Below are 287659 nucleotides of genomic sequence, written 5' to 3'. Positions count from 1 at the left end.
CAGAGATACTAAAACTAAAGAACTTTTAAATAAAATAATAGAAACAAAGGAATTTGGTTTTGTTTATGACAAGAGAGTTATTCTAGAAAACTTTGATACAATACCGTTTGGATTTTAATCCTTTTCGTTGGTGCCTTTGAATTTGTTCAATTGCACAACCAAACTAAGATCAGAGCTAAGATGTTGAAATTTTAAATTATTCTACTCATAGTTCCAACCAGGTAAAAATCCCTAGAAAACACTGGTGAGTGGTGAGTAAAAGTAAAATCACTAAAAACTGACAGTTGACAGTGAGTGTTCTGTGGTTGACACTCTGTGATTGTTGACACATAATAACGAACATGATAAATTGTTAGGTCTTAAGGCCAGTCCCCACGTTTTCTCAGCGGAATTTTCGCTCTATTTTCAAAATGCAATATCTCCGTTATTAACAGATCTATAGTTTTCAAATTTTAAATATATGTTGTCCATAACTTTCTTTATATAACGCAAGGGCAATTTTGTTAAAAACAGCTTGTGATCATATTATTTTTTTAATTTTAGTGAAATTTTTGCATAACGTATTTTTAAAAATCAATATCTCAATTATTAAATAAAATTTCAGAACACGGTTTTCAACACTGTTTTCAGCTTACAAAACTCCAGAAATCATACGAGACATATCGTCGATTTTATTTTTTAGAAACGATACACAGTTAAAAAAAGCGTATATCATGGAAGTTGCTAACTTTTATTTTTACTATATCTCAGTCCCAACAAATAAAGTCAAAAATCGACCTCGTAGAATTTCTCAAGTTTTGCAAGCTGAAAACAGTGGTGACAACCCCGTTCCAAAATTTCCATAAATAACTGAAATATTGATTTTTAAAAATACGTTATGCAAAAATTTCACTAAAATTAAAAAAATAATATGATCACAAGCTGTTTTTAACAAAATTGCCCTTGCGTTATATAAAGAAAGTTATGGACAACATATATTTAAAATTTGAAAACTATAGATCTGTTAATAACGGAGATATTACATTTTGAAAATAGAGCGAAAATTCCGCTGAGAAAACGTGGGGACTGGCCTTAACGTTCTTTATTTTTTTATCCACAATAGCTTTCTGTAACTTGAGCAACATGGAGTACGATTATCAGTAAGTAACACCTATTTTCCCAAGATAACTTGTATAACCCACAAACTTCCGATGATTTCCACGAATTATAAACTTTGTAATTTGGTTATAATAATAATAATAATAATAGTCTTTATTGTCCAACGGAATAACCAATTATAGGACAAATAAATAAAGTAATAATATTTTACAAATATAAATTAACTGAAAATATGTATATTGTACAATTAACAGAGAAAATATTATCATTAATAAATAAGTTTTTGCATAGGACAAAATCCTTAAAATGTTGCTTTTTAGATGTACCTTTAAAAACAGGGCTGTACAAACTTCAAAACGGTAAAATCTTCGAAAAATGTAAATTTTTAAAAAAGTTATCTTACAGGGTATATTTGCTAAACAATTGAAGTGTTCTAGTTTACTAGGAAAAATGTCTTTAACACAGGGCAAAATTCCTAATTTTGAGTGTTTTTGAAAGGGCAATTCGCTTCGCTCATGAGGACTTTGTCCGAATTTGTTTGGACAAAACCGTATTCATGTGTGGTGAAATGGCCCAACAGAAAAACAGGGTAAAAAAGACGAATTTTAAGTGTTTTTGAAAAAGAAATTTGTTTGGACCAAGCTGTATTCTTGTTTGAAAAAACGATGTATTTTCCTTGAAATGTTGACTTTTTTGAAAAGGGTGATTTTGAAAAACCGAGTAAATTCTTTAAAAATTTTAACTTTTCAAAAGTTATCTTGAAAACGGCTGAAATCATTAAAATGTGTTGTGTTCTGACGGGGCCATTTAAAAAATGTTAATTTTAAAAAATACCTTAAAAAACGGGAGTCTTTAAGATTTCTATTGAATTTTATGGGGGGTGATCTATCACTATCAACGTTGTTTTTGGCGGTGGCCCAATTTTTTCGCCACTGGCTCATCTGAAATTATCTTTGTAAAAGAAGAAGCGATCATCGTGATTTTTTATCTTGCAATGCTTTCGGAAAAGAAGGATCTTTTTGTTTCTTGGCTTTCTTGCCGGGACCCCTTTTTACAACCACGCCTTCGTTAAATTTCGCTTTTCTACCCATTTTTATTAGTCGCGAGTATTTACGGTAACAAACACACGTGCTGCATTTAAAATGTGGAAATCGCCAAACAACAGAACGAGGTTATGTTTTACGTCATTCCGTAATACCAACCAAGTGGCAAATCAAATTTTGGTGAGATAACTAGAATCACAAAACGCTCATATCATAACCTTGTGTTGTGTTTTGTGATTAAAATCACTAGAATTGTTTATGGACACGTATTTTAAATACATATAATAATGCTGTATTGACAACGAATGTCGTTTTGCATTGTTTATATCTCAATTATTGTTAAGTTGTTAGGCAACCAGTCAAACTCATCTCAGGGAGAAATTAAGTCATACAGAAAAAAATAAGATAATTATCAATCCAGGGCAGATAAATTACTAGTCAACATTATATTTCATCGAAACGGTCACTAATCTTATAATTATCCACAGAACACTCAATACATTGTGAAGTTCTGTCAGACATGCCAACTTTGCAACTCCAAAACCATCAACTGCGCCATTCTGTTTAGTGCTTTTCCACTCCAGTCTCTTTCCGTTGGCAGCCCTAATGTAAACCAAACGCAAAATGGCGAACGTACGTGACAGTGATACATCTTTATGGTTACACAATAAACTCGGTATTTCGAATGATTCTTGGACAGGGGGCTCAATTTGCTCGCAGTTGAACGCAGAAGTGCTGAGGAATATCAAAGACTGTTTTCCGGATCTCCAAACCCAGGTCAAACTCAAACTCTTGCTGAGTTTCTTCCACATCCCGCGCAGGAACCTCGAAGAAGTATGTTTACACAATAAACGCTACTCCCACGAGACTCCCATTACTAACATAGCACTTACCGTTACTGTCTCCTAACAAATTGCGCCTCAAAGTTGTTTGAGGTTATGACACTCACTCCCAATCTTTCAGTGGAAACTGGAACTAGAACAAATCCTAGACGTCGCGGTCGCAGATTCGGAGTTATGGGTGTCCATGTTAGCGGAGGCTCTAAAGACCTACCCCGCCACGGGTTCGCTGAACACGGAAATATCAGACTTGGACGAAGTGAGACCGATCTTTACAGATCTAGTCACGGATTTACGGAAACTGGTACGCAAACAAGCCGAGAACGTCATGCTGCCGATGGAGTGCCACTACTTGAACAAATCCGCACTCATTTCAGTGGTAAGTAGTCACTATTATTGGTGACATTTACTAGTGTTATTAATTTATTTTTCATCAGGTTGGCCACAAGCAGGAGCCTACCAAGCACTTCACGATAAAAAAGAAACAAAAATCTGCAGTTCTCCGCGCTGACTTGCTTCAAAAGTCTTCGGACGCCGCTTCTAACCTTAAAAAATCGTCGGCTCCTGTGATTCCGGTGCGGTCGAGAGGCATGCCGCGAAAAATGACAGACACAAGTAGGTGATTTTTATTGGTGGTTGGGTGTGAGGTAATTGTTGGTTTGTAGCGCCGCTGAAGGGAATTCCCAGTAGGGTACCCACGTCTGGGTTTAGATCAGGTGCTTTGAATAACAACATGAGCAACAGACCTCCATTGGCTCGTTTACCGGCAGGACGGAAAGAGGGAGGAGTTAAGTTACTTGATATTGCTGATCAGCCTCTGGGCTATGCCGCCGCTAAAAAACGAAAAAAGATGCAAGGTATGTACGCTCACGACTTATCCATTTTCGTGTCTGACTTAAGTAATTGTAGAAATGGAGGATGCCAAGAAGAACGTGGAGAATGCGGCGTTGCAAAGCCCGCCTCCGGCGGCCGGAGCCACGCCCGATTACGCGGCTGGGTTGAGCGCGACGCCTGCGTACGCCCCGCCCACTCCACAACCAATACTCACAGCGACGAGTGAGTTCGCCAATTTATATTAACTAAATTTACTAAATTGGTGGATTTTAGCTGCGTCTTCCATTCTTACGACCGTTGCACAGACTGCCCCCGTTACTACCGTGACTACCACCCAGATAACCACGCCTACGACTGTAAAATTGGCGACGACTCCGGTTACTCAGATCGCCGCGACCCCTACGATGCGTCCTGTACCGCCTCTCCTGGCTACCACACCCACTGGTCAACGTACTATTCTGACGGACCAATCGGTGAAGACCATTGGTCAAGTGTCAAACATAGCTATAGCCCAGCGAACGACGCAGCCTACTCAGACGGTGACCCATATAAGGATCCAGCCGCAGACGACGTCCAACGCCTTGCAACGAAGAGGTTTAGCTCTGACGGTTAGCAACACTGTGGTTTTTGTGCAATTTTACAAAGTTTGTTTCACAGAGGGAGCAGATGTTGGAAGCGCAGGATATGTTCCGTACGGCGAACAAAGTGACGAGGCCGGAGAAGGCGTTGATTTTGGGATTTATGGCCGGATCAAGGGATAATCCGTGTCCTCATTTAGGGAACATTGTCACTATAAAGTTGTCTGAAGATCAGGAGAACGTGTTGCAGCCGGACGACACTTATCTGACGATGTTGGCGGAGACGCACTTCCAGATGAATTACAACAACGGCGAGTGGAAGCGAATCAAAAAGTACAAACATATTGAGAACGTGGTTGATCAATTGCCGCAGAATACGCCAACGCCGACGGTTATCGGAAACTGAGGTGATTCTATGAGATTTTTGTTGTTAAGCATATATCTTCATTTTTATTATTAATGGCGAAGTTCATATTTATTTACAGTTTATTTAGGATAAGTCGAATCGAAATCTGAGTTTACCAGTTGAGTCAACTGGACGAATGTTACGTTTGATGTACAAATTTTTTTGTATATATTGTAATATATAATAAAGTGCTAACGTTTCGCTTGATTTTTACCCAGACAAAAAGTCATCGTTTTGTGTACGGGTGACAGCGCCAGACAAAAATAAACTTTACGTACGCGGGGAGAGCAATCCGTCTGGATTCTCGTTACAAGAACTATGCATAAATAAGACGGAACGCTTACAGCACGAGATAACTATTGGTGCTTTGGACCCGTAAGTAGGTCCCATGTGGTTGTCGCGGAGTAAACGAATAATTACGTTGCTGTCCATTAGTGTGTAAATGAGAGGATTTGGAACTCGAGGCGTATGTGCCACGTATACGTACGTTTTTAGTAATTTACGGAAATGAGAAACATAAATGTGTTAAAGCGCACTTTCCCTGGTGGTTAAAAGAGAATGGCTTGTCAGGTGTGAGTGAATTATGACGGTACGTCTGACAGGAGTTATAAGTTCAAGTCGCGGGAAGTTTTATCAACCCCAGGAGTTGAACGGTTGAGAGTTCTTCCGGGGGACAAAAACTTGTTGCGAACAACTCTTTCATCTCCAAACAATGTGTTAATCACGTTAAGTGCGTGCTAAAATAAAGAACTACGACGTCATTTCATCACTGTGTTACCAAATGCATTTCATTCGCAATTTTTAAAGTTCGTTTTTATGACTCCACTTTAATAATCCGACGCGAAAACAAGACGCGGATCGTTTTACACCTAACGAACTTCGTACGCTTCGCCCCATTCATCGAATAGTTTTGTTTTTACCACGAGACCGCAGAACCGAGAACTTTCAGCACCTAGCAAATTTACGACCGACCCCAACTCCCGGGATTTAAAAAGTATCACCACCAACGAACTCCATTACGTTCGCTTTATCTAAACTTTTAGATTCCAAGTAAGAATTTTATCTGCACCATGAACCATAGAGCCAACGAGTCGAAAATAATACATCGAAAGTCGTTTTCTAAATCGCTGACCAGACGGCCAGAACTGCCTCCCCCAAATTCAGCTAATTTATAACGGCGTTATTTCGCTCCAGATTTATTAAGCTTAAAAACGGATACTTGGTTAAAATGCTGGTTAAAACAGAGAATGTACATTCACAAACAGCTCTACTGCATCCAAAAATTTGTGTAGTGACCATATAGGTAACATCCAATTTGTTTGAGTTTATTTTTTTGCATGTTTAGTACATATTTTAAAAATCCGACTTCGAAACCAAATAATTCGAAAATTTTGGTACGGAACCATGAACTCGTCATGTTTTTTTAAACTCGTCGAGATGTGTATTTCAGAATTTTTTGTCAACTTTAACAAAAGCTCAATTTTTGGAAACCCATATAAAATTTTTGACTTTTCCCAAGCATTTTCGAAAATTACCAAAAGAATTCCTTTGTTCATCTCGATTTCTTCCAAAAATCGTTTCGGATTCAATTTTTTTGAAAATTCTTACATTTTTTGCAGAATCGACGGAAGAAAAATGGCAATTTTTGAGAACCTGTATCAAATTTTTGACTTTTTTTTAAGCACGTTCGAGATTACCAAAAGGGATTCCTTTATTGATTTCGATCTCCAGATGTTGTTTTTGGTTGTTTTTTCGAAAATGCGTACAATTTTTCCACAATCGCCAAAAGAAATATGGTAATTTTTGAGAAATTTTGAAAATTCGAGCTCGAAACCGAGTATTTCGAAAATTTTGATCCGGAACCATGAACCTGTCATGTTTTTTTAAGCTCGTCCAAATCTATATTTCAGAATTTTTTGTCAACTTTTACGAAAGTTCAATTTTTGAAAACCCATATAAAATTTTTGACTTTTCCCAAGCATTTTCAAAAATTATCAAAAGAGACTCCTTTGTTCATCTCGATTTCCAAAAATCGTTTTGGACTCAATTTTTTTGAAAATTCTTACAATTTTTCCATAATCGACGGAAGAAATATGGCAATTTTTGAGAACCTGTATCAAATTTTTGACTTTTTTTTAAGCACGTTCGAGATTACCAAAAGGGATTCCTTTATTGATTTCGATCTCCAGATGTTGTTTCTGGTTGTTTTTTCGAAAATGCGTACAATTTTTCCACAATCGCCAAAAGAAATATGGTAATTTTTGAGAAATTTTGAAAATTCCAGCTCGAAACCGAGTATTTCGAAAATTTTGATCCGGAACCATGAACCTGTCATGTTTTTTTAAGCTCGTCCAAATCTATATTTCAGAATTTTTTGTCAACTTTTACGAAAGTTCAATTTTTGAAAACCCATATAAAATTTTTGACTTTTCCCAAGCATTTTCAAAAATTATCAAAAGAGACTCCTTTGTTCATCTCGATTTCCAAAAATCGTTTTGGACTCAATTTTTTTGAAAATTCTTACAATTTTTCCAGAATCGACGGAAGAAATATGGCAATTTTTGAGAACCTGTATGAAATTTTTGACTTTTTTTTAAGCACGTTCGAGATTACCAAAAGGGATTCCTTTATTGATTTCGATCTCCAGATGTTGTTTTTGGTTGTTTTTTCGAAAATGCGTACAATTTTTCCACAATCGCCAAAAGAAATATGGTAATTTTTGTGAAATTTTGAAAATTCGAGCTCGAAACCGAGTATTTCGAAAATTTTGATCCGGAACCATGAACCTGTCACGTTTTTTTAAGCTCGTCGAAATCAATATTTCAGAATTTTTTGTCAACTCTAACAAAAGCTCAATTTTTGAAAACTAAATAAATTTTGACTTTTCTTAGCATTTCCAAAAATTACCGAAAGTCATTCTTTTATTTATTTCAATCTTCAGATGTTTTTGGTTTTATTTGATGGAAAATTTGTAAAATTTTTCTAGAATCCTCAAAAGAAATAGGAGTATAATTTTTGAGAAATTTTAAAAATTCGACTTGGAAACCGAATAGCAGCAAGACCTTATGTTTTTTGACTAAACTCGTCGAGATCTACATCTCAGAATTTTTTGTAGATTTTCAGCCAATTTCAACAAAAGCTCAATTTTTGAAAACCTATAAAAAAAATTTGACTTTTCCCACGCATTTTCGAAAACTAGCAGAAGGGATCTTTTTATTGATTTCGATCTCCAAATGTTTTTTTTTTTGGTTTTATTTTTTCGAAAATTCGTACAATTTTTCCAGAGCCGCCAAAAGAAATGTAATTTTTCAGAAATTTTGAAATGTCGACTTTGGAACCGAATTTTTGAAAAATCTTGGTCTGGGACCATCAAGACCTTATGTTTTTTGATTAAGCTCATCGAGATCTACATCTCAGAATTTTTTGTCTATTTTTTGTCCATTTCAATAAAAGCTCAATTTTTAGAAAATCCATATAATATTTTTGACTTTTCTCAAGTACCTACATAGTAGGCTATGGAATAAAATGTGACATGTTCATTTTTTTATACGGTCAACATCAACGGTAAGGTGATATTGCCAAATAATATACCCTGTACGAAAATAAAGGTGGGGCGGGTGGGGCCAGTTAATATGCTTCGGCAATCGGCATTATATTGAAATTTTATTACTAATTTGAAATTTATAATGTATACGTCTTCCAGGGGGGGCTCAGCCCCCTCTTGCCCCCCCGTAGCTACGGGGCTGCGGATGCGTCTAGAACAAAAATTTTATGATGTCATTTTAAAGTGCGGTGGTAAGAACAAGTACAGGTTGGAAAGTTTGGGCCACTCTTTCCACTAGGTCGTAAAACGCCCCAAAGTGCACTTTATTGCAGGGGCGCGTTGTACTGGTCGCATAAATCACAGCTTAAAATTTCAAATTGCTGCCTGACGCTATATTTTCGAGATCTCAGAATTTTTGTGGATTTTTAGACATTTTTTTCAAAAGAAAAATGTCCCAATACTCCCGGGTTACGAATTTTCCACCCATTTTTAGCAAGCAAGTTGATAGCGGATTTTTGCGGTGAAAAACCCTCAACCCGAGTTATCGCATACACTGCCATCTAATTTAAGTGCATGTTACGATCCCGCGTAAAAAGTCTACAGCGGTTTTGCGCAATATTTCGCAGATTCGCCGGCGTTCACGAATTTAGGTTCAAGATATGGGCTGCAGTCTAGACGCACGAACGTTTTCATAAACTTCCAGGAAGATATAAAGTAAATACACTTAGGAGTTGGAAGTAAATTTAAAATTATTTACAAATCTGATCGCGATCAGCGCTGGGAATGGAGCTGTGCCGGTTTATGGTGCATTTTCTGGAATTGCCGGGCGAATGGGGTTGTTTTTGTCAGTTGAACATTTGTTGCACTGAAAGTTGAAAATTTCCAGAGCACGCATCCACGTCCCAGCGTCTTGCTTTCTGACGTTTATTTCGTCTGAAAACACTGATGCTTTCGCGGCGAACAGCGTCACGTAACCACTTTGCTCTCAGATTTCAACTTCAACCCCGTCGCATCTGCAAATATTATGTATGTGTGGAAATAACAGTCGTGATGCACGGATTGTGAATCATGTAAGCTCAAAGCGAACGGTTTATGGCCCATTGTTGCACGAGGATTTGCCCTATTTCCGCTCGGAGTCGAGGAAATTGTTAGGACTGATGGAGGGTTGGGCAATCAAAGAATATGGAGTGTACACACGATTATTTGGATGAGTTGTTTGTGCTGAATTGGATTGTGGGTCGGGAACGTCGTGGATGCACATGATGCAGTCGCTTTAACGCACGTCACATTTGCTTCCATTAAACCAACTCCTCGTTTATTTTCTTGCTGATGTATAAGTAGGTTTTAAATTATTTAAGGACTGCTGAAACAGAGTCTCGGTTTTTAATTAAACGGGTCGTTTTGTGGAAGTTTCGGCCGGAATTTCCAAACTGAAGCATAAATGTTTCATCGCGGCTTCGAATGAGTTACGAGGGATATTTTTTGAGCTTTCCGTAATGCTCACACATAACATTTTTTGTCAATCATTCGATATGTGGGTACATGGGATATCTTGCTGAAAGGTTAAAAGTAACGAAATTGAGGATACTTTCTAGCTGATCGAGTTGTTGCTTTGACGTTTCATTCTCTCGGAATAGACGACGGTCACGGAAATCCAAAGGAATCTAAATTTCCTGAAATTGCGGCAGAGGAAATATGAAACTTACGAGGGTTGTTCTGAGGGAAGGTGATCGATAGTCTAAGTGCTGTGAGGAATCACGCACTTTTTACCTTAGTGTGGACATAACTTTTACCACGACTCGGTGCGCAATATTCTGTGTTTAAATTTTTTAGCCGCCTTTATTAATTCCTTTTTGCTGAGTTTTTTTATTCCATTTTTTGTGGCCTTTTTTTTACTTCTTTTATCGCCTTTTGGTGTCTGTGTGTTATTTTTTATACTTGTACATTTTCAGCACTTTGATTAGCGGTCTTTTTTGTCACGTTTTTTGTCCACTTTCTTGCTTCATTTTATGTCGTTCTTGTTATCGTTGTTTTTGTCGTTTTTCTTATCTTTACTGAAAAGTTTATGACGTCATCACAAAATTTGCTTATGAAAAATTAAAATTTCCAATTTTGAATTTTACAATTTGTCTAATAAACTAATTTTTCCCCGACTCACCAGATTGTTAAGAGCAGACACCCGGTATAAATCACAAAAAAAAACATTTAATTTTTAAATACGCGGGATTTGTGCAACCGTGCTTCAGGAGTGAGGAAAGTTCTGTCCACATAATCTTAGATCAATTTTTTTCAAATTTTTTGAATTCCGTTTTTTTTTGTTCGCTTTTTTGATTTTTGAGTTCATCAGTATTCTTATTTTTCAATTTTTCAAATTTTAACGTTGCTAAATTTTCAGTTTTCCGATTTCTCAATTAATTTTCTTTTTATTTGCGCACTTCTCTACTTCTCCAAATTCTTTCGAATTTTCGACTTTGCCTTTTTCGTTTTTCGATTTCTCGATTTCCAATTTTTTTTATTTCTCAATTTTTGGATATTTCTTTCAGTTTTGGGATTTTTCAATCTTTGCTTAGAGTTTTCGTTTTTTCGACTTCTGCATTTTTCAACTTTTATTTTTTGGGTTTTCAGTTTTTCATAAATGTTAAAATTTAAATTTTCCAATTTTTGGACTGTTTTATATTTCGATTTCTCAATTTTTCAACTTTTACTCTGCGGCTTTACGATTTTTCAATTTTCCAATTCGTTTCATTTTCGAGTTTCGATATCTCGATTTGTTGATTTTTCACATTTTCGATTTTTAAATTTTAGATTTTCGAATTTTTATTTTTTTTTGTGTTTGTTTTTTGATATTTAGATTTCTCTATTTATCTATTTTACGATATTTTAATTTTTCAATGTTTTAAATTTTGGATTTTTAGATTTTTAGATTTTTCAATTCTTCAATATTTTTGATTTTTCCAAATTTTGACGTTTCTGAATTTTCTCAATTAATCAATTTTTTGATTTTCCCATTTCTCAAATTCCCAAAGTTTCGATGTTTCAGTCCTTAATTCTTCGACTTTTCAGGTTTTTGATTTTTCAATTTTTTGATATTTTAAGTTTGCGCTTTTTCGATTTTGCTGTTTTGACTTTTTGATGCTTCAATTTTTCAATTTTTTTATTTCCCAATTTTTGGATATTTCCTCCAATTTTGTGACTTTTCAGTTTCTCGATTTTTCAATTTTTCGATATTTGAGTTTTGGCATTTTTTAGTATTTCGCGGCGGGTGGACGGGGCTTAATTTTTATATATTTTTTTTAATATAGAGAGTTTTCTTTCAACAACAGGATAATTAAACATGTTGTCAGTTTCTTGTTGGGAAAATAAGACCTCGTATATTAAGATAAAATGCACAAAATATAAGTTCCGCCCACCCACCCCTTCTTCAAATTTCGACCAAATTTTCACTTTTTGGAAACTTAACCAAATACATTTTCTTGTAGATTTCGACCTCTAGAGTACACTTCCGGTCTAGTTCCTTTGATGACTGCAACCGTTTTCCCAGAATTGGCCGTTGAAATATCGAAATTTTTAGAAATTTCCAAAAATTCACGTTTCTTGCCGATTTTTTCGAAAATGTTGCTCCGTATCCACCAACATGCTATATTTTTGGAATCAGCATGTCGAGATTTACGTGCTTGAATTTTTTCACAATTTTTAGACAACTTTTTTAAAAGTGAAATTTTTCCAATGGTCCCCCCTTCTTCAAATTTCGGCCAAATTTTCACATTTTCGAAACTTAACTAAATACATTTTCTTGTAGATTTCGACCTCTAGAGTACACTTCCGGTCTCGCTTCTTTGATGACTGCAACCGTTTTCCCAGAATCGGCCGTTGAAATATCGAAATTTTTAGAAAATTCCAAAAATTCACTTTTCGTGCCGATTCTTTCGAAAATGTTGCTCCTAATCCACCAACATGCTATATTTTTGGAATCAGCATGTCGAGATTTACGTGCTTGAATTTTTCCACAATTTTTAGACAACTTTTTTAAAAGTGAAATTTTTCCAATGGTCCCCCCTTCTTCAAATTTCGACCAAATTTTCAATTTTTGGAAACTTAACTAAATACATTTTCTTGTAGATTTCGACCTCTAGAGTACACTTCCGGTCTCGTTTCTTTGATGACTGCAACTGTTTTCCCAGAATCGGCCGTTGAAATATCGAAATTTTTAGAAATTTCCAAAAATTCACGTTTCGTGCCGATTCTTTCGAAAATGTTGCTCCTTGGCCATCAATATGCTATATTTTTGGAATCAGCATGTCGAGATCTACATCCCTGAATTTTTTCAGAATTTTTAGACAACTTTTGTAAAAGTGAAATTTTTCCAATGGTCCCACCTTCTTCAAATTTCGACCAAATTTTCACATTTTCGAAACTTAACTAAATACATTTTCTTGTAGATTTCGACCTCTAGAGTACACTTCCGGTCTCGCTTCTTTGATGACTGCAACCGTTTTCCCAGAATCGGCCGTTGAAATTTCGAAATTTTTAGAAATTTCCAAAAATTCACGTTTCTTGCCGATTCTTTCGAAAATGTTGCTCCGTATCCACCAACATGCTATATTTTTGGAATCAGCATGTCGAGATTTACGTGCTTGAATTTTTTCACAATTTTTAGACAACTTTTTTAAAAGTGAAATTTTTCCAATCGTCCCCCCTTCTTCAAATTTCGGCCAAATTTTCACATTTTCGAAACTTAACTAAATACATTTTCTTGTAGATCTCGACCTTTAGAGTACACTTCCGGTCTCGTTTCTTTGATGACTGCAACTGTTTTCCCAGAATCGGCCGTTGAAATATCGAAATTTTTAGAAATTTCCAAAAATTCACGTTTCTTGCCGATTCTTTCGAAAATGTTGCTCCGTATCCACTAACATGCTATATTTTTGGAATTAGCATGTCGAGATTTACGTGCTTGAATTTTTTCACAATTTTTTAGACAACTTTTTTAAAAGTGACATTTTTCCAATGGTCCCCCCTTCTTCAAATTTCGACCAAATTTTCACTTTTTGGAAACTTAACTAAATACATTTTCTTGTAGATTTCGACCTCTAGAGTACACTTCCGGTCTCGCTTCTTTGATGACTGCAACTGTTTTCCCAGAATCGGCCGTTGAAATATCGAAATTTTTAGAAATTTCCAAAAATTCACGTTTCGTGCCGATTCTTTCGAAAATGTTGCTCCTTGGCCATCAATATGCTATATTTTTGGAATCAGCATGTCGAGATCTACATCCCTGAATTTTTTCAGAATTTTTAAACAACTTTTGTAAAAGTGAAATTTTTCCAATGGTCCCCCCTTCTTCAAATTTCGACCAAATTTTCACATTTTCGAAACTTAACTAAATACATTTTCTTGTAGATTTCGACCTCTAGAGTACACGTCCGTTCTCGCTTCTTTGATGACTGCAACCGTTTTCCCAGAATCGGCCGTTGAAATTTCGAAATTTTTAGAAATTTCCAAAAATTCACGTTTCTTGCCGATTCTTTCGAAAATGTTGCTCCGTATCCACTAACATGCTATATTTTTGGAATTAGCATGTCGAGATTTACGTGCTTGAATTTTTTCACAATTTTTTAGACAACTTTTTTAAAAGTGACATTTTTCCAATGGTCCCCCCTTCTTCAAATTTCGACCAAATTTTCACTTTTTGGAAACTTAACTAAATACATTTTCTTGTAGATTTCGACCTCTAGAGTACACTTCCGGTCTGGCTTCTTTGATGACTGCAATCGTTTTTTCAGAATCGGCCGTTGAAATATCGAAATTTTTGGAAAATTCCAAAAATTCACTTTTCGTGCCGATTCTTTCGAAAATGTTGCTCATAATCCACCAACATGCTATATTTTTGGAACCAGCATGTCGAGATCTACGTCCCTGAATTTTTTCACAATTTTTAGACAACTTTTTTAAAAGTGAAATTTTTCCAATGGTCCCCCCTTCTTCAATTTTCGGCCAAAATTTCACATTTTCGAAACTTAACTAAATACATTTTCTTGTAGATTTCGACCTCTAGAGTACACTTCCGGTCTCGATTCTTTGATGACTGCAACCGTTTTCCCAGAATTTTCCGTTGAAATATCGAAATTTTTAGAAATTTCCAAAAATTCACGTTTCGTGCCGATTCTTTCGAAAATGTTGCTCCTTGGCCACCAACATGTATATCTTTGGAATCAGCATGTCGAGATCTACATCCCTGAATTTTTTCACAATTTTTAGACAACTTTTTTAAAAGTGAAATTTTTCCAATGGTCCCCCCTTCTTCAAATTTCGATCAAATTTTCACATTTTCGAAACTTAACTAAATACATTTTCTTGTAGATTTCGACCTCTAGAGTACACTTCCGGTCTCGTTTCTTTGACGACTGCAACCTTTTTCCCAGAATCGGCCGTTGAAATATCGAAATTTTTAGAAATTTCCAAAAATTCACGTTTCGTGCCGATTCTTTCGAAAATGTTGCTCCTTGGCCACTAACATGCTATATTTTTGGAATCAGCATGTCTAGATCTACGTGCCTGAATTTTTTCACAATTTTTAGACAACTTTTTTAAAAGTGAAATTTTTCCAATGGTCCCCCCTTCTTCAAATTTCGACCAAATTTTCACATTTTCGAAACTTAACTAAACACATTTTCTTGTAGATTTCGACCTCTAGAGTACACTTCTGGTCTCGTTTCTTTGATGACTGCAATCGTTTTCCCAGAATCGGCCGTTGAAATATCGACATTTTTAGAAATTTCCAAAAATTCACGTTTCGTGCCGATTCTTTCGAAAATGTTGCTCCTTGGCCACTAACATGCTATATTTTTGGAATCAGCATGTCTAGATCTACGTGCCTGAATTTTTTCACAATTTTTAGACAACTTTTTTAAAAGTGAAATTTTTCCAATGGTCCCCCCTTCTTCAAATTTCGACCAAATTTTCACATTTTCGAAACTTAACTAAACACATTTTCTTGTAGATTTCGACCTCTAGAGTACACTTCTGGTCTCGTTTCTTTGATGACTGCAATCGTTTTCCCAGAATCGGCCGTTGAAATATCGACATTTTTAGAAATTTCCAAAAATTCACGTTTCGTGCCGATTCTTTCGAAAATGTTGCTCCGTGACCATCAACACGCTATATTTTTGGAATCAGCATGTCGAGATCTACCTCCTTGAATTTTTTCACAATTTTTAGACAACTTTGGGGCTTAATCTTTCAAACATTTTTTGGCGCAAAGAACAAGAGATATTATAATAAAAAAAACATAAAGTCAATCTATTATTCATAACTTTCGACCAACTTTTTTTGCTGAGTTTCAAAAAGCCTTTATTAATAACAAGTCGTTGGTTCGAATATCCACAGATCTTAATTGGCGCTGGAAAATCCTATTTTTTATTTGTCGTCGAAGAGAGAACATAACACGTGGTAAACAATAAAACAAGCTTCGATTTATTTGAATATTGACTTTTAGTTAATTATCCTGTTGAGGAACCGGTGTATTTTATATGACAAAAACTTTTCTTCATAAAAACAAGTTATAATGTTTAGTCAGCGAACGATTAACTATAAACAAGTAAATATTAAAGAAGCATCAAAACAAACAAACAAAAACATCGTCAACCAAGTTCAAGCATCATTAGCACCGAAGTACTAAAATATATATTTTTTAACGTAAGTAAAGTCCACTCCGTTCGAAAATAACAAACGCCACATTTCCGTATTCTCGTAATTAACTTAATGTCATATCCTTCCCGATAAAATTCTTTCTTAATAAATAAACGACTTCGAGATTAATAGCAACTAATTACTCTCCTTGAAACTAGACAGTAAGGTGAACCACCTCCGAACGCATTTCTTAACCAAACTATCTCAATTACTAAACCCATTACGACACTCCTATCCAAAATAAAAAACACGCTTAAACTATCCTAATTATCTTTATTTACAACAACAGCACACTAATGACAATAATAGGTACCATAATCACAATAAATACGTCCACAGGAATACGAACCACCCATTAACAATCTTAAATAGGTTTCCATTGCGCGATCGCTCTCTGCGAGTCGGGCGCCTTGCCAAAAGGCCTCGTCCCATCCGAAGCGACATATCGATTCACTTGATAATCAAGCAGAGTTTGATAATGATAAACGTCAGTTCCGAGTTGCTAAAAGTTCTCCGTCTAATCGTCGTCATCTCGAGAAAAATATTTTTTACCTGTGTCAAGGGGCTGGTGTTGGTCGTAAATATCCCCTCGAAGTGTCTGCGCGTCGCCAACCTGAGCACTTCATCCTCCATAAATTGCATAACGGCTACGTTTTCTTTGGGCGATAAAGTCGAATGGGTGCCCATCATGAACGAGTGCAGGATCTTGCCTTTGCCGGTGGGCAGCTGCTCGTCCCTGAAAAATCACAAACCGTAGCGGGCGTCTCTAATTCCCGACAGATACCAACCTTACGGGTCCTTCCACGCATTCCAGGAACTCGAATATCACAGTCAGTTTTGAGGTAATTTCCACGTCGGGCTCGTCCCTCGCGTCGAAGTTGAGCCCCACTCCGACTATCTTCCCCGAGTCGGATTTAGTAACGAAACTCAAAGCTTTGTCGAGAAGGGGCTCCCACAGAGCGTCGATGAGTTCCGTGTAGTCGGATTCGAATATATCCGGCATGAGCCACTGCTCCAGGTCGGCTTTCTGGTAGAAACTCGTCGTGATAATGCTGCAACGAACCCTCAGTAAAATAAAAATAAAACTAGCACGTTCACTTACTCAATAACCGCCGATTTGTGCTCGTTTTTCAGCAACTCGGCTGTGAAAATCGGGCTCGATCTTTCGGGGTTCGCTGACGAAGTCATCCGTTGTAAAACTTCACCCAAATCGGCCGCCGATAAGAAATCTCCGATGCCTACGAAAAGCCAAGACTAACAAGTGCGATTCATTAATTTCGCGCTAATTACTTATGTGGTAACCTTCCTCGTTGAGTCGCGTTATCGTGTAGATCGAGTTGAGCGAGTTGCCGCCGATTTCGTAAAAGTTGGCTTTGAGAGAAATCGCAGCTCGGGCGGTTCTGTTAAGCACGGAGGCCACGGTGTCGAAGAGCACCTTGGCGGCTTCCATCTTCTCGCTTTCCACTCCAGAGTAGTCAATATCAATCTCCACGCAAGCGTCATCATTATTATTTGTACTTTCGTAACTCTTTAACAAAGCTTGTCTGTCGATTTTCCCGTTGACCAACAAGGGGATGCTTTCCACTAGTACTACTTGGGGGACCATGTACTCTGTGAGTTTTTGTCTTAACATATTTTCGATTTGGTTTTCGTTCATCAAAGCTGCACTTTTCACGAATGCTAAGAGTGCCTGGTTCATCTCGCCGGGTTGGTAGCACAAAACCACGGCCTTCTCGACTCCGTTGACCCCACTGACTGCCTTTTCCACCTCCGACAGGTCCACCCTATGTCCGCGAATCTTCACCTGAGAGTCGGTGCGTCCTTCGTATAGTAAAATCCCGGTTTCGAGACGTGCAAAGTCACCCGTTCGGTATAACTTGGAGAAAATGGGGTCGATGGCGAGTTGGTTATCGACGAATTTGTCTTTGTCGCGACCGTTGACGTAACCAGCGGCTAAGTTAGACCCGCTGACGAAGAGCTCACCGATTTCGCCGTCTTTCACCGGACGCAGCTCGGAATCCAAAAGGTACACTATTGTGTTGTCGACGGGGATGCCTACAATTGGAAAAATCAAACAATGAAACTCTAGGTGTAGATAAACCAACCAATGGGGGCGGTAAGACGGTTGTTCAGCTGCTGGGTGTTCGAAATTACATAGAAGGTAACGTCACCCATGATTTCAGTGCTGCCATAAAAATTACACAAGCGATAGTCCTCCTGGGGGAAATACTTGAAGAAGTCGGCAGCAAGGGACGTGGTGAGGGTCTCCCCGGAACAAACCCACAAGCGCAGACATTTCAGCAACGACGTGTTTTTCTTTAACTCAAGACACATGAGAATGGACCTTAACAACGACGGCACTAGGACTAGTCTCTGGATTCCGTACCCATCCAAAGTTTGGATTAGCTTCTCCGGGTCTAGCGTGACCCTCTTGGGTACCACTAGCACGGACAACCCGTTCACCAAAGGCCCCCAGATCTCGGAAACGCTGTCCACAAATGTGAGCGCCGTCTTGAAAACGCAAACCTTCTCACTGTCGCCGTACGGGAACGCTTTGAACTGCCACTGCAATCTATTCAAGATGACTTTGTGAGGAATTCTCACCCCTATAAAACACGAATTAACCCTCTGATTGTTGTTTGAGTCGTTCCAACCTTTCGGTATTCCCGTGCTCCCTGACGTGTACAACACAATCGCTAAGTCGTCCTTGTGGTGTCGCAGCCGCTCCTCCAGACCTTTCTCTGACTGACCCGCGCTCGCTGCGACTAACTCCTGGTGCGACAGTTTTGGGGTTTGAGCAAAGTCCTTGGTATCTATGGACGGATTTAAGTAAACGTCGTTACAAATTTTCGGGATTTACCTTCGTCGTAGATGACCACGACGGGTTGGGCTTCCTGGAGGATGTGCTCGATTCGCGAGGCTGGAAATGAGTGGTCTAGAGGCAAGTACGCACACCCGGCTTTCCAAATTGACAAGAGAACGAGCACCAGGTGGTCGGACGGGTGCATGTTGACGGCGACAATATAGTCACCGTCGGAGTTGGGGGACAAGCTTTGGGTTTTCACCAGGTCGATAATAGTTCGGGCGAAGCGCGTGGTGATGCGGTCCACCTGGAGGTACGAGAGCTTGCGCACTTCGCCATTTTCTTCGAAAATAAGGGCTGTATTGTCGGATGATGGCCCCGTGGCCACTTTTTCGAAGAGGGTGTCGATTTGAGTGTGACTGAGGCTTCGGGGTGGCCCCTTTAGCACGGATAACTGGGGAAGGGAACCCATTGTGTCGATCTGCAATTATAATGTTAATTAGTGAATTTTTTGTTCTCGATATACGCCAACTGCAGGTGAAAAGAAATCGGTTAATTTATTATGGTTTAATTCAAGGCGACTATCAATTGTGTATTTCATTTTTCAGAATGCAGAAGGTTGAGATAAAAACCTTGGTTGTGCATTCAATTAATTGCTGTTAATTTTAGAACGTGAGATTTTTCCTAGTTATAATGTAAGTTTATTTTGTTTGATTTTTTAGCTCGTGGTGTGCCGCTTGGCTCAAAAGCGGGCCGTGCTATAACTGTGCCGCTTCCAGCAAAAACCTACTATACTATGTAACGTCAAAAAATGGTAACTAAGATATAGGAAAATTATTCAAGCGTACGTCACTATAATTTAAGAGTCAAATTGCTGCCGGCTTTTTTAATAACCAGTTATCTGGAATCTCCAACGACGTTTTTGTGGGAGACGTCTCATTAAGAAATTATCTTTTTACGTCAGTCTTCTAAATGCCACCTTATAAACAAATACTTAGCATAATTACCGTCAGGTGATCTTGACGTTGTAAGTTCGACGACTTTATTCCACAAATAGGTCACTTTTTTTTAATCACAAAACACCTAAAACATGTAAATTTATGTAAATAATCATTCTCCTACTTCGTCTTGATATTTTTGACCAAAAAAATCACTCTCGGATTTTGAAGAGATTAAAATTCTTTTTAGTACATTAAAATTTTGCTCTTTTTTTTTGAGTGGAAAATATTGACCTTCGCATTCCTCCGATTATCATTTATTGCTCATAATGCGATTACTTGTATATTTTTCAACTTTTTACGCTCCATATTTATTATAATAACCTTAAGGTGCCACCAGCAATGAATTACCTTTACAAGATCTACACGACGGGGAAAAAATAAATGTGAATGTAAAAATAGTTAGAAAGAAAAGTACGTTTCACCGTTATATTTTTATCGCGTAATTGTACACATTGTTGACGTTTAGCACATCGCATCAACATGTCTTCTCCTTCGAAAACCGTGAAATTTTTCCCGCTCCACCCCATTTCGCCCAATTTTAATTACGCAAATAAATTACTACAAATGCCCGAATTCTTCGAAATCTGCCTCATTGTCGCCCCTAATTGTGGTTTGTCGAAACACGTCCCGGCCTATCCGACTAATTAAATTTTTGTCAAATTCCTCGGCGACGTTATAACATTAATAACGCGTTCTCAAATCATTACTCTTCTTTCAAACAGGTATTAATTAAAGCTCGTCACTCGTTCAGCTCGCAGTTCGATATTGTTGACGGTGAAATTCGCTGATGATAATCTTAAATTACGTGTATCAAACTCACATTATAATTCATTTCGCGACGTCGCGCCAATAAAACGCGCATTTCCATCGATTTCGATTTAATAGCTCGTAAAGTGGAGTGACACTGGGGCATTATGGTTTATTTCGTAAACGTAAAGTTACAGTAAAAGGCGGCAACACATGGCTTTATTGGCAGACGTTTCCCAGTTTTGGGAGGAAATCGGAGAAGCGCAAGCTTTTTATCTCGAGTTGTGTAATTCCCAAAAAGCTACAAAAATAACGCGCTCTGACAAGGTTTTCATTAAGACGTTATTGTGTTATTCGGAGACGAACTGAGAGTTTGAAAAGTGGCGCGAACACAGAAGTTATTGTTGTTTTTAAGAGTGGTTACTAGTTTTTTTGTGAGATTTGCGGCATCTTCCATAAATAATTACGTACACCTGCGTTTAATAAAATTTATCCTTCAATGAACACCTGTAAAAAATTCCATTTCATATTCCATAAAGCTCAGTTTTTTTTAATTAAGTAGTTGTGTAAGATCCCCCGCAGCTATTTGCCTTCACGTAAAGGCTAAAAGTCCGCACAACTAAATTATTTTAAAATTAATTAATTCGAGTTAAATTTCAAAGGGTTTGTGGTGGCGCAACAAACACAATTTTCGCATTAAAATTAACTCGGCGTTAAATTAAAGCAAAAAACGTTGAAATCGATGCATGTTGCAATCGCTTGACCTTTACTTCATTGAAGACCTCGCAATAAGCAATAAATCATTTAATTAGAGACCGCGCTACCGTTTGCATTCCATAAATCAGCGAAATCAAATACTTAGATAAATATAGAAAAGTGCACCCTCTCACCTCCGACTATAATTCACTGTTCGGTATCCTGCACTTGACTCGCCACGAAACCGATGATTGATGGTTCAAAAGCAACTAAAAGAGCCGGTGGTCATGTGCAAAATATATAAAGTGTTTGAAAGAGATGGTTACAGAGTAAGCACCTAAGAGGGGAGAGGCAATTTAATTTTGAATAAATAGTGTGGTGGTCCCCCTCTTAGTAAAAACCCACACCAATGTTATGGCGACTTCTGTTTACGTTTGTACTCATTCAGTACTGGGAAGTCTCTCTTGAGTACAACCTTCCGGTTTTTTGACCCAACTCACGATAAGATGGAAAACCCGCTGTAGTTGATTGCGTGCGTTATCGGATTAGCGCACAATTGAAACCGACTTCTTGGGTTAAATATTTGCACTTCATTTAATTTCTCAGACGAAAAAAGTCCAGAACGCGTTAGTTTCAAAATTATTCAATTATTCCACTTGGCGTTTTTTTAATTGAAAACCTTCTCTTCAAGAGCTTTCTGTTGCACGACACAAGGAAACGTCTTCCGACAATCGATCGGAAACTTTTTCGGACGTGCACAACTCGCCCTAAAAGCTTTTGTGTGCGGCAACTTCGAGATAGTTATTACCAGCCAAGTTAAACATTGGCGGTCTTGTATGAAAACTCGAATGGAAATGAACCGCTGTATTCACTGCAAAACCCAGCAGCTTCAAGGAGCTTTTTTTCCTTTCGCGCTGAATAGGTAGCTGGGACGAGGCTGGGACCTTCACCGGAGCAAAAATTCTACTTCTCTAGACCCTAAACAACGCCAATTCGCAGGTTAGCGCGTCATCCTTCAGCAAGGCGTTCGTGCTTGCTCGTCGCATACTCCATAAATTTTTCCTTTCAATTGAATAAAACGACTTTATTCCGAATTTAATTCCGGCAAAGTGAGCTCGTAAAACCTCGCTCACATAATATCCTTGTATTATTCGCCCGAATCCAATCCCGCCGCTGCAAGAACACTGATTCGAGGTGCCTTTAAATTTAGATTAGGAGACACCGCAATTATCATATGTTGTAAAGTCTTTTGTTGCTGGCGAAAGGGGGTAAATTGGACAGGGTGGCGGCGGCGCGCTTATCTGAGAACAGGTTCATTTTTGGTGGCGGCGTATCAAAACAAAATCTTTATACCCATTTTTTTGTATTAATATATAGGGTTTTTCATGAAAAAATCACGATATTCAAAAACATGTCTTAATTTCTTCCAGAGAAATAAGATTTTTGCAATTAAGCTCCGCCCTCTTGGCTCAAGACGAATAAAAAAATCATCACAATTGAGATAGGGCTGGTGGGTGGGACTTATATTTTGTCTTTTTCGTCTTAATATACCTAGTGATCTTTTCACAACAAAAACTTAAAACAGATGACTACGTATATTTAGAAAAAAAGGCACAAGAGAAGCCCCGCCCACCCGCCCTATCGCAATCGTGATGATTTTTTTTTATGCGTCGTAAGTCGTGGGGCGGAGCTTAATTGCAAAATCCTTGTTTTTCTACGAGAAATTGCTATAAAACATATTCTTGAGTAATCATATTGTTTAAAGCAAACCGTACATCTTAAGTAAAAAAGAAAGCTAAAAGATAAGCCTGGTTTTAATTTTTACTTAATATACATTGCATTTTTTGAACAACATTACATGGTAATTTCTTGTAGAGAAATAAGGATTTTGCAATTAAGCTCCGCCCTCTTGCCTCACGACAAATAAAAATCATTACAATTGAGATAGGGTGGGTGGGCGGGGATTAATTTTATATCTATATTTTTATATTTTTTACGTTTTCTCGACCTTTCGTGACATCTACGGTACGAAGAAATGGGTCTCTCGTTTCCGTTACCCCATTGTCTCGAGAGTGAGAGAAAACGCACGTCTTTACATAATAATGATAAAATAAGAATTCTAATGTTCATAACATTTTGTTCGACTGTGGTTTAATCAGTAGTTTTAGTTCTCTGTTTTGACAAGACAAAATCATTCAAATCAATAGAGAAATATGTATTTTGCAATTACGCTCCGCCCCTCGGTCTAACAACGAATGAAAAATCCATTGAGATCGGGGCGGGTGGGTGGGGCTTAATCTTATTTTTTTTTTAATATATACAATTTTCTTTCAACAACAGGATAGTTAAACATGTTGTCAGTTTCTTGTTGGGAAAAGAAGACTACGTATATTAAGATAAAATGGACAAAATATAAGCCCCGCCCACCCACCCCTTCGCAATTGTGATGAATGTGTTATTCAGCATGAGCTAGAGGGCGAAGTTTAGTTTGCAACATCCTCATTTCTCTACAAGAAATTGCCATATGGAATATGTTTTTAAAAGGATACAATTTTTTTAGAGAAATATTGACGTAAAAACATATTTGATATGATAATTTTTTGTAGACAAAAGAGAATTTTACAATTAAACTCCGCCCTTTAACTCACAATGAATAAAGCATTCGTCACAATTGAGAAGGGGTGGGTGGGCGGGGCTTATATTTGGTCCATTTTATCTTAATATACGAAGTCTTCTTTTCCCAATAAGAAACTCACAACATGTTTAACTGTCCTGTTGTTGAAAGAAAACTCTATATACTTAAAAAAAAACAAAAATTAAGCCCCGCTCACCCGCCCCGATCTCAGTTGTGATGAGTTTTTCATTCCTAATCAGACCGAAGGGCGGAGTTTAATTGCAAAACCCTCATTTTTCTACAAGAAATTATCATATGATATATGTTTTTACAACAATATTTTTCTAAAAAATTCTACCCTTTTAAAAACATATTTCATATGGCAATTGCTTGTAGACATAGAAGACTACGTATACTAATAATAAAATGGACAAAATATAAGCCCCGCCCACCCACCCCTTCGCAATTCTGATGAATGTTGTATTGGTCATGAGCTAGAGGGCGAAGTTTAGTTTGCAACATCCTCACTTCTCTACAAGAAATTCCCATATGGAATAGGTTTTTAAAAAGATAGAATTTTTTTAGAGAAATATTGACGTAAAAACATATTTCATATGATAATTTTTTGTAGAGAAAAGAGAATTTTACAATTAAACTCCGCCCTTCAACTCACAATGAATAAAGCATTCGTCACAATTGAGAAGGGGTGGGTGGGCGGGGCTTATATTTGGTCCATTTTATCTTAATATACGAAGTTTTCTTTTCCCAATAAGAAACTGACAACAAGTTTAACTATCATGTTGTTGAAAAAAACTCTATATATAAAAAAAAATAAGCCCCACCCACCCGTCCCATCTCAATTGTGACCAGTTTTTCATTGCAAATCTGACCGAAGAGCGGAGTTTAATTGCAAAATCCTCTTTTCTCTACAAGAAATTATCATATCAAATATTTTTTACATCAATATTTCTCTAAAAAAATTCTACCTTTTTAAAAACATATTTCATATGGCAATTTCTTGTAGAGAATGAGGCTGTTGCAAACTAAATTTCGCTCTTCAGCTCATGACCAATAAAGCATTCGTCACAATTGAGTAGGGGTGGGTGGGCGGGGCTTATATTTTGTCCATTTTATCTTAATATACGAGGTCTTATTTTCCCAACAAGAAACTGACAACATGTTTAACTATCCTGTTGTTAAAAGAAAACTCTATATACTTAAAAAAACAAAAATTAAGCCCCGCTCACCCGCCCCGATCTCAATTGTGATGAGTTTTTCATTCCTAATCAGACCGGAGGGCGGAGTTTAATTGCAGAATCCTCATTTCTCTACAAGAAATTATCATATGATATATGTTTTTACAACAATATTTTTCTAAAAAATTCTACCGTTGTAAAAACATATTTCATATGGCAATTTCTTGTAGACAAAGAAGACTACGTATATTAATAATAAAATGAACAAAATATAAGCTCCGCCCACCCACCCCTTCGCAATTGTGATGAATGTTGTATTGGTCATGAGCTAGAGAGCGAAGTTTAGTTTGCAACATCCTCATTTCTCTACAAGAAATTGCCATATGGAATATGTTTTTAAGGATAGAATTTTTTTAGAGAAATATTGACGTAAAAACATATTTCATATGATATTTTTTTGTAGAGAAAAGAGAATTTTACAATTAAACTCCACCCTTCAACTCACAATGAATAAAGCATTCGTCACAATTGAGAAGGGGTGGGTGGGCGGGGCTTATATTTGGTCCATTTTATCTTAATATACGAAGTCTTCTTTTCCCAATAAGAAACTGACAACAAGTTTAACTATCATGTTGTTGAAAAAAACTTTATATATTAAAAAAATAATAATAAACCCCACCCACCCGCCCCATCTCAATTGTGACGAGTTTTTCATTGCAAATCAGACTGAAGAGCGGAGTTTAATTGAAAAATCCTCTTTTCTCTACAAGAAATTATCATATCAAATATTCTTTTACATCATTAATTCTCTAAAAAAATTCTACCTTTTTAAAAACATATTTCATATGGCAATTTCTTGTAGAGAATGAAACTGTTGCAAACTAAATTTCGCTCTTCAGCTCATGACCAATAAAGCATTCGTCACAATTGAGTAGGGGTGGGTGGGCGGGGCTTATATTTTGTCCATTTTATCTTAATATACGAAGTCTTATTTTCCCAACAAGAAACTCACAACATGTTTAACTGTCCTGTTGTTGAAAGAAAACTGTATATATTAAAAAAAAAGCAAAATTTAAGCCCCACCCACCCACCCGGATTTCAATTGTGATGAGTTTTTCATTCCTAATCAGACCGAAATTATCATATGGTATATGTTTTTACAACAATATTTTTCTAAAAAATTCTACCCTTGTAAAAACAAATTCCATATGGCAATTTCTTATAGACAAAGAAGACTACGTATATTAAGATAAAATGGACAAAATATAAGCCCCGCCCACCCACCCCTTCGCAATTGTGATAAATGTTGTATTGGTCATGAGCTAGAGGGCGAAGTTTAGTTTGCAACATCCTCATTTCTCTACAAGAAATTGCCATATGGAATATGTTTTCAAAAGGATAGAATTTTTTTAGAGAAATATTGACGTAAAAACATATTTCATATGATAATTTATTGTAGAGAAATGAGGATTTTACAATTAAACTCCGCCCTTCGGTCTAATTAGGAATGAAAAACTCATCACAATTGAGGTCGGGGCGGGTGGGTGGGGCTTAATTTTTATATATTTTTCTTCTCAATTGTGATGAATATTTTATTCATCGTGAGCTTAATCTTTATTTTTTTCTTTATATACATGGTTTTCTTTCAACAATTTTTTGCCGCAAAAAACAGGAGATATTATAATAAAAAACAAAGTCAATCTAGTCACGTAGAACAACTTGTACTTTCTCGTTTTTCTCGAAAAACTGAAGAAATGAAAAACTGAAAATCTAAAAATTAAAAAAATAAAGAAAATAAAGAACGACACGAAAAATTGTAAATGGAAAAATTAAAAATTGAAAACTCGAGAAAGTCAAATCAAAAAATTGCAAAATATAGAAATTGAATTGAAACGTTGAAAAATTGAAATATTAAATTTAAACTTCAAAACTCGAAAAAATGAAGGAACAAAAAAAATGAAAAATTGAAGAAAAAATTCAAGTCAAATATTAGAAAGCAAAAATCGCAAAAAAAAATGATAATTTTTCAGAGAAGTGGGATTTATTTGGTTGCACTTCAGGGGCGAGGGAAGTTCTGTTGAAATAACCTTCTACCAATTTTTTAAAGTTATCATAAGCATGGTAAATTGTGATAAAAAATCACTTCCGGGCGTTCCACTAATTTCTGACTTGCAGCCAGGCAGCCACCTGCACAAAGAGCTGCCGCCTGAGTTTTATTAACAGTATAGTTTCTCATTCTTATTTTGATATTATTGCATTCATATTTTTGTCTTATACAGGGTGATGCAAAAAAAAATGACTCAATGGGATGTTTCATTGTACTTCAGGAGCAAGGGACCTTTAGGTTTTTTAAGATTCATAGAATCTTTAGAATCTTTAGAACCTATGGTGTCCTAGAAACCCTCCGAACTCCGGGAACCCTTGGAACAGTAGTTGGAATCTTTGTAATTCTTTTAATCCTTGAAGTACTTGGAATCCTTGGAACCCTTGACATCGTTAGAACACTTGAAACACTTGGAATGCTTGAAATTCTTCGAATCCTTGTAATCTTGCAACCCTTGGAATTCTTGGTATTCTTGGTATCCTTGCAATCCTTGAAACTTTCGGAATTATCGCATTCCACAGAATCTTAATATACTCGTATATATTTCGATCCTTTAAGATTCGCAGAATTTTTAGAATATTTAGGATTTTGAAAGACCTATGGAATCCTCGGAATCGTTGAAAACCTTGTGAGTCCTTGGAATTCTTGAAATTTTTTTTGGAAACCCTAGAATCTATGGTTTTCTCGGAATTCCCGGAGTTCTCGTATTCTCGAAATCCTTAGAATTTTTAGAACTTTTAGAATCTTAAGAACCTTCAGAATCTTCAAAATCGTCAGAATCTTTAGAACTTATGGAGTCCTTCAGAACTCCGGGAAGCTTGGAATAGTACTTGGGATCATTGTAATCATTGCAAGTCTTTGAATTCTTCGAAACCTTCGCATCGTTAGAGCCCGTGGAACCCTTGAAATGCTTGAAATCCTTCGAATCCAAAGAAACTTTGTAACTTTTGGAAACCCTGGAATCTTTGGAACTTTTACAATATTTGAAATTGTGAAATTTTTGATAACCTTGGAGTCCTTGTAATCTTGCAGTCCTTGAAATTCTTGGTATCCTTGGATTCCTTGGCACTGTTGGAACTTTCGAAATTCTCGGATTCCATAGAATGTTAATACATATATTTAGGATCTTTAGGATCCACAGAATTGGGGGCTTATTATTATTTTTTTTAATATATAGTGTTTTTTTTTTCAACAACATAATAGTTAAACTTGTTGTCAGTTGCTTATTAGGAAAAGAAGACTTCGTATATTAAGATAAAATGGACCAAATATAAGCCCCGCCCACCCACCCCTTCTCAATTGTGATGAATATTTTACTCATCGTGAGCTTAATCTTTGTTTTTTTCTTTATATACATGGTTTTCTTTCAACAATTTTTTGCCGCAAAGAACAGGAGATTATATAGTAAAAAACATAAAATCAATCTACTATTCAATAATTTTGAACTGTAAGGTACTCCTAATGTAAGTCACATAGAATAACTTGTACTTTCTCGTTTTTCTGGAAAAACTGAAGAAATGAAAAACTGAAAATCTAAAAATTGAAAAAATAAAGAAAATAAAGAACTGACACGAAAAATTGTAAATGAAAAAATAAAAATTGAAAACTCGAGAAACTCAAATCGAAAAATTGCCAAATATAGAAATGGAATTGAAAAGTTGAAAAATTGAAATATTAAATTTAAACTTCAAAACTCGAAGAAATGAAGGAACAAAAAAAAGAAAAATTGAAGAAAAAGTTCAAGTCAAATATCAGAAAACAAAAATCGCAAAAAAATGATAATTTTTCAGAGAAGTGGGATTTATTTGGCTGCACTTCAGGGGCGAGGGAAGTTCTGTTGAAATAACCTTCTACCAATTTTTTAAACTTATCATAAGCATGATAAATTGTGATAAAAAATCACTTCCGGGCGTTCCACTAATTTATGACTTGCAGCCAGGCAGCCACCTGCACAAAGAGCTGCTGCCTGAGTTTTATTAACAGTATAGTTTCTCATTCTTATTTTGATATTATTGCATTCATATTTTTGTCTTATACAGGGTGATGCAAAAAAAATGACTCAATGGGATGTTTCATTGTACTTCAGGAGCAAGGGATCTTTAGGTTTTTTAAGATCCATAGAATCTTTAGAATCTTTAGAACCTATGGTGTCCTAGAAACCCTCCGAACTCCGGGAACCCTTGCAACAGTAGTTGGAATCTTTGTAATTCTTTTAATCCTTGAAGTACTTGGAATCCTTGGAACCCTTGACATCGTTAGAACACTTGAAACACTTGGAATGCTTGAAATTCTTCGAATCCTTGTAATCTTGCAACCCTTGGAATTCTTTGTATTCTTGGTATCCTTGCAATCCTTGAAACTTTCGGAATTATCGCATTCCACAGAATCTTAATATATTCGTATATATTTCGATCCTTTAAGATTCGCAGAATTTTTAGAATATTTAGAATTTTTAAAGACCTATGGAATCCTCGGAATCGTTGAAAACCTTGTGAGTCCTTGGAATTCTTGAAATTTTTTTGGAAACCCTAGAATCTATGGTCTTCTCGGAATTCCCGGAGTTCTCGATATTCTCGAAATCCTTAGAATTTTTAGAACTTTTAGAATCTTAAGAACCTTCAGAATCTTCAAAATCGTCGGAATCTTTAGAACTTATGGAGTCCTTCAGGACTCCGGGAAGCTTGGAATAGTACTAGGGATCATTGTAATCCTTGCAAGTCTTTAAATTCTTCGAAACCTTCGCATCGTTAGAGCCCGTGGAACCCTTGAAATGCTTGAAATCCTTCGAATCCAAAGAAACTTTGTAACTTTTGGAAACCCTGGAATCTTTGGAACTTTTAGAATATTTGGAATTGTGAAATTTTTTATAACCTTGGAGTCCTTGTAATCTTGCAGTCCTTGAAATTCTTGGTATTCTTGGTATCCTTGGAATCCTTGGAACTGTTGGAACTTTCGAAATTCTCGGATTCCATAGAATGTTAATACATATATTTAGGATCTTTAGGATCCACAGAATTGGGGGCTTATTTTTTTTTTAATATATGGTGTATATATTGTCATAATAGTTAAACTTGTTGTCAGTTTCTTATTGGGAAAAAAAGACTTCGTATATTAAGATAAAATAGAACAAATATAAGCCCCGCCCACCCACCCCTTCTCAATTGTAATGAATATTTTATTCATAGTGAGCTTAATCTTTGTTTTTTTCTTTATATACATGGTTTTCTTTCAACAACTTTTTGCCGCAAAGAACAGGAGATTATATAATAAAAAACATAAAATCAATCTACTATTCAATAATTTTGGACTGTACTGTACTAATGTAAGTCACGTAGAATAACTTGTACTTTGTTGTTTTTCTCGAAAAACTGAAGAAATGAAAAACTGAAAATCTAAAAATTGAAAAAATAAAGAAAATAAAGAACTGACACGAAAATACAGTATAGTTTCCCATTCTTATTTTGAAATTATTGCATTCATATTTTTGGTTTATACAAGGTGATGCAAAAAAAAAAATGACTCAATGTTTAATCCAATTTATATTTTATAATTTTTGTGATAGTCTTATTTTGTTTGTTTCCAAGGTGACATGACTGTAAAATTATTATTTGTTTACGGCTATTTTTAAAGTCGTCTTGTATTTCGAATTCTACCTGAGACAACAACACTGCTTAATATCTTAACGGTTTTAAAAATTTCCAGGAATCGCTTGATTATTTTTTCTTTGCATCTAGATTAGCGAAAATGCTTGGGCATTGTGATGTATTTTTAGTAAATCCGCAACAAATAATACTACGACTGCATTGTGCATGCAGGATAAACTTATCATTATAGAATTATTTTATAAAAAAAAATCGCCGATCGTGGAAAATTCGTATCTGATTCAAAATTCGTGTCAGGCGATAAAATCGTCGTCTGAATGGCAAAAATGTGCAATGAAAGAGACCAAAGCGACCAGTCGTTGCACAATGGTTTCCCAACTCAAGCCATCCAAGGTGAGATTACGCCAAGAGAAATACATTCGCAGTTTTCGTTATTGCCATGAATTTTAATTATGTTTAAATTTGTTTAGTTAAATGAGGAAGTGGGAAATCATCGAATCAGTCCATTTTTAATTAAGTCGTCCTGATTAATTCAATTCATTAATACAGGGCTTCAACAAAATTAAGTCAATCTCAACAACAAAATTTTAATTATTTCGACCTACATTACCGGCGACTGTTACATTTACAACAGATTCGATTGTCGCACTTTAATTCTCTATGTAAATCTCGCGTTTGTTCAAGGTTTCGAAATTGTTGTGGTTGAAATGTGAGGGACGCGGCGTTGAAATCATCACCTGCAAGGCGATTCCTTGGTGACGATGAACCTTTAACCCAGTAATGATTTGTCGGGGTTTTTTGCGGTTAGAATTTTACACTTCAAACCCCCAACCGCAAACAGTCGAATGTATTTATAAAAAAAATACTTTGCTTTCGCTTGCCAGTCAGTCGACGAAGAAACAACAAGGGGAGAGAGCCCTTGGACAAACATCCTCGGCAAACTCAGACGAAATAATAAATCTCAATCACCCTGAAAATAGACGCCGCAAGGATCAAACATCAAAAACTCGTTAATTCGGCCGTAATTGGCGCTATTTTTGGAAAAATGTAGCCGAAACGGTCGTGTTATTTTAGGAGACGATTTCTAAAAATACGCGAATCAGCTGGAGGAAAATACGCGTCCTAAAAATTTCTCTCGGATCATAAAGGAAAAGGTGGTCGATACGTTAAACGTGACCGACATGATTTATCTCGACAAAATAAAATGTTACTTGTGGACGACTTGTCGAAAATAAGTTGGCAAATAAGCGGTTCCTAACTCGACTACGTTTAATTGCGTGCAATTTGTCAAAAACATACGGAAATGACTGCGGTGGATGAAAATTCTGTCAGCTCCTACTTTTCGGGAAATTGATGACCGTTTTTCAAAGCGGATTAATCTCTAGCCACACAACTGCATGTTTATTATAATAATTATTAAAATAGCGTAATTGTGATAACGAATCTCATTCATGTAAACATCGTCCGGAATTCCCCACGTATTAAAAAACTGGACACTCATGTTGCAAAAGTTCTCTGTATTTATCGCTCGTTTCTTCGGAGAACTGTTGTTATTTAATTTACATTTTATTCTCACAATCAGAATTTTAATTATGGGTAATATCGGCAATCAATCAACTTTGGAATTTACGATCGACGTTAAATTCTGCTAAATTTCCACGTTTTTGTGGTGATCACCCGATGCATTGCAAGCATTTTTTCGAGTTCCTAATTCGCTGATTTGTTGACATTCATCGTTTCCTACAGTCGAGGCAAAAACGGAAATGACCTCAGTCGTACCCTTGAGGAGTTCAGCTAAAAAAAGAATATGTTATTAAATTTTAAACACAGCAAACGGACTTTGAGATAAAAGATAAAAACGGAAGTATCTCTAATTTTTTTTTAATCGACCGCCGCGAGAGGTACAGACAAGAAAACTCGAGTGGGGGAGCGCTCGAGCATCGGAATTCCAAAAAGAAACATCAACTGCTGTTCGATCTGTCAAATCTGGCAGCATCAACCTGAAATCTTGTCCCTCTCGGCATGGCGTGCGTGTAAAAATCAAATTACCGGGCCCACCTTCTTCATTTCATTCTTGTTTTTTTTTTTTTAATTTTGTGATATCTGTCTTCTTTACGTCGGCTTAAAATATGCATAAAAAACCGTAAACTAACATTCCCGCGTCGTGTATCTTGCACAAAAGACTTTTTGGCCAGTGTTTTGCTACAGCCTACTTTATTATGTATTCGGTAAAGGTCAACGAGTTCAGGTAAACACACTTAACAGTGTTTTAGTTGTTGGTGAGGTGGTCATTTATGACGCATAAAAAATTCGGCCGGTGTAAAAGCATTTTGTTTGTTGGCAGAACTCAGGTAGAATTTGCGTTTCTAGAACCTCGACAAATAAAACAATTGTCAGGTGTTTATGGTAATTTAAATTGACGGAGTATAATGAATTATTTTGTTTTGTTTATTTTTTATACCGGGTGTCTGAAAAATCACTTAGTAGCTAGTAGCTAGTATCTTAGCAGATACTAGCCCCGCCCACCCACCCTCTCTTTTCTTAGAGGATATATCATCTGCCAATTTCGGTCTTATTTTGGCAGGTACTAACCCCGCCCACCCACCCTCTATTTTTTCAGAGGATATGTCATCTGCCAAAATCGATCTTATTTTAGCAAGTAGAATATAACCTCGATAATTTGAATTAATTGGGGATTGTTCGGATTAGTGATTTGTTCGGATCAGCGAATTTGCCAAAAATCTGAAACAGAATTCAATAACAACTTCATACATTGCTAAAAACAATCTTCAAGAAATAAATCATAATTTTATTAAACAAAAATAGAACGCTAGATTCTCCGATGTTCTTTCAAAACTGAAAAAAAAAAACAAATAACAGCCAAAATTCTATCAAAAAATAAAACACTAGAAGCTCCTGAGGGTCTGTCAAAGATAAAAAAGCAGAAGTGCTCGACGTTTTTCCAAAATTTTTGAAAAATAGAACACAGGGAATTTCCGAAGTTCTTTCAAAAATTTTAAGAAATAAAACGCTTGGGGACCCAGAGATTTCTTCAAAATCTTCCAAAAACAAAACATTAAAGGCCCCCGTGATTTTTATAACGCCTTCTTTCAGAATCTTGACAAATAAAAACACTAAAACACTTTGAATTTTTTTAAACGTCGACCACTTGAAAAAGGAAAATAAGAATCCCATCTCAAAGGAAGTAAAATAAACCAATGACATTACTTTTTATCTAGATTCCACAGTTTATCAATACAAAATCCACTTTTTGTCCAAAAAAGAAAAGGAAGAGGGAAAAGTGGGTGGGTGGGCGGGGCCACTTTGAATTTTTATAAGCGTCAAAGGCATCAGTTTGTTAATTTCAAGGATTATATGTTAAATCAGAAAAATTACGAAAGAAAAAAATCCTTTCGTAACATAGACAGTCTTCTTTCAACAATAAAATACTTAAAATAATAAAAAATTAATTCGAGGTTAGAATGTCCAACTTTTATTTTTGTATGGTTTCTTTTCTTCTTTCCATCTCCCTATTCATTTCTCAAAATAGTCTATTTTCTACAATACGATCATGCCTCAAACATAGGGACTTTGCAGTTAAGCTCCGCCCCCTCATTTCATAACGAATAAAAAATTCATTACAATTGAGATTGGGGCGGGTGGGTGGGGCTTAATTTTTGAGTGTTTTTCTTAATATGGGTAGTTTTCTTTCAACAACACGATGCTTAAAACATTGGTATTTTCTTGTAGAGAAATATGAATTTTGCATTTAAGCTCCGCCCTCCGCCTCACGACGAATAAAAAGATTAGTAACAATTGAGATGGGGCGGGTGGGTGGGGCTTATCTTTTGAGTTTCTTAGTACATATACATAGACTTCTTTCAACAATAAAAATATTTAAAACAATCAAATGGTGAATTTAGGTTAGATTATGTTTTAAAAATCGTGTTGTTGAAAATCGGTACACATTAAGAAAAAGAAGCCAATAATTAAGCCCCACCCACCCGCCCCTATCTCAATTGTTACGAATTTTGTATTCGTTGTCACATAGAGGGGCGGAGTTTAATTGCAAAATCCATATTTTCTACAAAAATTTATTATTTTAAACATGTTTTAAGTTTCCTCTTCTTCTTCTTCTCTTCAATTGGGGTAGTACTTGTTTATATAAAATTAATCAGCGAAACGGAGGCGGATGGGTGGGCGGGGTTTATTATATGTTTTGCTGCAGAGTGGGTGTGGAAAATAAATGATAGAAACTAGGCGTTAGTCGTAACTATTTTGTTGTACTATTTGTTATAAGATTTATTTCTTATTTCAGAAGAAAAAATGACAGAATGGGTAGGTGGGCGGAACTAAGTTTACCTAACTTTTTCTTGGAGAGTCTTTTATAGGAAAGTGGTAGCCCCGCCCACCCACGCCCTCTTTATTCCGGTGACTACCCTCAATACTGTTAATTATTGACAATATTATTCCCTTATTAGAATCTTCGAGAATTCTATTAAACCGTTGGTGAGAAAACAGATAAATTGTTATTTTTCTTCTCTTAATTATTCGATCTATACCTTATTTTTCAAGGGTTTTTTCCCGTTTATAGTGATAGTGATATTTTATTCGCTATGTTACATATACAACATAGGTTAAGAAAAAGAACCCAATAATTAAGCCCCACCCACCCGTCCCTATCTCAATTGTGATAAATTTTTTATTCGTTGCCACACAGAGGGGCGGAGTTTAATTGCAAAATCCATATTTTTCTACAAAAATTTACTATTTTAAACATGTTTTAAGTTTCCTCTTGTTCTTCTTCTCTTCAATTGGGGTAGTACTTGTTTATATAAAATTAATCACCGAAATGGAGACGGATGGGTGGGCGGAGTTTATTATATGTTTTGCTGCAGAGTGGGTGTGGTAAGTAAATGATAGAAACTAGGCGCCAGTCGTAAGTATTTTGTTGTACTATTTGTTATAAGATTTATTATTTATTTCAGAAAAAAAAATGACAGAATGGGTAGGTGGGCGGGGCTAAATTTAATTTTTTTTTGGAGGGTCTTTTATAGGCAAGTGGTAGCCCCGCCCACCCACCCCCTATTCATTCTGTTGACTACCCTCAATACTGTTAATTATTGACAATATTATTGCCTTAATAGAATCTTCGAGAATTCTATTAAACCGTTGGTGAGAAAACAGATAAATTGTAATTTTTTTTCTCTTAATTATTCGATCTACTCCTTATTTTTCAAGGGTTTTTTTTCTCGTTTATAGTGATAATGATGTTTTATTCGCCATGTTACATATACAGCATAGGTTAAGAGAAAGAAGCCAATAATTAAGCCCCACCCACCCGCCCCTATCTCAATTGTGATGAATTTTTTATTCGTTGTCACATAGAGGGGCGGAGTTTAATTGCAAAATCCATATTTTCTACAAAAATTTACTATTTTAAACATGTTTTAAGTTTCCTCTTTTTCTTCACTTTAATTGGGGTAGTACTTTTTTTATATAAAATTAATCACCGAAATGGAGGCGGATGGGTGGGCGGGGTTTATTATATGTTCTGTTGCAGAGTGGGAGTGGTAAGTAAATGATAGAAACTAGGCATCAGTCGTAACTATTTTGTTGTACTATTTGTTATAAGACTTATTTCTTATTTCAGAAAAAAAATATGACAGAATGGGTAGGTGGGCGGGGCTAAGTTTAATTTTTCCTTAGAGAGTCTTTTATAGGCAAGCAGTAGGCCCGCCCACCCACCCCCTCTTCATTCTGGTGACCACTCTCAATACCGTTAATTATTGACAATATTATTGCCTTATTAGAATCTTCGACAATTCTATTAAACCGTTGGTGAGAAAACAGATAAATTGTTATTTTTCTTCTCTAAATTATTCGATCTATACCTTATTTTCCAAGGTTTTTTTTTTCGTTTATAGTGATAGTGATGTTTTATTTGCCATGATACACACATATATGTACAACATAGGTTAAGAAAAAGAAGCCAATTAAGCCCCACCCACCCTCCTCTATCTCAAATGTGATGAGTTTTTTATTCGTTGTCACATAGAGGGGCGGAGTTTAATTGCAAAATCCATATTTTTCTACAAAAATTCACTATTTTAAAGATGTTTTAAGTTTCCTCTTCTCTTTTCTTCAGTTGGGGTAGTACCTACTTTTTGTATATAAAATTAATCACCCAAATGGAGGCGGATGGTGGGCGGGGTTTATTATGTTGTTCTGCAGAGTGGGAGTGGTAAGTAAGTTTTTGTTGTAGTATTTGTTATGAGATTTATTTCTTATTTCAGAAGAAAAAAAAATGAGAGAACGGGTGGGTGGGCGGGGCTAAGTTTAACTTCTTCCTAGAGAGTCTTTATAGGCAAGCCATTCGACAAAATAAAATTCAATTTCTGTCTAATCAAATAAGCCAATGGAATTCAAAAACGGAGGTGGGTGGGATTCGTTTTAGCTGTTTGTCTAGATTCCACTATTATTCAATATAAAATGCACTTTTCGTCCAATAAAATGAGTGATCAAGAAGAAAACCGGGTGGGTGGGTGGGGCCACTGTGAAGTGATCTGTTTTGATAAAAAATACAAACCAAATAAAACTAGGAAAATGCTAAAATTTCATCTACGAATTTTAATATGTACTGACGAGTTAATCCGCCATTTTCCAGACACCCAGTATACTTTGTTTATGTGAGTCATAAACATGCAACCACAAAATATAACGATGCAATTCCTCATCATTTGCGATTTTATTGCTCTGTTAAACATTCCTTTGATGCATTACCTAGAAGGTCACAGGAGAATCATATCGTAACTTCTTGTCTACTCATTGAAGATTTCATCACATCGAGTTTCTATTAATAGTTGAAAAAATATAATGCTTGTTAATTATCTTGTACTACCTGAGGATTACGAAACCGTCTAGAAAAAATCGCAATAAAATCTGAGCTCGTGAAAAACAGTACTTTTCTGCTCGATTGCTCGATACGACATCGTGTGGTGTCTAGACACTCGGTGGAAATACTCGCGTTTATGTTTCGGTTATAATCCGACAAAATGTAGCGCACATTAGGTCTCTTCAACGCAAGATCGTGTTTGCAAAAATAACACACTTGTCAAGACGATGCGTGAAGATCCACCAACACCTCGCGTACACAAATCAACAATTATCACACCAATTTTAACGAGAAAAGTAGATAAAACAAATTATTAATTAAGTCCGTAAGCCGATTTAAAAGTGAATTTAATTGGAAAATTATACATCGAGACCGTAAATTAACGGTTGCTACACCTATCATTGTCCATGGTGTCCACAAAAAGTGAAAAGTTCAATGAATTTTTACAAAATTCAAGGCGGCCTGAATCAGTGCTTCAAGAATATTGTGTTACTGAAGATCCACCAACACCTCACTCGACTTCAACAACTCAGACCTAAATCAACAGGTGCCACAAAGTAAAAAAACTTGCAAAATTGCATTTTATCTTAGCAGGAAAAACATGCAAATTACGTGGTGTCCCGACTTAAAAATTCAATTAATCAAAAAATTATACATTCAGATCGTAAATTACGATTGCATTCCTGCGATTTGTAGGTTTCCATGACGTCCACAAAAAGTGAAAAGTTCGATGAATTTTAATAAAATTCCAACGCCGGAAAGAGCGAACCCGAAAACATCCCTCGCGCCCTTAATAATCCCAATAATCCTATAACGAAGTTGATTAGGCTAAAATACGCCGGCATCCACTTCAAAGCTCGCTTAAATCAAAGTTCCGCTCGTCTTTAAAATGCGCAATGAAGTCTCGCTACGGCGGAACTTTTATGTTACGCAAACATAAAACCGAGCTTTTTATTATTTATTTCGTAATTATTTTTAATTATTTCGTGAAACGACGCGATGATCAAATTTGACTCGCTTCGCTCGTTGGAAGAAAATACGTCAAAATTGTCTCCGCACGGACGAGACAAACAAAAAGCCAAGTCTTGTTTTGGGATTCCAGTTGCCCCAGACGTGTATAACTGGTTGCGTCATACCCGAGATTTTAAATTCCATTAGCTTTGCTCATGTTTCGCCGGCAAAAAGTAATTACTTTCGACGAAACACGTAGGTGTACTGAATGCTTCCTGAAATGTTTCTAAACTAAAAAAAGCTGCGTGGGCGGGAGGGTAAATTAAAAATACTCGTGACGTCACTTGTTTTACTATGCAACCAACAAAACACCTAGTGGGACTGTACGTGTGTGATTGTGCACAGCTGACCACCTCCGCGAGACTGTAACAAGAGCTTAAAGGGTTTTCTCCCGGAAACTTTATATAGAAATGTAAACTGCGATATCCGACATCCACTTCAAAGCGTCTTCTGTTTTTCAGGGCGCGAGGTGTAATGGTCTGGAGGAGGCGTCCTATTAAAACGAAAAACCCGAAGATTTCGTGAGGTATGACGCTCGTTGCATTTCCGTCGTTTTTCCTTATTTATGGCTTCCACGTACGTGATGCAATCAAAGAGCGCAGTTATTTGTTCGCGGCTAAGTACAGATTAGGGGTGGCACAGGGCCGGGCTTGACGTGCGGTTTTTCGCGTCGTTTGTATGCGTTTTCGCGGTGGCTGCTCGTAATTGTTGTGCGTCTGAAGACACGTCTCGTAGCTTGTCGCACAACGTACGAAATCGCTAAGTTTGAGGGTTATTTTTCCAAGTCCGCCCCTGTTTTCTCTTCTATCGATGCAATCTTATATGTGGGTCAGGAAGTATAATAGACAAACGTCCGCTGCACTGTCGACGTATTTGGGGTGAAAGACCCCACGCACTTACCAATTTCCACCCTTCTTCAATTCCTATCATAAAGCGAGAATCTTTATTTACACTCCGTTAGTTTCTTATTATCTCTTGCCCAGTCTCGCGTTCTTAATCGTAAAACTGATAGAAATGACACGGTGTTCGCGCGCTTTTTTCCAAAATCGTTGTTGTGAAATTAGGCGAGTTCCTGTAAAACTACAATCTTCTATTTCACTGGAAAAAATACCATTACATTTTATCTTTCTCGGGAAACTTCCGTCGGTTGCAACTTTACAAATAACGCGCCAACTTTACAAAGAAGCTAAACCGGATTAAATACAACCCGGAGGAAACCAAATTTAATAATAATTATTTGCGCGGACTTCACATCTGCGCCGGTGAAAAAAATCAACAAAACGTTTTAATTCCACACCCCGCCAATTCCGAATCACTCGCTCAACGTCCTCCCGACACTCTAAATCATTTCTTTATCCGCGGCAGATCTCACTTAATTAAAAATCCCCAATTCCTTCTTCGTTCGAGAGAGACAAAAATCCCTCGTCGAAAAAATTCATTTGCATGCAGAATTGTAGCTGCGACTATAATGTATGATAAAATGTGTTTTTGTATGCCCTATAGCGCTTCATCGAATTGCTGCAGAGGGCCGGCACAACTGCTTTTCTTCCGGGTGAATCCCCGGAGTTACCGTGCATGCATAATTAGCTAAGCCTATCGCTAATGTCGTTGCTAAGCTACAGATCGTTCCAAGATTACTACCACTGCAGCTATTATACGCCGAACGGAGAACTGCACGGAATTTTCAGATGTGCAGGAATTGCGAGGGGACCTAATGGCGTTGTCTTTTACAAATTCCGGGGTGTTCTCGCAAGCAAGAACGCGTTATTGTGTTGTCGTCTGATTGCGCTCTACCTACAGCTCCCCCCACCACGAATTTTACGATGTTTTGAGTGTCTCAGCCCCGTAGCTAGAAAACTTATTCAGGGGGGGCAAGTTTGTCGACAGAGGGGGCTTCATGTAAATATTTATATTTTAATAATACACTCAGATAACTACTTTATTTTTTCTGAGTTTTTATATTTGAAAGAACATTAAAATAATTGGAAACGTCGATTTTTTACGCTAAATTTTCGTAAAAACCTGTCGAAGTCCAAAAAATTAGTACGGTACTTGGTTAAAATGCTGGTTAAAACAGAGAATGTAGATTCACAAACAGCTGTACTGCATCCAAAAATTTGTGTAGTGACCATATAGGTAACATCCAATTTGTTTGACTTTATTTTTTTGCATGTTTAGTACATATTTTAAAAATCCGACTTCGAAACCAAATATTTCGAAAATTTTGGTACGGAACCATGAACTCGTCATGTTTTTTTAAACTCGTCGAGATGTGTATTTCAGAATTTTTTGTCAACTTTAACAAAAGCTCAATTTTTGGAAACCCATATAAAATTTCTGACTTTTCCCAAGCATTTTCGAAAATTACCAAAAGAATTCCTTTGTTCATCTCGATTTCTTCCAAAAATCGTTTTGGATTCAATTTTTTTGAAAATTCTTACATTTTTTGCAGAATCGACGGAAGAAAAATGGCAATTTGTGAGAACCTGTATCAAATTTTTGACTTTTTTCAAGCACATTCGAAATTACCAAAAGGGATTCCTTTATTGATTTCGATCTCCAGATGTTGTTTTTGGTTGTTTTTTCGAAAATTCGTACAATTTTTCCATAATCGCCAAAAGAAATATGGTAATTTTTGAGAAATTTTGAAAATTCCAGCTCGAAACCGAGTATTTCGAAAATTTTGATCCGGAACCTTGAACCTGTCATGTTTTTTTAAGCTCGTCGAAATCTATATTTCAGAATTTTTTGTCAACTTTTACGAAAGTTCAATTTTTGAAAACCCATATAAAATTTTTGGCTTTTCCCAAGCATTTTCGAAAATTACCAAAAGAGATTCCTTTGTTCATCTCGATTTCCAGAAATCGTTTTGGATTCAATTTTTTTGAAAATTCTAACTTTTTTTCCAGAATCGACGGGAGAAATATGGCAATTTTTGAGAACCTGTGTCAAATTTTTGACTTTTTTTCAAGCACGTTCGAGATTACCAAAAGGGATTCCTTTATTGATTTCGATCTCCAGATGTTGTTTTTGGTTGTTTTTTCGAAAATGCGTACAATTTTTCCACAATCGCCAAAAGAAATATGGTAATTTTTGAGAAATTTTGAAAATTCGAGCTCGAAACCGAGTATTTCGAAAATTTTGATCCGGAACCATGAACCTGTCATGTTTTTTTAAGCTCGTCGAAATCAATATTTCAGAATTTTTTGTCAACTTTTACGAAAGTTCAATTTTTGAAAACCCATATAAAATTTTTGGCTTTTCCCAAGCATTTTCGAAAATTACCAAAAGAGATTCCTTTGTTCATCTCGATTTCCAGAAATCGTTTTGGATTCAATTTTTTTGAAAATTCTAACTTTTTTTCCAGAATCGACGGGAGAAATATGGCAATTTTTGAGAACCTGTGTCAAATTTTTGACTTTTTTTCAAGCACACTCGAGATTACCAAAAGGGATTCCTTTATTGATTTCGATCTCCAAATGTTGTTTTTGGTTGTTTTTTCGAAAATGCGTACAATTTTTCCACAATCGCCAAAAGAAATATGGTAATTTTTGAGAAATTTTGAAAATTCCAGCTCGAAACCGAGTATTTCGAAAATTTTGATCCGGAACCTTGAACCTGTCATGTTTTTTTAAGCTCGTCGAAATCAATATTTCAGAATTTTTTGTCAACTTTTACGAAAGTTCAATTTTTGAAAACCCATATAAAATTTTTGGCTTTTCCCAAGCATTTTCGAAAATTACCAAAAGAGATTCCTTTGTTCATCTCGATTTCCAGAAATCGTTTTGGATTCAATTTTTTTGAAAATTCTAACTTTTTTTCCAGAATCGACGGGAGAAATATGGCAATTTTTGAGAACCTGTGTCAAATTTTTGACTTTTTTTCAAGCACGTTCGAGATTACCAAAAGGGATTCCTTTATTGATTTCGATCTCCAGATGTTGTTTTTGGTTCTTTTTTCGAAAATGCGTACAATTTTTCCACAATCGCCAAAAGAAATATGGTAATTTTTGAGAAATTTTGAAAATTCGAGCTCGAAACCGAGTATTTCGAAAATTTTGATCCGGAACCATGAACCTGTCATGTTTTTTTAAGCTCGTCCAAATCTATATTTCAGAATTTTTTGTCAACTTTTACGAAAGTTCAATTTTTGAAAACCCATATAAAATTTTTGACTTTTCCCAAGCATTTTCAAAAATTATCAAAAGAGACTCCTTTGTTCATCTCGATTTACAAAAATCGTTTTGGACTCAATTTTTTTGAAAATTCTTACAATTTTCCCAGAATCGACGGAAGAAATATGGCAATTTTTGAGAACCTGTATCAAATTTTTGACTTTTTTTTAAGCCCGTTCGAGATTACCAAAAGGGATTCCTTTATTGATTTCGATCTCCAGATGTTGTTTTTGGTTTTATTTGGTTGAAAAGTCGGAAAATTTTTCAGCAATCGCCAAACGAAATGTAATTTTTGAACTTTGAAACCGAATGTTTCGAAAATCTTGATCTGGGACCATCTAGACCTTGTGTTTTTTGATTGAGCTCGTCGAGATCAACATTTCAGATTTTTTTGTGGATTTTTAGTCAACTTCAACAAAAGCTAAATTTTTGAAAATCTATAAAATGTTTATGACTTTTCCCAACCGTTTTCGAAAATTAGCAAAAGGGATCTCTTTATCGCTTTCGATCTCCAAATGTTGTTTTTGGTTTAATTTTCTCGAAAATTTGTACAATTTTTCCAAAGCCGCCAAAAGAAATGTAATTTTTGAGAAATTTTGAAATGTCGACTTTGAAACCGAATTTTTCGAAAATCTTGGTCTGGGACCATCAAGACCTTATGTTTTTGGATTAAGCTCATCGAGATCTACATCTCGGAATTTTTTGTTGATTTTTTGTTAATTTCAACAAAAACTCAATTTTTGAAAATCCATATACATTTTTTGACTTTTCCCAAGCATCTTCGAAAATTAGCAAAAGGGATCTCTTTATTGATTTCGATCTACAGATGTTATTTTTGGTTTTACTTTTTTGATATTTCGTCGAATTTTTCCACAATCGCATAAAGAAATAACTTTTTTGTAAGTCACTTTTAAGATTTTTTAGAAATTTTAGGTAGAACCCAATATTTCGTAAATTTTGCTCCGGGAGCATGAACATGTTTTTCGATTAAGCTCATCGAGATATATATTTCAGAATTTTTTGTCAACTCTAACAAAAGCTCAATTTTTGAAAACTAAATAAATTTTGACTTTTTTTAGCATTTCCAAAAATTACCGAAAGTCATTCTTTTATTTATTTCAATCTTCAGATGTTTTTGGTTTTATTTGATCGAAAATTTGTAAAATGTTTCTAGAATCGTCAAAAGAAATAGGAGTATAATTTTTGAGAAATTTTAAAAATTCGACTTGGAAACCGAATAGCAGCAAGACCTTATGTTTTTTGACTAAACTCATCGAGATCTACATCTCAGAATTTTTTGTAGATTTTCAGCCAATTTCAACAAAAGCTCAATTTTTGAAAATCTATAAAAAAAATTTGACTTTTCCCACGCATTTTCGAAAACTAGCAGAAGGGATCTTTTTATTGATTTCGATCTCCAAATGTTTTTTTTTTGGTTTTATTTTTTCGAAAATTCGTACAATTTTTCCAGAGCCGCCAAAAGAAATGTAATTTTTGAGAAATTTTGAAATGTCGACTTTGGAACCGAATTTTTGAAAAATCTTGGTCTGGGACCATCAAGACCTTATGTTTTTTGATTAAGCTCATCGAGATCTACATCTCAGAATTTTTTGTCTATTTTTTGTCCATTTCAATAAAAGCTCAATTTTTAGAAAATCCATATAATATTTTTGACTTTTCTCAAGTACCTACATAGTAGGCTATGGAATAAAATGTGACATGTTCATTTTTTTATACGGTCAACATCAACGGTAGTGTGATATTGCCAAATAATATACCCTGTACGAAAATAAAGGTGGGGCGGGTGGGGCCAGTTAATATGCTTCGGCAATCGGCATTATATTGAAACTTTATTACTAATTTGAAATTTATAATGTATAAGTCTTCCAGGGGGGGCAACCACAACTGCTAGGGGGGGCTCAGCCCCCTCTTGCCCCCCCGTAGCTACGGGGCTGGAGTGTCTCTCGGAAATAACATCGATAAATCACCCACAATTGCATTAAAATTTCGAATGATGCAAGCGGCAGCGAGGTTGCAATGGGATTTCCGGAAGTTTGAACTTTCGTTAATGCGATTCAAACCGAGGACGAATTGAGTGAATGCCTCAGGTATTTTTCGCTGTAAACAAAACAATATTTTTTTGGGAGTTCTCGATACGGGAAAAATAGGAGCAGTTAACGATCGAAGTGGCATTCCGTGTTAACCAGTGGGACGTTGATAAAAGGGACAAACAACTATTCGGACAAAATCGTCGTCGTTGTTTTTGGTTTATATGTTTACGTCCGGGGAAGCACTTGATGAATAATAAGACCAGAGTGACGAGAGCTAAAATTGAAAACAGCGGAAAAACTGAAAGTTTAAAGGCGAATGTGCGTTTGTGTGTTCGGGTGTCTTGTTTCATCAAGTGTGTTGTTTTTAGTTGTTGACTCAAGCTTTTAGGTTTGGGGTTACGCTAGTATCTTGTTCCTTTTGAAGAACGGATTAATTAAAAGTAAAAAGTACGAAATTTTGAAACTGTTGACAAATATTGGGTGCGGCGCACAATAATTAAATTTCTAATCGCTTTTGCTTTCCGCGTCGGAAAATTCATTTTACTTGCGTAGGAAAATCTTCATTTACTTAAGTGCTATTTGGAAGTTTATACATAAAGTCGTGCATTATAACAACTTCCTTCATTACGCCACCACACCGGTTTATAGGTGCTTGATCAAATATCCAGTGAGTAAATAACTCTCTGAAAGTCAATTACAAGTCGTAAACGAAATTGCTTTAAAGTAAAGGAATCGTCTGCATTAAAACCACAAAGAAAATTTGCTAGTCACGTTAAACCAAGTTTTAAGTGTGTGCATAAATGAATACTAATTTTTGACTGATCTAAGATAACGTACGAAGACAAGGCAATAATTAATTACTGAGTGATTTATGGAGTTGTATTGTTACGTCGATTACGGAAACTACCGTTTAATTACAAAAATAAACATTCATGTACTCACCAGTTTTCCAGTGTCCGTAAAGACCAAACCGCATTGAAAAAAAAAACTGTCTCGGCAACAAAAATCCAGAACTTTATTACCCAGTCCGGGACTGTGCAAACAATAAACCTTTCCCTTTATGACACCCCTTATTGTTCTGCAACCATTTAAGCACCCACGCTCTAACTACTACATAATACGCCTATAAATATTTTTATCCTTAATTAAATCGTAGCAAAACAATTAGCGGCGCCAATTCGCGCTCCCCGTGTATATATTTCGGGCGAAAGATTTCCATTTTTATGTCGTTTAAAATTACGAATTTCGACGAACTTCCAGTAAGATAATTTTGGTATTTCCCACATTATTTAATCGGTCGACAAAAAATAATGTATTGTAATTTAACTTGTCGAAAATCCGGGCCCGGCCATTATAAAACCCCTAATCCGCGATAAATATTAACAGAGTAACCGCATTGTTGTGGACTTGTTAAGTAAAGAAATGCAGGAAATTTATCCAGCAGTGCTCCAGCCCTATCCCGCTGATCAAATCCTGTTATGTATAAATACATGCTGGGCTAGTGGAAACCTTTTTCCTTCCGAGCGGATTACCGTTCGCTATTAACCCGATTTTTATTCGGCTTATGAAAATTCCTCGACGTACCGTCAGGCCGTAATCAAAACGTCGACTCCCTCGGGACCCCGCCGCCGAATTTCTCCTCCAAAAAGTGCTTTTTTGGCCGACGCCGCGCTAAGCGGCTTCGCCGAGATAGTGACACGGGATTAAGAGGCCCAGGACACTGGCAATTACCGCAAAGTGCCCAACAAAAAAGCAAAATTTTCTTAAACTATTTAACCATTGGACGGAACGGAGGGAAGTTGGGTTGTGGCGAAATATTTATTTTTTCGCATGGTCGTACACTTAGTGCGAGTGTGGAAATTTGGTCATAAAAATGAGTTGATGTTTACTCGGATGAAGGATTTTGTTTATTTGACGCTCGCTCTCGATATTTGGCGGTCGATCACTATTAAATAGTCCGTGATTCATTTTGTTTATGTATGCAACCAAATTTGCGTTCGCTTCGGGACACTTGTTTTCGTTACGTGTAGGTGGTGAAGGTAAAAATGAAGGACTTGGGGGATATTAAGGGGACTCGCTAGACGAGGTATAGCATTTTTTTGGTTTTTTGTATGAAAAAATGATATTAATATAGATGTTTCGTACATCAAACTGCAGCTTTTTTCATATTCTGGAGAGCAGAGACCAGTTCAATCAACTAAAAAAATATGGCTGAGAAATATCGTAAAAAAAGCACCATTGTATGTTTTCTTTTCAAGTTTTTTGAGTCATAACCATCATAGAATCGCTTGAAAATTCGCACATGGATAAAACATCACTTTTTACAGGGCGCAGAGTCATTAAATGTTTGTTAGTGGTACAATTTGTTTAAATAATAATGTCTTTATTAAAATCAACATATACCACAAATTAATGCAAAATACGTCGAATAATTTTAACAGGAATATCAGAGGAAAATTAATGATCTATTGGTTAGCAGAGTTTTTAACAAAAACTAACAATTATTGAAAAAAATGGGTATCAATTCGACAAAATTTGAGCAGTTAGTTCAGTACTTTGCCGATAGGAGCGCCACTAAAATTTACGGAAGCGACTTTCCAGGTAAAACCCTTATCGCCTGCTCTACCATAAGCTGACTGTTAAGAGTTCTCGACTGATTTTTCTAATTTATGGCAAGGAACTCAGTTTTATAACAAGCCGCCAGGACCGGCCGTAGTAATCTATTGTTAAGGAAATTAACTTTTACGCAATAAGGTACTATCATAAAACCGAATTAAAACTGGGGAACTATAATATTTTTACTCCACTCAGGGTCCTGAATTCAATACACATGATTACTAAAAATGCATTGTAATATTATTGTTAATATATATTTTGCTTTGTTAATTAATAAAACTAATAAACATATTTATAATAATAATAAAAAATATATAAAATACAGCTTTTGTTTAACACGTATAAGTAGCTAAGTGTATCTACTACTTATCCCAGAAAGGAGGTGTTTTAAAAAAGCCCTACGCCCAGTAACTTCTCCCTTCATTGTTTACTCGAAAAAAGTGCTCGTATATGTTTTCATTTGCCGAGAGATCATTTTCAAAATATATTTATAATAAAAATATGCAAGTCTTTGTGATGAAAAATGTACTCCTAATAAATTATTAAAGTACATAAAAAAATAGAAACAAATTTTATTTATTTAAAAAAAATCTCTCGCGAAGGCAGGTTCCTCTTTCTTCTTGAATCAATTATTTCGGGCAATAATGCGCCAAAGTAAAATCTGCCAAGTTTATCTGCCATCTTTTTACATATATTTTTTCGTCTTTGTAAATTTTTTCTATATTTATATCTTTGGGTGTCCACACAACAAAATAAACTTGTGAAATACCCCTAACAAGCATTTGTCCCTGGACTTGAAAGTAGTAATCATGATTTTTTTTTAGTTTCAATTCTCTGTCTGTCAATGTACAAAATTTGATAATTTTTTTTTCTAACCGCTTTTTCGGGAGACAAATCTTGCGATTGTGAAGGGCATTTAATTTCGACTAATGCACTCCTATCCTCTAGAACCTTGTCTGGACTAGCAGCCAAGTAAGGAAATTGTTTTGAAATAAACAAGCCACACCGTTCAGTTTTTATATTTTTATTTATTTCAAAACACTTGACAGCTTTTTCCTCACTTTGCTGTCCATAGTATGTATGACTATTACCTCTAAATGTACTGTACAACAGAGACTCCACAGTTTTAGCTGTTGTAGTCGGTCTAAGTTTGTAAATACGTCCAAAATTTGAAGCCGTAACCCTAATTTCTCTTTCTTTTCCCCAAATGTGCCTAGTGTCTATTTCAATTTGGTCAAATTTTTGATATTGTGTTTTCTCCGTTTTTAAATTTTTCGATATTTTCATTTTTCAGTTTTTAAAGTTTTAGGTTTTTACATTTCTCACTATCTCGACTTTTCGATTTTTCAGTTCCATGATTTTTCAATTTGTCGAATTTTTAAATTTTAGATTTTTTGTTCTCGATCATTCAATTTTCTGAGTTTTCAGGCTTAGATTTTTTTGTTGTTCAGTTCTTGGATTTTTAAAATTCTTGTTTTTTAAATTTTCCTATTTATCAACTTACTGGGATTTCAATGTTTTGATTTTTTAATTGTTCAATTTCTCGATTTTTCGAATTTTTAGTTTTTGATACGATTTTTTTTTTCAAAAATTTTCAGTTTTTCAATTTATTAACTCTACGATATTTCAGTTTTACGATTTTTAAATTTTTTTATTTTCCAGTTTTCAATTTTTGACGTTTCTAAATTTTTCGATTTTTCAATTTTTCGATTAACTGATTTTTTGATTTTCCCATTTCTCTGTTTCTTGATTTTTCAATTCTTTAATTTTTCGATTTTTCCTTTTTTGGTTTTTTAAGGTTTCGATTTTTCGACTTCACTTTTTGGATTTTTCGATTGCTCAATTTTTCGACTTTTTAGGTTCTCAGTTTTTGGATATTTCCGTTTTTGGAGTTTTCAGGTTTTCCATTTTTCAGTTTTTCGATATCTTAATTTTGGGATTTGTCAATATTCGATTCTTCGACTTTTCGATTTGTGACTCCTGGATTTTCCGATGTGTCGATTAACTATTTTACCGTTTCGAAGTACTGTCTAAACTCTTTAGACCAATTTTTTTGATTTTCCCATTTTTCCATTTCTCAATTTTTCAATGTTTCAATTTGGGATTTTTTCACTGTTTCGATTCTTTAATTTTCCTTCCATTTTTAGGTTTTTCAATATTTCAGCTTTGGAATTTTGCAATATTTCGTTTCTTCAATTTTTCAAATTTTTGATATTGTGTTTTCTCGGTTTTTAAATTTTTCGATATTTTCATTTTTCAGTTTTTAAAGTTTTAGGTTTTTACATTTCTCACTATCTCGACTTTTCGATTTTTCAGTTCCATGATTTTTCAATTTGTCGAATTTTTAAATTTTAGATTTTTTGTTCTCGGTCATTCAATTTTCTGAGTTTTCAGGCTTAGATTTTTTTTTGTTGTTCAGTTCTTGGATTTTTAAAATTTTTGTTTTTTAAATTTTCCTATTTATCAACTTACTGGGATTTCAATGTTTTGGTTTTTTGATTGTTCAATTTCTCGATTTTTCGAATTTTTAGTTTTTGATACGATTTTTTTTCAAAAACTTTCAGTTTTTCAATTTATTAACTCTACGATATTTCAGTTTTACGATTTTTAAATTTTTTTATTTTCCAGTTTTTAATTTTCGACGTTTCTAAAATTTTCGATTTTTCAATTTTTCGATTAACTGATTTTTTGATTTTCCCATTTCTCTGTTTCTTGATTTTTCAATTCTTTAATTTTTCGATTTTTCCTTTTTTGGTTTTTTAAGGTTTCGATTTTTCGACTTCACTTTTTGGATTTTTCGATTGCTCAATTTTTCGACTTTTTAGGTTCTCAGTTTTTGGATATTTCCGTTTTTGGAGTTTTCAGGTTTTCCATTTTTCAGTTTTTCGATATCTTAGTTTTGGGATTTGTCAATATTCGATTCTTCGACTTTTCGATTTTTGACTCCTGGATTTTCCGATGTGTCGATTAACTATTTTACCGTTTCGAAGTACTGTCTAAACTCTTTAGACCAATTTTTTTGATTTTCCCATTTTTCCATTTCTCAATTTTTCAATGTTTCAATTTGGGATTTTTTCACTGTTTCGATTCTTTAATTTTCCTTCCATTTTTAGGTTTTTCAATATTTCAGCTTTGGAATTTTGCAATATTTCGTTTCTTCAATTTTTCAAATTTTCGATATTGTGTTTTCTCGGTTTTTAAATTTTTAGATATTTTAATTTTTCAGTTTTTAAAGTTTTAGGTTTTTACATTTCTCACTATCTCGACTTTTCGATTTTTCAGTTCCATGATTTTTCAATTTGTCGAATTTTTAAATTTTAGATTTTTTGTTCTCGATCATTCAATTTTCTGAGTTTTCAGGCTTAGATTTTTTTGTTGTTCAGTTCTTGGATTTTTAAAATTCTTGTTTTTTAAATTTTCCTATTTATCAACTTACTGGGATTTCAATGTTTTGATTTTTTGATTGTTCAATTTCTCGATTTTTCGAATTTTTAGTTTTTGATACGATTTTTTTTCAAAAATTTTCAGTTTTTCAATTTATTAACTCTACGATATTTCAGTTTTACGATTTTTAAATTTTTATATTTTCCAGTTTTCAATTTTTGACGTTTCTAAATTTTCCGATTTTTCAATTTTTCGATTAACTGATTTTTTGATTTTCCCATTTCTCTGTTTCTTGATTTTTCAATTCTTTAATTTTTCGATTTTTCCTTTTTTGGTTTTTTAAGGTTTCGATTTTTCGACTTCACTTTTTGGATTTTTCGATTGCTCAATTTTTCGACTTTTTAGGTTCTCAGTTTTTGGATATTTCCGTTTTTGGAGTTTTCAGGTTTTCCATTTTTCAGTGTTTCGATATCTTAGTTTTGGGATTTGTCAATATTCGATTCTTCGACTTTTCGATTTTTGACTCCTGGATTTTCCGATGTGTCGATTAACTATTTTACCGTTTCGAAGTACTGTCTAAACTCTTTAGACCAATTTTTTTGATTTTCCCATTTTTCCATTTCTCAATTTTTCAATGTTTCAATTTGGGATTTTTTCACTGTTTCGATTCTTTAATTTTCCTTCCATTTTTAGGTTTTTCAATATTTCAGCTTTGGAATTTTGCAATATTTCGTTTCTTCAATTTTTCAAATTTTTGATATTGTGTTGTCTCGGTTTTTAAATTTTTCCATATTTTAATTTTTCAGTTTTTAAAGTTTTAGGTTTTTACATTTCTCACTATCTCGACTTTTCGATTTTTCAGTTCCATGATTTTTCAATTTGTTGAATTTTTAAATTTTAGATTTTTTGTTCTCGGTCATTCAATTTTCTGAGTTTTCAGGCTTAGATTTTTTTTGTTGTTCAGTTCTTGGATTTTTAAAATTTTTGTTTTTTAAATTTTCCTATTTATCAACTTACTGGGATTTCAATGTTTTGGTTTTTTGATTGTTCAATTTCTCGATTTTTTGAATTTTTAGTTTTTGATACGATTTTTTTTTTTTCTAAAATTTTCGGTTTTTCAATTTATTAACTTCACGATATTTCAGTTTTACGATTTTTAAATTTTTTTATTTTCCAGTTTTTAATTTCCGACGTTTCTAAAATTTTCGATTTTTCAATTTTTCGATTAACTGATTTTTTGATTTTCCCATTTCTCTGTTTCTTGATTTTTCAATTCTTTCTTCAATTCTGTAATTTTTCGATTTTTCCTTTTTTGGTTTTTTAAGGTTTCGATTTTTCGACTTCACTTTTTGGATTTTTCGATTGCTCAATTTTTCGACTTTTTAGGTTCTCAGTTTTTGTATATTTCCGTTTTTGGAGTTTTCAGGTTTACATTTTTCAGTTTTTCTTTCATTTTTCAGTTTTTCGATATCTTAGTTTTGGGATTTGTCTATATTCGATTCTTCGACTTTTCGATTTTTGACTCCTGGATTTTCCGATGTGTCGATTAACTATTTTACTGTTTCGAAGTACTGTCTAAACTCTTTAGACCAATTTTTTTGATTTTTCCATTTTTCAATTTCTCAATTTTTCAATGTTTCAGTTTGGGATTTTTTCACTGTTTCGATTCTTTAATTTTCCTTCCATTTTTAGGTTTTTCAATATTTCAGCTTTGGAATTTTGCAATATTTCGTTTCTTCAATTTTTCAAATTTCTGATATTATAAGTTTTAGGTTTTTAGATTTCTCACTATCTCGACGATTTTTCAGTTCCATGATTTTTCAATTTGTCGAATTTTTAAATTTTAGATTTTTTGTTCTCGATCATTCAATTTTCTGAGTTTTCAGGCTTAGATTTTTTTTTGTTGTTCAATTCTTGGATTCTTAAAATTTTTGTTTTTTAAATTTTCCTATTTATCAACTTACTGGGACTTCAATGTTTTGATTTTTTGATTGTTCAGTTTCTCGATTTTTTGAATTTTTAGTTTTTGATACGATTTTTTTTTCAAAAATTTTCAGTTTTTCAATTTATTAACTTTACGATATTTCAGGTTTACGATTTTTAATTTTTTTTATTTTTCAATTTTCAATTTTTGACGTTTCTAAATTTTTCGATTAACTGATTTTTTGATTTTCCCATTTCTGCATTTCTTGATTTTTCAATTCTTTCTTCAATTGTGATTTTTCAATTTTTCGATTTCTGGATTTTTCGATGTTTCAGTTTGGATTTTTTCACTTTTCCGATTCTTCAATTTTCCTTCCATTTTTCAGTTTTTCAGTATTTCAGTTCTGAGATTTTACAATGTTTCGGTTCTTCAATTTTTCCATTTTTTGATGTTTCGATTTCTCGGTTTTTCAATTTTTCGATAGGTATTTTAATTTTTCATTTTTAAGTTCTAGATTTTCCGTTAATTTTTTTGTTTTCCTTGATGTTTTGATTTCTCGGTTATTCGATTTTTCAAGTTCTCGGTTTAGATTTTTTGGTTTTCCAATTCTTGGATTTTTAAATTGTTTAATTTTTAGATTGTTCAATTTCTCGATTTATAGATTTTTCAATTTTTCGGTTTACCGATTTTTTTCATTTAAAATGTTTCAATTTTTCAATTATTAAGTTTACGATTTTTCAATTTTGGTGTAATTTGAAAACGGTATAAATAATACATTTAGGCGAATAAACTAATAGATGGGCTTGATAAGCCTTGTTTGCTCTACACTGTCTAAATTGTGTTTGAATAATATAATAATTATCTCGAATATTAAAATTAATATGTCAAAAGAATAGGAGAAATGATTATTCTGTGCTGCGCGTCAGGTAGATTTAAAGAAGAATTGCTGGTTGCGTTTAAGGCAACAAATGGCGCCCAATTCAAACTTGTCTCTCGTCTAGCGTTCCCCCTTAGTATTAAGTCAATTTGGATTTTTAAATTTTCGGGGCAACAATGTGTAACCATTCTACCCATAATAGATTTCGTTCCTCATTGATTTGAGCCGCTTGAATTAATAAAGCTCCAGCTTTAAGCTCCCATTTAATCAGATACAGCAGGTGATGAAATTTTTAAGCTCTTAATTGTCAGGAATTTCAGACATTCCTTTACATTATATTTCGTTTCTTTTAGCAACACGTTCAGAAAATCTAGTAAACGTTATTGAGTGGTTAGCAATACGCCAACACAAATATTTTAAGACACACGGTATAATTTTACTGCGATATCTTACACAATTTGTGGCTCCATTATCCTGAAACTTTTCATTTCTCAGCAGGTACTCGTTTAAAGATACCCCGATGACTTTTATGGAACGTTTTTACAGCCCTAATTAGTATGATTTTGCAGCAGATGTTTTAATTATCCCAATCGAAAAAAATTTATTCACGTTCAAACCAAACAGCGAGTAAGAACTTGAATAAATACAGCTTTTTTACGTCCCGACTGTGTAGGTTGGTTTCTTTTATATTTTCTCGACGTTTCGTGACCTCTACAGTAGGAGAAAATAGGTCTCCCGTGTTTCGATTTTTTCAATTAGCGCCGTTTTAAACCCCCACACTTGCTAATAGCCGACTTTGAATAATGACCGCGTGGGAGCCTAAGATTGGATTATCCTTAAAAGAAGCAAATCACGTCTAGGACATCTGTGACGAAACCAAAATGTTATTAATAATCTCTCTCAGGATAAGTTCCGGGAACGTGTCTCTTCGTGCCAGGGTCGGGTTTAAAAACCCTCCGAGGGCCCACAGAGTAGCTTTATGCGAGAAGACGAGGACTGGAAATTCGTTATGAGTTTTGTTAGCTGGGAGCGCAGCCACGGTTTCATGGTATCGGAGTAAATCGTTTCGGTTTTTCATACGAATAGAAAGACGTTACATAATCGGGTTAATTTGAATTTGAAAAGACGTTCACTGGGAATTAAGGATGCAAGATGGGTCCGCTCTGGCTTACGACATGATACTCCTATTATGTGCAGCAAGGGACGGGGACGCATAATGGACGCTCCTGCTCTTTATGGAGAACACAAATTGTCAAAATTTTCCGCATACGGCGAAATGTTTGTCTTTATAAAAAAAAATCATTGTGTTTTCTTTGTTGGTTCAAACCCGGTCATTAAAGCCTGCGGCTTTATCAATCGAGCCTTGAGAAAATCGCCGAAATCGCGTTCCGTGCGTCATTTTTAACAATAACGACTCTCGAACGTCGGTTCCGTTCCATTTGCGTGAACACAGTAAATTACGCCCGCACGATATGTACTTAACGTTCCCAATTATGATTACTTCTTGTATTTAAGCTTATCAACGTCAAACTCCCCTTTTTCACGGCGGAAAAACAACCTGTTGTCGATCTCTCGTAACCTTCACTCTCCCTCGATATCACGGCCGCGTTCAGAGTTAATTTAAATTGCGGTTCTGCAGCGGCAGGGTGTAATTTCAAATCGGGTAATTTGCAACTGCTTCGCACTTACCCCTTATGGGAATTTTATAAACAGCCACCGAAATGAAGGCAATTTGTAAATTTCGTTGGGATTTTGTTCGTGATGGTTTTTTGCGCGGACGGGTCGAGTGACCCCGAGACCTTCAACCTTATCTGGCGATTTGCGTAGGGGACATCTGGCGGAATTGGATTAACGAGGGTCTTACTGGAAAAACTCACTTCTGGGTGGAGCGAACTGTCTCAAAAATTTGCATTTTGATTTATCTTCGGACGTGGGCTGTGATTTGTTTTTTCAAGGTCAGAAACGAGCGCACGCATTTTGATTGACGTCATGCCTGTTGCCGCAGTCACAAATATCAAAGAACAAAAAATTCACTCAGGCTACATCAGGTCAGAAACACTCAGGCCACACCTAGTGAAGTCACATTAAGTCGGGTTACATTCAGATCAGGTCAGGTCAGATTCACTCAGGCCACATTAAGTCAAGTCAGATTCACTAAAGTTACATCAGGTCTGGTTCAGTCTGTTTATCTCGAGTTAGGTCATACAGATCAGATTCGATTAAGTCAGGTTAAGTCAAGTCAGATAAAGTCCAATTAGATCAGGCCAGTTGACATAAAGTTAGATCAGACCTATCGTGTCAGATAAGGTCAAGTCAAATTCACTCAAGTCACAACCATCTGAAACAGTCAGGTTATATCAGTCAAGTCACATCAGATCAATCAAGTCAGATTAAGTTATGTCCGATAAAATCCAGTCAGATCAGGTCAGGTGGCATAAAGTTAGATCACATCAGATCGGGTCAAGTGAAATAAGATCAGGTGATATCATTCCAGTCAGATTCAGTCAGGTTATATCAGGTCAGATTCACTGAAGTCACATCAAGTCAAGTCATATTAAGTCGGGTCATATTGAGATCAAGTCAGGTCAGATTCACTCAAGCCACATTAGGTCAACTCAGATTAGATCAAATTAAACCAAGTCAGATAAAGTAGAATCAGATCCAGTTAAGTTAAATTAAGTTAGGTCAAGTTATTCAAGTCACATTCACTAAGGTTACATGAGGTCTGGTTCAGTCTGTTTGTCTCGGGTTAGGTCACATTAAATCAGGGCACATCCACTTAAATTACCGAAAATCATGAAAAAACCAACTGCGTTCAGTTGATTTATTTAAAAAAAGTCTGTATTCTAGTTTTGTTGTAAAATAATTAGTAAAAGTTGGTCGAAAGTTATTTCGATAGAACTTTCCTTGCCCCTTAAGTAGCTACAGTCCAACAAATCTTGCTCTTTGAAAAATTCTAAAATTTTATTTTGCCAAATTTTACATTTTTTGTGAAAACCTTTGTACAGTAAAAACAATACCGGGTGTCTGAAAAATGGCCAATTAACTCTTCAGTACGTTATGTACGGGGGTTTCGGGAGTCCCAAAAACAATATTATTATTATTTTTTTAATATTAATTTTTTTTTATGATGTAGATTTCGAAAAAAATGTAATTTTACAAAAGTAAAATTGGCAACACTGCACGCACCTAATGCGTGAATACCTCCGGCTTACTTTCTGATTTTTTAGTAACGATGATGACTGAAATCCACCTTTTTATTATTAATAAAACAAGTTGTTATTTTTCATTAATAAATAAACCAAAAAAACATTTAAAAAAACATTTATAAACCAACTAAACACTAGAGAAGATGTTCAAAATTCCTGCCTTTTAAGCTTCTAAGATTTCCAAATTTTGATCATTTTGTGTAAAAGTTAGTTTTCAGTACTTGCTAGATAAAACTGACTTTGGAAAATAATATACCCTCTAAGAAAAGAGAGGGTAGGTGGGCGGGGCTACTGCCTGCTAAGATAAGACTGTATTTGGCAAATGACACACCCCCTAATAAGAGAGAGGGCGGGTGGGCGGGCCTAGTACCTGCTAAGATAAAACTGATTTTGGCAGATGAGATACCCTCTAAGAGAAGAGAGGGTGGGTGGGCGGGGCTAGTATTTGCTACGATAAAACTGATTTTGGCTAATAAGACACCCTCTAAGAGCGGGTGGGCGGGCAGGGCTAGTACCTACCTACAGAATTCTGATTTTGGCAAATGACATACCCTCAAAGAAAAGAGAGGGCGGGTGGACGGGGCTAGTACCTGCTAAGATAAAACTGATTTTGGCAGATGAGATACCCTCTAAGAGAAGAGAGGGTGGGTGGGCGGGGCTAGTATTTGCTACGATAAAACTGATTTTGGCTAATAAGACACCCTCTAAGAGCGGGTGGGCGGGCAGGGCTAGTACCTACCTACAGAATTCTGATTTTGGCAAATGACATACCCTCAAAGAAAAGAGAGGGCGGGTGGACGGGGCTAGTACCTGCTAAGATAAAACTGATTTTGGCAGATGAGATACCCTCTAAGAGAAGAGAGGGTGGGTGGGCGGGGCTAGTATTTGCTACGATAAAACTGATTTTGGCTAATAAGACACCCTCTAAGAGCGGGTGGGCGGGCAGGGCTAGTACCTACCTACAGAATTCTGATTTTGGCAAATGACATACCCTCAAAGAAAAGAGAGGGCGGGTGGACGGGGCTAGTACCTGCTAAGATAAAACTGATTTTGGCAGATGAGATACCCTCTAAGAGAAGAGAGGGTGGGTGGGCGGGGCTAGTATTTGCTACGATAAAACTGATTTTGGCTAATAAGACACCCTCTAAGAGCGGGTGGGCGGGCAGGGCTAGTACCTACCTACAGAATTCTGATTTTGGCAAATGACATACCCTCAAAGAAAAGAGAGGGCGGGTGGACGGGGCTAGTACCTGCTAAGATAAAACTGATTTTGGCAGATGAGATACCCTCTAAGAGAAGAGAGGGTGGGTGGGCGGGGCTAGTATTTGCTACGATAAAACTGATTTTGGCTAATAAGACACCCTCTAAGAGCGGGTGGGCGGGCAGGGCTAGTACCTACCTACAGAATTCTGATTTTGGCAAATGACATACCCTCAAAGAAAAGAGAGGGCGGGTGGACGGGGCTAGTACCTGCTAAGATAAAACTGATTTTGGCAGATGAGATACCCTCTAAGAGAAGAGAGGGTGGGTGGGCGGGGCTAGTATTTGCTACGATAAAACTGATTTTGGCTAATAAGACACCCTCTAAGAGCGGGTGGGCGGGCAGGGCTAGTACCTACCTACAGAATTCTGATTTTGGCAAATGACATACCCTCAAAGAAAAGAGAGGGCGGGTGGACGGGGCTAGTACCTGCTAAGATAAAACTGATTTTGGCAGATGAGATACCCTCTAAGAGAAGAGAGGGTGGGTGGGCGGGGCTAGTATTTGCTACGATAAAACTGATTTTGGCTAATAAGACACCCTCTAAGAGCGGGTGGGCGGGCAGGGCTAGTACCTACCTACAGAATTCTGATTTTGGCAAATGACATACCCTCAAAGAAAAGAGAGGGCGGGTGGACGGGGCTAGTACCTGCTAAGATAAAACTGATTTTGGCAGATGAGATACCCTCTAAGAGAAGAGAGGGTGGGTGGGCGGGGCTAGTATTTGCTACGATAAAACTGATTTTGGCTAATAAGACACCCTCTAAGAGCGGGTGGGCGGGCAGGGCTAGTACCTACCTACAGAATTCTGATTTTGGCAAATGACATACCCTCAAAGAAAAGAGAGGGCGGGTGGACGGGGCTAGTACCTGCTAAGATAAAACTGATTTTGGCAGATGAGATACCCTCTAAGAGAAGAGAGGGTGGGTGGGCGGGGCTAGTATTTGCTACGATAAAACTGATTTTGGCTAATAAGACACCCTCTAAGAGCGGGTGGGCGGGCAGGGCTAGTACCTACCTACAGAATTCTGATTTTGGCAAATGACATACCCTCAAAGAAAAGAGAGGGCGGGTGGACGGGGCTAGTACCTGCTAAGATAAAACTGATTTTGGCAGATGAGATACCCTCTAAGAGAAGAGAGGGTGGGTGGGCGGGGCTAGTATTTGCTACGATAAAACTGATTTTGGCTAATAAGACACCCTCTAAGAGCGGGTGGGCGGGCAGGGCTAGTACCTACCTACAGAATTCTGATTTTGGCAAATGACATACCCTCAAAGAAAAGAGAGGGCGGGTGGACGGGGCTAGTACCTGCTAAGATAAAACAGATTTTGGCAGATGAGATACCCTCTAAGAGAAGAGAGGGTGGGTGGGCGGGGCTAGTATTTGCTACGATAAAACTGATTTTGGCTAATAAGACACCCTCTAAGAGCGGGTGGGCGGGCAGGGCTAGTACCTACCTACAGAATTCTGATTTTGGCAAATGACATACCCTCAAAGAAAAGAGAGGGCGGGTGGACGGGGCTAGTACATATTAAGATAAGATTGATCTTGCCAAATGGCATACCCTCCAAGAAAATAAAGGGTGGGTGGGTGAGGGGGGGCAATGCTTGCCAAAATAAGACTAATCTTGCCAAATCATCTTCTATCCTTCATTTTTTTGGAGGGTATGTCATTTGGCAAGATCAATCTTATCTTAGCAGGTACTAGCCCCGCCCGCCCACCCTCTTTTTTCTTACAGGATATATGTCATTTGCTAAAATCAGTCTTTTTTTAGCAAATACTAGCCCCACCCATCCACCCTCTATTTCTTAGAGGATGTCTTCTTAGCCAAAATCACTCTTACCTTAGCAGGTACTAGCCCCGCCCACCCGCCCTCTCTTTTTTCCAGGGTATCTCATCTGCCAAAATCAGTTTTACCTTAGCAGGTACTAGCCCCGCCCACCCACCCTCTCTTTTTGTCGAGGGTATCGCATCTGCCAAATTCCGTTTTATCTTAGTAGGTACTAGCCCCGCCCACCCACCCTCTCTTTCCTTAGAAGGTATGTCATTTGCCAAAGTCGGTCTTATTGTAGCAACTACTAGCTCCGCCCACCCGCTGTCTATTGTCTTAAAGGGATCTCATTGGCCAAAATTTGTCATATCCGAAGAAAAGAGAGGGCGGGTGGGCGGGGCTAGTACCTGCTAAGACAAGATTGATTTTGGCAAATGAGACGCCCTCTAAGAAAAGAGAGGGTGGGTGGGCGGTCCTAATACCCGCTAAGATAAAACTGAATTTGGCAGATAAGATACCCTCGAAAAAAAGAGAGGGCGGGTGGGCGGGCCTAGTATCTGCTAAGATAAAACTGATTTTGGCAGATGAGATACCCTCGAAAAAAAGAGAGGGCGGGTGGGTGGGGCTAGTACCTGGTAAGATAAGAGTGATTTTGGCAAATGACATACCCTCTAAGAAAAGAAAGGGTGGGTGGGCGGGGCTCGTATGTGCTAAGAAAGCCTGATTTTGGCAAATGAGATCCCTCTAAGGATATAGAGTACCTACCTGATAAAATAAGACGAATTCTTGGTTCTAGGTATTGCTGTTTGGAAAAAATTTGAAAGTGCTTTGAAGCCACTAGTAAGTCTTTTTTTATAATAATTTAATTAAATTTCTTAGAGGATACGTCATTTGCTAAAAGCAGTTTTTTCTTTGCAGATTCTAGCCCCGTTCTTTTCTCTTAGAGAGTATGTCATTTCCCAAAATCACTGTTATCTTAGCAGGTACTAGTCCCACTCGCCCACCCTCTCTTTTTTTAGAGAGTATCTCATTTGCCAAAATCAGTCTTGTCTGAGCAGGTACTAGCCCCGCCCACCCGCCCTCTCTTTTTTCCAGGGTATCTCATCTGTCAAAATCAGTTTTATCTTAGCAAGTACTAGCCCCGCCCACCCGCCCTCTCTTTTTGTCGAGTGCATCTCATCTGCCAAATTCCGTTTTATCTTAGCAGGTACTAGCCCCGCCCGCCCACCCTCTCTTTCCTTAGAAGGTACGTCACTTTCCAAAATCGGTCTTATTCTAGCAACTACTAGCCCCGCCCATCCGCTGTCTATTGTCTTAAAGGGATCTCATTGGCCAAAATTTGTCATATTCGAAGAAAAGAAAGGGCGGGTGGGCGGGGATAGTACCTGCTAAGACAAGATTGATTTTGGCAAATGAGACGCCCTCTAAGAAAAGAGAGGGTGGGTGGGCGGTCCTAATACCCGCTAAAATAAAACTGAATTTGGCAGATGTGATACCCTCGAAAAAAAGAGAGGGCGGGTGGGCGGGGCTAGTACCTGGTAAGATAAGAGTGATTTTGGCAAATGAGACATCCTCTAAGAAACAGAGGGTGCAAATGACGTATCCTGTAAGAAATTTAATTAAATTATTATAAAAAAGACACTACAGGCTCCAAAGCACTTTCAAATTCTTTCCAAACGGGAATACCTAGAACCTCAAAATTGTTTTAAATTTGTTAAAAAAACGGGGTCCCAAAATTAATTCAAAAACAGGTTAGGTCAGAATTTTTCAAAAATAGAACACCAAAGTCTCCCAAAATTGTTTTAAATAATCCATGGGCTCCAAAGAATAATACACCAATAGTCTCCCGAATAAAAAAAAAGTTAACTGCGAACATTTTAAACATAGTAAATTTTGACAATTTTTGATACGTCAAATATTTTTAACTACTTGCTCAATTTTTGGCAAAATGTGAGAAGGAATTTTTTTGCTATTTTTCCCAGACGTTATAGGTACAGTGGTGGTTCAAAGTTGCCCGTCGTCCCCTATTTGTCATTCCGCGGTAATTATGAAACTCGTCCTGGCCACCGAGTGGAGAAAAAGTTGCCAGCTCCATCTCCCGCACCTAAATCATGTTGAAAATGACAGATATTAGAAGCAGCGACATTCTTAAAGCCTCCAGTACACCGATAATTTTTCTTTTTTGAATAAAAGCGACATTTCACTTCTCGGAACTGAAATTTATCGCTTAAAGATGACTAGGACAATGGTTCCACCCTCCGAGGCCTGTCGGCCAGTCGCCGCGGTATTTTTCACATGAAGATGTCGCCCTATTGATCGAAACGTCACTCACTAAGCTCAGCCCGCATCCGGCGCTTTCTTTCGATAATTCACTATTACAATCTTACGCCGTGTACGAACTTCTCCGAGTTAAGTGAAACTTCGCTGTAAACTGAAAACTGAAAAGTAACTTTTTAATGGCTGGTTTTCAGGTTCTCGCCGGTATAAAAATTCCGTGGCCATCCGCTGTTATAAAACGCGGAGTGAGCGAAGAATCGCCAATTTTACCTCAATAAAGCGGTTTTGGCGACGCAGTTCGGAAATTTACAAACTGAAAATAAACTTTTCGATGGAGCGACAATAAAAGTGGAGATACTATCGTTTGTTTAAGAACTCCACCTGCTTCTATCACCGAAATGGCCGATAATTTCACTCACGGGCCCGAGATGGCCGTTTTAATTGGCGATATCCGTCTTGGAAGGTTTTTAAGCGGCCTTGGTATGCTCGAGGTAACGGGATTAGGGAAGCGGATGAACATATTTCTCGTCACAATTAACTGTTTGTCAGCGGAATCGACACGGTCCAGGTGGCACAACAAAAAGAACGCACCCAGAATCCTATACTACTCTGATCTAACTCGTGTGGAGCCACGTGTCGCGCGCGTCGTTCGCTCCGGTCGACTCATTTTTTTTCCGCATAATATAACTTTGACGCTTTTTGTGCTAGAAAAGCGAGCAGACAGCTCCGACTCGCGCAAAATGTTGTCTTCTCGCATTTACCGCGAAATTGGAAGTCAGACAAGCGCGAATTTGTTTGTAGTGGGACTGGAAAGTGGCAGTGTTGACGTAAATATGGTAAAAGGTGGAGTCTTCGCCGACTCAATTATAAACGATGACAGCCGTCTGAATACATTTTGTTTTATTAATGAAGTAGTTAGAATGGAAACCTGCGACGTTATCGTCCTTAATTGGCCAATTCAGCGAAGATTTTTAAAAGTTTCCAATGAGCTCTTTATTACGCTATAAATAGCGCGAAATGGTCTATATTTGCGTAAATATTTAGACTGAACGATTTCGCGGGGGTTAAAAGGTGTAAATCGTGCGCTTTTATTGGTCGTTTTTCACGAATTCGGCGGATAATTGGGCAATTTTTCGCACCCCAACCCTTCCTTTTTTTTTCAATAAGGGATTCCGGCTTTGTCCGGCGGGGCCGCGAATTAAAAAATACAAGTCATCGAAAATCCTAGAGAATTGAGCGTTTCGCAGCCGCCCAGACGAAGCTCCCACGGCGCGTCTGCGCTTCGAAATCGAGGAAATGCTTGGACGACCACATATCTATATAGGTAGTATCTTGGGTGAACGAAACCGGCGCTTCGTCGCGCAACCCATGCTCTTTGCCAGTCTGTTTTCAAAAGCCGTCAACAACACTTTGTTGCTGAAAATTTCCCGGAGCCCCCGATGTCGCGGAAAAGTCGGACCGCGCGAAACTGAAAAACCCATTGGTACAGTGCGTTCTCGCCATGACCCGCGACACGGCCCAAGCAGCGACCGATGTGTTTACCAGAACCGAAGGTGCGATGGGGGGAAAATTTCGGCGAGGATGAAGCGCGACTTTTCCGACCAGAAAATACCCTAGGTGAGTTTTCCGCAAATCCCTTTTACCGTCGATCGCTTTCTTAAAACATCACTGCGCTAAAAATATTGCGACGACATGTCAAAACTTTATTGCTCGTGGAACGATGTTCGGCTGATGAGATACAAGCTTTACATAAGTACCTGTCAAACAAATTTAAATCTTATATTTCTTCATCGGGACGGATTTATGCGGCGTTTGTGAGGAATGTGTCATTTTCATTTCCGCGGTGAAATATCGTGAAACGGGGATAAAGTCGAGGCGTACATAAAACTTAGCTCCATTCACAAAAGGATGATCAGGTAGAGCTTGATTTATCGCGGGAACTTTCGCCACGTCCAAAACTTAATTCGGATTTTGACGATATTTCTGTCAACGTGGATTCGGGGAACGGAGCGACAAATATTTTTCGCGAAAACTGCTTGATTAATTTTCGGGTTAAAAAGCGGCCGAAATTGCCGAAAATAGAAAAAGGCGGAGACGGGTTTTTGTTTGAGTTTTCGGACGACTTCATCCAGATTTTAAGCTACGCCCGAATTTATTCAAATTAGAATTTTCAAACAATAACAAACTTACAAAAAATCAAAACAGGTTTAATTATGACGACGATTATGAAAATTAAAATAATAAATATTAATACGCTTGCTAATTGTCTTTCAAAATCTGAGTGTTCTCTGGAATTTTTGGTTATATTTTCAAGAATCAAAAAAATATTTTATAAAAAAAATAGAAAAGAGGCATTTTTCAATCTGTTCACTATTTGGCATGATGGCTTGATTTGTGGCAATTTTGTGATTATTATTTTTTATTTTACATTGTTTTATGATGAATAAGTAAATGAAAAATACAGATTTTGAAAGAAAATTCATAAAAATAACACGATTTCTTGAAATCCTGATTAATGAATAAAAATTTTGAAAAAAGATTCCAGTCAGAAAAAACCTAAATATTCAAAGAAAAACCAAAGTTTAGAAATAGGAAAACAGATTAAAAACAGAACACGGGGATCTTAAATCAAATCAAAGTCTTAAGAAATTGACAATAAATTTCAAAAAAGTGGCTTTGTGAAAAAATAAAATCCACCAGTTAAATACAATATTTCCGAAAAGTGAAGTCAGAATTTTAAAAAAATCGGAACGTTAAAATAATGTGATCGAAAAAAAATCGTCTATTTATTAATTTATTACAGATTTTGCCAATATAATTTTAAATAAAATAAATTTCATGGCTGACCAGACTACCGTTTTTTTAGATTTGAATTATTGGCAGCCATGCTAATACGCCAATTCACAATTGTCAATTTTGACATAAGTACGCCTCACGAACGTGTTGATTGGTTGAGATTGACAATCAGGTATGACATGATAAAATTTTAAATATGTTGCTAACCTGACAATAAAAATCACAAACATCAAGTCTTGAAAAACATTCTCATAACGAACAAATTTAAATCAAATCTACAATGTTCCTGAAAATAAGTACCATATGATAAGAAAACTTCATCTATTCATCCATGGAATTATTTTTTTTAAAACTGTGGTGGGAGTTATGTTGTTTATAAAAAAAAATGCCGAACATAATATTTTTACTTGCTGAGTGTAAGCTAAGAAAGTATTGTAATCGAATCCATTGGAGGACTGGCTACTTTTATGTTTTTTTGACGTTTCATGACTTCTAGAGTACGAAAAATAGGTCACCCGTTTCTGTCTGTTATTAGATAATCTCCGAAATTACTGGACCAATTGTTGTCAAATTTTATGTGTATTAGAAATATCGTGTAGATCATAAAAGGAAAAATTGAAAAAATAAACAAAAGAAAAAACCGAAACGGAGGCATCGAAAAGTTGGAAAATCGAAAAACTGAAAAATTTAAAAATCAAAAACTCGACGAGTTACATATCGTAAAATTGAAGAAATCGAAAAGAAAAATGCAAAATTAAAAAATTGCAAATCGAAAAAATGGAGAAACGAACAACTGAAAAAAATTGAAATTGAAAAAACAAAAAATTATAAAAGTAAAGAAAATAAAAACAGAAACAAAAAATTGCCGATTGGTATTTTGAAAAAATGAAAAATTTAGGATTCGAAAAATTGAAAAATTATATATATATATTAGACAAACTGGGTGTCATAAATGTCAATTTTACAATCAGTTATGCCACCATAAAACTTTAAATATGTTGCCAACCTGACAAAAAAATCACGAACGTCAGTCTTGAAAAACATTCTCATAACGAACAACGTTAAATCAAATCTACATTTTGCGAAATGGAGAGTAGATTTGAAAGAAAACGGTTCTATTCTTAGTCCCGGAAAATAAGTATCATCTATTTAGCCACGGAATTATCTTTTTTAAAAACTGGGAGTTCTGTTGTTTTAAAAAAAAAACTTAAAAGAAAACACAACGTTTTAACTTCCTGAGCGTAAACTAAGGAAGTATTGTAATCGAATTCATTGGACGACTGGGTACTTTTATGTTTTTTCGACGTTTCATGACTCCTAAAGTAAAAAAAAGTCTCCCAGTTCCGTCTCTTTGTCTCTTTGTCTATTTGTCTGTCTGTCTGCCGTCTGTCCCAATTTTATATGTGTATTAAGAATATCGTGTACATTATAAAACGATAAATTGAAAACCAAAAAATTGCTGGAAAATCCAAAAATTGAAAAATTTCAGATTGCAGAAAAGAAAAATTATATGAAAAACCGAAAAATTGAAAAATAAAGAAAAGAAAAAACGAAACGAAAAATTTCAAATTGAAAAATTTAAGAAATGAAAAATTGAAAAATTAAAAAGTGAAAACTCATGAAATTGCAAAGGCTAAAAATTGAAATTTTTCGGTTTTTCGATTTAAAAGTTGGAAAATCGAAAAACCGAAAAATTTACAATTGAAAAAACAAAAGGAAAATTAAAAATTGAAAAATTGGAAATCGAAAAAACGAATAAATAAAAAACAGAAAAATTGAAATTGAAAAAACAAAAAATTATAAAATCGGAACATTGAAAAATCGGAAAACTGTAAAAGTAAAGAGAATAAAAAAAAAACGAAACAAAAATTGCAAATGGAAAATTTGAAAAACATGACAAATTTTAAATTCAAAAAATTGAAAAATTAAAAGTTAAAAACCGAAAAAATGTGGCTATTAATGATTGAATTAAATTTTTATATTGGCAATTCTGACTACATGCCAACTTGACAAAAAAATCACAAACGTCGTCTATTTTTCCATGGAATTATTTTTTTTTAACTGTGTTGTCAATATTGTTGTTTATAAAAAAAAATGTTTAAATAGAACATAACTATTGCAATCGAATCCTTTGAGCGACTGACTACTTTTATGTTTTTCGACGTTTTATGACCCCTAGAGTACGAAAAAACAGGTCTCCCGTTTTCGTCTATCTGTCTGTCTGTCCGTCTGCCGTCTGTTCGAATTTTGAAAATTTTTGAAATGTTTCGATAATCTCCGAAACTACTGGACCGATTGTTGTCAAATTTTATATATGTATCAGGAATATCGTGTAGATGGTAAAACGATAAATTAAAAACCGAAAAATTGCTGAAATTGAAAAATGTCACATTGCAAAAAAAAAATTATATGAAAAACCGAAGCGAAACATTGCAAATTAAAAAAATGAAAAAATGAAAAATGGAAAAATTAAAAATCGAAAACTCGTAAAATTGCAAAGGCTAGAAATTAAAACCTCCAAAAGTTGGAAAACCGAAAAATTGAAAAAAAAAAACGAAAAATGAAAAAATAAAAAATTGCAAATCGAAAAAATGAAGAAAGGAAAAACTGAAGAAAACTGAAATTGAAAAAATAAAAAATTATAGAATCGGAACAATGAAAAATTGAAAAATTGTAAAAATAAAGAAAATAAAAAACCAAAACAAAAAATTTGCAAATCGAAAATTTGAAAAAATTGAAAAACACAGAATTTTAATTATTTGCGGTTTTGAAATCCCTAGTGATTTATTTTTTAAAGAACTTAAAAAAGTGTTGGGACATTTGATGTTTTTTTCAAAGAAATTAAAAATACCCTGTGATCCCTAGAGTTTTTTTTTTTTTAAGAATTCAAAACTGTCCAATAAAACTTTACGCAGATTCTTTTAGCAAATACTAAGCCAATCGCTATGAAATTTAGCGCGTGTTTTGAGGTTATCATCAGCCTGATTGATCTCTTACAAAAATTAATTATCTTATCTATCCCCACCAAAACTTTGATGACGTTATCTAAAAATGTGCTAAGTGATCCTAATTAAAATATCAACTTCACTTCAGAGTTCGGACTGAATAACTTCAGATTAATTTTTATCGTCTAAATTTATCACCGAAATGGAGTCAAGCAAGAACACAGTGAATTTCGTTAGCAATTCACCATACCCTCAAAAACGAGTGATAGTACAAATTTTGACAGCACATTTAAAAAAAAAATTCCACGAGTGACCAGACTACGTTTTTTTTTTATCATATGATCCCCCAAATTTTTGTGTTGGCAATTCTGAATTATTGGCAGTCATGCTAATATGTCAGTTCACAGTAATCACGAACGTGTTTGCTTGAGACTAACTGGGTGTCATAAATGTCAATTTGACAATCAGGTATGCCACCATAAAATTTTAAATATGTTGCCGACCTGACAAAAATCACAAATTTACTTCCTGAGCGTAGGCTAATTAAGTATTGTAATCGAATCCATTGGACGATTAGCTACTTTTATGTTTTTTCGACGTCTCATGACCCCTAGAGTACGAAAAAATAGGTCTCCCGTTTCCATCTGTCCGTTTGTCTGTCTTTCTGTCTGTTAACTGTCTGCCGACTCTCCGAATTTTATTAGATAATCTCCGAAACTACTGGACTGATTGTTGTCAAATTTTATATGTATTATGAATATCATGTAGATGATAAAACATTAAATTGAAAACTGAAAAATTTTAACTTCAAAAACGAGCACACTCAAAAGCAGTCGGTCCACTAGTTTCGATCCAACAAGTTTCCAACAATCCAACCGCATTTTAATATACCCGAAACCAACCCCTCTGCAATATTTTTCGACGTGCCCTACGCACCGGCCTCCCACGCGTCCTCCGAACTCCGCAGTCCTTATTAATTGTCCATTTCTGCGAAATAATCGAGCAACTATTCAATTTATCGCTTAATATCTCCTCAGAAGTTTGTCGAGAGCAAAAAATTACACCCGCCTGCTTTTGACAGTATCTCGAAAATAAATGTTGGACGTCTCTCATGGGCGTTGCATGTTAACGCATTCCCGCCGATAAGTTTTTCCAGATAAACCCAGCCGAAAGATTCCGCCGAAAGTTAATAACCGGGAATAACGCAGCTCCCGAAAATCGGTCCATATTAAATTTTAGAAACGGTCCCGCGCACTTGTTATTGGATTTTTTTTAATATCTGAAAACGGGCCGCGGAAAAGGCGAATTCGCTAATTTTAGAGCAGGTGGTAATTAATTTTGAGGAGATCGCGATGTTTAAATGAGTGAGTTGTGACTACGGAGGATTTATTTACTTTCCAAAATCCAGATTAAACAAGATCGGCGACGCATTTATCAGGCGAAAAAGTGGTAATTTAGAGTATTGTGGCATGCGTGATATTTCTAAAGCAAACTACATTAGTTGCTTTGTACTCGTAAGCATTTGTAAAAACACTCCGGAATATGTAAACAGGTGCTTTAACGTTTATTTTCTCGGCATATGTTATCTTCTAATTTGAATTTTTAAACCCACACGGTGTGCATAATGTGCTTAAAATGGAAACTAGTTTGTTGTCGGAAATGGATTAAAATACACATTTCGGTAATCTAAGACAGATACTCGTATTTCAGAACATTCAAATTAACTTCTTTGAATAAAACACGAATTTACGACATAGAAGCTAACGGCGAAATTATGTAAATAAATATAAAGTTCGAAATGGCTTCGACCAACCAATACGAGACGAGGTTTCTGTAAATGTTAAATTTTCTACTCAATGAAATGGAAACCGCCTAACCATTGAATAAAAAGAGTACAGGTCCCGTATAGTGACAAATCATGGCCTTATTCAGAGTGATGAGCCATCCACACAAAGAACCCCCGACCGTCTATCTAACTCAGAACCGCCACTCCTGCTCACTTCCCAGCTTCCAAAGCTCCTCTAATAAATCAAAGAGATTCATTCATCGCCAAACATATCATCACAGATCAAATAAACCCGAATTATGACCACATCTATTTTTCTTTTGCAACTTCGCATCGGAACAAAAATTGAGACACTTCCGGTAAAAGAACGAAAACAAAATATTTGGAGAGGAGGTAGTTCGGGCTCGTCTCGATTTAAAATATCGATTGCGAAATTGGAAACATTCTTCGATTCGCGCCGACAGGAAGCAGCCATAATTTAACAAATGATTATGGGGAAGATGGAGCAGGGACGGCGTTGACGTAAATAAATAATTTGTGAACGTACGGTCTAGTAAGCAAACAAATTTCGCAGTTTTCACGCACTTGCCGAAGCGCGGAGCTTTTGCCAACAGTGCGGGGTATTTGTTATGGGTGCGTGAGCTGATGAGGTTTTTGGGAATCGGTGATTTAGCGAGGGGGAAGGAGACGACGTCTCGTGGGCTGGAGTGGCAATAATTAATGTATTTTCGACTTCTGGGTGTTTAAATTTGATGCTTAATTAAAGAGGCAGACGTCTTATTTGGGTTTTCGTAATTGGTCTACATTGTACACATTGGATGAAGAGATCGGGATATAAAGGACGATTGACGCCACAAAACGGCACGTGCCAGACATTTTTCTCCGGTTCTTTTCCGTTTCTTTATCAAAATGTTGTTCGTAGTGAAGGTTTTCACTTTTTATTTGTCGCAGGATTTATCTAAAATGTTAATTGATCTCTCAAAAGCGTGTTAGCTCTAGACTTTCTCCTGATATTTCTCCTAGAATTCTCCTTTATCTTCTGATTTTTATTTTTTTCTTTATATTAACCAACGTTTAAAACTGTGACGTTCAGGTTTTTACAGACGCATCGACTTTTAAAGTTCGTTTTTTTTTGTAAGTAAATAACAAAAAATGTTCGTTAATAATTTCCTAATTTTTTTTTTACTAATTTAATCACGTAAAAATATGTACAATCAACCGTCAATAAGGCTCTTCAGGTTTTATTGCAATAATAAATTTCTATCAATCAAATCAAGAACGGCTTACCCAATTTTCCAAAAAAAATTGCGAGGACAATATAAAAATGAAATTCGCATAATCAAATTTTATAATTTTTCGAAAAAGTTACAGATTTACTTTCAAGGTGAAGGAAGTTCTATTTAATTAATCCTAGACCAATTTTTACATTTTTGAACTAGCGTTACAATTTTTTTTTTAATCTGAGGTTTATGTCTCAAAAATATGTTTATTCTCTAAAACTTGGCTTTGTTTTGTCAAAGTTCTAAACTTGTTCCAAATTTTTATATTATCATCAGAATTGTGTTATATGTATAATGTCAAATATATACTTTCCTTAATTGGCGATTTTTGAATTTAGAATTTTACAAAATTTTTGTTTGATTTCTTGTAATTTTTTTTTATTGTTGTATCCTTTCTTGATTATTTTCAATGTCGAAACATCGTGCGATCGAAACATCAAAAAATCTCAAATTTAAACAATCGAAAATTGAAAATATCGAACAATTGAAAAAACTAGAAATAAAAAAATCCGAAAATTGAAATGTCGAAGAAGAGAAATCGAAACATTGAAAATTTTAATTTAAAAAATCAAAAAAACTAAAAGTCGAGAAATCGAAAAATCTACAACAAAAAAAAGAAAAATTGAAAAATCAAAAAAAGTACAGCATCGAAAAACTGAAAAGTCGAGAAATTTAATGATCTCAAAACTAAAATTGGCGGAGAATTGAAAAATCGGAACACTGAGAAATCGAAATTGAAAAGTTGAAATATCGAGAAAATAAAAAAAAAAGTGAAAAATCTAAAATTTAAAAATTCGTTAAATTGAAAAATGGAAAAAACAATGAACTGAAAAAACGAAATATCTAAAATTTAAAAAATTGAAAAATGAAAATATCGAAAAATTGAAAAATCCCAAAATTGAAATGTTGAAAAATTGACAAATCGAAAACTTGAAATATCGAGGAATCCAAAAAAAAAGGAAAATTTAATTTAAAAAATCAAAAAACCTGAAAGACGAGACATCGAAAAATCTAAAATTTAAAAAATTGGAAAATTGAAAAATCGAAAAAGCAAAGTATTGAAAAACTGAAAAATCGAGAAATTCGATAATTTCAAAACTAAAATGTGGAAAATCGAAGAATTGAAAAATCAAGAAATCGAAACAACAAAATACCATGAAATCGTCGAAAAATTAAAAAAATCAAAATTGAAAAATTTAAACCTGAAAAATCCAGAAATCGAATAATTTTAAAATTAAAAAGTCGAAAAATTAAAAAAGTGAAAAATGTAAAATTTAAAAATTCGTAAAATTAAAGAACTGAAAAATCGAGATATTTAAAATTTAAATCAATGAGAAATCAAAAATCGAAAAATTGAAAAATCCCAAAATCGAAATGTTGAAAAATTGACAAATCGAAAATTTGAAAAATTAAAAAATCGAAAGATCGAAAAATCCAAAAACTGAGAAATTAAAATTGAAAAGTGGAAAAATCGAGAAATCGAATAAATTTTAAAATTTAAAAATCGAAAAAATCAAAGAACTGAAAAATCCAAATAACTAAAATTTAAAAAAATTGAAAAATCAAAATATCCAAAAATTGAAAAGCCCCAAAATTGAAATGTTGGAAAATTGACAAATTGAAAACTTGAAAAATCGGAAATTTTTATTTAAAACCCAAAAAATTAAAAATCGAGAAAACGTCAAAAAATTGAAAAGTTGAAATATCGAGAATTCGAAACATCAAAATATCAAGAAATCGTCGAAAAATAAAAAAATTCAAAATCGAAAAATTTAAACTTTGAAAATTGAGAGATCGAATAAATTTTAAAATTGAAAAATCGAAAAATCAAAAAAGTGGAAAACCTAAAATTTAAAAATTCCTACAACTGAAAAATATCTAAAATTTAAAAAATTAAAAAATTAATTACCGAAAAAATGAAAAATCCCAAAATTGAAATGTTGAAAAATCGAAAATTTTAATTTAAAAAATCAAAAAACAAATTCGAGAAATCGAAAAATGTACAACTTCAAAAATCGAAAAATCGAAAAAGTAAAGAATCGAAAATCTGAAAAATTGAGAAATTCAGTCGAAAAAATTAAAAATCGAAAAACTGAAAAATCGAAAGATTGAAAAATCAAAAAACTGAGAAATCGAAACTGAAAAGTTGAAACATAGAGAAGTCGAAACATCAAAATATCGAGAAATCGAGAAATCCATAAGTAGAAAATTAAAAAAATTCAAAATTGAAAAATTGAAACTTAAAAAATCGAGAAAATTTTAAAATTGAAAAACTGAAAAATCATAGAAATCAAAAAAGTGAAAAACCTAAAATTTAAACATTCGTAAAATTGAAAAAGAGGAAAATCGAAATATCTAAACTTCAAAAAATTGAAAAAGTAAAATTTTGAAATATTGAAGAATCAAGAAATTGAAGAATTGATTTCTTGTGAACTAATTTTTTTTGTTGTATATCTTCCTGATTATTTTAATTCTCGAAAGATCGTCTAATTCAAACGTCAAAAAATAAAAAAATCTAAAATTTAAACAATCGAAAATTGAAAATATAGAAATATTGAAAATCTAGAAAAGAAAAATTCTCAAAATTGAAATGTTGAAAAATAGACAAATTGAAAACTTGAAAAATCGAGAAATCGAAAAATTGAAAATTTTAATTTAAAAAATCAAAAAACTAAAAATTGAAAAATCGAAAAATCTAAAAGTTAAAAAATCGAAAAATTGAAAAATCGGAACATCGAAAAATTGAAAAACTGAGAAATCGAAATTGAAAAGTTGAGATATTGAGAAACCGAAATATCAAAATATCGAAAATTCGTGAGATCAAAAAGTAAAAAAAAAATTAAAAACTGAAAAATTTAAACTAAAAAAATCTAAAAATCGAATACATTTTAAAATTGAAAAATCGAAAAAATCAAAAAAGTGAAAAATCCAACATTTGAAAATTCGTAAAACTGAAAAATAGAAAAATCAAATAACTGAAAAATTAAAAGATGTATCTAAAATTTAAAAAATTGAAAAATTGAAATATCCCAAAATTGAAATGTTGAAAAATTGACAAATCGAAAACTTCAAAAATCGAGAAATAAAAAAATCGAAAATTTTAATCTGAAAAATCAAAAAATTAAGAATGGAGAATTCTAAAAATCTAAAACTTAAAACATCGAAAAACTGAAAAATCGAGAAATTCAATAATCTCAAAACTGAAATGTTGAAAAATTGAAATATTGAAAAATCAAAAAATTGAAGAATTGAAGAATCGAAAATTGAAAATTCCAAAGATCAAAAAATTGAAAAACTGAGAGAAATCGAAACATCAATATCTCGAAAAATCAAATCGAAAAACTGGAAAATCGAACTATTGAAGACAAAAAGTTGAAGAATCGAAAATTTGAAAAATCCCAAAACTGAATCAACGAACAGCTGTGAAATAAAAAAATTGAAAATCTAGAAATCGAAAAATTGAAAATCGAGTAATCCGAAAGTCGAAAATCCGAAAAATTGAAAAATCGAAAAAAATAAAAATCGAAAAATTCAATAATCTCAAAAGTAAAATGTCTAAAAATTGAAAAATCGAAAAACTGAGAAAGCGAAATTGAAATGTTAAAATGGAAGAAGCCGAAAAATAAAAAAATCAAAATTGAAAAGTTTAAACTTGAAAAGTCGAGAATTCGAGAAATCAAGAAATCGAAAAATAAAAACTTAAAAAATCGGGAAATCGAAAAACTGAAAAACCGAAAGTCAACAAAAAGAAAATTGAAAAACAAAAAAATTAAACAACCGAAAAATCGAATTGTCTAATTTAAAAAATGGAAAAATTAAAATATCGAAAAATTGAAGAATCGAAAAAATGAAAAACCCCGAAACTGAACCAACGAAAACCTGCGAAATCAAAAAATTGAATATCTAGAAACCAAAAAATTGAAAATCGAAAAATCGAAAACTGAAAACTGAAACATTGAAAAATTGAGAAATCGAAAAATTGAAAATCGAGTAATCCGAAAGTCGAAAAATCGAAAATCCGAAAAGTTGAAAAATTGTTTTTTAATTTTGGTTTTTTCCCAAAAATCTCGATGTCAACGATAAAAATTCAACACAAAATCATAAACCACAGGTTCAGTTACTTTTTAACATTATATAACAAAACAGGGGACTTACTTTTTCAAACTTTAGGGGTCATGAAATGTCGAGAAAATATAAAAGTAGCTTACGCAGAGGGAAGTGAAAGGTATTTTTGATTAAAAAAAAATTAAATAAAATTATTCCTCTATAGAGAAAACTTTGAACATATTTTTTTCTGAGCACTATTAAAACACAAACTTGAGCACTAATTTGTTGCCACATGTTCTAAAAATTTCGTATTTATAGTTCACGTTGTGCTTCCACAGAACTCAATAGTACACATTTTTTATTTTTAACATAAACATTATGTGTTATATTGACGATTATTTTAACCCCTATTTGTTTAAAACAAAATATCCATACAAAGCGGAACCCGTCCCTCGAGACCAAAGGGATTAAACGATAATTATCCCAAACGCTAAATCGACATCTATTACAAATGTTTGTAATCTCCCTCGATATTAATCTGTGTACCTTAAATAACGCACAACAATCCGTCCCAGATAACAGTAAACATTTGAACCGATAAACTTTACAACAGAAAAGCACCGCGAAGGTTGCCAATATTTTCCTCACTCTTTGTTTTAGATAAAACTGGAAAAAATTCACTCTCAATTATGACTCATTATCTTTACAATTTCGAAACGTTTGAAGTTTAAAAGGATTATTAACGTTTCTGTGCGAGTGGTTTTATTTGAAAATCGATTGTGCGTAGTCGTGGTCTAAAATAAATTTTATTGTCTCAAACGCTAAATTTAGAGAAAATCTTGCATTAAAATTGCCGGTTTATAAACTAATAGAACGTTCGAAAACGCGCTCGAGAGTGCGTATACGCAACGATACAAGTAATTTGTGGCTGCGGCTTCATACGAAAACTATATTACGTTACAGCGCTTCCGGAAGTGACAATAATTGAAATAAAGTATCTCGCATGGGACACAATGAATGAACCCGAGTCACAATTCGTGGAACGAAATTTAAAACGCGATTCTAAGGAATGCAATAATAGAAAGTAAAAGTGACAACTAAATAAATGGCGCACGTTTTAAGGAAGGCGTTCGGAGTTACGCGCTGACTTACTCTATAAAATCGTGACTCTAGAAGATTCGCACTTTCATATTTAATAGTGTGAAAATGAGTTGCTTGTCGCACCGCAGCCCGTGCGGTAATTCGTTTCGCAGTGATGTTTTAAACCCGCTTGGTCGCTGACTGACCCGCTAATGTTTTCCAGGCCGGCTTGAAATGGATCCCGACGGTGATAATTGACTTTCCACCCAAGCCTACTATGATATGATTTCGACAAGATTTTCCCTAACGACGACCGCATCATCGACTTTTCCGAATTCGACGCCTTTGATAGAGTATAACATAAGCACCTCGAACTATCTTTATACGCCGTCGTCGACGATCGACCTCTACAACGCCTCCAACGTTTCGGGCTTCAACGACACGTTCTCTTCAGTGTTCCCCAGCTACATACGGACAACTTCGGTCGTTTTTTGCATAATAATCATGTGTCTGGGTGTGATCGGTAACATAATGGTGCCTATCGTTATTTTTAAAACTAAGGATATGAGGAACAGCACGAATATATTTTTAGTAAACTTGAGTGTTGCCGATTTGATGGTGCTTCTGGTCTGCACGCCCACCGTCCTCGTCGAAGTCAACTCGCGGCCCGAAACGTGGGTCCTCGGGAAGGAGATGTGTGAGTATGGATAAAAATTAGCTCGTTGTCGAATCGCGTCAGCCCCGTAGCTAGAAAACTTATTCAGGGGGGGCAAGTTTGCCGACAGAGGGGGCTTCATGTAAATATTTATATTTTAATAATACACTCAGATAACTACTTTATTTTTTCTGAGTTTTTATATTTGAAAGAACATTAAAATAATTGGAAACGTCGATTTTTTACGCTAAATTTTCGTAAAAACCTGTCGAAGTCCAAAAAATTAGTACGGTACTTGGTTAAAATGCTGGTTAAAACAGAGAATGTACATTCACAAACAGCTGTACTGCATCCAAAAATTTGTGTAGTGACCGTATAGGTAACATCCAATTTGTTTGAGTTTATTTTTTTGCATGTTTAGTACATATTTTAAAAATCCGACTTCGAAACCAAATATTTCGAAAATTTTGGTACGGAACCATGAACTCGTCATGTTTTTTTAAACTCGTCGAGATGTGTATTTCAGAATTTTTTGTCAACTTTAACAAAAGCTCAATTTTTGGAAACCCATATAAAATTTTTGACTTTTCCCAAGCATTTTCGAAAATTACCAAAAGAATTCCTTTGTTCATCTCGATTTCTTCCAAAAATCGTTTTGGATTCAACTTTTTTGAAAATTCTTACATTTTTTGCAGAATCGACGGAAGAAAAATGGCAATTTTTGAGAACCTGTGTCAAATTTTTGATTTTTTTTCAAGCACGTTCGAGATTACCAAAAGGGATTCCTTTATTGATTTCGATCTCCAGATGTTGTTTTTGGTTGTTTTTTCGAAAATGCGTACAATTTTTCCACAATCGCCAAAAGAAATATGGTAATTTTTGAGAAATTTTGAAAATTCGAGCACGAAACCGAATATTTCGAAAATTTTGATCCGGAACCATGAACCTGTCATGTTTTTTTAAGCTCGTCCAAATCTATATTTCAGAATTTTTTGTCAACTTTTAAGAAAGTTCAATTTTTGAAAACCCATATAAAATTTTTGACTTTTCCCAAGCATTTTCAAAAATTATCAAAAGAGACTCCTTTGTTCATCTCGACTTCCAAAAATCGTTTTGGACTCAATTTTTTTGAAAATTCTTACAATTTTTCCATAATCGACGGAAGAAATATGGCAATTTTTGAGAACCTGTATCAAATTTTTGACTTTTTTTTAAGCACGTTCGAGATTACCAAAAGGGATTCCTTTATTGATTTCGATCTCCAGATGTTGTTTTTGGTTGTTTTTTCGAAAATGCGTACAATTTTTCCACAATCGCCAAAAGAAATATGGTAATTTTTGAGAAATTTTGAAAATTCGAGCTCGAAACCGAGTATTTCGAAAATTTTGATCCGGAACCATGAACCTGTCATGTTTTTTTAAGCTCGTCCAAATCTATATTTCAGAATTTTTTGTCAACTTTTACGAAAGTTCAATTTTTGAAAACCCATATAAAATTTTTGACTTTTCCCAAGCATTTTCAAAAATTATCAAAAGAGACTCCTTTGTTCATCTCGATTTACAAAAATCGTTTTGGACTCAATTTTTTTGAAAATTCTTACAATTTTTCCAGAATCGACGGAAGAAATATGGCAATTTTTGAGAACCTGTATCAAATTTTTGACTTTTTTTTAAGCCCGTTCGAGATTACCAAAAGGGATTCCTTTATTGATTTCGATCTCCAGATGTTGTTTTTGGTTTTATTTGGTTGAAAAGTCGTAAAATTTTTCAGCAATCGCCAAACGAAATGTAATTTTTGAACTTTGAAACCGAATGTTTCGAAAATCTTGATCTGGGACCATCTAGACCTTGTGTTTTCTGATTGAGCTCGTCGAGATCAACATTTCAGATTTTTTTGTGGATTTTTAGTCAACTTCAACAAAAGCTAAATTTTTGAAAATCTATAAAATGTTTATGACTTTTCCCAACCGTTTTCGAAAATTAGCAAAAGGGATCTCTTTATCGATTTCGATCTCCAAATGTTGTTTTTGGTTTTATTTTCTCGAAAATTTGTACAATTTTTCCAAAGCCGCCAAAAGAAATGTAATTTTTGAGAAATTTTGAAATGTCGACTTTGAAACCGAATTTTTCGAAAATCTTGGTCTGGGACCATCAAGACCTTATGTTTTTGGATTAAGCTCATCGAGATCTACATCTCGGAATTTTTTGTTGATTTTTTGTTAATTTCAACAAAAACTCAATTTTTGAAAATCTATATACATTTTTTGACTTTTCCCAAGCATCTTCGAAAATTAGCAAAAGGGATCTCTTTATTGATTTCGATCTACAGATGTTATTTTTGGTTTTATTTTTTTGATATTTCGTCGAATTTTTCCACAATCGCATAAAGAAATAACTTTTTTTTAAGTCACTTTTAAGATTTTTTAGAAATTTTAGGTAGAACCCAATATTTCGTAAATTTTGCTCCGGGAGCATGAACATGTTTTTCGATTAAGCTCATCGAGATCTATATTTCAGAATTTTTTGTCAACTCTAACAAAAGCTCAATTTTTGAAAACTAAATAAATTTTGACTTTTCTTAGCATTTCCCAAAATTACCGAAAGTCATTCTTTTATTTATTTCAATCTTCAGATGTTTTTGGTTTTATTTGATCGAAAATTTGTAAAATTTTTCTAGAATCGTCAAAAGAAATAGGAGTATAATTTTTGAGAAATTTTAAAAATTCGACTTGGAAACCGAATAGCAGCAAGACCTTATGTTTTTTGACTAAACTCTTCGAGATCTACATCTCAGAATTTTTTGTAGATTTTCAGCCAATTTCAACAAAAGCTCAATTTTTGAAAATCTATAAAAAAAAATTGACTTTTCCCACGCATTTTCGAAAACTAGCAGAGGGGATCTTTTTATTGATTTCGATCTCCAAATGTTTTTTTTTTGGTTTTATTTTTTCGAAAATTCGTACAATTTTTCCAGAGCCGCCAAAAGAAATGTAATTTTTGAGAAATTTTGAAATGTCGACTTTGGAACCGAATTTTTGAAAAATCTTGGTCTGGGACCATCAAGACCTTATGTTTTTTGATTAAGCTCATCGAGATCTACATCTCAGAATTTTTTGTCTATTTTTTGTCCATTTCAATAAAAGCTCAATTTTTAGAAAATCCATATAATATTTTTGACTTTTCTCAAGTACCTACATAGTAGGCTATGGAATAAAATGTGACATGTTCATTTTTTTATACGGTCAACATCAACGGTAGTGTGATATTGCCAAATAATATACCCTGTACGAAAATAAAGGTGGGGCGGGTGGGGCCAGTTAATATGCTTCGGCAATCGGCATTATATTGAAATTTTATTACTAATTTGAAATTTATAATGTATAAGTCTTCCAGGGGGCTCAGCCCCCTCTTGCCCCCCCGTAGCTACGGGGCTGAATCGCGTAAATAACAAGGCGGCAATCGGGATCCTTGCGGTGCACGCGTCGAATAAATTTCCCCATTTCGGACCTTCACGCCCGCCCGACGCAGAACAAAAGCACAATTCCCTCTGTAAAAACGCCTTCTGTGATCTCTCTCCCCATGCGACCCGCATTCCGCCCTTTATTGTATTTATTGCCAAACGTGAAAATGCCCCACTTCCTTATTTTTTATGCAAAGCGCGACCCAGAACGATAAAGCGGCGCACATATCTTAAATGTAAGCAGAACGCGATAAGTGCATTGTCTGCGCCGGATGCCCTTTTTCACTTAATCGACGTAAATTTCCAAATCGCCATAATTTCGTTATCAACGCCAGGAATAAAGCAATTTTCGCCGCGGCGCTATCAAAGGAAAAAACGCGCGACCTCGCCGGGAAAAGCAATCTCAAACTTCGACCTGGATAAGATTTTCTGATATTGGAGCAGTTTAAAGTGCACACCGAATTTTGTAATTATATCCGAGGAGGTTTCCAAGTGACAGAGCGACCTCTGCAGTTATTATTTACTTTGGGAGTTGAGTCCCGGTTTCGGGAGGACCGGAGCGCTGATGTGCTTCCAGATCACGGTCTCACAATAAAGGGATGTTGTTTAAATAAGTTCGAGGGAGAGTTTTTGTGTTATGAGGCACCAGCGCGGAAATCTCGGGCTCAGAAGCTGGTTTTTTAATATGGCGGTTTCGAAGTTTAGGGACAGCGGCGGGAGTAAGGCCGGAAAGGGTTTAACTGTCGCAAATATTGTAATTAGGTCATTTTGAGGATTACCGAACTTGGTGTTTTTAACGTTTCACGTTTCCGACTGACTGTGCGTCAGCAACTAATGGCGTGTGAAACTATTTTGAAATTACACGGATAGTCTAAAAAGTGACGATGTCAGGATAAAATCGGGAACGACCCATGTATTTAACCGCACGTGTGCCAGAGGAAAATGGCCTTCCTTCGGTTTATTATGATCATATATTATAACATTCTATATTTAATAGCGTATTTACATCACAATATCTTAATCATAATAAATTAAACAACAGTAATTTTGTTGTTTTGCCAACTTTCGTATTATTTTGGAAAAATCGATCGAATTAGTATCGCATTCACCAAAAAAACTCCTAATTAGATAGTAGCGCCTGAGCCATGGGCGATCCGAGGAAGTTTTTTATTGGTTAGTTGGAAAATTATCACTCAACACAAGCAACACTAACGGATAAAGTAACAGGAATTCTTGAAGTTGTTAATGAGATTTGAAAAAATCTCCTCTAGATCGTTTTCAAAATGCTTTTAAGTTTACAGGCCATACTTTCAGAAGCTGATAAATTAAACGAGCTCGTTAACCTGATTTCTTCAAAGCGTCGATGCACATCCATAATGTTTTCTTTTGAAATATTGTCGGCCAAGTTCGATTATAAATTTTCAGTTTTGTTCTTCTTGCAATTTTTACTTCTCGAGCGGAAGCGAACCATCTGGTAATCTCCAAAACTACTAGACCCATTGTTGTAAAATTTTGTATGTCTATTAGGAATATCACGTGGATAGTAAAACGCAAAGCAAAATTTGACTAATCGTCCCCAAAAACAGTAAAAAAATTCCTTCTCACATTTTCGGTGTAGTTAATGATTTTAAAATTGGTTCTTTTGCTACGTTTAACAACTAAACAACACTTTCATTATCAAAAATTGTCAAAGTTTTCAAAATCTTACGTTTAAAATGTTCGTAGTTAATTTTAGGTCCCCTGCTGTTTAACTTTCGGATCAATTTAATGCAAATACAAATAACCGAGTTTTTGGATTTTTATTGTTTTCTCCAACAAAAAAATTTTTTTTTCACGAAATTTTGTGAAAACTAACCTTTTTATGTCCCAAACGCACTGTAATTTTTTTGATTCAAAATATTTGTTTTCTCCCCTTATTTTGATTTAATATCGAAAAGCACCCTAATTTCAATCGAAAATTCTCACGTCAAAATATCTGCTCTTTTAAAAAGAACGGTGTACTTTATGTTCGCTGAAATCTCTACTTTCTGATGGTGTAAAAAAAAATATACATTATTTTGGTAAATTTTCACAGGAAATGCAAAAAACGAAAAAACTCGAATTCGAAATTTTTTTTTTCAGTCTTATCTTAGCAGGTACTAGCCCCGCCCACCCACCCTCTCTTTTCTTAGAAGGTGTCATTTGCCAAAATCGGTTTTATCTTAGCAGGTACTAACCCCACCCACCCACCCTCTCTTTTCTTAGAAGGTTTCTCATTTGCCGAAGATCGGTCTTATTTTAGCAGGTACTAGCTCCGCCCTCTATTTTCTTAGAGGGATCTATTTGCCAAAATCAGTCATATCTATCCGAAGAAAAGAGAGGGTGGGTGGGCGGGGCTAGTACCTGCTAAAATAAGGCTGATTTTGGCAAATCACATACCTTCTAAGAGAAAAGAGGGTGGGTGGGCGGGGCTAGTACTTGAGCAGATAACAGTGATTTTGACAAATGAGATATCCCTTAAGAAAAGAGAGGGCGGGTGGGTGGGGCTAGTACCTGCTCAGATAACAGTGATTTTGGCAAATGATATACCTTCTAAGAGAAGAGAGGGTGGGTGGGCAGGGCTACTGTCTGCTAAAATAAGACTGATATTGGCAAATGACCTACTTTCTAAGAAAATGAAGGGTAGAGAGTATATCATTTGACAAAATCAGTCGTATTTTGGCAAGTACTAGCCTCGGTTTGATTTTAGTGGGTACGGTCTCCACCCACCCGCCCTCGCTTTTGTTAGAGGGTATGTGATTTGCCAAAATCGGTCTTATTTTAGTAGATACTAGCCCCGCCCACCCCCCTCTCTTTTCTTAGAAAGTATTTCATTTGCCAAAATCACTCTTATCTTAGCAGTTACTAACCCCACCCACCCTCCCTCTCTTTTCTTCGAAGGTATTTCATTTGCCAAAATCAGTCTTATCTTAGCAGGTACTAACCCCGCCCACCCGCCCTCTCTTTTCTTGGAAGGTATTTCATTTGCCAAAATCAGTCTTATCTTAGCAGGTACTAGCCCCGCCCACCCGCCCTCTCTTTTCTTCGGATAGATCTGAAATTATGAATCAAAGAAACGAGAAATCGAAAAATCGCAAAACTGAAAAATAGAAAAGTCAAAAATACAAAAAAATCTGAAAATTGAAAATTGAAAAATGGAAAACCGAAAAGTCGATAAATCGATATTTTGAGAGATCAAAAAATCAAGAAATCCTAAATTCAAAAAACTCATAAATTTAAATCGAAATATGTATTGAAAAATCGAGAAACCGAAAAACCGAAAAGTCGATAAAAAACGATACCTTGAGAAATCAAAAATTCAAAAAATCCTAAAATCTAAAATTCGAAAACCTGAAAAAATCGGAAAATCGAGAACTCAAGGAATCGAAAAATCGGAAAAGTCGAGAAATTGTGAAATTGAAAAGTGGAAGACCGAGACGTCGATAAATCGGTATCTCGAGAAATCAAAAAGTCAAGAAAATTTAAATTCGAAATACTACGAAATTGGACAATCAAAAATCAAAAATTTTAAAGTTCAAACAAACGAAAGACCGAGAAATAAAAAATCAAAGAATGAGGAAATCCAAAATTTGAACAATCGAAAAACTGAAAAACTTATATCGAAATATGTATCGAATTAAAGTCGAAAAATCGAAAATCCAAAAAACAAAAAATCGAGAAATTGAAAAATCGAGGAATCGGGAACTCAAAAGTAGAGAAATCGAAAAATCGAAAATTTTAAAACCCAAAAAATTAAAATCGAAAAACCGAGACATAAAAAATGGTAGAAACGAGAAATCCAAAAAACTACAAAACTAAAAAATTGATAATTCAGAAGTCGAAAATTTCGAAAAATTAACAAATTGAAAATTCGAAATTTAAAAAAAAAATCCAAAGATCGTAAAATTGATATTTGAAAAATGGAAAAACTGGATGAATCGATGTCTCGAGAAATCAAAAATTCAAAAAATCTAAAATTAAAAATTGAAAAATGAAAACCGAAAAGTCGATAAATCGATATCTCGAGAAATCAAAAATTCAAAAAAATCCTAACATCGAAAAGTAGAAAAACTGAGAAAATCGGGAAATCGAGGAAACAAAAAATTGAAAAGTCGAAACCGAACAATCTAAAAATTGAAAATTCGAGAAATCGTAAAACTGAAAATTGAAAAATGGAATACCAAGAAGTCGATAAATCGGTCTTTCGAGAAATCAAAAAGTAAAGAAAATTTAAATTCGAAATACTACGAAGTTGGACAATCGAAAATAAAAAAATTTAAAATTCAAACAATCGAAAGACCGAGAAATAAAAAATCAAAGAATGAGGAAATCCAAAAGTTGAACGATCGAAAAACTGAAAAACTTAAATCGAAATGTGTATTAAAAAATCGAAAAAAATGAAAATCGAAAAATCGAAAATCCAAAAAACTAAAAATCGAGAAATTGAAAAATCGAGGAATCGAACAAATCAAGAAAAAATTAAAATCGAAAAGTCGAAAAACTGAAAAAAATCGAGAAATCGGGACATAAAAAATGGAAGAAACGAGAAATCCAAAAAATTGAGAAATTAGAAGTCAAAAATTTCGAAAAATTAACAAATTGAAAAATAGAAAAGTCAAAAATTCAAAAAATTTAAAATTGAAAATTGAAAAATGGAAAACCGAAATTCGATAAATCGATATTTTGAGAGATCAAAAAGTCAAGAAATCCTAAATTCAAAAAACTAAAAAATTGAAATCGAAATATGTATTGAACAATCGAGAAACCGAAAAACCGAAAAGTCGATAAAAAACGATACCTCGAGAAATCAAAAATTCAAAAAATCCTAAAATCTAAAATTCGAAAACCTGAAAAAATCGGAAAATCGAGAACTCGGAAAAGTCGAGAAATTGTGAAATTGAAAAGTGGAAGACCGAGAAGTCGATAAATCGGTATCTCGAGAAATCAAAATAAAGAAAATTTAAATTCGAAATACTACGAAATCGGACAATCGAAAATCAAAAATTTTAAAATTCAACCAATCGAAAAACCGAGAACTAAAAAATCAAAGAATGAGGAAATCCAAAAATTGAACGATCGAAAAACTGAAAAACTTAAATCGAAATATGTACTGAAAAATCGAAAAAAATGAAAGTCGAAAAATCCAAAAAACTAAAAATCGAGAAATTGAAAAATCGAGGAATCGAAAATTCAGGAAAAAATTAAAATCGAGAAGTCGAAAAACTGAAAAAAATCAAGAAATCGGGAACTCCAGGAATCGAAAAATCAAAAGTAGAGAAATCGAAAAATCGAAAATTTTAAAACCCAAAAAATTAAAATCGAAAACCGAGACATAAAAAATGGGGGAAACGAGAAATTCAAAAAACTACAAAACTAAAAAATTGATAATTCAGAAGTCGAAAATTTCGAAAAATTAACAAATTGAAAATTCGAAATATAAAAAATCCAGAAATCGTAAAATTGGTATTTGAAAAACGGAAAAACCGAAAACTCGATGAATCGATGTCTCCAGTAATCAAAAATTCAAAAATCCTGATCCAAAATTTTAAATTTCAAGAAATCGAAAAATCGCGAAATAAATGAAAGAAACTAGAAAACGAAAAATCGCAAAAATGAAAAATTGAAAAATCGAGAAATCAGAAATTCAAAAAATCTAAAATTGAAAATTGAAAAATGGAAAACCGAAAAGTCGATAAATCAATATCTCGAGAAATCAAAAATTCAAAAAAATGCCAACATCGAAAACTAGAAAAACTGAGAAAATCGGGAAATCGAGGAATAAAAAAATTGAAAAGTCGAAACTAAATAATCTAAAAATTGAAAATTCGAGAAATCGTAAAACTGAAAATTGAAAAATCGAAAAAAAATGAAAGTCGAAAAATCGAATATCCAAAAAACTAAAAATCGAGAAATTGAAAAATCGAGGAATCAAAAATTCAAGAAATCCTAAAATCGAAAAGTCGAAAAACTAAAAAAAAATCGAGAAATCGGGAACTCTAGGAATGGAAAAATCAAAAAACCGAGAAATAAAAAATGGAACAATCGAGAGATCCAAAAAACTACAAAACTAATAAATTGAGAATTCCAAAAGTCGAAAATTTCGAATAATGAAATTGAAAAATCCGAAATATAGAAAAATCCAGAAGTCGTAAAATTGATATTTGAAAAACAAAAATCAAAAATTCAAGAAAATCCTAATCCAAAATTTTTAAAATTCAAGAAATCGAAAAGTCGCGAAATGAAGGAAAGAATCTGACCTAACTCAATTTACCTTAACTTGATCTGATTGGACTTTATCTGACTGGACTTCTGACTTGCTTTAATTCAATCTGATCTGACTTGACCCAATATGGCCTGAGTAAATCTGACCTGACCCGATCTGAATGTGACCCGACTTAATGTGGCTTCGCGTGATGTGAATCTGACCTGATGTAACCTGAGTGAATCTGACTTGAATGATATCATCTGATCTTATTTCAGTTGACCGGATCTGATGTGATCTAACTTTATGCCACCAGACTTGATCTGACTGAACTTTATCTGACATAACTTAATCTGACTTGATTGATCTCGTCTGACCTGACCTAATCTGATATGACCTGACTGTTTTCGATGTGTTGTGACTTGCGTGAATTTCACTTGAATAATATGACCTTATCTGATATAATGAGATATGATCTGAACTTTATGTCACCTGACCTGATCTAATATCTGACTTGATCTGATGTGACTTGACCTGATGTGACTAATATGATACGACCTGACTTGACTAATATGACCTGACCATATCTGACATGATGGGATTTGATCTGACTTAATACGACTTGACCTGATCTGACTGGACTTAATCTGAGCGTATCTGATTTGACCTGACTTGATGTGACTTATGTGAATCTGACCTGACTTGTACCCGACTAAATCTGGCCTGATCTAATCTGAGAAAGAAATTCCAAATATACAACAATGTAGTATATAATAATATAACGTAATGATAATAACCATTTATACGATTTTTTCAGCTCCAAGAAAAAAATTGAGTACCGTATCACCATATCGGTAAGAAATCGTCCCAGATAAAGATCCCGAACACCGACAAACCGTTCGTCCGCAAATAAAGACGTCCAACATCAACAAGCGTTTTAAGTGGGCGTCGAAAGCAATTGAAACCCATCATTACGACCGCCCGGCACTAGTCGAACCGCTAAACTTCCAATTGTTTTTCGTCACCTCCGACTATCACCCTCCGCATTCCAAAAATAATTTTTATCCGTGCAAGATTTACATCTCTCCGCCAACACGGAACGCACTTTACACCGAGCCAATAAATCTCGACTTAATTCATCATACGTGTTTGAATCCCGCGAGAATTCGAGCCGAATTAAAATAAATTAAAGTAACGCGTTCCAAAGGCAAATGACTTTCGGAATCAGATTTTAAGTGGATTAAGAGACCTCTAGAATGGCTCGGAGATAATTTGTTATTTAGTGCGCGCGGCCTTAGCTAGTTAATAATGTACGATGGAGTGGCCTTAGCGCTTATCCCTGCATTAGCGGCCGTAATGCGGCTCCAAGAAGCTCGAGAGGCGCCCGAATATGGGCGGCTTTTACGCCCAGTATGGGTGGGATGGAAGTGGCGTCGATTGTTAAGGAGATGGGACCACCTGCGGGTACGCCAGATGCTCGTGGTACGGCGACCACCCGCCGGGAAAAGACACGGTTTTGTCACAAACACAAGTCAAAATTATCGTTTCGTTGCCCAGCACACTAAATGAAATTTCATTGTTAATAATTCCCTCAATTCGAGTTTTATTTCGAGTGGCAAAATTTCGTGTTTGGCTCCACGGAAACCGGAGCATTGACAGATAATATTTATTAGTTGTTAAACGAGCGATAAAATTAGACCGCAACCAAAACACTTTTGTTGTCTGTTTACGATCCTTTGTGATACTTAAAAAAACAGAAGCTTCTAGCGTTACCAGAAGACGGCTAAATCCGACCCACTCTATGTTTATTCAGTTTCGTAAGAATCGCGTTTGCCTCTTGAGTGTTCGAGATTTATGAATTCAGTCGAATCTTTGAAAAAACGGGTAGCAAATCTTGTTGTTTTCCGAGATTCGGGACATCTAAATAAAATAACAATTTAACATGAAATGAGAGTGGATATAAATACATACAAAAGCGAGCCTAAATGCTTTTTCTTGAAAATGGGAACATCAACGTGCTACTTCAGCCCCGTAGCTACGGGGGGGCAAGAGGGGGCTGCGCCCCCCCTAGCAGTTGTGGTTGCCCCCCCTGGAAGACTTATACATTATAAATTTCAAATTAGCAATAAAATTTCAATATAATGCCGATTGCCGAAACATATTAACTGGCCCCACCCGCCCCCCCCTTTATTTTCTTACAGGGTATATTATTTGGCAATATCACCCTACCGTTGATGTTGACCGTATAAAAAAATGAACATTTTATTCCATAGCCTACTATGTACTTGAGAAAAGTCAAAAATATATGGATTTTCTAAAAATTGAGCTTTTATTAAAATGGACAAAAAATCGACAAAAAATTCTGAGATGTAGATCTCGATGAGCTTAATCAAAAAACATAAGGTCTTGATGGTCCCAGACCAAGATTTTTCAAAAATTCGGTTTCAAAGTCGACATTTCAAAATTTCTCAAAAATTACATTTCTTTTGGCGGCTCTGGAAAAATTGTACCAATTTTCGAAAAAATAAAACCAAAAAAAAAAGATTTGGAGATCGAAATCAATAAAAAGATTCCTTCTGCTAGTTTTCGAAAATGCGTGGGAAAAGTAAAAATTTTTTTATAGATTTTCAAAAATTGAGCTTTTGTTGAAATTGGCTAAAAATCTACAAAAAATTCTGAGATGCAGATCTCGACGAGTTTAGTCAAAAAAAAAGGTCTTGCTGGTCCCAGACGAAGATTTTCCGAAATATTCGGTTTCCAAGTCGACTTTTTAAAATTTCTCAAAAATTATACTCCTATTTCTTTTGACGATTCTAGAAAAATTTTACAAATTTTCGATCAAATAAAACCAAAAACAACATCTGAAGATTGAAATAAATAAATGAATGACTTTTGGTAATTTTTGGAAATGCTCAAGAAAAGTCAAAATTTATTTAGTTTTCAAAAATTGAGCTTTTGTTAGAGTTGACAAAAAATTCTGAAATATAGATCTCGATGAGCTTAATCGAAAAACATGTTCATGCTCCCGGAACAAAATTTACGAAATATTGGGTTTCTACCTAAAATTTCTAAAAAATCTCAAAAGTTACTTTAAAAAAAGCTATTTCTTTATGCGATTGTGGAAAAATTCGACGAAATATCAAAAAAATATAACCAAAAATAACATCTGGAGATCAAAATCAATAAAGAGATCCCTCTTGCTAATTTTCGAAGATGCTTGGGAAAAGTCAAAAAATGTATATGGATTTTCAAAAATTGAGCTTTTGTTGAAATTAACAAAAAATCAACAAAAAATTCCGAGATGTAGATCTCGATGAGCTTAATCCAAAAACATAAGGTCTTGATGGTCCCAGACCAAGATTTTCAAAAAATTCGGTTTCAAAGTCGACATTTCAAAATTTCTCAAAAATTACATTTCTTTTGGCGGCTCTGGAAAAATTGTACAAATTTCGAGAAAATAAAACCAAAAACAACATCTGGAGATCGAAATCGATAAAGAGATCCCTTTTGCTAATTTTCGAAAACGCTTGGGAAAAGTCAAAAACATTTTATGGATTTTCAAAAATTTAGCTTTTGTTGAAGTTGACTAAAAATCCACAAAAAAATCTGAAATGTTGATCTCGACGAGCTCAATCAAAAAACACAAGGTCTAGATGGTCCCAGATCAAGATTTTCGAAACATTCGGTTTCAAAGTTCAAAAATTACATTTCGTTTGGCGATTGCTGAAAAATTTTCCGACTTTTCAACCAAATAAAACCAAAAACAACATCTGGAGATCGAAATCAATAAAGGAATCCCTTTCGGTAATTTTTGAAAATGCCTGGGAAAAGTCAAAAATTTTATATAGGTTTTCAAAAATTGAACTTTCGTAAAAGTTGTCAAAAAATCCTGAAATATAGATTTCGACGAGCTTAAAAAAACATGACAGGTTCAAGGTTCGGATCAAAATTTTCGAAATACTCGGTTTCGAGCTCGAATTTTCAAAATTTCTCAAAAATTACCATATTTCTTTTGGCGATTGTGGAAAAATTGCACGCATTTTTGAAAAAACAACCAAAAACAACATCTGGAGATCGAAACCAATAAAGGAATCCCTTTTGGTAATCTCGAACGTGATTTAAAAAAGTCAAAAATTTGATACAGGTTCTCAAAAATTGCCATATTTCTTCCGTCGATTCTGGAAAAATTGTAAGAATTTTCAAAAAAATTGAATCCAAAACAATTTTTGGAAATCGAGATGAACAAAGGAATCTCTTTTGATGATTTTTGAAAATGCTTGGGAAAAGTCAAAAATTTTATATGGGTTTTCAAAAATTGAACTTTCGTAAAAGTTGACAAAAAATTCTGAAATATAGATTTCGACGAGCTTAAAAAAACATGACAGGTTCAAGGTTCCGGATCAAAATTTTCGAAATACTCGGTTTCGAGCTCGAATTTTCAAAATTTCTCAAAAATTACCATATTTCTTTTGGCGATTATGGAAAAATTGTACGAATTTTCGAAAAAACAACCAAAAACAAGATCTGGAGATCGAAATCAATAAAGGAATCCCTTTTGGTAATCTCGAACGTGCTTGAAAAAAGTAAAAAATTTTATACAGGTTCTCAAAAATTGCCATATTTCTTCCGTCGATTCTGGAAAAATTGTAAGAATTTTCAAAAAAATTGAATCCAAAACAATTTTTGGAAATCGAGATGAACAAAGGAATCTCTTTTGATGATTTTTGAAAATGCTTGGGAAAAGTCAAAAATTTTATATGGGTTTTCAAAAATTGAACTTTCGTAAAAGTTGACAAAAAATTCTGAAATATAGATTTCGACGAGCTTAAAAAAACATGACAGGTTCAAGGTTCCGGATCAAAATTTTCGAAATACTCGGTTTCGAGCTCGAATTTTCAAAATTTCTCAAAAATTACCATATTTCTTTTGGCGATTATGGAAAAATTGTACGAATTTTCGAAAAAACAACCAAAAACAAGATCTGGAGATCGAAATCAATAAAGGAATCCCTTTTGGTAATCTCGAACGTGCTTGAAAAAAGTAAAAAATTTTATACAGGTTCTCAAAAATTGCCATATTTCTTCCGTCGATTCTGGAAAAATTGTAAGAATTTTCAAAAAAATTGAATCCAAAACAATTTTTGGAAATCGAGATGAACAAAGGAATCTCTTTTGATGATTTTTGAAAATGCTTGGGAAAAGTCAAAAATTTTATATGGGTTTTCAAAAATTGAACTTTCGTAAAAGTTGACAAAAAATTCTGAAATATAGATTTCGACGAGCTTAAAAAAACATGACAGGTTCAAGGTTCCGGATCAAAATTTTCGAAATACTCGGTTTCGAGCTGGAATTTTCAAAATTTCTCAAAAATTACCATATTTCTTTTGGCGATTATGGAAAAATTGTACGAATTTTCGAAAAAACAACCAAAAACAACATCTGGAGATCGAAATCAATAAAGGAATCCCTTTTGGTAATCTCGAACGTGCTTGAAAAAAGTAAAAAATTTTATACAGGTTCTCAAAAATTGCCATATTTCTTCCGTCGATTCTGGAAAAAATGTAAGAATTTTCAAAAAAATTGAATCCAAAACGATTTTTGGAAATCGAGATGAACAAAGGAATTCTTTTGGTAATATTCGAAAATGCTTAGGAAAAGTCAAAAATTTTATATGGGTTTCCAAAAATTGAGCTTTTGTTAAAGTTGACAAAAAATTCTGAAATACAGATCTCGACGAGTTTAAAAAAAACATGACGAGTTCATGGTTCCGTACCAAAATTTTCGAAATATTTGGTTTCGAAGTCGGATTTTTAAAATATGTACTAAACATGCAAAAAAGTAAACTCAAACAAATTGGATGTTACCTATATGGCCACTACACAAATTTTTGGATGCAGTACAGCTGTTTGTGAATCTACATTCTCTGTTTTAACCAGCATTTTAACCAAGTACCGTACTAATTTTTTGGACTTCGACAGGTTTGTATGAAAATTTAGAGTAAAAAATCGACGTTTCCAATTATTTTAATGTTCTTTCAAATATAAAAACTCAGAAAAAATAAAGTAGTTATCTGAGTGTATTATTAAAATATAAATATTTACATGAAGCCCCCTCTGTCGACAAACTTGCCCCCCCCCCTGAATAAGTTTTCTAGCTACGGGGCTGTGCTACTTACGCCAGAAAAAAGTGTTTTTATTTCCAGATTCGACGCTAAACGAGCTATTGTAGGGGGCCATCTCCTCCACGAAACTGATGACGTCACTTCGAGTAAAATCGAGCGCAACTGTTCCATTCATTCAAAAACTTGTAATAATCCCCGAATGAGTCAGAAATAGTCAGAATTGTTGCATTTTCCTCCGTGATTTAGTTGTATCGGTAGCAGATGTCGCAGGGACGGCTTCATAAAATTGCGAAAAAATGAGGCTCGGAGGGTCCAAATATCTGTCCGTTTTTGTATCAGTTATAAAATTTTAGCACCCGGGATAATAAAGGACACAGCGAATTAGGCCTGCGGGAGGGCAAAGCGTTGCCAACAACAGCGATATTAATAATAAAAATTCCTATAAAACTCGAAGACTTCCCCGAGATGATTTCTGCGTCCGAATTAACGGCTTAAGCACTTCATTACGCGGACGCATTTATAAACAGATTTCTCGAATCTCGCAAGCGAGGTTAATTTTGCTTCGAATTACAAGTAAACCGAACGTAGGTAGATATTTATTTATATTTTCTAAACGGAATTTGTTTAACGGGGTAATTCTTCAAATCAGCGAAAATGGGTCACAGTTCAATAGAGAGCACAATGCGTATTTATAACCGAATTTGTGCGTTAAATCATATTTAGCGAGCGGCGAGAGTCACGAAATCCCGTCAATAAGCAGGTACAAGAGATGCCTAATATGGACGGCCGTAAACCACAACCTCGATCAGGATTTTTTTCGTAGTGTGAGAAAATTCCGAGATGTTGTTTACGATTCATAAATAAATTTGACTACAACCTGGCCGCACGTGATAATGGGCGTCGAATACACCGCGGGAAGATAAATCGGCGCAGGGACGGACCGGAAGGTCAAGCTCATGTTCAGGGAAACGAACTTTTTTCAACGCCTCGAGAAACTTCTTTGATCTGGTTCCAAAGCGCGGTATTAGTGATGCATAATTGATGAGGGGTACGGCCTACTCGCAAATACAGGACGTTCTCAGAAGAGAGTCATTAGTATATTGTTTTTGGGGAAGTGTGACGCCACAGCCTAAAATTGCTTGTCACCTTTGGTAATGATGGACATCGCCGAAACAACTTTGGACCAATTTTTTATATTTAGACTTCGGTTTTTCGATTTCGCGATTTTACATTTTTCAATTTTTTGTTACTTCGATTTTTGGATCTTCCGCGTTTTCGACACCTCAGTTTTAGATTTTTCACTTTTTTGATTTTTAAAATAATTAATTTTTCGATTTAGAGGTATTTCACTTTCCAGATTTTTCGATTTCTTCCAATTTTCCAGTTTTCGATGTTTCGAATTTTCAATTTCCTAATATTTAGAAAAAAAAATTACAAAATAAAATCTTAGAATTTTACGAAAACGCTGGATCTATTAAGCATAGACCAATTTTTTGATATAACAATTTTCCGTTGTTCTTTTTTCTTCGATTTCACAATTTTTTTCAGATTTGATTTTCAATTTCTCGACTTCCAAATTTTCAATTTTTCAATTCTTCAAGTTTTCGTTTCCTCAGTTTTTCAAGTTCGTGATTTTTACTGCTCATTTTCCGATTTTTTCATTTTCAAGCTGTGGATTTTATATTTCTATAATTTTCCGGTTTTTCTTTTCCTTTATTTTTTCAATGTTTCTTTTGTTTTCTTTTTTTTTTCGCTTACTCAATTTTTCAAATTTTCAATTTTTATTTTTCAATTCCTCGATTTTCCAATTTTTCAATTTTCTATTTTTTGATTCGAATAGTTTAAAAAATTAAAAATTGCAAAATCTAAATATTAAAAAACCAAACATAAACATAAAAATAGAAAAAATTAATAAATCGAAAAATTGGAAACAAGAAAAAACAATTCGAATCCAAAAAATTGGAAAACCTAAAAATTGAAGAAATGTAAAATTGGAAAATTAAAAATTGAAAAATTGTAAAGTTTTTCCTTTGTGTGTTCAATGTTTCTTTTGATTTTATAATTTCTCGTTTATTCAATTTTTCAATCTGATTTTTCATTTCCTCGATATTCCAATTTTATAATTTTTCAATTTTGGATTTATTAACACTTGAAAAAATAAAATTCAATCTTTATCTCGCAGTAAATAAAATAAGCCAATGAAATTCAACTTTTTAATTTCTCAATTAAATTTAAACCTTGGGTTTTTCAATTTTTCGTTTCTTCAATTTTTCAAGTTCTTGATTTCCAAGGTTCTCATTTTTGCTTTTAAGTTGAAAAATCGAAAATTGAAAAATGGAAAAATTAAAAATCGAAGAAAAAAATTGGAAAAAACGAGAAATTACAAAATTGAAAAAATGGAAAATTGACAAATTCCGTATCGAAGAACTGAAAAAGTAAAAATCTAAAAAATTAATGAATCAAAAAGAAGCAAAAAGAATCGAAAATTGGAAAAATCGAAAAATCGAGAAATCGAATAAATGAAAAAGTTTTAAATACAATAATTGTAAAACTAAAAAAAATAAAAAAACGAAATAAAAATAATTGAATAAATGAAAAATTGAAATAAACAAAAAATTATAAAATCGAAATGTAAAAATAAAGAAAATAAAAAACCGAAACGAAAAATTACAAATCGAAAAATTTAAATTTAAAAACTTGAAAAATTGTAAATCGAAAAACTGAAGAACCAAAAAAATGAAAAACTTAAGAATTGAAAAATTCAAGTCAAAAAAACTGCGGGAGTCTTAATTACGCCCCTGGTTTTGATTTCGTAGAGGTTTTCAGAAAACAAAAATGATTTTTTTTTATAATTTTGCAAAGCAGTATTTGTTGGGTTAGACTTGGGAGGCGAGGGAACTTCTGTCGAAATAACCTTGGACAATTTTTTAATTGGCACCGATTTTTGATTTCTTAATTTTTCCAATTTCCCGATTATTTAATTATTCTATTTTTTATGTTTGTTATGCGATTTTTCGAAATCTGAAAAGCGAATAATTAAAGTAGCTAAAAATTTTTTATTTAAAAATCGAAAAATGGAATAATCGTAAAATCGGAAAACTTAAGAACCTCTAAAAAATCACTGCCATTTAAAAAAGCTCAGAATTTTTTGATATCATAATTTTTCGTTTTTTCAACTTTAATTTTTTCAAATTTTCAATTTCTGGACTTCCAAATTTTCAATTTGTCGTTTCTTCAAATTTTCGAATTGCAATTTTTCATTTTTCGATTTTTCCATTTTTCGTTTCCCCAATTTTTTAAGTTCTTGATTTTTATTTTTCATCTTCCCGATTTTTTAATTATTCTTTTCTCGATTTTAGATAACAATTTTTATTTTATTTTTTCAATGCTTTTTTTGATTTTATAAATTTTCGTTCATTCAATTTTTCAAACTTTCAATCTGATTTTTTAGTTCCCCGATTTTCCCGATTTTTTAATTTTTCTTTTCTCGATTTTAGATTACAATTTATATTTTATTTTTTCAATGGTTTTTTTAATTTTATAAATTTTCGTTTATTCAATTTTTCAAACTCACAATCTGATTTTTCAAGTTCTCGATTTCCAATTTTTAGAATTTTCAAGGTTTTCATTTTTACTTTTAAGTTCAAAAACCGAAAAATCGAAAAATGGAAAAATTAAAAATCTAGGAAGAAAAAAGTCGAAAAAAAATGAAAAAACCGTGAAATTACAAAATTAACAAAATGGCGTATCGAAAACTGAAGAAACGAAAAATTGAACATTGAAAAAGTAAAAATCGAAAAAACTAATGAATCAAAAAATTGGAAAGAAGAAAAATAGAATCGAATCGAAAAATTGGAAAACCCAAAAATTGTAAAACCGAAAAATTAGAGAATCGTCAAAATTGCAAAGTCGAAAAATTGAGAAATCGAATACATAAATGAAAAAGTTTTAAAATACAATAATTGAAAAACGGAAAAATTCTAAAAGTCTAAAATGGTAAAAATGAAAAATCGAGAAACTGAAAAATCTAAAATTTCATATTGAAAAAAATGATGAAAATCACGACATTCAAAAACCGAAAAATAGAAAAATAAAGAAAATACAAAAACCGAAACGAAAAATTACAAATCGAAAATTAGAAGAAATGAAAAATTAATGAATCAAAAAATTGAAAAATTAAAAATTAAAAATTCGAAAAATTTTAAATTGAAAAAGTGAAAATTTTAAAAGTTTGAAAATTAAAAAGGTGAAAAATTTAAATTTAAAAACTTGAAAAATTACACATTACATTTTTTTTAATTGGTACCGATTTTTGATTTCTCAATTTTTCATATTTCCCGATTGTTTAATTATTCTATTTTTCATTTTTATTGTGCGATTTTTCGAAATCGGAAAACCGAATAATTAAAGTATCTAAAAATTGAAAAATTTTAATTTAAAAATCGAAAAATGGAATAATTGAAAAATCGGAAAAATTGAATGAAAAACTTCTAAATCGTAAAATTGAAAAGCTAAAGAACCTCTAATTTTCACAAATCACTGCCATTTAAAAAAAAGCTCAGAATTTTTTGATGTCATAATTTTTCGTTTTTTCAACTTCAATTTTTTCAGATTTTCAATTCTCGACTTCCAAATTTTCAATTTTTCGTTTCCTCAAATTTTCGAATTGTAATTTTCCGATATTACATTTTTTCATTTTTTGATTTATCCATTTTTGGTTTCCTCAATTTTTTAAGTTCTTGATTTTTATTTTTCATTTTCCCGATTTTTTAATTTTTCTTTCCTCTATTTTAGATTACAATTTTTCCTTGATTTTTTCAATGTTTCTTTTGATTTCATAATTTTTCGTTTATTCAATTGTTCAAATTTTCAATTCCTCGATTTTCCAATTTTTTAATTTTTCAAAATTGCAAAATTGAAAAAATGGAAGATCGAAAAATTGTGTATCGGAGAATTGAAGAAACGAAAAATTGAAGCATTGAAAAAGTAAAAATCGAAAAAATTAATGAATAAAAAATTGGAAAAAGAAAGAAAAAAATTGGAAAACTCAAAAATTGTAAAACCGAAAAATAAGAGTATCTAAAAATTGAAAAATTTTAATTTAAAAATCAAAAAATGGAATAATTGAAAAATCGGAAAAATTGAATGAAAAACTTCTAAATCGTAAAATTGAAAATCTTAAGAACCTCTAATATTCACAAATCACTGCCATTTAAAAAAAACTCAGAATTTTTGATGTCATAATTTTTCGTTTTTTCAGCTTCAATTTTTTCAGATTTTCAATTCTCGACTTCCAAATTTTCAATTTTTCCTTTCCTCAAATCTTCGAATTGTAATTTTCCGATATTAAATTTTTTCATTTTTTGATTTATCCACTTTTCGTTTCCTCAATTTTTTAAGTTCTTGATTTTTATTTTTCATTTTGCCCGATTTTTTTATTTTTCTCTTCTCTATTTTAGATCACAATTTTTCCTTGATTTTTCAATGTTTCTTTTGATTTTATAATTTTTCGTTTATTCAATTGTTCAAATTTTCAATTCCTCGATTTTCCATTTTTTTAATTTTCCAAAATTGCAAAATTGAAAAAATGGAAAATCGAAAAATTGCATATCGGAGAACTGAAGAAACAAAAAATTGAAGCATTGAAAAAGTAAAAATCGAAAAAAATTAATGAATAAAAAATTGGAAAAAGAAAGAAAGAATCGAATCGAAAAACTGGAAAACTCAAAAATTGTAAAACCGAAAAATTAGAGTATCTAAAAATTCAAACATTTTAATTTAAAAATCAGAAAATGGAATAATTGAAAAATCGGAAAAATTAAATGAAAAACTTTTAAATCGTAAAATTGAAAATGTTAAGAACCTCTAATATTTAAAAAAAAGGTCAGAATTTTTTAATGTCATAATTTTTCGTTTTTTATACTTCAATTTTTTCAGATTTTCAATTCTCGACTTCCAAATTTTCAATTTTTCGTTTCCTCAAATTTTCGAATTGTAATTTTCCGATATTAAATTTTTTCATTTTTTGATTTATCTATTTTTCGTTTCCTCAATTTTTAAATTTTTCTTTAATCGATTTTAGATCACAATTTTTCCTTTATTTTTCAATGTTTCTTTTGATTTTATAATTTTTCGTTTACTCAATTTTTCAAATTTTCATTTTGATTTTTCAATTCCTCGATTTTCCAATTTTTTAATTTTTCAAAATTGTAAAATCGAAAAAATGGAAAATCGAAAAATTGTGTATCAAAAACTGAAGAAACGAAAAATCGAAGCAATGAAAAAGTAAAAATCGAAAAAAAATTAATGAATAAAAAATTGGAAAAAGAAAAAAAGAATCGAATCGAAAAATTGGAAAATTCAAAAATTGTAAAACCGAAAAATCAGAGTATCGTCAAAATTGCCAAGTCGAAAAACTGGAACATTAGAAGATCGAAAAATTGAGAAATCGAATAAATGAAAAAGTTTTAAAATACAATAATTGAAAAACGGAAAAATTCTAAAATAGTAAAAATAAAAAATCGAGAAACTGAAAAATCTAAAATTTCGTATTAAAAAAAATGTTGAAAATCAGGACAGGAAAAACCGAAAAATGGAAAAATAAAGAAAATAAAAAACCGAAATAAAAAAATTGAATAAATGAAAAATTGAAAAAAAAAACAAAATCCGAACATTGAAAAATCGAAAAAGAAAGTAAAAAACCGGAACGAAAAATTACAAATCGAAGATTTGAAGAAAGGAAAAATTAATGAACCGAAAAATTGAAAAATTAAAAATCCAAAACTCGAGAAATATATCGAAAAATTGCAAAACCTAAAAATTGAAAATTTTGAAAATTGCAAATTGAAAAACTGAAAAACCAAAAAAAAAGAAAAACTGAAGAATTGAACAATTCAAGTCAAAAAAGCTCTGTCAATTACGCCCCTGGTTTTAACTTTGTAGAAGTTATCAGAGAACAAAAATCGAAAAATTTTGTTATAATTTTTCAAAGCAGGATTTGTTGGGCTGGACTGGAGAGGTGAGGGAAGTTCTGTCGAAATAACCTTCGACCAATTTTTTTTAATTGGCACCGATTTTTGATTTTTCAGTTTTTCAAATTTCCCGATTGTTTAATTAATCTATTTTTCATTGAGGTATCTAAAAATTGAAAAATCAAATAATTACAGAATCTAAAAATTGACCGAAAGTTGTTTCGACAGAACTTTCCTCGCACTATATTTGCTAAGATAACACTGATTGTGGCAAACCTAATATCCTCTAAACAAATAGAGGGCGGGTGGGCGGGGCTAGTCCTTGTTAAGATAAGACTGATTTTGGTAAATGACATATCTTCTAAGAAAAGAAAGGGTGGGTGGGCGGGGCTAAAATTTGCTTAGCTAGGACTGAACAATATTAAGAGTAGTCAATGGAACGAAAAAGGGGTGGGTGGGCGGGGCTACTACTTGCTCATAAAATTAGAAAAACAGACAGACGGACAGACAGACAGACAGACGGACGGACGGACAGACAGACGGAAAAAGGAGACCTATTTCTTCGTACTCTAGGGATCATGAAAGGCCGGGAAAACGTAAAAATTTTAATTCGAAAATCGAAAAATGGAATACATAATTGAAAAATTAGAAAAATTTATAAATCGTGATTATTCGACACGAGAATTGTGAGATGTCCTTTAAACATATTTACAGTGACGTCATAACTTTTTCACAGGGGATGAGTAACGACAACGATTACGCTGTTATATCTCAACGGTTTCTACATCCACATGAAACTTTTATGCTTCAACTCTGCGTGTGCAAGTATTATCTCTTTACAAATTTGCAGCAGCAATAATAATTTCACGCCAATGAAATTCTAAACTCGCCCTAAAACTTTTATGAACGATCGCGATATTATTGAAATCATAAGCAATAAAATCTTTCGCTTTTAACGACAACTGTCAGCAATTACATTTGACTTTCCACAGCAACTGCCAGTAATAAATTTGAGCTATATGCCCCATAATTAAATAAACTAAACATAATAAACGTCTTGTTATGTCAGGGTAATAATAATTCTATTTTCAATCTCCGGCGCGTTTTTCTTCGCCTCTTCGTCGTGCAAACCACAACAAATTGCAACCCGAAGTCGCTATTTTCTATAAGAAATTCAAATAAAGCAGCGTCCTCCTATTCAGCAGTCAAGAGAAGATATTGCCACAAGCTTTACGCAAGCTTAACATTTATACACCTCGGCAACAAATCAGCCATAATTGTTACCGCAGGATAACGTTACGCACATTTCGTCCTGATTTATCGAACCGAGGAAAGGCAGTGACTGTGTTTTGACTCCCCGACGTCACTATCGACTAAATTACAGTTATTAAATCGGAAACCCACATATCGTGATTTTTGACGTGGGTTTGAGCTGTCAGAGCGAGAATTATTTTCTGCTTTTAGCCCAACCGCGAAATCAATTAGTCGAGAAGATCCGCGCTGTTGCGTCGGATGGCGTTGGTGAAAAAATTGCGTGACGCTCCTGGAGGGCAAGCGGACTTTCTAGTCCGTAGTCTAAGTTAGGCGCCACGACGGAAATTTAGTAGACGTGTTTATAGCGATGGAGTTAAGGTATTATAATGTTTATGAGAAAAAGCTGCCAACTATATTATTATGTCACGCGGGCACTGCCACCGGCGTCGATAACAAAATAATACGTCGTCGACTTACGAACAAATTGATTTACAGCTACAAAGCCGGAATAATTCCGGGCCTGGAAAAAATGTCGCACGCAAAAAAAACGGAATTTACGTTGGCCGCATCGAAATAAATTTCTTGTACAACAACCGAATTTCCAGTAGGAGCAATTCCGCGTACCTATTTACAACAGGTTTTAATTAAAACATCTGCAAATGGCCATAATTAATTTAGTTAAATCGAGTGTGAACGAAATTATAAGTGGAATTTTCTTGAGTTAAATTTGTTGCGCGAAAGTCGGCTCCGGGATAACTTCGTATCGCCATATATCGAGAAAAAATCCCCATAATGACCCCTATTGGAAGTTTTCTCTTCCCTAATGCACTTGATGTGTTCGACAAGGTCACTTCGATTTGCTCTATGGGCATTCACCCCAATTACGTGCCACATAAAGACGTAACGTCATAGCTAAATCCACTCGGAATAATTTTTATTCGGTTTTATGGGCGCCGATGTTTTCGGAATTTGGCGGCCGAGCCGAAGCCGGGATTAATAAGAAAAGTTGCCGAGTAATTCGCACCCTCTTCGGCGCGTTCCGGATAATTACTCTTTCAGACGATGACTCTCATTTTAATTGTATCAGGATTGAAAATAAAAATCTCTCGCCGTCATCGAAATCTCGCACTCGTGTACAAATTAGGAAAGATGGTTATGGTTGGAATTCGTCACGTCCTACACTTTCCACGTCACGTGCCGCGTGCAATATTGAAGAGGTACCTGCGTCTGGGAGACAGGGCCGGAGTCGCGAATTCAACGTATAAATTATTGTCTGGACGAAAAAAAGGGATTTTTTGTGTAATCTCGGAAAGCGAGAGACCGCGACTCCGCCTCGGTTTTCCAGACGCTCCGTAAAATAAAACCCGATATCTCGCCTCAGAATGCAACCATAGATTGTGTTCTATTTTGTATGAATTTTTAAATGTTTTTAGTGACAATTTTTGTGGTTGTTTTCGATACACTGTATGATATTAACAGTGAGAAAAAAAATGAAAAATTAAAATAATCGAAAATTCGAGAAGTCTAATAATTGAAAAATCGTAAAACCGAAACATTGAAAAATCGAAATATCGAAGAACGGAAAATCGAAAAATGAAACATCAGAAAATCGAAAAAAATGTAAGATTCAAAAATCTAAAATTTAAAAACCGAATAATGAAAAATCGAGAAATCGAAATTCCCAAATTTAAAAAATCGGATAACTGAAAAATTGAAACATCGAAAAACCGAAAAATCGAAAAATCAAAAGATCAAGAAATCGTGGACTCGAAAAGTCGAACAATTGAGAAACCGAAATAGTTAAGAACGAGAAATCGAAAAGTTAAAAAACCTTAAAAATTCGAAAAAATTGAAAAATTGAGAGATTGGAAGTTCAAAAGAACGAGAAATCGAAAAGTGATGAAGTTGAAAAATCTAAAAATAGAGAAATCGACAAACAAAAAGTTAATAGTTGAAAAATTGGAAAAGTGGAAAAATCAAAAAACGAAAAAATGGAAAACTGGAAAAACTGAGAAACCGAAATAGGCCAAAATAAAAAATTGAAAAACTGATAAATCGAAAACCTGAACAATCAAATCTCGATAAATCGGGAATGAAGAATTAACAAATCGTAAAATTGAAAAACAGAACATCTAAAACCAGGAAGCCGAAAAATCTAAAGATTAAGAAATATTGAAAATTAAAATATCAAAAAATTGAAAAATCGAAAAAGTAATAAGGTAGACATATTGAAAAATCCAGAAGTTAAAAATAGAAAAGCCGAAGAATTGAAATATTGAAAAATCCTAAAACTGAAACATGTATCTAAAAACTGGAAAATCGAAAAATCAAAAAAGTGAAGTCGAAAATTACAAACCTTAAAAAATCGAAAAACTGAAAAATCAAAAACCTGAAAAATCAAAAAAGAAAAGAACTGAAGAATTCGAAAATCGAAACACTCGAAGGTCAAGAAATGGGAAAATCAACATCGATTCATTGAAAAATCGAAAAATTGGGAGTTTATAAAAGTCAAATTTGAAAAATTAAGAAATCGAAAATTTGACAAAATGACAATTGAAAAACAAAATCTAAAACCAGGAAGTCGAAAAATCAAAAGATTAAGACATCGAAACACTTGAAAAATTCGAAAACTTGAAAAATTGAAATATCGATGAACTGAAATGAAAAATCCAGAAATCGAAAAATCTAAAATTTTAAATATCGAAAATTCAAATATCAAAAAACTGAAAAATCTAAAATTTAAAAATCAAAGAATTGAAAAAACGACAATTGAAAAACAGAAAATCTAACACCGGGAAGTCGAAAAATCGAAAGATTAAGAAATCGGAACATTTGAAAAATTGAAATATGGAAGAGCTGAAATGAAAAATCGAGAAATCGAAAAATCAAAAATTTTAAATATTGAAAAATTAAAATACCAAAAAATTGAGAAATCTAAAATTTAAAAATCGAAAAAGTAAAAAGTCGACACATCGATAAATCCAGAAGTCAAAAACGGAAAAGTCGAAGAACAAAAATATTGAAAAATCCCAAAACTGAAATGTCGAAAAACTGTAAAATGAAAGAAAAACTGACGAATCGAAAAACTGAAAAATCCCAAAACTGAAATATCCAAAAACTGGGAATCTAAAGAATCGAAAAATTGAGAAATCAAAAAATCAAAAAAGTGAAGTCGAAATATCGAAACCTTAAAAAAATCGAAAAATTGAACAATCCAAAACCTTCAAAATCGTAACATCGAAAAATTTAATAACAAGTAAACTGAAAAATCCCAAAACTGAAATTACCAAAAACTGAGAAATTAAAAAATTGAAAAATTGAGAAATCGGAGAATCACAAAAGTGAAGTTGAAAAATCAAAACCTGAAAAAATAGAAAAAATTGAAAAACCAAAAAACCTGAAAAATCAATTAATTGAAAAATCGACAAATAAAGCGTTTATAAAAGTCAAAAATTGAACGATTTATAAATTGAGAAATTGACAATCAAAATATCGAAAAATCCAAATCTCGATAAATCGAGAAATCAAAAAACTTAAAAAATTCGAAAAATTGAAAAATTGAGAGATTGAAAGACCAAAAAAAAAGAAATCGAAAAGTGATGAAGTCGAAAAATCGAAAAATAGAGAAATCGACAAACAAAAAGTTAAAAGCGGAAAAATCAAAAAACGAAAAAATGGAAAATTGGAAAAAGTGAGAAACCGAAATAGGCCAAAATAAAAAATTGAAAAACTGATAAATGAAAAACCTGAACGATCAAATCTCGATAAATCGGGAATGAAAAATTAACAAATCGAAAAATTGAAATATCTAAAACCAGGAAGTCGAAAAATAGAAAGATTAAGAAATGTTGAAAAATTAAAATATCAGAAGATTGAAAAATCTAAAATTTAAAGATCCAAAAATTGAAAAATCGAAAAAGTAAAAAGGTAGACCCATCGAAAATTCCAGAAGTCAAAAATAGAAAAGCCGAAGAATTGAAATATTGAAAACTCCTAAAACTGAAATATCTAAAAACTGAAAAATCGAAAAATCGAAAAAGTGAAGTCGAAAAATAGAAACCTTCAAAAATCGAAAAATTGAAGAAACAAAAACCTGAAAAATCAAAAAATTAAAGAACTGAAGAACAGGAAAATCGAAACAGTCGAAGGTCAAGGAAATGGGAAAATCAAAATATCGATTAATTGAAAAATCGAAAAATTGGGAGCTTTAAAAGTCAAATTTGAAAAATTAAAAAATCGAAAATTTGAGAAAATGACAATTGAAAACAGAAAATCTAAAACCGGGAAGTCGAAAAATCAAAAGATTAAGAAATCGAAACATTTGCAAAATTCTAAAACTTGAAAAATTCAAATATCGAAGAACTGAACTGAAAAATCGAAAAATCGAAAAATCTAAAATTTTAAAAATTAAAAAATCGAAAAATTGGAAAATCGAAAAAGTAAAATAATCGACACATCGAAAACTCCAGGAATCAAAAATCGAAAAATCGAAGAATCGAAATATTGAAAAATCCTAAAACTGAGATCGAAAAACTGAAAAATGAAAGAAAAACTGAAAAATGGAAAACCTGAAAAATCCGAAAACTGAAATATCCAAAAACTGAGAACCTAAAAATTCGAAAAATCGAGAAATGTAATAATCGAAAAATTGAAACCGTAAAAAATCGTAAAACCGAAACATTGAAAAATCGAAATATCGAAGAACTGAAAATCGAAAAATGAAACATCAGAAAATCTAAAAAAATGTAAGATTCAAAAATCTAAAATTTAAAAACCGAATAATGAAAAATCGAGAAATCGAAACTTCCAAATTTAAAAAATCGGGTAACTGAAAAATCGAAACATCGAAAAACTGGAAAATCGAAAAACCGAGAAATCGAAAAATGAAAAGATCAAGAAATGGTGGAGTCGAAAAGTCGAACAATTGAGAAACCGAAATAGGTCAAAATGGAAAAATCGAAAAGTTAAAAATTGAACAATTTATAAATTGAGAAATTGACAATCAAAATATCTAAAAATCCAAATCTCGATAAATCGAGAAATCAAAAAACTTAAAAATTCGAAAAATTAAAAAACTGAGAGATTGAAAGATCAAAAGAACGAGAAATCGAAAAGTGATGAAATCGAAAAATCGAAAAATAGAGAAATCGACAAACAAAAAGTTAAAAGTTGAAAAATTGGTGAAGCGAAAAAATCAAAAAACGAAAAAATGGAAAAATGGAAAAACTGAGAAACCGAAATAAAAAATTGAAAAACTGATAAATCGAAAACCTGAACAATCAAATCTCGAGAAATCGGGAATGACAAATTAACAAATCGATAAATCGAAAAACAGAACATCTAAAACCAGGAAGTCGAAAAATCGAAAGATTAAGAAATATTGAAAAATTAAAATATCAAAAGATTGAAAAATCTAAAATTTAAAAATCCAAAAATTGAAAAATTGAAAAAGTAAAAAGGAACACACATCGATAACTAAAGAATTCAAAAACAGAAAAGCCGAAGAATTGATTGAAAAATCCTAAAACTGAAATATCTAAAAACTGAAAAATCGAAAAATCAAAAAAGTGAAATCGAAAAATAGAAACCTTAAAAAATTGAAAATTTGAAAAATCAAAAACCTGAAAAATTAAAAAATTAAAGAACTGAAGAACAGGAAAATCGAAACACTCGAAGTCAAGAAATGGGAAAATCAAAACATCGATTAATTGAAAAATCGAAAAAGTGGGAGTTTATGAAAGTTAAATGTGAAAAATTAAAAAATCGAAAATTTGACAAAGTGACAATTGAAAAACAGAAAATTTAAAACCGGTCCAAAAATCAAAAGATTTAGAAATCGAAACATTTGCAAAATTCGAAAACTTGAAACTGAACTGAAAAATCGAGAAATCGAAAAATCTAAAATTTTAAAAATTAAAAAATCTAAAATTGAAAAAGCGAAAAAGTAAATAATCGACACATCGAAAAATCCAGGAGTCAAAAATCGAAAAGTCGAACAATGGAAATATTGAAAAATCCCGAAACTGAGATATCGAAAAACTTAAAAATGAAAGAAAAGCTGAAAAACGGAAAACCTGAAAAATCCGAAAACTGAAATATCCAAAAACAGAACCTAAAAAGTCGAAAAATTGAGCAATCGAAAAATCTAAAAAGTGAAGTCGAAAAATCGAAACCTTAAAAAACTAAGAAATGAAAAATCGAAAAATTAAAGAATTGAAGAACAGGAATATCGAATCTCTCGAAAGTCAAGAAATGGGAAAATCAAAACATCGATTAATTGAAAAAACGACAATTGAAAAACAGAAAATCTAAAACCGGGAAGTCGAAAAATCGATAGATTAAGAAATCAAAACATTTGAAAAATTCGAAAACTTGAAAAACTGAAATATCGAAGAACTGAACTGAAAAATTGAGAAATCGAAAAATCGAAAATTTTAAAAATTAAAAAATCTAAAATTTAAAAATCGAAAAAGTAAAATAGTTAATCGACACATCGGAAAATCCTGGAGTCAAAAATCGAAAAGTCGAAGAATCGAAATATTGACAAATCCCAAAACTGAGATATTGAAAAACTGAAAAACGAAAGAAAAACTGAAAAATGGAAAACCTGAATAATCCGAAAACTGAAATATCCAAAAACTGAGACCCTAAAAAGTCGAAAAATTGAGCAATCGAAAAATCTAAAAAATGAAGTCGAACAATCGAAAAAAAAAACTAAAAAATAAAAAATCGAAAAATTAAAGCATTGAAGAACAGGAGTATCGAAACCCTCGAAAGTCAAGAAATGGGAAAATCAAAACATCGATTAATTGAAAAATCGAAAAATTGAAAAATCGAAAATTTGAAAAAACGACAATTGAAAAACAAAAAATCCAAAACCGGAAGGTCGAAAAATCGAAAGATTAAGAAATCGAAACATTAAAAAAATTGAAATATGGAAGAGCTGAAATGTAAAATCGAGAAATCGAAAAATCTAAAATTTTAAATATTGAAAAATTAAAATACCAAAAAATTGAGAAATCTAAAATTTAAAAATCGAAAAAGTAAAAAGTCGACACATGCAAAAATCCAGAAGTCGAAGAACAAAAATATGGAAAAATCTCAAAACTGAAATATCGAAAAACTGAAAAATGAAAGAAAAAATGACGAATCGAAAAACTGAAAAATCCCAAATCTGAAATATCCCAAAACTGAGAATCTAAAGAATCGAAAAATTGAGAAATCGAAAAATCAAAAAAGTGGAGTTGAAAAATCGAAACCTGAAAAAATAGAAAAATTGAAAAACCAAAAATCGAAATATTTAAAAAACCGAGAAATTGAAAAATTGAGAAATTGAATAATAAATGGGAGTAAACTGAAAAGTCCCCAAACTAAAATTTCGAAAAACTGAGAATTCGAAAGTTGAAACAGCAAGAAATTATGGTCGAAACTTGTTAGGATGTGTATGAAATCACGGATCATGGCTTATAAATCAAACCGTTTCCCAACGCATAGAGTCGACATTGGCCTGAGTGCCCTCTGGTCTGTAGATCAAACAAGCTCTCAGACGACGAACTGTAATTTGTGTGACCTGAATTAAAGTGAAGGAAACAGTAAGCAGCTTGTAATATTCTAGTAATCTAGTGTCAATTTGTCGAAAGTAAAACGCGTCGTTAAAAATATTATGACATTTTTCAACATAAGTCGAGGAGTGTTCAACCGTCATTTAATTTAAACTATGACGCTTCTCTATGTTCTCTGATGCAACTGTCTCTGTGGCGACTCCCCCTCGATGCGTCCCTGCGCGGCTAACTATACGAGTACGTGAATTACATTCCTGTCAGCGCAGACGACCGTGCTCAAAATATCATTCGGGCTGTAATAAAGCTTGTTTCACTCCATAATTAAATCATTACGCCTATTTAACGTCAGATAGCCTAATTAATTGGGCGGAAAATTGTCTCGAATCTCGTTTGCTTTTAACGAAAACGAAATTTTTCTATCGGAATTATATAGGAACGCCCTACAAGTAAAAGCTTTCACTCGCTTCTTGGCAACGTTCGCGACTTTCTATTCCGAGCAATATTTTCGTACTTATATGGGCACTTGTGCTGTCAAAATTACGAGTATGTTTTAATTAGGAGCGAGGCGTTGGCTCGCTTAAAAGGGCTTAAAAGGATTCGCCACTTTCGGGGCTTCGTTATTCTTAATTTCGCCGATTATTATTTGGGCGTCGAGGTGATTCACGACCGAGGGAGGCAAATTTTCGTTGAAAGAACGATTTAGTGGGGATTATTTACTGAAATATGAACGAAATTTTAATTATGGGAGTTTATTCAACGACAAGTAGTGGTGCTCCCTTGACGATACCCTAGACGCTTGCTCGTATATCAAAAAAGGCAAAGGGCGGAAAAACGCTAAAAATTCGTCCTCGATGTAGGACACCGTTTTTATAAATCTGGTGATATATGTGCTTTGTTGCTGCCCGCCGGGCGATACATAATTTTAACGCTGGCCGTAAACAAAGTGTGCTAAAAGCTTAAATCACGAATTTTAATTAATCTTAAGGATAAGCCGCCCACGCCTTTTTGAAGCATGACCCCTAATAGGATTGAAGTTGTTGCGTGTAAAAATCCGAAAGATTCGAAAAGTCGATTGATTTTTATTTAATTCGGTCGAAAATCCGACTTCATCCTCGCGCTTGCGAACTTAATACGAGCGTTGTCCTTTTCCAATTAATAAATTTATACGAAAAATCCCAATAATCCCGCTGTCACAACAAAGCCTTTTTTCATACCGCGGCCTTCCCGTCTTTTAGTAGGTAGCTCGCTACTTTATCACTCTCTTGTTTTATTACGAGTGTAATTGATTTCGATGGACGGATATTGACAGATCGTAATAGTTAAGCAAATAAAGTCTCGTGTTATTTGCCTCTATAAATAACACGGTTCGATTTAGCATCCGTTTCTTTTGATAGCCACGATCTAATATTTTTTTTGGCGGCGCTTGCGACCCGACCAGATAAATAATTCATCGGATTTACCTAAAAAACTAATTGTGATGCTTGTCGCTGTGATAATTTTTGGGCAAACGCCAGTTTCTGGATTGTTACACCGATCTGGGTTAAATTAGCTGGTGCGAGCGACATTCGCTCGTAGCAGCCATTTTTCACTCGAGTGCTATTGACATGAGAACACCTACGCCATGCATGTTTTCCAAAATGTACATTTCGGGGAGATTAGATAATGCACGACGACGTTTCAAGCATATAAATTACCACAACATTTACAATAACCCGATAAACGCTTTATTGTATACAGGAAGCGGTTCCGTGTCCCGTACATGCACCCAAACGCATACACGTGTGATTTATTATTTATTCACACGTGTGCACGTGGGGTCACTGCCCAAAACGCAACATATATCACGAGAATTATGCGGTGAGCGGGTGACTATTTTACTCAAAACAATACATAAATCCGGGACTCCTCTTACTGTACGCCCCATCTTAAGGGGGAACGCTAGACGACAGACAAGTTTGAATTGCCTTAAAAAATTGTATAAAATTTAATATGGCTATGTATATTAGGAAAACAAAAGGCACAATATAGACCCCGCCCACCCACCCCTTCTCAATTGTGATGAATGTGAGCTGAAGGGCGGAGTTTAGTTGCAAAATTCTCATTCCTCTACACGAAATTATGATATGAAATTCATCACAATTGAGATAGGGGTGGGTGGGTGGGGCTTTATCTTTTTTTTTTTTTTTGTTTTAATGTATAGAGTTTTCTCTCAATAACAGGATAATTAAACATGGTTTCAGTTTCTTCTTGGGAAAAGAAGGCTTTGTATATTAAGAAAAATGGACAAAATATAGGCCCCGCCCATCAACAAAATTTTCGAAATTTCACTAAATACATTTTCTTGAAGAATTTAGGCCGCAGAACTCATATCAGCTTTCATTTCTTCGATAAATCCAATGATTCTTCCAGAATCGTCCTTTGAAATATACAAAAATATGCAATTTTCGGCCAATTTTCAACAAAATTTTCGAAATTTCAATAATTACATTTTCTTGTAGATTTCGGGTCACAGAAGTCATATCCGCTTTCAGTTCTTCGATAAGTCCAATGGTTCTTCCAGAATCGTCCTCTGAAATATATAAAAATATGCAAAATCCACCCAATTTTCGACCAATTTTCAACAAAATTTTCAAAATTTCAATAAATACATTTTCTTGTAGATTTCGGGCCGCAGAAGACACATCCGCTTTCATTTCTTCGATAAGTCCAATGGTTCTTCCAGAATCGTCCTCTGAAATATATAAAAAATATGCAAAATCCACCCAATTTTCGGCCAATTTTCAACAAAATTTTCGAAATTTTACTAAATACATTTTCTTGTAGATTTCGGGCCGCAGAAGTCATATCCGCTTTCACTTCTTCGATAACTCGAATGGTTTTTTCAGAATCGTCCTTTGAAACATTGAAAAATATGCAAAATCCGCCCAATTTTCGACCAATTTTCAACAAAATTTTCGAAATTTCACTAAATACATTTTCTTGTAGATTTTGGGCCACAGAAATCATATCCGCTTTCACTTCTTCGATAACTCCAATGGTTTTCCCAGAATCGTCCTTTGAAGCATATAAAAATATGCAAAATCCACCCAATTTTCGACCAATTTTCAACAAAATTTTCGAAATTTCACTAAATACATTTTCTTGTAGATTTTGGGCCGCAGAAGTCATATTCGCTTTCATTTCTTCAGTAAGTCCAATGGTTCTTCCAGAATCGTCCTTTGAAGTATTTAAAAATATGCAAAATCCACCCAATTTTCGACCAATTTTCAACAAAATTTTCGAAATTTCACTAAATACATTTTCTTGTAGATTTCGGGCCGCAGAAGTCACATCCGCTTTCATTTCTTCGATAAGTACAATGGTTCTTCCAGAATCGTTCTCTGAAATATATAAAAATATGCAAAATCCACCCAATTTTCGGCCAATTTTCAACAAAATTTTCGAAATTTCACTAAATATATTTTCTTGTAGATTTCGGGCCGCAAAAGTCATATTGGCTTTCATTTCTTCGATAACTCAAATGGTTCTTCCAGAATCGTCCTTTGAAGCATATAAAAATATGCAAAATCCACCCAATTTTCGACCAATTGTCAACAAAATTTTCGAAATTTCACTAAATACATTTTCTTGTAGATTTTGGGCCGCAGAAGTCATATCCGCTTTCATTTCTTCGATAACTCCAATAATTCTTCCAGAATCGTCTTTTGAAGCATATAAAAATATGCAAAATCCACTCAATTTTCGACACATTTTCAACAAAATTTTCGAAATTTCACTAAATACTTTTTCTTGTAGATTTCAGGCCCCAGAAGTCATATCCGCTTTCATTTCTTCGATAACTCCATTGGTTTTTTCCAGAATCGTCCTTTGAAATACATGAAAATATGCAAACTACCCCCAATTTTCGACCAATTTTCAACAAAATTTTAGAAATTTCACTAAACACATTTTCTTGTAGATTTCGGGCCGCAGAACTCATATCCGCTTTCATTTCTTCGATAACGCCAAAGGTTCTTCCAGAATCGTCCTTTGAAGTAAATAAAAATATGCAAAATTCACCCAATTTTCGACCAATTTTCAACAAAATTTTCGAAATTTCACTAAATACATTTTCTTGTAGATTTCTCTTCTGATTTGGAATGTCAAAAACTCGTGACAATTGAGATCGGGGTGGGTGGGTGGGGCTTAATCTTCGTTTTTTTTTATGTACAAAGTTTTTTTTCAACAACAGGATAATTAAATATATTGTTAGTTTCTCGTTGGAAAAAAAAGATTTCGAATATTAAGAAAATATGGACAAAATATAAGCCCCGCCCACCCACCCCTTCTCAATTGTGATGAATGTGAGCTGAAGGGCGGAGTTTAGTTGCAAAATTCTCATTCCTCTACACGAAATTATGATATGAAATTCATCACAATTGAGATAGGGGTGGGTGGGTGGGGCTTAATCTTTTTTTTTTGTTTAAATGTATAGAGTTTTCTCTCAATAACAGGATAATTAAACATGGTTTCAGTTTCTTCTTGGGAAAAGAAGGCTTTGTATATTAAGAAAAATGGACAAAATATAGGCCCCGCCCACCCACCCCTTCTCAATTGTGATGAATGTGAGCTGAAGGGCGGAGTTTAGTTGCAAAATTCTCATTCCTCTACACGAAATTATGATATGAAATTCATCACAATTGAGATAGGGGTGGGTGGGTGGGTGGGGCTTAATTTTTATTTTGTTTTAATGTATAGAGTTTTCTCTCAATAACAGGATAATTAAACATGGTTTCAGTTTCTTCTTGGGAAAAGAAGGCTTTGTATATTAAGAAAAATGGACAAAATATAGGCCCCGCCCACCCACCCCTTCGCAATTGTGATGAATGTGAGCTGAAGGGCGGAGTTTAGTTGCAAAATTCTCATTCCTCTACACGAAATTATGATATGAAATTCATCACAATTGAGATAGGGGTGGGTGGGTGGGGCTTAATCTTTGCTTTTTTTTTAATGTATAGAGTTTTCTCTCAATAACGGGATAATTAAACATGTTTTCAGTTTCTTCTTGGAAAAAGAAGACTTTGTATATTAAGAAAAATGGACAAAATATAGACCCCGCCCACCCACCCCTTCTCAATTGTGATGAATGTGAGCTGAAGGGCGGAGTTTAGTTGCAAAATTCTCATTCCTCTACACGAAATTATGATATGAAATTCATCACAATTGAGATAGGGGTGGGTGGGTGGGGCTTAATCTTTTTTTTTTGTTTTAATGTATAGAGTTTTCTCTCAACAACGGGATAATTAAAGATGTTTTCAGTTTCTTCTTGGAAAAAGAAGACTTTGTATATTAAGAAAAATGGACAAAATATAGACCCCGCCCACCCACCCCTTCTCAATTGTGATGAATGTGAGCTGAAGGGCGGAGTTTAGTTGCAAAATTCTCATTCCTCTACACGAAATTATGATATGAAATTCATCACAATTGAGATAGGGGTGGGTGGGTGGGGCTTAATCTTTTTTTTTTTGTTTTAATGTATAGAGTTTTCTCTCAACAACGGGATAATTAAACATGTTTTCAGTTTCTTCTTGGAAAAAGAAGACTTTGTATATTAAGAAAAAGGGACAAAATATAGACCCCACCCACCCCTTCTCAATTGTGATGAATTTTTTATTCATCGTGAGCTGAAGAGCGGAGTTTAGTTGCAAAATTCTCATTCCTCTACACGAAATTATGATATGAAATTCATCACAATTGAGATAGGGGTGGGTGGGTGGGGCTTAATCTTTTTTTTTGTTTTAATGTATAGAGTTTTCTCTCAATAACAGGATAATTAAGCATGGTTTCAGTTTCTTCTTGGGAAAAGAAGGCTTTGTATATTAAGAAAAATGGACAAAATATAGGCCCCGCCTACCCACCCTTTCTCAATTGTGATGAATTTTTTATTCATCGTGAGCTGAAAGGCGGAGTTTAGTTGCAAAATTCTCATTCCTCTACACAAAATTATCATTTGAAATTCATTGATACGATAACACTGATTTCAGCACTTTTGACATTTTCCACCATTTTTCAACTATTTCAGAAAATTAGTTGAACACATTTTCTTTTACATTTCGATATCCAGAAGTTATTTTTGTTTTCACCTCTTCGAAAATTCCTACGGTTTTTCAAAAATCTCCAATTGAAATACAGATATTTTAAAGATTAGCGCTTTTTTTTACTTTTTCACATCCTAGATTCTATTATTAGTTTCCACTCCCACTCGGCAGAAAAAATAATTAGCCCCGCCCACCCACCCTGGTCCTTTTTCACTGATTGATTTCATCTGTTCTGAATGAAATGACAGATCTTATACTGAACAGAAATAAAACTAGTCGTTAGAATGAGAAGAGAGAAGATGGGCGGGGCTAGTACTTGCTAAGATAAGAGTGATTTCGGCAAATGACATATCCTCTAAGAAAACAGAGGGTGGGTGGGCGGGGCTAGTTTTGATACGATAAGACTGATTTTGGCACTTTTGACATTTTCCACCATTTTTCAACTATTTCCGAAAATCGTCTCCGGCTTCTGTCTGTCTCTCTGTTTGTCTTTTTGTCTGTCTGTCTATCTGCCGTCTGTCCGGATTTTTATAATAAATATAATTATTTTATTTATTTTTTTCTTTATATACATACATAGTATTCTTTGAACAACACGAAACTCAAAAACACGTTTTTTATTTCTCGTAAAGAAATAAGGATTTTGCAGTTAAGCTCCACCTTCTTGGCTCATGACGAATAAAAAAATCATCAGAATTGAGATAGGGTGGATGGGCGGGGCATATATTGTGCCTTTTGTTTTCCTAATATACATAGCCAAAAAATCTAAACCGAGAACTTGAAAAATCAAATAATCGAGAAATCAAAACATCAAGGAAAACAAAAAAATTAACGGAAAATCTAGAATTTAAAAATTGAAAAATTAAAATACCTATCGAAAAATTGAAAAACCGAGAAATCGAAACATCAAAAAATGGAAAAATTGAACTACTGAAATACTGAAAAACTGAAACATGGAAGGAAAATTGAAAAAGTGAAAAAATCCAAAACTGAAACATTGAAAAATCCAGAAATCGAAAAATTGAAAAATCACAATTGAAGAAAGAATTGAAAATTCAAGAAACAGAGAAATGGGAAACTCAAAAAATCAGTTAATCGAAAAATTGAAAAATCGAAAAATTAGAAACGTCAAAAATTGAAAACTGGAAAATAAAAAAATTTAAAAATCGTAAAACTGAAATATCGTTAAGTTAATAAATTGAAAAACTGAAAATTTTTGAAAAAAAAAAACTTATCAAAGAAAGAAATTGAACAATCAAAAAATCAAAACATTGAAATCCCAGTAAGTTGATAAATAGGAAAATTTAAAAAACAAAAATTTTTAAAATCCAAGAATTGAACAACAAAAAAAATCGAAGCCTGAAAACTCAGAAGATTGAATGATCGAGAAAAAAAAATCTAAAATTTAAAAATTCGACAAATTGAAAAATCATGGAACTGAAAAATCGAAAAGTCGAGATAGTGAGAATTTGAGAAATGTAAAAACCTAAAACTTTAAAAACCGAAAAATTAAAATATCGAAAATACAATATCAAAAATTTGAAAAATTGAAGAAACGAAATATTGCAAAATTTCAAAGCTGAAATATTGAAAAACCTAAAAATAGGAGGAAAATTAAAGAGTCGAAACAGTGAAAAAATCCCAAACTGAAACATTGAAAAATTGAGAAATGGAAAAATGGGAAAATCAAAAAAATTGGTCTAAAGAGTTTAGACAGTACTTCGAAACAGTAAAATAGTTAATCGACACATCGGAAAATCCAGGATTCAAAAATCGAAAAGTCGAAGAATCGAATATTGACAAATCCCTAAACTAAGATATCGAAAAACTGAAAAATGAAAGGAAAACTGAAAAATGGAAAACCTGAAAACTCCAAAAACGAAAATATCCAAAAACTGAGAACCTAAAAAGTCGAAAAATTAACCAATCGAAAAATCCAAAAAGTGAAGTCGAAAAATCGAAACCTTAAAAAACCAAAAAAGGAAAAATCGAAAAATTAAAGAAATGAAGAAAGAATTGAAAAATCAAGAAACAGAGAAATGGGAAAATCAAAAAATCAGTTAATCGAAAAATTGAAAAATCGAAAAATTTAGAAACGTCGAAAATTAAAAACTGGAAAATACAAAAATTTAAAAATCGTAAAACTGAAATATCGTAAAGTTAATAAATTGAAAAACTGAAAATTTTTGAAAAAAAAAATCGTATCAAAAACTAAAAATTCGAAAAATCGAGAAATTGAACAATCAAAAAATCAAAACATTGAAATCCCAGTAAGTTGATAAATAGGAAAATTTAAAAAACAAAAATTTTAAAAATCCAAAAATTGAACAACAAAAAAAATCTAAGCCTGAAAACTCAGAAAATTGAATGATCGAGAACAAAAAATCTAAAATTTAAAAATTCGACAAATTGAAAAATCATGGAACTGAAAAATCGAAAAGTCGAGATAGTGAGAAATGTAAAAACCTGAATCTTTAAAAACTGAAAAATTAAAATGTCGAAAAATTTAAAAACCGAGAAAACACAATATCAAAAATTTGAAAAATTGAAGAAACGAAATACATACTGCAAAATTCCAAAGCTGAAATATTGAAAAACCTAAAAATGGAAGGAAAATTAAAGAATCGAAACAGTGAAAAAATCCCAAACTGAAACATTGAAAAATTGAAAAATTGAGAAATGGGAAAATCAAAAAAATTGGTCTAAAGAGTTTAGACAGTACTTCGAAACACTAAAATAGTTAATCGCCACAACGGAAAATCCAGGATTCAAAAATCGAAAAGTCGAAGAATCGAATATTGACAAATCCCAAAACTAAGATATCGAAAAACTGAAAAATGAAAGAAAAACTGAAAAATGGAAAACCTGAAAACTCCAAAAACGAAAATATCCAAAAACTGAGAACCTAAAAAGTCGAAAAATTGACCAATCGCAAAATCCAAAAAGTGAAGTCGAAAAATCGAAACCTTAAAAAACCAAAAAAGGAAAAATCGAAAAATTAAAGAATTGAAGAAAGAATTGAAAAATCAAGAAACAGAGAAATGGGAAAATCAAAAAATCAGTTAATCGAAAAATTGAAAAATCGAAAAATTTAGAAACGTCGAAAATTAAAAACTGGAAAATAAAAAAATTTAAAAATCGTAAAACTGAAATATCGTAAAGTTAATAAATTGAAAAACTGAAAATTTTTGAAAAAAAATCGTATCAAAAACTAAAAATTCGAAAAATCGAGAAATTGAACAATCAAAAAATCAAAACATTGAAATCCCAGTAAGTTGATAAATAGGAAAATTTAAAAAACAAAAATTTTAAAAATCTAAGAAATGAACAACAAAAAAAAATCGAAGCCTGAAAACTCAGAAAATTGAATGATCGAGAACAAAAAATCTAAAATTTAAAAATTCGACAAACTGAAAAATCATGGAACTGAAAAATCGAAAAGTCGAGATAGTGAGAATTTGAGAAATGTAAAAACCTAAAACTTTAAAAACTGAAAAATTAAAATATCGAAAAATTTAAAAACCGAGAAAACACAATATCAAAAATTTGAAAAATTGAAGAAACGAAATATTGCAAAATTCCAAAGCTGAAATATTGAAAAACCTAAAAATGGAAGGAAAATTAAAGAATCGAAACAGTGAAAAAATCCCAAACTGAAACATTGAAAAATTGGGAAATGGAAAAATGGGAAAATCAAAAAAATTGGTCTAAAGAGTTTAGACAGTACTTCGAAACAGTAAAATAGTTAATCGACACATCGGAAAATCCAGGAGTCAAAAATCGAAAAGTCGAAGAATCGAATATTGACAAATCCTAAAACTAAGATATCGAAAAACTGAAAAATGAAAGAAAAATGGAAAACCTGAAAACTCCAAAAACGGAAATATCCAAAAATTGAGAACCTAAAAAGTCGAAAAATTGAGCAATCGAAAAATCCAAAAAGTGAAGTCGAAAAATCGAAACCTTAAAAAACCAAACAAGAAAAAATCGAAAAATTAAAGAATTGAAGAAAGAATTGAAAAATCAAGAAACAGAGAAATGGGAAAATCAAAAAATCAGTTAGTCGAAAAATTGAAAAATCGAAAAATTTAGAAACGTCGAAAATTAAAAACTGGAAAATACAAAAATTTAAAAATCGTAAAACTGAAATATCGTAAAGTTAATAAATTGAAAAACTGAAAATTTTTGAAAAAAAAATCGTATCAAAAACTAAAAATTCGAAAAATCGAGAAATTGAACAATCAAAAAATCAAAACATTGAAATCCCAGTAAGTTGATAAATAGGAAAATTTAAAAAACAAAAATTTTAAAAATCCAAGAATTGAACAACAAAAAAAATCGAAGCCTGAAAACTCAGAAAATTGAATGATCGAGAACAAAAAATCTAAAATTTAAAAATTCGACAAATTGAAAAATCATGGAACTGAAAAATCGAAAAGTCGAGATAGTGAGAAATGTAAAAACCTAAAACTTTAAAAACTGAAAAATTAAAATATCGAAAAATTTAAAAACCGAGAAAACATAATATCAAAAATTTGAAAAATTGAAGAAACGAAATATTGCAAAATTCCAAAGCTGAAATATTGAAAAACCTAAAAATGGAAGGAAAATTAAAGAATCGAAACAGTGAAAAAGTCCCAAACTGAAACATTGAAAAATTGAGAAATGGAAAAATGGGAAAATCAAAAAAATTGGTCTAAAGAGTTTAGACAGTACTTCGAAACAGTAAAATAGTTAATCGACACATCGGAAAATCCAGGATTCAAAAATCGAAAAGTCGAAGAATCGAATATTGACAAATCCCAAAACTAAGATATCGAAAAACTGAAAAATGAAAGAAAAACTGAAAAATGTAAACCTGAAAACTCCAAAAACGGAAATATCCAAAAACTGAGAACCTAAAAAGTCGAAAAATTGAGCAATCGAAAAATCCAAAAAGTGAAGTCGAAAAATCGAAACCTTAAAAAACCAAAAAAGGAAAAATCGAAAAATTAAAGAATTGAAGAAAGAATTGAAAAATCAAGAAACAGAGAAATTGGAAAATCAAAAAATCAGTTAATCGAAAAATCGAAAAATCGGAAAATTTAGAAACGTCGAAAATTGAAAACTGGAAAATAAAAAAAATAAAAATCGTAAAACTGAAATATCGTAAAGTTAATAAATTGAAAAACTTAAAATTTTTGAAAAAAAAAATCGTATCAAAAACTAAAAATTCGAAAAATCGAGAACTTGAACAATCAAAAAATCAAAACATTGAAATCCCAGTAAGTTGATAAATAGGAAAATTTAAAAAACAAAAATTTTAAAAATCCAAGAATTGAACAACAAAAAGTGATGTTTTATTCATGTGCGAATTTTCAAGCGATTCTTGATGGTTATGACTCAAAAAACTTGAAAAGAAAACATACAATGGTGCTTTTTTTACGATATTTCTCAGCAATATTTTTTTAGTTGATTGAACAGGTCTCTGCGCTCTAGAACATGAAAAAAACTGCACTTTGATGTACGATACATCGAAATTAATATAATTTTTTCATACAAAAAACCAAAAAAATGTTATACCTCGTCTAGCGAGTCCCCTTAATTCAATAAATTCTGGCATTTGTTGAAGTTGTTATCTCAGTAACATCAGAATTCGGCTGTCGTGTCATATAAAGCGCTTTTTATGGGTCAGCTGTCGCAATTTGGAAGTTGCGGTTAAATTTGCAGAACCGATATTAAATACCTATTTTATACCGACTTTACGAGAATTCGTAGTCATCAAAACGCGATTACCTCCACCAGAGAAGCTATTGTAAGACCGTGTAATTCTTGTCGTTTACCATTCGACAGTTTTACAATCGATCCCATATCGCCCGGATTTTGGCGCAAAATTTAATCCCGCCTTCGAAAAATTCGACCCCGCATAAACTGAATCCATAACTCCCTAGACCTTATCAAGCTCTTTATTAAACCGTAATTTATAAGTTGCTTCCTTTTCGGGCCCCGCTCGCGATTTATGGCCCTCTCAACCTGATGTTTGAGTCGCGGATGATAATTAAATATGAAAGTTCAGCTCGAGATAATAAAATACGCCACGGGATCGATCTTTTCGCGATAATTTCCAATTAAAGAAACAGACGCGAGGGCCCAGACCGGCCCAGCGAAAGAGATATTCGCCATGGCAACCGCCCAATTGATGAAAACGGTTTTTCCGGTTATTTTAAATTCGAAATAAAAGTCGGCAGGCTTTGCCGTAATGATCTTCCTTAAGAAAGCTCGACTCTAGTAACGATTCACGTTTAATTACGCCCACTTTCTGTTAGATCTTATTTAATTGCAGATTTTGCTAATTGATACAAATGTTATGCTCGGCGAAAATGCCGAGCAATGAGGCGGATCGAATGAACTCAAACAATTGTAAATATCGTCGTTTTTAATTTTTAATTCAGCACATCGCAGCAAGATGGACGGTATATGTTGATTTTTACGTCCGACTCCGTCCGTCCGTCTGTCTGTCCGTCTGTCCGTCTGTCTGCCGTCCCGGATTTTTATTAGACAGATAATCTCCGAAAGTACTGGGTCGATTGTTTTCAAATTTTGTATTTACATAGATAATTAATTCTTTATTTGTGTTTTATACTAGCAAAACGTCTTAAACTAAGAATATTGTTGAAATCGTAGTAACCCAATGGATTTTTTTCGGGAAAATGTTTTGGAAACACTGTGTTCTATTTTGTATGAATTTTTAAATGTTTTTAGTGACAATTTTTGTATGATTTTAACAGTGAGAAAAAAAATGAAAAATAATCGAAAGTTCGAAAAATCGAGACATCTAATAATAGAAAATTCGATACCTTAAAAAATCGTAAAACATTGAAAAATCGAAATACCGAAGAATTGAAAATCGAAAAATGAAACATCAGAAAATTATAGACCAAAATAAAAAATTGAAAAACTGATAAATCGAAAACCTGAACAATCAAATCTCGATAAATCAGGAGTGAAAAATTAACAAATCGAAAAATTGAAAAACAGAACATCTAAATCCAGGAAGTCGAAAAATCGAAAGATTAAGAAGTATTGAAAAATTAAAATATCAAAAGATTGAAAAATCTAAAACTTAAAAATCCAAAAATTGAAAAATCGAAAAATCCAGAAGTCAAAAATAGAAAAGCCGAAGAATTGAATTATTGAAAAATCCTAAAACTGAAAAATGGAAAAATCCAAAAATTGTCGAAAAATAGAAACCTTAAAAAATCGAAAAATTGAAAAATCAAAACTTGAAAAATCAAAAAATTAAAGAACTGAAGAAGAGGACAATCGAAACACTCGAAGGTCAAGAAATGGGAAAATCAAAACATCGATTTATTGAAAAATCTTAAAATTGAGAGTTTATGAAAGTCAAAATTGAAAAATTAAAAAATCGAAAATTTGACAGAATGACAATTGAAAAACAGAAAATCTAAAACCGGGAAGTCGCAAAATTCAAAAATTACAGCATCGAAAAATTGAACAATTGAAAAATCGAAAAATCAAAAATCTAAAATTTAAAAAATCCAAAAATTTAAAAATCGAAAAGTTAAAAATACAGAGATCTAAACGCCAAAAAATTTAAAAACCGAACATTTAGAACATCGAAAACTTGAAAAAACGAAAAATCCAAAATTTAAAAAATCGAAAAATTGAAACTTGGCGAAAGTAAAAAATCGAGAAACCGAAAAATTGAAAACTTGGAAAACCTTAATTACTTAAAAATTGAAAAATCGAAAAAAAAACTGAAAAGTCCCAGAACGGACACTTCGAGCAACTGAGAAATCGAAAAATTGTAAAATCTAGAAATAGAAAAGTGCAGAAGTGGAAAAAACTAAAATTTTAAAAATCGAAAAATTGAAAAACAAAAACGTGAAAATTGAATAATTGAAAAATTGAGGAACTAAAAAAATCAAAAATCGTAAAACTGAAATATTAGAAAATTGAAAAACCAAAAAATCAAAAACTGAAAAATCGAAAATTTGAAAAATCGAGAACTTAAATTGACAAATTGAGAAATCGAAAAGTCGAGTAACCAATTAATTGAGAAAATCGAGAACTCGAAAAATCGAAAATTTAAAAAGGCCAAAAATTGAAAAGTCGGAAAATCGAATAATTGAGAAATCGTAGAACTGATGAAATATCGGAGAATTTGGAAACCGAAAAATTAAAAAATTGTAAAAAACATGGATTTTTCAATTAGGCTCCGCCCCTACGCCTGTCAACCAATGAAAACTTCATCACTATGTAGATCAGGGCTGGTATGGGTGGGGCTTAATCTTTAGCTTTAACTTTTTTCTAAATATGCATGGTATTTTTTGAATACCACGAAACTCAAAAACATGTTTTTAATGTCTTCTAGAGAAATAAGGATTTTGCAGTTAAGCTCAGTCCCATTGGCTCACGACGAATAAAAAAAAATCATTGCAATAGAGATAGGGCGGGTGGGCGGGGCTTATATTTTCCCCTTTTCTTAAATATACGTAGCCATCTTTTCACTACAAGAAACTTAAAACATGGGTGAAATGGTACGATTTTGCAAGGAGATATTGATTATTATTATGGGGTTGAGCCTAATTACAAAATTGATATTTCCTTGTACAAATTTTCCTTTTTAAACATGTTTTAAGTTTCTTGTCGTGAAAAGAAGTCTACACATAATAAAACAAAAAGGCAAAATGTAAGCCCGCCCACCCACCCTATCTCGATTGTGATGATTTTTTTTTTATTCGCCGAGAACCAAGAGGGCGAAGCTTAACTGCAAAATACTTATTTCTTTACAAGAAATTAAGAACATGTTTTTGAGTAGTGTCTTCAAACTATACTATGTATAGTAAGAGAAAGGGACAAAATATTAACCCCGCCCACCCACCCCATCTCAATTGTGATGAACTCTTTTATTCTTAGAATCGTAAAACACCTTTAAAATGGCAATTTTTTTAAGGAAATACGGATTTTGCAGTTAAGCTCATGAAAATTCGAAATATTAAGACATTGAAGAATCGAAAAATTGACAATCAAAAACCCAAAAAATTGAAAAATTGACAAATTGAAAAATCGAGAAATTTAAAAATGGGAAAATTGAACAATAATAAAACTGAATATGTAAATTCCAAAACTTAAATATCGAAAAATTGAGAAACCGAAAGTTGAAAAAGCGAACAATCGAACAGTTGAAAATTCTTAAAAATTGAAAAATCCAAGAACTGTGATACAATTTTTATTTTTTATTTTTTTCAAAAATCTCGAAGTGTAAAATAAAATGCGAGAAGTCAAAAAATTTAAAAATAGAGAAACCAAAATAGCGCAAATTTGATAAATCGAAATATCGAAAAATCATAAATCTAAAATTTAAAAAATCCAAAAACTTAAAAATCGAAAAGTAAAAAATACAGAGATCTAAACGCCATAAAATTGAAAACCGAACATTTAAAACATCGAATTTTTGAAAAAACGAAAAATCCAAAATTTAAAAAATCGAAAAATTGAAACTTGGAAAAAGTAAAAAATCGAGAAATCGAAAAATTGAAAACTTGGAGAACCTTAATTACTTAAAAATTGAAAAATCGAAAAAAAAACTGAAAAAACCCAGAACGGACACTTCGAGAAACTGAGATATCGAAAAATTGTAAAATCTAGAAATAGAAAAGTGCAAAAGTGGAAAAAACCAAAATTTTAAAAATCGAAAAATTGAAAAATAAAAACGTGAAAATTGAATAATTGAAAAATTGAGGAATTGAAAACATTAAGCTCCGCCCCATTGGCTCACGACGAATAAAAAAAAATCATCACAATTTAGATAGGGCGGGTGGGCGGGGCTTATATTTTCCCTTTTTGCTAAATATACATAACCATCTTTTCACTACAAGAAACTTAAAACATGGGTGAAATGATACGTTTTTGCAAGGAAATATGAATTTTGCAATTATGAGGTGGAGCCTAATTACAAAATCGATATTTCCTTATATAAATTTTCCTTTTTACACATGTTTTAAATTTCCCATTGTGAAAAGAAGTGTACACAGATTAAAACAAAAAGGCAAAATGTAACATTTGAAAAATTGAAATATGGAAGAGCTGAAATGAAAAATCGAGAAATCGAAAAATCAAAAATTTTAAATATTGAAAAATTAAAATACCAAAAAATTGAGAAATCTAAAATTTAAAAATGGAAAAAGTAAAAAGGCGACACGTCGAAAGTCCCAGTCAAAAATGGAAAAGTCGAAACAGAGATATTGAAAAATCCCAAAACTGAAATATCGAAAAACGGAAAAATGAAAGAAAAACTGAAATATCCAAAAACCGGGAATCCAAAGAATCGAAAAATTGAGAAATCGAAAAATCAAAAAAGTGAAATCGAAATATCGAAACCTTAAACAAATCGAAAAATTGAACAATCCAAAACCTGCAAAATCGTAAGATCGAAAAATTGAATAACAAGTAAACTGAAAAATCCCAAAACTAAAATGTCCAAAAACTGAGAAATTAAAAAATTGAAAAATTGAGAAATCGACGAATCAAAAAAGTGAAGTTGAAAAATCAAAACCTGAAAAAATAGAAAAATTGAAAAACCAAAAAACCTGAAAAACCAATTAATTGAAAAATCGACAAATAAAGAGTATATAAAAGTCAAAAATTGAAAAATCGAAATATTTAAAAATCCTAAAATTGAAGAGAAAAACTGAAAACTAAGAAATTGAAAAACTGAAAAATTGTAAAGTCCAAAAATTGAATAAACAAAAAAAACTGAAAAATCCCCAATCTAAATTTTGAAAAACTGAGAATTCTAAAGTTGAAACAGCAAGAAATTATGTCTGTATTTGTAATTTATTATTCCATTCATATTTTTTGGATTTGCATATACAGATGACTCAAAAATATTAATGAATGCGTCAATTTATTTTATTGATTAAATCAGAAACTACAAAACCGAATGATTTGAAATCTTGGAGATATTTTAAATTTATCATAAGCATGGTAAATTTTTGACCAAAAATCTTAAATGGGTAAAGAATGATCAGTCTATAGTTGTGATTTATCAACTGCATTAATATTTTTTAGACTTGCTTATACGGGATGTCTGAAAAAAATTAATTACTGAGTCAATTAATTTATTGATTAAATCAAGAATTGCAAAATTGAATACTTTGAAATCTTGCAGACGTTTTAAAGTCATTGTAAGCACGGTAAACTGTTAATCCAAATAAATCTGTTTATTTCCCCCAAAAAATTGATGACGTTATGTCAAAATTTTGCGGAATAAATTCTACCAAAAATGTGCAAAATATGAGTTTTACTTGTGATTCATCATAGCATTCATATTTTTATTGATCAAATTAAGAACGAGTCATCCCATTTTCTCGAAAATGTGAAAACGCGAACGTCTTTATTTAATAATAATTACTAATTTCTACGTGACATTCTTCCGATGTATATGCGAAAAAAAAAAAATAATAGGCATGCAGTATTCACGTTTTATTTTTTTGTTTCAGGTAAGGCAGTGCCGTTCGTCGAGCTGACCGTGGCCCACGCCTCGGTGCTCACCATCTTGGCCATCAGTTTCGAGCGCTACTACGCCATTTGTAAGCCCCTGAAGGCGGGCTACATTTGTACGAAAACTAGAGCGTCTCTTATATGCTTGCTAGCCTGGTTCATAGCTGCCTTATTCACTAGGTAAGGAATATGGTGGGAAACGGCACCGGCAAAGCTGTGTGGGCCTTTAGAAAACTATAAAAGAAACCATAAAACCGCGAGTTTTATGATTTCTGCACTTCGCACGACTTTCATTTAAAAATACTCTAAACAAATGGTGGTGGGTTTCCATTTATAAAAGCACTAGATTTTTTATTAAAACCGACCCGAATCAGCACCTCCGACACGTCCTTAACCTGTTTTGTGTGGCCTTGTGTTGTGTTTTAACCCATGTGATGTTGAGCACCTCTGTATAAACCCTTAGATGACTGGTACATCTTAGCTGTATACAGGACGGATCTGGGCACTCGCAACTACTTGACCACAATAGTAGTGGCGAGTTAGTCAAATTCCGACCGGAATAAGTAGTTGCGACGTCCCCGCTGTATACAGCGGGCTTAGAGGTTTGAGATGGTTTTGGTTGCTCCCGACTCTGTCAAATTAGTTACATTGTTTTGAATTTGCAGCCCAATGCTTGTCATAGCCGAATACAAGCACCTAGATTACTTCGACGGTTCCAAGGTACCAGCTTGTCACACGTTGGCCAATACGTTTTGGTCCGCCCTGTACTTCCTCACCATCATCTTCCTCTTCTTCATCATCCCCCTCATCATCCTCCTCGTCCTCTACTGCATAATCGCCAAAAATCTCATGTCGAACGCAGCAACTCTCGTCTTAAACAAACACATCGACAACATTTCCCTCCGCGCGAGGAAGCAAGTAGTGCTGATGCTAGGCACCGTGGTTCTGAGCTTCTTCGTGTGTTTGATCCCGTTCCGCGTCTTCATCTTGTGGATCATCCTGGTCCCGGAAGAGCAAGTCTACCACCTGGAGATCGAGAAGTACTACAACATACTGTACTTTTGCAGAATCATGGTGTACCTAAACTCCGCGATTAACCCGATCCTGTACAACCTGATGAGCTCGAAATTCCGGACGGGCTTCATCATTTGCTCGGAGAGCAACCGGAAGTTCTACTTCAAGCGGGCGCGGAACGGTACCTTCAGTACCACGGCGAACTCGTGCCGGAGCAGCACGCTGAGGAACAACCGCGACGAGTACAACGTGTGCTTCAGGCCGAGGAACAACTCGGTCTTGATCAAGAACTTCAGCGACAGCCCGGAGTCCAACCGGAGCGAGCTGAAGCACCACCCGGTATAAGCGGGCTCGGACGTTTCGCTACAAAAATGTGCATTTATTTCTAGCAAATTTACAGTCTGTTGTAACCGTTAAATTAAGGTGGCGTTAGTTTTCGTCGGCCAAGAGCATTTATCCACATTATGAGTACATTTATCAAACCAAAGAGTACGTGTTTAATAAATAGTATATTTATTAATTCCTGGAAGAATAGACGGCAGAATGGATCCTTTCGTTTGAGAATGCGGGAATAAATTTCAGACAACATTACTCCTGGCATGTAAACAGGAAAACTTGTAAATAACCTATTTTACGATTCAAGGCGAGATGATTCATTATGTCAGCTATCCACATTTTTCTCGAGTCGAATAAAAAAGTTGCTGTACACTAACCCCTAGAAAAAGTAGAACCTTCCAAATATTCCACGTCAAGTACGAACACCTTATTTTTTCCACGAGTAAGTATATTTCAGTTCATTTTAATTTACGTTCTTTCATAATTGAGTAATCAAACATTTTAACACGACTGGTTTTAATCCGACGGCAAAGGTAGCCATAAACTATTCGTCGAGATCGATGGCTATCCATCTTCGCGCTGTGTAAATTATGTCTACTTTTGCTACCGCCGACAGTTGCTTCTATTAACTGATTTACAAAACTGACAGCTCGAAGCAACTGGTCGCAGTGGCGACGCTACGAGGGGAACCGATCCGAATTTGTTATTTATTTTTTTCTAAAATTGACTACATTAAAAAATCTCCTCATGGTAGCGCCGCCACTGGCGTCGTTCAGAGGCGGTTCACATTTTTCCTTTGAATCGTTCCGCCAAGCGAAAAATAGTGAACAGACCTCGAACCGTTTAAGCGTTGAAACTTTTATCGCCACTAATTCTATTCCGGCTTTTGCAGCCCCATCCTGGCCATAACCCAGTACGGCCCCGAGGAGTACGTCGACGGCTCCATCGTCTTCGTGTGCTTCAGCCTCGTCGAAGACACCCTCCCTTGTGTCTTCTTCCTCAGTTCCATCCTCGTCTTCTTCATTTTCCCCCTCGCCATCCTCATAATCGTGTACATCCTCATCGCCAAGACCCTCATGCGCCACCCCGTGGCCATGACGGGCACCAAGAGCGTGTTGCCCTCGCAGAGCGCCATAAAGTACCGCAAACAAGTCATCCTCATGCTGGGCGCCGTCGTCTTGGCGTTCTTCCTCTGTCTCTTACCTTTCCGCGCCCTCACGTTCTGGATAATCGTGGCCCCGCCGGGCTCCAACTTCGAGATCGGGTTCGAGAACTACTACAACATTCTGTACTTTGCCAGGATCATGTTCCATATAAACTCGGCGGTGAATCCCATCCTGTACAATATAATTAGCTCGAAATTTCGGGGCGGGTTCCTGCGGCTGTGCGGCGTCAAGGTGGTGAAGCGGCGGCGGAAAGACAAGAGGGAGATCACCAGGAAAAGCACGAATTCTTCGACGCATACTTCTTCCCAGCAGACTTCCGACTCATTTCTTCATAGTAGCAAAAGACACTCGGAGAAAAAATGTTCCAGTCTCAGGGAGATTAAAGAGGCGGGGGACGGGCCCGAGGGGGCGGCGAATGTTTCCAGGGAGGATAAGGGGAGGGAGGTCTACGTGAGGGCGCCGCTGGGGCACAAGTTCTCGAATGGGGAAATTTACGTTTAAGGGATTTAAGCACGTACAATACGACGCAAAAGACTCCAGAAATCATATATTTTGGTACAATCACTTATTCGAACAAAAGAACTGATACGGTTAAAGGTAGCTACGTAATTTAGGACAGGGTACTCGAGGGCGGTTTAGCTAGAGGGGCGGTTCTTTACTGAGTACCCACCGACGACAATATGTGTTCTTTTTGTGAGTGATTTATCTTTTGTACATCATAAACCAAAGACGTTGCTGTTGATTCGTTTCGTATCTATAATTGTCTGAAAAAAAATCGGCTGTGACGGTACTAGTAAGTTTATCATTTTTAAGCTTGACTTAGTTCCAAGAATCGTAGAAAATTTTACAAAAAATCTGGGGGTGGTCTTATAAAAATCCGAAAAAATCTAGTATCGTCACAGTTTGGTCACCCTGTATATTGTATGGAATTAAGTGTGACTTGAGGGTGTTTTAACCAAAGCCTACCATAGCAGCTGAAGAAAGAAACTGCGAAGAAGATACTCCAATAATTTACGTTTTATTACGGGCATTTCTGTATTTATTAATAAAAAATAAATGTGTTTGAAGTTGACTTTGAGATTATTTTTCGTCCTATTTATCCGCATTATTCCGAAACTAAGTAAATAAAAAATTGGGCTAAAGTTATTTCGATTGAACTTCACTCACAATCGTAAAAAAAAACACATCTGTTTTGGAATACGTTGCACGGCCAACTGTATTAATACATATGGCCATCCCAATTCGTATAAAAAGTTGATTTTTTGACGTTTCCAAAATCGTTAATCAGGCAACGACATCTGTTGAGTACAATTATGAACTTGGTTGGCAAATAATTGTCAAAATGACGTTTTAAAATATCACGTTTTTCTGAAAGTGTAGATAATGGCACAAGAACATTAATGATATTACTCATATTATTTAGTTTTGAAATAAGATAGATATATTTTTACAAAACGAAAATTATTTAACAAAAAGGAAGGTACATATTCATAATTTTAAAACTTTTCTGCTGCTAGGTTTGGTACAGATCGTTATTTTCTTCAACCAGTCTGTTTGTTCCAAACAAATATTATCAATAACTGGTTTCACTGTTGCTCGAATAATTATATCACAAACTCTTGATTTATGTTCCAAGCAACAAAATAATGGATTTTGGTCCAAAGAAGGATGGAGCAGATTACATATTTGTTGACATGTCTTTTTGGAGTTTAAAAACGCCAACATTTTTTGAGTGACATCACTTAACAATTCCGCAGCGGCATCCGTTGCATCATTGGAGCCTCCTTTTAATCTCACGTGTGAGAACGTTGCTTCCACCGCATCGGCGCTAAAGGAACGCGTAAGAACATAGTAAAAGCCTGCTTGTTCTAATAAAAACTTAACACACAAATATGTACTTCTGGCAATAAATTTTAAAGCATGTGCAGTCTCTTGAGTGAAACCACGAAAACCGGTGCTAGCAGTATTTGATAAGATAAAACTGATTTTCGCACTTTTGACATTTTCAACTATTTTTCATTTATTTTCGAAAATTAGCGAAAAAAGTGACAACAATTTTTCGTAATTTCCAGAAAATTTTTGTCTGAAACAGTTAAAAGACGATCTGACCCACCGGAAAATATGTAGTTGACTTATAGATAAAATATTTTTTGACGATTTGTCTTCAAATAACTGAGAAATGCGAGGAAAGGACTCCAAAAATCTCCAAAATTTCCAAAAAATTTGAAACCGTTCCAAATGGCTTTATTTCAGAGAAAAACATTGAGTTTCTAGTTTTATAGAATACTAATCGCAAATTTACCTTATAATAATAATAATAATAATAATTTATTGTACTCAACAGAGATTAATCTCCAATTACAGAATACAAAACAAAAGTAAATCGTAGTCTATCTTACAAATAAATAATTAAATACAACGTATGCCTGCAAAATATATCTAAACATCAAGAAAAAAAAAAATAGAACAGTAAGGATAGCTCATTATAAAAAAGAGTAGAACAAAATTCTGACGCTCTGTAATTATGTGTTATGCTGTAAATGTATGGATTTCGATTGAAAAAACTTCCTTACCGCTACACCCTTGGGCCAAAAAGATGCAGCCAGAATATCATTTTGATATACAAAATCGATAGTAAGTTTGAAAGAACTATATAACTCAGGAAATTTAGAGTCCAATTTAATAAGCTTAAAGTCAGGAAGACGTTTATTTTTCAGCACTTCTTCATGGGATTTTAACTTAAATTTGATATAATCAGTAATCTTGTTCACATCAACATTAGGGTTTACTCTTGTAATATGTATATGACTGCTTTTTTTTCTGGTGACAGCTACGAAATCATGATCACTCGATGACAAATCTGACGAACCTGAACTAGAAGCTATATCTGCTGAGCCAATAATTAACTTACTTACTTTCGGCCGACGTTTTAAAGTATCACCTGTTACCTCCTTCTCAGAAGGATTTTTACCATTGTCTGAAGAATTATTTAGATCAACTTCATTACATGAATTCGTATTAGGATAAATAATAGTGTTCCGTATTTCAGGTTCACTTTTGTTTACCACTTTTCTTGCTTCCACACCACTCACGTTTTTATTCATAATCTTACTCGAAAAAGCGTCCATTGATGATAAACTACAATCAGTGGAGCCTCCCAAGTTGTTCGAACTTTTTATCAAAATGTCTATCATCTCACTTTGCGTTTTTACACGATCCCTTAGCTCCTTTATAATTTCGTCTTTTTGTTTAATAATATAATTGAAAACAGCAATATCAACCTTTTTCTCAGGTCCACTCATTTGTTCCATTGCTTCAAAAAACTCAGAATCTTCGCACACAACAGGAGGCATTTTCACTTTATCACAGCAAACTAAAGACTTACTGTCCAAAATTTTTACATAAGATACACCCTTGGCACAACTAAGGTGGTACACATTATCACACGATATACATTTTAATGCACTGACAACTTTTGATTTACACTTTCTGCAGATTTGTGCAGACGTACCGGACTGACTACTACTATTGGCATCCATCTTGGCTATCATTTTCAGCTTATGAAATACTAGCCCCGCCCACCCACTTACCCTCCATTCTCTTAAAGAGTATGTCGTTTGCCAAAAATTGCCTTATTTAAGCAAGTACTAGCCCCACCCAGCCACCCTGTATTTTCTTAGGGATATGTTATTTACTAAAATCAGTTTTTTTGTTAGCAAATACTAGCCCCGCCCACCCGCCCTCTCTTACCTTGTAGGATATGTCATTTGCCACCGTTAGTCTTACCTTAGCAAGTACTAGCCCCGCCCACCCGCCCTCTAGTTTCTTGGAAGGTATGTGATTTGCCAAAATCAGTATTATCTTAGCAAGTACTATATTGTATATTGAAATGGCAAAATAAATGATTAAACACTAATTAAATACTACTTGCTAAGATAATACTGATTTTGGCAAATCACATACCTTCCAAGAAAATAGAGGGTGGGCGGGCGGGGCTAGTATTTGATAAGATAAAACTGATTTTCGCACTTTTGACATTTTCAACTATTTCAGAAAATTAGTTGAAGACATTTTTTGTAATTTCCAAAAATTTTTTGTCTGTAACAGTTAAAAGACGATCTGATCCAGCGGAAAATAGTTGGCTTATAGATAATTTTTCGCAGATTACGAATCTAAAATATTTTTCACGATTTCTCTTCAAATAACTGAGAAATGCGAGAAAAGGAGTCCAAAAATTCCCAACATTTCCAAAAAATTCTAAAACCGTTCCAAATGGCTTTATTTGAGAGGAAAACATTGACTTTCTAGTTTTATAGAATACTAATCGCAAATTTACCTTATGAAATACTAGCCCCGCCCACCCACTCACCCTCCATTTTCTTAAAGAGTATGTCGTTTGCCAAATATTGTCTCATCTTAGCAAGTACTAGCCCCACCCACCCACCCTCTATTTTCTTAGGAATATGTTATTTACTAAAATCAGTTTTTTTGTTAGCAAACACTAGCCCCGCCCACCCGCCCTTTCTTACCTTGTAGGATATGTCATTTGCCACCATTAGTCTTATTTTAGGAAGTACTAGCCCCGCCCACCCGCCCTCTAGTTTCTTGGAAGGTATGTGATTTGCCAAAATCAGTATTATCTTAGCAAGTACTATATTGTAGTTATATTGAAATGGCAAAATAAATGATTAAACAATAATTAAATAGTACTTGCTAAGATAATACTGATTTTGGCAAATCACATACCTTCCAAGAAAATAGAGGGTGGGCGGGCGGGGCTAGTATTTGATAAGATAAAACTGATTTTCGCACTTTTGACATTTTCAACTATTTTTCAACTATTTCAGAAAATTAGTTGAAGACATTTTTTTGTAATTTCCAAAAATTTTTTGTCTGTAACAGTTAAAAGACGATCTGATCCAACGGAACATAGTTGGCTTATAGATAATTTTTCGCAGATTACGAATCTAAAATATTTTTCACGATTTGTCTTCAAATAACTGAATCTAAATGTTACCCTTTTTAAAAAACTTTCTAATACCACCGTTTTTAAACCTAAAAAGACATGTCAACAAATATGTAATCTGCTCCATCCTTCTTTGGACCAAAATCCATTATTTTGTTGCTTGGAACATAAATCAAGAGTTTGTGATATAATTATTCGAGCAACGGTGAAACCAGTTATTGATAATATTTGTTTGGAACAAACAGACTGGTTGAAGAAAATAACGATCTGTAACAAACCTACCAGCAGAAAAGTTTTAAAATTATGAATATGTACCTTCCTTTTTGTTAAATAATTTTCGTTTTGTAAAAATATATCTATCTTATTTCAAAACTAAATAGTAGGAGTAATATCATTAATGTTCTTGTGCCATTATCTACACTTTCAGAAAAACGTGATATTTTAAAACGTCATTTTGACAATTATTTGCCAACCAAGTTCATAATTGTACTCTACAGATGTCGTTGCCTGATTAACGATTTTGGAAACGTCAAAAAATCAACTTTTTATACGAATTGGGGTGGCCATATGTATTAATACAGTTGGCCGTGATACGTTGTGTACGCTAGCGACATCTAGTAGACAACCAAACCCGAAAAAGAAGTTTGCAGCCGAAACTTGCCAAACTTCTCCGCTAGGTGGCAAATTCGACATATCTGTCATTTCGTAGTATCGCCGAGTATAACCTCACAAATACGTTGTGTATTCAAATTTGATTTTCCTTTTTAAGCATTGCAGCATTTGTAAATTAACGATTAAAAACAAGTTCAGTTCATTCCATAACAGTTATTTTTGATTAAATAGAAAAAATTAACAAAAATGGTGAGTTCCATACTTGTATAAAGTAACACTATCTAAACCAGCTTTTTTGTATTTTAGGCACGAAACGCAGAGAAAGCGATGTAAGTAATTAAATATAGGCCGAGGAGACCAGGTAGAGTTGTTGGCTGAATTTTCGTTAATTTTCTAGGACAACCCTGGCCCGCTGGCGCGCCGCCCAGCTCGGCGAGAACGACAAGCACAAGCGTCGGCGGCCGCCCGTGGCTTCCGAGTGCAAGAGCCTCTACGCTTGCGAGAAATGGCGCACCCAGATTATTCGCGAGATCGCGAAAAAGGTGGCCCAGATCCAGAACGCCGGTCTCGGCGAGTTCCGGATCCGCGACCTCAACGACGAAATCAACAAGCTGCTGCGCGAGAAGCGCCACTGGGAGGATCAGATCAAGGAGCTGGGGGGGCCGGACTACCAGAGGACGGGCCCGCGCATGCTGGACCACGAAGGAAAGGAGGTGCCGGGAAACAGAGGCTACAAGTATTTCGGGGCGGCGAAAGAACTGCCAGGTGATTTTCATGTTTTATTCAAATGTTAATTCATCTACACGAAAGAAACTTCAAACAATTAAAAAACGGTCTATGGAATTTCAAGTTGGTTGGTAACGAGAAAACATCACATTTGAATCGTAGCTCTCCTTCGAAAAATGATTGTGTTTAGTATAGTGGAGTATTGTCTTTACGCTGCAGGAGTCCGGGAGTTGTTTGAGCAAGAGCCACCGCCTCCTCCCAGGAAAACGCGGGCGGAGATGATGAAGGATATCGATGCGGACTACTACGGGTATATGGACGACGATGACGGTATACTCATACCTTTGGAGATGGTAGCTGAAAAAGCGTGTAAGTTGTGGCGAGGTGGTCACGAAGCTCGATAAGTAGCGGCGAGCGACACTTATCGAAGTTCGTGAATAAAAAAATAAACAAAACGCGTGTTGTTGCAGCCATACAAAAGGCGATCGTCGATTGGAAGGAAAAAAAAGAACGTCAGCTGACACACGACGAGGATGAGGAAATGCCCGAAGAAGAACACATATATGCCGTAGAAGACGTAAATATAACAATTTTTTTTTTTTTTTTGATAAAATGATGACTGTGTGTTTTAGTCGGACGACGATGACGTCGAAAAGAAAAAATCTGAAGGGGAGCAGAAGTTTATAGCCCACGTACCTGTACCGAGTCAACAAGAAGTGGAACAAGCGTTATTAAGGCGGCGGAAGCAAGAACTGTTGGAGAAATACGGTGTGCAAGAACAGAACCAATCGCTGTAGTAAACACGAATAAATACTTACTTTTTTATGGCATGTTTGGATCCTCCCTCAAAATCCCTCTGCAAATTAAAGTGAACTCTAGAACCGAATCACATAGTTTCCGCTTATTTGCTTTTTCTCTATAAAACAAAATACAAAAAATTAATATGGAGAGACGTAAACGCCAAATTTAATGGTATGTTGAATTCCGCCGGGTGTCTGGAAAATGGCGGATTAACTCCGTAGTACGTTATGTACGCGGGTTTTGTAAGTTTGATTACGAAAAAAACGTAATGTTTCCAAATTTTTTGTAAAACTTTAAAAATTTGTCATCTTGCTAAGATAAAACACATTTTGGCAAATAACAGATCCTGTAAGAAAAGAGAGGGTGGGTGGGCGGGGCTAGTACCTGCTAAGATAAGACTGATTTTGGCAAATGACATACTTCCTAAGAAAAGAGGGTGGGTGGGCGGAGCTAGTACTTGCTAAGATAAGGTTGATTTTGGCAAATGACAGTTAATTTTAGGTCCCCTGGTGTTTTATTTTTAAATTTAAAACAATCTTGAGGTTCTAGGTATTCCTGTTTGGAAAGAATTTGAAAGTGCTTTGGAGCCTCTAGTGTCTTTTTTTGAATAATTTAATTAAATTTCTTAGAGGATACGTCATTTGCTCAAATCAGTCTTTTTTTAGCAGATACTAGCCCCGCCCACCCTCCCTCTCTTTTCTTAGAGGGTATCTCATTAGCCAAAATCAGTCTTATCTTAGCAGATACTAACCCCATCCGCCCGCCCTCTCTTTTCTTCGAAGGTATTTCATTTGCCAAAATCAGTCTTATCTTAGCAGATACTAGCCCCGCCCACCCACCCTCTGTTTTCTTAGAAGGTGTCTCACTAGCCAAAATCACTCTTATCTTAGCAGGTACTAACCCCGCCCACCCGCCCTCTCTTTTCTTCGAAGATATTTCATTTGCCAAAATCAGTCTTATCTTAGCAGGTACTAACCCCGCCCACCCGCCCTCTCTTTTCTTCGAAGATATTTCATTTGCCAAAATCAGTCTTATCTTAACAGGTACTAGGCCCGCCCACCCACCCTCTCGTTTTCTTCGGATCAATATGAAATTAAGAATCGAAGAAACGAAAAATCGCAAAACTCAAAAATCGAGAAATCGAAAAGTCAAAAGTTCAAAAATCTAAAAATTGAAAATTGAATGAAAATGGAAAACCGAAAAGTCGATAAATCGATATTTTGAGAGATCAAAACGTCAAGAAATCCTAAATTCAAAAAACTGAAAAATTTAAATCGAAATATGTATTGAAAAATCGAGAAAACGATAAACCGAAAAGTCGATAAAAAACGATACCTCGAGAAATCAAAAATTCAAAAAATCCTAAAATCTAAAATTCGAAAACCTGAAAAAATCGTAAAATCGAGAATTCGAGGAATCGAAAAGTCGAGAAATCGAACAATTTAAAAATTGAAAAATCGAGAAATTGTGAAATTGAAAATTGAAAAGTGGAAAACCGAGAAGTCGATAAATCGGTATCTCGAGAAATCAAAAAGTCAAGAATATTTAAATTCTAAAATTCAAAATACTACGAAATCGGACAATCGAAAAATCAAAAATTTTAAAATTTAAACAATCGAAAAACCGAGAAATAAAAAATCAAAGAATGAGGAAAAATGTGAAAAATCTAAAATTTATAAATTAATAAAATTGAAAAATTAAAATATCCAACTATTGGAGACTCCAAAAATTGAAAAACCGAAAAATTGATGAATCCCAAAACTGAATCAACGAACAGCTGAGAAATCAGAAAATTGAAAATCTAGAAAACGAAAAATTGAAAAATTGAAAAAAAAATCGAAAAACTGAAAAATCGAAAAATTCAATAATCTCAAAAATAAAATGATCTAAAAATTGAAAAATCGAGGAATCGAAAATTTAAAAAATCCTAAAATCGAAAAGTCGAAAAACTGAAAAAAATCGAGAAATCGGGAACTCCAGGTATGGAAAAACCGGGAAATAAAAAATAGAAGAATCGAGAAATCCAAAAAACTACAAAACTAAAAAATTGAGAATTCGAAAAGTCGAAAATTTCGAAAAATTAACAAATTGAAAATTTGAAATATAGAAAATCCAGAAATCGTAAAATTGATATTTGAAAAACGGAGAAACCGAAAACTCAATGAATGGATGTCTCAAGAAATCAAAAATTCAAAAAATCCTAATCCAAAATTTTTAAAATCCAAGAAATCGAAAAATCGCGAAATAAATGAAAGAAATGAGAAAACTATAAATCGCAAAACTGAAAAATTCACAAAATCTAAAAATTGAAAATTGAAAAATAGAAAACCGAAAAGTCGATAAATCGATATCTGGAGAAATCAAAAATTCAAAAAATCCTGAAATCTAAAATTCGAAAACCTGAAAAAATAGGAAAATGGAGAAGTCGAGGAACCGAAAAATCGAACAATTTAAAAATTGAAAAATCGAGAAATTGTGAAATTGAAAAGTGGAAGACCGAGAAGTCCATAAATTGGTAACTCGAAAGATCATAAAGTCAAGAAAATTTAAATTCGAAAATTCGGAATATGTACTACCAAATCGGGCAATCGAAAAATCAAAAATTTTAAAATTCAAACAATCGAAAAACCGAGAAATAGAAAATCAAAGAATGAGGAAATCCAAAAATTGAACGACTGAAAAACTGAAAAACTTAAATTGAGATATGTATTGAAAAATCTAAAAAAATGAAAGTCGAAAAACTGAAAAAAAATCAAGAAATCGGGAACTCCAGGAATCGAAAAATCAAAAGTAGAGAAATCGAAATATCGAAAATTTTAAAACCCAAAAAATTAAAATAAAAAAACCGAGAAATAAAAAATGGAAGAATCGAGAAATCCAAAAAACTACAAAACTAAAAAATTGAGAATTCGAAAAGTCGAAAATTTCGAAAAATTAACAAATTGAAAGTTCGAAATATGTATAGAAAAATCCAGAAATCATAAAATTGATATTTCTCGATGAACTGATGTCTCGAGAAATCAAAAATTCAAAAATCCAAATCCAAAATTTTTAAAATTCAAGAAATCGAAAAATCGCGAAATAAATGAAAGAAACGATAAAACAAAAAATCGCAAAACTGAAAAATTGAAAAATCGAGAAGTCAAAAATTAAAAAAAAATCTAAAATTGAAAATTGAAAAATGGGAAACCGAAAAGTAGATAAGGCGATATCTCGAGAAATCACAAATTCAAAAAAATCCTAACATCGAAAAGTCGAAAAACTGAGAAAATCGGGAAATCGAAAAATCAGAAAATTCAAAAGTCGAAATCGAACAATTTAAAAATTGAAAATTCGAGAAATCGTAAAACTGAAAATTGAAAAATGGAAATCCAAGAAGTCGATAAATCGGTCTCTCGAGAAATCAAAAAGTCAAGAAAATTTAAATTCGAAAATTCGAAATACTACGAAATCGGACAATGGAAAAATCAAAAATTTTAAAATTCAAACAATCGAAAAACTGAAAAACTTAAGTCGAAATGTGTATTGAAAAATCGAAAAAATGAAAGTCGAAAAATCGAAAATCCAAAAGACTAAAAGTCGAAAAACTGAAAAAAAATCGAGAAATCGGGAACTCCAGGAATCGAAAAATCAAAAAACCGAGAAATAAAAAATGGAAGAATCGAGAAATCCAAAAAACTACAGAACTAAAAAATTGAGAATTCGAAAAGTCGAAAATTTCAAAAAATTAACAAATTGAAAATTCGAAATATAGAAAAATGCAGAAATCGTAACATTGATATTTGAAAACGGAGAAACCGAAAACTCGATGAATCGATGTCTCGAGAACTCAAAAATTCAAAAAATCCTAATCCAAAATTTTTAAAATTCAAGAAACCGAAAAATCGCGAAATAAATGAAAGAAACGAGAATACGAAAAATCGCAAGACTGAAAAATTTAAAAATCGAGTAGTCAAAAATTCAAAATATCTAAAATTGAAAATTGAAAAATGGAAAACCGAGGAATCAAAAAATTGAAACGTCGAAATGGAACAATCTAAAAATTGAAAATTGGAAAATGGAAAACCCAGAAGTCGTTAAATCGAGAAATAAAAAAGTGAAGAAATTCTAATCGAAAATTTGAAAATTCAAAAATCGAAAAATCGCAAAACAGAAAAATTGAGAAATCGAAAAGTCAAAAATTCAAAAAACTGAAAAATCTAGAAATAAAAAATCGAAGAATCGGGAAACTGATACATTCAAAAATCGAAAAACTGAAAAATTTAAATCAAAATTTGTATTGAGAAATCGAAAAACCGAAAAGTCGATAGAAAACGATATCTCGAGAATTCAAAAATTAAAAAAAATCTTAAAATCGAAAATTAGAAAAACTGAAAAAATCGGGAAACCGAGAATCGAGTAATTGAAAAGTCGAGATAAAACTAATTTTGGCAAATGAGATACCCACTAAGAAAAGAGAGGGTGGGTGGGCGGGGTTAGTATCTGTTAAGATAAGACTAATTTTCGCAAATGAGATACCCTGTAAGAAAAGAGAGGGTGGGTGGGCGGGGCTAGTACCTGCTAAGATAAGAGTAATTTTAGCAAATGACGTATCCTTTAAAAAAATTACATAATTAAATTATTAAAAGAAAAGACACTAGAGGCTCCAAAACACTTTCAAATTCTTTCCAAACAGGAATACCTAGAACCTCAAGACTGTTTTAAATTTCCAAAAAAAAAAAAAAACGAGTGCCAAAATTAACTCAAAAATAAAGTCAGGTCAGAAGTTTCCAAATAGAACACCAAAATCCCCAAAATTGTTTTTAATAATTTACATAAAATTCTTCCAAAATAATACACCATGGGTACACAAGAGTCTCCCGAATAAAAAAAAAAAAAAACACTGAGGCACTCAAGACTTTTTCAAATTCTTAAAAAATAAAACACTAAAAACTCAAATTCTCTTCAATTTCATCCAGCAACAAAACACTAGATTTCTTTAAATTTATCCGAAAAAATTAACTGCGAACACTTTAAACGTAGGGTTTTGAAAGCCTTGACAAAAAGAACCAATTTTAAAATCATTATAACTCTACCAAAATGTGAAAAGGATTTTTTTTCCCCAGACTCACCAATTAATCCGCTATTTTTCAGACACTCGGTATAATACCACCACCACCTACCTTAAAACTTGTCTGATAAAGTGCTCTTTTTGTTGCCTGGAAATCCTCGGCGACGGAAAATCTTCCTGCGCCAACAGCGTATTCAACCACCTACTAAGATTATCACAGTATTTCTTATTTAAAGCAAGTAATAGATCACTGAATATATCGACGGACGACCTCGGCGCTGTACTACCTAAGTTCAAAAGTATTCGCAAAACCAAACTCTCGCCATAATTTTGAACAACACTAGCTTGAGCCGTATCGCGACTCTGCGATATGAAATTCACTAAAAAACTGGCGCACAACTTCAGCGTCTGCGCTTCCGGCAGAGACAAACACAAAACGGCTGAAACAACCCAAAGTGACAACAAACCCCAAAAACCCAAAAACAATCTTACCACACTGGAAAAGCGCAGCTGTATCTAACCCACTAGCGAACACTACCTGCGGAATCTTTTTATACAGTTGCGCCATCATCGCGAAAAACCCTTCCAAAACGTCTGTCTTTTCTGCCAACTGGTTGGCACTGTTCAATTGAGCGCACATCTGAAGGGTCGTGGTCACGATTTCGTGCAGCAGTTGGTGCATTATAGCTCTGAATTGATCTTCGTTTCCGAACATTATCACTACCTGGAAGAATATGATCAGTGGTGTGTCGTACAATCGCACGCAAATGTTTTGAGCCTATGGGCGGATCATTTTTGCCGGTCGTCACCGAAGGAGGCGGTCCAAATCGTCCAAGAGCAGAATTTGTAGGTAGGCTCAAACTACAACGAAATTTACGTGTTGACCAAATTTTTACCCTGAATTAGTTTTAGTTTTATAAATACCCTATCTAAAATGTTCAGAATATGATGAGTCTATACTTGTGATTTACCATTCCATTTATATTTTTTCGATTTGTTTATACATACAGGGTGACTCAAAAAAAAAATAATGACTGAGCAAATTTATTTTATTGAAGAAATCAAGAATTGCAAAACTGAATACTTTGAAATCTTGTCAATTAGTTAGAAAAAAAAACCTGTCCTACTCTAATAACATCGAGAATATGCTCAAAATCACACTAATATTAGGTCTAATTGTGCCAACCATAGTTATAAAATTCACATTAAAGTAAGTCACGGACATTTTTTGAAGTGTACTACATTTCAAAAAGCAAAAAAAATGTTCAGTTTATAAACTTCTTAATTTTGGTTTAAAGTTTATCAATCATATTTGACGCTTTATTTTATCCGTTCCATTTGTTATCCTTTACTGCGATCTCTCTTGGGTCGACCGATAGGATAATTTATTACTTCCGACATCTTTTCGGTGACAAATTTAATCTTTGCATACTTCAGCATAGTTAGTGAACTCGTTGTTTCAAAGCCACGATCAAAATGTATTTGCTTATCTTCTCCAAAAAATGCATGACGTCATGGCAAAATTTGATATGATGAGTCCAGTACCTGTGATTTATCATTGCAGTAATAATTTTTAGATTTACTTATACAGCCTGTCTCAAAAAAAGGTCACTTCGATTTTCGATTTTTCGTTTTTTCGACCAACAGTTTCATCGAATTAGATTTTTCAGTTTCCATTTTTCTATCAACTTTTCGATTTTATTACTTTCTAATTTTTTGATTTTTCAAATTTGCGGTATTTTGATTTTTCGAGTTTTCAGTTTGTTCATTTTTCGATTTTTTAATTTTTCGTTTTTTTGATTTTTCGATGTTTCGATTTTTTAATTTGCCATTCTTTCAATTTTCGATTTTTCGTCTTTCCATTTTTAGATTTTTTGATTTTTCTGTTCGTAAGTTTTTAGACTTTGCAATTTTTTTGCATTTTTCGACTATATTTTACTTTCCGATTTTTTTGATTTTTGAATTCTCGATTTTACGTTTTTAATTCTTCGATTTCCGATTTTTCAATTTTCCGGTTTTTTAATTCTTCTATTCTCGATTTTTCGATTTTCCATTAATCATAAAATTTTTCGATTTTTCGGTTGTTTTATTTTTCGACCTTCGATTTTTCAACTTTCGATTATTCGATTTTCAATTTTCTGATTTTACGATTTTTCTGTTTGTTTCAGTTTTTATGGTTCTGCAATTTGCAGCTTTTAGATTTCAATTTTGTTACTTTCCGATTTTCCACTTTTCGATTTTTTGATTTTTCAATTTTTAGGCCTTGCAATTTTTTTACTTTTCGCTTTTTCGAGTATTTGTTTCATCGAATTTTCGATTTTCGATTTTTCCATTTTCCGATTTTCGATTTTTCGATTTTCCATGTTTAGATATTTTTCGATTTTTTTTTTATTTTTCGATTGTTCTGTTCGTCAGTTTTGAGACTTTGCAGTTTTTACTTTTCCACTTTTCTCTTATTTTAGTTTCGGATTATTCGATTTTTGAATTTTGTTTTTTTTTTTAATTTTTCGTTTTCCGATTTTTTAATTTTTCGATTTTTCGGTTTTTTAATTTGTCGATTCTCGATATTCCGATTTTCGATTTTTCGATTTTTCAATTTCCAGTTTTCGATTTTCCACTTTTCGATTTTTCTGTTCGTCAGTTTTTAGACTTTGCAGTTTTTACTTTTCCACTTTTCTCTTATTTTAGTTTCGGATTTTTTGCATTTTTCGATTATATTTTACTTTCCGATTTTTTTGATTTTTGAATTCTCGATTTTACGTTTTTAATTCTTCGATTTCCGATTTTTCAATTTTCCGGTTTTTTAATTATTCTATTCTCGATTTTTCGATTTTCGGTTGTTTTATTTTTCGACCTTCGATTTTTCAACTTTCGATTATTCGATTTTCCATTTTCTGATTTTACGATTTTTCGATTTGCGATTTTTCGATTTTCGTTTTTCCGCTTTTGTGGTTTTTCGATTTTTCTGTTTGTTTCAGTTTTTATGGTTCTGCAATTTGCAGCTTTTAGATTTCAATTTTGTTAATTTCCGATTTTCCACTTTTCGATTTTTTGATTTTTTTTCGATTGTCGTTTTTTCGATTTTTTGATTTTTCAATTTTTAGGCCTTGCAATTTTTTTTACTTTTCGCTTTTTCGAGTATTTGTTTCATCGAATTTTCGATTTTCGATTTTTCCATTTTCCGATTTTCGATTTTTCGATTTTCCATGTTTAGATATTTTCGATTTTTTTTTATTTTTCGATTATTCTGTTCGTCAGTTTTGAGACTTTGCAATTTTTACTTTTCCACTTTTCTCTTATTTTAGTTTCGGATTATTCGATTTTTGAATTTTCGTTTTTTTTTTTAATTTTTCGTTTTCCGATTTTTTAATTTTTCGATTTTTCGGTTTTTTAATTTGTCGATTCTCGATATTCCGATTTTCGATTTTTCGATTTTTCAATTTCCAGTTTTCGATTTTCCACTTTTCGATTTTTCTGTTCGTCAGTTTTTAGACTTTGCAGTTTTTACTTTTCCACTTTTCTCTTATTTTAGTTTCGGATTTTTTGCATTTTTCGATTATATTTTACTTTCCGATTTTTTTGATTTTTGAATTCTCGATTTTACGTTTTTAATTCTTCGATTTCCCATTTTTCAATTTTCCGGTTTTTTAATTATTCTATTCTCGATTTTTCGATTTTCGGTTGGTTTATTTTTCGACCTTCGATTTTTCAACTTTCGATTATTCGATTTTCCATTTTCTGATTTTACGATTTTTCGATTTGCGATTTTTCGATTTTCGTTTTTCCGCTTTTGTGGTTTTTCGATTTTTCTGTTTGTTTCAGTTTTTATGGTTCTGTAATTTGCAGCTTTTAGATTTCAATTTTGTTACTTTCCGATTTTCCACTTTTTTTTCGATCGTCGTTTTTTCGATTTTCATTTTTTCGATTTTTTGATTTTTCAATTTTTAGGCCTTGCAATTTTTTTATTTTTCGCTTTTTCGAGTATTTGTTTCATCGAATTTTCGATTTTCGATTTTTCCATTTTCCGATTTTCGATTTTCCATGTTTAGATATTTTTCGATTTTTTTTTTATTTTTCGATTGTTCTGTTCGTCAGTTTTGAGACTTTGCAGTTTTTACTTTTCCACTTTTCTCTTATTTTAGTTTCGGATTATTCGATTTTTGAATTTTCGTTTTTTTTTAATTTTTCGTTTTCCGATTTTTTAATTTTTCGATTTTTCGGTTTTTTAATTTGCCGATTCTCGATATTCCGATTTTCGATTTTTCGATTTTCCAATTTCCAGTTTTCGATTTTCCACTTTTTGATTTTACGATTTTTCGATTTTTCTGTTCGTCGGTTTTTAGGCTTTGCAATTTGTTTACTTTTCGATTTTTCGATAATTTTTTCCAGTTTTTTGATTTTTGAATTGTCGACTTTTAGAGTTTTCAATATTATGAATTTTCGAATTTTCGGTTTTCCTATTTTTCGATTTTTGATTTTTCCACTTTTCGGTTTTTTGATTTTTCAATTCTCGGTTTTTCAATCTTGCAAATTTTCGATTTTTCAGATTTGTGAATTTCCAGTTTTTCGATCGACCTACGTATGAGATTCATTGAATTTTCGACTTTCGGTTTTTCCATTTTTAGATTTTTGATTTTCCAGTTTTGTATTTTCAGATTTTCTGTTTTTCGCATATCTGATTTATCAAATTTTCGATTTTTCGGCTTTTCGATATTTGATTTTCGAATTTTCGATTGTTCAGTTTTCCATTTTTCAGCTTTTAGACTTCAATTTTTTTACTTTTCGATTTTCCAAATTTTCGAGTTTCAATTTTCAGATTTTTGATTTTTCGATTTTCTTTTTAAATCTTTGAATTTTTCGGTTTTGATTTTTCGAATTTTTGATTTTTAATTTTTCCATTCTTCGGTTTTTAGACTTCAATTTTCTTTCTTTTAAATTTTTTCGATTTTCAGTTTTCAGACTTTCGATGATTAGAATTTTGGATTTTTCAGTTTTATGATTTTTCCATTTTTAGAAAATTTGAGTAGTCGATTTTTCTATGTTCAATTTTTCTATTTAAATTTTGCGATTTTCAATTTGTCCATGGCCGATTTTTAGAATTTTCGGTTTTTCAATTTTTCCATTCTCAACTGTAAGACTTCAATTTTGTTACTTTCCGATTTTTTGGTTTTCGATTTTCCAATTTTCAGAATTTCCAAGTTTCTTTATTCAGATTTTCGATTTTCCACTTTTTCGATTTTAGATTTTTCGAATTTTTGTTTTTCCAATTTTTTGCTTTTTCGATTTTTCTGTTCGTTTCAGTTTTTAGGCTTTGCAATTTTGTTTTACTTTATATATTCTGATTATTTTAATTTCCGATTTTTTTATTTTTATTTTTGATTTTTTTAATTTTCAATATTACAAATTTTTGACTTTTCGATTTTTTGGTTTTCCCGTTTTTCAATTTTCGATTTTTCGATTTTTGAGGTTTGTGAATTTCCACTTTTCGATCGACCTAAGTATTTGATTCATTGAATTTTCGATTTTTTGGTTAGCCATTTTTAGATTTTCGATTTTTACGATTTGTATTTTTCGATTTTCTGTTTTTTGCATTAGTGAATTTCAGTTTTTCCGATTTTCGATTTGTCGCATATTTGATTAATCAAATTTTCGAAAAAGTTACCATGCTTACAAAAACTTCAAAACATCTACAATATTTCAAAGTATTCAGTTTTGCTATTCTTGATTTCTTCAATAAAATAAATTGAATCAGTCATTAACTTTTTTGAGACACCCTGTATAACCAAATCTAAAAAATATTAATGCAGTGATAAATCACAAGTATAAAACTCATCATATTTTATACATTTAAGATAGGATTTATTTTGCAAAATTTTGAGGTGCTCTAGAAATTCCAGGAATTCTAAAAGTGATGACGATTGTGAAGATTCTGAATATTTCGACAACTGAAGATTCCAAAAAGTCTGAAGCTATTAAAGTTTCTGAATATTCTGAAGATTTTAAAGATTCCTAAGATTTAAAAGATTGCTAAAGTTCTACAGATTTCAGACATAAGACTTGAAATTCTAGAAATTCTAAAGAGTCTGAAGATTCTGTAGATTCTAAAAATTCTGTAGATGGTGACGATTCCGAAGATTCCAAAGATTTTGGAGATTTCAAAAATTTTAAAGATCATAAAGAACCCAAAAACTTCAAGATTAGATATTTGAGAAATTTCAAATTTCCGGATATTCCGAGACTCTTGGGATTCTAAAAATCCTAAATATTCTGCAGATTTTGAATATTTGGAAGAGTGCAAAAATTCTGAAGACATTGAAGATTTCGAAGATTATAAAGATTCCAAAGATTCCAAATGTTCCAGAAATTCTAGAAATTTCAAAGATTCCGGATATTCCTACACTCTTGAGATTTCGAAACTTCTATAGATTCTGAGCATTTCCAAGCCTGAAGAATTTAAAAATTTTGAAGTCTGGAGATTTAGAAGGTTCTAAAGATTATAAAGATTTCGAAGACTTCAAAGATTCTAAAGTCTGAATATTTCGAACAATGATGATTCCAAAAATTTTGAACACATTGAAGATTCCGAAGATTATAAATACTTCAAAGATTCTGAATATTTCTAAGCCCTTGAGATTTCAGAAATGCCAAAAATATTCTAAAGGCTTAAAATATAGATTCCAAAGATTCCGGCCGGATAGTCTGAGACTCTAGAAATTCCAGAGATTCTAAAAATGATGGCGATTTTGACGATTCTGAATATTTCAACAATTGAAGATACCAAAGATTGCAAAAGTTTAAATTTCAGACATAAGACTTGAGATTCGAGAAATTCTAAAGATTCTGGAAATTAAGAATAATTGGAAGACTCAAGATACTAAAAATTCTGCAGACAGTGAAGATTCCGAAGATTCCAAAGATTTTAAAGATTATAAACAATCCAAAGATTTCAAAGATTCCAGATATTACCGAAATTTCAAATTTCCGGATATTCTAAGACTTTTGGGATTCCAGAAACACTAAAGATTCTGACGATTCTGAATATTTGCAAGATTGAAAATTCCAAAAATTTTGAAAACATTGAAGATGCCGAAGATTATAAAGATTTCAAAGATTCTGAATATTCTAGACCCTTGAGATTTCGGAAATTCAAAAAATTCTGACTTTGAACATTTCGAAGATTATAAATATTCGAAAGGCTTCAAATATAAATTCCAAAGATTCCGCATAGTCTGAAACGCTAGAAACTCCTGAGATTCTAAAGATTATGAATATTCTCAATGTTTCAAAGATTGAAGATTCCCAAAATTCTGAAGACTTGGAAGATTCCAAATATTCTGAAGACGTAAAAATTCAAAAGCTTCCAGTCATTCCATAATGATTTTAATTTAATTGATAAATCTCAAGGTCACCAGCATTTAATTAAAAATGTATCATGTTTATCATGATTTTAAAACATCTGCAAGATTTCAAAGTATTCGATTTTGCAAATTCAAATTTAAATTGCAAAATATTCTTTTATAATTTTGATTTTTTTTCCAAAAATCTGGACGTTTCGGATAAAAACTCAACACGGAGTCATAAACTACATGTGTAGAACTGTGTTACTGTATACAATTTAAAACCCATTTACTATGCATAAATTTGAAGTGACGTTATCACATTATTGGTGTGGATGATTAGACAAATTTAATAATTTTGCGACATTTATGAAAAAAATATCAGTTATATAATATAACTACTGTCCGTCCCGTTATTGTCAATAAAATTTTATAGGGTAAAATGTGAATTTCGTTGTAGTTTGAGCCTACCTACAAATTCTGCCCTTGAAGGATTTGGACCGCCTTCTTCGGTGAGGGCAGGCAAAAACGATCCGCCCATAGGCTCAAAACATTTGCGTGTACTACTAGTAGTGTGACTCACTGTTTTGGCAACCATCAGTATATTTGATTGCGGACATTCGCGGTATACCGTTACGACTAACTGAAGAATATCGTTAATAAGCGGCGTGCAATCATCCAACAACGTCGTCACCACGTATTTAAAAAGAACACTCAGTTCTTCCATCACGTCATTACTTGTACCATACTTTTCGCCAATCACTTTGTACAAAGGCATCGTGTTCTGCATCACAAGCACCGTCGGTTGTTCTATGATTTGAGTTTGCGGCTTTTTCACACACAGGGAATTAAATAGAGACGACAGGACTTTCAGTCGGGTTATGAGCGAAGTTTTAACAGCGGGTGACTACAAAATCATTTGAAACACACAATCGTACTCGAAAAGTATACATACGGGGTCTACGTTTAGCAGTTCTTGAATTTCTTTAAAAGACGGCGCTAATATAATATTCAAATACTCCATTATGCGTGGAATCGGTAAAATACTTAAAACTTTTCCTATACTGTACATAAGTCGACTACATTCTGCTAGTTTTAACGTGCCTCCTTGAAGCGCCGCCTAAAACACGCCCACGTTTATTTAGCCCCGCCCACCAATAAACTCACAAACCTGCGCAGCAATCAAAATGTGGTCTGCATACGGCAACAAATACTTTTGACAGCTGTGGGTCAAATCCTTCAAGGCCATCGTCGCACTAGTGGCGACTTCCGGCTTATCCAAAGCCGAAATAACCAACGGCAGCACGTTTTCCAGCATTTCTGGATGTTCGGTGATCCAGTCCGAGTACGAACCCACGGTTTCTAGCGCTGACGCCATCACCTTCCTGTGTAACTCCCTGAAGGGTATTTCCTTGATCGTGATCATCAATTTCGGCAAATACAAATTTTCTAGTTCTATGGATTCGGCGATGGCGCCGAAAGCGTGAAGACACGTCTCGACTTCGTTCCACTGGATGTGCGACGACAATCCAGTGGCGTTATTTTTATGTAGCGCTTCCACGAGTTTCGTGTTTAGAATGTCGAGCATTTCCAGGTTTAGAACGTTGTAGCAGTAGATAAATGTGTCGGCGATGTCTTGGCGGTAGCACCTGAAGACTTCTTTGTCGTCGAGGGACCAATCACCGTCTTCGTTAAGAGGGTACATCGATTTTCGCAACATAATACAAACCAAATCGCGGTAGTAGGGTTTGATCATGAGGAGAAGTTGTGCACACTCGGCCGTCTCGAGCGACAAAATGTCGTCTTGTAAGGTATACCAAAAACCGAAAGTGAGAGTGCTGCTGGACTCGTCCACCGGGTACAACCCCGGCAGATTAGTACACTTCAGAATCGAGTTAAAAAGGTCAAAACTAATCCGCTGCTCCTCAGGATCCGCGGATTTTAAATTGTTGATGAATATCTTCGAATGGACGTCAGCTATAGTCACCAAAAGCCCGTACAATATAGCAACGATGTCCTAAAACGGGTTTATGAACAAACCGTGCCAAAACAACAATTCACTTACTTTATTACACTCAGGACTATTTCTTTCACACTCTAAAATTTTTTCGAACTTGTATAGCATGTCCGCGCTACACTTCATCACCAGACCTTGGTACCTGTTGGTGTGCGGGTGCTGGATTATCGCCGTCAACGCCTCCACTGTGACCTCCATGAGCTCCATTTCTTCCGAAGACATGCATTCAGGGTCCATTTTGTTCCTTAAATGGTCACACTAGGTTTGAAGTTTTCCCGAAATAGCGACTTACCAGTAAGCAAAACACGTCAAATTGATTAGTAGGTTCATCACTGAAGTGCAATCGTCGATGTTTAAGCCCCCTAGTTGAATCCACGCTGAAGCACATCTAGCTGCGTTTAAATACGTTGTCAAGTTTGTCATTTCAAAACTGAAAATGTTGCGTGCATTAAGTGCGCAAAATAATGGGGGGTGGTTACCCAGTGGTCGGAAGGGGCGTCAGACACATTTCTACGACTTTGAGGATGTCTTTTGAGACGTCTTGGAGGACCGTTCGTACCCTCATTCTTTGGCTTATGGCTAATAAGGTACTTTGAAACTATAAGAAACGACAGTGAATGTAAAAACGTTCAGACGGGTCCACTGACGAATTTAGGGGGAGGAAACTACTGTTCTTCTCACATTATTTCGACTCTAGTGACTAAATGGAAATTGCATGAATTTCGTTTTATAAATGCGTACTCGTGTTTTAATAATTAAAAGAGTTCCAAATATTTTTTTTTATTGATTTTATAGCACTAAAAACCACGTACCTCTTCAGGTATCACAGTAAGTATCTCTAGAAGTATCCATATCACTCTCTCAGGCTCAACACTTGGCAGATGGTGAGGCTGAAAACTCGACACCAGCTCCTCAAAAGCGTTGGGCCAGTGTGCAGGAACAGTATGAATAATATAAGCAGATAACTGAAACCCAGGTCAAATTATTACGCGCTTGACGTTTCCACGATTCCCTTACTGTAATACAAAGTCGGTTCAAAACGATCTTAGGCCCCATCGCGTAATTAATAATAGCCTCCAAAATCCGCTTTTTCAAGAGTTCATAGTGATCTTCGGGCACTTCATTCCAGTGCTTCATCAACTTAGTGTGTAGAGTGGTAGCCGCAAAGAACTGCACTTCTGAATTCTAGAAGGGTCATCTCAGTAGGGAAACTAGTGCAGGAGAGACTTACCCGATGGGGACTCAACAATTCCCACACAAAACTCCAAGCTTGTGGCGAATTTTGGGCTTCTGTTAACCAATGGTGGGCTTCGGCCTGCTGTCCAGCTTCGGTCCTATAAAATAAAGTTACGGCTTTTTCTAAATTTTCCGTTGTATATTCCATGTTTGTTCCTATTCGAAAACAACTCTTATTTTTAAACGGCAATGAAATCTCGGATTTGTGTTCGCTGTTGCTACATTTTATGAACTGACATCAAGACGTCAATAACTGTCAAACGACTGTCAATGCTGTCAAAAGTCATATGTCGCGTCGATGAAAAATAGCTTGCGTTAAATTTCGGTTTTCTTTCCTGCGAAATAAAATTCTCGTAACGATAAAAAAATTCCGAGCCGCTAATCCCCACAACCGAGTGTTTTTTAATCCGAAAACTTTGGTAATTTTCGTTTTATCACCAAATTCGAGGTTATGGTGTGGCAACAGTTATCGTAAAGAAAAATGGCGGATAAGCATAAAAGTGAGTTTGTTTGACAACATTCTAGTTTTTTCTCTTCGCATTAGCACATTTCAAACGTAGAATCGCCTTCTCGCGCCCTCCCAGCGTCTTTGCTTACCATTTCTTTGTTTTTACCAGGCCTAGAAAACAGTAGTAGCCCGCAAATAACAATGCGAGTAGAGGGACCTCCAGAAGACTCCAAAACAGGTAACATCCCCCAACTCCCCGATGGCCAACCCGCCTCAACCCCCCATCTTCCAGAAAGCAGCGATAACGAGACCAGCGAGTCCGGGAAAGCAGCCGAATCGTTGCGAATGTGCCCCGCGAGCTGCTTCTCTTCGGACCCCCCCACGAACCCCTTCGCTAGTTCCCAAAACAAATTCGCCACGCGCGGCATCCTCAAGCCGCCGCAGCTCAGCCTCAACAACACCAACAACTCGAAGCCCGCGTTCGTCCTGAACCCCAGTCGACTGAACCCCGTCGCCGCGCCGCCAAAAGAAAATTCTAAAGATGTGAAGAGCAACCAAATCAACGGCGAGACACCAAAATTCGTGCCGCTCATCCAGAGCGAGCCCAAGACGAGCGTGGCGGTGACGACGGCGGGCACGACGCTGGCGTCCAACTCGTTCGTGTTCGGCCAGAACCTGCAGGAACGGGTGGTCAACAGCGACAAAGGCGACGAGCCCAAACCGTCGACGAGCGTCAACTCCAACGGCACGACAGAGATGCTTTTCAGCAGCGCCATCAAGAACGAGGTGAAAGTGGACGCGGGGAGCAAGGAGACCAAGTCGCTGAGCGAGTCGGCGAGGGAGTACGAGGAGTCGCGGGCGGTCAAGAGGAAGTACGAGGAGGTGGAGGTCATCACGGGGGAGGAGGACGAGTTGAACATTTTGAATATTAATTGTAAGTTGTTTGCGTTCGATAAGGCGTCGGGCAGTTGGCAGGAGAGGGGACGAGGGGTGCTGAGGCTGAACGACTTCTGCGTAGAAGGACACACGCAAAGTCGGCTGTTGTTTAGGACGACGGGGATCTGGAGAGTCATACTGAACACCAAAGTGAGTATTTCGTTGATTAGCTGTGACGTCATTGAGTCAATTGTGAGAGCTGATAGCTGTGTTGTTAGATGAGATATTAAAGACGTTGTTTGTGGTCAAGAGGAAACTGATAAGATAACCGATTCGGGTTTTTTTTTCATGTAAAATCTGAGCTCGCACTACTTGTAGTTTAAGCGGTTGTTTTTTAATTAAAAGTCAAAAGCACAGTTGTTGGTTTCAAGGTCTCGGCGGCTATAAAATAGAAATTGTTGTTTCCAGATATGGGCGGAAATGACTGTAGAACAGGCTAGTGAAAAAAGCGTGCGATTTACCGCCATGGATCCGCAGGGAGTGATAAAAGTGTTTCTTGTTATGGTAAGATGGATGTGTCTCGGTTTCCTTAATAACGCATACGTTTTAGGCTAGTATCGAAGATAGCAAACAACTATTTTCGTCAATTCAAGTTAGAGTGCAAAAAGAAATTGCAGCCCAAAAACATAAAAAACTTTCAGTGGAAGCAGACTCAGGGGGTAATTAATTTTAGTCGCGAAAATATCTTCTTCATACCACAGGAAAAAGTTCATTTTGATATCTACAAATGTGATGTAAATTAAGTTTTAATTCGTTAAACATTTCTTTTCACCAGGCGTAAGACGAGTTGTAATTAATATTTAAAAAATAGAGCATATTTCATTGAATGTGTTGAATATTTTGTAAAGATAAGCAATAAAAGCAAGGAAAAAAATCAACATAGTCACTTCTTCAAAAAAAACGGTTACGCCATCGCTCAAAATTCGGCTTGAACGGACGCGAGTTTTCCGTCAATGTTGCGCGTTGATTTACCTCATTTTCATTTTTTAAATTATCTTCTAGAGGATTTTATCTCACTAGTTGCCTAATGAAATAACTGTGCATAGATTAGGTGTTTAATTTGGTTAATCTTTTTAGCATAATTTATAATTGTTTGCTAAACGACAATACAAAATCGTTCATTGGTCGCATTGTAAAAAATATTAAAAATGTAAGCAAATTAATAAAATATTTATTACAATTTTAATTACAAGTTAAGTGTGATGGAAACACGAATTTAAAAAATTTACATTTTAGTTCGATGGTTTTTCATTCCCTTGTAGCAGATTAATTCTCTAAAAAAATCTAAGCGAGTTTTCGTTCTGCCATTTTTTCTGGCGTCCTGCATATCCATTGCAAATTTTGTCAATTCTTCAAAACAATCCCACTGCTAAATTTGTATCCCTCAAACGGAAAAAGAGCGCACGTTTCGTACAACACGTTCACAATTTCGTGAGCGCAAGCAATAAAACCCAAAAAAAATCAACAATATAATTACTCTTTTTGAATGATACAAAAATAACCAATTTTGAACAATTACAAAATTTAGTTTCTTCTTTCAAGAAATATCGAACGCTTTATTCAGAGTATCCAAATCCCGATTATCCACGGCCGTTCGCAAATCCGTTCTATTTAGAAGCGAAATGCACATCCTCAGCGTGGACCATATTGTGTCCGACATCTGTGACATGGCTGGTGAATTCTTTACGTCGCGCCCTCTCGCTTGTTGATTCAGGGCTGTGAGGAAGTGTTCTGCTGCCTCTCTACAATAACACATTGATAATAAAATCGCACTGTTCGGAAATTTAACGCAAAACGTCACCTGTAGGCTCTTAAATTAATACAAATAATCCCCACGTTGTACCGCGCTCTTATGAAGCCCGGTTCTAGATTTAAGGCATGGTGATATGCATCTACCGCTTCTTCCGACTTCGAACCGTTGGCCAAAGTCGCTCCTAATCTATTCCATAGTTTGGCATCCTTAAACGAACTTTGTACCACAACATTCAACCCAAATACCAAAACTCACGTCATATTTTACCGACAACGCCGACCGGAAACAATCCGCTGCTTTCTCGTATTCCCCTGATAAATTAAATAGAACACCTAGGCCACACTGTACTTCGTAATCAATGTCCACAGGTTGCCGTAAAGCAGCTTTTATGTACAGATCTTGGATCATTTGTTGCTGATTTCTGTCATTGAACAAAGTTTAAGTCACAACAGTCGAGACTCGCACAGGTGTGTTACGTGTGTTAACAGAAAAGCTAAGCTTCATTAACTCAACTAGGTTAGTTTTTTAGTGCAAATGTGTGTGATTTCGTAATGAAACGTGTGAAAGCCAAAAACTAACGCACGCACTTTCGTGCTTGCGTGGGTAATCGGCTATCGAAACATCGTGACAACCATAGAACAAACGTTAGTAATTGTAACTGATTTTTTTAGTAATTAAGCGACATGCGCACACCATCACTTACGGCTGTAAAAAGCTTGTAACTTGCCCAGTCATTTGAAAATCAGATGGGACCAGATCGCTATATTTAGGATTATTGGCTAACCATTTCAGCAACATATATCCCGCTTTGCTGTAATAGCTCTCGTTTGTGTAACAAACAGCTAAAGCCATGATAGCTGTCAGATTGTTGGGCTCCAACTCGAGGCATTTTTTTAATGCTGGGATGGCGTTATTGTCCTGGAAACATTCGTAAGAATAACGACTGTGATTTCGAACAACGCGAAAAACGAACCTGTTCATTTTCAGCTTGCGTTTTCCCTAGCAATAGCCACGCTTCGCTATTTTCCGGATCTTGTTTGACGGCTGCCTCGAAACACAGGACAGCCGAAGGCAAGTCTCCGTCTTCTAGTAACTTTTTGCCTCGTTGGAGCGGGTCGGGAACGTCGAACATGGGGTTATCTTCAGAAAATGTGTAATCTTTTTTGGGACCTGAGTAATATGATTCAAATTCGGATAACCAAGGACTGTCGCTCGTTTCTCCGCCGTCGAGGGTTTGCTTGAGCTCCTCTTGTAGGTTGTCCCAGAATTTTGAATTGAATTCGTCTTCTAAAAATCCGTTTCATTTTTAAATTGTCTAAATTGTCGAAGCATGCAGCTGAATTAGGTTGGTAACACGTTAGTAACCAAATGACAGCTTGACCACGGCCAACTGTATTAATACATATGGCCATCCCAATTCGTATAAACAGTTGATTCTTTGACGTTTCCAGAATCGTTAATCAGGCAACGACATCTGTTGAGTGCAATTATGAACTTGGTTGGCAAATAATTGTCAAAATGACGTTTTAAAATATCACGTTTTTCTGAAAGTGTAGATAATGGCACAAGAACATTAATGATATTACTCATATTATTTAGTTTTGAAATAAGATAGATATATTTTTACAAAACGAAAATTATTTAACAAAAAGGAAGGTACATATTCATAATTTTAAAACTTTTCTGCTGGTGGGTTAGTTACAGATCGTTATTTTCTTCAACCAGTCTGTTTGTTCCAAACAAATATTATCAATAACTGGTTTCACCGTTGCTCGAATCACACCCACCCACCCTCTATTTTCTTAGGAATATGTTATTTACTAAAATCAGTTTTTTTGTTAGCAAACACTAGCCCCGCCCACCCGCCCTCTCTTACCTTGTAGGATATGTCATTTGCCACCGTGAGTCTTACCTTAGCAAGTCCTAGCCCCGCCCACCCGCCCTCTAGTTTCTTGGAAGGTATGTGATTTGCCAAAATCAGTATTATCTTAGCAAGTACTATATTGTATATTGAAGTGGCAAAATAAATTATTAAACAATAATTAAATACTACTTGCTAAGATAATACTGATTTTGGCAAATCATATACCTTCCAAGAAAATAGAGGGTGGGTGGGCGGGGCTAGTATCTGCTAAGATAAAACTGATTTTCGTACTTTTGACATTTTCAACTATTTTTCAACTATTTCAGAAAATTAGTTGAAGACATTTTTTTGTAATTTCCAAAAATTTTTTATCCGAAACAGTTAAAAGACGATCTGATCCAACGGGAAATAGTTGGCTTATAGATAATTTTTCGCAGATTACGAATCTAAAATATTTTTCACGATTTGTCTTCAAATAACTGAGAAATGCGAGAAAAGGAGTCCAAAAATTCCCAACATTTCCAAAAAATTTTAAACCGTTCCAAATGGCTTTATTTGAGAGGAAAACATTGACTTTCTAGTTTTATAGAATACTAATCGCAAATTTACCTTATGAAATACTAGCCCCGCCCACCCACTCACCCTCCATTCTCTTAAAGAGTATGTCGTTTGCCAAAAATTGCCTTATTTAAGCAAGTACTAGCCCCACCCAGCCACCCTGTACTTTCTTAGGGATGTTTTTTACTGAAATCAGTTTTTTTCTTAGCAAATACTAGCCCCGCCCACCCGCCCTCTCTTACCTTGTAGGATATGTCATTTGCCACCGTTAGTCTTACCTTAGCAAGTCTAGCCCCGCCCACCCGCCCTCTAGTTTCTTGGAAGGTATGTGATTTGCCAAAATCAGTATTATCTTAGCAAGTACTATATTGTATATTGAAATGGCAAAATAAATGATTAAACAATAATTAAATAGTACTTGCTAAGATAATACTGATTTTGGCAAATCACATACCTTCCAAGAAAATAGAGGGTGGGTGGGCGGGGCTAGTATTTGCTAAGATAAAACTGATTTTCGCACTTTTGACATTTTCAACTATTTTTCAACTATTTCAGAAAATTAGTTGAAGACATTTTTTGTAATTTCCAAAAATTTTTTGTCTGTAACAGTTAAAAGACGATCTGACCCACCGGAAAATATGTAGTTGACGAAACCGTTCCAAATGGCTTTATTTCAGAGAAAAACATTGAGTTTCTAGTTTTATAGAATACTAATCGCAAATTTACCTTATGAAATACTAGCCCCGCCCACCCACTCACCCTCCATTCTCTTAAAGAGTATGTCGTTTGCCAAAAATTGCCTTATTTAAGCAAGTACTAGCCCCACCCAGCCACCCTGTATTTTCTTAGGGATGTTTTTTACTGAAATCAGTTTTTTTCTTAGCAAATATTAGCCCCGCCCACCCGCCCTCTCTTACCTTGTAGGATATGTGATTTGCCACCGTTAGTCTTACCTTGGCAAGTACTAGCCCCGCCCACCCGCCCTCTAGTTTCTTGGAAGGTATGTGATTTGCCAAAATCAGTATTATCTTAGCAAGTACTATATTGTATATTGAAATGGCAAAATAAATGATTAAACAATAATTAAATAGTACTTGCTAAGATAATACTGATTTTGGCAAATCACATACCTTCCAAGAAAATAGAGGGTGGGCGGGCGGGGCTAGTATTTGCTAAGATAAAACTGATTTTCGCACTTTTGACATTTTCAACTATTTTTCAACTATTTCAGATAATTAGTTGAAGACATTTTTTTGTAATTTCCAAAAATTTTTTGTCTGTAACAGTTAAAAGACGATCTGATCCAACGGAAAATAGTTGGCTTATAGATAATTTTTCGCAGATTACGAATCTAAAATATTTTTCACGATTTCTCTTCAAATAACTGAGAAATGCGAGAAAAGGAGTCCAAAAATTCACAACATTTCCAAAAAATTCTAAAACCGTTCCAAATGGCTTTATTTGAGAGGAAAATATTGACTTTCTAGTTTTATAGAATACTAATCGCAAATTTACCTTATGAAATACTAGCCCCGCCCACCCACTCACCCTCCATTCTCTTAAAGAGTATGTCGTTTGCCAAAAATTGCCTTATTTAAGCAAGTACTAGCCCCACCCAGCCACCCTGTATTTTCTTAGGGATGTTTTTTACTGAAATCAGTTTTTTTCTTAGCAAATATTAGCCCCGCCCACCCGCCCTCTCTTACCTTGTAGGATATGTCATTTGCCACCGTTAGTCTTACCTTAGCAAGTACTAGCCCCGCCCACCCGCCCTCTAGTTTATTGGAAGGTATGTGATTTGCCAAAATCAGTATTATCTTAGCAAGTACTATATTGTATATTGAAATGGCAAAATAAATGATTAAACAATAATTAAATACTACTTGCTAAGATAATACAGATTTTGGCAAATCACATACCTTCCAAGAAAATAGAGGGTGGGCGGGCGGGGCTAGTATTTGATCCAACGGAAAATAGTTGGCTTATAGATAATTTTTCGCAGATTACGAATCTAAAATATTTTTCACGATTTGTCTTCAAATAACTGAATCTAAATGTTACCCTTTTTAAAAAACTTTCTAAAACCACCGTTTTTAAACTCTAAAAAGACATGTCAACAAATGTGTAATCTGCTCCATCCTTCTTTGGACCAAAATCCATTATTTTGTTGCTTGGAACATAAATCAAGAGTTTGTGATATAATTATTCGAGCAACAGTGAAACCAGTTATTGATAATATTTGTTTGGAACAAACAGACTGGTTGAAGAAAATAACGATCTGTAACAAACCTACCAGCAGAAAAGTTTTAAAATTATGAATATGTACCTTCCTTTTTGTTAAATAATTTTCGTTTTGTAAAAATATATCTATCTTATTTCAAAACGAAATAGTAGGAGTAATATCATTAATGTTCTTGTGCCATTATCTACACTTTCAGAAAAACGTGATATTTTAAAACGTCATTTTGACAGTTATTTGCCAACCAAGTTCATAATTGTACTCAACAAATGTCGTTGCCTGATTAACGATTTTGGAAACGTCAAAGAATCAACTTTTTATACGAATTGGGATGGCCATATGTATTAATACAGTTGGCCGTGGCTTGACTAAATCCAAGCGCACGAAAAAATTTATTAAACTGAAAATATCTTACAAAGTAGAAACGACGCGATTGATACATTTTAGGCACAAACAGATAGGGATTTGTCTTGTCGCTTCAAATTGCTTTGAGCGCGCACCACGTATACCACACTGAAAATACAAAAGTTACTACTACCACGTTTTTGTTTGATCTAGTGATCAAGCACGTCAGCGCCTCTTACGACAAAATCATAAATTTTCACTCCAGAAACGTCAAACGTCAAAGTTCAAAACAAAAAGCGAATTTTCTTATCAATCAAATACTCCTTATCACCACGCTACTAGACTTGCAAAATCAAAACAGTAGTAAATAATCCCATTTTCATTATTCAGCAATAAAACTAATCCCCAAATAAACACAAAAATCAATTCTCACCGTAATCCTTCCCCCATTTTTTACTTATATTCTCGACCTCTGCTTCGTTATTATTTTGAAGAAACTCTTTACTCCAAGATTCGGCCTCTGCTTCAGTCAACCTCCCATCTTCCAAATTAACGTCGCCATCGCCAACTTGTCGCATGAACCTCATAAACTAAAAAAACTTGTACTGAGCGCACACAACAAAACTCTTTAACAAACCTTCGAATAAACAAACTTTGGATCTTCCACATCATCCACTAGTTCTTGGGCGCTCTGCTGCGCCTCGTTCATCCTACTCGGGCCTGGTACCCCATCCTGAAAACACTCACCACCCCACTCGTCCTGGAACGTATTACTCTGCTCCTGCGACGAAATCTCTGCCCAAATCGCCTCGTTGTTTACGTTATCCTTCAAAATAACCTTCAAGTCATGACAAAGCAAAAATCTACTCACAGTTACGTGAAAGACTTTCCCATCTTCTATGTACTGCAAGGCCCAGGCATCGTCGTGAATCTGGTCCTTGATGGTGGAGGCCGGGATGGGGGGCACGGCCGATCGTTGCGACTCGATTTCGTGCATCTCTCGCATCAAATCTACAAGAACTCGGTTAATGGGGGATGGAAAGGTCGGGGGGCGCGTACCGTCCATGCGGAAGCTCTGGGGCATCGTCTTGGTCTCCTGCAGGAACTGCTCAACCAATTGGTCCGAACTGCTGGGGAAGGCATGGCCGTGGGCCTCCGCGAAAGCGTGATCGTGGGTGATGTGCGACGTCAAACGGGCGAGGGGGTTTTTCTGCCCGCACTCGGCTTCTGTCAAGGGGTTGAATGCCATTTTCTGAGAATTTGGGAGGGTTTCTAAACGGAAAACATTTTGTCAAAACAAGTTCCGAAATTGACGTTTGTCACTCGGTCCGCGACCTTGGACTTTAGGCACCAGCGCAGGGGCGCCAACGAGCGCTTTTCCCCCAAGCCTGCGCTCAAATCAATTCAAATCGTCCAATTATCCGAAAATTGCGACGACTAATTATTATACAAGAGCACGAAATTGTGACGACTGGTCATTTTGTGTGTGATTTGTTACATTGTCGGACTCGGCGGGTACCACTTAGTGTGTTTTACGACCCGTAGTGGTACCGTCTAGTGACAAATCTGTCGTCCGCCATTTATAAACTTTTCTTGTTTATTTAATCAATAAAAAGATGTGATTTCCGTTGAAAATTGTTACTGTTTAATAAAACGTTGTTAGTTGTTGAATATGAACGAAGTTATTAAATTGACTGACGAAAACAACAACATTCACAAGTCGTTAATTGACTCGTTCGACAGGTAAGCACGAAGTCACTTGTTGCGCTTATTATCCCAGGCGAAAACGCTCTTTTTGTGATTTTTAACCCATTTTACGCCCTACTTATCTCCCTAAACAACAAAAAATCAATGCATTCTTCGTCCCATGCGGGCTCGCACGTGAAAATAGTGCCCGCATATGCGTGCTCCCATTGATTATTTGATACAGAAAGTAATGATTTAATTGGGTTTCAGCGAACCGGGCTACTATTATCAAGTAATTCGTTCGATGCTTACTCCGGGACACGAAACTGAGCTTATCTACTGGCTGAAGAGCTTCGGTTTGATTCCCAACACTCAGATTTGCAATAACGCGAAAGTTAATGAAGATTGTAATAAAGTGATGGAGTGGATTCCAGTGAAAACCATTGACTATTACCAGTGGAAATGCAAGAACTGCTGCGAGAAGAAGAGCATTAGAGAGAACTCGGTTTTTCAGGATGTGAGGTGTAATTTTAAGAACTCGATTCGGATATTGCTGGGGTGGTGCAAGGGGTATGATGTGGACACCATGGCCAACATTCTAGGTAAAAAAATGACTCAGTTGAAGTATTGTGTTACTAAAAAAACTCCTGTTTATTGCTAACTTAACAGATTATGGATAAGTGAGGTAAAATGCGTGTTCTAACTGAAAATATTTAGATTTTTGTTTTTTGACTTGTCGATTTATTTAGGTGTTAAGAAACAAACCGTGAAGGTGATGTACAGTGTGGTTGCCGCAACGGCGCGAAAACACCTCAAATCCAATCAAACCAATAAGAAAATAGGAGGACCAGGGGTTATAGTCATCATAGATACATACCCAGAAGGGTGTACCAATAGCGCACGACCAATTCAAGCCAACAGACCCATATTATGTATAGCTGAAGTTAAAGTAAGCACGTTTTATTAAAAAAAAATCGGTATTAAAGTATAATTTTAGAATATTCCTCCAACCTACTGGTTTGAAGCTTTAAATCGCCACAACAGAAACAACCAGGACCAAATCCAAGCAATCAAAGATCACGTACTGAAAGTAATCAAAGATGTTGTTCTTCCAGGTTCAATTTTAGTGACGCGACAGGACTCCACCTTTTGTTCCTACTTTGATTTTCAATCTCTAAGACACTTGTACCCAACTGTAGTTAGTGTGGAAGGTCTGGAAAGGCACAACTCCGAGAATCAAAATATTTTTCCGAATTTAGAGGTAATTTGGAAGTTGGCTCTAAACGTGTGCGAGGAAGCGCAGTTTTTTGGTTACGACCAAGTGCCTAATTTTTTGATTAGCCAGATGTGGCATTCACGTTTCGGGAGTGAGGCGTTTGAGATGCTCCTCAATCGCCTCACGGATATGCAATAATTCGTTAGAATGGATATTTTTATGGGAAAATAATTTTTCGCAGCAATAATTGTTTGTTTGGTGCTTGCTGTACACGTGTTGTTTTTATGATATTAACAGTTTTGATATTTGCAGACACTTTTTGCAAAAGCACGATTTTTAGTTGGTTATCAGATCAATTAAGTTTGATGAAATTTTAAATATGTTAAATTGATATTAGCACACAGGTTTATGTTACAAAGGATGCGCCATTTTATGATTAAACAAAGTTTATTAGTATTAGAAAAAATATATACAAGAAATATATTGGAAATAATACATTAATTCTGTGCAAATAAAATGTTGTAAATTGAATTACAAGATTCTTCTTCGTTTGAGTACTCCTCTTTGCCTTTAATTGTAGATAAATAGTTTTCTAGTATTTCTTTTGCGTTGAGTTTGTTCTGCCTGCACTCGTAAATCGCACTTGGGTTGTCTTCAATCAATTTCAAGAGTAATCCCAGAACGTGTTCATCACTACCTCTAGGTTCAACTTTGATTAAAGAAAACAACACCGGAATGTACCCGACAAAAATTAACCTACTCTTAAAATTCGGTTGCGAGCTGCACAAAGCTTGCAACAAGAAGCAAATTTTAATATTAATTTTCTCCTCGTTCCTCTGCAGCGCCTTGAAAAATATTTGCACTCCTTTGTACTGAATCAACTGCGCGCACCCACTGGAATTCTGTCTCACGATACAACTAATTGCATACAGCGCCTTCACGACAACCGCAACCTCACCATCGTTCTCCACAAGATCCACCAACACCGGCATAATCCCATTCTCCAAAACCACCCTCTGGCAATACGGATTATTCTGACACAACTCCGCCAACAAATTACACACTTCAGCCCTCACTTTGGGGCTCTTACACCTCAAACACGGCCCCACGATCACAAAACCCCCGATTTTGTGAAAATCGTTGGCCGTGTCTACGTCGCAAACGTGGTCCGAAATTGTATCCAAAGCCACCCTATACTGACAATCGTCGCCCCCTTCTTCCAAAGCATCCACGTTCTCGAGGATTTTTATCTGTTTCAGGAGAATCTCGATGACGTCGATGGTAAGCGAGTGCAAAGCCTGCTCCAGGAACTTGCGCCGGGCTTCGTCCATGGGCTGGACGTGGGGCTCGTGGGGGGCGTCCTCGGCTTTCGTGGCGTCCATAGCGAATTTCAGGAGGCCCTGCAGACTGGTGGGTTGGCGCGGCTGCGGAACTTCGGCCGCGTCGGCGACTGGGGCTTCGGGGGGCGCGCACAGCATCCCCGCGATTTCGGGCTTATTCTCAGGAGCGGACATCGTACTACACAGAATGGAATGACTAACACTGACGAATTTATATACTGAGTCGCGTTTCGGGAACAATCTCGAACTTTCGATGATTGAGGTTAGGTTTTTGCAATGACAGACAGTGTGGTGCCCTCTTGCGGATAAATTGACAACTACGACATTGCAGATATTGATTATTGATTAAATATAAACATTTGTATATAGATGTATTTAATCAATAATAACTATTTCAGATATGTATCTTATACATACACAATAAAAATTTAAACAATTAGTTAATTTTTTTGTAGAAAATTCAACAAATTCAAGTACTAGTGGCGCCCTCTGCGTCCGCAACTGATGTGACGTTTGCACTGGGACTACTATGTTAAATTAATATTTTAATTTCGTTAATTATACACGGTGGACTTATTAATTGTCAAAAAGATATACAGTAATTTTGATTTTTGGAAAAAAAGTGCAAAAAGATCCAGGTCTAGCTGTATTGATTGGGCTGTCACAAAGTTCCCACTCCCAGACGCGATCCCACTACTGAACGACACGGGGACTTTTGGCTGTTGGGTTTCCCCCCTGACCCGGTTCGCCCCTCCTTAGCCGACCTGGACACCCCGAGCTCCCCCAGGGTACCCATATCGATGCCGATCTTAGTGTGGACATCCAGTCAACGTAAGACGCTTTGCAACAGAACTCCCAACCTCAAACCATCCACTGAACCCGACCTCCAAGAAGCTGGATTACAGGAGTGCGCCACGCTCCCGGTCGAACTTTGTAGCAACATATCGGAAATATAAGCTACACATTGGGTTATACAAATACGAAATATAACTGGTATATTATTTTTAAATAGTACCTCTGTATTATTACTGCAATTTGATGCAGTAATTAATAATAATCATAGTTAATAAGTGCGTTTTCGCAATAGGCAAGTTGACGGATTGATGTATGTTGGGTTGCCTATGCACACAATTGTGCTTTTATGTATTAAAACAAAAATAACATAAATAAATTGATACAAACTGAAGACTGGCTTGTGTTTATGTCTTTCCTTTTCCTTTTATAACATTAAGCAAGAAACGAACCAAAAAAAAGGGTTTATTTCGGAAAGTTCACGAAATACAAAAATAATTAAAACAATATAATAATTTAAAAACGCTCCAGTTTGACGACCTCTCATCCACTAAATAAAGCCCTGACGGAAACAGATTGAGACATGTTTATTTTTTGAACAATATTTCCGGTGCTCTTTTCGGTCGAAATTTTCGAATTTCAAGCTAGCTCGGTCCCAAAATTGTGAATCTGGAAGCAGTAGAAAACTGTGTGAAATTGTCATAATCATATATCTATCAACAAAAAATGTTTCTGTTCATTAAATAATGCTAAAGATATTTACAACTGTCCTCAATAAATAACTTAACACTAAAATATGTTCTATTTAAACGCAAAATACAGTCTAGGCAAAATGCAGACGTAAAAAAACTGTCAGGTGTGGGATTCGAACCCACGCTCTCTTTCGAGAAAAGCAGCTTAATCTGGCGCCTTAGACCACTCAGCCAACTTGATTATACTAAATTGTGTTATTTATAAATCCGTACTTTCCTGTTAACAAACGTTTTAAAGTTATGGGAAAGTTTATCCTCTTTCAAAAATGATGAATATATCTAAAATATGAACAATATTAAAAAAAAATCCAAATATTGTGAAAGTCCTAAATATTCTAATCTATTCAAACGTTTTAAGAGTTTCGAGGACGCCAAAACCTCTAAGGACTGCTATAGAAGCGGACCATTTAAAAATTCTGATTAAAAAATTCCGAAGATTCCACAAAGTCTAGATATTTAAAATTGAAAAGATGCTAAAAATCCTAAAGATCTAAAAATGTTTAAAATTCTAGAGACGCTGAAGTGATTCTTAAGATTCTAGTACAGGTTCTAAAGATTCCAAAGTCTCCAATGATTCGAAAGATTCAGAAAGAATTTAAAGACTCTAAGGACTCAAAAGTTAGATTTTTAAAAATGTGTTTCAAATATTTCAAAAGTTCTAAAGGTTCTAGAGAAATTCCAAAGATCTTTGGATTCTAAAACTTGTAAAAATCGGGAGAATTCTTAAAAGGCCAAAGATTCTAACGATTTTAGTATTTTTACTGACTTGAAAGATTCCATAGGTTTAAAAACTTCCAAAGATTCTAAAGATTCCAGCTTATCATAAGACCTTAAAGATTCCATACACTAGAAATTGCGAATTGTAAAGACACTAAAGATACTAAATAAACTATGGTTCTAAAGTTTTAAATACAAGAAAGATCTGAGAAAATCTTAAAAATTTTAAAAAACCTGGAGGTAATGATTCTAGAAATTGTAAAAATTCTAAACTTTATAAAATTTCTAGTAATTCCAAACTATCTTAAATTTTCAAAGATTGGAAAATCTCTAAAGACTAAAAACTCTAAATACTCTAAAGACTCTAAGATTCTAAAGATTTTAAAGACTCTAAAGGACCTTAAAAATTCTAAAGACTCCAAGAGCTCTAAGGACTCAAATGGTAAAAAGTGTGTAAATGTTTCTTTTCAAATATTTCAAAGATTCTAAAAGGTTTAGCAAATTCTAAAAATCCAAAGATTTTAAACTTGTCAAAATCACGTAAACTCTTAAAATGCCAAAGATTTTAAAGATTCCAAAAACTCTAAAGAAAACAAAAATCATAAAAATCTAAAAATCTTTTTTTAAATTTTATAAATCTTAAAAACGCTAGAGGTCTTGAACACCCTAATTATTGTCTTACAAATCTTAGGGATTGTAGAGATTCTAGAGATTTCAAAAATCTCAGAGATTCTTGAAGTATTTAAATTTTGGAAAATCTTGAAAAATTTAGAAAAAAATGAAAATCTGTAATAGTGAAAAATTGCCAAATTGAAAAACTGATGCAAACCGAAAAATTGAAGGAACGAAAAACTGAAAATTTTGGAAGTCGAGAAATTGTAAAATTGAGAAATCAAAAATAAAAAACGAAAAATCTAAAGAATCGAAAAAGTGAAAAATCAAAAAAAAATATGGATTATGAAATAGAAATATTTAAAATTAAAGAAATTTTAAAAATCGGAAGACTGGAAATCCAAAAACTGCAAAGTGAAAAATTTAAAAATTGATAAGCTACACATTGGGTGATATAAATACGAAATATAACTGGTATATTATTTTTAAATAGTACCTCTGTATTATTACTGCAATTTGATGCAGTAATTAATAATAATCATAGTTAATAAGTGCGTTTTCGCAATAGGCAAGTTGACGGATTGATGTATGTTGGGTTGCCTATGCACACAATTGTGCTTTTATGTATTAAAACAAAAATAACATAAATAAATTGATACAAACTGAAGACTGGCTTGTGTTTATGTTTTTCCTTTTCCTTTTATAACATTAAGCAAGAAACGAACCAAAAAAAAAAGGGTTTATTTCGGAAAGTTCACGAAATACAAAAATAATTAAAACAATATAATAATTTAAAAACGCTCCAGTTTGACGACCTCTCATCCACTAAAAAAACCCCTGACGGAAACAGCGTCGCCATAAACCCCATCTCCGCAATAAAACTCACTCCGGGCACGAGGCTGCACAAACCCGCCAAAACCGAAAACCACCCCCAGCGGTCGGCGGGACGGAGACGGCCTGCCTCCGGGCGTTCGTAAGACAGAGACGCGCATGCAGTACGTGAGTGATCGATAAAAAAATTATCAGCGTACGCTTGCGCTTGTTGATTTCGTTGCCCACAAGTTCAGTTGTAAGCTGATGAGCTGAGAGGGTATTTCCCACCCAAGAGCTTTCCTGCTGGTCGCTGGCGGTAGTTGCTTCATACACACAACAACAAACGAGTGGAGTGGAACAGTTCGTTAGATTCGTTGCAGTACGGTGCACCGCTTTCGTCGCGTTAGTGATTGTGTTTCTTTGTGTCTAGTTTGGGAAAAGCTTGTGTGAGCTTTCGCGGATAATCAGGGGTGAGTTCGTTTAATTTAATTGGAAGGGTCGTTGTTTTGTTACTATTTGAGCGTAAGGCACTTTTTTACGTTGTAGTGAAAAAAGTGCGGTGAGTCCGTGCGATAACGATGTTTGTGCCACTGTGTCAGAGAAATTTTTACTATAGCGCTTCCGCGAAAACGCATTTTTGTTGATATAAGCGGTGACTGATAAAGATGAATGGTAGTTTTATGCGAGGATAAATCGGAGCGACGACTTCACCTTCGCGATTGTTATGTTTTATGTCTTTGTTTTTCCCTCTTTTCGTTTTTTATGTTGATATAAAAATGACGACCTTCCATTTCGTATGATTGTTGCATTATGTAAATATGTGGGACGGGCAGATGCATCCGAATGTGGAGCTTTCGGGGTGGATGAAATTTTTATGGGTCGAGTGGCGCCAGAGACAATCTAGGCTATGACGGGATGAAGATGATTATTTGAATTAATTGGTGTTTGGGGGATTGTGTACGGGTTATGGATTTTAAAATTCATGTATGGAAAAAACTGCAACTACAGTGAATGTTTAATCTTAAACAGCAACATAAAATCGGAGTTTATAGTCGCACGATTCATCCTCAATGCGCTTTTTACGCCACCTTTCCACATTACGATTTTATGAATTTCGTGTCTTGCTCTATCACCTCTGTATACTTTTTCTATGTACTAACAGCTTTGAGAAATTATTTTTATACTTGTTTCGTGCCTCGTGAAAAGACTGATGGTTATCACTAATTAGTGTCTACAACGAACGAATGACTTTAATTTCATTGTCTGTTTCAATTAAATGAGTACTGAAAGTGATCCACACCGGAGAAAACCTCTAGAAACACATTACTGTTCAAAAGAACTATAGAAATATTTTCAAAATCACTAAAGCGAAAAAAAAACTAGTTTGAGTTGGCTGCGATACTACCTTTATTATTGGTATTAAAAATGACATATTTGTCCCACTAAAATTGATGATTTTTTAAATTGATTTTGCTTTAGGGACAAGGAAGGTTCCGTCAAAAGTGGGATTTATAAACTTGCTGTTGACGTTGAAGTTGCTATTCCCACTGACGTTGCTTTTGAGTGTCGTGAATAAAGCCAAAAATTAGGCCCCACCCATTCCCGCTCCGATCTCAATTCTCAATTGTGATGAATTTTTCATTTGTTGTCAGATCGAGGGGCGGGGCTCAATTGCAAATTCGTGTAAAGAAATAAAAATCATGTTTTTGAGTATCGTGTTATTCAAAGAATGAAAGAATACATGTATATTACGACAAAATTAAAGCCAAAGATTACGCCCCACCCATACTTGCCTTGCAGTTTTTATTCGTTGATAGACATAGGGGCGGAGTCTAATTGCAAAATCCATATTTACTTACAAAAGTGGACCATTTTGAACGTGTATATTTTCCCTTTGTTTCTTAATACACATGGTACTCTTTGAACAACACGATACTCAAAAACAGTTTTTAATTTTTTGTAAAGAAATAAGTATTTTGCAGTTAAGCTCCGCCCACTTGCTTAACGGTGAATAAAAAAAATCATCAGAATTGAGACCGGGTGGGTGGGCGGGGCTTCTATTTTTGCTTTTTTTCTTAATATACATAGCCATTTTTTCACAACAAGAAACTTAAAACATGTTTAAAATGGAAAATTCAAAATTGTATAAGGAAATATCGATTTTGTAATTAGGCTCCGCCCCATAATTGCAAAATCCATATTTCCTTGCAAAATGTACCATTTTAACCATGTTTTAAGTTTCTTGTTGTGAAAAGATGGCTATGTATATTAACCACCCACCCGGTCTCAATTCTGATGATTTTTTTTAGTCGTCGAAAGCTGAGGGGCGGAGCTTAATTGTAAAATCCTTATTTTTCTACGAAAAATTACCATGTGAAATATGTTCTCAAGTCATAGTGTTATATAAAAAAAACTAAATGTATTAATTAAAAAAGAAAACCAAAAAAGAAGCCCCACCCATGCGTCTCGATCTCAGTCGTGACGAATTTTTTATTCGTTGTCAAACCGAGGGGCGGAACGCAATTGCAAAATCAATCTTTCCCTATACAAATTTACCGTTTTAGACATGTTTTAAGTTTCTTGTTGTCGAAATAAGTCTACACACATTAAGAAAAAAAGGCAAAATGTAGCCCCGCCCACCCGCCTTATCTCAATTGTGATGATTTTTTCTATTCGCCGTTAACCAAGTGGGCGGAACTTATCTGCAAAATACTTATTTCTTTAAAAGAAATAAAAATCATGTTTTTGAGTATGTGTTATTCGAAGAATGAAAGAATACATGTATATTATGACAAAATTAAAGCCAAAGATTACGCCCCACCCATACTTGCCTCGCAGTTTTTATTCGTTGATAGACGTAGGGGCGGAGCCTAATTGCAAAATCCATATTTCCTTACAAATGTGAACCATTTTGAACGTGGTTTAAGTTTCCAAAAATAAAAAAATCATCACAAATGAGTTGGGGTGGGTGGGTGGGGTTTATATTTTCCCTTTTTTTCTTAATACACATGGTACTCTTTGAACAACACGATACTCAAAAACAGTTTTTAATTATTTGTAAAGAAATAAGTATTTTGCAGTTAAGCTCCGCCCACTTGCTTAACGGTGAATAAAAAAAAATCATCAGAATTGAGACCGGGTGGGTGGGCGGGGCTTCTGTTTTTGCTTTTTTTCTTAATATACATGGCCATTTTTTCACAACAAGAAACTTGAAACATGTTTAAAATGGAAAATTTGTATAAGGAAATATCAATTTTGCAATTAGGCTCCGCCCCATAATTGCAAAATCCATATTTCCTTGCAAAATGTACCATTTTACCATGTTTTAAGTTTCTTGTTGTGAAAAAATGTATATTAAATAAAAAGGCAAAATATGTATAAACCCCGCCCACCCATTCGGTCTCTGATGATTTTTTTTTTATTCGTCGTAAGCCGAGGAGCGGAGCTTAATTGTAAAATTAAAATCCTTATTTTTCTACGATAAATTACCATATGGAATATGTTTAAGTAATCGTGTTAGACAAAGAAAACTAAATGTATTCATTAAAAATGAAAACCAAAAAAGAAGCCCCACCCATCCGTCTCGATTTCAAACGTGATGAATTTTTCATTCGTTGTCAGATCGTGGGGCGGAGCGTAATTGCAAAATCGATATTTCCCTCAAATTTACCATTTTAAACATGATTTAAGTTTCTTGTTCTGAAAAGACGACTAAGTATATTAAAAAAAAAGGCAAAATATAAGCCCCACCCACCCGCCCTATCTCAATTGTGATGATTTTTTTTTATTCGCCGTTAACCAAGTGGGCGGAGCTTAACTGGAAAGTACTTATTTCTTTACACGAAATTAAAAACATGTTTTTGAGTATCGTGTTGTTCAAAGAATACTATGTGTAGTAAGAAAAAAACAAGCCAAAAATCAAGCCCCGCCCATATCCTTCTCAAGGTCAATTGTGATGAGTTAGTAGTTCATTCGTTGTCAGACCGAGAGGCGGAGCCTAATTGGAAAATCCATATTTCCTTACAAAAGTGGACCATTTTGAACGTGGTTTAAGTTTCTAAAAATAAAAAATTCATCTCAAACGAGTTGGGGTGGGCGGGAGGGGTTTATATTTTCCCTTTTTTTCTTAATACACATGGTACTCTTTGAACAACACGATACTCAAAAACACTTTTTAATTGTTTGTAAAGAAATAAGTATTTTGCAGTTAAGGTCTGCCCACTTGCTTAACGGCGAATAAAAAAAATCATCAGAATTGAGACCGGGTGGGTGGGCGGGCTTTGTACATATTTTGCTCTTTTTTCTTAATATACATACTCGTTTTTTCACAACAAGAAACTTAAAACATGTTTAAAATGGAAAATTTGTATAAGGAAATATCGATTTTGGAATTAGGCTCCGCCCCATAATTGCAAAATCTATATTTCCTTGCAAAATGTACCATTTTAACCATGTTTTAAGTTTCTTGTTGTGAAAAAATGTATATTAAAAAAAACAAAATATGTATAAACCCCGCCCACCCACCCGGTCCCAATTCTGATGACTTTTTTTTTATTAGTCGTAAGCTGAGGAGCGGAGCTTAACTGCAAAATACTTATTTCTTTACAACGAATTAAAAACATGTTTTTGAGTATCGTGTTGTTCTAAGAATACTATGTGTATTAGGAAAAAAACAAGGCAAAATCAAGCCCCTCCCATATCCATCTAAGCTCAATTATGATGAGTTGTTCATTCGTTGTCAGACTCAGGGGCGGAGCTTAATTGCAAAATCGATACTTTCGTACAAAAATTTACCATTTTAACGTAACTGCGAAAGTTAAAAGTTGGTCATCTCTAATGGCACCACAACGGCGCGCCAACTTTCAACGGCAGCGTCAACGGCGAACAGCAACGTCAGCGACAAGCTTATAAATCGACCTTAAATGGGCACATATAAACTGCAGCGGAACTAATCCGTTAATCTTCCCCAGCCCATGTTGTAAATTTTTATGGCATGTAAACTGCAGCGAATAATAAAATCAGGTACCACTCCTAAGTAGGGTCACCCCTTTACCTGTAATGACTGCGTATTACTCGAAACTCATTTCTCAAGGAGAAATTTCCAGAAATCCCCAAAATTTGAGAAAATGTCTTCGCCAAGCACAATCAGTAGTTAACTTTGCTGCAATTTACATAGACCCTTCGTGTGACTTTGCGAAGATCCGCTACGTTACGTTCGCTTATCTAAATAACTTCAGGCCAGTTTGTGGTATGTTCGACTTGGTATTTTCAGTCAATCGTAAAAATAAATGTCCAAATACGAACATGACACAACGTGTAAATTGTAAAATATTTAAATTGTTTACACTGTGATAAGTGGCTGTAATCTTAACAAGTGTGCACAAGGAATGTTTGTTTATTTGTTTGTTTGGGACTACAGGAGTCGAATTTGGTAAACCTTGTAGACACGGTGGCTAGCCCAAAATGAACAAAAAACAACAAAATTTCTATTGTATCTTAATTTCAAGGTCGTTGCTCATCAATTAGACCCGAAGTGTGAATAAACAAACACATTAAAATTTTTTCTTAATGTCTAGGTATATTTATAGTACGTTTTATAACAGATTCAAAAAGAAAAAAATTAACTTGTCCACTTGTGGCCGAGGTTTCCATAAATGTTAGGCGACCTTTCAAACCGGAATAATGAATCCCAGCACTCGGAAAAATGCAACTTACCGTTATCGACTTTGACAAGTCTACTACTAGGTTGTTACTTTATCGACGGTTGTTCACCTCCCAAATTGTTTAATTATTTACGACAAATCGATATTAAATGCTGCCAATCACATATCAGTTTTGCACTACAATAACGTAATAACAATAATAAAAAACCTTTGGAAGATTGACGGCAAATGCACTCACATTTCGTGCTCGTTCTATACCCTCCAGTGATTTTTATAACCAAGCAGTTACCTCTGACATTGCAAAGAACAAATTACACTGGGAAGGGCGCCATTTCGAAATTGCCGTTATAAAAAAACAAGGACAAATAATTTACTAATAAGGTTGATGTTTTATTTAAAGCTCACCTACTGTGAGTCTGCTGGCTTAATTAAAGGCATCGATGTTTACGGTCCAGCACGGAAATTATTTTAAGAACTCCCCTCAAAGGATTTCAAATTTTCCACCATAGTTGAGGCAATAAATTACTGAAAGCGTGTAGTACGCGGATCGATAGTTCATTCATGTTCATGTAGCCCGAGTTTTGCGAGCGGTAATAAAATACCAAGTGTTGTGATGATAGTAGCGATATACTTTGTTTATAAACTTTGCCTCAATTTGTACACATGTGGTCGCAACTAATTAAAAAACGTACCCAAAACCCGATTGTTTATTTAAGCTCGAATAACCATTCTGCGAAATTAACTGTACCACAACCGAAACTAATCTACGGAAAAAATCGAGAAAAAATGCACAGTTGTGTGCATCGGTACATAAATTTCTTAAAAAAAAGCAGACTGTTATTAAGTAACATTAATAATAACCCTCGCTCTGTAATTATTTTAACATCCGCCTTCAAAAACGCCACGATTCGGAATTACATAACCACACTCTTTTTATGGGTGCACTTAATTACCATAACATACAACTCGCCGAACGAGTATTATTATCTCGTTACATAATTAAATTACTTATTGTTGAGTGAGGAGCAAAAAAAGGTACGCAACAATCCGGTCTTTGTACGACTACTTAGCTGATAAATGACAGGCCATTAATATCGATTGGTTAAAGAAAATTTCCCCTAGACGACACTTCATCGACAAGGGCAAGGTCATACCAACCTTAAAAATAAAAGTCTTTGAATGGACATCACTTTATTGACTAACGAGAATTACTGTTGCCATGTGCGTGTTACTGGTTGGGGTAGAACACACGTGTTCGAAGTTACCCCAAGTCTGCTCCACACATGCTCCAGTGTAAACACGGAGTCTGCTGACATGGCGCAAGATTTTCTAGGTTTGTGTCACTGCAGCAACTGCCACTTTTTAATTCTCTAAATGACAGTTGTAACGTGCCGTTTTTTTAAATGACCTTCCAAGGCAGACCGGTCCGCACCTCCGGCAAGAAAGGTTGATGGCATGGCATAGATTTAGCTTGAACTTTTGATTTTAATTAAGAACCAGCGGAGGAGAGTGCCAAAGGCTTTGTTTTATTTTTGCAACTCGACTAGTTTTCCTATTGTAATAAGGTGTTAATATACAACGAAAATCCCCTTTTACGTAATTATTTCGGTCGGCCTATCCCACGATCAAAAATATGTGCACTAGTCATGGGAACGTGAGTTATACAACCCAGCGACATGATCCTCTAGCTAGAATATCGGATTGCGAAGTGGAAGGTGATCGCATTTCCTGCGAAACCAGAGACGACGCACTTTTAAAAATCCGAAAAGCTAAGTTTTCTCGGGGAATCGTACCGGAACTTGGTTGAGCATCCACAATGCCCATTTAAGCATGCAATTCATACGCTAGCTATCAAATCCGGAAATAGATTCAGTTGAACGACCTAGTAAAGGCTTCGCTGCACCTGTAAAGCCATTATAAAACGCGTGTTTAGGAATAATCAATAGTGGTGCTTGTTAGGGATAGTCCTGGAAGGTGTGGATATCCGCTTTTAGATATTCTCTGGCATACAGGTGTTCTGGAAGTGTGGCTCGCAATTAGCTGCGGGGTTATTGATTAGTTTTTCTTTCACCGGGCGTGACGTACTAGATCGATAAGTCGAGGATCGCCTTGGAAAAGGCTACAGCCTTCGAGGTGTAGTTTTGGAACGGATTGCGATATTGTAATTAAATGCGGTGATTTTTAATAACTATGGGAACGTCATGAATAAGTGCCTAATGAATGAAGACAAATGTTTTATGTAACTGAATGAAACAAGTAGATCGTTTCCTGTGAAAGTGCTACGTTTACAAGATTTAAGGAAAGTGTAGATGACGGGTTATTAGTTTGTGAAAATGAAAACTTATAATACTTCTAAAAACAAACTGTAACAAAGAAAGTCTCTGTGTGTCTGTTTTTTTAAATTTTATAAACTTGTGGCGAATTTTCACTCTCGACATCCAGAATTTTTGGAAAAAATTCAAAACTGAATAACAATATTTTGCAATATAACTTTGAAACTGCAAAACCGATTGCTCCGAAATCTTGTAAACATTTTAAGGTTGTATCCCCTCCCAAAAAACTGATGACGTCATCTCAAACTTTTGGCCAATAAGTCCTATCCAAAACGTGCAAAATATCATGAGTCTATACTTGTGATCAAAATCAAATCTTATAATTTTTCGAAAAATCTGGTTTTATATTTACCAGTTGTTGATATGTTTTTTCATTTTCTTTCATTTTTCAAAGTTTCGGTTTCATAATTTTTCGTTTTTGCAGCTTTGAGATCCGGTTTATGGAAAGCGAATTAAAAGTTAATCGCGATCAATTTTAATTGAGGTCCGTTCCTATGCAACGTGCATGTTTTAACCAATCACGGGCTCACATTCTATATTTTAATAAGTTAAATAAACCGACCCTAATTTGAAATTTGAAATTTATCGTTTTTTGAATTTTTCGTTTTGAAACTTTTCAATTTTGCAATTTTTCGATATTACAATTTTTCATTCTTCGCGTTTTCAGTTCCTCAAATTTTAATTTTTTGATATTTTAGTATTTTGTTTTTTCAGTTTTCAGTTCTTTATTTTTATTTTTCAGTTTCCCGATTTTATTCATAATTTTTTGTTTCCTTAATTTTTTTTTCAATGTTTCTTCCTATTTTACAATTTTTCGTTCGTTTCCTTCTTCAAAATTTTCATTTTTCAATTCCTCGATTTTCCAATTTTCAAATTATTTGGATTATCGGATTTTCCGATTTTCGACCAGAATCGCCCATTGAAATATATAAAAATATGCAAAATTTTCGACCAATTTTCAACAAAATTTTCGAAATTTCACTAAATACATTTTCTTGTAGATTTCGGGCCGCAGAAATCATTTCAGCTTTCATTTTTTCGATAACTCCAATGGTTCTTCCAGAATCGTCCTTTGAAGTGTATAAAAATATGCATATTCCACCCAATTTTCGACCAATTTTCAACAAAATTTTCGAAATTTCACTAAATACATTTTCTTGTAGATTTCGGGCCGCAAAAGTCATATCCGCTTTCACTTCTTCGATAACTCGAATGGTTTTTTTTCCAGAATCGTCCTTTGAAATATTGAAAAATATGCAAAATCCGTCCAATTTTTGACCAATTTTCAACAAAATTTTCGAAATTTCACTAAATACATTTTCTTGTAGATTTCGGGCCGCAGAAGTCATATCCGCTTTCACTTCTTCGATAAATCGTATGGTTTTTCCAGAATCGTCTTTTGAAATATTCAAAAATATGCAAAATCCGCCCAATTTTCTTCTAATTTTCAACAAAATTTTCGAAATTTCACTAAATACATTTTCCTGTAGATTTCGGGTCGCAGAAATCATATCCGCTTTCACTTCTTCGATAACTCGAATGGTTTTTCCAGAATCGTCCTTTGAAACATTGAAAAATATGCAAAATCCACCCAATTTTCGACCAATTTTCAACAAAATTTTCGAAATTTCACTAAATACATTTTCTTGTAGATTTCGGGCCGCAGAAGTCATATCCGCTTTCACTTCTTCGATAACTCCAATGGTTCTTCCAGAATCGTCCTTTGAACTATATAAAAATATGCAAAATTTTCAACCAATTTTCAAAATTTTCGAAATTTCACTAAATACATTTTCTTGTAGATTTCGGGCCTCAGAAGTCATTTCCGCTTTCATTTCTTCGATAACTCCAATGATTCTTCCAGAATCGTCCTTTGATATATATAAAAATATGCAAAATCCACCCAATTTTCGACCAATTTTCAACAAAATTTTCGAAATTTCACTAAATACATTTTCTTGTAGATTTCGGGCCGCAGAAGTCATATCCGCTTTCACTTCTTCGATAAATCGAATGGTTTTTCCAGAATCGTCCTATGAAGTATATAAAAATTTGCAAAATTCACCCAATTTTCGGCCAATTTTCAACAAAATTTTCGAAATTTCACTAAATACATTTTCTTGTAGACTTCGGGCCGCAGAAGTTATATCCGCTTTCATTTCTTCGATAACTCGGATGGTTTTTCCAGAATCGTCCTTTGAAATATACAAAAATATGCAAAATACGACCAATCTTCGGCCAATTTTCAACAAAATTTTCGAAATTTCACTAAATACATTTTCTTGTAGATTTCGGGCCGCAAAAGTCATATCCGCTTTCACTTCTTCGATAATTCGAATGGTTTTTCCAGAAGCGTCCTTTGAAGCATTGAAAAATATGCAAAATCCACCCAATTTTCGACCAATTTTCAACAAAATTTTCTAAATTTCACTAAATCCATTTTCTTGTAGATTTCGGGCCGCAGAAATCATATCCGCTTTCACTTCTTCGATAAATCGAATGGTTTTTCCAGAATCGTCTTTTGAAATATTCAAAAATATGCAAAATCCGTCCAATTTTCGACCAATTTTCAACAAAATTTTCGAAATTTCACTAAATCCAGTTTCTTGTAGATTTCGGGCCGCAGAAGTCATTTCCGCTTTCATTTCTTTGATAACTCCAATATTTCTTCCAGAAAAAATTAAAAATTTTTTGAACATGGTAAATTTTTGTAGAGAAATATGTATTTTGCAATCCGTGTTGAGTTTCCACCCGAAACGTCCAGATTTTTCGAAAAAAATCAAAATTATAAAACAATTTTTTAATCAAAATATATCCCCTCCAAAAAACTGATGACATCATCTCAAAATTTTGCCGGATAAATACTACCTATCTAAAATATGCAAAATATGATCAGTCTGTATCACTGCAAACATATTTTTTAGATTTGCTTAAACAGGATGACTCAAAAAAGTTAATGATTGAGTTGTTAAAAAATAAATTTGCAATTTAACAAGTTTTTACAAATTTAATAGGGGTAAAATCAGTCATTGCCAAAATAGGACTTATCTTAGCAAGTTCTACGCTCTCAGAAAATAAAGGGCGGGTGGGCGGGGCTAGTACTTGCTAACACAAGTCTTATTTTAGAAAATGACATATCGTCTGAGAAAATAGGGGCGGGTGGGCGGGGCTAGTACTTGGTAAGATAAGACTGATTTTGGCAAATGACATACCTTCTAAGAAAGTGAAGGGTGGGTGGGCGGGCCTAGTACTTGTTAAGATAAAACGGATTTTGTCCGTATTAATCTTGTAAAAACTTGTAACCTTATAACCTTCGACCAATTTTATTAGTACAAACTTTATCTTTTGTAGTCGAATTTTGATGGTGATCTCTATGAGGCCCCATTTATTAATAAATCTGAACATTTCGCATGAACGATCGGTGACTTTCGAGTGTTTTGCGTAATCAGGTTGTTATTAAAAAGCCAAAATATCACCGAGCACCATAAAAAGATAACGTAATAAGCCAATTGAGTTTGTTTCTCACTATAAAACCACTTTCTCACCCTATTAAAACGTCAGTTCTCACTCATCTGTCTTCTTCCAGTAAATCGGACTAAACTGAAAGTGTGTCTCTGTTGTAACAGCAGTGCCAACCATAAAACGTATCACGTTAAACAAAAATGACGACAGCTTTCGTTTATAACGAGTTATTAAGACCACTTCATTGTTATTTTAATGTAATTGTAGCATAATTAACTAATGTGTGTAGTGTGTATTGTACTAAAGTCATAATGAGTCTATAATAACAGCCTATGAGAATTCAACCTTGTTGTAAGTCGACACGAAAGAGCAAATAGAAAACCGCCATCACAACAACGACGCCTTTAAAGTCTTCATAGTACGAAAGAAAAAAAAAGATAAAAGCAATTAGAGTGCTCGCAACTGTTAAACTTTAATCGCCGCCTACTGCACGCTGCGATTGTGCATAATTTAAACAAGTTTTTTACTCGGTGACTAATAATAAGACAAAAATAGAACAAATTTCAATAGACACAATCCGAAGACCGATCGTGACGTATTCATGTGGGAAGCTCCATATCAACTGTACTCCGGGTCATCATCCTCGTCGCTTCCAACATAGTCATTATTGTTGACTTTTCCTTGAAGCGACTAAAAACAAAACCCAAAGTATAGATTAGTACCGCAACGCACAATCATCGCATTTTATTAGCACCACGGTGCTATCTCTTATACCAAACACAATGGCATTCACCTGAACGCTGAGTTTATTTTATCTAGATTGCATCGCTCGCTCTTCAACGATTAGGAAAGCGAAAGCGACCTTATCTTAAAAATAAAAGCTGATTGATAATTCTCTCGTTAAGGTCATTAGAAGATGGAGCCCCAACCTCGCTAAAAATAATTGCGTCGTCACGCTACGTGATCGAACTGAGGATTTGATCAGGTAAATAAACTCTAAATTAATGCGGTACGGACCTGTTTATGGGCCAATTGATGAAAAAATAAAGTCGCGCTTACGTAATGGCGCACTTTTCTTCCAACTGTTGCAACGGATGAAAAATCCCCGCTAATTGAGTGCATACGGACGGAATTTTAATTGTATATGAAATTAATTAATCCGAAGAATAGGCAAAGACGTTCTGGAACGAAAAGCCGACTCATGCATTCACTTTCTCTGCAAATCGCTGTTGAAATGCCAAATTACACATTTCATGCTTTTGACATTTAAACGGGTTTGTTTTTGTTTTTGTTTAATTAAAGATCGTTGCGATCTATTAAGGGGGAACGCTAGACGAGAGACAAATTTGAATTGGGCGCCATTTGTTGTCTTAAACGCAACCAGCAATTCTTCTTTAAATCTACCGGACGTTGGTCATAAAAACATCGTAAGCCGATAATGAAAAATAATGATAATTGATGACAGGCGGCCCACAACATTCCTTCAGCACAGAATAATCATTTCTCGTATTCTTTTGACATATTAATTTTAATATTCGAGATAATTATTATACTATTCAAACACAATTTAGACACTGTAGAGCAAACGAGGCTTATCAAGCCCGTCTATTAGTTTATTCGCCTAAATGTATTATTAATACCGTTTTCAAATTACACCAAAATTGAAAAATCGAAAACTTAATAATTGAAAAATTGAAACATTTTAAATGAAAAAAATCGGTAAACCGAAAAATTGAAAAATCTATAAATCGAGAAATTGAACAATCTAAAAATTAAACAATTTAAAAATCGAAGAATTGGAAAACCAAAAAATCTAAACCCAGAACTTGAAAAATCGAATAATCGAGAAATCAAAACATCAAGGAAAACAGAAAAATTAACGGAAAATCTAGAACTTAAAAATTGAAAAATTAAAATACCTATCGAAAAATTTTTGATTTTTCATTTTTTAGTTTTTTTAAGGTTTCGATTTTTCGACTTCACTTTTTGGATTTTTCGATTGCTCAATTTTTCGACTTTGTATGTTCTCATTTTTTGGATATTTCAGTTTTGGGATTTTTCAATATTCCGATTCTTCGATTTTTCGATTTTTGGCTTCTGGAGTTTTCGATGTGTCGATTTTTTTACTTTTTCGATTGCTTAATCTTTCGATTTTTCGACTTCCCCACTTTTCAATATTTCTGTTCTTCGACTTTTCCATTTTTGACTTCTTGTTGATTTTTTACTTTTTCGATTTTTAAATTTTAGATTTTTTGATTTCTCGATTTTTCATTTCAGCTCTTCCATATTTCCATTTTTCAAATGTTTCGATTTCTTAATCTTTCGATTTTTTGACTTCCGGGTTTTAGATTTTCTGTTTTTCAATTGTCGTTTGTCCAATTTTTCGATTTTTAAATTTAAAATTTTTCGATTTCCCGATTTTTCATTTCAGTTCTTCCATATTTCAATTTCTCCAAGTTTTCGAATTTTTCAAATGTTTCCATTTCTTAATCAATCGATTTTTAGATTTTCTGTTTTTCAATTGTCGTTTTTTCAAATTTTCGATTTTTTAATTTTTCAAATTTGACTTTTATAAACTCTCAATTTTTAGATTTTTCAATTAATCGATGTTTTGATTTTCCCATTTCTTGACTTTCGAGGGTTTCGATATTCCTGTTCTTCAATTCTTTAATTTTTCGAATTTTCAGATTCGTGATTTTTCAATTTTTCGATTTTTGAAGGTTTCGATTTTTCGACTTTACTTTTTTGATTTTTCGATTGCTCAATTTTTCGATTCTTTAGATTCTCAGTTTTTGGATATTTCAGTTTTGGGATTTTTCAATATTTCGATTTTTCGACTTCCTGGTTTTAGATTTTCAGTTTTCAATTGTCGTTTTAAATTTTTCGATTTTTCAGTGTTTTGATTTCCCGATTTAGTTTCCCATTTTTAGTTTTTCTTTCATTTTTAAGTTTCACGTTTTCAGATTACACCAAAATTGAAAAATCGAAAACTTAATGATTGAAAAATTGAAACATTTTAAATGAAAAAAATCGGTAAACCGAAAAATTAAAAAATCTATAAATCGAGAAATTGAACAATCTAAAAATTAAACAATTTAAAAATCGAAGAATTGGAAAACCAAAAAATCTAAACCGAGAACTTGAAAAATCGAATAATCGAGAAATCAAAACATCAAGGAAACAGAAAAATTAACGGAAAATCTAGAACTTAAAAATTGAAAAATTAAAATACCTATAAAAACCGAGAAATCGAAACATCAAAAAATGGAAAAATTGAAGAACCGAAACATTGTAAAATCTCAGAACTGAAATACTGAAAAAATGAAAAATGGACGGAAAATTGAAAAATTGAACAAGTGAAAAAATTCAAAACTGAAATCTTGAAAAACTGAAAAATGGGAAGAAAATTGAAGAATCGGAAAAGTGAAAAAAATCCAAAACTGAAACATTGAAAAATCCAGAAATCGAAAAATTGAAGAATCACAATTGAAGAAAGAATTGAAAAATTGAAAAATCGAAAAATTTAGAAACGTCAAAAATTGAAAACTGAAAAATAAAAAAAATTTAAAATCGTAAAACTGAAATATCGTAAAGTTAATAAATTGAAAAACTGAAAATTTTTGAAAAAAAAATCGTATCAAAAACTGAAAATTCAAAAAATCGAGAAATTGAACAATCAAAAAATCAAAACATTGAAATCCCAGTAAGTTGATAAATAGGAAAATTTAAAAAACAAAAATTTTAAAAATCCAAGAATTGAAGGACAAAAAAAATCTAAGCCTGAAAACTTAGAAAATTGAATGATCGAGATCAAAAAATCTAAAAATTAAAAATTCGCCAAATTGAAAAATCATGGAACTGAAAAATCGAAAAGTCGAGATAGTGAGAAATCTAAAAACCTAAAACTTTAAAAACTGAAAAATTAAAATATCGAAAAATTTAAAAACCGAGAAAACACACTATCAAAAATTTGAAAAATTGAAGAAACGAAATATTGCAAAATTCCAAAGCTGAAATATTGAAAAACCTAAAAATGGACTTCCGTCCATTACAAATTTAATTTTCCAATTAAAGAATCAAAACAGTGAAAAAATCCCAAACTGAAACATTGAAAAATTGAGAAATGGAGAAATAGGAAAATTAAAAAAATTGGTCCAAAGAGTTTAGACAGTACTTCCCTCGCTATCGGAAACGTGACGACTGCATGCCTATTATGTTTTTTTTCACATTAGATTTCAAAGCATTCGGTTTTGTAGTTCCTGATTAAATCAATAAAATAAATTTGCGCATTCATTAAATTTTTTGAGTCACCCTGTATATCCGAATCCAAAAAATATGAATGGAATGATAAATTACAAGAAGAGATTCATCATATTTTGTAAATTTTAAATAGGATTATACGGCAAACTTTTGAGCTGACGTCATCAATTTTTTGGAGGGGATAAGCAAATATATTTTGACTAAAAATTTATTATGTTCTTTATAACCTTAAAACATTTGCAAGATTTCAAAGCATTGGGTTTTGTAGTTCCTGATTAAATCAATAAAATAAATTTACGCATTCATTAATTTTTGGGGTCATCGTGTATATGGAAATTCAAAAAACATGAATGGAATGATAAATCACAAGAAGAGACTCATCATATTTTATACAATTTAGATAGGATTTATTCAGCAAAATTTTGAGGTGACGTCATCAATTTTTTAGAGGGGATAAGTAAATATATTGTGATTAAAACGGTCCTGGTTTAATAACAAAAAAATATTGTTCGTCTATAAAACAAGCTCAGACAAAATATTCGTAAAAATAATATGTCGTAAAAAAAATTACATATGCTGGTCCCGACTGCGATTATGGTTTAAATATTTTTTAGAAGATCCTGTCATGGGTGTAGAAACATCTGGGCAAAGAAAGAGAAATTAGGGTTACGGCTTCAAATTTTGGACGTATTTACAAACTTAGACCGACTACTGCAATACTTAAAACTGTGGAGTCTCTGTTTCACAGTACATTTAGAGGTAATAGTCATACATACTATGGACAGCAAAGTGAGGAAAAAGCTGTCAAGTGTTTTGAAATAAATAAAAATATAAAAACTGAACGGTGTGTCTTTATTTCAAAACAATTTCCGTACTTGGCTGCTAGTCCAGACAGGGTTCTAGAGGATGGGAGTGCATTAGTCTAAATTAAATGCCCTTCAAAATCGCAAGATTTGTCTCCCGAAGAAGCGGTTAGAAAAAAAATAATCAAATTTTGTACATTGACTGACAGAGAATTGAAAGTAAAAAAAATTGGTCTAAAGAGTTTAGACAGTACTTCCCTCGCTGTCGGAAACTTGACGACTGCATGCCTATTGTGTTTTTTTTCTCATTACATTTTTGTAGTGGGAATTTAAAAAAAAAATGCGATGACGTCATCAACATTTTTGCAAGGACACGTATATCAGTTGGGATAGATGTAGTGTAATACTAAGAATAAAATTATTATATTCTTAAATTTTCGGGAAAATGAATTGGGTCGTTTGAATATTGATTTGTAATAATCAATAAAATAACGAAACAATTTACTCACGTATACCTACGTATCAGAGGCAACTGAAAATCGTGTATGTATAAACATTGTTAATTTAAGATGACAGGCGTAACAGCATACGTGAGAGTCAAACAGAGAAACTGTAAACAAAACGACCGTCGGTTTTATTGCGTCGACTTCCGCTTATTATATAAAACATTGGGTTTTATTTTAATTCTTGACGGTGAAATTCACAATTGGTTGATTATAAACATGTCTATTTCACATTCGCGGAATCAAGTGAACGCATAAAACAAATGCAGGTCTGTAACGTTAAAGTCGATGTAAATAAGCGTGCTACCCTTATGTTTCAACCGAGTTTTTCCTTTAACAAATTTTGTGTCTACCAAATTGGGTTGGTTGGGGTGTAATACTAATAATAAGTGTTGCCTTTAATTTAATCAATAAAATAAATTGACTTCATTAATTTTTTTGAACCACCTCTTAAGAAAATCTAAAAAATATGAATGGAATGATAAATCACAAGTACAAACTCATCATATTTTTTGCATTTTAGATAGGATTTATTCAGCAAAATTTAAGGGTGACGTCATCAATTTTTTTAGGAGGGATGAACAAATACATTTTGAACAAAAGTTTACCATGCTTATAATAACTTTAAAATATTCCCAAGATTTCAAAGCATTCGGTTTTGTAATTCCTGATTAAATCGATAAAATAAATTCACGCCTTCATTAATTTTTTTGAGTCACCCTGCATATGCAAATCCAAAAATATGAATGGAATGATAAATCACAAGTACAGACTCATCATATTTTGTACATTTTAGATACGATTTATTCGGCAAACTTTTGAGCTGACGTCATCAGTTTTTTGTAGAAGATAACCAAATATATTTTGACTAAAAATTTATTATGCTCTTTATAACCTTAAAACATCTGCAAGATTTCAAAGCATTCGGTTTTGTAGTTCCTGATTAAATCAATAAAATAAATTTACGCATTCATTAATTTTTTTGAGTCACTCTGTATATGCAAATCCAAAAAATATGAATGGAGTGATAAATGACAAGTACAGGCTCATCATATTTTGTACATTTTAGATATGATTTATTCGGCAAAGTTTCGAGCTGACGTCATCAAGTTTTTGGAGGGGATAAGCAAATATATTTTGACTAAACATTTATTATGCTCTTTATGACCTTAAAACATCTGCAAGATTTCAGAGCATTCAGTTTTGTAGTTCCTGATTAAATCAATAAAATATATTTACGCATTCATTAATTTTTTTGAGTCACCCTGTATATGCAAATCCAAAAAATATTAATGGAGTGATAGTTCACAAGTACAGACTCATCATATTTTGTACATTTTAGATATGATTTATTCCACAAACTTTTGAGCTGACGTCATCAAGTTTTTGGAGGGGATAAGCAAATATTTTTTGACTAAAGATTTATGATGCTCTTTATAGCCTTAAAACATCTGCAACATTTCAAAGCATTCTGGTTAGCAGATTAAAAATTAAATTTCAAAATGTTGTTTTATAATTTTGATTTTTTTTCCAAAAATCTGGACGTTTCGGGTGAAAAGTCGATTCAGAGTTGTAAACTACATGTGTAGGACTATGTTATTTTATACAATTGAAAACCCATTTACTATGTACAATTTTGAAGTGACGTCATCGCTTTAGTGGTGGGGATGATTCGACAAATTTTGGTTAGCGTTTTACCATCTACATGATATTCTTAATATAAGTACAAAATTTCACAACAATCGGTCGAGTACTTTCGGAGATTATCTGTCTAATAAAAATCCGTGACAACAGACGGACAGACGGACAGACGGACAGACAGACGGAAATGGGAGACCTATTTCTTCGTCTTCTAGGGGTCATGAAAGATCGAGAAAACGTAAAAGTAGAGAGTCGGCCGACGGACTCGATTACAATACTTCCTTTGCTTACGCTCGGGAAGTAAAAATCATGATTACTATTTTCAAGTCCAATGCTTGTTACGGGTATTTCACAAGTTTATTTTGTTGTATGGACACCCAAAGGAATAAATATCGAAAAAATTTATAAAGACCAATGTAAAAACTTGGCAGATTTTACTTTGGGGCATTATTGCCCGAAATAATTGATTCAAGAAGAAAGAGGAACCTGCCTTTGCGAGAGATTTTTTTAAAATAACTAAAATTTGTTTATATTTTTCTTTGTACTTTAATAATTTATTAGGAGTACATTTTTCATCACCAAGACTTGCATATTTTTATTATAAATATATTTTGAAAATGATCTCTCGGCAAATGAAAACATATACGAGCACTTTTTTCGAGTAAACAATGAAGGGAGAAGTTACTGGGCGTAGGGCTTTTTTAAAACACCTCCTTTCTGGGATAAGTAGTAGATACACTTAGCTACTTATACGTGTTAAACAAAAGCTGTATTTTATATATTTTTTATTATTATTATAAATATGTTTATTAGTTTTATTAATTAACAAAGCAAAAAATATATTAATAATAATATTACAGTGAATTTTTAATAATCATGTGTATTGAATTCAGGATCCTGAGTGGAGTAAAAATATTAGTTCCCCAGTTTTAATTCGGTTTTATGATAGTACCTCATTGCGTAAAAGTTAATTTCCTTAACAATAGATTACTCCGGCCGGTCCTGGCGGCTTGTTATAAAACTGAGTTCCTTGCCATAAATTAGAAAAATCAGTCGAGAACTCTTAACAATCAGCTTATGGTAGAGCAGGCGATAAGGGTTTTAGTCGCTTCCGTAAATTTTAGTGGCGCTCCTATCGGCAAAGTACTGAACTAACTGCTCAAATTCTGTCGAATTGATACCCATTTTTTTCAATAATTGTTAGTTTTTGTTAAAAACTCTGCTAACCATAGATCATTAATTTTCATCTGATATTCCTGTTAAAATTATTCGACTTATTTTGCATTAATTTGTGGTATATTTTGATTTGAATAAACACATTATTATTTAAACAAATTGTACCACTAACAAACATTTAATGACTTTGCGCCTTGTAAAAAGTGATGTTTTATCCATGTGCGAATTTTCAAGCGATTCTATGATGGTTATGACTCAAAAAACTTGAAAAGAAAACATACAATGGTGCTTTTTTTACGATATTTCTCAGCCATATTTTTTTAGTTGATTGAAATGGTCTCTGCGCTCTAGAATATGAAAAAAGCTAGTTTGATGTATGATACATCTATATTAATATCATTTTTTCATACAAAAAAAACAAAAAAATGTTATACCTCGTCTTAAAAAAGATTCGCACAAAAGTATGCACATGCCTGGAGATAAATCGCCTCTACCAGTTCGCTCACTGTAAATACAGCCGGTCATAAGGAAGTGGGATAGGATCTAAATTACACGGGATAAATCCGTCTGGAGTTTTTCTTGAGCGAAAATGCGTCAGTAGCCGATAAAAGCTTCTAAAAGCGTCTTAATTTTTTCGCATGTGTACAACCATCCCGATATTTCTTGCCGGGAATGAAACAAAAGCAACGAAAATCCAGTGCATCTGCAACATGGATATTTCTGGACGGATGGCCTGGAGGACATTCCCAGTGCGTTTTCCTTGCTTTATTTATAATTCCGAGCGTTCCGTCGCGTCTAATTCCATTAGAATTTCACGAATTTTTCCCACTGGAAATTCATTAAACGAGCTCCGGGCGCGGAGGGGATCGAAATCCACGATGAAAACTCCACAACACAAAAGCCACAGTTATAAAAATTCCTAGTCAAGAATGACGACCGTCTTCCAACCTTCATGTTTTCTCCTATTTCATCTCAATGTTAACAGTTTTTTCGCTTCTAGTTTCGGCAAACGGTCCGTTCTCTGCTTTAGGTAACTCGTTGAGGTGACTCTCTTATATGGCAAGAGCACAATCCTTATGGTCAATGCCGTCTTGAGCAAGTGCCCGTTTTAAAAACTCCGTGAGTCACTGCATGTGTTGAAACGTCTGTCTGCCGACTAGTCTCAGACTGGCTTTTTCCTTTTGACGTTGAGCCTGCATCGTAATCCCTCCTTTACATAATTAACCCGTTATTGTTTAAAGCAATTACTTTCGTGTGATAAAGTGGCATTACGAAAGAGCCCGGAAATTTGCGCGATTTTCTCCCACGGGCTTTATGTGGGATTGATCGAGCTTTGACGCGTCCTGACATTTAAATAGGAATGACTTGCTCATGTGGTCGGCTTTGTTATACAAAAGGACGAATATCGGGCGGCTATAACTAGGAACTGTGTCAGCGAGCTGGAAATATCTCTCTCTTTGAATAATTAAAAAGGCATTTTCATATAAATAACGCCTGGAGTTGATACGAATTCACTAATCCTGTTTGATTTGCAAGGTTGGTAGATTGTAAAAGGTTTGTGCCTGCTGCGATCTTGAGCCGCCATATTTGTGACGCATAGCGGCCAGTTGTGACGTTTTGGCGGCAAATTTGAATTTAGCACGCCATCACAATACTGTTAGCATTGTTTAAGTATATTATAGTTGGACAACCTATACGGATAATCACTTTCCCATGTAGAAAAGAATGAATATATATTCTATATCTCACTCGCTTCACTATGAAGTGGCGGTACCTTACGAAAGGGGGTAAAAATAGTCCGTAAGCACGTGATGTCGATAAGGTAGTAAACGGACGTATTAATCAGTACGTTGTACGGGGAGCAGTCACAAAATAAGCAAACGTACGTGTTGAAGACTTTACTGTAATATATGTATATGTAGTGCATACCTGTTTCAAGGTTAAGGTAACAAAAATTTAATATTATCGTGGTATACCTATTATCCATAACAAATATGCGTCCCTTCGTCCACTTTAAAGGTATACGAAATTAAACGACCACTACTTTAATTAATAAGTAACAAGTCATCTAATTTGCCTCCAGAATAACTATGGATTATCATCAAACTATGAACACCAAATTAATTCAATATGAACATCTTCTTACGTATTTTTTTTATTAACAGTAGTCAAATCATTAAATACATATTATTTTTGAAACTAAAATGCATTTTATCCTAAGATTGTATCACAAAATATTCATCACCATTTAAATATATACGATTTAGACATCAAGAAATAAATTTAAAATTGCAAAAATTATACTAAAACAGCCTTAAATGTGTCTTGTATGTACGTGCTTATCAGCAATAATCGTTCTTGATGAGTAATGACTGATGACTACTGTAACACAGTAAATCCTCGAAATCGAAAATTTAAAACACTGAAAAATTCAAATATGGGAAAATTGTAAAATCGAGAAATCGAAACATAAAAAATCAAAAAAATTAAAATTGGAAAATCTAAAATTTAAAAATCGAGAAATTGAACAATCGGTTAATTCAAAAATCGAAACATCGAAAAATTGGAAAATCGAAAAATAAAAAAAATTGGACAATCGAAAATTTAAAAATTCCGAAAATTGAAAAATTGAAATATAGAGAACTGAAAACTCAAAAAATCGAAAAAAATTAATAATTTCAAAAATTGAAAAGTTAAAATTGAGAAATCGAAAAACTGAAAAATCACAAAATTGAGAAACAAAAAAGTCAAAAAAGCAGAGTCTAAAAATCGCAAACTTAAAAAATCGAAAAATTGAAAAATCAAAAACCTGAATAATCGAAAAATTGAAGAACTGAAGAACTGAAAAATCGAAACTTTAGGAAGTGGAGAAATGGGAATATAAAAAAATAGATTAATTGAGAAATCCGAAAACTAAAAATTCAGAAACGTCAAAATTTGAAAAATAAAAAAATATTGATGAACTAAAAAATCGAAAAATCTAAAATTTAAAACATTGAAAAGTTAAAATATCCTAAAACTGAAAAATGGAGAAATCCAAACATCAAAAAATCAAAAAAAAAAAAAAATCTAAAATTTAATAATCGAAAAACTGAAAAATCAACGAATCGAGAAGTCGAGAATTTAAAAAATTGGACAATTGAAAAATCGGATAAATCAAAAATCGAAACATCGAAAAATCGAGAAACCGAAAAGCAAAAAATCTAAAAACCAACAAATCGAAAAATCGAAACATTGTAAAATTCAAAAATTGAGACATCGAGAAATCTAAAAATCAAAAGACAAAAAAAATCGAGGGGTCGAAAAATCGAGAAGTCGAAAAATCAAAAAATTGAGAAACCGAAGTAGGCCAAAATCGAAAAATCGAAAACTTAAATATGGAAAAATTGATAAAGCGAGAGATTGAATAATCAAAACATCGAAACATCCGAATCTCAGTGAATTGAGATCTCAAAAAATTTAAACATTCGTAAATTTAAAAAATTAAAATATAGAACTGGAAACTCGAGAAACCGAAAAATCTAGAAATTTAAAAATTAAAATATGAAAAAGTTGAAAAATTGAGAAATTGGAAAATCTAAAATTTAAAAATCGAGAAATTGAATAATCGGTTAATTCAAAAATCGAAACATCGAAAAATTGGAAAATCGAAAAATAAAAAAATTGGACAATCGAAAATTTAAAAATTCCGAAAATTGAAAAATTGAAATATAGAGAACTGAAAACTCAAAAAATCGAAAAAAATTAATAATTTCAAAAATTGAAAAGTTAAAATTGAGAAATCGAAAAACTGAAAAAACACAAAATTGAGCGAAATATCAAAAAATTAGGAAATTAAAAAATTGAGAAACAGAAAAGTCAAAAAAGCAGAGTCTAAAAATCGCAAACTTAAAAAATCGAAAAATTGAAAAATCAAAATCCTGAATAATCGAAAAATTGAAGAACTGAAGAACTGAAAAATCGAAACTTTAGGAAGTGGAGAAATAGGAATATAAAAAAATAGATTAATTGAGAAATCCGAAAACTAAAAATTCAGAAATGTCAAAATTTGAGAAATAAAAAAATATTGATGAACTAAAAAATCGACAAATCTAAAATTTAAAACATTGAAAAGTTAAAATATCCTAAAACTGAAAAATGGAGAAATCCAAACATCAAAAAATCAAAAAAAAAAAATCTAAAATTTAAAAATCGAAAAACTAAAAAGTCATAGAATCGAGAAGTCGAATTGGACAATTGAAAAATCGGATAAATCAAAAATCGAAACATCGAAAAATCGAGAAACCGAAAAGCAAAAAATTGAAAAACCAACAAATCGAATAATCGAAACATTGTAAAATTCAAAAATTGAGACATCGAGAAATCGAAAAATCAAAAGACAAAAAAATCGAGAGTCGAAAAATCTAGAAGTCGAAAAATAAAAAAATTGAGAAACCGAAATAGGCCAAAATCGAAAAATCGAAAACTTAAATATGGAAAAATTGATGAAGCGAGAGATTGAATAATCAAACCATCGAAACATCCGAATCTCAATAAATTGAGATCTCAAAAAATTTAATAATTCGGAAATTTCAAAAATTAAAATATAGAACTGGAAACTCGAGAAACCGAAAAATCTAGAAATTTAAAAATTAAAATATGGAAAAGTTGAAAAATTGAGAAATTGAAATAAAAAACAAAAAACTGAAAATCCAAAAATAAAAAATAGAAAAATCTTGAAGTCGAGACATGAAAGAATCGAAGTATTGAAAAATATCAAAACTGAAAGAAATATCCAAAAATTGAGAAATCGACAAACCAATAAAGCGAAGTCGAAAAGTCGAAGAATTGAAGAACTGAAAAATCGAAACTTTGAGAAGTGGGAAAATCAAAAATCGATTAATTGAGAAATCAGAAAACTGAAATTTTAACGCAAAAATTTGAAAAATTGAAAAATTTAAATACTGAAGAACTGAAAAGTCAAAACATCGAGAAATCGAAAAAACTAAAATTTAAAACAATGAATAATTAAAATATCGCAAAATTAAAAATGAAAAATTGAAAAATTGAAAAATCGGGACATTGAAAAATTGGAAAATCCAGAAATTGAAAAGCTCAAAAGAAAAAAAATCGAAAAACCGAAAAACCCAAAAATCGAAACATCGAAAAATTCAAAAACTGAGACTTCGAGAAATCGAAAAATCGGAGGATCGAGAAATTGAGGAGTCGGAAGCCGAAAAGGAAAGTTAAAAATTGAAAAATTGAGAAAATGAACAATCAAAACAACGAAACATCTGAATTCGATAAATTGAGAAAATAAAAAATTGAATAATCGAAAAATTTTAGAAAAGAAAAACTGGAAAATCGAAAATTAAAATTCAAAAAATCGAAAAATTGAAAAATTGAAATATAGCAGAACTGAAAACTCGAGATATCGAAAAACCTAGAATTTTAAAAAATGGAATATTAAAACATCGAAAAGTTTAAAAATTGAGAAATCGAAGCATTAAACAGTCGCAGAATTGAAAAATCTAAAGTTTACAATAAATTGAAAATCCAAAAAGTAAAAAATCGAGAAATCAAAAAAAATCCATCAATTCAAAAATCGAAAAGTCGAAAAATTGAAATATTGAAAAATCTCATAACTGAAAGAAATATTCAAAAAATTGAGAAATTAAAAAATTGGAAAATTGAGAAATCGAAAATCTAAAAAAGCAAAATTGAAAAATCGTAATCTTAAAAAATCGAAAAATTGAAGAATTGAAGATGTGAAAAATCTAAACTTTAGGAAGTCCAGAAATGGACAAATAAAAAAAAATACTGTAGAAATCGGCAAACTGAAAATTTAGAAACGTGAAAATTTGAAAAATTGAAAAATCGAAATATTTAAAAACCGTAAATTTGAAGAGGACAAAAATTGAGAAATCGTATCATTGAAACATCGAAAGATTGAGAAATCGAAAAATAAAAAAATCAAGAAATAGAAAATTTAAAGAATGGGGGAATCGGAAAAGCCCAAAATTGAAATATTGAAAAATTGAGACATTTAAAGTTGAAAAATCGAGAAATCGACAAGCCGAAAAATCCCAATAGCGTATTTAGGTATAAATCACAAGATCAAGACTATTCTACTTTTTAAAATTTAAATAACATTATAAATTGGAAAATGTTGATTTTTTTTTTCCAAAAATCTTGACGTCTAAGCTGAAAACTCGACACGGATGCATAAACCGTAAACGGGGCGAAACTACAATTTTACTATTGTAAAATTTGGAGATTGCATCATTTCATTGTTCGTGACAAATTTTGGAGAGTGTAATTTGATAATACAATTAGAAATGTAAATTTTGTCATTCGGGAACATTATGTATTAAATCGTTAAGATGTTCAAGAACTTTGTTCACTTATTCGTTGTAAAGTCCAATGGTCGAAATGGGTTAGTTCTTCGTAGTGGATGTGTATCAGATCAACTCTAACGAATGTCGACTTATAGATAAATCGCTTAAAGCCGATATTGGCCTGAGTGTGCTTTGGTCTGTAGATCAAACAAGTTCTCAGGCGACGAAAAATTGCATGTGGAGGGAGACTTCGGATTACAAATCGTGCCAAGAAAGACATATTTGGGAGAGATGGATTTTCAGGTGCTTGACTAGCGGTAATTTTAAATTGTTTGCTGTCGTTCGCGAAGTGAAGAACACAATTTCATTAAAATGATAATTATAAAATTATCATAATCACTATTGGTGTTAATTAACACAAAATGGCGCGCAAGTTATCAGTTGATTTCGTTAATAAATTCATAGAAACCTATATGGGATTTTTTCATGCCTTAGAAAATTAAAAAGTAAAAAATACAATAACAAAAATTTTAAAATGCGGTTTACAAAAAATTAATTGACCTGTGCAAAGAAGAAAATTTTGGAAACGCTGACAAATATGACATCTTAAAAAAAAATAACACTTGAAGAAGTGCTTTCGGGGTAATATTTTTGATGCTCGCGTGAATAAAATACTCTATGTCAGTGTGCAGTGCGCAAAGAGTTAACTGTGCCGAAAATCTGAAAACAAAATCTACCAAAATGTCGGATAACAGCAATTGTTTTTCATAGAAACAAACAGTCTTCAAAACAGCCTTTAACAACGCGATATTACAAACATGCCTTTTAAGTTTTTGATGCATTTTTTTTCTCTCTTGTAATTATTTGTAATATTAACGCCGAAAGTTTATGTCATTCTGTTATTTACTTTGAACATATATTTTCATTTTGTGTTAATATTTTTGTAACACCACGAATCTAAATTTTACTTAAAATCTTGTTTTACTTTAATCTTGTAAAACTAAACAATTATACCAGTTTAAAAACCCTTGGAAAGTTTCTGTCAGTTTTCAGATATAGTCAAATAAAAATAGGTGTCAAATTCATTTAAATTCAATTCTAAATTACTGTTTACGGAACAATGTGTTTATGGATTTATGGATAACTCCTCGTATAAGAGCAGAGTGAAGGGTGTTTGCCTTTGCTAATGTTTGATGGCGCCATCTGATTTAGAGTAAAATAAACCTAATACGTTGGCTCACTGTAGTGAAAATGCGCGTTGACGAAAAATGGATTCCTTGTCCTAAAGCTCACTATTTAGGCGAAGTAAAATTTGTATTAGGTTGTCCAACTATAATATACTTAAACAATGCTGTTAGTTAACGTAGGTTTGTGCGGGCTCTTTTACGGGAAATGCTTTTATCGAGTCGTTTCTCCATAATTTTATTGTGGTAATTACGCCCCATAACCGATCTCTTCCCCGATAAGTGGATTAACGCGTCACCGCGCCACGCTCAACTCTGAATTAAACACAATTTTTTCTCTTGATGGCCAGCATCCGGCGATACATAATCACTTATTCAACAGCTGCGTATTTTATCACTCGGAACACTTCTCCGTTTCTCTGTGACATTTTTCTTTTTCACACCGCGATAATTTAGTGGGTCATTGTCTATTATTCAAGGCGTTTTCTTCCAAATAGCGAAATGGAGGCCTTTTCTTCTCGATATGGGTTCGGATGGATTGATTTAGTGCAAGATAATGGCTTAATGGGTGTGATTCATGGATATAAATTACATAAATTGAAGAAAAAATGAAAGTGAATACTTTCCCGGTTGTGGTACATATAATTATAGTAACGATGTGATTGTTGATGATTATTCATTAGTAAACGTTTACTCGACCAATTATCCAACTAATTCCGCATGCAGTTTGTTGATTAGTTGCATTTAATTGGAAAAAATGCGTTGGGTAACTTTTGCGTTTTACTTATTTATTAAAGTCGTTTAATAAGGCTGGTTTGAGCGACCCAATGACGACTTCCTCACGAAGTTAACGTTTCCTGAGTATTTCCTTAATTAATTAATTAATTAATAAATCGATCAGCTGAAACGAATTAACCTAAAATTATTTTACAGTTCCTGAAGTTTATAAATACAGTCAAGGAACTGATCGGACTTGAAAAATATGACCTGTCGAAACACATTTAACCGTTTACGTTTTTAGTAAATATATACACTATGAGTTGCGAACCAAAAAAACTAAAAACGTGGCGGACTCTGAACTCTTTCAAGAGCTCCACGTCGTATGGTGTAATATGCTTTAACAAATAAACACGAGTCATAACTGGAAAGTTGTTGTGGGTTGTTTATTTTCAAGTTTCCTCTTCGCCACTGCTTTACATGTGTATCACTGCTGTCCTACAAAGAAATCCACTAGTGTTAAATCCAGTGATCTCGCTGGCCACTTTAAAAACCACGACAAGCCTCTAACAAAAACAACAATTTTTATCATTGGCCAGTTGGTTTGGTCGTGTTTTTTGAGGTTATTTGCTATCCGGCACCTTCCGGTCGCAGCGACCGCGCCGGTTTCCGTTTCGTTAATTAGGTGGACTGGCTGATTTGCACAAAGTGGGACGCGACGGGGCGTCGGTAGGCGTCGGTGTGTCTGCCGATGGCTCGTTCTTCGTGGGATTATTGCTTAGCAACGGCGTCAGGGTTCCGGGGATTTTCCGAAAAAGGTCAAAGTTTGGCGTATTGAGTGCTGTTTGACGCAGAAAATCGTTACCCATCTCGAGATTGCTAAATGTCTACGCCAACAAATCAAAAGTTCTGCTTTCAATAAACATAATTACCTCGTCCGCGGGTTACGGCGTCATTTTCGTCGGTTGTGTTGCTACTTATCGCTTTATCGCTGCCACAAGACGCCATAAATTCAGCCCCGTAGCTACGGGGGGGCAAGAGGGGGCTGAGCCCCCCCTAGCAGTTGTGGTTGCCCCCCCTGGAAGACTTATACATTATAAATTTCAAATTAGTAATAAAATTTCAATATAATGCCGATTGCCGAAGCATATTAACTGGCCCCACCCGCCCCACCTTTATTTTCTTACAGGGTATATTATTTGGCAATATCACCCTATAAAAAAATGAACATGTCACATTTTATTCCATAGTCTACTATGTACTTGAGAAAAGTCAAAAATATTATATGGATTTTCTAAAAATTGAGCTTTTATTGAAATGGACAAAAAATCGACAAAAAATTCTGAGATGTAGATCTCGATGAGCTTAATCAAAAAACATAAGGTCTTGATGGTCCCAGACCAAGATTTTTCAAAAATTCGGTTCCAAAGTCGACATTTCAAAATTTCTCAAAAATTACATTTCTTTTGGCGGCTCTGGAAAAATTGTACGAATTTTCGAAAAAATAAAACCAAAAAAAAAAACATTTGGAGATCGAAATCAATAAAAAGATCCCTTCTGCTAGTTTAAGAAAATGCGTGGGAAAAGTCAAATTTTTTTTATAGATTTTCAAAAATTGAGCTTTTGTTGAAATTGGCTAAAAATCTACAAAAAATTCTGAGATGTAGATCTCGACGAGTTTAGTCAAAAAACATAAGGTCTTGCTGCTATTCGGTTTCCAAGTCGACTTTTTAAAATTTCTCAAAAATTATACTCCTATTTCTTTTGACGATTCTAGAAAAATTTTACAAATTTTCGATCAAATAAAACCAAAAACAACATCTGAAGATTGAAATAAATAAAAGAATGACTTTTGGTAATTTTTGGAAATGCTTAAGAAAAGTCAAAATTTATTTAGTTTTCAAAAATTGAGCTTTTGTTAAAGTTGACAAAAAATTCTGAAATATAGATCTCGATGAGCTTAATCGAAAAACATGTTCATGCTCCCGGAGCAAAATTTATGAAATATTGGGTTTCTACCTAAAATTTCTAAAAAATCTCAAAAGTGACTTAAAAAAAAGTTATTTCTTTATGCGATTGTGGAAAAATTCGACGAAATATCAAAAAAATAAAACCAAAAATAACATCTGTAGATCGAAATCAATAAAGAGATCCCTTTTGCTAATTTTCGAAGATGCTTGGGAAAAGTCAAAAAATGTATATGGATTTTCAAAAATTGAGCTTTTGTTGAAATTAACAAAAAATCAACAAAAAATTCCGAGATGTAGATCTCGATGAGCTTAATCCAAAAACATAAGGTCTTGATGGTCCCAGACCAAGATTTTCGAAAAATTCGGTTTCAAAGTCGACATTTCAAAATTTCTCAAAAATTACATTTCTTTTGGCGGCTTTGGAAAAATTGTACAAATTTTCGAGAAAATAAAACCAAAAACAACATTTGGAGATCGAAATCGATAAAGAGATCCCTTTTGCTAATTTTCGAAAACGGTTGGGAAAAGTCAAAAACATTTTATGGATTTTCAAAAATTTAGCTTTTGTTGAAGTTGACTAAAAATCCACAAAAAAATCTGAAATGTTGATCTCGACGAGCTCAATCAAAAAACACAAGGTCTAGATGGTCCCAGATCAAGATTTTCGAAACATTCGGTTTCAAAGTTCAAAAATTACATTTCATTTGGCGATTGCTGAAAAATTTTACGACTTTTCAACCAAATAAAACCAAAAACAACATCTGGAGATCGAAATCAATAAAGGAATCCCTTTCGGTAATTTTTGAAAATGCCTGGGAAAAGTCAAAAAATTTATATGGGTTTTCAAAAATTGAACTTTCGTAAAAGTTGACAAAAAATTCTGAAATGTAGATTTGGACGAACTTAAAAAAACATGACAGGTTCATGGTACCGGATCAAAATTTTCGAAATACTCGGTTTCGAGCTCGAATTTTCAAAATTTCTCAAAAATTACCATATTTCTTTTGGAGATTGTGGAAAAATTGTACGAATTTTCGAAAAAATAACCAAAAACAACATCTGGAGATCGAAATCAATAAAGGAATCCCTTTTGGTAATCTCGAACGTGCTTGAAAAAAGTCAAAAATTTGATACAGGTTCTCAAAAATTGCCATATTTCTTCCGTCGATTCTGGAAAAATTGTAAGAATTTTCAAAAAAATTGAATCCAAAACGATTTTCGGAAATCGAGATGAACAAAGGAGTCTCTTTTGATAATTTTTGAAAATGCTTGGGAAAAGTCAAAAATTTTATATGGGTTTTCAAAAATTGAACTTTCGTAAAGTTGACAAAAAATTCTGAAATACAGATTTGGACGAGCTTAAAAAAACATGACAGGTTCATGGTTCCGGATCAAAATTTTCGAAATACTCGGTTTCGAGCTCGAATTTTCAAAATTTCTCAAAAATTACCATATTTCTTTTGGCGATTGTGGAAAAATTGTACGAATTTTCGAAAAAATAACCAAAAACAACATCTGGAGATCGAAATCAATAAAGGAATCCCTTTTGGTAATCTCGAACGTGCTTGAAAAAAAGTCAAAAATTTGACACAGGTTCTCAAAAATTGCCATATTTCTCCCGTCGATTCTGGAAAAAATGTAAGAATTTTCAAAAAAAATTGAATCCAAAACGATTTCTGGAAATCGACATGAACAAAGGAATCTCTTTTGGTAATTTTCGAAAATGCTTGGAAAAAGTCAAAAATTTTATATGGGTTTTCAAAAATTGAACTTTCGTAAAAGTTGACAAAAAATTCTGAAATATAGATTTCGACGAGCTTAAAAAACATGACAGGTTCAAGGTTCGGGATCAAAATTTTCGAAATACTCGGTTTCGAGCTGGAATTTTCAAAATTTCTCAAAAATTACCATATTTCTTTTGGCGATTATGGAAAAATTGTACGAATTTTCGAAAAAACAACCAAAAACAACATCTGGAGATCGAAATCAATAAAGGAATCCCTTTTGGTAATTTCGAACGTGCTTGAAAAAAGTCAAAAATTTGATACAGGTTCTCAAAAATTGCCATATTTCTTCCGTCGATTCTGCAAAAAATGTAAGAATTTTCAAAAAAATTGAATCCAAAACGATTTTTGGAAGAAATCGAGATGAACAAAGGAATTCTTTTGGTAATTTTCGAAAATGCTTGGGAAAAGTCAAAAATTTTATATGGGTTTCAAAAAATTGAGCTTTTGTTAAAGTTGACAAAAAATTCTGAAATATAGATCTCGATTAGCTTAATCGAAAAACATGTTCATGCTCCCGGAGCAAAATTTACGAAATATTGGGTTTCTACCTAAAATTTCTAAAAAATCTCAAAAGTGACTTAAAAAAAAGTTATTTCTTTATGCGATTGTGGAAAAATTCGACGAAATATCAAAAAAATAAAAGCAAAAATAACATCTGTAGATCGAAATCAATAAAGAGATCCCTTTTGCTAATTTTCGAAGATGCTTGGGAAAAGTCAAAAAATGTATATGGATTTTAAAAAATTGAGCTTTTGTTGAAATTAACAAAAAATCAACAAAAAATTCCGAGATGTAGATCTCGATGAGCTTAATCCAAAAACATAAGGTCTTGATGGTCCCAGACCAAGATTTTCGAAAAATTCGGTTTCAAAGTCAACATTTCAAAATTTCTCAAAAATTACATTTCTTTTGGCGGCTTTGGAAAAATTGTACAAATTTTCGAGAAAATAAAACCAAAAACAACATTTGGAGATCGAAATCGATAAAGAGATCCCTTTTGCTAATTTTCGAAAACGGTTGGGAAAAGTCAAAAACATTTTATGGATTTTCAAAAATTTAGCTTTTGTTGAAGTTGACTAAAAATCCACAAAAAAATCTGAAATGTTGATCTCGACGAGCTCAATCAAAAAACACAAGGTCTAGATGGTCCCAGATCAAGATTTTCGAAACATTCGGTTTCAAAGTTCAAAAATTACATTTCATTTGGCGATTGCTGAAAAATTTTACGACTTTTCAACCAAATAAAACCAAAAACAACATCTGGAGATCGAAATCAATAAAGGAATCCCTTTCGGTAATTTTTGAAAATGCCTGGGAAAAGTCAAAAAATTTATATGGGTTTTCAAAAATTGAACTTTCGTAAAAGTTGACAAAAAATTCTGAAATGTAGATTTGGACGAACTTAAAAAAACATGACAGGTTCATGGTTCCGGATCAAAATTTTCGAAATACTCGGTTGCGAGCTCGAATTTTCAAAATTTCTCAAAAATTACCATATTTCTTTTGGCGATTGTGGAAAAATTGTACGAATTTTCGAAAAAACAACCAAAAACAACATCTGGAGATCGAAATCAATAAAGGAATCCCTTTTGGTAATCTCGAACGTGCTTGAAAAAAGTCAAAAATTTGATACAGGTTCTCAAAAATTGCCATATTTCTTCCGTCGATTCTGGAAAAATTGTAAGAATTTTCAAAAAAATTGAATCCAAAACGATTTTCGGAAATCGAGATGAACAAAGGAGTCTCTTTTGATAATTTTTGAAAATGCTTGGGAAAAGTCAAAAATTTTATATGGGTTTTCAAAAATTGAACTTTCGTAAAAGTTGACAAAAAATTCTGAAATATAGATTTGGACGAGCTTAAAAAAACATGAGAGGTTCATGGTTCCGGATCAAAATTTTCGAAATACTCGGTTTCGAGCTCGAATTTTCAAAATTTCTCAAAAATTACCATATTTCTTTTGGCGATTGTGGAAAAATTGTACGAATTTTCGAAAAAATAACCAAAAACAACATCTGGAGATCGAAATCAATAAAGGAATCCCTTTTGGTAATCTCGAACGTGCTTGAAAAAAAGTCAAAAATTTGACACAGGTTCTCAAAAATTGCCATATTTCTCCCGTCGATTCTGGAAAAAATGTAAGAATTTTCAAAAAAAATTGAATCCAAAACGATTTCTGGAAATCGACATGAACAAAGGAATCTCTTTTGGTAATTTTCGAAAATGCTTGGAAAAAGTCAAAAATTTTATATGGGTTTTCAAAAATTGAACTTTCGTAAAGTTGACAAAAAATTCTGAAATACAGATTTGGACGAGCTTAAAAAACCATGACAGGTTCATGGTTCCGGATCAAAATTTTCGAAATACTCGGTTTCGACCTCGAATTTTCAAATTTCTCAAAAATTACCATATTTCTTTTGGCGATTGTGGAAAAATTGTACGCATTTTCGAAAAAACAACCAAAAACAACATCTGGAAATCGAAATCAATAAAGGAATCCCTTTTGGTAATCTCGAACGTGCTTGAAAAAAAGTCAAAAATTTGATACAGGTTCTCAAAAATTGCCATATTTCTCCCGTCGATTCTGGAAAAAATGTAAGAATTTTCAAAAAAATTGTATCCAAAACGATTTCTGGAAATCGACATGAATAAAGGAATCTCTTTTGGTAATTTTCGAAAATGCTTGGAAAAGCCAAAAATTTTATATGGGTTTTCAAAAATTGAACTTTCGTAAAGTTGACAAAAAATTCTGAAATACAGATTTGGACGAGCTTAAAAAAACATGACAGGTTCATGGTTCCGGATCAAAATTTTCGAAATACTCGGTTTCGACCTCGAATTTTCAAAATTTCTCAAAAATTACCATATTTCTTTTGGCGATTGTGGAAAAATTGTACGAATTTTCGAAAAAACAACCAAAAACAACATCTGGAGATGGAAATCAATAAAGGAATCCCTTTTGGTAATTTCGAACGTGCTTGAAAAAAGTCAAAAATTTGATACAGGTTCTCAAAAATTGCCATATTTCTTCCGTCGATTCTGCAAAAAATGTAAGAATTTTCAAAAAAATTGAATCCAAAACGATTTTTGGAAGAAATCGAGATGAACAAAGGAATTCTTTTGGTAATTTTCGAAAATGCTTGGGAAAAGTCAAAAATTTTATATGGGTTTCCAAAAATTGAGCTTTTGTTAAAGTTGACAAAAAATTCTGAAATACACATCTCGACGAGTTTAAAAAAAAATGACGAGTTCATGGTTCCGTAACAAAAGTTTCGAAATATTTGGTTTCGAAGTCGGATTTTTAAAATATGTACTAAACATGCAAAAAAATAAACTCAAACAAATTGGATGTTACCTATATGGCCACTACACAAATTTTTGGATGCAGTACAGCTGTTTCTGAATCTACATTCTTTGTTTTAACCAGCATTTTAACCAAGTACCGTACTAATTTTTTGGACTTCGACAGGTTTTTACGAAAATTTAGCGTAAAAAATCGACGGTTCCGATTATTTTAATGTTCTTTCAAATATAAAAACTCAGAAAAAATAAAGTAATTATTTGAGTGTATTATTAAAATATAAATATTTACATGAAGCCCCCTCTGTCGACAAACTTGCCCCCCCTGAATAAGTTTTCTAGCTACGGGGCTGCATAAATTCCGCTCGTTTTTCAATAATTACCGTAATAAATATTTCTGGCTATTGTCATCCGACTCGGAATTCGCTCTATCCGGTGACATGAACAAAATTTCTGCTTGGCTGATCGCCATCAAGCGCGCATCTTGTTGATTTGTCGTTTTGTTCGCGATTAATGGATATTATTTTTGAAAATAGTGTTCGTGTCTGTGGATGTGTACACGGAACGGATTTCCACCGTCGCTGAATTTGCGTCACAATTTGATTAAACGGTAAAATTCGCGTGTTTCCTATTCCACGATGATTACCTGTATCACTTAATGTCAAGTTCACATTTGCTATAATCGCTAATTGCCTTTTAACGAAAGCGAGTAAAAATTTCTGACAAGTTGTTAAACGTGTTAGCCTTAACATTTTTCCCGAAAAAAAGCGGTGGAGATCGTAAAAGCAAACCCGCAAGCCTGAAAACGCGCCATTTAAGACTGAAGCGGGATAGACTTGGCACGGCTCGAAGTAATGGAGCGGGTAATAAAAAGGAAAGGTCGCGGAACGTTGTCGAATTCACGAAACCGCTCGCGCTTGAAACGAACAGACTTATAAGTGTGCCGCCTTTCGCAAAAAAACACCTACTATACAAGCGCTTTGTCAATTTGTCATAATAATCAGCCAAATCAATCAATCTTGGTTTATTTGTGTAACTCAAGTCATTGTTTTGTTATTTACATCTCACTTCTATCTTATCACACAATTAAATAACAACAAATTCCGCGATTACATCTCGTGCGAAAATCGTGTTCCAGATCAATAGTTTCGTCCCTTTGGAGGTCACCATCAATTTTTCCACATGTGCATACAAATCCTCGCATAAATAATTTGATTTGTAGCGGCCCCGGCGACAGGATGTTTGTTTATAAATTATGTAAGCGTCGTGTATCGAACCCGATGCATTTAAAATTCCAGCTCTCGATGATCTCACGGATCCGCAAAAGGTTACATAATTGTAGTTCTCCTTGCACTAGCGCTCTCAAATTTAAAACCGCGGATAAAATCTAATCTTATAAATAGAGTTTGGCTTGTTCCAGAATGAATAATTGAGCCGCCTCCAACATGGAAGCCGAGTCGCCGCCTCTCCACTCGGTCGAAGATTCGGTCACCACGAGACTCAACAGCAGCGAGGAGGCTGACAGCACGATCCACGGGTTTAACGTAGTGTCGAACGTCACCGTCATCGAGAAGTCGCCGGAGATTCACTTGTTTGAGGGTAGCGACAGCGGGGTGGAAGTGGTGGAACTCAACGACTCCGCTTTCTACCAGCGTGCTTTGAGTTCGAATAGTGCCAACGAGTTTGATACGATCGCGAGATCGTGCGACTCTTCCATCATCAGCGGGTGTTTCGACGACGCTTACAACCTTCTGGTGAGGAGGAACTCGACTTTGTTGGAGGACTACACGGGGAGGAACTGCGATGGGACGAGCGAAAACGGGAGCGAGAGTTCTTCGGTGACGGGAAGCTCTTGCTCGAGGAACTCCAAGCGGGTGATCAACGCTAAGAAGAAAGTGAACGTGCAGGAGAAGACGGTGACGAAGGAGAGGTCGAGGTCGAAGCCGCCGATACCCAGAAGGTGCGACAACCCAGCTAGACTTAAATCTATCGATAGATTGCAAGGGAAAACTCCGAAGAAATCGACGCCGGGTAGTTTAGACTTGACGAAGAAGGAACCGAAGAGACCGTCGTCGGCTAGGGCGGTGAAAACCCCGTGCGTCACGCCGACGGACGACGGCAGATGGCCCTCCATCAATAGCAAACCGGCTCCGTTGATGTCGCGCTCTCTACGAGGCATTTTAGACGCGCCCAAGCTCAGACAAATGGACACGAAAACCATAGAAAAGTACGCCACTCTTCCTCGGAGGAGAAAAGATAAATTGAACGAAGAAACCAAGAAAGAGCCCATTCGCATCGTGAAAAAACCAGGGTCTAAAGAAACAACACCGTCCAAGAACACCTTGTTGAAAAAGAAACAAAAAATCAAAATCTACCACGAGACCATGGTCCAAACCGCTCTGACCGTGAGCGACGTCGACAAGGCCTTCGCCGGGCTGAACGTGACGCCGCTGGCGCCTACGGACGTCGAAAAATGTGATAAAAACGAGCAGGTCGATATGAGCATAAAGGATATCGAGACGCTGCAAGCACAAATTAAAGACTTGAGGGACAAGTACGAGGCGCTCCAGAAAGAGCACAAAACACAAGGCGAGAAACTGGTCGAAACCGAAGGGAAACTGCGCCAGGAGACAGTCGAAAAAGAGGGGCTACAAGAAGAACTGAAGAACAATTCGCAGAGGGTTCTGGCGATTTTAGGAGAGAACAATCCCAGTGATGGTAAGTGGCAGCTGGCGAGTCTAAAAATAAACAAATCGTTGCATCAATTCTCTTAACGCTGCAGGGGACAAGTTCGAATCAATAACAATGAGATGATTGCATCAAATGTTTTTATTCGCGGCAGGCAAGGACACTTAACCTCGTTCAATTGCGGTTCGTTACCTAACTGTCTTAATTTAGGACTTGATTTTGTTTGCGGACTCTCCTTGAAAGAGTTGGACGGGAGCGCGAGAACGCGGTTATTAAATTTTTGCACGAAAGGGAGCAACTTGTAATCCGGAATAATGTTGCTTTCGAGGGTTGCAGACGAACGACAGCGAGATTATTCAAAGTTTGACACGAATGCAAAAAAAGTTTTATAATAATAATAATGTCTTTATTGCCCAACAGTGTAAAATACACCAATTACAGGTACAACTTAAAAGAACAATTGTATGTAAAAAAAAGAACTAAATAAAAAGAAAAATAAACTACGAAACGATAGATTAGTGGCTAAACTAATACTAAATTAATACAAAAATTAATGAATACTACTAAATATTACCTACTTTTTCAAAAAAAAAATCTTTCAACACATTTTTTAAACGTTGAATATCTCAAATGAAATATGTCAACATCATTACAAACTTCATTATATAAAGATGACATCAGGTATAGCGGCGATCTAACAATCATATTTGTCCTGGGGATATTGTAGGTGAAAGTTGAATGATGTCTGGCATATATTCGTGGGACCAAAAAGTTCAGTTTTTCAAGCATTTGAGGTATATCCAATTGGGAGTGAAGTAATTTATATAATAGAAGTAGAACATTAGTTTGACGCTTTACTAAAACAGGGATAAACTTAAATTCATCTAGGAGAAGATCGTGGTTATATCCTCTTGGGGGATAAACTTTATGAGATTTTAAGAATAAGTATTTTAGGAATTTACGTTTTCAATTATGACATTGTAGGTTTGATATATAGAATACCACACAATGGAAGCATATTCAAGCTTGCTCAAAATAAGTGTTCTGTATAAGGCTACGAGGCAGTCAGTATTATAGAAAGATTTACTATTACGTATAATAAAACCCAGCGTCCGATTACAGGATGAAATAATATTAAAATAATGTTGATCAAATCGAAAAGCCTTATCAAAGTATATACCTAAGTCTTTAACAGTGTTATATCGCGGGAGTATGCTTTGATCTATTTCATAATCATAAGTAATAATGTTGTTTTTTCGAGTAAATGAAATAATTTTGCATTTAGGAAGGCTCAATTTAAATTTATTGCTGATGCACCACTCATAGAGCCTGGTTAAGTTTTTTTGAAGAAAGATAGCATCTGCTAATGAGTTAATATTATGAAATATTTTCGCGTCATCTGCAAATAACAAAATTGAACAGTGTATGCTGGAAGGTAGATCATTTATGTATAAATTAAAGAGAAGTGGCCCTAATATAGATCCTTGAGGAACTCCTGAGCTAGCAATAAAAGAATAAGATACAAAGTTGTATACTGCACAAATTGAGTACGGAGAGTAAGATAGGATCGAAAAAGGTTTAATAATGTACAAGTGAAACCAAAATTTACAAGTTTTTTAAGAAGAATATTGTGGTCAATACGATCAAATGCCTTTGTAAAATCCGTATAGATGACATCGACTTGTGATTGATTTTCCAAACTTTCAGATACAAATTGTGAGAACATTATGAGGTTAGTTGTTGTTGATCTATAATTTAAAAAACCATGCTGATACTTTGATATATAATTTTTCACTTCGGGGTAGATATGGGAATATAGGATTAATTCAAAAATTTTAGCAAAATTAGAAAGCAGGGAGATTGGTCTATAATTTTCAATTTTAGATGCATCACCGGACTTCAAGACAGGACAGATCTTAGATTCTTTCCATTTATTAGGAAAAACTCCTGTTTCAAGGGATTTATTAAAAATTAGTAGGAGTGGCTAGCAATTTGAAACTTACAGTCCTTAATTATGAAACTTGGAATCTGATCTGATGTCATACCTGGTTTCAATCTTGTGATGGCTTTTATTATATCATCTTCCGTGATCTTAAATATATTTACAACACATGAGGTAGAATTTACAGTATCAGCTAAATAATATTCATCAAGCGGATCAGATTCAGTATAGGTGGATCTAAAGAAATCACTAAAGGCATTTACTATTTCCATAGGATTTTCAAACTTGTTTATACCAAATGACATTTGGCCTGGAATTCTAGTTTTACCTTTTTTAGCATTAATGTAACTCCAGAATTGCTTAGGATCATGATGTATGTTAATTTGAATGTTGTTAATATACAATTTATAAGCAGTATTTATTTGCTTCTTTAAAAGGGACCTAATTTCTTTAAATTTCAGTAAATAAGAATGTAGACCTGAAGCTCTGTATTTCTTAAGGTATCGGAATTTAAATTTAATATTATTTATTATTTCCCTATTGAACCATGGCGGGTAATGCCGCTTTTTTGACCGAAAGACAGGTACATGTTTACGGAATAAATTGAACAGGATATTATAAAAACAATCAACCATCAGATCTACAGAAGAAAGAGTTGATAATAATGACCAATCAGTTAATAGGATATCATTGTAAAGAGAGATCAAGTCAGCTTTACGAAAGTTAAAGGCATTTATATTATGGTTATCATTACCATGGCGTGGAAAATTAATCGATTTATCAACTGAGAAGGTGCAAACTAAAGATAGTGCTGGGTGATACTTGTCTTCTATTACCATTGGATTATCAAAGTGGCTAACTTCCCATTGAATATTCGAAAATGCTAAATCTAACAATTTATTATTAGAATTGAAAATATTATTTATTTGATTTAAATTTAAAAAATGTGCAAATGTCTGTAGACGAAGAATTGTTTTATTAGAGATGATGTCATTAAAATTTGGAATATTGAAGTCACCTATTAGAATTATATTATTAAGACTCACTAACTCTTCCTCAAAGAAATCACAAACAGCATTTAAACCGTCAAAAGACGGAGTACAAGGAAAATATATTACAAAAACCGAGAGAGATTGAAAACCAAGTTTTAATTTACATCCAACAAGATCTATAGATGGATTATTAGTTTGAAAAGCTTGAGTATCGATTTTTTCAACTGAAGTGTTACCTTTGACAGCTAATAATACACCACCACCACGAGTTACGTTATTTGTTATCAAATTTCGATCAGACCTGAACACATTGTAAACATCTGTTAAGATAAATTCAGAATTATTTATAGAGTCAATTAACCACGTTTCCGTTAAACAAATTATATCAAAATCAGAATCACTTGAAGAAACCAAAAAATCATCCATTTTGTTTTTGAGGCTACGAACATTTTGGTAGTATAAGTAGAACTTTTTTACAGAATTGGGCAGGCCTAGGTTAAAGAAGGTTTTTTCTGGATTGTCGGAACACCACGTATGTATTTAATAAACAAATCTAGCTCACCTTTTTCGCGTCTGTTTGTTATCTGGTTCAGTAACTCCTTATAATACAGCCTTTGCTTATCAGTTTTATCTGATGACGCATGCACAGATTTAAAGTGCGGAACAGCATCAATATTACGACGTTTCCTTTTTATTAAGCCTAATAAATTGAATACATCTTTTTCTTCTTTAAATGTTAATTTGATAGGTCGAATCTTATTGGTAACATACTTGCCAAGTCGAAATGGAGTTGAAATTAGTTCTGGGATGGAAGAACGCTCATTACCAGAATCATGTTGTAACAATTTCAGAAAATCGGAAACCAATTCAGCTTCTTTGTTCTTTCTGGTTTCATTATTTAGAGACGGATCTTGTTCAGGCATATTATATAAAATTATATTAGTTTTACGTTTTTGGCGTTCAGTTACCTCTTGTACCATACTCTCGTAATCATAGTTAGAGTCATTTTTAGGTAGATTTGATGTTAAATTTGTTATTTGTTGCTTTAATGCGTCAACAGTTTCACTAAAATTTTTTATTGTATCTAATACAGTTGCACGGTCTTGTGTCACTTTTTGTGGAAAGGCAATCGTCACATTTCCAACAAGCACCACTTAGGGATTTGAAGGCATCGTATTGGGATTTATCAATACCAACACACTTAATGTGATAATGGTTATAATTTAATTCCGGGAATTGTAGGGGTGATAGCACTGTTGCAAGTTATACAATAAACAACCATCTTAAAAAAAAAAGAAAATAATAAAAAAAATTAAAAAGAGGTAGTTAGACAGATAATATAACTGATTATAATCAGTGTGCTAATTTACACCACTGTACCCTGTGGTAATATTAATCAGCTTTTATTCGGAGGATTTAACTGTAACGTCCACTGAGCGATGGATTTTACCTTTTTGATTTAAAAATTTCTCTTCCAGATGAAAACGTTTCTAGCGATAGCTTAATGGTACTAGAATCGCGTTTCCAAAACGTCAGCCAGGTTGTGATCCGCCAAGAGGAAGAGATTTCCAAGTTAAACTCGTGCTGCCGATCCCTCCAAATAGACCTAGAGAAGAGTTTAGCCTCGCAAAAAATCCTCGTTCAACAGCAGCAGGAGCTGGAAGCCGAAAGCATAGAGCTGCAGGAGTTCATGCAGGCCGAGAAAACCACGTTATCGGACGCACTCAAAGAAGCCGAGAACGAGATGACGAGATGCCAGAAGCAGTTAACGAAAAAGGACAAAGAACTGCAGGAGAAACATGACGAATGTAAACGAATGACAAAACTGAGCGAACAGAGATGGTAGGATAACACTCGACAATAGCGGTTTTATGAGAGAATATTGATTTCAGGCAAGAGAACTTGAGTTTACAGGCAAGAATGGGCGCTTTGGAAGCGAAATGTCGGGAATTGTTGGTGCAGCAAGGGAGTTCTGTGTCTGGAACGGCAGTCGCGCTGTCGGCTTTGATTGGAAGATTAGAAGGATTGGTAGATGAGTTGGTTACGTCGTACAGCATTTCGGACCAGGAGCTGGAGGTACGTTTTAAAATAACCTGAAATGAAATGAATGAACGTTTGTGTTGTGCAGGACGTGATTTTCCATAACGAAGCGTACAGTAATAGCAGTAGTAGTCCGGATGCCACTCCTGAAAAGTGTAGGAAGTTCCTGGGGGACAAGACGCCGTCGCCTAAGAAAGGTTCGTCGTTTGTTTCCGCCGTCATCAACGCCATAAAGAACGCAGCGGCGCAGAGTCCTTTTGCGGGTCACAAGGACGTCAGTAAAGAAAACATATGTGCCGGTAAATCTTCACTCAGTCGTCTTCAATTTTTTGATTTTGATTTTTAGACAACTCGAGTCCGAACGAGCTCTTGGACTCCGAAACCGAACCGTGCCTCATGATGGAGCACGTCCTGGAGGACGTCGTCATCCCCGACGGTTACACCCACAACATGATTTCCTCCTGCCACAGTATCCTGAGCTCCCAAAGCGACAGCTTCCTCGACATGTCCCGAAGCAGCTACTCCACCGACATGCCTTCTCTCTGCGAAATCTTCCCGTCGTTCTCCCTCGTCGACCAAGTCATCGAAGTCGACAACTTGGTCACCCGGTTACTAAAAGTCATCCGAATCATCCAACTCGAGAACGACGACTGCATGAACGAGCTCCAGGAGCAGCGCGACCGCCTCTCCGAACAAGTCGACAAACAAAAAGAAACCAACAAACTCGTCGGCAAACAATTAAAAGACTGGGAAATCCTCGGCGCGAGATTGAAAACCGAAGTGAAGGAACTCATGCATCAACTAAGCAAAAAGAATAACGAAATCGACAGCATAAAAACGGAATTAAACAAACAGAGAGACGAAGTAGAGGTCGGTATTTGTCGCGGTGGCGTTTTTGTGTTAATGAATGCGTTGCAGAAGCTGAACCAGGACGTCTGCGAGTTGTCCACGGCGCTGGCCAAAGCGGAGCTGGAGATGAAGATGAAGGACGAAGAAGCGGCGGAAGCGATGAAGAAGTGGGAGGAGAGCGGCGAGGCGCCGACGCCTGAAGTGATGGCGAGGCTTAACGCGGCCCACAAAGAAGTAAATCAGAGTTTTGTAGTAGGTGCGTAATGGGTTGACGTCACGATTGGTTGACAATTCGAGTGACGTCAGCGTCATTACGCACCTACTTTTTTTGAAAGCGTTGTTCATTTGCGACCGTAGGTTCCTCAACTGAAGGAGAAGCTCGCCCAAAAAGAACGACACTTGGACGAGTTGACTCAAGAATTTTTAGCTAGTAGACAAGTTTTGACTGAGAGCTTGAAGGAAGCTGTTAACGAGGCGAAAAGGCAGTACGAAGCCATCGACAATGCGTTGGAGGTACGGGGTTGTGTGTTTGACGCGAACTAGTCGTAATTTAATTGATTTTCAGGTCCTTCACAACAATCAAAACGTAGTCCAACAGTGTGTACCTTTAGCGGAGCTCCAGAGAGAACTGGAGAATACCAATTTTCATAGCGCGTCTGTGATGCCGTTGGCGGCTCCGGCGGCCGACTGCAACGCAAACGCGGCCCTCTTACAAGCAATTGCAAGTTTACAAATTAACACCACTGCCTAAATTGTGAAATTCGCATAGTGATATGATGATGGCCATGTTTTTCGATTTTGTGTATATTTTGTTTTGTATATGTTTTAAGAGTTTTAAAAGGTTGATCGATGGTTTCAAGTTCAAGGCAAACCGGAACGGTCGGAGCAACCACTTTTTCGCAAAATTCGGCTTTTTGGGATAAAAGAAGTGACGATCGTTGCGGCTTTAGTTTATTTATAACTACGGTTTGACCGACGAGATTTGACCATTTTTTACGAGTTTTTGTTTGAAATCGATGGTTTTGATAAATCCATATTTTTAGAATGTAATATTATGCCACTGTAAATAAATTAATAAATTACCTACTAAGACTCGTTGATTTCTGACAACAAAAACAACTAAATAAAAAACTAACCTTGTCAATACTGTGTTTCTCTTCTTCAAGAAACGACTAAGAATACGAATGTATACATATCAAAAGCTCCTCTAACCCTAGTTTAAATACTACTTCAGATTCCCTAGCACATATAAAATTACATTTAATTAGATAAAAACAAGCGATGGTAGTCGTTCGCCCCGAACGCGCAGTTACATTTAGGACACTTCCTCTGCCTCGTCTCGTACCTCGTCTTAAGACAATCGTAGCAAAAAACGTGGAAGCATTTGGACAAAACCGCGTCCTTCCTCTTAACTTTACACGACGGACACGTCAACGTCTCCTTATACTCCCGAATCTCCTCCATCATCACCTCGTCCAAAGTCGTCCCCGCCAACTCCATCTTCTTCATCCTCTCCGCCTTCCGCTTCAACTGCGCGATCTCTTCTTGTAACCTCTTCGTCTTGAACGCCTCCGCCTCCAGCGAGCTCGTCTTTTCAGCCACCACCTGCTGCGCCTCCTTCATCTGCGAGTGGTACTTCTCTGCAAAAACCCCACCGTAACAACCGACTCAACCCCGCGCCAAAATACCTAAATGCAGCTTCAAGTCCGCCGCCGACTGCGCGCTCTCGATGGCCTTCCGCTTGTGCATCTCCATCGCTTGCTGGCGCAGCGCCAGCTCCTTCTCGCACGTCGCCAGCGTGTTCTGGAGTATCCTCTCCTTCTCCTCCAGCTTGCGCACCACTAAGTTCGCCGCCTCCACCTGCGTCGTCAACGTGCTCACTTGCTCCTTCAGCACGTCCTTCTCCTCCCGTGCTAGCTTATGCAACTGATTCGATTTAATCCGTTCCGACATTAGCTTGAAGTTGGCGTCGTCTTTCTCGCGCAGCTGCTGGATCAAGCGCGAGTTCTGCTCCTGCATGTCCTCGAACGCTTGCCCCGTCACTTCCATCTCGTTGAGGAGGGCCTCCTCTTCGTGGGAGCCGACGAACGGACGCATCTGGTGCAAAACATTGTGACCCCAATTCGCATCAGGTTTTTGAGACGCTACCTGTTTTTGTAGTTCGTATTTTTGCTCTTCTAGCTGCTTGATTTTCTTGATGGCCTCGTCTTCGGCGAGCTTTCGCTTGTCGTCTCTCTTGCTGTCCTAAACGAGACGATTAGTGTGCGAAGGAAGGGGCGGAGATACAACCTGCATCTTCTTGATTTGCTGGCGGATGTCTTCGAGCTCAGTGCGGAGTTTTTTTTCGGCAGCCATGAGTTGGACTTTGTCGCGCTGCTCTTTGCTGACGCCCTTGTACATGTCGAGGAGGAGCTTCATCTCCTTTTGCTCGTTCAAAGCTTTCCTGATGAAACATAAAAACAATAAAAATGAACTCTATAGTAAGTAGAAATAGTACTTCAACTGGTTTTTCAAGTCCCTAACTATCTCGCTTTCGGCGATTTTCGCATCTTTGACCCTCTGTGCTTCGCGGTGGTCCTTTTCCGTCTTCGTGGGTTCCTTCTTCGTGGCGTTCTTCTCCTGCTTCACGGCGTCCTTCTTCCCTGACGGAGAACTCCCAGAATTCGAACCTTTTTCACCATCCCCTTCCTCCGTTTGCTACAAATTCACAGTCAGTTTTAATCAAAACGTGAAACCGACTACCTCTGATTCGTCTTCTTCTTTCTTCACGGTGGGTGCGGACGTCGGTTCTTCTTTAATTTGCGCCGACTCGCTATTCGACCCGTCTTCCTCTTTAATGATTTCTTTTTTTATGTTTTCTTTGGATTCTTGGTTGGCTCCTTGGACTTGCGCCAGTTTCGCGTTCAAATCTTCAATGTCTTTCTTCAGTTTCGGGATTTCTGCGTTCGCTTCTTTGTATTTTCTCTTGTAGCGGTGGACTTCGCCCTTTAGTTGTTGTGTGTTGTTCTGGAGCGATGTTATAAGGTGTCGCATTTCTCGATTTATGGGTCCGGTTTGTTCGTTAGCGGCTAAATTCTGCTCAAATTCGATCCTCAACATTTCGTACTCTTTACGCAGCTGCGCCAAGAAATCTTCCAGTTGCATGACCTCCTGGCGGAGCTTCTTCTGAGCTATGAGTTCTTCGCTCTAAAAACAAAGCGTCGCTTTAAGACCAATTTTCTTTCCAAATTTTATTAACGTACCTCCATCATTTCTATGTTCCTCAAGTGTGCGTTCTTACTCGTCTGCAGCTGCTGTCTCGCTTCGTCCAGCTGCGTCTTCAGCTGCATTGACTCGTTATAAAGTACCGAAAATTGCGACTGCAGACACTTGTACTCCGTCGTCTCCACGATGACGCTCTCCGGAAGCTGCCGAATCTGCAACCCAACTCTCAATCTCTTCATTCTCAAACCCTACTATACTCACATCCATCTTCAACTTCTCCACCTCCTTCAACGTCTCCCTATGCGTCTGATGCAACTTATCCAACTCCTGCAGCCTATTGTTCGCCAATTCCGTCAACTCCTCCACCTCCTTCATCAAATCCTCCAACTTCGCCTGCGACACGTTCGACTGCACCTGCTTCTGCTGCGGCCCCTTCTCAGGGTCACCGTGCAACTGGTGATACGTCTTCAGTTTCTCAATAGCTTCAGCGAGGTGCGTCTCCAGTTTATCATTCCTATTCCTCACCTTCTCCAGCTCGTACTGGAGGTCGTCGATTTGGTTTTTCAATTCCGCGATTTCGGTTTCTTTCGCCGTTACAGAGTCGTGCAATTCGGCCACTTTGAGACTATTGAGGTGGTATTTTTCGTGAAGGGAGGTGTGTAGGGCTTGGAGATTGCGGTTTTCGGCCTGCAGTTGCACGTTCGTCTGACAAATGACTTCGTCGACGCTCGGAGCATCCTCTAATAAGTGGCATTAGTGTAAGTTTTTACGTAAGTAGGAGAAGATACTTACGCCCTTCGAGCTCTCCCTTCAAAGCTAGAGTAATTTTTTCGTTACGTTGCATGAGGCGGTCGAAGGCTTGGATGACCTTAGCGACGGCGCGCCGCGACACCTGGACTCTGTTCGCCAGTTTGTCGTTAAGTTCGTCTTTGTCCCACGTGGATAGTTGTAACAGGAATGAAGTTGTGGCTTCGTTCTCGTCTACAAAGACGCATTTTTACAACAGGAACAACAACGCAGTAATCTTACTTTTATTTTCCGACTCGTCCGCGGTCTCTGCGTCGAACCTCTGCAACAAAATCCGGATGTCTTCGTTCAACTGGTTCCAGTAGCGGTTCACTACGTTCAACATAGCGTCGTCTTGTGTCTGTCTCTTCTCCAACTGTTCGATCCTCTGTCGCAGTTCCTGTTCAGTCCGATACCGCTGCTCGATTCGCTACAACCAAACCCAGTTAAAATCACCCCATTGAACCTTACACCAGTACTTGGGCCAACTTCTTGTTCTGGAACTGCAACACTTTGATATCCATCTCCTCGAGCGTGGACACCGGCCCTATCAAATGGGGCTCGAAGTGGATTTTCTTAATCGGGGGCGGATTCCCGCTGGAACTTTCTTCTGCATGTCTCTTCGACATTTTGAGGTTATGTTTACCAAACTTTGCTTATTCTTATCACGGTCGAGATAATCGTTGACTGAGTTACCGAGGGGGCTCGAGGGGCTCGTATTTGCGGGGAAAGCACTGCGGGGGTGAAAAGTCGCGTTTTTACACGGATTGCGGTTTTGCTTCGTTGGGTCGTCGCTCGTTCCGGTTTTTATTTACGCCGATCCGGAACTAGATTTTGCCGGTGACGAGTTGCGTTTTTGCGGTAAATGGCCACATTTGTTATTTATTATTTATGTTTTTCGCGTTCTGTTATCGATTTTGTGGGCAAACACCGCAACTCGGTTGGCAGCACTGCGCATGCGTCAATTTTTTTAGGCGTTTTTTGTTGGCAATTTTGGAGTTCGAACTTTGCAATTTCTTTCGACTTTTTCTTTTGTGGGTGTTTTATCCGATTTGTTTTGCAGGAAAATTCGTGGGGGTGGAAGAAAGGGTCAAGCTAAAGGGTCGCGAAGGTCGTTTTCGCATAAACACGCTATCAAGAATTTCAAGAGCACCTTCGATCTTTGAGATTTTTTGAGCACGGGAAAATGGCGGCTTTTGTACGATTTTCCGGTTTGGAAAAGTTGAAAATGGGGGATAAATCGCGACTGATTGTTTTTTGTAGAGGCACGAGGAGCTCCCGGTGTTGCTCGAAGATGGAATTTTCCACTATTTCCTCACGGCTGCGACTGTCGCTTCTGTAAATTTAAACGACTCTTTGGGGGTTATGCAGTCTTTTTTGGAATTTTTGAGTCGGGTTATCAGAAGAGAAGTCTTTCTGATGTGGATTAACTTTGCGAAAAAATCGTTTGGAAAATGTGGTGTCTGCGAGAAGGAAGTGCGTCGCATCGTTCGAACGACCTAAAGAAGCACTATCGGTCCGAATCGATAAAAGAGCCGTTAAATCTGCGCTCTTTCAGTGAAAACCGCGAAGCTAGTACCAGCAGCGGCGGCGTTTTCGAATTGCATAGAAGTCAGCAGAAGCAGTGCCCGAGATCCACCCATCTGCTGTTGGAAGAAGTATTTTCCTTCTATGAAGAGCGCGAAAAGCGTTCTATGCGGCTGCTGTTTCTTCCCACCATTTGCAAGCAGCTCAACGACCAGCGTTCCGTTGAATATCCTGAGCGAGGCATGAGTGGGGAGCAAGTCACAGTCATGGCGTACCCGTTCCAGGCAGACAGCGTTCATAGAAACATGCCCCAGATTCGGCATGTCGAGTGAATTTGGGGTGAAATCGGCTTGATTTCGTCGAAAACCTGTGAAATTCGTCGCGAGTGCTTTTGTGAAGGCGACACGATGTCGGAATCGCGAATGGCGAATTTCAGTTCGTGCTGCAGGCTGTGCTTGGCCGACTCCGTGGACAATCTAAAGTCGATTTTTGACGAAAGTGCAGACGATCGGGGCTTGCAGGGGAAGATTTCTTCATGTCTGGGAGTCGAGGTGAGTAGAGGCGGCCTTGTTGCGTCTAGGAATTCGCGGATAATTGACTAATCATCGAAGAATCGGATGCGGGCGCGTAAGGCGATTCTTCCGTAAGGAATGCACGGATTGTCGACCTTACGGCCCGCTCGGCTCGAATATGGAGGAGAGTGCGTTATCACCCTTCGTTTATCACGCAAAGTGGGATTTGGAGGTCGGGTTGTCTTCGAATTGCGTGAATATGTGGAGGAAATGGGGAATTGTGGGGTTCGAAGGCACTAGCGACTGCAACTACACGGCTATGCACCTCCATATTCTTGGCAAGGCCACATCATCATTCTTGATCGTTGTATCAACATAGCTAGGCTGTTAAGTAAACGCCGTGGCTTGTATCTACGATCAACATTCAAATTGAGTTCAAAACGAGATGGGCCACCGATTATTATTTTAACGAATCCGTATTGAAATTGTACACCCTCGAGAATAAGATCGTCTTGACTCTACCATCTTTGGAATGCTGTATACTATACTCGATTTTCAAAGAGAAGCTTCCCGGAATGCGAAGTAGCTTCCGATGATTCTTTCGATGCCTGTTTAATAATGCACCTTTCCGCCTCTGTACTGCAGGTATCTTCTGAGAATTTAATCACCCTAAGCCGGTGGGTGCTTGCCGTTAATACCCTGTCATTACCGTACATAATTGTTACCTATCTTCGAAGGGGCTGATAAGGGGGACTGATTGTTCGTGTGCATCATTGCTTATATTCGCATCTTGTAGGTGTATTTATTTGGAAAGGTGACTAACAGTGTGTTTTTCATTCCAACTTCTTTTTCTGAACGTACCTACTTTATAAAACTTTGTACTACGTTAAAGCACCACATGTTTGTTCAGAAAATGCAAGCTTAATTTTTGTGCATTTTTATGTTTCATTCACATTAATTTCGGAACAACGATAGTGAGCAAATCTAATCAAATCCGTTTTATCTCGCGGTGATAATTTAATTATGACATCATTTTCATACACTTGCTAAATTTTTATCCGAGTGTTACCACTACTCAAAGTTATACTTGTCCCTAAGAAAGCTTCTCGTGTTATTTTCGCTGTATTCATTCTTTTGTCTTCACCTAATTCCTTTAATTTATTTTCCTTAAGCAAATTGTCGGTGTCTGCATTTAATTGATTGTCCTTAATTCTGTTTGCGTTATTAATTTAGGACAATTCATTAATCTGTGTAATGCGACTTTAGTGTGTTATTATACTCGATGCCAAATCCGTCCCCCTAATCATTTTTAAAATATTGCCATTAGAGTAATTTCATATGATTAACTAATTGATTATCAATGATCATTTTGTTTTTTACACACATTAGCCATTAAAGTTTCTAACATTCTCGGACTTTCATTTACATTATACAATCTAACTTCAAAGTCGTCATTATTCATTCGGTCGTCATTTTAGGTCGTACAGTTTTTTCACCATTCTAGAACTTACTGATTACTCTGATATTTAATTTTAATAATTGAATATTTCGCAATTCTTGATAATAATTGGTCTATAATTTTTTAAACATTAAAAAGATGAGCCTCAGTATGACCCTAGGGTTTTTTTAAATCATTTTGAAATGATCGTACGACTTGATTTAACGGGTGTTTTTGTCTAGCGCGTCTCGCCAAGATTCATAGTTCTAGATTCTAAACGAATGTAATAAAATTAATCTCCAGAGTTTGTTATTAAATATTACCCATCGTCACGTTTACTGTGTAATTGTGGACGTGATGTCATACAACCGACTTTTAACAGTGATCTAAACACTAAGGTGTTCTTATTTTCTTTGTTTTTTTTTTACGGAAATTCGAATTCGAATAAGTTCCGGACCGAATTTAGTACTTTCTATAGAGTTTGCTTAAAAATAACAGCCACGTTTTATTGATCAAAGGGTTGAAATAGATGTTAAGTAATCTTGTCAGATGTGAATGATCTTTTGCAAATTTTTGCCTTGAAAGTTAGTCGTCTCAAGGCACTTAAGTGTTTTAACTAGCGTGGGAAAATGACTTATCTCTGGACTTTAATATGAAGCTGCATCCATTCAAAATGGTTCGTGTATGAAAAGTTTGGAAATAAGACTGAGTGTCTATTTTTGAAACTTGGCAGAATGTATGAATCATTAGTGATTTATACAAATTAGACATCTTGTGGTAAAATTAGTTGTTTTATGAATGCATTTTCAGATTATCTTTTCTGTACTTGCGTAAGAGTTAAATTTGCAATTTATTTTTGGCTTTAACCATTTATGCTTCAGATAGTGAGTCTATATTTTCTAGAAGAAAAGAGATGTGAAAGTTCCCACCTGAAAGGTCTTTGTTGTGGTTGTACTTCAGGTATCTTGAAGTTTGAAATTAGAGAGAAGAAATTAAAGAACATTTTACAATATTATGAAAACCGCATTTCTAGATACGATTTTGTAAAATGTGTGTCATGGCTTAAATAAACAGTTATTGAAATATTTTTTAAGGTTCGTCACCCTTGGCAAGGAATAACCGTAAACTCAGGTAGCGGCCCTTTCTTGTGTGTGACAGATAGGCTTCTCGTAAGCAGGACCGGCTTATCTGTTTAGAGGTAGAAGATGTTTTTCTTAGCAAGCGAGGGGTTTGAAAACGCTTAAATCATAAAACGATTTATAATATTGTACGAGTTACCTGAAACTACCCGATTTTCCACTTTCTAATTTTCGGTCAGATGTTTCGAGTTAATCCCCAACGTGTGGAAGATAATTTAATCCGTTGAAAGAACGACTCGTTAGGGATTGATCAATTATTGAAAATGTCACTGCTTTAAAAATAGTATCTGAACTCGCTACTGGATTGGTATTTACAAAACCCAAGATAGTTAGTTTTACAGTGAAAGTCACTAAACAGATCCGTCTTATCGCATGTCAAACACAATTATTTTTCAGTGCCAATTTATTTATATTTGTATTCCCAAATGATCAATAAATTATCTTACCATTCTACGAAATAAAAGACCACGCTTTTTCAAGTGACGTCATGCATTTTTTGAAGAGCAATTATTATTCAAATTGATTACTACATATGCACTTACGAGAATTATATGAGTAAATGGAACTTACTCGTCGATTATTTTTAAAACAAATTTATTTTTCTCGTGGGATTCGTTGCGAAGCACGAGATTTTTATCTTTACTGTCTTAACCCTCATTTAACGAACAAAAGAGAACTTTAACGCTCGCAATAAAAAAGATTTTTTCGTCGGTAGCAATATTTCAATGAACAAATTTATTACCGTAATCAGGTTGTGGAGGACGCTGTCCCAACAGTAAACACTTTTTTATAGTCGCTTTATATGTTCGATATAAACATGTATCGATTGATTGTAGTCTTTTTTAATACTACACTTGATAAAGTAGACCCACTCTTTCGGCAATTCCCTCTCTTGTGAAAGAATTCTAACTCAATTTTTCTCATGACAGATCCTTCCCGACGACAAACTCTCCACCGGGGTCTGCCTTCCGTGCATCGAAAAAGTCACTAACTGGCAGACCTATAAACTTACTTGTTGCGAAAACCAGACCAAATTAGAGCATTGGCTCAGTTTGTCCAGCAGCACCGAGATCAGCATGACCAACGCCGCCGACCTTTCCGACGGGGTAAAAAACCCACTTCTCCCTCCACCCCCTTTTCTATTTTCAACTTCGCAGAATATCCAAATCAAAGAGGAACCCATCGACCACGAGTCTCTCACCCCCGAAGTGATCATCAACGGCGAATCGTCCTTGAAGAACGAACCCTTAGAAGAAGAATACAACGAACTTCCGCCCCCTCTGACCCCACAAGGCACCGAAGACGGCGACGTGGAAGTCGTCGCCCACTCTCCTTCCTCCCAACTAACCAACGGTAAGTTCGCTTTTAACCCCGACGTAGCTGGACCGATCTTTTCCTCACAGATGACGAGAACAACCCACGAAAGTGCAACTTTTGCGGCAAGTTCTTCGCGTCGGCTGGCAATCGCAAGAAGCACGAGCGGGTCATCCACGGAGCCAAGTCTTTCGGTTCCACCACCGAGTCAGAAGTCGGTGAGTGTCGTAGTCGGTTTACCTTGAAACTCGGCCACGTCGTGTGATTCATTTTGCGTTGTTCTTATCTACCTGAGTGTCGGTGTCACTTCGTGACGCAACTACCATGTGGTCTTTGTTCGCAGGTTCGCTCAGTCAAGACGAAAGGTCGCAGAGTTCTATCGACTCCCATATGCTCAACGAGCTGCCGCACCAGTACGAAGAGCCCACTTCCGAAGAGAAGAAGATTCTGTTCGCGGCGGGGTTGAAGTTGTTACAGAGGAATTCGACTCCTCCGATTTCTTTGGAGAGTTTGTCGAGGATCGAGAACAGTTATATTGAGAAGTGCAAAGCGATGGTGAACATGCACAAGTCGATGAAGTGCGCTTGTCACAATGTCGTCCATCCGAACTTGAAAGGGTTGTTGTCGCATTTGAGGGCTTTGAGGATTTGGTTTCCGGTTTTCACGTGTTATCACTGTATGATAACTTTTACTGATAGATCGACGAGCACCAGGCACTATTTGCGTTGTCCGAGGACGAATCTAGAAACTTTGATTAAGTTGTCGAACTTGAAGAAACGCAGCGAAGTGAAGACTCGTCTGTACCAGAACTACAAGTGCACCCAGTGCAGGTTTATGTATTCGTTCCATGAAGATTTCTGTACGCACGTGGACGAAGACCACAGTCAGGTGGATCTTCCGTACAAGTGTTCCTGCGGGAGAGTTTTTACTTCACTGGAAGATTACAAAGACCATGCTTATATCAGTTGTTTGGTCGAATTTTATTGTGATATTTGTTTTGTCACGGTTAAGACTTTGGATGCGTTCCAGAAGCACGCTGCTGAAGTACATGATCACTCTGAAGGGTTTATTCTTCTTCAGGATGACAATTACAAACAGAGGAAGTACTCGCCTAATGTTACCAGAACGACGTACACGAGACAAAGCGTTAAACGCGAACACTCCGACGAAGGAAACATCGTCAGTGGAAAGAGGAGAAGTTCTTATAAACCTCCTATTCTAGAGTCGGAAGATTCGTCAGACGACAAAGTCATCAATCCAGTGTTTATGCAAAAGATTCCGGGCACTACGTGCCCGATTTGTTCGAAAGAGTACTCGAGCAATAATAACATGTGGAGACATTACAAGACGCACTTCCAAGAAGACACTGAAGAAGAAGTGGATGATTCTATTTATTGTTGTCCGGATTGCGGCGGCATGTTCAATACCCTCGAGTGGGAAAAACATAAAGGCATGCACAAAAAAAAGACGTGCGGCGAGTGCGGAAAAGTGTTCCAGTTCCAGTCGGAGCTCGATCAACATAGAAGCGTCCACTTGAATCTCAAACTATATAGAGATTCCAAGACGCAGAATTATAAGAGTACCATGATGAGTCCGAACGAACCTAGTAACATCGTGGTGATGTGTGAAGTCTGCGACCGAATGTTTACTTCGAAGGAACAACTTAAAGAGCACAAGCTCACTCATGAGACCATGCCGGTACTGGAATCCGCCGAGTCGGCCGAAGAGGAAGAAACCAAAAAGAAATTTTCGTGTAAATTGTGCGACAAGCACTATGCAGGGTACGCCGGTTTGTGGGACCACAATAGGAAGAAACACCCAGAGAACAAGCTCGGAGGCAGCGGCAACTTCCCCAAGAAGTGCAAATACTGCGACAAAGTCTTCGTCACAGGTGGTTCCTACTGGATGCACAAACAAATGCACGAAAGGAACAACCAGAAGAAGCAGTTGGAGCCGCCGCAGCTTCAAGTTTCCACGGAGGAAGAAACCAATGAAGACGACTCCGAGTCGTACCACACTTGCAAGCGCTGCTTCAAGGTGTTCTCCACGCGGTCGAATCTTAAAAACCACATGAAATCTCACGGAAGCCCAACCGCCAAAGCTACTAAAAAGATCACCAAAAAAGTCTGGTGCAACGTCTGTCATTGCGCTTTCGATAGCACCGCCAGCTTAGAGAGACACAAAGCCGAAGGTCACCACGCCGACGACGACGGCATGCCCACCCTCTCCGACGAGCAAAGCGAAGGCGACTTGAAACAACCCTTCGTTTTCACTTGCGACGTCTGTGTGCAGACCTTCACCACAAAAATAGCCCTGAAAAAGCACAAAGAGCGACACGCTAAAGAAGTCAGACCCATCGTCAAAAACAAGCAGACGGTGATCAACTGCAAGTATTGCAAGATCTTGTTCGCCACACCTTTGCAACTCGCCAACCATATGAAAGACGAGCACTTGGAGGAGTACAAACCCAACCAAAAGAAAGAGCGCACTGGAGCGAAGACTTCCAGCTGCAAACTATGCGGGAAGTCGTTCACTTCCATGTCGGCGCTGTACGCCCATCAAGGCTGGCACAAGCGCGGTAAGCTGGAGCCTAGCACCGATCAGTCGCTGGTGATGATCAAAGAGGAGCCCCGAGTGGAGACTCCGCAGCACCAGTGCTCCACGTGCGGCGCCGTTTTACCGAACGACACGGCGCTGCAAATCCACATTTTGGAGAAGCACAGGAACGTGAACGCGACGGTTCTTCCGGCGCGCTGCAAGATGTGCAATCTGGACTTTAGTTCGCAGGAGGAGTACGACCAGCATAAGCGGTTCCACGCGATGGTGGAGAAGCAGCCGAAGACGAAGACGTACGGCTGCACGCAGTGCCCGGCGGGATTCAGCAAAGCGGAGATGCTGAAGACGCACGTGAGGCAGTTCCATAGGGAACAGCAGGAGCATCGGTGTCACTTCTGTGACAGGGTGTTCGAGAAGGCGAATTCGTTGGGGATTCATCTGAAGGTGCACGAGAAGCAGAGGATGCTGACGGGGTCGACGAAAATACCGACGCCGAGTAAACCGGCGACGGTCACGCCGAAGGTTGTGTCGACGACGACGGTTAAGCCGGCGGCTGGAGGGAAGCCGCTGTATTCGTGCTCGATTTGTAATATGGGGTTCGATTTACCGAAGGATTTGAGGACGCATACGATTCAAGCACATCCGTTCTGACGTATACTGTACAAGTAATTTTTTTTTTCTTCTTTATTTTATATACATGTTAACTTACTCCTGTTGTTGCTAGGTTGTGTATGATTTACACATTTTATTTTTTACTGAAAAGTTTGTTACTGGTTTATCTTTTCATCATTTGTGCCTAAGAAAATTGTACATACATGTTTAGTTAGGTATAATAATGTATGACTTTTCTACAATAAAACGTATATATTTAGGTTTTGTGTTGGCTGCTGAGGAGAGGGAGGAGCGAAGGAAGTTCGTAGAAGTTAAAGGAATGAGGAGATATGCTTGTTTTTAACGTAACATGATTCGAATGTTTTAAAAATAGTAGTAATACCAGTTACGATAACCTCATTTGTATGGATTTATGCATTCTGCGTGTTTTAATTGCTGAGCAAAGGTCTGCGACGCTGTTATTTATTCTGTTGGAGTATTGTTGGTTGCCTAATAGACGCATGACATGCAGATGCAAGGTGCATGAATGGCAAATTTCGAGAAATTTGCACAAAATTAACGGGGTAACTGAAGAAGCTGCAAAATATTTGGCCTCATATTAGTAAACTGATGAATTTTACAAATCAAAATTAACGTATCCAAACTGTTTAAATTTTGTTTTCTTTTTTTAACGAAAAATACGTAAAATCTAACCACTTGCATCAGATGCTTCGTATTCGGTAGAAATAATTTTTGACCCGTAAATAATCGATCTGCTGTAGTTTTTTATTCATTTCACTTTAGAAAATGATTTTCCAGTGGAAGTAACACAAATTAACAGCTAAAATGAGAAGGATTTTACAAACTGTTATATAAAATTGTGGAAAAACCCCATAGATCGTTTTTGCTTTTATTCAGAGAGTAACAGAATCACGATTTTTTCTTTTCTTTTTGTCATAATAAATACTCAAAAGTAATACCGTTAGCAACAATTTACGTGTAATGGCACATTTATTTTGATTCTGTTAAGCGTAACGCAACAGCTGCCAGAATGATATGTGAATAAATCACAGCTTTACAGAGTATAGTTATAACTAAAATGTAAAAATAAGAATAGGAATTTCCTTTTTGTACCTATTCAGCTTATTCAAACTAGAAAGCTTGAACTAGTAAACACATCAGCATCACGTATCATATTCATGTTAGCAACGTCGAGCGTGTGAGTGAATTAATAAATAAATAAATAAATAAATAATAAATTTATTGCTCATATGTAACAGAAGTACATTAAAGCTCGTCAAAAAAAAAGTTATATAATTGTATAACATATAAGATTGTACACAAAACATATATACATATATAGATTCACAAACACTTAAAAAATGACTACATTAAATTTCCGTTAGCACAAAAGTCTATAAACTCGCTAATACAGTAAAAACTATGTGATTGCAGCATTGTTTTAATTCTACTTTTAAAGCAATTTCTTGGAAGACATTTGACAGTGTATGGTACAGCATTAAACAATTTTACAGAGATGAAGTTTACCGACTGTTGTGTCTTTTGCAAACGGCAATAAGGAATAGTTAATTGACTGCGATTTCTTGTATTGTAGCAATGATTGTCAGAGTTTAAAAAAAATTTGGATTGATTATCAAAAGTATAGATTAAAGTGTAGTAGATAAACAAACAAGGCAGTGTTAATATATTTAGAGATTGAAAAAGATTTTTACAAGAAGTTCTTGAACTAATTTTACAAATTATCCTTAAGGCTTTTTTCTGAATTTTAAATATTCGTATGGCACTAGAAGAATTACCCCATAAAAGAATACCGTATGATAATAGTGATTTGAAGTTGCTATGATAATAAGTCAAGACAGTTTCTAATGAACAGAACAGAACTAATTTTCGCAGTTGGAAGAGAATGGAGTTTAATTTTTTAGCCAGATGATCAACATGGCTTTCCCATGTAATTTTTTTATCCAGATGTAGGCCGAGGAACTTGACTGTTTCAGATTCTATAACTTCTTCCGGTCTCAATGAAAACACTATTGATTGATTTTTTTCTTTGTTCATAGCTAGGCCATTATGTGATAACCAAATCAAAGTGTTGTTTAATGCAATATTTTCTTTGGTTTTAACTTCATCCACCGTGGTTGCACTATTGATTAGAGTGGTGTCATCCGCAAATAGGATGGTATTCATAGAACAGGAGTTTACAGGAAAATCATTGATAAATACAAGAAAAAAAATTGGCCCAAGGATTGATCCTTGTGGCACGCCAATATTGACCGTCTTAAGCTCTGAATATTTATTTTTTTCGTAAACTGTTTGGACTCTATTTTTTAAATAGGACGATAATAGTTGGTGTATTAAACCTCTAATGCCGTAAAATTTCAGCTTTTGCAGCAATAATTCGTGACTTACACAGTCAAAGGCCTTGCTCAAGTCGATTAGTGTGGCGCAAGTAATTTTTCGATCTTCAAAGTTAAGCAAAACATTTTCAATTAATTCAAGTGTAGCCAAAGTTGTTGATTTGTTTGCCCTAAATCCGTATTGTTGCTTTACAAATAGGTTGTTCTGCTCAAAATAAAGTACAATTCGGTTTTTTAATATAAGTTCAAAGATTTTGGATAATATGGGCAACAATGAAATGGGCCTGAAGTTATTGGGGCTATTTAAGTCACCCTTTTTATGGACAGCAATTACTTTCGCAATCTTAAGACATTTGGGGAATATCGCTTCTGAGATGCATTTATTAATCAAAAATGATAATGGTTCCAAGAGAAGAGGACATATGTGTTTTATTACAGTAGTGTTTAAGTCGTAAATATCTCTCGAATTCGATGCCTTGAGACCCATGATACAATTGTAAATTTCAGTTTCATCGGTCGGTCTTACAAATAAGGTGTTACCGGATTGTATTTTTAAATTTTGTAAATGTACTCCCGAGTTGTATGTTTGTGAGTTGTTACAAATACTTCGACCTATATTACTAAAATGATTGTTAAATTGATCTGCACTTATACCACTATGTTTTAAGTTGTTATTTCTTTTTCGATTTAACTCGGTACTCTCACTTGCTCGTAAAACGAGATACTCTGCACCATTTCGGTTAAGGAAACGTGTGCCTGGGGATTAGGTAAAATATGCTCCGTTTCGTATCGATTAGTAGGTTCCGTAGTAGACCGTGGCCTTGTAAACCTTGACCCGCTATTACGGGATAAATCGATTCCTGTTTGCTTATAATAATAGAGGTGATATCTGATTTGAACAATTGCCGAGCGCCGCCGTCCCGCGGTTTTTTGTCGTTATCGATTGTCTACCTCTGCGGCGTCGGAAATGGGTCAAATAGATAAGGTTTACACGGAGGCGGTAAATGTTTACAGTGGAAAATGCGTCAAGTTCAAGTCCGCGTTGGTGGGTGTCGATGAAAACGCCAAAATAATTAATGCACAAACATTTTAATATAAACTTAAAAATCGTACAACAATATGAAAAATTATAGACTATTATACACATATTACTTATTTTATAACGGGATGGAAAAATCCGTTCTCACTATATATGAAATATAGATACCTACGACTTAGTCACAATTAATAATTTAAATAGAGATGTAATAACAAACTAACACAGATAAGTGACATACATACATAAATAGGCCTGCACAGGCAAGTTGCGTCCTGGTCTGGGGCCAAGTCTATGTCCTGTCGCAAGATTTTCCTAGTCTATCATATTCTACTACGGTAGTAAAAAAGAGCCATCACATTCCAATTGGGCATCAGTCCCTACTTGTAATATTGTATCTTATAAAGAAAGACAAGTGGTCACAAGTCTTGAATACCGCCGCCGCCGTTGCATTTTTTTTTAATCGCGCCACATCGAAGTGAAATAGTCATCATCGTCGTGATGTACTATATATAATATATATATAGAGGAGGAGATGAAATAAAGTTTGCGACCACTTGCTGTAAAATTGAACTATAAAATGTCTACTACAGTGTATATACGGTTACAAGATACACGAATTATAAACAACAAGTAACTAGGATTATATACAGATCTTAGATAAAATGCAAATACGTACAAGCAAGTATATAAAATAATTGAGTAATCTATAAATATGAATCATGTACATTGTGTAGCTTGCGACTAGTCGACGTTAAGATATCGCGTTAGCGCGTTTTAAGTAACGCGATATCTTAAGATGCTAGTGACTTCACAGGTAACGCATACACCGTTGACGACTGCCTACAACCGTCTGAAAAGGCAAAACTTATCCCGTATTCAAAAATTTCAGCGTTAGAGAAAAACGCCAATTTTCTTACTTTTGAAAGCTTAAAAAAATAGTTTTTATCACGTGTGGAGGGAAAATCTAACTAGTAACTTGTTCAAGTGTTTTTTTATCCCAATTTCCTACTAACTTATCAATTGTGCTAAATATCTCGCGTTGTAATAAAATAAACTATGTTATTATTACTCGATTCGATATCAATCAATCGGATGTTGCAAGATTGCCTATGTTTTATTCTGCACCTTTCAGATCTAGTCACATTCGTTATCACTTGTAAGACTAAAGCATCGACAATCACATTTTTCCTTTTTTTTTTAGATTTCAGGTATTTCACGGTTGGTATTCGTATTTGCGAGAACGAGTGAAATGATAATTTCATTGTTAGTATCCGGAATACTAACATCCACAATAGTTCGGATTTGTACTTGTTCTCTGCACCATCGCATCCAACCTACCACTACCACGCACGGTCGTTTGCTCGACTCGCGCCACGCCAGTCGAACAAACGCCACATCTCAAGCACACCACATCCTACCGACTACTCCGTTTTAAATATTACAAAAAAGCGTATAGTTATATCGTATTGTATAATGCCAATATTCCGGAAGACACAGAAGAAGCTATTACTTGTGAATAAGTTTGATTTTCGTTGAGAGACGTGAGTCTACTTAGTTAACAAATTAGCTATAAGATCAATGCAAAAATTCACCCTAGAATGATATTAACAACGTCAGGTACGCAGACAAAATAACAAAGTGCAATCAAACTATCAGCTCATAACAAAATATATATTATCATTAACTTCAACAATTTATACAAATAAAAATAAAACATCAGTGGAAAATAAAAAAAAACACAAATAAAAACAAGCAGTACAAAATAGTAACAATTCATCTCTTTAAAAATTTGAGAATAAAAGGAAGCATCTAGGACCCACATCGAACTTGGGTTGCAGCATGCAATACTGAACGGACACTAAAGCACGCTTCACACGACGACCCGCGTCACATTCCCGCATCCGTTATCGTTATGTATCACAAATAGAATTTGGTTAAAACAGATCACATTATTGCGTTTGTTGGGCTCCCGCGTGGTGCCGGCTCGCGAAAGACGCCGCTTACCAGACCGAGAATCGTCGAATAATTCGAAATGTTGCGGTCGTTGGGTCCGGTCGGGCGCCAGCTTTCCTCGGTCCGAAGCCGGCCGCGCGCCGCAGTAGGGACTTTGGTCAAGTGAAGGGTGCTTGAAACGAGCACGAACAAAAGAACTGGTTTGTAGGACCCGACATGATATGCCAACACTTATTGAATACATATACATGAATTTTCTGGGACTAGATGTCAGCTTGAGCTTTTCATACAAAAATAAAAAAATACATACAATATAAAAAATTTAGAAAACACTCTAATCTACAAGAATACTGTAAACACCATTTATATAAAGTAAGAAACATCTACTCTAGTATGACTACGATTTATAAAAAAATCTATCAAGTATCAAGCTGGGATCTCTCTTATAATATATAAGATAATAATTTATGATTATTACTAGACATGTGTGGGTCAGCGGTCGCGCACCGCGCAGACGAGCCGGCGCGGCGCGCAAGCGCTTAAGTAACTGCAGGTAACCGACCGAGAAAGCGTTTGGCGCACCTAGGAGGACCCTCAGTTGGCCACCAGGAGGTGCTGGTACTGGCCGGTGGTGGGGTAGGGCCAGTTGCTGTCGATCAGCTTGCCACTGTCCTGCGGCGTGGCGGGGGCGGAGGGCGGCGCGCCCACGGCCCCGTTGCTGGGGTAGTAGGGACCGAGGGGCGTGTGCTCGAAGGGCAGCTTGCCCGAGTACAGGTCAGGGCTGAGGAACTGGTTGGAAGACTCGAACATGGAACGATGGGGGAACTGGGGGCCGTAGGGGCCGTGCGGGAAGTAGTAGGCTGAGGGGTCGGGCGAGAGGGCGCGACCGCTGGGCGAGTGGTGAGGGGGCTGCTGGTGGAGCTGCTGCTGCATGGCGCGCTGCTTGATGTAATTGGAGAATTCGGTTGGAGACATTCTGGAACAAAAAACACACTTAATACCGGAGAAAAACGGCTCGCGTGAGCGATTTTTTTGGGGGCGCTCCCTGCCCTCAATTAACACAAGTAGCTAAATTCATTACGCTGAAAGGATCCCTCTATTTTGAATTAACGAACTCATATCATTTACTGCCGGTAGTCGGCGACACGAAATTATATTGTAACGGTTACAATTTGACGTCGGTATACTATCCTCAAACATATTTGGCGTTTATGACTTTACACCAATTTGACTCCCATTATAATTCAATAGGCCGTCACAACCGGATGTCTTAAACCCACTCACCGATACCTACCTGAAAAGACCTTTTCGACGTGCCAGGGACGGTCGAGACGCGAAGGACCGGACTCAGAGTAATTTTGTTTGTTAAAATTTTCAAATTTCAAAATTTCCTTACAGAACATGATTTTTACTTTGAAGAAAATTACACAAAGACACAATTATTAGAAGTGTTACACACTCGAAAATTTGAGAAACAATATAAAATAGATGCTATGGCGCGAGATCGTGGATTTAGGGTGATTAGACTTCCGCCGTACCATTGTATATTTAACCCCATCGAACTAATCTGGTCGCAAATGAAAAATAATATAAGAAGGAATAATACGGCACCAAAATTTAGTAATGCAACAATTGACATAATTAGGGAAGAAGCTTCCAAAATAACTGCCGAAATGTGGGCCAATTGTGTACGACATTCCACAAAAGAAGAAGACCAGTACAGGGCACGGTTGATAACACCGTTAATTATTAATTTAGAAGAGTCGAGTGATGATGACAGTGACTATTTCGATCAATAAATAAGCAGTAGTAGTTAATAAGTAAGTAGTTGTGCTGTAATAAAAAATGATTGAGTACAAAGTTACTTTGTTTTTACTTAAAATAAAAAACTCGAAAGGCGCAGTTGTCGGTAAATGCAAAACTCAGTCCTGCCCTGTGCTTTTACCAGAAAAGGTCTTTTCAGGTAGGTATCGGTGAGCGGGTTTAAGACATCCGGTTGTGACGGCCTATTGAATTATAATGGGAATCAAATTGGTGTGAAGTCATAAACGCCAAATATGTTTGAGGATAGTATACACATGTTTTTGTTTATCTCTAAATATGAATCGAGCTCCATTGTTAATTATATTAAAATTTGGCAAAATCCGCAATGAATCACGCCACTTTCAGCGCTTCGTAAGCCAACGTTTAAAAAAGAAAAATCTGCATTCATGCCAAACATACGCCCCCTCTCTTGCTATAATGTCAATACAAAAATATGCGCAAGATAAATCTGAATTCAGACAGGTATACAGAAAAAGATTTACAAGGAAGCGGCCGGATGTGTTTAGGTAAAGCTTATTTCTCGATCGCTTTCGGCTTACATCATCGTCAAAATATTCCACTACAATTAGGCGTTGCGCAATTCGTAGATGAATGGAACGACTCCCCTTTTTTAAAATATCGCAGCGTTTTCGGGCTTCATGAATTAAAAAACGCAAATACGAGCACTAACTTCGTACGGCTTTATCTATTATTAAAACGTCCTGATTACTAATGGAGCGGCGCGCTTATTTCGAGGGTTGACCTCTCACACGTCGCATTAATTATTAAAAAATAGTGTGCATTTTAATTAAGCTCGCGGTCGCCCTTCGAGAGGTTTATTTTTGTCTGCCATTCTGCTCCGACATGAATAATTAGAAGCTCATTACGGAGTTTAATTACGCCAAAAGAACGCCGGCCACTTAAGGCCGTTGTGTACCCCAGAAACGCACGATTAACCGGAGAACCTCAACTGCGATCCAGGTCGGGCGTTTGCTAATCCGACACCGGTAATATTTGTTCCAAACTTAGGTTGGCAGGTGGCACTCACCGATTGGCTCTTTTGCTGCTCGTCTTGAGTTTGGTGCTTCCGAACTTGGTTTGAGCAAATGTGGCCGTCGTGAAGGTGAGTGGCGTGGTGGTCCTGGGGATGAAAGCGGGCACCGGCGACGGCGAGCCCTTGTAGGAGTTGCCCAGCGAGGTGGGCGAGGGTGCCGCCGAGGGCGAAGCCAAGTGGTTGATGGTGCTGTTGATGGTGGTGTTGGGCTGCGCCACCGGCGCCGCCGCCAGCTGCGCCCCCACCGCCGCCGGTTGCGCGGTGGCCGCGAAGGGCGTGATCGACTTGGGCGAAAGACTCAGGTTGCTGAGGCTGCAGCTGACCGACTCGATCGGCCTGAAGCACTGCGCCTCCGGGTTGAAGGTCTTGGTCACCTCTCGGTCGGCCGAGTTCTCGTCCTGCGGGTCACTCTTGTCGCTGAACAGCACCTAGAGGCGCGGGGTCGGTAAATGTGCGCTGGCTTGTATGCATGACGTACCTTAACGGCGCCCTTTTCGCCGATGCGGTAGCTGACCTCCCCCGGGTCCACCCAGACGGCGAGCTCCTGCGGCAGGTTCTCCAGGATGTCCTGGATGGGCACGCCGCTCTCGCGCGCCGCCCGCTCGAGCACCTTGTCGATGGGGTCGCCGGTCTTGAGGCAGCGGAAGGCCGAACCCTTGAAGGGCTTGTCGGGGTACCAGTGACCTTGGAATTTGTCTTTTAAAGCTTTTTCTAACTCTTCTCCGAATATGTTCACTCGTCGTCTCGGAAGTTTGTTGTACAGGTACGATATTACGAAGTTCAAAGCTACTTGTACTTCTATATGCATTGTGTGAGGATTCTGGATTCGTTTGTATCGCTCGCGTGGGACTTTAATAAAACATTTATTTGTTTTTCTCTCTATGATGAATTTTTACAGCGTTCCGTTTGGTTTCTTTCTTTCAGAAATTAAGGTACGTGATCTGGAAAGAAAAAAGTGCGATTAGTGCGAGGGGTCGGCGGTAATGGGAGCAGTGCAACGTTGCTGACGGAAGCCATCAAATGCATAATAGGAGGAAGCGTTAAATTATAATCAAACAAGTCGTCAATCTCTTTCTTCCCATTGATGGTCGGACGGAATTGAGCTCAAGGGCGCTTCGCCGTAATTTCTCGAACGTGCCGCACACGAATTTTACACCCGTACTATCGACCCCAACGATTTGCCGCTCCTCGACCGCAAAACGAGTCAACATAAACTAACAATACAAATTTTTAGTGAGTCGGAGGTTATCCTTGATCTCATTTATTTGTTTGCGTCTTCAAACCCACAGATCGTGGAACTCGACTAGAAGTTTAACCTTTCCGTCCGAAAGTTGGATACTTCGTTTTTACCAATCAATACCACACGAAACGTATTTCGGACGACGTTTCGAACCCGTCCATGTTAAAGAAGCAATCTCGCTGCATCCGGGCACGAAAGCTCTGCTTCATAATTTAAAACCTGCTCGGCTATTTATCGAGCACGACTCCAGTCCGAAAAAGCGCGGATCAATGAGCAACTTTTGCGGTTTGGGGCATGTTTGTGTTCGTGTCCGCGCGTTCGTTTTTCCCATAAATGGAGCCTCGAGCGTTTGACGGTCCTCGTAGTCCATTTGCATCGCGTTAAAAATTGAGCTCTCTGATCGTTAAAAGCCATATGTTGGGGGCTACTTCGGTATATATGTGTCAAGCTGGCTGTTTGGGTGCGACCTAGTTTTATATTCGTCACGAGTCGAGTTGCGTGTTATTGATCGCAACTTGTAACGTCTACGCAAGACTTCTACAGCTTTTCGGTCGGGCACGGCGGATAACAAGACCCAAGAATTTCGAAGATCGGTGGCGAGGAGTCACCGGAGCGACGGAAACTCGAAAACTGGCAAAGACACGCTGAAATAGATATTTTTTTTATTTTGAGGTGTGTTGGGTTTTGAAATTAGCGCGCTTTCAAAATGGCGGAGTGTGTTGTTTCGGGTGCGTTTGGCGGGGTCCTGCCCCAACTCTTACATAATAACGCTACGTGGGCTCGCAATGCGAATCGATTCCATGCCCGGGAAAAGCAAAGCGAATTTAATTTGAAAGCTCGAAAGCACTTCCGACATTTATCATAGAAAAAGATCGAGCACTTCCACTTCCGCTCGAGCTTTGTGATCAATCATTCAAAGAATAATTGAAAGGTTAAACGCGATGGACAATTTCGAGTTTCATAATTATTCATCGGCAATAACATCGGGGCGGTATCTCATTTCCGGGCATTAATCCGGCTACATAAACCGTATTAGAAACTTATCGAGCGTATCAGATCGACAATCTGCGACAAGTCGCAATTTTTGCGACAAATTTCTCCAACATGCAAATTTATTTACAGAGTATTGATTTTCGCCACGATGGTTGCGTGGGCGTGCGATAAAATTTACCATCCCGACACGAGAATTTTCCACTTGGCAACATCTGATACGTTGTTTGATCATTGCAGATGAGATAATTTGCTCAATGAAGCAAATAACGCGAATTTACATGACGTCTAATGCACAACCTTGATTGCTGCGACGAATCGCCGAATTCGTTTGCCCGATAAGAGCGTGTAACGCGATTAAAACTATAATTTTACGCGCGATCGGCAACCTTTACAAGTTTGAATATCGCCATTGTTTCGGAAACGTTTCCAAATCGCAAAATTCGAACGAGCAGCCGCAACCTTCAGAATTAATCAGGGGACACTTTTCAACTCGACGGACGATTTTAGCGAAAAGTACAGATTAGGCGACTAAAAAATTAAACAGCGTAATTGCGAGGAAGTTACTCCATTACCGATGTAATGGGACGAGGCAGGGTCGACTCGTCACATCCCAAGGCTCGTACATGCATCGCTTCCTTTCCGTCCAGACTCGGCACTTATTTTTTATCGATATTTATTTTTTATCTCGTCTCATCTCCTTTATTGAGCTTTATCGCCGATGAAATTTTTGACAATGCCCCATAAAACCGGATGAGGAACGGGGGCCCGCTTTCGCGCGAAAGTCGTAGAAAACACTCATTAACCGAATAATTTCTGGTAAACGGCGGATTTACTTCCGATACGAATTATCGGTACTTGGCTTTAGCCGTAGCTAATTGAAATTAGTTCTAATCGGGGGCTCATTACGTCGGATTAAAACAGTTCTTTCCATTGCAGGAAGTGCATATCAATTACGTTGCGACATCTAGCGGCGACCGACGAAAACGACATTCCACAAGTCACGTACAACGCCCTCTAGCCACCACGACACCCTCCAAGTACGAAATTCGTTCTAATTATATTACGTCGTAAAACGGAATTGTGCAAAGCCCGAAAAATATGAAAACAAGCGTAACGTCGTTCGCAAAATATCCCGTTTCATTACTGCGGCATTAAGCGGAAACTGCGTCAATACGTTTCAATTAGAGCGACATGACAATGAACCGAACATGAACCGATAGAATAAAAAATTAACTTGGTGGCGACTGGCAGGTGCAGCTTTGGCAAAAACGGCTGAAAAATTAACGGCAGGTGTAAAACAGGGGTTAGTTACGGCGCCGCATTACCCAAAGCCGTGTTATTTTTGAAATTCTAGTTTGTTCAAAGGGGTTCGTTGCGTAAGTTAAATTAATGCTCACTGTCTATAAAAAATGATGATACACGAGGGTCAAGCAATTTTTAAATACTTACAAGGATATTAAATCGAATGTCGCGTATTGTAGAGTTTTGACGAGAGAAAGTGCACTGTAAGCTTTATTTACTATTAGATCATTGTCACAATTAGTGACACCTGGTATCTGTGAACAGCGAAATTACATTTAAACCACGTTGTCGAACGACCCTTGACTAGATTGATAATTTCAAGCCACGTGTTTTTTTTTAATAAAAAGTCATTTCGGTCATTAAATCCCAGAATATACCGCAATTATCACTTAATAAATACAAGTAATAATTGCGTCTTTTCCTCGTGAAAGTAAACAGTGTTACAAATCGTTTACAGAGTAATTTTTTCGTGCGAGGACGTCACTTTCTTACTCATTACAAACTATTAAGCTCCATTAATTTCATTTTCCAATACACATTTTTGTTGTTTTCATGGAAAAAATACACTCGTGGGTGTGTTTTTCTGATTAAGTGTCGAAGAAACTTGACCTTTGACGAAAAACCGACCTCTAAACATCAGGAAGCGCTCTTTTCAATGATTGCAATTAGAGGCAAGTTGATCGGGAATTTGAGTGTTTTGAGAATCGGAACAGACGCCTCAGGACTCGTTCGATTTTTTTCTTGGGGGAATCACGCTGAACTTTAACGTTTCGCAAAAAGTCTAGGACTCGAACAACAACCACAGGCGAAAAAATTGAACGCAGTTCGAACAATGCACGTGTAATTGAATTTCCTAAATCGAAAAAACACGACTAATTTAAATTTGATTGTAGTCGTTATTGCGGTTATAAAACACCAGAACTTTACGTAATGTTGTCCCAAAAAGACCATTATTTACACTTACACACAACTATAACTTTTTTATGTACAAAGTGTTACGAAACGCGTACTTGGCAACATGTATCGATAAGAGAAAAATGTTTTTGACTCGAAACCCGTTTTTCCTGGAAGTGTCGTGAAAAAACTGTCGGTTGTTGAATAAATCCTGCGGTCTAAGATAAATAAACCGTCGTTACGTAATTTAATTTCTTGAATTTCTTCTCCGCTCATTACGTCCGAGTTCTCGAAACCGTATCGATCTGCAACAATTCCGAAGCTTCTAAGCCTCGTGCAACAGGAAGGGTTAACTTCCGAATAAGTTAATTTCCGAACGATGAATAATTGAAGCCTCGCTCTCCTTATTATCCGTCTTTCTTTTCTCTGTGAATATTGAGCGTTTTTGCGGATTTCGCGGAGGTTAGCCAGTCCTTGCCATAAAATCTCATGTTATTGAAAAGTTTAATGAGCAATCGCAACTGCGTATTATTCCGCTGTATTGTCAGCCTTTCCCACTTCGAATTCATACGGATTCACCCACTGTATCCACCTTGACCCGTATTGTTATTGTTTCTTTAAATAATTAACGACATCGATTCAGTTTTCTCGCACCGCTCTTCCACGAACCTTCCAGAAATAAAATCCGTTTACTTGCTTCGAAAATAAAACCAACGGAAACATACTACAGTAGTAAGCTATCGATTGAGAAAATTCGCGCGACGTCACAACGAAAACGCCAAATCTGTACCTGAGACGCGGCGACATTCATTTCGTGAATCATGAGGCCCGCTGCCAAAAATAATGTCATAACACGCGAATTTTTGCGCGTTTATTTCCAAGCTAATTATGCCAAATGGACTTTTTATTGTTTGTTTTGCACAGCAGCTACGCTTCACTCACGGAGATAATTTGATGCGCGGACGTTACAGAAAAACTTGCTCAACGCCGATTTGATCGGCTTTCGCCCGGTGACTCAGGACGGGTTTCCGCACTCTTGCAAGAGATCGCAAGCAGACAAGCAGACAGACAGAACGACCATTAGCGCGTGATGGAGCGAATATCGCTGCCTACGCAACAGTATTGGGTTTGGCCGTCGAATTGGAGCACAGAATGTTTTACTTATTTTTAGATGAGTCTTCGAGCGATGGTAGCGATTCGATCGGAACAAAAAGTTTTGAGGAAATGTAGTCGAGTTGGCGCTTATCTGGCGTTAATTGCGAAAACGAACAACTCCGGTTAATTATCCGTCATCTTGGCGTGGATTTTTTTAATTAAAAAGAAATTAAAACAACAACAAAGACGCGCTGTCGCCGAATCAGGTAACTCAATTATAATTGCGTCCGAAAAAAGCGCAATTAAAGCCTTTATCTCGCAATTACGGTGTGTCGTTATTAACAAGCTCCGGACTTCTTTTTTTCGTCATCCGATCTATTTATAATGTGTTTATTCGGCGAATAATGCAGATTTGCGAGGGGCCGCTTCTAATGGAGATTCCACTCGATATGTCAAAGCTCGAAGATCCATTTCGGTTTTAAGAGCTTTTAGCGTAAATATGTTTGTTGATCGTGGTAGTGTCTACGGTAACCGGGCGTTGGCAGCATTACTATCGATCTGGCAGTACGACCCCGTTTTAGAACGTTCACTTGAGCTTTATGTGCTTTTATAGCTTATATAAATATCAAAGCGCGCCACATCAGCTGATTGTTGCCCGAATATTGTAACAGGGCCGGCGCTTCTAAAAATAGTGAAAATATTTGGCGAAAACAAGACCGGACCTGGACGTATTAATAGCCGGACGACGTTTTGTCGTCGACGCCCTGTCGCGTGGTCGAAGTCGCTTGCACAACCGTAAAATAAAAATCGTTCGAAAGCATGAAATCGTCAATAGTCGGTGCATGTCGATCCAATTTGTCGCCAAATGATTGGGTAATTTTCCGACAATGGACGGATGACGTGTTGGCCGAATATGGTTAACGAAGCGATTCCACCTTGTCACTGCGAGATAAAAGAAAGATTCGGAGCCGTTAGTTTTTAAAAAGGTCATCCGATGCGGTTACTGAACTGAAAAAACGCTCTCGAACGAAGAGTAGACGTGTCGCTAATTCCGCAAAAATTATGTAAGCACCGGATGATATCTCCATTGTGCGATTTATTAGGTTAGGTTACGTTCTACATATTGCGCACTTAGAGGTCATACCATTTAAGAGCTAATCTTGAGGCGTATGTCGGTCATGCGGCTGCAAGACAATGAGATGTAATAAAAAAGAGATAAGGCTGCAATAAACTGCAAGCGAATTTAAAACGCTCCAGGAGTCGGCTTCCAAGCCTCCGTAATTAGGCTATTCCACAAATCATCCAATTGCGAACATACCAGGAAACCCACCAGGAAGTTTCTCATTCGGACGACCGCGAACATCCAAGCCTTCGCGAACTGTCGACCACCTTTCGAGACCTTGACTACGTAGACGTTGTAAAACCCATTGCAATTATCACTTATGAAATTAAATCAATAAGGCTACACGTGGTCTCTTACATCAAAGACAATCTTACAAATCCCGTCACGTGGACGAATACGTGCAAACATTACGTCACACCGGTCTCGACTCGAACAATGCCAGAATTTGTGAGAAAAAACGGCTTGACATTATGCCAATTCACACCGATTATTAGATTTGGCATTGGGGTTTTGTTTTTTGTCTCGGACCCATGATTCACTACGGACTGTCGCAGATGGATTGGTTGCGATAAATCGCGTGTCCACAAAAAAACATTTTTTTTATTTCACACATCAAAGTATACGCGAAGACGCGTTGGGTAACATCGAGAGTGGAAAATTCCGCATTATGGAGTTTTCCACGGTTAGAACAGACTTAAGCTTGTCAAAAGCCGTGGTTACGTGGGTTGACCATAATCACCTTTTTATGTCGAGTTTTATGCGAAGCGTACAGTGATAAGCAAAAATTGAAGTTACACCCATGCATTACCATTAAAATTTGAGGTTATGGGCTAAATGGAGACCAGTATTGCATTGTTAAATCTGACGTGGGCGCATCTAATCCACCTTAATGTCTAGAACTGTACTAGAATTCTTTCATACTTAAGTTTTCAGAATTCTCGACTTTAAATTTAGAAATAAAAAATATGCGAGGATATTGTTATGGCAACAGCTCGACTATGCGGGAAAAATATATTGTTTTAGAAAATTAGTTTCGGGCCAATTGTTTAAATTTAGTGTAGCAATTTCGCTGAATCGAAAAACTGTCAAAATGTGTACACATTTTTCGTAACACCGTCTTCGACAAATATTTACGGAATTTGCGTACTTACTTTACAGCCCAATCTATTAACAAATTAACAAACAATTCCCGAAATTTACGATGACACTATAAATCCGTCCGACGTCACACCGAATCGAAAAAAAAAGTGATCTGGTTTGCCTCATCAAGATTTTCGCCACGCTCTCCATACAATTATTTCACTAATAAAAATCCGTCGCCGCAAGCAAACCGTGCACGCATTAACTCACTCCAGCACGAAAAGGTCAATGGGGGTCCGGCGATACGAAAACAAACCTACTACAAGATGAAATACGCAAATCATACGTGTACGTGTGTCCGTCTTTGTTTTTTCCACGCGCTGAATACACAATGCATGTGCACGCTATTTGTCCATTAATCTAAACGTCCTACAAATGATTCCACATAATCAGCAAGGTCGCGTTACGTCACGCCCGTCACGTGGCAACAATCCTTAAATAGATGGGAATTTTGGAGCGGCGTCGCGACGCTCGGACACTTTTTAAAATGGCTGTCGTTGTCCAGGAGATTCGAAAGTTGAACTTTTAAAGCCGCCAGGGCAATCTTCGCCGGGGAAATAAAAATATAAGGGGTGGGCGGAAACGGCGGCTCGGGGGCGGCAGTCGGGTTCTTTTTGTCGGGTTGTGTTAATAGAGTGAGCGGAAAAAGGGGATTAGAGTTGGCTGCGGGTCGAAATGTCACAACGAATCGAAGTTTAAGTGCGCTAGCTCTAATTACGTTTTTACGTTTAGGTGTGTCCGTAGACTTGTGTAATCCCCACTAAAAATCTGATGACGTCACTGTATAATTTTGCTAAGTGCATCTGGTTCAAAAAGCGAATAATAAGCTTCTTGTGGTTTATCATCTATCACTAGTTCTCACCTTATGAATGTGGGTTTTCGCAAACAATCAAAGTTGCACTCACTTAATTAGGAACTACACAACCGACTACTTTAAATTTATGCACGGGTTTGATGTTATCGTGGACTGCTGGTCTGGGTTCGTCTGTTCATCCCTTCCAAAAACTTGATGACGTAACCGCAAAATTTTGTTAAGTAAATCGCGCTTGAAATTTATAGCTTTGGCAATGTATCCATATTTTATGATAAGGTATCGTAAAAATAAGATTGAGTGATTACAGAACAACTCTAAAAGTTGGTGACGTTACGGCAAAATTTCGAAATATATTTTTATTTTTTCCATTGTTTACACAGGATGTTTAGAAAAATTGATGAATAAATCAACTCATTTTATTGATTACATCAAAAATGTTTATCTAATTTTACAAAACTCTGGAAACATGGTACTATTTTTATCGGTTTTACAGTGTACCTATCAGATTTGATATATTTATCCCCATCGAAAGTTAATGACGTCATCTGAAAATTTATTAACAGGTCTTTGATCGTCCAGATAAGTCTGTATACATGCGATATTTATGACAACTTTTATCAATAATAGAACACAAAAACAAAAATATATTGAAAAAAAACACTGACTATACTTCTGACACGAAAGTTGATATAAATGTCACATTATAAACAATGCCACGTGACGATCTTGAGCTAAAAACCCCAGCAGAGGTACCAACCGGAATTTCAAAACATGGCTAACTCTAATTCTGCTGTTTTCAGCCGCACGTACACAACGTGTAAATATTTAACACAGTGTGAAAATTTTATACATCACGTAAATGTGGTACACCGAAAATTCTGACATACAGCAAAATTTGTTTACATAATTGTTTTTAGACTCAAGTGACTCATGCCAATAAGTTGTTAAAAATTTCGCTCGCGTTGAAAAGAAGCAAAAAGATTAGTTCGGAAGTGGCACTCGCGTTGGTCTCGGGAGCGCCAGCTGGCCCTCGCCAGGGCCGTACTTTTCCGATTTATTTCGGTTAATCGCCTGGATTCGCATTGTGTCCTTATTTGCCAAATGTGCCAACTTTTGGCCTATAAACATGTCGACCGGATAGTTGGCCCGCCGCCAAAAAATCCGCTCTAATACGAATGGAATCCAGCGCCTCGAACATGCGGGTGATTTTTGCGCAAGAACATTGTTAATTACAAGGTGAAGCGGTTAATAATAAAATTGATACAAGGCTCGACCGGAACACAGCAATTGACCCAAATCGCTATCGCGATGCAGAAAAATCGGCGGGGCCGCGAATTTCCCGGAGCCGTTCCATGGCGATAAGAGTGCATTTTCGCGATAAGCCGTCCATACCTGCGAAACTAGGCGAAGTCCGCCTGATCGAAGGCCGCTTAGGCCGCGTTCTCACTAAAAACCTGGTCGAAATCATGCGATCGCAATCACGTGACCCGATAATAAAATTTAACACCAGAGACGCACTATCGCTTATCGTTGCCCCGCGACAAAGCAACAATTATCTGAAACCCGATCCCGAATTTTGGCACTTATTAGAAAAAAACTTGCACTTACCAGAAGCGTATAAAACGATGAGAAAATATAACTTCTAAGTAATAAAATAAACAAACTATACAAATATCAGATATAAAAGTAGAAAAATATAAAAGTTGTGGACTAGTAGGATCACTTGGTAGCACTCGCGTTCGCGCTCGGCGCAGCACAATGACGACGATCGCCGCCGTCGTCGATATATAACTCGGTTCTCTCTACCGGCTGACGTCGCGAGTGACGTCACTTGTTTGTTGCCACGGTAACGGTTTGTTTAGTTCGCGGCGTCCCGGTCGGATTGCGTCATCGGTGCACAAATCTTCCGCACATTACCCCGGGAGACCTATTTAAAAGGTGAGGCGGCGGCGACATCTTGTGGCGGCGAGCGCAACGCCGGGGGCGGCGAGGACGCCTCACCCGGGGGCGCAGGCTTGCGTAAATTCAACGCACGAGCACTTTTTCACTCAAAAAAAAAATAACTACTCGATACATATTTATGCGTAAATGTCACAAATAACACAAGCGCTTCGTAGATATAGAAAGTCAAAGCTGAATAATTCATTTTATTTTGTTTTATAACTTCCGTAATTTTATACTTTTATAAAGATAGGAAACACGGCACCGTCGAAAGCAACGGCCTGTGTAACATCCACCATGTTATATTTTTTTTGTATCGGTGGAAAATTACTTCGGTAATCATTCATTCGTTCAAAGTCAGTATTTTTTTGATGTATTGTCACCTAGCATTATCGAGATGGCCTTGTAATAAAAATTTCTTTATTCGAATACAAGTCCGTAAAAGCTAATGAATATTTTATTTTTTTATGGTTGTTTTTAAACAGAGAAAAACATAGTGATATTCCGAACAAATAGGTTATTGTGGTTGATTTAAAGCACTGACGTGCCACCTTTATGTTGTTAAAAATGATTTATAACAATATCGTTTGCCAACGTCAGCAATCACACAGGACCCAGTGTGCATCCTTGTACGCACGCAAATGTTTTGAGCCTATGGGCGGATCGTTTTTGCCTGCCCTCACGGAAGAAGGCGGTCCAAATCCTACAAGGGCAGAATTTGTAGGTAGGCTCAAACTACAACGAAATTTACATTTGGTAAGAAATATTTATGGCTCACACCAGTTCTCTCGAATTTGTCGGAGAAGATTTAGCAGGTAGTTGTTCCCATAAAATAATGGTCACTTTCGTTCGTGAGTAACGATGGTCCGGACATGAATTATTTTGCTTTCTAACATCTTTCGACCAATTGTTCCGTATAAAAAATTTCATCACTTTTTCCAATAAAATACTCTTAAATGTTCATAATAAATAAAAAAAAAACGATATTGTCGAGTGTCCCCTCTACAAAATTTATGACGTCACCTCAAAATTTTGCAGAATAAATCCTATCTTAAATGTATAAAATATGATGAGTTTTTATACTTGTGATTTATCACTGCATTAATATTTTTTAGATTTGGTTATACAGGGTGTCTCAAAAACGTTAATGACTGAGTCAATTTATTTTATTGAAGAAATCAAGAATAGCAAAATTGAATACTTTGAAATATTGTAGATGTTTTGAAGTTTTTGTAAGCATGGTAACTTTTTCGTAAATTTGATTAATATGCGCAAAATCAAAAATCGGAAAAAATGAAATTCACAAATGCAAAAAACAGAAAATCGAAAAATACGAATCGTAAAAATCAAAAAAATAAAATGGCTAATTAAAAAATCGAAAATTCAATGAATCAAATACCTAGGTCGATCGAAAAGTGGAAATTCACAAACCTCAAAAATCGAAAAATCGAAAATTGAAAAACTGGAAAACCAAAAACTCGAAAAGTAATATTGAAAATTAAAAAAATCAAAAACAAAAATTAAAAAAATCGGAAATTAAAATAATCAATATATATGAAGTAGAAAAAATTGCAAAGCGTAAAAACTGAAACGAACAGAAAAATCGAAAAAGCAAAAAATTGGAATAACAAAAATTCGAAAAATCTAAAATCGAAAAAGTGGAAAATCGAAAATCTGAATAAAGAAACTTGGAAATTCTGAAAATTGGAAAATCGAAAACCAAAAAATCGGGAAGTAACAAAATTGAAGTCCAACAGTTGAGAAAGGAGAAATTGAAAAACCGAAAATTCTAAAAATCGACAATGGACAAATTGAAAAGCGCAAGATTTAAATTGAAAAATTGAACATGGAAAAATCGATGAATTGAAAAATCGAAAATTCGACTACTCAAATTTTCTAAAAATCGAAAAATCATAAAACTGAAAAATCCAAAATTCTAATGATCGAAAGTCTGAAAACTGAAAATCTAAAATTCTGAAAAGCGGAAAATAGAATATCGAAAAATTTAAAAGAAAGAAAATTGAAGTCTAAAAACCGAAGAATGGAAAAATTAAAAATCAAAAATTCGAAAAATCAAAACCGAAAAATTCAAAGATTTAAAAAGAAAATCGAAAAATCAAAAATCTGAAAATTGAAACTCGAAAATTTGGAAAATCGAAAAGTAAAAAAATTCAAGTCTAAAAGCTGAAAAATGGAAAACTGAACAATCTAAAATTCGAAAATCAAATATCGAAAAATCGAAATGCCGAAAAATCGAAAATTTGATAAACCAGATATGCAAAAACAGAAAATCTGAAAATACAAAACTGGAAAATCAAAAATCTAAAAATGGAAAAACCGAAAATCGAAAATTCAATGAATCTAATACGTAAGTCGATCGAAAAACTGGACATTCACAAATCTTAAAAATCGAAACTTTGCAAGATTGAAAAACCGAGAATTGAAAAATCAAAAAACCGAAAAATGGAAAAATCAAAAATCGAAAAATAGGAAAACCGAAAATTCGAAAATTCATAATATTGAAAACTCTAAAAGTCGACAATTCAAAAATCAAAAAATTGGAAAGTAAAATAATCGAAAAATCGAAAAGTAAACAAATTGCAAAGCCTAAAAACTGACGAACAGAAAAATCGAAAAATCGTAAAATCAAAAAGTGGAAAATCGAAAAGTGGAAAATGAAAAATCGAAGATTGAAAAATCGAAAATCGGAATATCGAGAATCGACAAATTAAAAAACCGAAAAATCGAAAAATTAAAAAATCGGAAATCGAAAAATGAAAAAAAAAAAACAAAATTCAAAAATTGAATAATCCAAAACTAAAATAATAGAAACGTGGAAAAGTAAAAATTGTAAAGTCTCAAAACTGACGAACAGAAAAATCGAAAAATCAAAAAAATCGAAAAATATCTAAAAATGGAAAATCGGAAAATGGAAAAACCGAAAAATCGAAAATCGAAAACTCGAAAAGTCGAAAATTCGATGAAACAAATACTCGAAAAAGCGAAACGTTAAAAAAATTGCAAGGCCTAAAAATTGAAAAATCAAAAAATCGGAAAAATGAAAATCGAAAAAACGACGATCGAAAAAAAATAAAAAAATCTAAAAGTGGAAAATCGGAAAGTAACAAAATTGAAATCTAAAAGCTGAAGAAGGGAAAATTCTAAAAAGCAACAATCGAAAAAAGCAAAATTAAAAATTGAAAATTTGAAAAATGGAAAATCGAAAACCCGAATATCGAGATTTTGAAAAATCGTAAAAATGATAATCGAAAAATCGAAATGCTCAAAAATCGAAAATTCGATTAATCAGTATTCTAAAAATCGAAAAAACGGACACAAATCCACAAATCTGAAAAATCGAAAATCGAAATATGAAGAATTAAAAAACCGAAAAATTGACAAAAATCCCAAATCGAAAAATGGAAAAACCGAAAATTCAAAAATCAAACTATCGGAAAGTAAAATAATCGAAAAATGGAAAAATAAAACAAATCGCAGAACCATAAAAACTGAAACAAACAGAAAAATCTAAAAACCATAAAAGCGGAAAAACGAAAATCGAAAAATCGCAAATCGAAAAATCGTAAAATCAGAAAATGGAAAATCGAATAATCGAAAGTTGAAAAATCGAAGGTCGAAAAATAAAACAACCGAAAAATGGAAAATTTAATGATTAATGGAAAATCGAAAAATCGAGAATAGAAGAATTAAAAAACCGGAAAATTGAAAAATCGAGAATTCAAAAATCAAAAAAATCGGAAAGTAAAATATAATCGAAAAATGCAAAAAAATTGCAAAGTCTAAAAGCTGACGAACAGAAAAATCCAAAAATCTAAAAATGGAAAGACGAAAAATCGAAAATTGAAAGAATGGCAAATCAAAAAATCGAAACATCGAAAAATCAAAAAAACGAAAAATTAAAAAATCGAAAAACGAAAAAACTGAAAACTCGAAAATTCAAAATACCGCAAACTTGAAAAATCAGAAAATTGGAAAGTAATAAAATCGAAAAGTTGATAGAAAAATGGAAACTGAAAAATCTAATTCGATGAAACTGTTGGTCGAAAAAACGAAAAATCGAAAATCGAAGTGACCTTTTTTTGAGACAGGCTGTATAAGTAAATCTAAAAAATATTACTGCAATGATAAATCACAGGTATAGACTCATCATATCAAATTTTACGATGACGTCATGCATTTTTTGGCGAAGATAAGCAAATACATTTTGATCGTGGCTTTGAAAGTATTCTTCGACTTTCGTTCCATTTCAAAATTTACTCTTTGTATATTTCAGTGGTCACAACGAGTTCACTAACTATGCTGAAGTATGCAAAGATTAAATTTGTCACCGAAAAGATGTCGGAAGTAATAAATTATCCTATCGGTCGAAGAACGTTCGGTCCGGTCTTACACCTCGACCCAAGAGAGACCGCAGTAAAGGATAACAAATAGAACGGATAAAATAAAGCGTCAAATATGATTGATAAACTTTAAACCAAAATTATGAAGTTTATAAACTGAACATTTTTTTTTCTTTTTGAAAAATGTCCGTGACTTACTTTAATAATACAGAATATTAGTGTGATTTTGAGCATATTCTCGATGTTATTAGAGCAGGACAGGTTTTTTTTTTCTAACTAATTGACAAGATTTCTATGTATTCAGTTTTGCAATTCTTGATTTCTTCAATAAAATAAATTGACTCAGTCATTTTTTTTTTTTGAGTCACCCTGTATGTATAAACAAATCCAAAAAATATTAATGGAATGGTAAATAAAAAAGTATAGACTCATCATATTCTGAACATTTTAGATAGGGTATTTATAAAATTAAAACTAATTCAGAGTAAGTATTTATAAAATTAAAACTAATTCAGGGTAAGAATTTGGTCAACACGTAAATTTCGTTGTAGTTTGAGCCTACCTAGAAATTCTGCCCTTGGACGATTTGGACCGCCTCCTTCGGTGACGACAGGCAAAAATGATCCGCCCATAGGCTCAAAACATTTGCGTGCGATTGTACAACTCCCTTGTTTTTTAAATAAAAATTTCGTTTTAATCGCGTTTGCACGTACGTTTTTCGCGATTTTGTTTTAATAAATCAAACCTACGCATCCATTGTATTTCCGAGGCCATTACGAGCGTAGGCCTGGATTAAAAGATACTGCGGAAATAACGACGTCCACGTACTTTTTCGGTTCCAGAATTTTTCGTCCATCGAAGACCAGCTCCCGATATTTTCGTTTTTGCTTCTCTCATAACAATTTAATCCTGTTTCTCATAAATCGCGAGTTATTTGTGGAATACTAAAACGAGAAAAAATGTTTTTAAGCGAATCCACCGAGGATACTAGAAAAAATATTTGGCACCGCTTTCGGGTGCGGCGTCCAAGAGCTTGGCACAATCAGATTTGTGATGGACATAATAGTTATGTATGAACGGGGATTGATCAAAATAAAGCGACGGACTTTTGTCTAGCTTGGGATCCGCGAAAATAGAATGCAGCTTGTTAGTGACGTTGCTTGTCAAAATAAACGAAAGCGCTGATTCGTTTCTTTGTTTTTCGAGTGTGAGGCTTTTGGTTACGTCTAATTAACGGCGGCGGCGGTGACGCGGGGCGTAATTGAAATATGGGGCTGGGGGTGGGCTCAAAGCCGAACAAGGTGGACTATTCGTGGCGGTTATAATAGATCAAAGGGAAACCTATCCCATGCAAATAAAACGGCGAAGGTACGGCACGAACGAGCCAACGAAACGAATTATACCACTCTTAAGCGGGAATTAAGTGAGGGAAAAATAACATTGGGGTGGTGGATAGGGGGTGAATTGAATGTTTCAATGGAGCCCGGGTCTCGTATTCGGGATTTGATTGGGCTTTATGGAATTGGACTAGTGTTGGATCGATTTTATTAAAAATTCAAATTTGTGGCATGAATTGTTTGGATGTTTTGATGTTGCAAAATCAAGTCAGCTCAGGTCAGGTCAAAAAAATTAGGGACCAAGTACTCCCAAGTTCTTTGAATCATTTTCAAACACAAAACATAAGGGACCTGTAATATTCGTTTACATATTAAAAAAGGGACTGAGAAACCCTAAGATTTTTTCAAAATCTTTCATAAACAAAACAACTGGAACTCCCAAAATTTATTTTTTCTTTTCAGAAATAAAAGATAAGGGAGATTTTCTTTATTTTGTTAAAAAAAAAACGAGGACCCCCAAGTTTCGTTCAAACCCTTTCAAAAAAACAAAATACAAAGATTTTTGATTTTGTTTTACTTATTTGTACAACTTTTTTTCATTAATTTTTGTTGTGTTATGTTCTATTTGGATTTATTTATTTTTATCCCTTATTTTTTATAATTTAATTAATTTTTAATTTACCTTAGTTTTCATAGTTTTTGATTCTTAAACTATTGCAAGAGCAAAACAATTTGAGCCACCGGTTTTTTTTTTCAAAAATAAAACATATTGAGGCTCAGAGATTTTTTGATATTTTTAAAGAAAACACTAGAGGCTGCCAAGTTTTTTTTTACTTCGGGATTTGTAGATCCTTTTTTTACAAGATTTATCTGCAACTTCCTGAGTTTTTTGCAAGTTTTTTAAATCTTATTTTTCGATTTCCATTTTTTGTATTTTCTTTGGATTGTTATTTTTATTTAATTATTTTTTTCTTAATTTTCCATTTGAAGTTATTTATTTTTCTTATCCCTTATATTTTTACAACTTAACTAATATTTATAGACATTATTTTTCTTAGTTTTTTTTGCGAATTTAAATTTTATCTCGTGCAAATTAATAAAGAAGGGGGCGCTAAAATTTTTTTCAGATTCTTTCAAAAATAAAACAACAAAAGTTTCCAAGATAAAAAAAATAAAAGCCTAGGATTTTTTACCTCTTAAGATTTTTTCATATATTTTTTTTGGAAATTTTTGACAATTCTGATTTCACTTTTCGTATTTATTAGAACAAATGTCGTGACGGCGATTTCAGATTTGCAATTGGTGGAAGATTGTCAACAATTTGACACCAATTTTCGGTCGATTGAAACAATTTTAACCATTTTTTTGGAAAAATTTTGATTTCACTTTTCGTGTTCAAATTTCGTGACACCAATTTTTAGTCAATTGAACCCATTTTAGCAATTTTTTTGAAAAATTTTTCGAAATTTTAATTTAACTTTTCGTAATTATTGGATCAGATAGCGTGATGGTGATTTCAGATTTGTATTATATACAATTTGACACCAATTTTCGCTCAACTGAAACAATTTTAACCATTTTTTTTGGAAAATTTTTGAAAATTTTGATTTCAGTTTTCGTGTTTATTGCAACAGATTTCGTGACGGTGATTCCGGATTCGTAACTGGCGGAAGATTATTTACCGTTTGAGACCAATTTTCGGTCGATTGAAGCAATTTTAACCATTTTTTTGGAAAATTTTTGAAAATTTTGATTTCATGTTTCGTATTTATTGAAACAGATGTCTTGCCGGCGATTTCGGATTTGTAATTGACGGAAGATTATCTACAAATTGGAACCAATTTTCAGAGGTTTGAGCCAATTTTACCATTTTTTGGAAAATTTTGGAAAAATTGAAACACCAAAAAACTGAAAAATCGAAAAGATCAAATAGAAAAATTGAAAAATCCGCAAACTGAAACGAAAACTAGCAAAATCGAAAAATTCCAAATTGAAGAACGAAGAGACGAAAACTTGAAACGCTGAAAAACTAAAAATCGAGAAAGTTAAAAATTGAAAAACATTAATGAATCAAAAAATTAGTAAGAGAAAAAATGAATCGAAGCGAAAACTTGGGAAATCCAAAAATTGTAAAATCGGGAATTATGGAATCCTGCTTAAAGTTGTAAAGTCGTAACACATAACATTGAAACATTGAAAAATTAGATGTCCAAAAATTGGAAAATTAACTTGAATAAACGAAAAAATTTTAAAATCCTAGTAATTGAAAAATGGAAAACTTCTAAAGTCGGAAAAAAATTTAAATTATTATTACATATTTAAAGTGAAAACTAGAAAAAATGCAAATTAAAAATTAAAAAAATTAAAATTGGAAAAAACTGAGAAATCTAAAAGTTGAAAAACCGAAAAATTGCAAACCGAAAAATTGAAAAATCAACAAACTGAAAAGAAAAATAGCAAAATCGAAAAATTGCAAATGGAAGAACGAAGAGACGAAAACTTGAAACATTGAAAAACTAAAAATCGAGAAAGTTAAAAATCGAAAAAAATCAATGAATCAAAAAATTGGAAAGAAGAAAAAATGAATCGAAGCGAAAACTTGGGAAATCCAAAAATTGTAAAATCGGAAATTATGGAATCCTCAAAGTTGTAAAGTCGAAAAACATAATATTGAAACATTGAAAAATTAGATGTCCAGAAATTGAAAAATTAACTTGAATAAATGAAAAAGTTCTAAAATCCAATAATTGAAAAATGGAAAAATTCCAAAATCGGAAAAAAAATTAAATTATTATTACATATTTAAAGTGAAAACTAGAAAAAATGCAAATTAAAAATTAAATAAATGAACAATTGAAAAAAAAACTGAGAAATCTAAAAGTTAAAAAACCGAAAAATTGCAAATCGAAAAATTGAAAAATCGACAAACTGAAAAGAAAAATAGCAAAATCGAAAAATTGCAAATGGAAGAACGAAGAGATGAAAACTTGAAACATTGAAAAACTAAAAATCGAGAAAGTTAAAAATCGAAAAAAATTAATGAATCAAAAAATTGGAAAGAAGAAAAAACGAATCGAATCGAAAACTTGGGAAATCCAAAAATTGTAAAATCGAAAATTATGGAATCCTCAAAGTTGTAAAGTCGAAAAACAACATTGAAACATTGAAAAATTAGATGTCCAGAAATTAAAAAATTAACTTGAATAAATGAAAAAGCTTTAACATCCAATAATTAAAAAATGGAAAAATGGAAAAATTCCAAAATCGGAAAAAATTTAAATTATTATTACATATTTAAAGTGAAAACTAAAAAAAATGCAAATTAAAAATTCAAAAAATTAAAAATAAAAAAAAACTGAGAAATCTAAAAGTTAAAAATCGAAAAATTGAAAAATAGACAAATTGAAAAGAAAAATAGCAAAATCGAAAAATTGCAAATGGAATAACGAAGAAACGAAAACTTGAAACATTGAAAAACTAAAAATCGAGAAAGTTAAAAATCGAAAAAAATCAATCAATCCAAAAATTGGAAAGACGAAAAAGTGAATCGAATCGAAAACTTGGGAAATCCAAAAATTGTAAAGTCGGAAATTATGGAATCCTCAAAGTTGTAAAGTCGAAAAACATAACATTGAAACACTGAAAAATTAGATGTCCAGAAATTGAAAAATTAACTTGAATAAATGAAAAAGCTTTAAAATCCAATAATCGAAAAATGGAAAAATTCTAAAATCGGAAAAAATTTAAATTATTATTACATATTTAAAGTGAAAACTAGAAAAAAACAAATTTATAAATTAAAAAATGAAAAATTGAAAAAAACTGAGAAATCTAAAAGTTGAAAAAACCGAAAAATTGCAAATCGAAAAACTGAAAAATCGACAAACTGAAAAGAAAAATGGTAAAATCGAAAAATTAAAAATGGAAGAACGAAGAGACGAAAACTTGAAACATTGAAAAATTAAAAATCGAGAAAGTTAAAAATCGAAAAAAATTAATGAATCAAAAAATTGGAATGAAGAAAAAATGAATTGAATCGGAAACTTGAGAAATCCAAAAATTGTAAAATCGGAAATTATGGAATCCTCAAAGTTGTAAAGTCGAAAAACATAATATTGAAACATTGAAAAATTAGATGTCCAGAAATTGAAAAATTAACTTGAATAAATGAAAAAGTTTTAAAATCCAATAATTGAAAAATAGAAAAGTTCCAAAATCGGAAAAAAAATTAAATTATTATTACATATTTAAAGTGAAAACTAGAAAAAATTCAAATCAAAAATTAATAAAATGAAAAATTGAAAAAAACTGAGAAATTTAAAAGTTGAAAAATCGAAAAGTTGAAAAACCGAAAAATTGCAAACCGAAAAATTGAAAAATCAACAAACTGAAAGGAAAAATAGCAAAATCGAAAAATTGCAAACGGAAGAACGAAGAGACGAAAAGTTGAAACATTGAAAAATTAAAAATCGAGAAAGTTAAAAATCGAAAAAAAAAATAATGAATAGAAAAAATTGGAAAGAAGAAAAAATGAATCGAATCGAAAACTTGGGAAATCCAAAAATTGTAAAATTATGGAATCCTCTATATTTTTGGGTCGTCACTGAGTTTATCTATTTTCCGTTCTTTCATGTTTTTTTTTTTATAATTTTTTTCTCGTTGTTTAACTCGGTGGAAAAGTTATAGAATGCAACTAATATTTAGATTCCCTCACTCCATTTATCTTTTTTCTTTAAACATGAAGAAAGAGAGAGAATGAAACAAAACACAAGGAGGACAAGGTTCTTACTACTGTTTTATGTTTGCTTGAGATAAAATAGAGTGTAAAAATTAAATCTTCTACCAGATTTTCTATGTCGTTGCTACTGTCACCGTTTAAAAATGTGTCATTCGAGATAAAAATAAAAAATTCTAGATTCATGAAAAATAACTGAAAAGGTTTTGTAGAAAAATGCTACCGAGGAAAACCGACTGTTGTGTATTAGCTTTGCTTACTAGACCAACAAATTATTGAAAACAATGGTGTTAGTTCTTTGTTAACCTTCATAGTTCAACGAACGCCGCTAACCTACAAACATATAAATAAATTAGCTATCGTCAGAAATCAACAACTAAAACAATAACAAACCCTGCCATAAACACGGTTTCTGTATTAATAATAATATTAGCGAAAACGAATTTTTTTCCGTCCATAACCCTTCCAAAGAAGATCAAAACTTAACATCCCCAGCCCCTTCTCGCATGTTTCTGACGGGTTAATTAATAAAAACTCTAAATAAACGCAAACACCCTTCCTGCTACTGACGCAATTAACATCTTGACAATGGCATTTGACGCACTGAATATTCATTTCGCCCCGACGTTAAGCAATACCATTAAGAGCGTTTACGTATAACGATAGGTAATTCCGCCATAAATTCGCCGTCTTCTCCTTTTAATTAACGAACAAGTGCACCGAAAAACTTGGCCCAAATCTGCACAACCTCCTCGACTAAATTACGAAACAATGTCGGAGCAAACGGGATAAGGACAAAGCGAACTTCCCGAACTTGGCAACAACTCACCGGCGAATATGGAAATGGAAGAGCTTTTAATCAATAATGCCGCGATCAAACGAAACGTGTGAGAAAAACTTCACAATACGTCGGAGGCGGCTGATGCGTTCGGGGAGCGTGTTTTGGAGGCCGAGACGAGATGAGTTTAATTTTAATGTCGCGTGAAGTCTTGAATCAATATGACTGACAGTTACACCCTACGTGGGCGGATTGGCTGGGCTTTTTATAGAAGCGAACTGCGTACTCCAGCGTCTGGAGTGAGACGCTTCCTGGGACGGAGTCGGAATTTTGCTAGACAGGACCAGCATCTGCGTCGCGCATTCTGTGTCCAAATTTGCAACAATTTTGCTACCGTTTTTTCGTGTGTCAGCAGATTTATGTGAAAAAGTCCATGTTGAGGAAATGAATCACAGCGCTTGTCGTATTCTTAGTTTCAGCGCTCATACTTCGAATTAAGACGTGCCTCACTCGAAGAAAATCCGCCGGATTTCGTATTTTTGTTGGACCTGTGTAATAAAAGTCAGCGTAAACACGGCAAATTCGCATTAAAAGGCAGCAATTATGTTTTAGCGGCGATCCGCTTATCCAAAATTCATCGTGTCATTAATTGTGCGCATTAGAGTCATCAAAGCGGACGAAAACGCGGGAACTTATTTAAGCGATATATTTTTAACGTGACAAATGTTTTTAGACTTTTGGGTTATTTCGAGCGTTTGTTTTGGAGACATCATTTTAATCTCAAAACAGACAAGTTTCATTTTTACTAACTGAATCATTCCGGTTAAAAATTCACTCGCGCTGTTACACATAATGCCTACGCTCAATTATTGTTATATAAATATTTGGGTAGCTGCGACCTTTACTTAAACGTCATAAAAGTGAAAATGGAGCAGTGGAAAACGCACGTTAATGTTTTGAATTTTTGACCGCGAAAATGCTGATTAAGGTTTGACGGATTCGGGTTCTTGGGTTATTTTTTTCCGGTGTTTCTGCCTGTTTATTTCTCGAAATATCCAGTTGGCTTAGTTACCAAAGTATCCGAGTGGCATTCTTTCTTATTGTGAAATTGAATTTGGTGTTGGTCCAATTTTTTTTCTAACACATGTACACCTTCATTTGTACTTGCAGTTGGTATTTTTAGGACGTGGAAAGCGAGCGCTGGAGGAGACCTTGTAGACGAAAACCCATAAAATTATTATTACTTTTTTATATCTTGTCGTATTTTTGTGTTGTTTTATAATTTTCCTCGCGATTTTTTTGTGTTTTCGTAATCCTGATTGAATTTCAACTTTTTTCAGTTCGTTAATTAACAACATTAGGAGTAGATTACTGGATTCAAAAACCCCCGCCCACACCACTGGGTGCTCGTATTTAGAAAGGGCGCAACGTTGAGAGCGCGTGACCTTTACTGCGATGGCGGAATATTTGCCGCCATGTCTTTCGTTTAACAAGGGCGGTAATTACTAGCTTAATATGAAGTGAGCTGGGATCGATTTTTCGTCCTACGACGAGAGAATCAAGGGCTTTAGAGGTAACAAGCTCAGTTTATTATTTTTTTTTTAATTCTAGAGTAATGCGAACACAGTTGTTAGTTTTAAGGCGATGTACATGAAAGGAACGAGAAGTAAAAGAAAAAAAATTATTTGAAGCCTCGCCCTCAGCGTGCATGTCAGGGTTTTTCTTAGACAGATTCCTTTGAGAAGAATTTTTTATTAAAAAGAAGCAACAGGACGTGTTGCAATATTCAGTAATGAAATGACATGGGATTTGCGGGTGACGTCTTCAACTATTTAGTGAAAGGACCCTGGTGTTTTATTCGTGAAAGATTTGAAAAAAAAAAAACTCGGAATTGGGTGTGTTTTCCGATATTTTGCTTTTGGAATTTTTTAAAGAATCTCCAGACTTTTATTTTTGTTGTGTTTTATTTTTTAAAGGGTTTTAAGAATCTCAGGTGGTTTGTTTTCGAAAGAGTTTTAACGAATTTTGGGAGTGTTTTATTTTTGACAAAAATTTTAAACAATGTCTGGTCAGGTCAGGTCAGTCAGATCAGGTCGGGTGTTTTTTTTTAATTTTTAAAGAATCTCAGAAACACCATGCGTTTTAAAAAATTTTAAAGAATCTTAAGGGCACCCGATGTTTTGGTTTTTGAAGAAAATTCAAAGTTTGAAGGAATTTTTTAAAAATTCAGGGGCATCCGATATTTTGTTCTTGAATGAGTTTTAAAGAATCTCAGTGACGCCGGGTGTTTTATTTTTGAAATAGTGTTGAAAAATTTCAGGTGCTTTCGATATTTTGATCTTGAAAGAATTTTTAAAATACTCAAGGGCATATAATTTTTTGTTTTTGAAAAAAAAAATCAATGAGTCTTGGGGGCTTCCTGTGTTTTATTTTTAAAGAATTTTAAAGAATCTCAAATGCCTCAGGTGTTTTGTTTTTGTAACAATTTAATCAATCTGAAGGGCACCTGGTATTTTTTTTTTTAAAGAGTTGTGAAGAATCTTGAAAGCCTATGGTGTTTTATTTTTGAAAGAATTTTAAAGATTCCCAAGAGTATCCAATTTTTTATAAGAAAAATCAAGAATTTTGGGTGCTCGGGGTGTTCTATTTTTCTGAAAATTGAAGTGTTGAAAAGTTGAGAAATTGAAAAATATCAAAACTGAAATGTAGAAACGTTGAAAAATCGAAACATGAAAAAATTGGAAAATCGAAAAATCGAATCGCCCAAAAATCGAAAAATTGAAACATCGATCAGTCGGAAAATTGAAACATTTAGAAATTTAAGTATCAAATGATCTCGAAATAGCCTAAAATAGGAAATTAAAAAAATTAACATTTGAAAACTTGGAAAATTTAATTTTAAAATAAATCAAAAAATCGAGAAGTCGGAAATTCGAAAATTTAGAAACACCAAAAACTGAAATATTGAAAAATCGAAAAATTGCAGAACTGAGAAATCGAAAAATTGAAAAATCGTAAAACAAATATCGAAAATAAAGAAATCGAAAAATAAAGAGGCGAAGAATCGAAAATATGAGAAGTCGAGAAAAACTGAAAACAGGGAAATTGAAACACTAGAAAACTTAAAAAAAATCGAAAAATTGATGGATCGAAAAATAAAAAAATCGGGAAATTGAAAAATGTCAGAACTGAAATGTAGAAAAGTTGAAAAATCGATACATCGATCAATTGGAAAACTGAAACATTGAGAAATCGAAGTATCAAATCATAGAGAAACTGAAAAGTCGAGAAGTCGGAAAATTGAAAAATCGAGAAATCAAAATAGCGGAAAACAAGAAATTCAAAAAATCAAAATTTGAAAACTTCGAAAATCTAATTTTAAAATAAATCGAAAATTCGAGAATTCGAAATATCGAAAATTTAGAAACGCCAAAAACTGAAATATTGAAAAATCTAAAAATTTAAAACTCTAAAAATTGAAGAACTGGGAAATCGAAATAGCCTAAAATAGGAAATTCGAAAAATTAAAATTTGAAAACTTGGAAAATTTAATTTTAAAATAAAGCGAAAAATCGAGAAGTGAAAAATCATAATTTAGAAACGCCCAAAAATTGAAATATTGAAAAATCTAAAAATTTAAAACTCGAAAAATTGAAGAACTGAGAAGTCGAAAAACTGAAAAATCGAAAAACAAGTATCGAAAATAAAGAAATCGAAAAATAAAAAGTCGAGAAATCGAAAATTTAAGAAGTTGGGAAATTGAAGAATCAAAAAATTGAAAAATTCTCAAAATGAAATATTGAAAAACTGAAAAATTGAGGGATCGAGACATTGAAAAATGTTAAAACTGAAATGTAGAAACTGAAACATTGACAAATCGAAGTATCAAATGACCGAGAAACCGAAAAGTCGAGAAGTCGGAAAATTGAAAAATCGAGGAATTTAAAAATCGAGGAATCGAAATTACCTAAAATAGGAAATTCAAACTTGGAAAATTTAATTTTAAAATAAATCGAAAAATCGAGAAGCTCAAAAATTGAAAATTTAGAAACGCCGAAAACTGAAATATGTATTGAAAAATCGAAAAATTTAAAACTCGAAAAATGGAAGAACTGAGAAATCGAAAAATCGAAAAATCGGAAAACAAATATCGATAAATTAAAAGTCGAGAAGTCGAGGAATTGAAAAATCGAAAAATTGAAAAATCCCAAAATGAAATCTGAAAGAATTGAAAACAGAAATTGAAATATTGGAAAATGAAGCAACTGAAAAATCGAAAAATTAAAAAATCAGAATACCGGAAAATCCCAAAACTCAAAAATATCGGCAAATTGAAAAATCGAAACTGGAAAAATCCAAACATCGAAAGGACGAAAAGTTTTCATTAGAATTTTAAGGAGGATTTTAAAGATTTCCAGGATTATCCGATTTAAAAAAGAATCAAGAATTTTGGGGTCTCGGGGTGTTTTATTTTTCTCAAAATTGAAGTGTTGAAAACTGAGAAATCGAAAACTTGAAAAATCGAGAAATCGAAACATTTTAAACAATGTAAAATCGAAAAGTTGAGAAATGGAAAAATCGAAAAATTACAATATCAAATCGTTAAAAAATCGTAAAATCGAAAAATTGAAAAATCAAAAAACGAGAAATGGAAAAACCTAAAAATTTAAAATTTAAAAAAAATAGAAAAATTTAAAAATCGAGAAATTGAGATGTGTCAAAACTGAAATCTAGAAACCTTGAAAACATTGAGAAATCTAAAAATCGAAAAATTGAAGAACTGCGAAATCGAAAAATTGAAAAATCGTAAAACAAATATCGAAAATAAAAAAATCGAAAAATAAATGGTCGAGAAATCGAAAATTTGAGAAGTCGAGAAACTGAAGAATCCAAAAATTTGAAACACTTGAAAATGGAGCAACTGAAAAATTTAAAAATTAAAATACTGGGAAATTCTAAAACTCAAAAATATCGGCAATCTGAAAAATCAAAAAACGAGAAATGGAAAAACGAGAAACGAAAAAATGTAAAAATCTAAAACTCAAAAAAAAATCGAAAAATTGAGGAATTCGAAAATTCAAAAATCAAGAAATTGAAAAATCGAAACATCAAAAAATATGAAAATCGAAAAATCGAAACATCCATCGATTGTAAAACTGAAACATTGAGAAATCGCAGTATCAAATGAAAATTTAATTTTGAAATAAATCGAAAAATCGAGAAGTCGAAAAATCGAAAATTTAGAAACGCCAAAAACTGAAATATAGAAAATTTTAAAAATTTAAAACTCGAAAAATTGAAGAACCGAGAAGTCGAAAAATTAAAAAATCGTGAATTCCAAAAATCGAGAAATCGAAATAGCCTAAAATAGGAAATTCAAAAGATTGAAATTTGAAAACTTGGAAAATTTAATTTTAAAATAAAGCGAAATTGAGAAGTCGAAATACGATAATTTAGAAACGCCGAAAACTGAAATATTGAAAAATCTAAAAATTTAAAACTCAAAAAACTGAAGAACTGAGAAGTCGGAGAATTGAAACATCGAGAAATCTAAAAATCGAGAAATCAAAATATCCTAAAATAGGATATTCAAAAAATTAACATTTGAAAATTTAGGAAATTAAATTTTAAAATAAACCGAAAAATCGAAAATTTAGAAACACCAAAAATTGAAATATTGAAAAATCGAAAAATTGAAGAACTGAAATCGAAAAACTGAAAAATCGTAAAATTCCCAAAATGAAATATGGAAAAACTGAAAACAGAAAACTTGAAACACTGGAAAACGTAGCAACTGAAAAATCGAAAAATTTAAAAATCAAAATAGTGGAAAATACTAAAACTCAAAAATATCCGCAAAATCGAAAACATTTTTAAGAATCTCAGGAGCACCTCGAGTTTTGTTGTTGAAAGAGTTCTGAAGGCTCTTGGTGTTTTATTTTTGAAAGAATTTTAAAGATTCCCAAAGGTATCCGATTTTTTATAAAAAAAATTAAGAATTTCGGGGGCTCGGGGTGTTTAATTTTTCTGAAAATTGAAGCATTGAAAAACTGAGAAATGGAAAACTTGAAAAATCAAGAGTCGAGAAATGGAAAAATAAAAAATTGCAATATTAAAATGTTAAAAAATCGTAAAATCGAAAAATTGAAAATTTTAAAAACGAGAACTGAGAATATCTAAAAATCTAAAACTAAAAAAATCGAAAAGTTCAAAAACGTCAAAATTGAAATGTAGAAACGTTGAAAAATCGTATCAAAAAATTGGAAAATCGAAACACCGAACAATCGAAACATCGATCAATTGGAAAACTGAAACATCGAGAAGTATCAAATGATCAAGACACCGAAAAGTTGAGAGGTCGGAAAACTGAAAAATCGAGAAATCGAAATAGCCGAAAATAGGAAATTCTAAAAATTAAAATTTGAAAATTTGGAAACTTTCGAAAGAGTTTTAAGGAATTTTTAAACCCGGTGTTGTTTTATTTTTGAAAAATTTGTAAGACACTCAGGAACACCTGCTGTATTATTTTTGAAAAAAATTTCAAAGATACAATTTTTTGTCACTGAAAACCATCCAAAAATTCTTGGTGGGTAGTAGTGTTTCAATTATGAAAAAAATAAAGAACTTAGTGGCAGCAGGTGCTCCATTTTTGAAAGAATTTTAAACTCATCCAGTGTTTTGTTTTTGAAAAGTTTTTTAATCTTCCAATAATAGACTTGCGGTGTTTTATTTTGAAAGTTTAAAGAATTTTAGGGGCACCTGGTCTTTTGTTTTTGGATACATTTTTTAAAGATTCCCAAAAATTTGGTGCTTTCCTTTTTGAAAAAAAAAAGAACTATCTTGCGGGCTCGTGTGTATTTTCTTTTTGAAAGAATTTTATACAATTTCAGAGGCACCTGGTGTTTTGTTTGTCAAAAATTTCAAAGAACTTTGAGGACTGGTCCCTGGTGGTTTTTTAAAGAATTTTGAAGAACTTCAAGGTATCAGGCATTTTGTTTTTAAAAGAGTTTGAAAAAATCTTGAAGACGATTAGATTCTTTTCATAGGAAGAGTCATAATCATAACAGAAAAACACAATTCGCAGAATTAAATTTTTGTTGCTTGTACTGCAGGGGGCAGGCAAGTTCTGTCGATATAACTTTAAACCAATTTTCCTACGCAAAAACTGTCACGTTTATCAACAGCGTGATCGACATGACATAGACTTTAAATTTAAGCTTCGGTAGCAAGATCATACGATAATGTTCTCTGTACAGTTTTATCGTCTTTAAATAATTTACAATATCGTGATACAAAAGATCAAGCGCTTACACCGATGAAGTTTTTAAATGAAAAGCATTATTTGTAAATATTGTTATCAATTGCACGATTTATTAATTGCAGATAAAGCAAAGTACTAAGTTTATCACATCCTGCGATAAGCCGGCTTTGTCCACAGACACTTTCGTAAAATCATTATCCAATTTTTGATAATGCACTGATAAGTAAAAATGTCTCCACCATAACCCACTCCCGCCCGCCGCCTCCCATCCCGGCATTCCCACAAGTGTCGGTCCGTCCCCGGCAGGTAAGCGCTGCTTTTCGGAGCGCAAACAAGCCGACCGTAATCCAGGCGGCGTAAATTAGCCCCCGAATCCGCGCATTGTTAATTTTCGGCAAAAACGTCGACTTCGAACAAGACTAATCTTTTCCCGAATTAGAGCGAGGCGTTAATAAGCGAGAATTCGGGCATTTCATTACCGGGCCGGAGCGATTCCAGGGTGGGGTTAAATCGGGAAGTGGGTCATATTGGCCCAGGCTATAGTCCCAGTGCTTTCGCCGCCAACGCCGCCGCCCAAAGCGAATCGATTCACCCGCCGGGAAGCTCCTGCTCATCTCCTGACATCGGCCCTCGTTTATCACGTCCCGAAATCCGCCAAGGCCAGATCGATTTTCTTCGTTTTGTGGCCTATTTTTCGGGGCACCGGCAACTTTTTCCGCCCGGCTTGATTTACGAGGGGCCCCGGGTTCCCGCGGCAATTAATGCCGCGGAATACGGATAAATAGCGGCGAACAGCGCCACGGGGGCAACCTCGGGAGGACAATGGGAGGATGGGTTTTATTTTTGGTGCGGTCGGGACAGGGGTTTTCGTAATCGGGGAGATTTAAATTGAAGCCGAGGAATGTTTTCGGGAGTTACAGGCACGTCGGGGCAGAGTCGAGGGAACAATTATATAAAGCTTTGCGCGTTATACACTGTTTACACGGTTTGCTCGGTTTAGCTTTAATTATTTAGTTTTTAGTTTTAATTCTACAAATTCTATGGAATTAAGGGGGCGAGTAAACATAAACCCAGTCCAAAATTACAATATTCTGACTAGTACTCTGATCCAGCCTGCGTGGTGCTAAGCTATATCGATTTTTTGTTGATTAAAGTTAATTTAAAAGGCTTCTGTAACCTTTTCTACGAAAGCTTTAGTTTCAACAAAATTACAAAAACTCGGCAGCAGCAAAATGAAAGGCAAATACGGAAGAATTTTCTTTATTTTTGTTACGGTAGTGACGCAGGTTTGTCGCAGACTTAAATTGAAGCCGAAGAATGTTTTCCGACGTTCCAGACTTATTAGATTGCGAGAGTTGGGAGAATTATTGTTTACAAAATAGGAAAACATGCTTGATACGATGATGCGTATGGCTAAAGTAAACGGAGATGTTTAAAAATAGAGAGCTTACGGAGGATATTAGATTTGAAAAGATAAAAAATGGGAGAGGTAAACAAAAGCTTTCCAGGTAACGCAAGTACGCTAGTTTTTCCTTTTTCGCTCTGAACGATGATGAATTCGTTCTGTTTTACTAACAACGATTTTATTATTTACTTGTTAAATATTGGGTAGGATTTACTTAGCAAAATTTTGAGATGACGTCGTCAGATTGTTGGTGGGGTGGATCAAATAATTTCGGTTGATGCCTTATTTTTAAAATAAGAAAAAAAAGGTCGAAGGTTATTTCGCCAGAACTTCCCATGGCCCAACAAATCCTGGTTCTTTGAAAAATTATCCAATTTTTTTGCATTTTTTTTTATCATAATCTCTATAAAGTAAAGACCAGTGCCGAAAATATAATACATATATTATTTAAATTAGGTAACGAAATTTCAAACTTAAAAATTGAAAAATCAAAAAAATTAAAAACCGGAAAATCAAAATTTTTAAAAATTGAAAAATGAAAAAAGAAGTGGAAAACTCGTAATAATGAGCAAGAGAAACTTCAAAAAATCAGAAATTGAAAAATACATAATTCCCAAAATCGAAAACTTAAAATATCCAGAAATAGAAAATACGAAAAATTGAACAGAAAAATTTTAAATCGAGAAATCGAAGCAGCAAAAAATCGAGGAGTCGAAAAAAAAAGAAATTTCGAAATATCCTAAAATATCGATAAAATGAAATATGGAAAAATTAAAAAAAATAGGAAATTGAACAACTGGGAAATGGAAATAGTCTCGGTAAGCGGAGTTAACAAAAATTAGAAAAATATAAAAATTTAAACACCAAAAAATTGAAAAATCGAAAAATCCAAAAATTCAAAATTTTAGAAGTCGAAAAAACGAGAAAACAAAACATAAAAAATTAAAAAGCCTTAAATTTAAAAAAACCCAAAAAAAACATTAACAAATTGAAAAATCGAAAAATTTAAAAATCGAGAAATCCAAAAATCGAAACGTCAACAAAGCAAAAAACTGAGAAAGTGCACAACAAAAAATTTAAAATAATCGAAGAATTGAAAAATCGAAAAAGTAAAAAATCGAAAAATCGAGAAATTATAAAAATTGAAAAATCAAAAAATTTGAAATTTAGAAAAACGAAAAATTGAAAAATTGAAAAAAAATTAAAAATAAAGAAATCGAAACGTCAAAAACACGAAAAATTGAAAAATCAAGAAAATCTGAAATTTAAAAAATCGAAAAACTGAAAAATCCAGAAATCCAGAAATGGAAAAATCAAAAAGTTGAAAAATTGACAAACTGAAGATCGAAAAACTGGAAAAGCCAAAAATCGAAAAATTGAAAAATTGCAAAAACAAAAAATTAAAATTTAAAATAATCCAAGAATTGAAAAATCGAAAAATCGAGAAATTATAAAAATTAAAAAATCAAAAAATTTGAAATTTAGAAAATCGGAAAATTGAAAAATCAAAGAAAAATTGAAAAACTGAAAAGCTGAAAAATTGAACAATTGAAAACGTAAAAAATCGAAAAATCGAGAAATCGAGAAGTCGAAAAATTAAAACATCGAAAATTCGATAAATCGAGAAATTGGAAATTCAACAAAGTAAAAAATCTGAAACGCCAAAACATAAAAAATTGAAAAATTAAAAAGGTAAAACCTCCGAAAATCGAGAAATTGAAAGTCGAAAAATCAAAAAATCTGAAATTTAAAAAATAGAAGAATAAATTGGGAAAACAAAAACTTGACAAATCGAAAAATTGAAAAATTGAGAAGTTGAAGAACTGAAAAATTGCAAAATCTAAATAACGAAAAGTTGGAAAAAAGAAAAATTGAAAAGTCGAAAAATCGAATAATTGCAAAACTGGAACATGAAAAGGCGGAGAAATAGAAACAGTCTAATGCGATAAATTGAAACATCGAAAAATTAAAAAAAAAACGGGAAATTGAACAGCCGAAAAATGGAAACATCGAAATTTCGATAAGGCCAGTAATCAAGAATTTGAAAAATCGAAAAATTCAAACCAAAAAATTTCAAAATTGAAAAATCAAAAATTTTATAAATCAAAAATCGCGAAAAAAAACATCCAAATATTGAAAAACATATAATTTCAAAAATCAATATTAACAACTTGAAAAATCAAAAAACTGAAAATCAAGAAATTGGAACGTCAAAAAATCAAAAAATTTAAAATAAAAAAAATTCAAAAAATCAAAAATCGAGAAACCCAGAAATCTAAAAATCGGTAAGTCGAGAAATTGAGAAACTGAAGAATCGAAAAATTGATAAATCCAGAAATCGAAACTTCAAAAAAACAATTGAAAAATTGTAAATTGCAAAAACAAAAAATTTTAAAATTAAAATTTAAAAGAGTAAAAGATCAAACAATTGAGAAATTAGAAAAAATGAAAAATTAAAAAATCTTAAATTTAGAAAATCGAAAAATGGAAAAATACAAGAAAAATTGAAAAATCCCAAAACTGGAACATCGAAAATTTAAAAAATCGAAAGATTGGGAAACCTAAAATTTAAAAATTCCAAAAAAATTAAAATATTAACAATTTGAAAAATCGAAAAATTGAAAGATGCAGAAATTGGAACGTCAAAAACCAAAAAATTGAAAAAACAAAAAAAAATTTTAAATTTAAAAAATTAAAAAATTGAAAAATCAGGAAAGTCAGAAATCGAAAAATCGAAAAGCCGGGAAATTCACAAACTGAAGAATCTCGGAAAATTGAAAAATCCAGAAATCAAATCTTAAAAAATCGAAACTTGAAAAATTGCAAAAATAAATTTTTTTTAAATTAAAATCGAAAAATTGAAAAATTGAAAGAGTAAAAAATCAAAAAATCCAGAAATTACAAAAATTAAAAATAAAAAAAAATGAAGTTTAGAAAATCGAAAAATAGACAAATCGAAGAAAAATCGAAAAACCCCAAAACTGAAATATCGAAAATTTAAAAAATCTAAAAGTCGAATGTCGAAAATTGGAGAAACCTAAGTCAAAAAATTAGAAATGCAAAAAATAAAAAAACTAAAAATCGAAAAAGTAAAAAATCGGCAAATCGAGAAATTAAAAAATTGAAAAATCAAAAAAATTTGAAATTTAAAAGTCGAACGCTTGACTAAAATTTAAAAAATCTCAACAACTCAAAAAACCTAAAAATTGAAAAATCAAGACATTTGAACGTCAAAAAGTCAAAAAATTGAAAAATCGGGAAATCCAGAAATCGAAAAATCGAAAAATCTAGAAATTGACGAACTGAAGTATAAAAAACTTCAAAGAATAAAAATATTAAAAATTACAAAAACAAAAAATTTTAAAATTAAAATAATCGAAGAGTAGAAAAATCGAAAAAGGAAACAATCAAAAAAATCGAAAAATTATAAAAAATGAAAAATCAAAAAATCTGCAATTTATAAAATCGAAAAATGGTTAAATCGAAGAAAAACTGAAAAATCCCAAAACTGAAACATTGAAAATTTAAAGAATCGAAAAATTGGGAAAACTGAGAAATGAAAAAAATCAACAATACATATTAAGAAATTTAGAAATTTTAAAAATCGAAAAATTGAAAAATCGCAGAAATGTCTTAAAACTGAAACATCGAATATTTAAAAAATCGAAAAATTGGAAAAACAAAAACCTGAAAGATTGAAAAATTAAGGAATTGAAAAAACGAAAAATCGAGAAATCGAGAAACTGAAAAATAACATCTAAAATTCGAGAAATCGGGAAATAGCAAATTCAAAAAACTGAAAAGTCGATAAGTCGGAATATCGAAGAATGAATAAATCGAAACATCAAAAAATTAGAAACACCAAAAATTAAAAACATGAAAAATCGAAGAAGTAAAACATCGAAAAATCGAGAAATTGTAAAATCGAAAAATCAAAAAAATTGAAATCTAAAAAATCGAAAATTTGAAAAATCCCAAAACTGAAATATCGAAAATTTAAAAAATCGAAAAATCGGTAAAACAAAAACCTGGAAAACTGAAAAATTGAAGCACTGAAAAAATGAAAGATCGAGAAATCGAGAAGTCGAGAAGCTGAAAAATCAAAACATTGAAAATTTGAGAAATGAAGAAATGGAAAATTCAAAAAACTGAAATATGGATAAGTCGAAAAGTTGAACAACTAAGAAATCGAAAAGTCGAGAAATTTGAAAAGCCAAAAATTAAAAAATTGAAAATCGAAAACTCGAAAATTGAAGATTCGAAAAATTGAAATACGTATCGAGAAATTGATGAACAGAACAACTAAACAATCAGAAAGCAAAATGTCGGAAAATTGTGTAATCAAAAAAATAAAAAAATTTTAGAGATCGACTAATTGAAAACTCGAGAAATTGAAGAATCGAAAAATTGAAGTATCAAAAAATTGAACAGTCCCAAAAATGAAATATTGAAAAATTGCGTAATCCAAAAATTGTTACACGATTTTAATTTTCTGCAAAAATCTCGATGTCTAGTCATCATAAGTTCAGGACTACGTTGCTTTTCAACATTTAAATAACATTTATTCGACAAAGTTATAACTTGACATCATCGGCACAACAATCGGCAGACAGACAGACAGAAACGGGGACCTATTTTTTCGAACTCTAGGGATCATGAAACGTCAAGAAAATATGAAAGTAGTTGGTCCGCTAACAAAAGGAAACACACCTGAGTCAGTGACTAAGAAAATGTCGACTCACCAAAAAAAAATGAACTGGAATTTTATTGTAGTATATAGATAACAGTGATTCACAATAGAAAATATTGATAACATAACCTCATTTTATCTTCAATTAATCACAAAGTTAATCAGCAATAAATATCGCTTATTGTTAACAAACGGATTCATCGTGAGACAATTTTTGTGAATCAGTGACAAAATTTGCAGCTATTTTTTTTTGTTGTTTTGGAATTTTGTGTATTTAAGTATAATATTAAACGAGTAAAACGAGTGCTTCCTGCACTCGAGCGTCGTCGCAGATTTATTTCGAAATGGCAGCAAACAACCTCAAACTAGGAGAACATGTTTGTCCGTTCTTTGTTTTATTTTTAGCGAATGTAGTACGGAGAGCTTTTAAGCAAATTTATTTCTTTTATATTTAAAGTTCGGCGACATCTTTTTAAATAATGAATTTTCTTCCGCGTTAAAATTTATGGCGGCTTTCATCCCCACAGGTGCAAGCTAGCAGCCAACGTCACTCCTGACAAGCAAAATATGTACAATTCGATACAACATAATCCATTAATCCCCGAACGCTAAATCACGCTACATTTCGAAAAACACAAGTTACCGTAACACGCCGCCCCGAAATTGATTAAACAATTTTTTCGAAGGATGTTGTTCCAAATTCGGCATAATCGTGACACGCAACACGCACCAAAAAAAACTTCTCGGACGAATCGGAATATCAGGTACCGATTTGTATCAAGTCGTGCCTAATTTATTTTATATCGATTGAGTAAACTACGTACGTAATCAACAGCGTGAAATAAAATATGATTAGGTTGTGACCTAGTAATCGCGTGATCTCAAACCTAGGTCACCGATTTTGTAAAAAACGCGATTGTTCAGCGGAAATTTTCACTAGCTCGAAAACATCTTAATTTGCTTTTTGAAGGCCGTCCAAGTGGAGCTGCATCAAAAAAAGTGAATTATAGCGAAAATGGTGACATAACGGAATAAAAATCGGGTTCGAATGAAAGTTGAGCGCGTCATCGCGCCTTATCGCTACGTCTTTATCTCCGCGCTTTAATCCCCCAGTAAAAAAAAATACCTCCTGTGTGGTTTGCATTTTTTAAATGTAATTAATAAAGTTTCTACATCAAAAAGCACGGCAGATAAGCATGCAAGTCCCGCGGGAATTGTTTCGGAATATTAATTTTTGGCAGAGGCTGCAACTTTGTTGCTAATCCCGCTGACATTTTGCAAGTAACGCAATGAGTTAGTTGTGTCCAACAGGTAATTTGTGACACGTTCGCGACGACGTAAAGGTTGTCTGTTTTATTTTTAAAGACGTTTATCATTTGTATCATTTCTGGTGGAGTAAACAGCGGGACGGAGTGACGCAATTTATTGTTGGGTTTTCTTGAAACTGCTGACAGAGGATTAACGGAGTAATCGCGGACTGAGGTAAAAGGAAAAGAAGTGTCAACAAACAGATAATGCATATTTATTAATTAGTTGAAACGCGGAGAACGGTGATGCGTCGACCTGGTTTTTCAGAATTGTGGTACTCGTATGAGTGTGTCACACTGGAGAAGAAATTCAACAAAATCGACTTATAATTATATTTTCGCCCATTATTACTCTTAATCATCCTAGATAATAAAAGTGGCGACACTTCATAACTTAAGAAAGAGACTACGACAGGTTTCAATCTGTTCCTTCGTCAAAAATCTATATTTCGTCCAGATTTTTTCGAAAAAGTTGCCCCGTGACCATCAACATGTTATATTTTTGGAATGAGCATGTCGAGATCTACATCCCTGAATTTTTTCAGAATTTTTAGACAACCTTTGCAAAAGTGAAATTTTTCCAATGGTCCCCCCTTCTTCAAATTTCGGTCAAAATTTCACATTTTCGAAACCTAACTAAATACATTTTCTTGTAAATTTCGAGCTCTAGAACTCATTTCCGGCCTCGATTCTTTGATGACTCCAACCGTTTTTCCAGAATCGTCCGTTAAAATATCGAAATTTTTAGAAATCGTCAAAAATTTACATTTCGTTCAGATTTTTTCGAAAATGTTGCTCCGTGACCATCAACATGTTATATTATTGGAATCAGCATGTCGAGATCTACATCCATGATTTTTTTCAGAATTTTTAGATAACTTTTGTAAAAGTGAAATTTTTCCAATGGTCCCCCCTTCTTCAAATTTCGGCCAAAATTTCACATTTTCGAAACCTAACTAAATACACTTTCTTGTAGATTTCGAGCTCTAGAACTCATTTCCGGCCTCGATTCTTTGACGACTCCAACCGCTTTTCCAGAATCGTCCGTTAAAATATCGAAATTTTTTGAAATCGTCAAAAATTTATTTTTCGTTAAGATTTTTTCGAAAATGTTGCTCCATGACCATCAACATGTTATATTTTTGGAATCAGCAAGTCGAGATCTACATACCTGAATTTTTTCAGAATTCTCAGACAACTTTTGTAAAAGTGATATTTTTCCAATGGTCCCCCCTTCAAATTTCGACCAAAATTTCACATTTTCGAAACCTAACTAAATACATTTTCTTGTAGATTTCGAGCTCTAGAACACACTTCCGGTCTCGTTTCTTTAATAACTGCAACCGTTTTTCCAGAATCGGCCGTTGAAAAATCGAAATTTTTCGAAATTCCCAAAAATTCGCATTTCGTAGCGTTTTTTTCGAAAATGTTGCTCCGTGTCCATCAACATGCTATATTTTTGGAATCAGCATGTAGAGATCTATGTCCCTGAATTTTTTCCGAATTTTTAGACAACTTTTATAAAAGTGAAATTTTTCCAATGGTCCCCCCTCCTTCAAATTTCGGCCAAAATTTCACATTTTCGAAACGTAACTAAATATATTTTCTTGTAGATTTCGAGCTCTAGAACACGCTTCCGGTCTCGTTTCTTTGATAACTGCAACCGTTTTTCCAGAATCGGCCGTTGAAAAATCGAAATTTTTCGAAATTCCCAAAAATTCGCATTTCGTAGCGTTTTTTTCGAAAATGTTGCTACGTGTCCATCAACATGCTATATTTTTGGAATCAGCATGTCGAGATCTATGTCCCTGAATTTTTTCAGAATTTCTAGACAACTTTTGTAAAAGTGAAATTTTTCCAATGGTCCCCCCTTCTTCAAATTTCGGCCAAAATTTCACATTTTCGAAACATAACTAAATACATTTTCTTGTAAATTTCGAGCTCTAGAACTCATTTCCGGCCTCGATTCTTTGACGACTCCAACCGTTTTTCCAGAATCGTCCGTTAAAATATCGAAATTTTTATTAGAAATCGTCAAAAATTTACATATCGTCCAGATTTTTTCGAAAATGTTGCTCCGTGACCATCAACATGCTATATTTTTGGAATCAGCATGTCGAGATCTACATCCCTGAATTTTTTCAGAATTTTTAGACAACTTTTGTAAAAGTGAAATTTTTCCAATAGTCCCCTCTTCTTCAAATTTCGGCCAAAATTTCACATTTTCGAAACCTAACTAAATACATTTTCTTGTAAATTTCGAGCTCTAGAACTCATTTTCGGCCTCGATTCTTTGATGACTCCAACCGTTTTTCCAGAATCGTCCGTTAAAATATCGAAATTTTTATTAGAAATCGTCAAAAATCTACATTTCGTTCAGATTTTTTCGAAAATGTTGCTCCATGACCATCAACATGTTATATTTTTGGAATGAGCATGTCGAGATCTACATCCCTGAATTTTTTCAGAATTTTTAGACAACCTTTGCAAAAGTGAAATTTTTCCAATGGTCCCCCCTTCTTCAAATTTCGGTCAAAATTTCACATTTTCGAAACCTAACTAAATACATTTTCTTGTAAATTTCGAGCTCTAGAACTCATTTCCGGCCTCGATTCCTTGATGACTCCAACCGTTTTTCCAGAATCGTCCGTTAAAATATCGAAATTTTTAGAAATCGTCAAAAATTTACATTTCGTCCAGATTCTTTGGAAAATGTTGCTCCGTGCCCATCGACATGCTATATTTTTGGAATCAGCATGTCGAGATCTACGTCTCTGAATTTTTTCTGAATTTTTAGACAACTTTTGTAAAAGTGAAATTTTTCCAATGGTCCCCCCTTCTTCAAATTTTTGCCAAAATTTCACATTTTCGAAACTTAACTAAATACATTTTCTTGTAGATTTCGAGCTCGAGAACTCATTTCCGGCCTCGACTCTTTGATGACTTCAACCGTTTTTCCAGAATCCTGTGTTAAAATATCGAAATTTTTAGTAATCGTCAAAAATTTACATTTCGTCCAGATTTTTTCGAAAATGTTGCTCCGTGACCATCAACATGTTATATTTTTGGAATGAGCATGTCGAGATCTACATCCCTGAATTTTTTCAGAATTTTTAGACAACCTTTGCAAAAGTGAAATTTTTCCAATGGTCCCCCTTTCTTCAAATTTCGGCCAAAATTTCAAATTTTCGAAACCTAACTAAATAAATTTTCTTGTAGATTTCGAGCTCTAGAACTCATTTCCGGCCTCGATTCCTTGATGACTCCAACCGTTTTTCCAGAATCGTCCGTTAAAATATCGAAATTTTTAGAAATCGTCAAAAATTTACATTTCGTTCAGATTTTTTCGAAAATGTTGCTTCGTGACCATCAACATGTTATATTTTTGGAATCAGCATGTCGAGATCTACATCCCTGAATTTTTTTCAGAATTTTTCGACAACCTTTGTGAAAGTGAAATTTTTCCAATGGTCCCCCCTTCTTCAAATTTTTGCCAAAATTTCACATTTTCGAAACTTAACTAAATACATTTTCTTGTAGATTTCGAGCTCGAGAACTCATTTCCGGCCTCGATTCTTTGATGACTTCAACCGTTTTTCCAGAATCCTGTGTTAAAATATCGAAATTTTTAGTAATCGTCAAAAATTTATATTTCGTCCAGATTCTTTCGAAAATGTTGCTCCGTGCCCATCAACATGTTATATTTTTGGAATCAGCATGTCGAGATCTACATCCCTGAATTTTTTTCAGAATTTTTAGACAACCTTTGTGAAAGTGAAATTTTTCCAATGGTCCCCGCTTCTTCAAATTTCGGCCAAAATTTCACATTTTCGAAACCTAACTAAATACATTTTCTTGTAAATTTCGAGCTCTAGAACTCATTTTCGGCCTCGATTCTTTGATGATTCCAACCGTTTTTCCAGAATCGTCCGTTAAAATATCGAAATTTTTATTAGAAATCGTCAAAAATCTACATTTCGTTCAGATTTTTTCGAAAATGTTGCTCCGTGACCATCAACATGTTATATTTTTGGAATCAGCATGTCGAGATCTACATCCATGAATTTTTTCAGAATTTTTAGACATCTTTTGTAAAAGTGAAATTTTTCCAATGGTCCCCCCTTCTTCAAATTTCGGCCAAAATTTCACATTTTCGAAACTTAACTAAATACATTTTCTTGTTAATTTCGAGCTCTAGAACTCATTTCCGGCCTCGATTCTTTGATGAATCCAACCGTTTTTCCAGAATCCTGTGTTAAAATATCGAAATTTTTAGAAATCGTCAAAAATTTATATTTCGTCCAGATTTTTTCGAAAATGTTGCTCCGTGACCATCAACATGCAATATTTTTGGAATCAGCATGTCGAGATCTACATCCCTGAATTTTTTCAGAATTTTTAGACAACTTTTGTAAAAGTGAAATTTTTCCAATAGTCCCCCCTTCTTCAAATTTCGGCCAAAATTTCACATTTTCGAAACCTAACTAAATACATTTTCTTGTAAATTTCGAGCTCTAGAACTCATTTTCGGCCTCGATTCTTTGATGACTCCAACCGTTTTTCCAGAATCGTCCGTTAAAATATCGAAATTTTTATTAGAAATCGTCAAAAATCTACATTTCGTTCAGATTTTTTCGAAAATGTTGCTCCGGGACCATCAACATGTTATATTTCTGGAATCAGCATGTCGAGATCTACATCCTGAATTTTTTCAGAATTTTTAGACAACTTTTGTAAAAGTGAAATTTTTCCAATGGTCCCCCCTTCTTCAAATTTCGGCCAAAAATTCCCATTTTCGAAACCTAACCAAATACATTTTCTTGTAGATTTCGAGCTCTAGAACTCATTTCCGGCCTCGATTTTTTGACGACTCCTACCGTTTTTCCAGAATCCTGTGTTAAAATATCGAAATTTTTAGAAATCGTCAAAAATTTACATTTCGTCCAGATTTTTTCGAAAATGTTGCTCCGTGACCATCAACATGTTATATTTTTGGAATCAGCATGTCGAGATCTACATCCCTGAATTTTTTCAGAATTTTTAGACAACCTTTGCAAAAGTGAAATTTTTCCAATGGTCCCCCCTTCTTCAAATTTCGGCCAAAATTTCACATTTTCGAAACCTAACTAAATACATTTTCTTGTAAATTTCGAGCTCTAGAACTCATTTTCGGCCTCGATTCTTTGATGACTCCAACCGTTTTTCCAGAATCGTTCGTTAAAATATCGAAATTTTTAGAAATCGTCAAAAATTTACATTTCGTCCAGATTCTTTGGAAAATGTTGCTCCGTGCCCATCGACATGCTATATTTTTGGAATCAGCATGTCGAGATCTACGTCTCTGAATTTTTTCTGAATTTTTAGACAACTTTTGTAAAAGTGAAATTTTTCCAATGGTCCCCCTTTCTTCAAATTTCGGCCAAAATTTCAAATTTTCGAAACCTAACTAAATAAATTTTCTTGTAGATTTCGAGCTCTAGAACTCATTTCCGGCCTCGATTCCTTGATGACTCCAACCGTTTTTCCAGAATCGTCCGTTAAAATATCGAAATTTTTAGAAATCGTCAAAAATTTACATTTCGTTCAGATTTTTTCGAAAATGTTGCTTCGTGACCATCAACATGTTATATTTTTGGAATCAGCATGTCGAGATCTACATCCCTGAATTTTTTTCAGAATTTTTAGACAACCTTTGTGAAAGTGAAATTTTTCCAATGGTCCCCCCTTCTTCAAATTTTTGCCAAAATTTCACATTTTCGAAACTTAACTAAATACATTTTCTTGTAGATTTCGAGCTCGAGAACTCATTTCCGGCCTCGATTCTTTGATGACTTCAACCGTTTTTCCAGAATCCTGTGTTAAAATATCGAAATTTTTAGAAATCGTCAAAAATTTACATTTCGTCCAGATTTTTTCGAAAATGTTGCCCCGTGACCATCAACATGTTATATTTTTGGAAACAGCATGTCGAGGTCTACATCCCTAAATTTTTTCAGAATTTTTAGACAACATTTGTAAAAGTGAAATTTTTCCAATGGCCTTCTTCAAATTTCGGCTAAAATTTCACATTTTCGAAACCTAACTAAATACATTTTCTTGTAGATTTCGGGCTCTAGAACTTATTTCCGGCCTCGATTCTTTGACGACTCCAACAGTTTTTCCAGAATCCTGTGTTAAAATATCGAAATTTTTAGAAATCGTCAAAAATTTACATTTCGTCCAGATTTTTTCGAAAATGTTGCCCCGTGACCATCAACATGTTGTATTTTTGGAATCAGCATGTCGAGAACTACATCTCTGAATTTTTTCAGAATTTTTAGACAACTTTTTTAAAAGTGAAATTTTTCCAATGGTCCCGCCTTCTTCAAATTTCGGCCGAAATTTCACATTTTCGAAACCTAACTAAATACATTTTCTTGTAGATTTCGAGCTCTAGAACTCATTTCCGGCCTCGATTCTTTGACGACTCCAACCGCTTTTCCAGAATCCTGTTTTAAAATATCGAAATATTTAGAAATCGTCAAAAATTTACATTTCGTCCAGATTTTTTCGAAAATGTTGCCCCATGACCATAAACATGCTATATTTTTGGAATCAACATGTCGAGATCTACGTCTCTGAATTTTTTCAGAATTTTTAGACAACTTTTGTAAAAGTGAAATTTTTCCAATGGTCCCCCCTTGTTCAAATTTCGGTCAAAATTTCACATTTTCGAAACCTAACTAAATACATTTTCTTGTAGATTTCGAGCTCGTGAACTCATTTCCGGCCTCGATTCTTTGATGACTCCAACCGTTTTTCCAGAATCGTCCGTTAAAATATCGAAATTTTTAGAAATCGTCAAAAATTTAAATTTCGTCCGGATTCTTTCGAAAATGTTGCTCCGGGACCATCAACATGTTATATTTTTGGAATCAGCATGTCGAGGTCTACATCCCTGAATTTTTTCAGATTTTTTAGACAAATTTTGTAAAAGTGAAATTTTTCCAATAGTCCCCCCTTCTTCAAATTTCGGCCAAAATTTCACATTTTCGAAACCTAACTAAATACATTTTCTTGTAGATTTCGAGCTCTAGAACTCATTTCCGGCCTCGATTCTTTGATGACTCCAACCGTTTTTCCAGAATCGTCCGTTAAAATATCGAAAATTTTAGAAATCGTCAAAAATTTACATTTCGTTCAGATATTTTCGAAAATGTTGCCCCGTGACCATCAACATGTTATATTTTTGGAATCAGCACGTCGAGATCTACATCCCTGAATTTTTTCAGAATTTTTAGACAACTTTTGTAAAAGTGAAATTTTTCCAATGGTCCCCCCTTCTTCAAATTTCGGCCAAAATTTCACATTTTCGAAACCTAACTAAATACATTTTCTTGTAGATTTCGAGCTCTAGAACTCATTTCCGGCCTCGAGTTTTTGACGACTCCAACCGTTTTTCCAGAATCCTGTGTTAAAATATCGAAATATTTAGAAATCGTCAAAAATTTACATTTCGTCCGGATTCTTTCGAAAATGTTGCTCCGTGCCCATCAACATGTTATATTTTTGGAATCAGCATGTCGAGATCTACATCCCTGAATTTTTTCAGAATTTTTAGACAACTTTTGTAAAAGCGAAATTTTTCCAATGGTCCCCCCTTCTTCAAATTTCGGCCAAAATTTCACATTTTCGAAACCGAACTAAATACATTTTCTTGTAGATTTCGAGCTCTAGAACTCATTTCCGGCCTCGATTCTTTGATGACTCCAACCGTTTTTCCAGAATCGTCCGTTAAATTATCGAAATTTTTAGAAATCGTCAAAAATTTTCATTTCGTCAAGATTCTTTGGAAAATGTTGCTCCGTGTCCATCGACATGTTATATTTTTGGAATCAACATGTCGAGATCTACATCCCTGAATTTTTTCAGAATTTTTAGAAAACTTTTGTAAAAGTGAAATTTTTCCAATGGTCCCCCCTTCTTCAAATTTCGATTAAAATTTCACATTTTCGAAACCAAACTAAATACATTTTCTTGTAGATTTCGAGCTCGAGAACTCATTGCCGGCCCCGATTCTTTGACCACTCCAACCGTTTTTCCAGAATCCTGTGTTAAAATATCGAAATTTTTAGAAATCGTCAAAAATTTAAATTTCGTCCAGATTTTTTCGAAAATGTTGCCCCGTGACAATCAACATGTTATATTTTTGGAAACAGCATGTCGAGGTCTACATCCCTAAATTTTTTCAGAATTTTTAGACAACATTTGTAAAAGTGAAATTTTTCCAATGGCCTTCTTCAAATTTCGGCTAAAATTTCACATTTTCGAAACTTAACTAAATACATTTTCTTGTAGATTTCGGGCTCTAGAACTTATTTCCGGCCTCGATTCTTTGACGACTCCAACAGTTTTTCCAGAATCCTGTGTTAAAATATCGAAATTTTTAGAAATCGTCAAAAATTTACATTTCGTCCAGATTTTTTCGAAAATGTTGCTCCGTGCCCATCAACATGTTATATTTTTGGAATCAGCATGTCGAGATCTACGTCCCTGAATTTTTTCAGAATTTTTAGACAACTTTTGTAAAAGTGAAAATTTTCCAATGGTCCCCCCTTCTTCAAATTTCGGCCAAAATTTCACATTTTCGAAACCTAACTAAATATATTTTCTTGTAGATTTCGAGGTCTAGAACTCATTTCCGGCCTCGATTCTTTGACGACTCCAACCGTTTTTCCAGAATCCTGTGTTAAAATATCGAAATTTTTAGAAATCGTCAAAAATTTATATTTCGTCCAGATTTTTTCGAAAATGTTGCTCCGTGACCATTAATATGTTATATTTTTGGAATCAGCATGTCGAGATCTACATCTCTGAATTTTTTCAGAATTTTTAGACAACCTTTGTAAAAGTGAAATTTTTCCAATGGTCCCCCCTTCTTCAAATTTCAGCCAAAATTTCACATTTTCGAAACCTTACTAAATACATTTTCTTGTAGATTTCGAGCTCTAGAACTCATTTCAGGCCTCGATTTTTTGATGACTCCAACCGTTTTTCCAGAATCGTCCCTTAAATTATCGAAATTTTTAGAAATCGTCAAAAATTTACATTTCGTCCGGATTTTTTCGAAAATGTTGCTCCGTGACCATCAACATGTTATATTTTTGGAATCAGCATGTCGAGATCTACATCCCTGAATTTTTTCAGAATTTTTAGACAACTTTTGTAAAAGTGAAATTTTTCCAATGGTCCCCCCTTCTTCAAATTTCGGCCAAAATTTCACATTTTCTAAACCTAACTAAATACAATTTCTTGTAAATTTCGAGCTGTAGAACTCATTTCCGGCCTCGATTCTTTGATGACTCCAACCGTTTTTCAGAATCGTCCGTTAAAATATCGAAATTTTTAGAAATCGTCAAAAATTTACATTTCGTCCAGATTCTTTGGAAAATGTTGCTCCGTGCCCATCGACATGCTATATTTTTGGAATCAGCATGTCGAGATCTACATCCCTGAATTTTTTCAGAATTTTTAGACGACTTTTGTAAAAGTGAAATTTTTCCAATTTCACATTTTCGAAACTTAACTAAATACATTTTCTTGTAGATTTCGAGCTCGAGAACTCATTTCTGGCATCGATTCTTTGATGACTCCAACCGTTTTTCCAGAATCATCCGTTAAAATATCGAAATTTTTAGAAATCGTCAAAAATTTACATTTCGTCCAGATTCTTTGGAAAATGTTGCTCCGTGTCCATCGACATGCTATATTTTTGGATTCAGCATGTCGGGATCTACATCCCTGAATTTTTTCAGAATTTTTAGAACCTTTTGTAAAAGTGAAAGTTTTCCTATGGTCCCCCCTTCTTCAAATTTCGGCCAAAATTTCACATTTTCGAAACCTAACTAAATACATTTTCTTGTAGATTTCGAGCTCTAGAACTCATTTCCGGCCTCGATTCTTTGACCACTCCAACCGTTTTTCCAGAATCCTGTGTTAAAATATCGAAATTTTTAGAAATCGTCAAAAATTTATATTTCGTCCAGATTTTTTCGAAAATGTTGCTCCGTGCTCATCAACATGTTATATTTTTGGAATCAGCATGTCGAGATCCACATCCCTGAATTTTTTCATAATTTTTAGACAACCTTTGTAAAAGTGAAATTTTTCCAATGGTCCCCCCTTCTTCAAATTCCGGCCAAAATTTCACATTTTCGAAACCTAACTAAATACATTTTCTTGTAGATTTCGAGCTCTAGAACTCATTTCCGGCCTCGATTCTTTGACGACTCCAACCGCTTTTCCAGAATCGTCCGTTAAAATATCGAAATTTTTAGAAATCGTCAAAAACTTACATTTCGTGCAAATTCTTTCGAAAATGTTGCTCCGTGACCATCAACATGTTATATTTTTGGAATCAGCATGTCGAGATCTACATCCCTGAATTTTTTCATAATTTTTAGACAACCTTTGTAAAAGTGAAATTTTTCCAATGGTCCCCCCTTCTTCAAATTCCGGCCAAAATTTCACATTTTCGAAACCTAACTAAATACATTTTCTTGTAGATTTCGAGCTCTAGAACTCATTTCCGGCCTCGATTCTTTGACGAATCCAACCGTTTTTCCAGAATCGTTCGTTAAATTATCGAAATTTTTAGAAATCGTCAAAAATTTACATTTCGTCCATATTCTTTCGAAAATGTTGCTCCGTGACCAACAACATGCTATATTTTTGGAATCAGCATGTCGAGATCAATCTCCTTGAATTTTTTCAGAATTTTTAGACAACTTTTTCAAAAATTTCGCTCCATTTTCGACGATTTTCGTAATTAAACTAAACGGTTCTTCATAAAAGTAATCACGACTGTTTAAGATCAATATTTTCAGTATATCTCCATTGTTTAAAACGTAATTTCATCTTAAAATGTAATAGATCCATTTAAACATGTATGTAAAATTTCTCAGTTATAAAAATACCACAAAATCTCAAGGTTTATTTTTCATAAGATTTTCCTAATAATTTAGTAAACAATGATAATATAATTGTTGCACACTAATCATTTTCATATTCTTGAAGAAATCGAGATCCGTTATATTTTTTGCATTGATTTCAATTTAAAAACCCGCATTACTGCCACGGGCGTCTCGTTCCCGTCCAACAAACTTTTCCTTAATTCGCGCCCACCTTTCCTCGAAAAAGCTCCCGATTCGCCTCAATTTTTTGGAAGCAGATGATTTGAATGAATCTTCCTCTGACGTACATCTCTCGGAATGGTGCCGGCCACGTGATCTGTCGGGCTTATATTTGACAACTTCTTTTTATATCTCCCATACGTCATCTCGACGATAATTATTGTTTGCGCTTACGCAGCCATCCTGCAAACGACGTCGCCGGTATTTCTTCAACCTTAATTAAATCGCAAGGGTCGTTGCCGTAACGTCCAAACCCGGCTAAAATCATAACTCGTTACCGTGTTTGTAAACACGAGTGTTTTACGGTTATGGCATCGCTCGCTTTTTACTCGTAATTTTGTAAAATATTTGGCAAGGCAGGAGGCGCAATAAGAGCGGTTTTACCAGGCGTTATCAAACATTTAGGAGCTTTATTGATTGCCGTCTCAGGACAGTGATATTTTTTCCGGATATCTGAACGCCTCCGCGTCTACAGTTTTTAAAATAACTCCGAGGGGAATTAAGTAGGGATGCATGCTCGGGCTGCTGTGTGCCACTTTGGCTGGAAAATGCGTGATATAGGGGGTGCAATGAGCAGAATTTTGATTAATGCTACTTGCGAATCGACAACGATAAATTTTAACACGTTTCGTTTACTCAGATTGCAGTAATGATGGTATTTATGCCGTTGTCGGGTTGCGTGATCGTCACACGCGCACGGCATCAATCAAAAACGCAACTAAATCGACCCGAAAACTATTTTTAAACCGGCGAGCGGTTCGGACACTGCTTGACCATCAGATTAAGCGAAAACAACAGATTGTTATTTTAGTTTCGGCATTTTTCGCCACAAAAATAGAGCAACGGAATAAAAAAAAAATGAATTTTTTTTTGATGCGGAAATTGTTGAAAAGTGCTGCTCACGGCGACTCGTGTCTCGATTAAGCGAACGTGTCCCGATAAAGCGGCTCGAAGGTGTCCATTGCGCGCAATTATCGAGGATGAGCCTCGGCTACCTCCTCACGTTTTGTTTAGGCACGTGTTATCGCAAGAAAATGTTTACGATCGCAAGTAGACAACAAACCTGTTTGAAAATCGTGATCGTATGAAATATGGCTAGGTTTCGCAAAGTTTATAGATCACTCATCCACTGCATGTCCTCTCGAATTTTGGTATCAGTGATAAAAGCGTAACGACGCGACAAACATTTGCATGGACGCTTCATAAATCCCTCTAATTACCTCACACTAGGAAGATTTCGCCGCATTGTTTATTGAGTTGGATGAATTCTGTCAATATGGTGACGCCACGCACGGAATTCGTCATGTGAACTGAACGTTTCGTCCTTGACAGTGTGTGTGTTCGTTTTATATTATTAAATAAATGCTTATTACTTTCAAGGTTGGTTTATGTTTTAGAATCGAAGTGAGTTTTTTGCAAATTTTGCCAACGCGTGAACTTGGCCTTGGGGACAAACGTGGGGCTACATTGTTTTAGTTATTACTGTGCGATAACGCCGTCTTTATCAGTGTGTAGATTAGATTCGCGTTTTGTGGTATGAAAATTGCTTATTGTTCGCGGGCTTGGAATACGTGGGCCGGAAATAATCGATTTATTGGCGAAGCATTTGAAAATTTTTGAAATTCGCCTAAGCCTGAAACTTCTGCGAACTGTGGCGAAACTCGTATCCAGTTTTGGGCGGTTATGTACCTGACACAGTTTACTTAATATTAATATTTATTAAACTACTTGACTACGTAGCATTATACTAAGCCACACGTACAAAGTTAGTCGCAACTTTTCTATCAACCGATCACCACAATCATTAATGGAGTATTTGCTATATCGCGTACTCATAACGTAACATCCACATGAATACTAATCTGTTTATTTAGTTTTATATTTAGGGCCCCGTTGTCTCATTCACCTTGCCAAATTCGCGCCAAGTTGTTTACTAGATTGATGTTTCATAATAAATAATTTCGCAGTTTTTTTCCACAATTACTGCTTTTATTACGCGAGGTAAAAATGTATTATACTTTTAAATGGAGCGTCGATAAGCCGGCGTTGGCAACACGATCCCAATTTACCATTTCGTGATACCAAAATATGGGTTAGAGTGATTACTTGTACACACAGTGAAGTCACCTACTAACAAACGCAACAAACAATTTTATTTATTTGTGTTTAGCGCCGAATTCCGGCGCGCAAAAACACGCTTTTCGGACTAGTCCGGATCGCTAAATCGAGTTGAGATAGCGCGCGGCGAAGTGCACTATTTAGCCGAGCGGCACAGGGATTTGAAAAAATCCTCTTGTAACGAAGTGTCGGATATCCCTCGTTCCAGCCATTAGTGTGTCATTGTACACCTGGTGGAAGGTCGTCCGTGCAATCTGATCAGTTAATTACCGAAATGTGTTTTTCAAGAATTAAGCATTGTTGGGCAATTTGGCGAAACACGAAATTCATTATAACTAATTGAGAAAGATAATGAATTCAACGTAACTTTCGTTTTTTTCTTTTTGGGGGTAATTTTACAAGAAGCCAAATTAACGAAGACGGTTTTGTGCTTCCCGCTTCACGAAAATTGTTTAGTTTATGGTTGTTTGCCAGCGACTCAATTTCAGCTGCCGGCATTTCTAGCGTGAGAATCATCAATAAAGAGTAGATCCTGCAAGGTTTCGATCAGATACACAAATTTATTACCGAATGACTATGTTTGCAGGTTATAAAATGAGGAAAATATCGCAAAATAGCCTTCTTGTGATTGTCGGAATCGACGATTCCGACAATCTCGATTCTCGTGATTTTACGATCATGGAAATTAATACGAACTAAATGGGTGGCTTATTTTAAGATACGTTGGATTTGAGCGGTTTGATAAAATGGAAAGACTGGCAGAACGTGATGTTCAAACTTGACAGTCACAAATTAGTAATTTTTGAAGGAGTTTTAAAATTTAACCGCCACCAAATTTTTCACATATGTAAATATTAAGTAAGAGCATCTATTTACTTTCAGAGCAAAAACTTAGTACGAAACAATAGGTCGCGCGTTTCCGTTTGTCTGTCTGTCTGCCGTCTGTCCGGATTTTTGTTAAACAGATAATAACCTCCAAAAGTACTGAACCAGTTGTTAAATATTTTTATATGTGCCGTACGAAGATCGTGTAGATGATCAAAATTTGTCTAATCATCCCTACCAACAAGTTGTTGACGTCATCTCCAAAATTTACAGTAGTAAATATTATTTAGGTTATCGTTAATAATTTTCTTTTCGTTTATGCCCCTCCAAAACAATAACGATTTTACAATTTTGCCGATTTAATTTAATTTATTTTTACCAAATGTAATTTTTGGTGATTCCAAAGCACTCGGGTTTACGGATTCAATTATTGGACGTTTTAAATGAAATTTCTAAACTGAAATCAGTAGAAAATAAAATGGTACGTTTCACCCAGCATTTTTTTTCATCTATTTAAGCTTTTTTACCTGTTTTTTCGTCTATTTTAAGGTATTTTTTTATTGCTTTTTTAATCAAATTTTTAAGGTTGTTTTTTAAAAAGTTGTGGAAGATTTTGACATGATTCCAGCTTGATGATGCAGATTGCGAAAAAGCATAAAAAAAAAATGGCAACACTGCACGTACCTCATGCGTGAATAGCACCTTTTATTTTTTTATGACAATAAACATAGTAACCAGTAATCGTTGTGAATTATTATTAATAAAACAAGCTGTTATTTTTTATTAATAAATAAACCAAAAAAAACATTTATGACGACATTTATAAATTATAAACAAAAACAAAACCAATAAAAAAATCCATAAGTAAGATCATAATGTTTCCAAATTTTGATCATTTTAAATTGTAAAAGTTAGTTATCAGTACTTGCGAAGAAAAAACTGATTTTTTTTTAGGATGCAGATTACGAAAAAACGTAATTTAAAAAAAATAAAATTGGCAACACTGCATGTACCGAATGCGTGCATATCTCCGGTTTACTTTCTGATTTCTTAGTAACGATGGTGACTGAAATGCACCTTCGCTTTTTATCGGACAAACATTGTTGTCAAATGGAATTTTATCAAATTATTACAAAAACAACACAACCATTACAATACATTCTAACTGAAATGCTAATTAAATATTGTCGAGAGAAACATTAACTAAAAGTTTTATTACTAGTTATTGTGATAATAAATGTGTTGTTTAGTTGTTAAACGTAGCAAAAGAACCAATTTTAAAATCTTTATAACGCCACCAAAATGTGAGGAATTTTTTTACTAATTTTCCCAGACTTACCAATTGATTGTTAAGAGGGTAGTGAAGAATTAATCTGTCATTCTACAGACATCCGGTGTAAACCGCTGACTTTGAGATTTTTATAAAGAAATTAAAAAACACTTCAACGTCAAAATTGACTCGTTAAAAATGATAAATCACATTATAATGTTATAATAATTTAAAAAACAAAATGTGGGGTGAAACATACTATTTTACTTACTACTAATTTGTCCCTTTTTTGGTGTTATACAAAATCACTTTTATCTTAGCAGCTGCTAGCCCCGCCCAACCACCCTCTCTTTTTTTAGAAAGGATCTCATTTGCCAAAATCGATCTTTTCTTAGCAGGTACTAGCCCCGCCCACCCACCCTCATTTTTCTTAGAAGATTGGGTCATCTGCCAAAATCAGTCTTATCTTATCAGCTACTAGCTTTCCCTCTCTTTTCTTAGAAAGTATGTCATTTGCCAAAATCAGTTTTTTCCTAGCTAATAGCTGCTAAGATAAAACTGATTTTGGCAAATGATATACCCTCTAAGAAGAGAGAAGGTGGGTGGGCGGGGCTAGAACCTCCTAAAGTAAGACCAATTTTGGCAGATGTGATACCTTGTAAGAAAAGAGATTACTAGTAGCTGCTAAGATAAAACTGATTTTAGCAGATACTAGCTCCGCCTACCCGCCCTTTATTTTCTTAGAGAGATCTCATTTGCCAAAATCAGTCTTATCTTGACAGCTACTAGCCCCGCCCACCCACTCTCTCTTTTCTGAGAGGGTATATCATTTGCCAAAATCAGTCTTATCCTAGCTAGTAGTTGCTAAGATAAAACTTGTTTTAGCAGGTACTAGCTGCGCCCACGCGCCCTCTATTTTCTTAGAGAGATCTCATTTGCCAAAATCAGTCTTAATTTGGGAGGTACTAGCCCCACCCACCCACCCTCACTTGTCTTGGAAGGTATGTTATATGCCAAAATCAGTCTTATCCTAGCTAATAGCTGCTAAGATAAAACTGATTTTGGCAAATGACATACCTTCCAAGAAAGAGAGGGTGGGTGGGCGGGGCTAATACCTGCTAAGATAAGACAGATTTTGGCAAATGAGATACTCTCTAAGAAAAGAGAGGGCAGGTGGATGGGGTTTGTACCTGTTAAGACCAATTTTGGCAAATAACATACCTTCCAAGAAAGAGAGGGTGGGTGGGCGGGGCTAATATCTGCTAAGATAAGACTGATTTTGGCATATGACATACCTTCCAAGACAAGTGAGGGTGGGTGGGCGGGGCTAGTGCCTCCTAAAGTAAGACTGATTTTGGCAGATGAAATACCTTGTAAAAAAAGAGAGGGTGGGTGGGTGGGGTACTAGTAGCTGTTAAGATAAAGCTGATTTCAGCAGGTACTAACCCCGCCCACCCGCCCTCTATTTTCTAAGAGAGATCTCATTTGCCAAAATCAGTCTTATTCTAGCAGGTACTAGCCCCGCCCACCCACCCTCACTTGTCTTGGAAGGTATGTCATATGCCAAAATCAGTCTTATCTTAGCTAATAGCTGCTAAGATAAAACTGATTTTGGCAGATACTAGCTCCGCCTACCCGCCCTTTATTTTCTTAGAGAGATCTCATTTGCCAAAATTAGTCTTATCTTGACAGCTACTAGTCCTGCTCACCCATTCTCTCTTTTCTGAGAGGGTATGTCATTTGCCAAAATCAGTCTCATCCTAGCTAGTACCTTCCAAGAAAGAGAGGGTGGGTGGGCGGGGCTAGTACCTGCTATGGTAAGACAGATTTTGGCAAATGAGATACTCTCTAAGAAAAGAGAGGGCGGGTGGATGGGGTTTGTACCTGTTAAGACTAATTTTGGCAAAAAACATACCTTCCAAGAAAGAGAGGGTGGGTGGGCGGGGCTAAGATAAGACTGATTTTGGCATATGCCATACCTTCCAAGACAAGTGAGGGTGGGTGGGCGGGGCTAGTACCTCCTAAAGTAAGACTGATTTTGGCAGATGAAATACGTTGCAAGAAAAGAGGGGGTGGGTGGGTGGGTGGGGTACTAGTAGCTGGTAAGATAAAACTGATTTCAGCAAGTACTAACTCCGTCTACCCGGCCTCTATTTTCTAAGAGAGATCTCATTTACCAAAATCAGTCTTATCCTAGCAAGTATTAGCCCCGCCCACCCACCATCTCTTTTCTTAGAGGGTATCTCATCTGCCAAAATCGGCCTTACTTTAGTAGGTACTAGCCCCGCCCACCCGCCCTCTCTTTTCTTGGAAGGTATCTCATTTGCCAAAATCGATCTTTTGTTAGCAGGTACTAGCCCCGCCCACCCACCCTCATTTTTCTTAGAAGATTGGGTCATCTGCCAAAACCAGTCTTATCTTATCAGCTACTAGCTTTCCCTCTCCTTTCTTAGAAAATATGTCATTTGCCAAAATTAGTTTTATCCTAGCTAATAGCTGCTAAGATAAAACTGATTTTGGCAAATGATATACCCTCTAAGAAGAGAGAGGGTGGGTGGGCGGGGCTAGCACCTCCTAAGGGAAGACCGATTTTGGCAGATGAGATACATTGTAAGAAAAGAGAGGGTGGGTGGGTGGGGTACTAGTTGCTGCTAAGATAAAACTGATTTTAGCAGATATTAGCTCCGCCTAACTGCCCTCTATTTTCTTAGAAAGATCTCATTTGACAAAATCAGTGTTATGTTGACAGCAACTAGCCCCGCCCACCCACCCTCTCTTTTCTTAGAGGGTATGTCATTTGCCAAAATCAGTCTTATCCTAGCTAGTAGCTGCTAAGATAAAACTTGTTTTAGCCGATACTAACACCGCCCACTCGCCCTCTCTTTTCTTAAAGAGATTTCATTTGCTAAAATCAGTTTTATTTTAGCAGGTACTAGCCCCGCCCACCCACCCTCTGTTTTCTTAGAGGGTATGTGATTTGCCAAAATCAGTGTGATCCTAGCTAGTAGCTGCTAAGATGAAACTAATTTTGGCAAATGACATACTTTCTAAGAAAAGAGAGGGTGGGTGGGCGGGGCTAGTAAGTGCTAAAGAAAGCCGATTTTGGCGAATGAGACACCTTGTGAGAAAAAAGAAAGTGAATGGATGGGATAGTAGTAGCTACTAAGATTAAACTGATTTTAGCAGGTACTAGCTCCGCCCACTCGTCCTCTATTTTCTTAGAGGATATGTCATTTGCCAAAATCACTCTTATCCTAGCAGGTACTAGCCCCGCCCACCCACTCTCTGTTTTCTTGGAAGGTATGTCATATGCCAAAATCAGTATTATTCTAGCTAGTAGCTGCTAAGATAAAACTGATTTTAGCAGATGACATACCTTCCAATTAAAGAGAGGGTGGGTGGGCGGGGATAGTATTTCCTAAAGTAAGACCGATTTTGGCAGATAATACCTTGTAAGAAAAGGGAGGGTGGGTGGGTGGGGTACTAGCAGCTGCTAAGATAAAACTGATTTTAGCAGGTATTAGCTCCGCCTACCTACCCTCTATATTCTTAGAGAGATCTAATTTGCCAAAATCAGTCTTATCTTAGTAAATACTAGCCCCGCCCA

The 287659-nt window shown here is 34.7% G+C and overlaps 13 protein-coding genes and 1 long non-coding RNA gene across 22 annotated transcripts; 7 read left to right on the top strand and 7 right to left on the bottom strand.

The window, feature by feature from the left end:
- The first annotated feature begins 2720 nt into the window (after nt 1–2720).
- Nucleotides 2721–4999, top strand: LOC135136129 (negative elongation factor A). The gene is made up of 7 exons (XM_064065262.1): nt 2721–2975; nt 3105–3359; nt 3418–3595; nt 3646–3837; nt 3890–4036; nt 4088–4422; nt 4472–4999. Exons 1-7 carry the CDS (start codon nt 2766–2768, stop codon nt 4796–4798), a joined length of 1644 nt encoding a protein of 547 aa, XP_063921332.1. The 5' UTR covers nt 2721–2765; the 3' UTR covers nt 4799–4999.
- Nucleotides 5000–16284: 11285 nt separating this feature from the next.
- Nucleotides 16285–21661, bottom strand: LOC135136191 (beta-alanyl-bioamine nonribosomal peptide synthetase ebony). Its single transcript, XM_064065360.1, has 9 exons — nt 21473–21661; nt 18892–19315; nt 18686–18844; nt 18137–18637; nt 17322–18086; nt 17134–17269; nt 16820–17083; nt 16584–16767; nt 16285–16533 (listed from the first exon to the last, which is right to left on the bottom strand). Exons 2-9 carry the CDS (start codon nt 19304–19306, stop codon nt 16396–16398), a joined length of 2562 nt encoding a protein of 853 aa, XP_063921430.1. The 5' UTR covers nt 19307–19315; nt 21473–21661; the 3' UTR covers nt 16285–16395.
- Nucleotides 21662–63639: 41978 nt separating this feature from the next.
- LOC135136408 (growth hormone secretagogue receptor type 1) lies at nt 63640–129590 on the top strand. 2 transcript variants are annotated; one of them, XM_064065663.1, is made up of 4 exons: nt 63640–63862; nt 76403–76876; nt 126002–126182; nt 128245–129590. In XM_064065663.1, the coding sequence occupies exons 2-4, from the start codon at nt 76462–76464 to the stop codon at nt 129017–129019; spliced, it is 1371 nt and encodes a 456-aa protein (XP_063921733.1). In that variant the 5' UTR covers nt 63640–63862; nt 76403–76461; the 3' UTR covers nt 129020–129590. The 2 variants fall into 2 exon arrangements, with proteins under 2 accessions (XP_063921733.1, XP_063921734.1); XM_064065664.1 differs by lacking the exon at nt 128245–129590 and adding an exon at nt 126668–127536.
- A 1762-nt stretch (nt 129591–131352) lies between these two features.
- On the bottom strand, nt 131353–131992 carry LOC135136551 (uncharacterized). Its single transcript, XR_010281731.1, has 2 exons — nt 131434–131992; nt 131353–131387 (listed from the first exon to the last, which is right to left on the bottom strand). It is a non-coding gene; the product is annotated as an uncharacterized LOC135136551 (long non-coding RNA).
- Nucleotides 131993–134179: 2187 nt separating this feature from the next.
- Nucleotides 134180–135647, top strand: LOC135136401 (pre-mRNA-splicing factor ISY1 homolog). The gene is made up of 6 exons (XM_064065653.1): nt 134180–134345; nt 134403–134425; nt 134494–134861; nt 135042–135191; nt 135293–135399; nt 135455–135647. Exons 1-6 carry the CDS (start codon nt 134343–134345, stop codon nt 135617–135619), a joined length of 816 nt encoding a protein of 271 aa, XP_063921723.1. The 5' UTR covers nt 134180–134342; the 3' UTR covers nt 135620–135647.
- Nucleotides 134863–151535, bottom strand: Cdm (cadmus). Its single transcript, XM_064065645.1, has 13 exons — nt 151259–151535; nt 151045–151212; nt 150840–150992; nt 150507–150625; nt 150320–150457; nt 150076–150271; nt 149182–150027; nt 148966–149130; nt 148594–148917; nt 141166–141397; nt 140786–141113; nt 135641–135738; nt 134863–135179 (listed from the first exon to the last, which is right to left on the bottom strand). Exons 1-12 carry the CDS (start codon nt 151409–151411, stop codon nt 135645–135647), a joined length of 2916 nt encoding a protein of 971 aa, XP_063921715.1. The 5' UTR covers nt 151412–151535; the 3' UTR covers nt 134863–135179; nt 135641–135644.
- Nucleotides 151536–151555: 20 nt separating this feature from the next.
- LOC135136397 (ran-binding protein 3) lies at nt 151556–153525 on the top strand. The gene is made up of 5 exons (XM_064065649.1): nt 151556–151763; nt 151881–151949; nt 152004–152797; nt 153056–153151; nt 153198–153525. The coding sequence occupies exons 1-5, from the start codon at nt 151745–151747 to the stop codon at nt 153312–153314; spliced, it is 1095 nt and encodes a 364-aa protein (XP_063921719.1). The 5' UTR covers nt 151556–151744; the 3' UTR covers nt 153315–153525.
- A 578-nt stretch (nt 153526–154103) lies between these two features.
- Nucleotides 154104–160761, bottom strand: LOC135136396 (peroxisomal targeting signal 1 receptor). 3 transcript variants are annotated; one of them, XM_064065646.1, is made up of 9 exons: nt 160466–160761; nt 160278–160417; nt 160044–160232; nt 159840–159996; nt 155374–155687; nt 155104–155318; nt 154656–154821; nt 154449–154606; nt 154104–154389 (listed from the first exon to the last, which is right to left on the bottom strand). In XM_064065646.1, exons 1-9 carry the CDS (start codon nt 160653–160655, stop codon nt 154185–154187), a joined length of 1734 nt encoding a protein of 577 aa, XP_063921716.1. In that variant the 5' UTR covers nt 160656–160761; the 3' UTR covers nt 154104–154184. The 3 variants fall into 3 exon arrangements, with proteins under 3 accessions (XP_063921716.1, XP_063921718.1, XP_063921717.1); XM_064065648.1 differs by having other exon boundaries at nt 155128–155318; XM_064065647.1 differs by having other exon boundaries at nt 160284–160417.
- A 221-nt stretch (nt 160762–160982) lies between these two features.
- Nucleotides 160983–162839, top strand: LOC135136398 (uncharacterized). Its single transcript, XM_064065650.1, has 4 exons — nt 160983–161149; nt 161363–161694; nt 161842–162041; nt 162090–162839. Exons 1-4 carry the CDS (start codon nt 161079–161081, stop codon nt 162504–162506), a joined length of 1020 nt encoding a protein of 339 aa, XP_063921720.1. The 5' UTR covers nt 160983–161078; the 3' UTR covers nt 162507–162839.
- LOC135136399 (hsp70-binding protein 1-like) lies at nt 162737–163944 on the bottom strand. Its single transcript, XM_064065651.1, has one exon. It carries the CDS (start codon nt 163820–163822, stop codon nt 162806–162808), a length of 1017 nt encoding a protein of 338 aa, XP_063921721.1. The 5' UTR covers nt 163823–163944; the 3' UTR covers nt 162737–162805.
- A 3632-nt stretch (nt 163945–167576) lies between these two features.
- Nucleotides 167577–212053, top strand: Corn (cornetto). Of its 2 annotated transcripts, XM_064065580.1 has the most exons (9): nt 167577–167804; nt 203871–205168; nt 209551–209914; nt 209965–210148; nt 210201–210411; nt 210459–210982; nt 211031–211195; nt 211319–211474; nt 211527–212053. In XM_064065580.1, exons 2-9 carry the CDS (start codon nt 203896–203898, stop codon nt 211710–211712), a joined length of 3063 nt encoding a protein of 1020 aa, XP_063921650.1. In that variant the 5' UTR covers nt 167577–167804; nt 203871–203895; the 3' UTR covers nt 211713–212053. The 2 variants fall into 2 exon arrangements, with proteins under 2 accessions (XP_063921650.1, XP_063921651.1); XM_064065581.1 differs by lacking the exon at nt 211527–212053 and having other exon boundaries at nt 211031–211217; nt 211297–211429.
- Nucleotides 212054–212085: 32 nt separating this feature from the next.
- Bre1 lies at nt 212086–215884 on the bottom strand. 3 transcript variants are annotated; one of them, XM_064065584.1, is made up of 11 exons: nt 215431–215883; nt 215195–215381; nt 214958–215146; nt 214427–214905; nt 214204–214377; nt 213704–214147; nt 213459–213658; nt 213251–213404; nt 213110–213205; nt 212650–213058; nt 212086–212601 (listed from the first exon to the last, which is right to left on the bottom strand). In XM_064065584.1, the coding sequence occupies exons 1-11, from the start codon at nt 215578–215580 to the stop codon at nt 212222–212224; spliced, it is 2862 nt and encodes a 953-aa protein (XP_063921654.1). In that variant the 5' UTR covers nt 215581–215883; the 3' UTR covers nt 212086–212221. The 3 variants fall into 3 exon arrangements, with proteins under 3 accessions (XP_063921654.1, XP_063921653.1, XP_063921652.1); XM_064065583.1 differs by having other exon boundaries at nt 212650–213205; nt 213459–213649; nt 215431–215884; XM_064065582.1 differs by having other exon boundaries at nt 212650–213205.
- An 851-nt stretch (nt 215885–216735) lies between these two features.
- Nucleotides 216736–224308, top strand: LOC135136344 (zinc finger protein 43-like). Of its 2 annotated transcripts, XM_064065578.1 has the most exons (5): nt 216736–217029; nt 220497–220673; nt 220725–220920; nt 220971–221099; nt 221225–224308. In XM_064065578.1, the coding sequence occupies exons 1-5, from the start codon at nt 216886–216888 to the stop codon at nt 224086–224088; spliced, it is 3510 nt and encodes a 1169-aa protein (XP_063921648.1). In that variant the 5' UTR covers nt 216736–216885; the 3' UTR covers nt 224089–224308. The 2 variants fall into 2 exon arrangements, with proteins under 2 accessions (XP_063921648.1, XP_063921649.1); XM_064065579.1 differs by lacking the exon at nt 220971–221099.
- Nucleotides 224309–229099: 4791 nt separating this feature from the next.
- Nucleotides 229100–242620, bottom strand: LOC135136692 (protein Tob1-like). Of its 2 annotated transcripts, none has more exons than XM_064066099.1 (4): nt 242462–242620; nt 232731–233193; nt 232247–232680; nt 229100–230371 (listed from the first exon to the last, which is right to left on the bottom strand). In XM_064066099.1, the coding sequence occupies exons 2-4, from the start codon at nt 233058–233060 to the stop codon at nt 229990–229992; spliced, it is 1146 nt and encodes a 381-aa protein (XP_063922169.1). In that variant the 5' UTR covers nt 233061–233193; nt 242462–242620; the 3' UTR covers nt 229100–229989. The 2 variants fall into 2 exon arrangements, with proteins under 2 accessions (XP_063922169.1, XP_063922170.1); XM_064066100.1 differs by lacking the exon at nt 242462–242620 and adding an exon at nt 240902–241046.
- Between the last annotated feature and the right edge of the window lie 45039 nt (nt 242621–287659).

The sequence above is a fragment of the Zophobas morio genome, unplaced genomic scaffold, assembly GCF_036711695.1.
Source record: "Zophobas morio isolate AGI-343-1 ecotype UQ-CSIRO unplaced genomic scaffold, CSIRO_AGI_Zmor_V1 ptg000026l, whole genome shotgun sequence".
Lineage (NCBI taxonomy): Eukaryota > Metazoa > Arthropoda > Insecta > Coleoptera > Tenebrionidae > Zophobas > Zophobas morio.
The sequence above is the reverse complement of the archived record's forward strand: the minus strand, read 5'-3'. Positions and strand labels throughout refer to the sequence as shown.

What these genes read in the sequence shown, in the direction of transcription:
- LOC135136129 (XM_064065262.1), top strand. Translation starts at nt 2,766, where the DNA reads ATGGCGAACGTACGTGACAGTGATACATCTTTATGGTTACACAATAAA. An exon ending in AATCCGCACTCATTTCAGTG is followed by an intron (nt 3,360 to 3,417) that starts GTAAGTAGTCAC and finishes ATTTTTCATCAG; the next exon opens with GTTGGCCACAAGCAGGAGCC. An exon ending in GAAGAGGTTTAGCTCTGACG is followed by an intron (nt 4,423 to 4,471) that starts GTTAGCAACACT and finishes TTTGTTTCACAG; the next exon opens with AGGGAGCAGATGTTGGAAGC.
- LOC135136191 (XM_064065360.1), bottom strand. Translation starts at nt 19,306, where the DNA reads ATGGGTTCCCTTCCCCAGTTATCCGTGCTAAAGGGGCCACCCCGAAGC. An exon ending in CCGTCTTACCGCCCCCATTG is followed by an intron (nt 18,087 to 18,136) that starts GTTGGTTTATCT and finishes TTCCAATTGTAG; the next exon opens with GCATCCCCGTCGACAACACA. An exon ending in TGCGTGGAAGGACCCGTAAG is followed by an intron (nt 16,768 to 16,819) that starts GTTGGTATCTGT and finishes GTGATTTTTCAG; the next exon opens with GGACGAGCAGCTGCCCACCG.
- LOC135136408 (XM_064065663.1), top strand. Translation starts at nt 76,462, where the DNA reads ATGATTTCGACAAGATTTTCCCTAACGACGACCGCATCATCGACTTTT. An exon ending in GGTCCTCGGGAAGGAGATGT is followed by an intron (nt 76,877 to 126,001) that starts GTGAGTATGGAT and finishes TTTTTGTTTCAG; the next exon opens with GTAAGGCAGTGCCGTTCGTC. An exon ending in ATAGCTGCCTTATTCACTAG is followed by an intron (nt 126,183 to 128,244) that starts GTAAGGAATATG and finishes CGGCTTTTGCAG; the next exon opens with CCCCATCCTGGCCATAACCC.
- LOC135136401 (XM_064065653.1), top strand. An exon ending in CGAAACGCAGAGAAAGCGAT is followed by an intron (nt 134,426 to 134,493) that starts GTAAGTAATTAA and finishes TTAATTTTCTAG; the next exon opens with GACAACCCTGGCCCGCTGGC. An exon ending in GGCGGCGAAAGAACTGCCAG is followed by an intron (nt 134,862 to 135,041) that starts GTGATTTTCATG and finishes TTTACGCTGCAG; the next exon opens with GAGTCCGGGAGTTGTTTGAG.
- Cdm (XM_064065645.1), bottom strand. Translation starts at nt 151,411, where the DNA reads ATGGAATATACAACGGAAAATTTAGAAAAAGCCGTAACTTTATTTTAT. An exon ending in ATAGTCCTGAGTGTAATAAA is followed by an intron (nt 150,028 to 150,075) that starts GTAAGTGAATTG and finishes AACCCGTTTTAG; the next exon opens with GACATCGTTGCTATATTGTA. An exon ending in AGCTGCGCTTTTCCAGTGTG is followed by an intron (nt 141,114 to 141,165) that starts GTAAGATTGTTT and finishes GGGTTGTTTCAG; the next exon opens with CCGTTTTGTGTTTGTCTCTG.
- LOC135136397 (XM_064065649.1), top strand. An exon ending in GAGTCATACTGAACACCAAA is followed by an intron (nt 152,798 to 153,055) that starts GTGAGTATTTCG and finishes TGTTGTTTCCAG; the next exon opens with ATATGGGCGGAAATGACTGT. An exon ending in TAAAAGTGTTTCTTGTTATG is followed by an intron (nt 153,152 to 153,197) that starts GTAAGATGGATG and finishes CATACGTTTTAG; the next exon opens with GCTAGTATCGAAGATAGCAA.
- LOC135136396 (XM_064065646.1), bottom strand. Translation starts at nt 160,655, where the DNA reads ATGGCATTCAACCCCTTGACAGAAGCCGAGTGCGGGCAGAAAAACCCC. An exon ending in CGCAAGCTGAAAATGAACAG is followed by an intron (nt 155,319 to 155,373) that starts GTTCGTTTTTCG and finishes GAATGTTTCCAG; the next exon opens with GACAATAACGCCATCCCAGC. An exon ending in CGTTGTCGGTAAAATATGAC is followed by an intron (nt 154,607 to 154,655) that starts GTGAGTTTTGGT and finishes AGTTCGTTTAAG; the next exon opens with GATGCCAAACTATGGAATAG.
- LOC135136398 (XM_064065650.1), top strand. Translation starts at nt 161,079, where the DNA reads ATGAACGAAGTTATTAAATTGACTGACGAAAACAACAACATTCACAAG. An exon ending in CACCATGGCCAACATTCTAG is followed by an intron (nt 161,695 to 161,841) that starts GTAAAAAAATGA and finishes CGATTTATTTAG; the next exon opens with GTGTTAAGAAACAAACCGTG. An exon ending in TATGTATAGCTGAAGTTAAA is followed by an intron (nt 162,042 to 162,089) that starts GTAAGCACGTTT and finishes GTATAATTTTAG; the next exon opens with AATATTCCTCCAACCTACTG.
- LOC135136399 (XM_064065651.1), bottom strand. Translation starts at nt 163,822, where the DNA reads ATGTCCGCTCCTGAGAATAAGCCCGAAATCGCGGGGATGCTGTGCGCG.
- Corn (XM_064065580.1), top strand. Translation starts at nt 203,896, where the DNA reads ATGGAAGCCGAGTCGCCGCCTCTCCACTCGGTCGAAGATTCGGTCACC. An exon ending in AACAGAGAGACGAAGTAGAG is followed by an intron (nt 210,983 to 211,030) that starts GTCGGTATTTGT and finishes AATGCGTTGCAG; the next exon opens with AAGCTGAACCAGGACGTCTG. An exon ending in TTAACGCGGCCCACAAAGAA is followed by an intron (nt 211,196 to 211,318) that starts GTAAATCAGAGT and finishes TTGCGACCGTAG; the next exon opens with GTTCCTCAACTGAAGGAGAA.
- Bre1 (XM_064065582.1), bottom strand. Translation starts at nt 215,580, where the DNA reads ATGTCGAAGAGACATGCAGAAGAAAGTTCCAGCGGGAATCCGCCCCCG. An exon ending in GGAACATAGAAATGATGGAG is followed by an intron (nt 214,148 to 214,203) that starts GTACGTTAATAA and finishes CTTTGTTTTTAG; the next exon opens with AGCGAAGAACTCATAGCTCA. An exon ending in GACTTGAAAAACCAGTTGAA is followed by an intron (nt 213,405 to 213,458) that starts GTACTATTTCTA and finishes ATGTTTCATCAG; the next exon opens with GAAAGCTTTGAACGAGCAAA.
- LOC135136344 (XM_064065578.1), top strand. Translation starts at nt 216,886, where the DNA reads ATGTCGGAATCGCGAATGGCGAATTTCAGTTCGTGCTGCAGGCTGTGC. An exon ending in CTTCATGTCTGGGAGTCGAG is followed by an intron (nt 217,030 to 220,496) that starts GTGAGTAGAGGC and finishes TTCTCATGACAG; the next exon opens with ATCCTTCCCGACGACAAACT. An exon ending in TTCCTCCCAACTAACCAACG is followed by an intron (nt 220,921 to 220,970) that starts GTAAGTTCGCTT and finishes TTTTCCTCACAG; the next exon opens with ATGACGAGAACAACCCACGA.
- LOC135136692 (XM_064066099.1), bottom strand. Translation starts at nt 233,060, where the DNA reads ATGCATATAGAAGTACAAGTAGCTTTGAACTTCGTAATATCGTACCTG. An exon ending in GCGAAAAGGGCGCCGTTAAG is followed by an intron (nt 232,681 to 232,730) that starts GTACGTCATGCA and finishes CCGCGCCTCTAG; the next exon opens with GTGCTGTTCAGCGACAAGAG. An exon ending in AGCAGCAAAAGAGCCAATCG is followed by an intron (nt 230,372 to 232,246) that starts GTGAGTGCCACC and finishes TTTTTGTTCCAG; the next exon opens with AATGTCTCCAACCGAATTCT.